At 37.6% G+C, this 224,069-nt stretch overlaps 1 protein-coding gene across 1 annotated transcript; it reads right to left on the bottom strand.

Moving 5' to 3' along the window:
• Window positions 1-48,362: 48,362 nt before the first annotated feature.
• SEMA3E (semaphorin 3E) lies at window positions 48,363-191,513 on the bottom strand. Its single transcript, XM_059816240.1, has 17 exons — window positions 191,384-191,513; window positions 117,993-118,153; window positions 108,442-108,501; window positions 102,854-102,973; window positions 86,389-86,482; window positions 78,983-79,102; window positions 76,297-76,439; window positions 73,454-73,568; window positions 73,044-73,113; window positions 71,618-71,762; window positions 66,299-66,521; window positions 63,541-63,632; window positions 62,304-62,345; window positions 59,044-59,210; window positions 52,978-53,045; window positions 51,433-51,572; window positions 48,363-48,815 (listed from the first exon to the last, which is right to left on the bottom strand). The coding sequence occupies exons 1-17, from the start codon at window positions 191,496-191,498 to the stop codon at window positions 48,363-48,365; spliced, it is 2,328 nt and encodes a 775-aa protein (XP_059672223.1). The 5' UTR covers window positions 191,499-191,513.
• Between the last annotated feature and the right edge of the window lie 32,556 nt (window positions 191,514-224,069).

The raw sequence follows: 224,069 nt of genomic DNA, 5'->3' as shown, positions 1-224,069 counted from the left end.
GCAGCTGTCTCAGATGGTGTAGTAAGTTGGCACGGACAGGGCTATATGTATTGTGTTACATCCTATTTATCAGGCAGGAAGATGGATACGTTCATATATATTGATTTCCCGATCAGTATACTCATCCTGAGTAATGGGTAAGATATCAAAACTAGAAACAAATGAGCTGTGTGTATGTTATTTCTACAAATTTCTACTTCTGCTGCATCCATAGTAAGGAAATTATTAAGAAGTGAACATGTGTACTTTTCAGTGAGCTGTCTTTTACCTTCTCGAATTAAAAGAGTGCATTTTTATTCCATTTGAGTATTAAGATCACAACTCTCAATGCTTTAAAGGCAAAGCCAAGATTTCCAGCGAAACTGGCAGGATGCTGGGAGAGCCGGCAGCTCCCTGGGCTGGGGCTCAGCGGTGTCGGGGGCTCCGGGGGCAGCAGGGCAGGGGCTGGCACCAGGGCCCGTCCCCCCCCGCCAGGGCAGGGCAGGCCGGGGGGGCAGTCGGGGCAGCCTGAGCCTTGGACACCAGCCACCTTCCTGGGGATGGGGACGGTCTGGGACATCAGCCAGCGGGTGGGCATCAGGGTGCAGACCCAGGAGGCCCAGGGCCAGGCACTCGCATGGCTATGGCACTGCGGGAGCTGGAGCTCAGGTGGGGGCCAAACAGTAGAGGCTGTGGGCTGGTCCCCAGCCCTCCCAGCCCAGGCTCTGGGAGGGGGCATGCTGCGAGGGCCCTGCCACTCTCTCTTTCATTAGTAATCCTTTATAATCTTCACACCACTATTTTCCTCACAGGTCGTAGGGGGGAAAGGGGCAGGGGAGAAAGAAGACAGTAAAACTCCCAACTGTTTGAAACATCTGTTAGAGTCTCCCTGGCAGTGCTTCACAGCTGAGGTGAACTCCCTTAGCAGAGCTTTACAGAGGCAGCATTTGGTCACTGATGTTTGCAGCTCACATAAACGCACTCCAAGGCTGCGGAGGTCCGAACAGCTTCCTTCGCTTACATCAGTAAACTGCTCAAATGAACTCAAAACAACTAATATGTCCATGTGCATCTGAATTAGCATTCGCAGGACTCCGGCCAGAGCGCGGCAATAATTCTCATCCTGTAAGTGGAATTGTTACAAGTAGCTGCTCATAAATAATAGTTTCAATTTTCAAGCTGTGTCAATTGGACACAGACCACAAAGCACATCTTTCTTTTGCCCATTTAGCTGCCAAATGGAGTGTGACTATTTGCAGATATAGTATACGCTTTTCATACATCCACTAACACACAGTAAAAGTAGGATAATTGTACAAATTTACCTGCTAGCAGAATCAGAATGTAAATACAGTGAGGAGGAGAATTAATTTGAGGGAATCATTTAAAAGTAGCATTGAAAGATTATTTGCACTAGTCACTAGTCATTGTGCTTTGCCTCTCCATTTCTAGGAATGCATTAGTAAGCTCTTTTTGGTTTTGTTCATGCTCAAGTCCTGTACCCCCAGTATCTAATAAAATTAACTAGGCAATTATCTGGCAAGAAAGGGTAACTCAATAGCTTATTCATTAAGAGTACTCTAATAAATAGTCACAGCTTAGACTTAATTCAGCACAAACTCGAACTGTATGTATTTTATAGAGAATCAGGAAACCCAGAAGGAAAATGCCTTGAAGAAATTCAAACCAAATGTGTTAGTCCTAAACCCTACCACAAAATTCAAAGACAACTTCAAAGATAAATTTTTTAAATTGGACTTCAGATGTGTAACAGTGTGAAGTGATCTGATTTTCTATGAACACATTTAGAAGATGGTAAGGAAAATATGAAATTGCAACAGGGTTAGTCAAAAGCTTTGGAAAAGAGTAGCATGCAGAAATTTAGCTAAAAAATAGCAGGTTAAGATATGCAAAAGCTGCAAAAGGACTCTACTGCAAAGTGGTTTGGGATTTTTAACGTCCTCCATTATATTGGCAGTCAGTTCTATAGTTCTGGTGTCAACATTACACGAACTGCTTGAGGTTGTTGAGTCTTCATCCTTGGAGATGGAGACAACATTCCCCAAGTGGATACAGCTCTGAGCAACCTGCTCTAGCCAAACCTTCTCTGTGCAGGGCAGTTGGACCAGATGATCTCCAGAGGTCTGTGGTAACCTCAAGCTATTCTAGGATTGGGAAATAGGTCAAAACAGGTAAGACTGAAAACGTCAGCATTTCTTACCAATCCAAGTGAACCCTTAGGGAGCACAGAAGTAATGCATGGATGAAAGCAGTGAAAGAGAGAATGCAGAAACTAAGTCTTAAACAGCAGGGAATTACAACCATTAATTTGTTTTACTGTTATCTTCACATTTTTTATTTATTCCTCTCTGTTATTTTTCCTGGCCAACAGATATAAATCTTTAACATCTCTCTAAAATACACAGTGGATTCCAGACAGGAGTGGCTAATTATGACAGTATTCTTGAGCCTGGAATATCTATGAAATGAGGGGTATATGATAGACAACCATAGAGTCATGAGCGGCATGGTAAAGGTAGGTAGGTATTTGCTGTCTCTTGCAGAACAAAAAACAAAGACCATAATTTGAAGTTAGTGGCAGACAGGCTTAAAATAAACACAAGGAGGTGATTTTTAACAAAACAGGTAGTATATTTGCAGAACTCATTACCAAAGGATGTTGTGAATGTTAAAAGTTTACATGGATTCAAGTTGAGACTGGACAAGCTCATCCACTAAGGATTACAAAATGCAGAGAAGCCACATATGTCTTGAGCAGTCTAAGAGCTGAAAACGGATGGAGCTTCCAAGACTGTTAAGGGGAGGAAATCACATATGCTTCCTCTGTTCTTACTCCTCCCCGAACATCTGCTTGTGGCCACCAGAGGAAACAGGATACCAGAACAGTCATTGCTATGAAAAACCTATTAAAAACTTACTCAAAAAATTTTACTAGCTTAAAATTGAGGTATTGAATACAAGTCTAAGTGCAAGGGAGCATGTTTTTATATAACAGAAACTAAGAGACAAAATTCAGACGTATATGCACTCAGGTCCACAGTTGCATCAGTATTCATGAGCTAGCACAGTGCACCTGACCAAAGTTTCCCTATATATTTGTTTCAGGATAAGAAACAGTTCCTTGGATACTGACCTCCAACTTCAAGCAATTTTGAAGAAGTTGAAATTGATATAACCTGTATTTTACCTGTTCCCTCACTTTATACAATTTATGTCTCTTAATTCTTACTAATATTTTTCTTTAAATTTCTTTAGGGTTAGTGCAATAAAATTTGGCCTTTCATAGCCATCGTCTTCTAATTGCATTCACTGAAATTAAGGACGCCCAACTGGTTGCAGTGATTCCCCATCTTCATCAAATACCTCCCTCCCCAAGTGTAGTTCATAATTAAAAATAACCCAAAGAAAATCATGAAATCATTCCTGTGGTTGGCTGTAAACCTATGTTTTTTCAAACTTAATATCTCTTTGGCTAATACTCACTTTTAACTACTGAGTACCAACAAGCTTATTCACTATTTTGGTAAAACAAAAAAAAAAGAAAGGGGGAGAGAAATGCTACAAATTATACACAATAAGTCTGGGTAACTTAGCTTACAGTCTTAAAGCTGCAAGAGCCCAAGGAGGTTAATTCAGGCTGAAAATGCTGTCCTTAAGTCACTTGACTTTTTTTTTTCCAGTGACCTAGGAACAGATGGCCAGCCTCAATCCAAAATTTCTTTCTTTTCTGGGTTTGATTCAGCTCCACAGTACAATTTGTAAGTCATTTTTCCTGATTAATTTTAAACATTCTCCAATGGAAGAATGAGCTTTGATCTGCTTTCAGGACATTTACATCTTTTGTATGGTTGCTCTTACACAAAATGTAAATTGATGTTATGCAAGATAGGCTATGGTAATTATGATTATTGTAATTGGTTACAAAATGTGAAAAGAGGAAAACAGGAGTGGGAATTAGAAACTAGAGCAAGATGGAGAATCTCAGCTTCTGATGTTATAGGATACAGAATGTGCACTTGGCTTGCAAAAACCTCCAGATGCTTGTCAATGAAAAGTGAAAACAGGAAACAGAAAATCTGGGACATCTTAAAGACAGATGCAAAGGGAGTGAATTTTGAAGACCAAAAGGATCGAAACAAAGTCATTCTGAAAATTTTGGCCAGGATGTCTGAAGTTGCTGAACAGAGCATGAGGAAATATATATCCTATAAATAAAAGTAGAAAAGTTTTCAGGACCTTTAAGGAAAGCAAATTGTACTTAGGTCTGGAAATCCAATCAAAATGCAAGAAATAGCTTCTCCTTCCTCCAAACACCTTTCACACAGACAGTTTTCAAGATTAGAGAAGATCATTAAATCGTTCTGCCTTACACCCCCTCATAGAGTAAGTCATAAACTCTCAAGTAGACTTGTTCTTACCCCAGGCTTTAAACCAGCATGCTTTAAAAGCAGTATTAGAGTATTTTATACTTGAAGCAAACACGTAGTGTTTATGAATATTTTCTGCATCAGGGAAGAGAGAGAAAGCTATTCTCACCCTTTTATTTAAGAAGCAACTTTGGGACTTAAATTGAGAGCTTTGTCATCTTACATCCTCTGTGTAACCTGTGGAGAGAAAAGACTTCACCATTGACCATGCTGGAGCTCAGGGAAATAAGCTGTCTAGCTTAGCTTCCAGTCAAGGGGTGAATGAAGGCCTTCCCATTGACAGCATTTTTGTAACTAACCTAATCATTAACAATTTAATAACAATTAGATAAACTGCCAATGAGCATACTTTGCAGTGTCTATTTTATCTTTTCCAATTTTCCTAAAGAGCATTAACTACGAAAATGGAAATATCAGAAAACCTAGAATTTGGACAACTTTGGCTCCCGGAGTTTGATTCTTGGTCAGGTGATGGATCTGCGGGGAGTAGAAGAGTTGCATGCTCAGCTCAAGTCATAAATGTTGTGAAAGCAATGAAAATCCTTCAAAAGTTAGATTGAATACTGCAATTCAGAAGCTACAGTGAATGCAAATCACATTCATTGCCAATCCAAATGTTTTCTTGGTTAGCTAGACTTACTCACAGGGAATTTTATTCCTTTTAATAAAAATTGTTACTTAACTGAACTTCTAAGATGAGAATAGGAAGTGGTAAACTACAATATATAAATAGAAAGATCCACACTAGGATTTCTCAGCAAGAATTTTAAGGAGCAGGTTTGCCACATTTTCTTGAATGTGTCTTTTTAGTTCAAAGAACTCAGTTAATTTATATCTGGTGTATAACATTTGCTTGATCTACACCTAACTGATATTCTTTGGGTGGAGTCAATCATTTAGAACATTGCTGGAGGCCCAACATGAACCAGTTTCTATCACTGCTGATACCGCAGGCTCTCAAACAATCCAAAACATAAAGAATAGCTGCCATCATGAGTTCCTTGAGTGACCTACAATTACATCACGTTTCCCATATGTATTGTTAATTTTTACTATTCCTATGTGCCTAATTACATTTCAAAAAAATCACATTGTCAGAAACATCAGAATGATAAAGCTATAAAAGTTTTTTAAAATACACTATGAAGTAAATGTTAATCCCAGTTAGTTTGATCACAAGGTCAAACTAACATTACATATTTAGGAAATTGTTCAAGTACATAGACAGCTGTGTCAATTAGAAGATGGAGGCTTAACATTTAGTTAAGATGGACCTTTACATTTAGTTGCTTTTGCTGTCTTATGTTACATTTTTTTCATGCCACACAGGGAAATTGCCAGGCAACTTTTCATCTGTTCCAGGCCATCACCTGATACAGAAGTCCCCAGCAAAGGTACTTCAAGTCCTGATTCTCTACTAGGCAGGTGATGACATTTTGTCATCTCAAATTCCACAGTCTTTGGGAGGATATAAATGCAAACTTACATTCTTTTTCTGAATCAGGTTGCTTTCATGTATCAGGAACTTTAAGTATAATTTAAGTCAGATTTCTCAATGTGGACTTAATAGTGGTTATGGGGGAGGAAGCAAAACCCTCATGCACTTCTTTGAATATGGAGTCTGTTAGAGAAGACACTAAATCAAAGTGTCTGACACATCCTGCCACACATGTGAAATAGTCATCTGCCAGAATGCATTAGTGGAGTGATGAATTACGTACCAGTGCCTTCACCGCAGCTAACATTAGAGTCTGATTCTAGATACTAGAGTAATCTAGTTTCATGTATTTTTTTGTTACTTCAAGAAAAGAAACAAACCCCCTGCTTTTCCCTCCCCCACAAAACCCCACAAAGCCAAACAAATAAGATGATTTTACAGCTGAGTCTGTTTTGGCACATTTCTTTTAGGACTTCTCAGTTCAATCCTAGATTGGTGTTTTGTTTTTAGATGCTAAAACAACTTTTAATTGTAGCTGTTATCTATACTGAAAGCATTAATCAGTGAGAGCAGTGTAGGAAAATGTGTGAAGGCAGTCAAAGTGACTTTATTTTTAAAATAAATACAGATGAACACATTTGTATGTCTGCTTGTTTCCCTCTCTAAAAGCCCTGAGTTTTTATTGTGAGGTAATTGTGAAACAATTCCATCAAATGGATTTCACAAAAGGCACCTTAATGGAGAGGCCAGTAAATACGCTTATTCCACGTCTTTGTTCCATGGCAGAGCTTAAAGGCTGAAACTGAGGGCAGGGCCCCACTTAGACTATCCACTGTATAAACAAGTAGAAAGGGAAAGTGCTTCTCTGAAGAGCTAATAAAACAAGTTATGAAAGGAGATAGTGAGAGATGCCCAGAGCCACATGGAAAATTGGTAGCAGACTAACAGATTAGAAGCCCATTTTTCTCACTGTCCCTGTCAGACTTTTTCTACTCACATGAACAGAAGATTATATGGTCATAAAGGTGACCTCAGTGGCCTGACTTTGGCACTGGCAGTGTCTGCGCTTTTGTGATGGAAACGGACACCCCTTTAAATGACCCCATTGTCTGGGCAAAGCACTTACACCACACGCAGACATACACACATACATTGTGGCAGCCTCACCGTACAGTTTATTTGTCACATTAAAACATAAAAAGTGGATGCAAATGTGTACAGAAACACTTTACTATGAATTGGAGTTCCAGCTCCCATCATCCTAGTGACACAGATAATGCATCTTTCTCTCTGCTGTTATCCCACAGACACCTATCTTGTAGACATGCAAAAAGTGAATAATCTCCCTATTGCTGCTGAGTCACTGTCAGTGTTACACTTGCCTACCTATTTAATGAATCACAATAATGTGGCATGACGACAGCACTCGTAGGAGAACAGAATGCGCTGGAGATAACTGGAGGTGTACGTGTGGAAATAAGGTTCCTGGGCGTATTGTTGAAGTAAATATTTCAATTCTGACGTACTTAGGAAAGGATAGTTTATCAGACCAAAGAAAAGTCATCCAGCTATTCATTTGGGGACAGTTGTGGACAGAAATGCAGAAGCAAATTAGGTATAAATACTTCTAATCCAAACCGCAGGCTACGCCTGTCTTTTGCAGCATGGAAAAGAGGAGTCAGAGGGAAAACAAGGCAGCATATCAAAGCCATCCTGCTGAATTAGACATTGCTGGAGAATATGTCCCAGGAGAGAGTGCCGTGTTTGTGAAACAGGCTTAGTGACCTAACTATTCTTTGCAGTTTCTAATTTTTGCTAAAAATATATTACATAGACTTCTGTGAAGGAGCAGGAAAAGGACATGCTTGGATGACTGGCTTGCCATCCAAATACACTGGGCATATTTCAGTGAACTGGCTGTTTCTGTCAGTTGGTATCAGGCCTGTGTGAGAGGGTTTGCACTGGCTTCTTGGGCAAGAAGGTCCTGTCACCATCATGCACTGTGACTTACTTGGTTTGTCCTGCAAAAAGGGACTGTTTTCTCTGCAACTTCTAAGCTATGTTATAGCTTTGAAATGCAAAATAAAAGTTAAAGAAGCTATTAATGGAAAAATATCTGTATATTCTGCTTTTGCTACCCTGGCTGAGAATAAGTGTGTTTTCAAAATCACTTGGCCAGTTCTCATTAGTTTCCCCCAAATTAATGATATTTTATATCTTCCTTTCATTCCAAACATCCAGAGTCAGATTATAAGGTGAAAAAGTAGCTTTTTTAAAAACAAAAAATTCTTGAAAGAAAACTTGGACTCATAAGCCAGAGTAACTTGAAAATCTCAAAGTAGAAGGTATATTCATTTTAAAATCCCGTAATGTCATTGTTTTCAGATAACTGTGTATGACAATAGTCCAGTGCTCAAACAGGGCCACTTTGCAATATGTATTTGGCTGAAAACAAAAAAAGTGGAAGCATTCTGCTGGGAGCTTACTAAGGCGATCCTGGATTCTGGACTGAACTTGCAACTCTGTCCTATATTTGACATTAGCACAGTCATTTTACAGTTATTTAAAACAGGGATGAGAAAAATACCCAGCTGAACTGTGGGTTTCCAATTTTGCAGTGACCACCTATCTAGTGGAATTTTTCCCAGGTGGTCTTGTAAACTTTATTGGCTAAGCTACATTAACACGTAAATTGGGAAATACTTAGTGGTAGTAAATGAAATGTGGGGAGATGTAAATGTATCATTTTTTGTGAAGCAAACTATTTGTTATTGCAGGTATAAAGTCTGAAAATGCTAAAATAGCCCATATATTTTCCTCTTACAATCTTGGATTAGTGGAATGACATTCACAGCAAAGACATTTTTACTGCTCAACATAAACTTCATGGATTTGGTTGTTTGCAGTACAGCTTTTTTTAACAAAACAAAACAGCAAACAAGGCTGTAACTTGGATGCTGTACCAAACAGAGGGTATGCTAGACAGGAAACAAACAGCAGCCAGACGGAATGTAAAGGAGAGTTAACCTGTTAAGAAAGTTAACCTGTATTTATAGAGCTTGCCTAAAATTAGTAGTAAGGAGATGAGGGAATGTAAACAATTTTGCTTTACAATATACCTGTTTACTTAACCAATATTCATATCCCATATATTGTCTTGTATTGGCACTGCCATATCAACAGTTTGTTACCATCTGAGGACAGTGCCTTGTTACATTTAAATAATCAAAAAACATTCCTCTCCACCCCCTCCCCCAGTAATCCTAAATTCATAGATTGGAAATATTCCTATTTCTGCATCTTCCTACCCCTTTGTAGTACAGGTCTCACATTCTCAGCCTATTTTTCCAAACCTGACTTTTTAAAAAAAGAAGTATTTTAAACCTGCCACTCTCAAATGCCTTGAATTTATAAGGCAGCAAAAGAGCACTGTGTACAAATACAAGTTTTGCACAACCCTGGGTACAATGATGCTTCAGAGCTGTCCTCTGCTCTGGAGGTCTAGGCTCATTCTCTTTTCAGACGACAGATGTTGCAAAGCTCAGTCTCCTAGTGGGTTGCCGGTATAGCCAGACAGGGACTGACAACAAGATGATACATAATAAGTGCACCACAGAGCATTATAAATGAACATTAACAGCAGTTCCAACCAGAGGTGACAAGTATAAGTGTCCCAAGCCTACCTATACATGTTACAAACTTAACATTTACTTTTGAAGCTAAGACAGCCAAAGCTTTGTCTAGCCGCAAGATGCAACACTTCCACATTAGTTTGGCATCCACTGATCAGGTAATTATACACAATAAGATTGTCACATCAAACTGATTTTATCTGCTTTGCCTTTCTGACAGTCATCTGCACCAAAGACTTCTCCAAAATTCAATGTAAGCAGACATGTGAAGTCTCACACTTGGGGAGGGAGACTCACAAGCCAGGTTTTTGGGTTGCTTAATAAGCACTGCAGCACCGGCTTTCTGCTCAGTCTGTGTCCTGGTTTAACCTCGGCAGGCAATTAGGCACCACACAGCCACTCACTCCCCACTCCCCCAGTGGGATGGGGGAAGAATTGGAAGGGTAAAAGTGAGAAAGAAACTTATGGGGTGGAAAAGAGGGAAAAAAAAAAGAAAAAAATCTCAAGAAAAAAAATTGATGCAAATGAAAACAATTGCTCACCACCAACAAACCGATGCTCAGCCAGCCCCCAAGCAGTGCCCCCCCTGACAACCTACCCCCCCCAGTTTTATTGCTGAACATGATATCATATGGTATGAAATATCCCTTCGGTCATTTGGGGTCAGCTGTCCCAACTGTGTCCCCTCCTAACTTTTTGTACAGCTCCAGCCTACTCACTGGTGGGGCAGTCTAAGGAGCAGAACAGGCCTTGACGCTGTGTAAGCACTGCTCAGCAGTAACTAAAACATCCCTGTGCTATCAACTTCAGAACAAATCCAAAATATAGCTCCGTACAAGCTACTATGAAGAAATTTAACCCTATACCAGCCAAAACCAGTACAGTCTGTGACCCCACACTGCAGTTACAACCAGATCCATGCTCTGCTAAGCAGCTGTATCTGCCATTTGACATTGCTCCTGGGGGGAAAGCTGGTCAACAACCGGGAAGGAGGAGTGTGGCTTTTGAGATAACTTTGGGCAGCTGAGCCCATTGGAAGGCACATGCCCTAGTCTCTACCATGTCATGTGCCATTCTCCCATTTTCACATAGTTTAACATATCAAGATTAGATCTTGAAAGAGAGGAACTGGAGAGGAGAGGAGAGGAGAGGAGAGGAGAGGAGAGGAGAGGAGAGGAGAGGAGAGGAGAGGAGAGGAGAGGAGAGGAGAGGAGAGGAGAGGAGAGGAGAGGAGAGGAGAGGAGAGGAGAGGAGAGTGTTTAACTGTTGGTTACAGCTGGTATATAACTTGCTTTGTGCTCTGACCATAAGTCTGCTGGCTGCCACATTAGCAGGCGTTTTGGCCCAGTTAAAGCCATTTCAGCCCATTATTAAGCAGAGATGACCCTCTTGCTCTGCCCCAGTTATTGGTTATTAGTGGTTCTTGTTCTGCAGGAGGACAAGCCACTTAGTTAATTTGTTTTCTTTTGCAGGGAACAGTGTAACTCCTAGGTTTGCCGTGAGTATATAATTTTGGAGGAACACTGAGGGTCTTCTCCTTTTGACAAACTGAACTGCTGAGAGCTGCCAAATGGGAGTGTGATAAAGTTAGAAAATCAGGAGAAGTTTATTAGATTTTAGTATAAAACTTGGCCTACCTTGATGAAGAAAAGTTGTTGGCAGAACAGGCAGCAGTTGAAATGTATCAAGCGAAAATTGTACCTTTACTGTATTTGACAAAAAAATCTGTCTTTTTGTTTTAAAGCCTTAGAATTGTTTCTGGAGGTTAAGTTGCACAAGAAGAATTTGTTCCCTTTTATTAAAAAAATTATTTATGTATATTGAGGACATAAAACCACTTTTCTTCTTAAGTGGCTTTCATGTATAAATATAGAAAATGCAGGTCAAAAAAGCGATTAAAGGAAAAGAAAATCTCACATCTAGCTCTAGTGTAAAGAAATAAAAGTAAGTTAATTGATAATTAACAGGAGAACCTAGAAACACAGCTATTTCAAATGGAAATAGCTCATAATATTTTCTCTGTGATTCATTTTATGATTCTTGTGTGTTTGGTATTGCTTTTTTACATTTTGCCTAACCAAGTAATGCTGAACAGTTTTGTGCAATCGCAGTACCTGAAGGATTAAGCAGGGGATTCTGCTACAAATTCTAGATAAGCAGGCAGTGAAATTAATATAAATTATTTAACAGTTAGAAACTTGGGATCGACATCCTACTGTCAGAAGAAAGGTAGATAATTTACAAAATTATATAGTGTGCACCTGCAGTGGCTTTATCTGAGCATGTTACTAACCGCTTGTATAGCTGCTTGAAGGAAAATCTACTATAATCCTGTGCACATAAAGTTAGACTAAACAACATATACGGGATCCTAATATCTCGCCCATGTTGGGAAGTCTCATCCATAACTTGTGTACCAATGTAGGAGGTGATGGTCACAGTAATACCCTTGGGTCTGCTTCAAGGTTTGCTGAAATTACTGACAGAAGCTCGACCAGCTTCATGAGATTTGATTTCAAATGACTGGGTTTAAACAGCACATTGGACTGAATAGCTGAAATTATAAATCATCACAATATGATATTTAACCATTGTATGATTATTTAATTGTCAGTCCTATAACCATTGCATGTGTACTATGCTGATCAAGGCTAATCTGTGTCTGTTCATCCAGTGATATTTTTCACATTAAAATTCAAGAGCATCTATACTTTATATAAAAAAATCCAATTAACCTGAGAGTGCATTACAGCACTGTAAAATATGAAAACCCAAAGTTGCGTAAAAATGCATTTGAATACAATAGACAATGCTTGTGTTTGCTCTCAGTCATCTGACTGACACAAAACCCTGTTTGAAATACAGCTTTCTATCCCACCACCAAGGTTAATATGTACACTCACGCCTCACCAGATTTCTACGTGACTGCCTCTACATACTAAATGATAGGTCCTTTGCGTTTTCCAGGCATTACAATCAATCACTTCCACCTCTGCATCTGGCCTCTGTTTTGCAAGCCCGGTCATTCTTGACTATTAGCTGTACCGTGTCTTTATTAATCATACCGACTATCAACTTAGGTCAAAATCACATTGATAAATATGGTGACAAATTATGATTATTACAGAGACCCAAGAGAGAGAAACACATCTCAGAAAGATTGTAAGCTAAAGTTAATCAAATTTTAATGATCTTTATATTCATTTGTCACCATTTAATTGTTTGGGGATCGATACTTACTCTTTTGCCCAATCTCTTCCTGCTATTCACACACACTTCAATCTTTACGGTTTTTTCCACCTTCCAGGGTGGAAAAAAACCCATAATTTCTTTATTACATGGTTTGTTTGGTTTTTTGCTGACCCATACTAGTTGTCTTTAGTGAATAGCAAAGATTGCTGTTTTTAAAGGATCACATTACAATCACAGCTGCTGTTTCCTGAGCCCTGGTTAAGTCCTTTTTTATAATTTGTTCATAGTGGCTCTAAACCAGTTCCTGCCTCTGCCACGTTCAGAGAAAACATGAGTGTTTTTGATCTAGCACTACTATTTGCACAGATAAAAAATTCTTGCCTGTGAATAGAATAATTTAGAAAATGGATATGAAAAGGACACATTCTAAACAAGTTCAGATTTCATTTGGGGAGAATTTTTTAGGCCACCAGAGATATTTTCTGAATTGTAATCATAGTTGAATGCAGCCATTCACAAGTAAGTCACAACTAAGTGAAATGCTCTACTTAAGAAAAATCAGGAAAGAATATAGCTGAATTGTACTGCCTAACTCATTAATAAAAATATCACTGAAATATTTGTGGACATGGAGAAGGTTGGGACAAAATAACTCTATACCAGTTTTTATTTAGCTAAATTTTCTTTAAGACAAGCACTCCCAGAGTTTCGATCAGCAGTAGGGACAAGTGTGATCTCAAAGTCTGTGTGCAGGCCAGCAACCAGAAAAGTCCTGTGTGTCAGTCCTGATTCTAACTCTTGGCAGGTAAATTGCCTGTGATTGAGTGAATGGCCACTAGTTCAAAAGAGCTATTTCCTCACTTCCCTGGGGTGAATTAGTTAACAATTGGGAAGAGTGAGTAGTCTGTATTTTATGTGAAGAGTGCTTTGACTACAAAAATATTCTGTAAGAAGTGATGAGATTGTTTAATATGAAAGAAATCACAAGCAGATTTGAATAAATCAGACTCTATATGTAACCAAACTTTTGGCGTCTAAGAAATGTAAACCCTTGAAAATATGAAAAAAGGAATTTCTGTACTTTGGCAGCTGCAAGATGGAGTACTGAGAGAAAGAAATTGGTGATCTGATCAGTCAAGGAAAAGTTAGGAAATAAAAGAAAATATGTGAAAGACACTGCATTAAATAGACACCATCACAAACCAAGAAATTATTGGAGAGATTATAGACCTACAGATCTTTTTATTTCAGAACAGCTTTTTTAATACTTATGTGCTACAAAACCTATTCAGATGCTTTGATAGTGCACATTTGATCATGATCAAAATCACCCTAAAGTCAGTTTAAAGGCAGTTTCAGGTTTGGGGGGTTTTACTTTTCTACCAGGTGTGATTTTCGCATTTCTTAGCTGAAAACAGTCTCATCAGTTTCCAGTTAATTTCACTCTCCATTTCTCCTGCACCATTCACATCGACATGGGTTCTGGTTGGCAAATACTGCAATGAAGTATCAATTTTTAAGCTATTATTGTAGAATATTCACAGAAAGCGCATTTTGAATTAATAAGCACTACTGTTTATTTTAGAAATGTGATTCTGGAAGTTATACTATTATATGCAATCAAAGAAAATAAAATCAGGCGTTAAAATAATGTAAAGTACCAGGAAATCATGAGCTTATCCTTAAAATAATGAATTGTTTGAAATACATAAATATGTAAATATTGATTACCTCTCACTTTCTAAAAAAAGTCCTTGAGTCCCGCATTTTCACACTGTTTCAGAGTCATATGGGCTATAAATAAGCATTTTAAAAAGAATATTAAGATGTTACAGTCTAAAATAATAACTTGTATCCGTGAGCTTACATTTTTTAAATGGCAAATGCTGGGCCTTGCAACACTTATCAGATCTCTCTGTATAGTTTTAAAGCATCTGTGAGCTTCACACAAACAAAACAGATCAAGAATTATTCTGTAACCAATTTGCTATTATTTATTTGTATGTATTTTTATAAACAGACCAGAAGGTTCTGAGGCCTGTTCTTACTGCTAAACTGAGTATGAGAAACTGCCTCTAATTCCCTCCTGACTTATGAATTATTGGAGACTTTCTCCCCACAGCAGCATTAATACATCTCAATTTGTGTCACTACCTACCATCCATGTAACCATGTCTGTAGCTTTTTTTTAAAATACAAGGCTTATTCCCCACTGTAAAGTAAAGCCTTGTAACTCAGCCATAATAAAAGCTGAAGAAACCCAGACAATTACAAAGTATCCCCAATTTACTCTTTTAGATAAAATCTCATATTATTTCTCTTTCAGTGCAGTATTTTCTTTGTAGTCATATTTCAACCAATGCTATCCATATCTTTCCTTGAAAAAAATAAAACATGTCTGACAGCCAAGGAATAAAGACAGTTAGAAAGAAAAAGAGCAGTAAAGATGTAAGGACAAAAAGGAAAGTTTTCCAAAGCCTTTTCTAAAGGAAGTAAAAGCAAAGTTAGAAAATTTAGATCCTCATCCCTTTCTTCTCTTGCACCTCATTAAATCTACCAGGTACCAAAATCCTATGTCCACCCCTTCCTAAATGCAAGAGGTGTGCTTCCAACTAACTTGGAAGACAGGCTTCAGATACTAAACTTTTCTGATGCAAAAAGTTTGCAGGCACATTATCATCTCAAATCTAATAAATAGTGCATGTTTGAGTCTAACCATAGCTTAAGTAATTAGAACAGTTGTGGTAAGTTTGGTGACATGGATTCCAGACTCCAGTCCAGGACAAATCAATATGGGATGGTGATATTTCCCTAATGCTCTTTTTCTGTCTCTAGGAACTTCCTGAGCCAGATGTGTATTTCACAGAACACAGTTTGCTCCAGCCTGTGAATACTTTCATGGGTATTCACCCATTGCAAGATAAATCACCTCCTTTGGTTCATTCTGAAGCAGGCTCCTACTAGCTTCCTTTGATTCTGCCCCAGATTTTGTGTTAGACAGTGGCTAATCATTCCCTACCCGCCTTCTCCATGCCACTCACAATTCTGCAGTTCTTCATTATACAGATGTCACTCAGCTCTTTTCCTGGCTGAAGAGGCTTCATTTACTGATTCCTTCTTCCTGATATGGAAGCCATTCCATACCTTCCATCTTTCTCTTTGAGGTTACACGTTTCTGGACCACCCTTCTTAAAAAGATACACTAGATTTGAAAAAGGTTGAAAGAATATTTAAGGTATGGATAAACCATGCATTTGTATAGCAGCAAAATTTCCAGAGACTATCATTTGATGCATAAGATTCAGATTTTTTTCTCCTGTTCATCACATTGATTTCCAGTGGATTTTTTTTTTAATGCTTTTACCAGTCCCTTTGTCTCATATTGTTTTCAGTCTGCCCTTGTTCTTATTACTTTGAATAGCTTACTAAATACTGGGAAACTTCTTCATCCCATTCCTTTTTCCAGTTCTTTTTATGATTTTGTTGAACTGCACAGGTCATAACAGAGATCCCTGAGGAACCCCACTGGTGACTTCCTTCCATTATGAAAGCTCAGCATTTATTTCTTCCTTTAGATTTCAGCAAAATAGGGATTACATTATTTTAATAACACTCCAATTATACTCCGTAACCTAGAGCTTGGGCAACCAGATCTGATTCAGATTGCCTGTTCAGGGCACTTTTACTGAATTCTCGTAGCTCTTCCCAGCTGACCCCACACACTTCCAGCATCAGTCACATGGCCTTTCCTTCTTTCATTAGTTTCATTTGTAATTTTATTTCCTATGGACAGCACTGACAGGAAAGTACACATCCTATGCCATAGCCAGCAAAAGCCTATGAACTATATTTTGGAATATACTTTCATGTAAGCTAAGTCAGACAACGTTTGAAAACTTAATGTGAACAATGTCAGCTTCTTTGTGGCAAGCTGTCTGGCAGTGGTGGAATAACTGAATGCCAGGCTATCACTGCTGTAAATAAAGTAAGCAGCAGGTAAATACTACAAAATTATACTATATTTTTCAGCATTCTGTTGATGAATCTTGTTCTTTCTCCTTGTAGGTGTCCAGTCTTTATTAAGCAAGACATAATTGTAATTGTACTTCTGTTTTCCTGCTGATCTTTATTTTTAACTTTGAAAGAAATAAGCAAAACTAAAATACATTATTATCCTGCTAGAATGCAATTTTCTGTTGCTATGGGCAACAAAGCTCTGTTTACCTAATGGCTGTTTTGCTACAGAGGAGAAAAATGTCCCCTGGGAATCAATACAGATTGTGCCCTGTCCTGTCACATGTCTTATGACTAAGAGAACCAGAGAAGCTTCCAGAGGGTAATGAACTTCAGTTACCAGAAAGGGTTAATTTGTTCTGCATCCTCTTCTTTCCGTCTTCCATTTCCCCAAAATGAGCACGTACGTGTTACTTCTTGTACTGCAGCACGTTTTATCACAATGCTGAGTTCTCACAGAAGGTTTTACTGACTGGTATATTTTCCTATTATACTGTTTCTCTAAGAAGGATCATAATGAGAACAGAGAAAGGCACAGTATTAATTCATTTGCATTATAACAATGGGAACGAGAACAGAAAAGCACATTGTCTTCCCATTGTCTTGACAATGTGATGGGTAGAAGGAGACCAAAAATAGCCTGAAATGTCCCATGACAATCCAATGAACAGAATGAGCAACAAGAAATTATGCTTTATACTTCATACTGCTCTTGAAAGCAGGCAACAGCAGTGTTGTGAAGAGGTAACATACCAACCGTTTGCTCTTAGGCTATGCTTATGTGACTGAGTGTGACCTATAGCAGCTTAGCAACTTATCTCTTCACAGCTGTGCTGCCTTTCTGGCCCTTTGTACGTGCTTTTAGCTCTCTGGTTTATGAAGCAGGATGTGTTTAGACTTTCTGACAGCTGCATAAACTAACCTGTTTTGCCCCACAACTAGAAGGAATTGGGAGCAAGCACTGAGTCAGCTGTAGCATTTGAGCTGATAAGGGACAACAGCTTCAACCATTAAGATTTCCTTTGCTCAGCTACCAGCAAAATCACAGCTAATATCAACAACTGTATTTGTTTTATCTTTTACAATCACTGAAACAGCCACAGAGGTATATCTACAAAGGGGCTTGCTGCCATTTTAATTGCCCAATAGGTAAATCTAGATCTTCATAGTAACTTGTTTTGGTAGCTATAGCCTGTAGTCTGTAGTTCCAGGAGAAGGCTTCCAGCTGTGAAGCCTGAGTAGAGGGCAAATGTGGAAAGGTACAGAAGAAGAAGTTACTGGCACATCTGAGGGGTCTTTCAAACCAGCAGACTATAGCTTAGGCCACACTGACTCATACCTTAATGCAGAACCATAGAAGTCTGGTGTCTTATTGGAGCTATAGTCTAACCAAATAAAATATGCTAACATTCTATAGGCTTATATATGATTTAATTTTAAAATCAGCTTTTTTGCAGTGCAGAAAAATGTATTTCTGGTGTTGCTGTGCTTTTGGTAAGTTTTCTGGAAGGACTCTCATTTTTTTACCACGATCACTTCTTTGCTCAGGATTCCCCAATGCCTTGTTTTCTGAAGACGATTGAAACTATCATCTGTTTATTTTTCACAGTAGTCATGTGATAGAGTTCTCATTATTTTTGTTGTCTTTATAATTGTTAATACTTCTCTACACAGAGTTAATGATTAACTAATGATTAATTAATACAGAAAACAGAATGGAGGAAATCAATATTAAATCAGAGGAGTAAAATAACCTGAGTGGCTCACAAAGCCTGCAAAGGAAAGCAAACAAAAACTCAGATGACATGATGACGAGTGCAGCGTAATAACAGTGAAGAAGAAATAGCTTATAGCTCTCTCTCCCTACAGTCCTATTTGCAGTGTTAAAATGCCTCTTGAAACTAGAGCATGCTGCTGTTACAAAGGACAGTGTTCTCAGTGCTAGACTGAAATAAATACTTAGTAGTGGTTAGTAAGCTGAAAACCAAGCAGCTCCTCTAACCTCTTAAAAGGAATGGTAATTTCTGTCCTGTGGTGTGTCCTCAGACCAGACCAGCTCCTAAAATACATCCAAGCAGTTCTGATTCTGTTCAAATTATACTTGACCTCACAAGGTTAAACTCAAGAAACTGGAAGCACAAATAATCCAGGTCTGCACAAGCCAAATCTCTCCTCTTTGTCTTACTCCCCTGTCCCAAAATCCAGGACTGCGAGGAGTACAACCACCAGCAGACTACAAGAATGCCACACCATCTTGGTATTTTTCTCAATATTGGAAGAATTTACAAACAACTATATGTTTCCAGATATTTGTAGGAACAAAGTAGGCTGAAACATGTCATCAATTAAAAATGTCCTCCTTTTCTAGATCCAAAAATACAGCACACATGTCTCATTGTCCCAACAACACAGACACAAAAATACTCTGTCATATTATAATTAAAACCATTTAAAATATTTAACAGGCTGACGTGTAAGCAATATAAATGTATGAAAAGAGGTTTTTTTTTTAAAGTTTATCAGACTTTCAGGGCAGAAGAAAGCAACCATCGAAGGATAAAAGTTTTCAGCAAAATCAATATGCCTAACCAAGCCCTTCCCATAGGGTTATCACCTGTGACAAAATCTTGCGTCACAGTTTTCAAGCTACTTTTTAGCAACTTAGTCATTTTGTGGCTGATGATAAAGCAAGGAAGATCATAATTCTTTAGACTTTCAAGGGTCCCTGTGATAAGTAGGTACTACTGCTTAAAATAGAGTGCAGTAAACACAGATATATAATGTGATAATAGAAGTAGTTTTCTGTCACAGAAAACTGCACTCATTGATTTTCACCAAGACTGGATTGAGAACCAAGGTCTCTTTAAAAGGAAATAGTATTGCTAAGTTGCTTAGACTTTTTAAAACTTGGGCAGAAGAGTACTTTTTTCTGTTACGCTTTCAACATTACCTATGGGCCTCTACAGTGGTATAAACAGGAGATGCCCATAAATATTCCAGCAATACCAGACCATGCTACACATTCTGGGCATCTGTTTTGGTTTAATCTCCATTTGTGTCATGATATCAGCAGCACATAACTGTTCTTTCAAACAAATACTCCCCTTAATTTTTTCAGGTGCCACAAAATAAAAAAAGGTAGTCATGCATATCAAACACTAACCATCAGGAATGATGTGATATTTTGCGTTTGGATTTTTGTTTCTTTTTTCCCAAAAGATGCATTTTATTATCTCTTACTATCTCAGAAGTACCAAAATTACTTAGCAGCCTAAATCTGTTCACTTCCAGTGAGTGTCTGAAGTCTGCATAGGCCGGACACTGCTGCCCACTGCCAAGTGCAGCAGGTGCAGAACTGGGTGATCCAAGGGCTCATTGCCAGTATAAAGAGTTGTTGGATCTTTCTCTTTGCCCTACCTCACAGCCCTGCCATCTCCACACGTTACATGGATGTAGGAACTTTTTGTAGGTCCTCGCTGTAGAGCACAAGTCTTTAGTAGATCACGTTTACTCTAAGGCTTCTGCGTAGAAGGAATTCAAAGCTAATTTCACTTCATGCGTTAAATATGGGACTTGCGATTTTTGCTTCACAAAAATCCCAAAGACTCACTGAAGTTTTGACAATTTGGCTCTGTAATGTCTGTTCCTTATGTTCCTGTGTGTGCTTCTTACACCTTTAGCATGAGGATGACTCACCACCCGAACACAGTTGGAGTGAGAAAATCGGTTACAGCCAGGGGACAAAAATCAGGATTTCACCCTGCCCAGCTCCAGGGCTGTTCTGTGCTCACATGGTATGCACAGCTACTTGGCAGGGATTTTAGTGTGGCACGTGGCTGTGCCCGGTATAACGGATCGTGACACACTGTCACTTTAAAGTTAATGACCTGAACAGCAAAGTCTGCATCAGGGACATGAATACAGAGACCATCTCTGCACCCTCTATCCTACCAGAAGTTTGGTTGCTGGTGTTGGAGGTCAGCGCTGACATGGTGCAGTTGTGTAACCTTGCTGACTTGTTTAAGAAAGGGGTCCTTTTGCCCTTTGCTGTGGAGCTGCATTTAAGTTCAGGCGCTTGTCTGGTGCTTGCCTGAGCTACACTGCAAACATGCCTTGGACTTGCTGAGTCCACAGGCTTGACTTCCCAGCCAGATCTTGGAGTTGCCTCATTGCTATGGACTTGTCTGATCATCTGCGCTCTGGGCTGAGCCCAGCTGCCATCGCCAACCTGTCCCGCTCACCTCGCTCAGGGGCAGTGCGACTGGCCTTGGTCAGTGAGGCCACTGCCCTGCTGGCAAAGGTAGCATGTCCCCATCCTTTGCCGCTCCCTGGCAGTCTGGCCCCTTCCACATGCTGTTCAAGGCTGCAAGAAAAAAATTCAAAATAAAAAAATAGGAAAAATCTTTTAAAATTACACACCGAACCATCTGCATTGGAGGTAACAGTGACCTGAAATTAGGACTGAGGTCCCACTGTGCTATACTGTTTGTCCAAGGTAGCAAATAACTGCATAAAAAGGAGTATTTTAAATCCTCTTTAGTTTCTACCTATCTTTTTCTGCCCCGTGATGACTTATTAGATAATGCTTAGAGGTCATGGACTATGTTGGAGATAAAGTGACACCTTCTGGAAAATGTCCCCAAATTATCAGGAACAGCTAAAAAAATACTATATCTCTCTCTCTCTCTAAGATTTTCATTAAGCTTTTTTTTAGAAAGAGAGAATGACTTTGACTTTTCCTCTGTATCTTGAAAGTATTAGTGACATATCAGAAGTCTTGCTATGAAGTGATAAAATGAAGTTATCAGTTTAAATACTTTGAAGCATTTCCAGAATCAACATTGACTTAAAAGATGAAAGCTGATTTTCTGTTCCAAATCTGATCCAATAAAACATGATTTTTCCCCCTACAAAAATCAAAAGGAAGATTATGATGAGCAGTATAGCATGAGTGTACACATATGCAGATATGAACTTTTCCTCATTAAGGAGCGATCATATATTTTACGTATTCATCTGTGCTATTTTTTAACGTAAAAGTTAGAACTTGTATAACTGATCTTGTTATAACTGTTTATCCCATCATGAACTTTATTGTGAGGATGAGAACCTTTTTGCCAAGATAAAAGAGAGGACTTGTTCTCTACACTGACTATAGAAGAAAACTATGGAAACTAAATCTCTGACTTTCAGATGGTTACGTATAGTTTTAGGTTCATCTAGATTCTCCACAGATACTGCGAATTATTCTCACAGCATATGTTTTAACATTCATATTCTATTGTTGTTGTTGTTATTATTATTAAAAGCAATCAAATACAGCTCACAGTGAAAAAAACTCAGTCACATCAATCTGAAAAATCAATGATTTAAAGTCTATTCTGAAAAGCATCTCTAGCAGAGACAGACAGTTACACTGTCACATATTGTACATAAGCAAATAAAAAATATTAGTAAAAAACATATTAGTAAAGTCTGCCAAATAAATCATTCCAAAGTTAAGAAACTTCACGATTAATTATCTTTGTAGCTTTAATTTGATCCTTTAATGTATACTACAGCAAAGGGCTATGAAGATGACTGGAACATCTTTCTTATGAGGAGAGGGTGAGGGACTTGGGTCTTCTTAGTCTGGAGAAGAGAAGACTGAGGGGGCATCTTATTAATGCTTATAAATGCTTAAGGGGCAGGTGCCAGGAGGATGGGGCCAGTCTTTTTTCAGTGGTGCCCAGTCACAGGATGAGAGGTAATGGGCACAAACATGGTCATAGGAAGTTCCATCTAAACATGAGGAGGAGCTTCTTTACTTTGAGGGTGGCAGAGCACTGGAACAGGCTGCCCAGAGAGGTTGTGGAGTCTCCTTCTCCAGAGATATTCAAAACTCACCTGGATGCATTCCTGTGCAATCTGCTCTCCGTGACCCTGCTCTGGCGGGGGGGTTGGACTAGATGGTCTTCAGAGGTCCCTTCCAACCCCTATCATTCTGTGATTCTGTGATTCTTTACAATCTGTAACAAAAGGAAATCATAGCTCTTCCAATAGGATTCCTGCCTTATTCAGGGCACCAAATGAACAATAAGAAGTTATTCAATATTTTGCTTTATGCTTATACCAGTTATTCCTGAAGCCTTAAGTTGTGTACAATTTGACCACATCACCAAGAGAATTTTTCATTGCTTTAATGTTCTGGCTTCTGAGTGCATAATAAATGCTAAGTGATTCATTTCACCATATTTCTCAAGGAACGGAAGAGCCAAAGTACAGACATCTTTTCTTTATCTTTTTTTTTTTTTCAATTCAGTTAGTTTACATATAGGTTACATATAGGTTACATATAGGTTTACATATAGGCATGCGTTCATCTTAAGGGTGCTTACAGGGCACGTGCAGGATAACCAAGGGACCAGGCCCAGCCAGCACAGGTTCATGAAGGGCAGGTCCTGCTTGACCAACCTGATCTCCTTCTATGACCAGGTGACCTCCCTAGTGGATGAGGGAAAAGCTGTGGATGTTGTCTGCCTGGACTTTACTAAAGCCTTCAACACTGTTCCCCACAGTATTCTCCTGGACAAGCTGGCGACTCGTGGTTTAGACAGGTACACTCTTCGCTGGGTAAAAAACTGGCTGGATGGCCGAGCCCAGAGAGTCGTGGTGAATGGAGTGAAATCCAGTTGGCGGCCGGTCACAAGCGGAGTCCCCCAGGGCTCAGTTTTGGGGCCGGTCTTGTTTAATGTATTTATCGATGATCTGGATGAGGGGATTGAGTGCACCCTCAGCAAGTTTGCAGACGACACCAAGTTGAGCGGGAGTGTTGATCTGCTCGAGGGTAGGAAGGCTTTGCAGAGGGATCTGGACAGGCTGGATCGATGGGCCCAGGCCAATTGTATGAGGTTCAACAAGGCCAAGTGCCGAGTTCTACACTTTGGCCACAACAACCCCAGGCAATGCTACAGGCTTGGGGACGAGTGGCTGGAAAGCTCCCCCGCAGAAAAGGACCTGGGGGTGTTGATCGACAGCCAGTTAAATATGAGCCAGCAGTGTGCCCAGGTGGCCAAGAAGGCCAACGGCATCCTGGCCTGTATCAGAAACAGTGTGGCCAGCAGGAGTAGGGAGGTAATCGTGCCCCTGTACTCGGCGCTGGTGAGGCCGCACCTCAAATACTGTGTTCACTTTTGGGCCCTTCACTACAAGAAGGACATTGAGGTGCTGGAGTGTGTCCAGAGAAGGGCGACGAAGCTGGTGAGGGGTCTGGAGCACAAGTCTGATGAGGAGTGGCTGAGGGAACTGGGGTTGTTCAGCCTGGAGAAGAGGAGGCTGAGGGGAGACCTTATCGCTCTCTACAATTACCTGAGAGGGGGTTGCAGAAAGGTGGGTGTTGGTCTCTTCTCCCAAGTGACTAGTGGCAGGACTAGAGGAAATGGCCTCAAGTTGTGTCAGGGGTGGTTCAGGCTGGATATTAGGAAAAAATTCTTTACTGAGAGAGTGGTGAAACACTGGAACAGGCTGCCCAAGGAAGTGGTTGAGTCACCATCACTGGAGGTGTTCAGGGAATGTGTGGACGTGACATTGCGGGACATGGTTTAATGGCCATGGTGGTGTTAGTTGATGGTTGGACTTGATGATCTTACAGGTCTTTTCCAACCGTAGTGATTCTGTGATTCTGTGACGAACAGACTATACCAGACTGTATCAGACTATACACATTTTAGTTCACAGTTCTGCATATGTGCCATGGCAACAACCCATCGCTGTATGATAGGGGCACACAACAATCCTATGCAATGCCTTTCAAATAAAACCTGGTATAGGTCCCAGGCAGGAACCGTAGATGCTCAGAGCATCAAAACTTCAGGTCATGCATTACACTGTGGTAGTTAAGTCCTAGTCTTGCCAAAGAGATCTAAATCCTACAAGGGCCCTGTCACAGCTCTTGGTGAGATGGCCAGGCTCATTAAATCACGCATGCAGAGGGTTAGGCACCTAAGCAAAGGAAGCCAGAGACCAATGGAACAGACCAATACACCTTAAGCAGCAAGTGAGACATGGAGAAGAGAGTAGCCTAAGAGCTGACCCCAAAGATAGATGCATTGTTCCATTGGTCAAGAAGCCACCATCTATGCCATTTTTCTGATTATAAGAAAATGCCCCCAACACTGGCAACCTGATGAGTTGGCAAGTAGGCCTTGTTCAAGAGTCAAATAAGGTATCTGTAAAGCATAGAATATCTTCCCCTATTTTACTACCTAGCTGAGATGGCAGACTGCTCTTATTCTCCATCACTCACCTGGGGAAATGACCAACTCATAGTAAACGGGACCAAACTGCTCATTAGTGTAATAAGGAATGCCAGCACAGCTTCTTCACATGTCTTTTTTTATTATTATTTTTTATTTTTCTTACCTTGACCTGGATGGAGAAGCTTCAAAGATTCGTTTGGCAAAAATCCTCCAGCCCAGTTAAGCTCAGCCAGGCACAGAAGTAAGCGAACTGAGAAATAAGTTTATTGCTATGATCAGTGGAGCAGTGGTTTCCAATTCAATGATTAAGTATGCCTCCCTGCAGTTTGCATGGAGGGAATAGAGTCTGTCTATCTGACAAGGAGTTTGGCATCTTCAGGAACTTGGGCTAAGATGGATTCCTTTCTAATTGCTGAGAATTACTGCAATGAATATTTATGCTTTGTCGCAGCATGACTGGTGGGTTTGAAAAGGAATTGATGTTAAGTCTTTGACGCAAAGACCTGCTAGGACACGAGTCCTGAACACAGCATTATACACCAAAAATGTGTACCTCTATACCTCAGGCAGACTATACTTTCTTTCAACTCTTTTTGTCCTCTCTGAAATGGATGAGTTTAGCTTTTTGTCTTCCCACAAGACTACCTGTGTTTGGATACTTGAATTTGGACCACTTCCAGGCCTGAAGTTCACCTACTCATCCCTATAAATGGTAAATTTAAAGAGGCAAAGGAGGGAGAAGCATGGTAAAGGCAACATCTTTCCATAATCCACAGGTTTTTTGAGAGATGATCAGAGGGAGGCCAGATGATCTGCAGAACATGCACATCACTGTTTCTCATCCACATGGCAGGGACTTCCACATGGAGTGGGAGAGTTTTCGTTCATTTAGGGGAACTATGGTCTTCATATCTAATCACATCCTTGCACACGGATCTTAGCATTTCTACTTATTAATAATGACTCCAAGTAGCTGTGCCTCAGCAGTTGCACACTATGGATCACTGCATACCTATAGCATCTAGCTAGAGTTTGGAATAGATTTCCTACCTTCCATCTTAACTCTGCGCAAAAGTAGCAACACCATTAGGTTGATTTTCGCTAGTTAGTTACCAAGCTTCTAGGGTTCTTGCTAACTTTTGGTGTTTGATAGCAGACTTTAAAAAAAAAAAAGACTGTTAGTATATTCCTTCTTTGCAGCAGTAGCTTCCAAGATATCTCTGAAAGTTTTGGAATGTAGTATAGAAAATAGACTACCCAATATTTTACACTTAATTAAAAAAAAAACTTTTAAAAATTGCCATTTATTATAATCATGGCTTTCATGTAAAAGAACTATCCTCAGCACAGAAGAGACAACCTAATGTATGTTTTTCACATTCAGATTAATTTAAACTACTGGAGGTTCTGTTCATTGGTTTGCTTTTTGTTTAATGGCTGATAAGAATAATACATATTCTGGAATTATCCATAAAAATTACCAGCTTTCTTCAGATGTATTGTGGAGATTTATTAGGACCCCTCTCTACAAATATATATATACACATGTATTTTATATATCTATATATAAAACTGATTTATATATTTATTTCTGTACTTTTACATGTACAAATATAAGTCTCTGCATATATAAAGTTTTCCCTGAATTATCTTCTTCAAACAGTTACTTACATATATTGTCTGGGTTACATATTTCTTTTCCTTTGAGCTCTGTGATATTCCTTAGGCCAAGCAGAATGAGGAAAAGTCTTATGGCATAATTTTATGGCAGCTGTTCTTCACGTCACTTCTGAAAAATTGTTAAGGTGATGATTATAGCATGAATGTAAGTCCCTCCCCTTCCTTTTTCACAGTTCTGACTGCTCCAGTCCTAACAACTCAAGAGCATATTCTTTCACATTAAGGTTACTAATTAGTTTTAAATCTCCCAATTTAGGTAAAAAACATAAGACTACCAACTTCTTTTTTCTTACTTCATCTTCCCAACATCCATTTGCTTGCTGAAAGGCAAAAGATTCTTTTTTGCCCAGTACATGAAATTTTGACTTCGGGTAACTTTGTGGTTTAAAGAGAGGGATAAAGTTTTGTATTTCAGAGCATTATAAAATTTTAAACTTATAGAAGATGGGAAAGAAATAGGTTTGTTTTGTACCTCCTTTATTTACCAAGCAATACCTGTTGCTAGGGAGCTGGTATATTCTTTCATTGACGGCTAGGTACTTTGAGCTTGCATGGCTGTTGCTAATTCCCAAGAAAATTTCTGGTCCGGCATTCCGTTTACCACACTGTTGAATTTAACCAGTGGCAGTTTTGAAAACTGAACTTTAAAACTGAAAAATGTGAACTGTAGAGATTAAAGCAGATTCTTCCTTTTTTTTTTCAAATGAAAGATAATAATGTTTGGTACATCCTGTATACTCTTCGCTATATAAAAATTCTTTCCATATAGACTATGCAGAATTCTACAGCCCTTCCTAAAAATAAGGTTGGTTTCACAAGCACTGGATTACCACTTTGCTTTCCTAAGATAGAGGTGCTGGTTCAAGGAGTAAATTGCACACTACAGGTGGCAGTTCATCAGTTTTGTATTTGTGTCTCTTCAGGATTTTCGGGTGAATGCCATCCAATTCTGGAAATTTGTTACTTTTCCTTGTACCCATTTCTTCCAAAATCTCTTATACTGACACTTCTATTAGGACAATTCTTCAGCTCATCCTATGAAGAATGTGTATGAACCTTGTTTAGGAAACTCTCTAACCCCTGTTTAGTGAACAGCACATAAAATAAATTTGATTTAGCTGTTTTCCTTATCCTCCTTGAATGCTTCTTTTATGGTTATCATCTATCAGCCAAGTGAATTCTCTAGCAGGTTTCCTTCTTCTGATGTATTTGAAAATTTTCTTTATTAGTTTTCATGCCTCTAGCAAGTTTCTCCTTAAATTTTTTTTTTTTTTTTCTATTTTAGCTTATTGCAGTTTTTTATTTAACTTGACATTTTACCCTCTTCTGCACTTTTGTTTTACAAAGCCCCCCTTTTTGTGAGGATAACTTTTTGTTGCTAATACTTATTTTCTTTGCCATTTAGCTATGATAGTTCTTTTTTTTTGGTGTGTTCCTCATGCATTTTGTTTCTTTCCTTATTAGTGGTATATTTTTAAATTTAAGCATCTAATAAGACAATTTTAACCAGTCTTTGCTTAGAAGAGTTTTATCCTTTCAGTAGCTCCTTTTACTTTGTTCTAACTTTCTTCCCCTTTTAAAGGTGTATCCTCCACAAGGATGTCAGATTTCACTGCCGTATGGCTCCCATTACTCAAAGATGAAATTGCTGAATACGTTATTGCCACTTCAGTCTTCTGTCCTGAACTAGGATGCTATTGATGTAAAAGTCATTTGGTCCCTTGTGAATGCACTAACTGCTCCAACAAATAGTTATCAAAGGTGTTTTGAAGTGTAGCTTGCACACCGTGTTCTGCATGTTCACTTTGATTATGGAGGGTCAACTGAAGATTTACACTATTTTTGGTTTTCTTCAAAATTTTTGTAATGTCTTTCATCATTTTCAGAGCATAGTCCTCGTTTTATAATTTGGCCCATGTACAACCCTGCTATTACTTTCTTTCTAACTCAATCAGGAATTTCAGTCCATGAAGATTATGTGACATAATGTGACAGAGATGGCTTACTTGACTGTGGGTTTTCTAACGTAAACCTCCCTCCCTTTCACAAGTGCAATATACTCTCTCATTCCTAAATAATGGACTTTAATAATAGACAGTATGGTGATTATTTTCTTTCTACCAAGTTTCCAACCAGCATATAAAATATATATTTGTGTCTTATAAATAGATATTATTTATTATAAATATGTATTATGCAAAACTGGATATTTTGATCTTCCAGAATTTCGTAAAAGCATAATTATAAGAAGATTATAGGAAGTGTTATATAAAAAGTAAATTCATGTAGAAGTATCAGTACAGAGAGTTTAAATCTAGCTGCTTATTTTTATTTCCCCATTTAACTGAATTTTATATGCTTAGATTTTACTTTCCCTCTTGCCTACATTTTGTTTACTGTTGTTATATCCTTTTTTTAAGAATCTTCTTAAGGAGTGAATGATCTCAAACTATTCTTTTTTTTCTTTTTTCTTTTTTTTTTCTTTATTGATGTTCAGTTCTAAAACTTCTTTAAAAGAAATTAAGTGCCATACAACTTAACACATTTTTCTACAGATTTCATATTTCTCGAAGTGCTTTCACTTTTTTTTAACCCTAACCATTTCTCTTTATGTGAGTGGATTCTGTCTTTCTGCCTGCCTGTCTGTATATCCCTGTGCTTAGAATTAAAGATATGTTGGAGAACACTGTCCAAGAAGTTCTGATCCAAAGCCTCCAGGCAAAAGTCTACATCTGCCATCAGGACCCTCTCTCCCACTGCTATGTGCCTTGTTGGTATCCTCATGAACTGCTGACCGCCGGCTCCTCTACAGCACTCTCTAAAAGCCTGTTTCACTATCTTATGGCTGCTTTGCCTTCAATGGACTCTAGAGTCAGAATTCACCCATGTATACATTTTGTAACTTATATACCAGCTCTCTATCCTGCCTTTTCTTAGTCTTGAGCCTTTCAAACACAGACTTGACAGAGGCAGCAGGAACATAGCTGTAGCTTGTTCTTTGGCATCTTTATTTCACATTTCTCCCTCTTCATATGAATGCCAGCTGGGGCCTTGTGTACCTTCCCATGATTCATGCTCACATTTTAAGCATTGCAAAACATACCTGCATGTACACATTCGGGTTGGTTGCGAGAGTAGAGAGTAAACAGTACTTAATGTGAAATCACCTATGGATTCCAGCTGTTCCTGGAGTTTGTCAGCTGCAAGTACCATTTTTCATGCCCTAGCAACAGATTGTAAATAACTGTAAGACAATACATTATTTCACTGGGGAGGTGAGATGGCTGTAGACCAGTTGTCAGAGGTAAAAGATTTTGGAGCAGGCTGTGTAAGAATCAGACCAGAGGACCTCGAACCTTGATAAGAGGAGGTGGAAACTGGCATACCAAGTGTCCCATTTTGTGGATTTTCAGCTGGTGGGGTAAAGGTAGACCTGTACCCTGTTGCTATGCAATCTGATTTCTATTCAGGTTTGTTACATTTTAGCTATACAAATAGCGTGTAAAGGGGCCATATGTCAGAAGGCTTTCTGAATTCTCGGTTACTGGACTTACTGTTACCCAGGTGTTGGAGTTTTTGCATCTCTTAATGAAGCTATTTAGGGTGCCCAGTTAATGCACCAATGAGAGTAGCCAGTCCAGTGTGTTACATACTTCCCATGTGTTACATACTTCTACTTATTTAGAGAAGTTATAATTTCTTAGGCTTAGTTTGTACTGGAGGGAACACCAAGTAGGTTCTGGTTGTCAGAATCGGAACCAAAAGGAAGGGGTTCCCCACTACTTCAGTTTTTATGAAGTGCTTACATATATGCAAACCACATATATATTCCACACCACTATTTGCTAAGAGGTGTATTTTGTACGTACATTGCACATGTTTATGTGACTGCAAAGTCTCAGATATGTACCTAACTCATAAATGGAGGGCAACCCATGGAAATAATTGAAATAATTCTGGAAAACGAAGAGTTGTCAAAGAATTTTAGGAGTTTTTTAAAAATAAATTGTTTCTGATGCAATTGAATATGTAAATAGTCCATGGTCATGGATACTTTTTGCAACAGCAAATACAGCTTAAGCATCAGCTGTCCATCCTGGTTCTTACTGTTCCAACTGTCCTTTGCCCCTCCTGTGCCTCTTGCCCAGTTGTATCAGGTGTTGAATTCCCTGCTCTTGTCCCCCTTACTAACCCAAAAAATCCTTGTTCAGATACAGCTGAGAGGCAGACATAGGGGAAGCAATGAGGGGCCAGGACTAGTATAGTTGTAAGGCAAAAATTACTCAAGCTAAGAACATGGTTATGGAATGAAATGGGGAGAAAATTCAATTCCTAATTAAAATAACACTCTTGATAAATTATGCCGCTTATTTGCCACCTCTTTCTGAAATGGGTACCTGGTGCAAGTGTGTTAGGTGTTACTGCTGTCCTGGTCTGCAATGACAAACAGCAAAAGTGACATTCTTATTTTTTCCAGGAAGTAGGACATATGGTGCTTATTTGCTGAGCAACATAATTGCATCTTCACCAGTTATCTCAGGTATATCCAAAGGAATTAAGCTGTGCTTCAGAAATGAGACTCTGGAGAAATTATACAGTAAACAAATTCTCTCTGCATGTGTTTGCCCACATTCCTTTTCTGTATAGTTCTATAGATATTTAAACCTTTGGGGTTTTTTAACACTGAAATCTAGTTAAATACCGAATGATGTATAGATGCAGCCTATTATTAGCATGCTGTATCGTTTAATAAAGAAGATGACTTAGACCTATGAGGTAGCTTTCAGAATCCACAATGAGTTTTTCCAAAACTGGTTCACAGCTCGTGTTTGTACATGTCCAGACACATTGCTGTGTAAATCTAATCAACTCTTGATATTTCTTTTTTAAAAATACTAACCATGCCAAGTGTGCTAAAAGATGGGTTTCAAGTTCCTCAAGCTAAATCCCTGATCTGAAGAAGAGTCACTCTCTGCTAAGAAGAAAGTCTGTAGCTGATTTCTGTGAAGTGCCTAGTATGGTGTTTGCACCTAAATGACATTTTAAAATACAATAATTAAAAAAAAATCTTCATTGGAGAAATAAGGGGAACTCAAGAGACTGGTGATGCAAGAAAAGCCTCACGGAGTTGCAGATAGCTTTAAAATGTTTAAAACTGATGATATAAACAGAAATGGCAGGAGTATGAAAATGTCAAGGTACTAATAGAAATAGCAGAAGATGTCTACAGGCAAGGTTATTATACCATGTGTAGTAATTATCAGTTAATTCAGAAGTTCCCTTGGAGTTCGTATATATAATTATAACTTTTGACTGTACCTTTATTAGAACTGGATAGGCAACTCTAAAAGCTTCAGCCCATACTATCTGAAGCAGATTAATATCATCTTTGTTTTAAGCACAACCCATTTGTGTGACTTACATGTACAGTAGGATATGAATCACAGAATCATAGAATCACAGAATCACAGAATCACAGAATGGTTTGGGTTGGAAGACACCTTCAAAAGATCATCTAGTTCCAATCCCCCTGCCATGGGCAGGGACACCTTCCACTAGACCAGGTTGCTCAAAGCCCCATCCAACCTCGCCTTGAATACTTCCAATGATGGGGCAGCCACAACCTCTCTGTGTAACCTGTTCCAGTGTCTCACCAAGCAAAAGAATTTCTTCCTTATATCCAATATAAATCTACCATCTTTTATTATCACTACAGGCTCTGGTAAAAAGTCTTTCTCCATGTTTTTTATAAGCTCCTTATAGATACAGATTGAAAGGCCACAATAAGTTCTCCCTGGAGCCTTCTCTTCTCCATGTTGAATAACCCCAACTCTCTCAGTCTTTCTTCATAGGAGAGGTGTTCCAGCCCTCTGGTCATTTTCATGGCCCTCCTCTGGCCCCACTCTAACAGGTCTTTCCTGTGCTGGGGACCCCAGAGCTGGACGCAATACTCCAGGTGGTGTCTCATGAGAGTGGGGTAAAGGGGGAGAATCACCTCCCTTGACCTGCTGGCCACACTTCTTGTTATGCAGCCCAGGATACAGTTGGCTTTCTGGGCTGCAAGTGCACATTGCTGGCTCATGTCCAGTTTTTCATCCACCAATATCCCCAAGTCCTTCTCTTCAGGGCTGCTCTCAATCCATTCAACACCCAGTCTGTACTGATGCTGGTGATTGCCCTGACCCAAGTGCAGGACCTTGCACTTGGCCTTGAACTTCATTAGGTTCACATGGGCCCATCCCTCCAGTCTGTCAAGGTCCCTCTGGATGTTATCCCTTCCCTCCGGTGAATCAATTGCACCACTCAGTTTGGTTTCACGCAGATGCTGAGAGTGCACTCAATCCCGCTGTCTGTCATTAATAAAAATATTGAAAAGTACCAGTCCCAAAACTCTGAGGGAGACTGCTTGTTACTGATCTCCATTTGGACACTGAGCCATTGACTGCAACTCTTTGGATGTGGCCATCCAGCCATTTCCTTGTCCATCAAATAGTCCATTTGTCAAATCCATATCTCTTCAAATTAACAATAAGGATGTTGTGTGGAATCTTTTCAAAGGCCTTGCAGAAGTCAAGATAGATGACATCAGTTGCTCTTCCCTTATCCACCAACACAGTCAATTCATCGTAGAAGGCCACTGGATTACTCAAGGAATTACGGACTTTATGAAGTCCATAAAGCTTTTAATTTTAATTTCAGATAATATACTGATGGAAAGCAGAAATAATCCTATTCTAGGGGGAAAAGAAAATGAAGAAAAGCAGGACAGGGATAAGCCTGGATCAGAGTTGAATGGGAAGAACTTACTTTCTGAGCCCTTGCATGGAAACTGATTAGCCTTCAGCATACCACATGGGCATCAGCTAATCTGATCATTATGTTTCCACTTCATCCGTTTGGTGAACTTCACTTAATTGCATTACATGTTTAAACAGCAGGCATTCCCAGCTCAGAGTAATGTTCTTCTTTAATAATGCAGTTCTGCCTTGTTCATGTTATTCTTGGGCGGAGTGATCAGGTGTTTGATGCCTGGGAAGCTCTGATAATTGGAGTAACTACAGGGCTTGCTTTCAAGTCTTGTAGTATGTACGTATGCCAGGGCTACCAGCAGTAGCGACTTTTCATCATTATGACTCAGGCCTACAAAGAGGTGAGTTTTTTTCTATTATGGACACCTTCTGAACTCAAAAGATTTAGCAGTGGAGCTAACAAGTCAGGAGCAGCTCTCCAATTAAATCCCATAGAGGGGTGGGAAAGCAATACATGGATAAAGCCTGGCTGGATCATATGGATCTCTCAACAGCTGTCATTGTTGTTACTAACCTGTGTGAAGCATTTCCTGCTAACTTCATCTGTTTGAAGGTTGGAACTTCACTCAATCAACAAGTAAATCTGTATGCACTTTTTTCCTCCCACTGCCCAGTTCTATAGTGAGGTAAGAAACTGGAGAAACATGTTATTAAACACGCAGAAAACATACAGCAGAGAAATCTTCCGTTTTTAATCTGGATACTAAGAGGCACCAGAGAACATGTCATTTGCACCTAGTACTTTCTCTTAAAGATAAATGTCCCTGTTGAGGCATGACATCTCTCTTTGAGGACCAAGTAATAGAAAGATTTTACAATTGACTGGCACACAAATCTGAAGCCAGAGAAAGGCGTAAGTAGTTCTACTTTGTGTTTAACACATAATAAATGTGGTGCAATTAATTGAACTGTGATGTTCACAGAATCACAAAATCACAGCCCAGTCCAGGTTGGAGGGGGCCTAGAAAGATCATCTGGTCTAACCATTCATGGGAAAAGGAGCTTAGATGAGATTATGTTATTTGCTTTTGGTAGAAAGTACCAAAAATCTCTGGTAGAATTGAAAGCAAAGCATTCCTTGTAGTGGTGAAGTTGTGCAGTCTCTATCAGATCCTGCCTCTGATTTAAAATCAGTTTTCTTTTGAACAGAAATCTGATCCTCAGAGTAGTATAAATTAAATATGGAGAGATGGCTTAGCATGGAGATCTCTGTGGTAGCTACCTGCTCCTGTCATTAAAGAGGAGGCTGGAAATTAGTCACTACTTTGCACGATATTGTGGAATAGCTTGAAGGCTTTGCCACGAGGACCTAGCTCAATTGCCTGAAATACGTTCTTGGAAATGTTTCTTCTTTGCCATGTATTTCATAATCCCTACATTGTGCATCTTACAGTAAAGTCTCATATCTGCCACAAAGCACATGAAATTAAGATGTTTATTTCTGTTCCTGCAGCACTTGTGTAGTACACTGGAAAAACAGCAAGAGCAGTGAATGTATGAAAGGTAAACCTCTTCTTAGGACTACAATCAGTACAAATGCCTCTTATTGTGTGCCCCCAAACTTGTCATGTTAGGACATAAACAAGTCTTGGTGAAAGACTTGTCAAGAGTTATCAAAATAGTTTGTCTCCAAAGAAAGCAGTTAGAAGCAACTTCTTTAAGTCTATGGCAAAATATCAACTGATTTCAAATTCAGCAGGTTAGTTTTACTTATTTAAGGTAAAAGTCTTGTATGCATTAAAGAAAGACACACCATCTGTGCTGTGTAAACCACTGCCTCGGCTATGTCCTTGATTAATCAGACCTCAGTCTATTTGCCTGTCTAGACCTTGTGTGGGTAGAACAGCCTTCGCTGTGCTGATGACAGGAAGGTTCAGTTTCAGGTAAGAAGAGGTTTCCCACAACATGGCTTTTGTTTATGGTTACAAAAATAGACTAATTGCTTCATCTGGTACACTTTTTAATGTGGCTTAAAAAGTCCCAATGTAGGAGATGGACTGAAAATGAGACCAGAAAGAGATCATAGTTTGTTTTTCAGCTGTCCCACCTTTGAAAGTCTTTTTTAGCCTGATGTCTAGTGAGAGAAAAAAAACACTTCCCCTACAGCCCAAACAGAGTAGAGGCTAAACACAATTCCTCTGCAGCCTTTGAAAGTGTAGCCTGAATGCATATTCAGCTCCCACCAGGCTAATAGATTATTTTTGAGGGCTTTGTGTAATTGCAGTGATGATGGCCCTCCGTGCAGACTGCTTTGCAATTGAAAGCTCTGTGGAGCATATGGCATCTGCTGACCAAATGGTGCCATTTGCTCACTTTTAATTCTGTGAAACCAGCTTTCCAAGAAGGCAAAGTCAAAATACAGAAGTTAAAAAACAAATATTTTTTTCCTGCCTCCTTCTCCTGCGTTGTACAATATCAAATGCACTGAATTGCAAGGAGTCACTGTGAATGAGAAATGGTTCCCTGCATCTTCCATCCACTTCCCTACCAGTCATCCTACACCCAACCCTCTCCCACCAATGCATCCTCTAATCTGGCACCCTTTGGTCTTGCCATATAGCTTTTGCAATGTCCCCCACAAGACTTCACAATCTGTGTGTTGTCTAATCCCCTGGATCAGAGCAGAGCTGCATTTGAACACACTGAAAACAGCCAGTGGCGAGAGTCATCTCTACAGGGGCATGCTCCCTGGCACAAGCTGTAGTAGGTGCAATCCTCTTGGCAGCTTCAGCCCTGCTGACAGCTAGCTAAGAGGATGGGAAGGGCTTTTGCTTGTACTGATCCTACATTGACCACTGGAGGCACAGCAGGTGACCATATTAACCAGTCAGGAAGCACCCAGGAAGCCCCAGAAAGGCCATCCTTGCAACTGTTTCTTCTCCTCTGCAGTTTCCTAATTTGTGCATTATAAGTACTTTGAAACAGATAGATGGAATGGAAAATATTTTTTTTAAGCAATAAAAATATGTTTCTGCCTTTCTGGAGCCTATTCTCTATGCAATGGAAAATTTCCCCACAATTCATAAACCTCCCAGGTACAGGAATTATGATAACAAATCACAATTCAAGGTCTTTTCTAAAAGCTTCTGTGGGTAAGCAGTTCTCAAATCGTTATAGACACTAATCCCACACCAATATAAATAACTCACGGCTGAATATTCATCTGCCAGCTCACAGTTCTCTGTGCCCAATGTAACATTTAATGAAATTCACGAAACAATGCCACAAAGGTGTGAAAAATAGTCAAAACACCAGAGTGCAGAACAGAGATGGTAATGTTCTAGGCTGGAACATTCATAATTTCAAGAGAATATTTTATATTCTGGAGGCTGAATAAATTTATACCATGTGCACACTCTTAAAAGGTCAGTGCACATAAAAAAATTGCTATATTTTTTAGACGTAAAAAAATCTCTGCTATTTTTCAAGATGATTAAAAGGCAGGAAGATAGAAAGGCAGGTATTCTTTGGAAGTTACACTTCAGGTTTATGAATATCTTTTTTCACAGAAATGTGGTATAAAAGTGAGTAAGCACCTAATTCCCCTACTTTCCAAGCAAATCTAAATAATAATGATTTCTTATTAAAATTAGTCTCTGATGAAACACGACTGCCAAATAAATGAGAGTACATCACTTAATGATTTCTGCTGCTTAAAAAAAAAACCCTCCCTCCAAAACCATTCCCCAATATATATTGATTTCTTGTTGAATACTGTCAAATTCATCCTCCCCACTGGCTTTATTTGCTAGCTCAGAAGTAGTTACCATATTTTCAGCTATATTGACAGCTCTGATGTTTTGGAGTATTTACTTTGAGACAAAAATTAACTTGAAATGGTCTCTCTCGTTACCTTAAAGCATCACAGTGGAGTTAGTCTGACAAATCATCTCATCTTAATGAACACATCTAAAAAGGACCTGATATATTGCAATCTAAAAATTTCTATTTTTCTCCAACAATTACAAGGGAAAAAGAAACAAAAACAAACAAAACCCAACATTTTCCCTCCCCCACCAATAAAAACAAACCAAAGAAGCCTGAACAGCCACAGGCTTTTGTGCTTTAAATATTAATATGGTCTGTACCCTGGACTCAGTCTGACAAGACCATAAATGGACATCACAGTAAACAGGCTTTATATTCCTTGACAGACTTACCTCCAAGTTTTCACTTCGACCCTCTTCCAGAAGTTTCCCCCCTATAGCAGGAATAACTGAGCAGGATCTGTTAGCCTACACTACCATAAACTGAAGCTGCCTGAAAAAGAGTTGATTAGTACAAACATGCCCTTACACAGTGCTTTTGGAGCACAAGCTGGGGTCTCTGCGTGGCATCGCACCGTGTTGGTCTGACTTGCCCACTCACCTGGCACTACTCTATACATTGCTGCATGGCAACTCTGCATTGTACCCTGGGGGAGCTTTGTCTGGCCACAGGCCTTTTCTGCTCCTGTAAACAACAGAGTAAGGGATGCTAAAATGTATTTTCGTCCCTCTGGTGGTTGTTGTGAAACAAATTTTGAACATAAAACCCACTATCAAATATTCATTATTTTGAATTATTGCAAAATAATAATGAAGTAACACATTTAAGCAGAATAAAATGCAATAAATTAAATACTAATGTTCTGTATGCCTGAGTTAAAGCTACAGGTGGAATATTTTCATTACCTTGATTTTGACAAGGTCCACAATGCATTCTTCAAATGCTGATTATTAATAGCACCTTTTAATACATCTAGCAAATTAAAATGCAGAGAATGCTCATGGTGCATTAATCATGCCCATTGGTCTGAATCACAGAAACACTAAGGTTGGAAAGACCTGTAAGATCATCAAGTCCAACCATCAACCCAACACCACCATGCCCATTAAACCATGTCCCACAATGCCTCATCCACACATTCCTTGAACACCTCCAGTGGTGGTGACTCCACCACTTCCTTGGGCAGCTTATTCCAGTGTCTCACCACTCTCTCAGTAAAGAATTTTTTCCTAATATCCAGCCTGAACCACCCCTGGCACAACTTGAGGCCATTTCCTCTAGTCCTGTCACTAGTCACCTGGGAGAAGAGACCAACACCCACCTCTCTGCAACCCCCTCTCAGGTAATTGTAGAGAGCGATAAGGTCTCCCCTCAGCCTCCTCTTCTCCAGGCTGAACAACCCCAGTTCCCTCAGCCGCTCCTCATAAGACTTGTGCTCCAGACCCCTCACCAGCTTTGTCTCCCTTCTCTGGACGCGCTCCAGCACCTCAATGTCCTTCTTGTAGTGAGGGGCCCAAAACTGAACACAGTATTTGAGGTGCGGCCTCACCAGTGCCGAGTAGAGGGGCAAGATCCTCTGCCAACTCCCTCAGCACCCTTGGGTGGATGCCATCAGGCCCCATAGACTTATGAGTGTCCAGGTGGCATAGCAGGTCGTTAACTGCTTCCTGCTGGATCATTGGGAGTTTATTTTGCTCTCCATCCTTGTCTTCCAGCTCAGGGGACTGAATACCCTGAGGATACCTGGTGTGGCTATTAAAGACTGAGGCAAAGAAGGCATTAAGTACCTCAGCCTTTTCCTCATCCTTCGTGAGGATGTTCCCTCCTGCATCCAGTAAAGGATGGAGATTCTCCTTGGCTCTCTTTTTGTTGTTAATGTATTTACAGAAGCGTTTTTTGTTATCCCTTACAACCACGGCCAGATTGAGCTCTAGCTGGACTTTTGCCTTTCTATTTCCCTCTCTGCATGACCTAACAAGGTCCTTGTATTCTTCTTCAGTTGCCTGCCCCTTCTTCCAAAGATGATAAAGTCTCCTTTTTTTCCTGAGTCCCAGCAAAAGCTCCCTGTTCAGCCAGGCCGGTTGTCTTCCCCGCCAGCTCTTCTTACGGCACATGGGGACCGCCTGCTCCTGCGCCTTCAAGATTTCCTTCTTGAAGAAGGTCCAGACTTCCTGGGCCCCTTTGCCCTTCAGGACCATCTCCCAAGGGACCCTCTCAACCAGTGTCCTGAACAGGCCGAAGTCTATCATAGTGGCATTGCTGACCCCTCTCCTTACTTCGCCAAGAATTGAGAACTCTATTATTTCATGGTCCCTAAGCCCAAGACAGCCTCCGACCTTCACTTCTCCCACCAGATCCTCTCTGTAAACAGCAGGTCAAGCAGGGCAACTCCCCTGGTAGGCTCCCTTACCAGCTGTGTCAGAAAGTTTTCTTCCATACACTCCAGGAACCTCTGGGACTGTTTCCTCTCGGCTGTGTTATATTTCCAGTAGACATCCGGTAAGTTGAAGTCCCCCACAAGAACAAGGGCTTGCGACTGTGAGACTTCTGCCAGTCGCTTGTGGAATGCTTCATTGGCTTCTTTGTTCTGGTTGGGTGGTCTATAACAGACCCCCAGCAGGATATCCAGCTTGTTAGCCTTCCCCTTCACCCTTACCCATAAGCATTCAACCTTGTCATCACAATCGTTGAGCTCTGTACAATCAAAACACTCCCTAACATACAGAGCCAGCCCACCGCCTCTCCTTCCTCGCCTATCCCTCCTGAAGAACTTATAGCCCTCCGTCACAGCACTCCAGTCATGCGAGTCGTCCTACCATGTTTCTGTGATGGCGACTACGTCATAGCTGTCCCGCTGCACGACAGCTTCCAGCTCCTCCTGTTTGCTGCCCATGCTGCGTGCATTGGAGTAGACACGCTTGGGCTGGTCTATCGATTTCACCCCCAACATCGGCACGCCGGCCCTAGGCTCATCTCTAGGTAGCCTGATTTCATGCCCTTCCTCCTTCAAATCTAGTTTAAAGCCCTCTCGATGAGGCTCACCAACTCATGAGCGAGAATTGTTTTCCCCCTTGATGATAGTTGAACACCATCTGCAGCAAGCACAGTCCCGTGCCATGTAGACCGCCCCATGGTCCAAAAAACCAAAATTCCTCTGACGGCACCAGTCTCTGAGCCACGTGTTGACCAGGTTCACTTTCCTGTTCCTTTCAGTGTTCCTCTCTGCCACTGGAGGGATTGAGGAAAACACCACCTGGGCTCCTCATCCCTCAACCAGTCTCCCCAGTGCTCTGAAGTCCCTCTTGATCACTTTTAGGCTTCTTTGCTCAACCTCATCGCTGCCAACCTGCAAAACCAACAGCAGATAGTAATCAGTGGACAGTACCAGACCAGGGAGTTTCCTAGTAACATCTCTCACCTGGGCCCCAGGGATGCAGCAGACTTCCCTGTGGGTTGGGTCAGGCCAGCATATTGGGCCCTCTGTTCCCCTCAGGAGGGAATTGCCAACGATAATTACCCTCCTTTTTGTCTTAGTAGAGGTGGTTGTGATGCGTGGGGCAGACTGTCTCGCCCTAGGCAGCCCCCTGGAAGGACTTTCATCCATATCACAGAATCACAGAATCACTAAGGTTGAAAAAGACCTGTAAGATCATCAAGTCCAACCTAAAAAAAAACCAAAAAAAAAACCCACAAAAAAAACCAAAAAACAAACCACAACACACCAAAAACCAACCCACCCAACACCACACAGCACCATGCCCATCAAGCCACATCCCACAATGCCACATCCACACGCTCCTTGAATACCTCCAGGGAGGGTGACTCTACCACCTTCCTGGGCAGCCTGTTCCAATGTTTCACTACTCTCTCAGTAAAGAACTTTTTCCTAATATCCAGCCTGAAGCTCCCCTGGCGCAACTTGAGGCCATTTCCTCTAGTCCTGTCACTAGTCACCTGGGAGAAGAGACCAACACCCACCTCTCTGCAACCTCCTTTCAGGTAGTTGTAGAGAGCGATAAGGTCTCCCCTCAGCCTCCTCCTCTCCAGGCTAAACAACCCCAGCTCCCTCAGCCGCTCCTCATCAGACTTGTGTTCCAGACCCCTCACCAGCTTCGTCGCCCTTCTCTGGACACGCTCCAGCACCTCAATGTCTTTCTTGTAGTGAGGGGCCCAAAACTGAACACAGTATTCGAAGTGCGGCCTCACCAGAGCCGAGTACAGAGGCACGATCACCTCCCTGCTCCTGCTGGCCACACCATTTCTGATACAGGCCAGGATGCCATTGGCCTTCTTGGCCAACTGGGCACACTGCTGGCTCATATTCAGCCGGCTGTCAATCAACACCCCCAGGTCCTTTTCCGCCAGGCAGCTTTCCAGCCACTCGTCCCCAAGCCTGTAGCGTTGCCTGGGGTTGTTGTGGCCAAAGTGTAGAACTCGGCACTTGGCCTTATTGAACTTCATCCGGTTGGCCTCAGCCCATCGATCCAGCCTGTCCAGATCCCTCTGCAGAGCCTTCCTACCCTCAAGCAGATCAACACTCCCTCCCAACTTGGTGTCGTCTACAAACTTGCTGAGGGTGCACTCTATCCCCTCATCCAGATCATCAATAAATACATTAAACAAGACCGGCCCCAAAACTGAGCCCTGGGGAATCCGCTTGTGACCGGCCGCCAGCTGGATTTCACCCCATTCACCACAACCCTCTGGGCTCGGCCATCCAGCCAGTTTTTTACCCAGTGAAGAGTGTACCTGTCTAAACCACGGGCCACCAGCTTCTCCAGGAGAATACTGTGGGAGACAGTGTTAAAGGCTTTGCTGAAGTCCAGGTAGACAACATCCACAGCCTTCCCCTCATCCACTAGGCGGGTCACCTGGTCATACATAGAAGGAGATCAGGTTGGTCAAGCAGGACCTGCCTTTCATGAACCCGTGCTGACTGGGCCTGATCCCTTGGTTATCCTGCACGTGTCCCGTGAGCGCCCTCAAGATGAGCCTCTCCATAACCTTCCCCGGCACCGAGGTCAGGCTGACAGGCCTGTAGTTCCCCAGATCCTCCTACCGACCCTTCTTGTAGATGGGTGTCACGTTGTCAAGCCTCCAGTCGTCCGGGACCTCCCCCGTTGACCAGGACTGTTGATAAATGATGGAGAGTGGCTTGGCAAGCTCCTCCGCCAGCTCCCTCAGTACCCTTGGGTGGATGCCATCAGGCCCCATAGACTTATGAGTGTCCAGGTGGCATAGCAGGTCGTTAACTGCTTCCTCCTGGGTCATGGGGAGCCTATTTTGCTCTCCATCCCTGTCATCCAGCTCAGGGAGATGGATACCCTGAGGATACCTGGTGGGGCTGTTAAAGACTGAGGCAAAGAAGGCATTAAGTACCTCAGCCTTTTCCTCATCCTTCATGACAATGTTCCCCGCCGCATCCAGTAGAGGATGGGGATCCTCCTTGGCTCTCTTTTTGTTGTTAATGTATTTATAGAAGCTTTTTTTGTTGTGCCTCACGACCGTGGCCAGGTTGAGCTCTCCTCCTTAGTCTGGCCCTCAAGTTCCAGAGCCCCATATCTGTTGTGTAGGGGCAGCTGGGAAGGTGAGGGAGGCCGGGAGGGGATTCACCTGCTGCCCCAAGCAGGGACCTGTTTCCATTCCCCTTCACCTCTTAGGTCCCCTCCTTCTGCCTGGTGGCAAGAGGGTAAGGGATCCTCTGCTTCTCCTGGAGCCTCCATCCTCTGCCTTTCCCTCAGGGACGGTAAGGCATGGCTCCACCAGTCTATCTCCCTCTCACACTCCCTGATACTCCTCAGCCTCTCCACTTCCTCCTTCAGCTCTGCCACCAGGCTGAGCAGATCGCTCACCTGGTCACACGGCACACAGTTGTCATCTCTCCCGGCCTCCGGCACAGGCAACAGGCTCAGGCACTCCCTGCAGCCAGAGACCCGGGCAGCCACATGCTTGAGTAGGAGCTCCATCTGGGTCATCACATTCCTTCTGGAGATGGCTTTCGGCCGAATGGAGACCACAGCTGGGCCTCTTCTGGGAGGGCGATGACCACTCGTCAAGAGAGCATGGAAGGGAGGACTGCGCCCTGCCCGCACGCCTTCTCTGCGCGAACTGACGCGCCACACCCCGAGGTGCTCGCGCTCCCTGGGCACTGCTCTTGTACGCGAGGGGCTTAGGCCGCCCCCGCTCTCGTCCCCGCCCCCGCTGAGTCCGAGCTGCCACTCGTCAGGAAGGAGCTCACTCTGCCGGGGCGGGCTGGGGCACCCTCTCTCTCCCTGCGCTTTCCCCTTCGCCGTTTGCCGCCCTAGGAAGGGTCCCCCGTCGCGATCCTCCGCTCGGGAGCCCTTCGCCTCAGTGGCTTCGCCGAAAATGCACATTTTGTCTCTTATTATTGGGAAGAGGAGAAGACAGTGAGTTACAGCTGTTGTGACTTACGATGATGATGATGATGATTGACATTATTACGTTCCTTCACAGACATGCTTGAAATCGATGTTGAGGGCACTGAGTGAGTGTGATTCTTCAGGGTGAGAAAAAATCATCATGGGCTATATGTGTGAATTTGTTGGATATGCTGAATTTCAAACTGACTCGAGATATTCTGAGAGTTCATAATTTATATACAAGTGCACCCACATTAAATGCAATCCTAAACTGTACTTCTTCAAAAGTGGCTTTTCAAAGATGTGCAAAAACACTCTCAAAGGCATGAAATTCTGCAGTTGAATTAACTGATAGTGCAAGTGAAAAGATGTTCTATTTCAATGGAGTTTTCTGGGTGTTGCAATTGGGCAAGTCTACTGAAACAAGTTATTCACAACGGCTCTTTAGCCCACAGATGTTCTGACACAGGATCTGTGACTCACCAAACCATTCATGGATCCTCCTGCAATTAAACTGCGCTTTCTAGATATGGATAAGAATCTCAGGAAATCTACGAACTGGGCAGCTAAAGCTCCCATGCTCCAGCTACATTCAACGACGCTCAGTCCTGCACCTCTCACTTCAGCAAATTATGAGCACATGTGCGCAAAGGCTCAACAATGTATTTCCTGGTTCAACATTAGATGAGAGTCATATCTCAGAGGGGCAAAGTTGGTTTGTGAAATGGGATTACAGTGATGATTAGGTTGATGTTTGGTAAATTCGTTTAGAAATGTGCTTATCACTCTGAAATGTTGATTAACTCATAGAGACTAGTAGCTTTACTTGACATTGCTAACTTTGCCATTTTTCTGTTTATAGTGCTAGTCAGATAACTTATGTCCTCAAAAAATTAAAATTTAACCAAGTCACTCATTACTAGTGGAGAATGTAAATATCACCCAAAGGCAAGATTTGTCAATCATGGCTTCATTTACAATAAATACTCATGTTAACTGGACATGAATTCTCCTTTAAAAGCAGTAATTTGGTGAACTGAACAGGATTCCAGGGCTGATAGGAACTGCAGACATCCTGCTAGGTTACAGATGTAGAAAAGCTCACTTTCAGTGCCTCTTATCTGGACAGTGCAGCTTTCAGAGGCATTTGTGCCTTCTGGACCCAGAGACATAAAGTTGCATAAGTAACTCCAGCTTCACTGCTCCAAGGTAGACTAAGGAGATTAATGAACTTTTTAAAACGGGAAACTGATTGGCGGCTTTTTTAGGGGAAAAGAAAATTTATTTTTGCCCCCAAATTAAAAGAAAATAAAAGAACAAGAGAAACTCTATAACTATGTTGGTTATGTTAATTCAAGCACATCTTCAAATATGACTGTTAACTCTGCTATTCAGGCACTTGGATGTAGGGTAATTATTTTTCTCTCTTGCCTACATAAAGAGATCTGTTTTATGCTACAGAAAAGTTGTGTACATCCTAAAAGCCTATTTTGAGATATGCAAGCCAGGAATTCCACAGCAGGCTATCACTTTCCCGGCTTGATATCCCGACAGGATGTGAGAGCACGGTAGTTTGTACAAGGTAACAATAAACTCATTGACAGCAAAAGAGCAAGAGCAAAGCAAAGTAAGTGTTTAGTCCAAGCAATCTGGCTTGTCCCTCATCAGGCAGCAGGGCAGAGTTCAAAGCTTTATCCAAATTGTTGTTTCTCAGTGAATTTCCATCAATTAGAATCTTCTGGGTTTAAGTGACCATGTTCCACTCTCAAAATACATTCAGGCAGCAGATGATGCTCTAATCATAGCTTTCCCAAATCTACCTGACATTAACAGACTAAATCTACGCGTTACCCTGTGCCACAGTTTCCCACTTGGCAACCGTATACTCACATCCCTCTATCCTGATCTGAGATCTGCTCATAAAATGCACGGTGAAAGGCATCTGTAAATAACAATGTGTGACTAGTGATCTGCACATAATCATCTTGTCTGGTGAAAATACATTATCAGAAATAATACAGCTTATTTCAGCCAAATATAGTTCTTAATTATATTTATAATTTGACCACTTCATGCACATACAAAATACATCAAACTCATAATGAAAAGAAGCAGACAATGCCCCCCAAATATACAAAGAAGCATTTTAAATAACATTGTCTGTGTACGAGCACATTTGTGCATATCCTTCCAAAATACATTGTCACTTTTTCTCTTCTTCCATGGATGTCATAGCACTCTTTGAACAAGACCTTGTAGTTCTGAATTCTCACAGGCATTGCAGCCATGAAAGTTGTAAGATGTGAGTTAGAAATTTAAAATTTAAAATGTAAATAAAAAATTAATGCAATTCTCCACATGTAACCACTAAAGGGATGGGGAGCTAAAAACACACACTCTCATGTTAAATCAGGAATCCTGGTTTGCGTATTACATGATTTCCACCTGAAGTCTCAGAGTAAGATGCAAAGTTAGATTTGTTCCATCAGGCTGAGATGCTGTTACTCCTTTCTGATAGTCCGTTAATGGTACATTTGGCACTAGATACTAGCAAATGAATCAGAAAAATATAACTCCCATTACTGTTAAAAAGGAGTGGACTCCATAATTCATCAGAAAAGGATTTCAGTGGTGTTTTAACAGTTTTCCATCATGGATGCCAGCAAGGATTGTATAGGGGATTAAGTATAAATCAGGAATTCTTGTCCTGTGTATGTTGTCTCTGCCACAGCCTTCAGTGCTAGCACTTTCCGTATAACTGTAAACAAACAGAGGCTCCTAATGGCAACTAATTTCCATTAAACTGTCACGGAAAAGTGAATTTATCCAGTCTCCTGTATCAGATCAAAGTTCACAACTGCGTGAATTCATGCAAGGCTGCACACAGTGTCCGTTCCCATCTCTTAGGCAATCTAGCTAAACAAAGTGCAAACCCTCGATAAATTGATTTCCTTAACACAACGGGCTGGCGGAAAGGTTTATCTGCTGTTATACCGACACAAACCCTGTTTCCCTCGTACTCCGTTTACTGACAGTGTGCCCACGGGCTCCTTTCAAACACCGGGACAGTCTCTGTTGCCAGAGGAGCACAGCAAATCTCGCTGGTCCTGCCAGCAACTCACACACAGCCTGTTTGGAAAACACTGGGTCAGCATCGATTGCTGGGTTTGTTAACACAGCAAGCTTAGCAAATCTCTGTTATCCAGGCTGTTAATTCCCACTAAGTCTAAATTCTGTTTCCTGATTAGAAGTTGAAGTTCAACATGAACCTCTTTGTGGCGGATGAATCCATTGCATATTTTCTTGCTGGCATCAAAATGTGTATCAGCTTGGCTATTTCACTTACTGGCAACATGTTCTTATTTGAGAAGTAAACTCATCTGTGACTCATTTGTGTTTATAACTTCCTGATCTTTCTTTTTTTTATTTCCAATTTTTTAAAAAAAAATCCAATTCATATTGTAATATCAGATTTCTCAAGCAGTTAAATGTTACTTTTCCTGCATTTTCTGCATCTGGATTCTTGTACTTAAAGAAAGATTTTTTTTCTTCTTTTTTTAAAATTAAGTCTTGAAAGATCTAGATTGTAAGTGACTTAGTCCTTTGATCTCCTCTCCCGGTATCACTCACAAGAGCAGTAAAGCAGCCCTTTTGACCAGAGATCACATATCAGGAAAAGATTTACCTGGATCAGACCCTGAAATTATAGAAACACAGCTGCATAATGCTGTTCTTGTTTTTAATCTACATCCTAACTTTTTATGACTGCATTTTACCCCAAAAGCACGTTAACGTATAAAACATCACTTACTTTAAATGCTGTCTTTCCAGCATAAATGACTTCCAACACTGCCTTCTAAATCTGTGGATTTAGCACATGGAGACTAGAAGTGTGTGCTGAAAACAAACCAGCTGTGGATCTGGGTAATACCTCTTCGTTATACACGTTTCTTCAGGAAATAGATGATAATATTGGATTTTGCTTTGTTGTGCCACAAGAGGGCACTCCCTTATTTCATGTCATTACTGAGGCAATGTCCGTTACCAGAGACAAAATAGACTCGTTTTCTATCTAAACCATTATTCCGACTTTTTTATATAGATAAGTTGAAGAATTTCAGTCTGTTGGTGTTCTCAACATGCATTTGACTTACATCAAGTTACTAGGCAATATTATTTAGCTGTGAGAGCACACTGAGCTTCATAAATGACTGATAAGACAAAAAACGGTGGGAAGTAAATAGGATTTCCCTTCATTATCTTTAGAAATAGCAGTACACTGTATTAACACAACTTATTGTTCTTAGTGATAAACAGACAGGTCACAATCAAAGGAAAGATCTTAAGACGTGCCACTTTCAGAAGCATGAGAAATTTGTGAAATGAAGAAAAGATATGTGTTACATTTTCAACCCACTTGTGAATGCTTAGCTATTTGAATTTGCTTAAATATGCCATCATATGCAACAATATACAGCGCAAGCATGGTCCACACGGGAAACTGGTTCAAGCACTCAAAGTCTGAAGATTGTCACGTCCTCCCTAATGCAAAACTCTGATTGCATTGACCTACTTAGAATCAGATAGTTAAGAAGATTTTTGTTTAAAATGCTTCTAAACAGTCATCATGAGTGTACAGTATAACTTACCATAGCATTTTTATTTTCAGTCCAGATATTTTATATATATAAACCTGTGTCATTTACCAAAACCAAGACTGTTTTCTCCTTCTTACTTAAGTCCAAATAAAATTTCACACAGAAACAGTAGATGGATTTTTGTCCATCAAGAGTCAGCTATGTTCCTGGGCAACCGGTAGTGCTCTGGCCTGATCCTTGCCTTCTTTTCCTGAGGGTTGGCATATTTCCACTTGGATGGAGACATTTTCAGCTTTTTTCTCTTCTTATCTGTACACCACACTTTTTCACAGTATTCCTCCACCCTCTGGAAGTTGCTGTAACCTATTAGTTGAAGAAATTCCTTGTACCATGGCTTTGATGCCTGAGGTATACTGCTCTGCATTGGACATGGCATTTTGTGAGGTATCTCCTCCTCATAGTCTTTATTGAACATTTCATCTACACGTTCTTCCTCGACTATTTCCAGGGTGATTTTCCTGACAGTATGAACAATGCTGTGTTCCACTGTCTGACAAAAATAGGTCCCTGCATCCAGCCTATGCAGCTTCAGGAACAAGAGCCCAAGGTCCATTTTGATTATTCTGTCATCTGTCTTCACCTAAAAAAAAATTGATGCAGTTGTAGAGCACAGGTCTTTACTATTACATTAAATCAGTGCAGTAACTTCTGAAATGTACTTTCATGAATATAGTATTATGTACTGAGAGAAAGATTAGGGATCTACAATCCTTCAAATCACAGTTTTTAAGTAATGAAAATATTTACTTGGAGTAAAGAAGTTGAGCTGTGAAAGGAAAGTGATCCAGAGAATCTGGCAAGCAGGGTAGAACAGATAACGGAGCAGATAGTTTCCTGTTTTCCCAGCATGGGTTAGTCACTTGTGGCTAAATCACAGAGGGAAATAAGGTTGAAACATGCAAATAAACTACTGGATGGAAAACAAATGGGCATTTGCCAGATGACCTGCAATAACCCTCCCTGTGAATGCTCTTATACATTGACAAATGTTTTTGAGGCGACATTCATATGTATTTTTATATCTAACTGCAGGACCATTGCGATCTTAAAGCTCAGTTCTGAGTTTGGTGTTTGAGTTCCCCCTACAGCTCCCGAGAGCTAGATTATTAACTACGATGCATTCACAGATGCAAATAAGCAGGGAGCACTGAGCTGTCTAATCCAGCCAGCAGAAGTGCCCAGGAGAATGGAATCCCCATCTTTCTATTTAACAATAAGATGCTGAATAGAAAGCAGAAGAGAAGTACTGGGTGATGAATGGATTGAGAGCAGCCTTGCAGAGAAGGACCTGGGGATATTGGTGGATAGGAAATTGGAAATGAGCCAGCAGTGTGCACTTGCCACTGTATCCTCGGCTGCATCACAAGAAGTGTGGCCAGCAGGTTGAGAGAGGTGATTCTGCCCCTCTACTCCGCTCTCGTGAGACCCCACCTGTAGTACTGCGTTCAGCTCTGGGATCCCCAGTACAAGAAAGATATGGACCTGCTCAAGCGGGTCCACAGGAGGGCCACGAAAATGACCAGAAGGCTGGAACACCTCTCCTATGAAGAAAGGCTGAGAGAGTTGTGGTTGTTCAGCCCGGAGAAGAGAAGGCTCCAGGGAGACCTTATATCAGCCTTTCAATATATGAAGGGGGCCTATAGGAAAGATGGAGAGACGTTTTAGCTGGGCCTGTAGTGATATGACAAGGAGTAAATATTTTAAACTGAAAGAGGGTATGTTTAGATTAGATATAAAGAAGAAATGTTTTACGTAAGACACTGGAACAGGTTGCCCAGAGAAGCTGTGGATGCCTCATCATTGGAAGGTCAGGTTGGACGGGGCTTTGAGCAACCTGATCTAATGAAAGATGTCCCTGCCCATGGCAGAGGCATTGGACTAGATCATCTTTTAAGATCCCTTCCAACCCAAACCATTTTGTGATTTTATGACTGTGTTATTCTACTTCTCTCTGCTTGTAATTGTCTTTTTCTACTGACTATATAATTATTAATGAAAAATGGAATAACTTGCAGAGGAAAACATTAAAACAAATTCATCCTAGTAGTATAAAGACATACTGGAAGGTTCAAGTCTGTTCAAATTTCCACTCCTGGTGTCCAGTATCTGAGCTACTGGGTCTAATGGGATGTGCATATAATAGGACATCCTGCCCCCATCACAGTTCACTGCCTTTTGTGAAAGACCTGATTATTCTATTGTAAGAATGATTATGTACAGGTAGGCATCTTCCAGCTAAAAACATGAGGAAATACCAAGCGTGAAAACCCATGCAGAGATTTGGGACTTGGACAAAACTTCAGGCAAAAAAGTACCTGAAGTGGCGGTGGCATTAATCTTGCTTAATTTTAGATATTTAAAGCAGAGTGTGGCATCCTTGGTTATTTTTCTATTTAGTGATTTACTAGTCATTTTTCATGTGACCAGATGAAGCTGTCTAGTTAAGCATGAGGTGATACCACTGGCTATAACTGCAACACCATCTAGTCTGACTTCAAAGGCAGCCTACATCAACTAGCTCGTGGGTAGATCGCTTTATTATAAATGTCCACATTTACATCAGATGAGTCCCACTCCAGAGATCTGCAGACGTCTAGGGCTAAGCTGGGGTCTCACATTTGCAGTAGAGCCTAGCTGCTAAGCAGTAAGGCAACCATCCTTATCCTTTGGTGGTCTGAGACTTTTCTCCTTCTGTCCTTCCACATACTAAGTGGGGATAGCTACACTGATGTGTATCAGAGAAGTATTGAAGAATAAATATAGTCACACTTATGAAGCACTTTCATAGTAGGGAAATATATGTAAAAGAGGCAGAGAATCCACCAACACACATTTTCAGAAGGTTCTCTAATGTAATAGGTGCGGTGGCAAGAATGAATAGATGTTAAACTAGACTAATAATGGGAGTAATATGTACACCTTTCACCTCTGCAATAACATACCAAGAGAAGTGTTGGATTCTTTTTTGAGATCTTAAATCAAGTTTCACTACATTTCTAACGTCTGCATTCAAGCTGGTGAACGCAATCACCAGATGAAATTCTTAGGTCTATTAATTCAAGAGAGTGGATGAACATTATGATTTTCCCTTACACCCATGTACATTTCAGCAACTGATGACAGGCCTTTTGGTGAAGATGTAATATACCTAAGCACAGGCTCTTTTAGTTAAAAGGTTAGGCTATAAGACTATTTACCTCTTCCTTCTTAGCTTCATGCGCTCGCTGGACAAACCAGATTACTTTTGCTTGTAAGGTCCGAGGGGTGCACTCTAGAAGGGTGCTGTTGTACTCTATTCCATAAACAAGTCGCTCCTCAGTCTTCTCCAGGACTTCACCTGGAATGAAAAGGAATGTTTTAAAAATACGTGCTACTGCGAATACTTGTTACATTCCGTGTTCAGGGTATTTTTACTTTTAAGAGTAAAGTTTAATTTAGATCCAACCAGATAATAACTGAAAAGTAGTGTCTGGTGAAGGTCTGACGTGTTAAGTGAATTTTCCCATCATCTCAGACATCTCAGACTCTCACAGGATCTGGCCATAAATTGTGCCAAATCTGGACCAAATTGTGCCATGATTCAGCTAACATTACACACAGAGAAACAGATCTCAGCCTTTCATGCTGCTAATTGTTTCTGCCTGGTTCTTATGAACAGTTCATCTATTTCTTTTTCACTCAGTGAAACAGAAGGATTCAATACATGCTTAAATATGATAAATAATTAAATATTTTTAGGGATAAAAATAAGATTTTTAAAATGCTTTTCCATCCAACAAAACATCTGGAGGAAGATAAGCTAGATGTTACACTAGAGAGGACCAATTGCCTCATTAATGAAATTATCTTATTCCATGGTAGTGATATATATTCTTGAGACCAATCAGTTTTATACCCCAAAAAATACAGGGTTTGAGATCATTGTGATTTCTCTGTTGGATTTCAAACTTACTGTATAATTAATATTTCATATTGGCATATACTTTTCCAAAATCTACTATATCCTCCGATGGACCCCAATTTTAATGAAGCTTTCTCTGGTAAAATATCTGTCTAATATTTAATACCTAAAATATCTTTCCTCTGACTATCTATCAAAAAGAACCTTTTATAGTTGATTTTTTTCTTCTATAAATGTATAGGGTGTTATCCTGCAAAATGTTGAGGATGTCCAGGCAACTGCTTTCTGTCTGGTTTGCTATTCCCAATACTGATGTTTGAAATAATAATTTTCAAAGGTTTGGACAACAGCATTAGACATAGTAATCTATCTTTTTTTAGGAAAAATCTTGATAATGATCATAAATACACATTTGTGTTCTGACATGTCATTGCCCATGTCTGTGTTAGGGAGCTCCTTCAATTCCCACCTCTGGCTGAGTGTCCTGGCAGTATTTCATATTCATTTCAGGATGCAGCCCTGTTGTTTCTTATCCCTGCCCCATCTTTCCACTTATGTTTCTGTTGGAAGCCCTTGACATGCTTTAGCCACATCCCTAGTCTGAATGACAGGGCTGCAGGACTACAGGAACGCTATGGGATGCACCTGACCTGCCATTGAAACAAAGTCATTCTTAGACCTGGATGACATGGGCTCATACCCGTGACTCTTATAACTTATTATAGGAATATGCCAGTAAAAAAGCGCATGTGAGATTATGGACTGGCTCATGCTCGTGGCAAAGTCTGTGCTCTCTGCTCCAGGCATTTGCTAGCAATTCGTAAACGTGTGACTAGATTACCGATGAACTGCTGGCCAAAGCACTGCTGCGCTGCATTTCCGTGTCGAACATCTTGTCTGCGGAAACGTCTGGAGAGGAAAAAATGGAATTGTTTGAGATAACATGTTTAGCTTACAGCTTGTTGGGTTTATGCTAAAGTGGCATTTATTAAAAGCATAAGGAGCTAAATCTTGATTTCTAAAAATTTAGCATTGTTGTGAGAAGTACTCACTTATGCATCGGTATTTTCTCTCTACTCAACCTATTGGGAATCATATGTCTTAAAAAAAGAAACATACTTGTCTGGCGAAGAGGAACAACTACGTGTCCTGTTTATACATAACTACACTGATGTTATAAATATTAAAACAAGATCTTCTGAACGCACTGGGCAACATTCAGTGCTAGGAAGAGTCAAAGGGACCTTTAGCCTGTCTTTGGATTCTTTCTGGAAGCCAAGGAAATTTTCCTTTTTTAGTTTAGAACATTTTGCCATGTATGTGAATGGTAGTTCTTGTATCCTTCACCCTCATGTTATTTTTTTCACTTGGGAAGCTCGAAGTGCAGGGCAAATACTTTATTTTATTACATCTGTGTAGCAGACAGTTGTTAAGCTCATTTTTCTTAATAGGGAAACAGACACATTCATGACTTGCCCATGCCTAGAAAGTGAGCTAGTGGCAGAACTGTGGTCAGAACCTCAGAGCCCTGGCTGAGGCCTGGAAATAATGCATTTACTTTTGAGAGAAAAATTGTTGTGAGTTTTGGGCTTTGGGCTCTTTATATACATTTACAGAAAAATAATGAAAACCATAATTGTACGGTGCATTCCCAGAAGAATTGTGCTTTTATATGGCGCTTTTTTTTTTTTCTGAGCGTCCTGATAAATAAAATTAAGATTGCTTACTAGGGAAATGAAAGACTCTGTTGGAATAGCATATCTTGCCATATGTAGTATTTCCAACAATCTGAAATTTAGTTATACTAAGGATACCTTTCCTATATTTGCATGAAGAGTAATTCTACACAGTATTACCAATGCCATACATAACGGATTAACAGAAATATGCAATGCAGCAAATCTTACACAGCAGGTATGTGTACAATATACCCCATATATATGATAGAAACAAGCAAAGCCAAGCAGTTTTGTTATTCTTTGCATTTACTACTTAAATAATGCTTTTCGCCAGTGCTATGTGAACACAAAAGGCAGAATTTTTATTTGGCACAAATTGAATTTGCTGAAACTATGTAGATTTACACTGTTTAAAGATCTTGCCCGTAGATGTTATTTGTCATATTTCTAAACTGGCAGCAGACAGTGATTATTCTCTGAGTTCTGTCACCCGTATGGACTTCTGACCCAGTGGTGCTGCTGGACCAAGGGGACAGCTTTAACCTTTACTGATATGCAGAGCAGAACCAATGTTTTGCCATTGTTGTTTCAGGGGAATCTGCAAATTCAGTGGGGACTGTGTTGGGCCTTTTAGGCAGAAGCACTGAAAATACATGCATATTATGACACACCAACTGAGATTCTGAGATAGCAACAGGGCTTTGTCATGCCCTGGGAGTTCTCATTGCAATGTATAGATGCTGCAGCTGTGCTTACTGATAACTCTGCTAAGTGTCAGTGCTGAATAATGCTGCCACCAGCTCTGGATATCTGTGTATACAGATTATTCAGAAGAGACATTCTCTTGCACAAATATACATAAATACTATAGACATTAGCCTTGAAAAAAACCAAGAAAACCCTGCTACTGTCAGGCACAGCAGCCCTATCTAGCAGGAACAGGACAGTTATCAGGCATGTACTATTTGCTCTTCAGTTCCTCAAGATCATTGTAGAACTAAAAAACCCCTAGTCTTGTGAAATAGGCTATTTCTCTAGTTGTTAGAACCATTCCAGAAAAAGAAAGGTTTGATGGGATTTTACTGTTGTGAGTGTGAAGACTGGGGAAGATATATTTACCCGTGCCTTCACTTGCTACTTTTTTGAAGAGAAGGAAAAAATGGGGAGAGGTGCTGAAAGAGAGGGAGATGCTGGGAGATAAACTTATTTCACGAATACTGACATAAGCCTGGTTTTTTGTTATTTTTTCTTAGTAAATGTTTCATTCAGAATTCTATGAATAACGGAGTACCAGATGACTCCTAAGATGAACTACTGTAAGGAACAATTTTCAGTGACTAGCAAATGTACTGAATATATGGAAGTGTCTTTTGCAATCTATAACTTCATGAGGTTAGATTTCAGTCTGTAGCTCTGTGCTTTCAGGAACTTAGTAAAAATGATCTGCAGGAAAGCAATGCCGCCGTCACCATCACCACCACCATCATCCTCACGTTTCTTTATTCTTTCCCAGGGATAGATGAAGCAAAATCGAAATGGCTCAGGGAGAAAAGGCATCGTTGCGGTCTGCGTTTGGGTTTGCCGAACCAAATGTCACAGCGGAGAGACTTTTGGGTTAGCACCGGGATTTAGCCGCAAGGCGAAGGCAGTCCCTTAACTCCCCCCCCGCCCCGCCCCGCCCCGCCCCGCCCCGCCCGGCGGCCGCCTTCCTGCGCCCCCTGGCGGGCCGCTGCCCTCAGTGCAGCTCTGCTCACCGCCTCCAGCCGGGGCACGCGCCCGTGGGCAGGCAGCCAAGGGGGGCCCGGAGGCCTCGGGGGAGAAACCCACAGATTTGGGAAAAAAACCCCCATCTGTTCGGAGCTCCCTTGCTAACCATAAGAGACTAAGCATGTGGTTGTGTGTTTGCTGGTGGAGTGGGAGAAAGAGGCCAGAGAGGGAGAGGAGGCAGAAGGGAACTGTCAGCTTCTTAAAATTAGCTGAAGAATCACAGGTTACCAGACCTACCCAAGCTGAAAGTCATTTTAAAATTACCTCAGCCCTTTTTCAGCCTGGACGGTGAGCTGGTACAGCAAAGAATCTCACTTGTAGAATTTAGTGCTTGTTTAGATAAAAATGGAACCTGCCTAAGTCAGATTGCAGAGGTAACAGTGAACAAAAGCATTTCTTTAAGTCCTGGACCCCTCTGCTTCCTCAAGCGTACTTCATGGAAGTTGAATGCAACCTAATTTCCTTCTGGCATCTTAAGTATTTGCAGTATGCACACCTGTAAGTACCATGACATTGTAGTGTGTTGCACTGCTAGCATCAAGATGCTAGATTTTGGGCTCAGTTTTTATTTGTCCTTAACTAAATCCTATATCTAATTAATTATACAGGCTATATACTTTTACAAAAATTATAATATAGGCTTTAAAAATTCAACAAATTAGTACCAGCTGTCAAGCAGAGGGGTTTTTGTATTTATGCTGCAGTTCTCCCTATATACTGTACATGCCTTAGTTTACAGTTTTTCTGTTTCGTATTTCTCTAAACACTTGGCATACCTCAGAGGCATTAAGGTCTAAAGCAGAGAGCATTTGAATCAAAGCGGAGAGGACACATTGTACATCCCTGCTTCGGTTCAACACTTCACCAGTAGGACTGGAATTAAAAAAAGAGTTCTTAGCAGTGCTCTTACTGCACTAGCAGGGCTGCTTCTAAGTCAAAAGCCCGCCTAAATGTACTGTATGAGAGCCAAATTTGAGCAGATAGTGGTGGTATTAAAGCCAGCTCAAGTGTGCTGTAATGTAAGGCACAGCTCTGTAAGTTCTAATGCAGTGAGGGCTGCCAGGAACGGGGGGAACAAGTGCTCTCCAATGCCCCTTGTAATCACATTACTTATACTACTCTGTACATCTTGAGCAGAAATCTGGAGCCCTGAGACAAGGCCAGATCAAGCTGTGTATGCTCTGGGATGTAGCATTAATTGTATCTGGACACCAGGGCAACCATGGCGGGGTTATTGCCCGCTCAGGGTCACTTGGTATCAGAAAACTTCATGTTGTCTGCTGAGACCTGCCTTTTCCAGCAGTGCTCTCCACCTGGTACCCAGTGGGAGGCAACTTAAAACAACTTCCATACATATGTCCTGAGTAGCTCTCCTTGCCTCTCCATGTACCACACAGTTAGTGTAAGCTCATAAGTTTAAAATGCTCTGAGCTTCAGCTGTGAGCTAAAGTGAACAAAGCAAATGCCCTCCGTCCCTCTCAACATTATTAGTTCTTGCTGGCTGTTCCCCAAACTCTTATATGTAAAACAAGTTTTGCAGACTTTCAAAAGAACATTCAATTGAGTGCAAATCCCTTCTCCGCTGCTGCAGTGCTTATCTTAAGAGAAGGAGGGTGATAACAACAGTATTTTCTTCTTTTAGAGACTGACCTGCTGAATGTTGGGGAGGTAAGGCACAGGAAGGTGCCTGGGGTGCTGCCCATATCATTCAACCCTGGATAAATGCGTGTGTCAGGGGACTTAAGGGCTGCTACTCTGGAAATTGTCTTAGGTGAGAAATATGCTAAAAATGTACAACAGAGTTCAGGACAGAGTGAGTTTCTCTTATCTTTTCTTAGACAATAAGTAGCCTGCAGAGCAATGTAAATGCTGATACAGCCCTAGCAGGCTGTTGGGAAATTTTTTAACCCCCCCCTTCCCCAAATGACTTTTACATCATTAGATGAGTAACCCATATGATTTATAATTACAGTAATCCAATTTCTACTTATAATGTAGGAAATTAATCTCCCTGGCTCACTATATAGCTGCTCATTTTTCTTAATCTGGGGCCTGAAAATTTTATCCAGACTCTTCTCACATTGAGCAGACAACAAGAGCCCACTTCCTCCCTTAGGTCTGCTTGCAATAGGCATGAGAAGACTATGCGATCCTGCTTGTAAAAGTGTAAGATTTCTTACTTGGTTTAACCTATGCCTTAGTGTAGTAAATCCAAGAGATTCTTAATTATGCTAAGTCATTGGCTGTATTTCACATTGCTACATTTTAAAGTGGCCTGCCCAAAAATTCAGGTTACCCAATGGTTTCGCTGTTTATTATCTTTTGGAAAAATCCAGAGGAATGTCTGTTGTGCCTGACTATAGCCAGCAGTGCACTTGTTTGAGTACATCCGGGTAGATAAGTTACACAGGACAAGTCAAAAAAAAACCATAAAACTTCCTGGTTTTCCTTAAGAAACAATAATCAATTTGGGATACTGTGACTTGGTTTTGACTGAACCATCTCCACTGGTTTTCAAAACTGTCTCCAGAAGTTGCTCAATTCATTCTAATCCTTGCAGTCCATGTAGGTCTAATATATATAAGCATATATATGCAGAAAGAGTAATTGTAAAAAAGCAACAGAAGAGATTTGAATTATACATTACCAAAGTTTTGATGACTAAGGCTAGAAATTACTCTCTCTAGTGGCAAAGCTGACTCAAAATCTTCTGAAAAGTTCTGGACTAAAATATGCATGGTTTAGATGCTTGATCAAGTATCTGTGTAGCTGAATTGAAGAACCTGGGTTTGAGAAGAAAGGGAAGAAGACAGGTATGCGGGAAATTGCTGCACAAAAGAGTGAAGGCCAAGAGCCAGGAAAAAGTGAACGGTGAGAGAAAGAAGTCTCCTGAAGGGAAGAATTATAACACCCAAATTAGATTAGTGCTTTGAACTGGCCTCTAGAGTAACTTCTCTTTATAAATTCACTGGAGAAAGCCTAAGCCTAACCTTAGCTTTTGCAGATACTCTGGTTTCGTTTTGGCTGGTGAAGATATTTGACTGTTAACATAGATTCTTCTTTGCTTTTTTTGGAAATTCTGTTGTATATGTTATTGCAGTGTGATATATTTGCTGTGTAATACTATCAAAATAGGTCTCTGATGTTGTAAAGAATCTTTCCTCTGCATACCAAAAGATGTATAAGGAAATTGAAGTTTGTTTAAAACTTACTGCAAATAATTACTAAATGACTTTGCTTCCTTCATAAAAATATACCTGGTACTGCAGTTTATGCCATCCTGTTAATTTGGATTCGTTGCAATTCCCTAAGCTTGCGTTAATAAATTAGCAGCTAACACATCTTTTCACTTCTCAGTTATTTTTATGAAGGGGAGATACAAAGTACTTTGTGTTGCAGTAGGAACTCTGTAGTCATAGCTATTTTGCAAAAAGGATATCACAGAAAACAGCCGTTCTCACCTCTTTGCCTGCATTCCTGTGGGATAGTATCGGGAGCAGGAGATCCCATCCCAAGCGCAGTACGGATCTCGAGCAAGGCAGCAGTCTGCACAGGCGGTGCCGTACATGTCACACTGGTGAAACTTCACTTGCGCTATGACCGACTCGGATCCAACGTAGAGCTGTTGCTGGAAAAAAATACACCACGTACGATTAAATTCCTAGAACGTCCACTAAAACTTCTGTTGCCAATGGAGTTATTAAAAAATGTTAGCTTTAGTGTTGCTTGCCAGTTGTTCATCCAGCCTGTGTCCTGAGGGAGGCAGAGTTACTCTGTAGGAAAATATCTGATTACAGACTAAACTCTCCTGCATGAGGACAGAGGAGAGAAAGAAGGTAAAATGAACAAGTTTGTTTTGGCATTTTCTCGCTTCTGATGTTTCAGCTTTGTAAGCTTTGTGTTTGAATAGGCAGGGTTTTAAGTTTCTTTTTCTTCCTCAAGATAGTGTCCAGTGCCACCCTCTTTACATTTCTCTGTCACCTAACTGATCTGCAAAAAAAACCCAACTTGACTTTAAACAAAGAAGTTCAAATTTACAAAAGTTATAAGCAACCTCAATCTTAAAATGGGAGTTATCAAGTAAATTTAAGTCTTGATGTGGCTACTTACAATACGGTCACACATACACATGCACAGTAGTACTATGATTTGTATTATCCCTCAGTGCACAGGTGATGATAGGATTTTTTTTCCTGGTACCGTGCAGTCTTTCCTTACAAATTAACTGGTCACAATCTACTTCTTTAATATTTATTTGTAGGGGTTTGGGGTTTTTTTTCAGCATTAGTGCTAAGACTGTTTGAATCTTCCCAGTTCACATAAATGTCCTTTTCAAATCAAGTGAAAGATCACCAGTCTGATTCATGAGTTGCTAGCATAATAAATTCAGAAGATAATAGATTGAATTTATAGGGATTTGAGAAAAAATCTTGTTGCTGGTGAAAGTAAATGGAGTGAACACAGAAATATGCAGTGTGTACTGCAATAGGAACTGCTTATGCACGGCTCCCTTCCATGGTTTTACCAGTCAGAAAAAAGATTCCTAATGAACGCTTAAGCTGTGCTTATCCTAATGGCAAAACTTAGTCCATAATTCCCACTCTCAGACCAAGCTTTCAAAATCTGATATTTTAAAATTCTTAAAACTGGAAAATACAGGCAGCTCATTTAGTCTGGCTTGCTTATTACAAAACATGAAATTTAAAACTAGGAGAGGCTGGTAACAGTAATGCTTGAAGACTTTTTCAGCTGAGGTAAACCAGATGATAGTAGCAGGAACTCAATCTGCCAGCTGGAATGAAGAAGAAACCTAGGATCCTTGTTTGAGGGAAATTCTTTCTTGTCTGCAAAGGCTGCAGTGTGATTGTCCCAGAAGACATGAACAACATTCAATGAGACATATGAGATGGGATTTTCTCTTTCATCTTTTAGCAGGGGTAAAGACTGCTCTAAGTCTTGATTCATCAGAGGAGGGCAAAAAGCATCCTATATCCAGCCAACCAAACACTGAACATCAAAGAAGAAGATTCCTTCCCAGCCTTTGCAGATAACTAGCTCAACCCTGAAACATGGTATTTTATTCTACCACTGACTTAGTGAAGACTGGTTAGTGTTATAAGGATATTGAGACAAAGCTAACAAGGAGGTCTCCACAGGCTCACAAACTCCAAGGTCAAAAGAGACCAGCCAAAATACTCAAGCAGAGAAGCTACATAACTTTTTTCACATAAATTCAACTAAGTTATACTTCTGCTTACAGATCTCATTTTAAAGACAAAATGACTTGGTGCCAACCCGGTCTCTAACATATATTGCAACATTTAATTGTCCTCAGTACCAGAAAACTGCATCCTATTTCAAGATTAGATTTATCTACATTCAACAAGTTGAACTTGGCTATTTAATCTTGATATTGCTTTGCCATCAATTTTCAAGAATCCCTATACACATACACTAGGAAGTCACTTTATTGGGTAAAATTTTATATCTGGCTATCCCATTCTCTCTCATTCTTTTCTCTGATATCTTGAAAAATTTAAGCTACTTTTACTTCTCACAAGAAGCTTATTCTTCAATACTAGGTTGCTTTGTCAGCTTTTTTACAATTCTCTCCAGATTTTCCAGGTACTTTTTAAATTAGTAGCATTAGCAGCCCTCTTGGGAGCTGGATCTAATGGAGGAAGACTACGTCACTTTTATACAGTATCTCCTTTTTACTCTTCCAACACAACCCTTTTACCATGACATTTTACTGAGAGCTAAAGGTAAGGCAATACCTGAAATGACACCAAAGTCTTTCTCCAAATAATCACTTAGACGCAGTGGTAGACAATCCATAGCTGCTTTTCACATGGAAAAAAATTAGATTGATCCAGGAGATAATTCAGAATACATACACCTAAGATCCTCCTCTGAATCACGATCAGAGGAGATTGTCTTTCTACATTACCTACAGAAAGAATGCAACTTGACTGGACACCAAGACTAAAATGATCTTTTGGGGCTCACTCAGACCTCCCAGTAATGCAATTTTTATTCTTTGTTACTTGTGTTTCGCTATGCTTATGTGCACCTATATTGCATCGGATGTCTAAGATCTATTAAGATATAACTATCCTGGGGTGTTTATAATGGCTCCATCCTGAGATGATATGATGATACGGTACGGATATCTATGATAAGGTACAGATGAGAATCTACCTAGAAGAGTAATAAATTGGGTGTTTATATTAGCAGAAACTAGCAGAAACTCGAAAGGGAGTCAGATCCAGACAGCCCTGCCTTTCATGGGCAACTGAATACGTGGGAGAGCCAGTAAGGCTCTTTTTGCTCTGATATCGCCATGGGGCTGAAGTCTGTCTGCATTTATCAGTGAGGAACTTTTCTGTGAGTTGCCATATCCACCAAGCTAATCCCTACTGTGATTACTATGCCAGTAACTCATGAAGCAGATTGGTTTTAACTTGCTTTGATATGAATGATAGTGTGAACTAAGGAGATTTAACATTAGAACTGAAAACCATAAATGCTTCATAAAGGAACAGAGCATATAGCCATAAGCTTATATTACAAAAGGATTGCATGTATCAGACCAGATCTGATTATAGATGATGTACATCCATCTGTCTATCTAACTATGTATCTATCTATCTCTATACACTTTATAGCTTCATTACATTTGAGTCACAAACTTCACATTTCAAACGTGTCAAATACTTACCCTTTTTGAAGAGATTTCCATAGAAATAATAGGAACCGGTACCTAGAAAATAAGAAATATTTCCTTGCTTAGAAAAAATAGTATCTTTTTGCTATGGCAATAAATTAGGTAAAATAGTGTTGATGTTTACTTATTATATTCAGCTTTGCTAGATACTTTGACTTCCTTTAAGTTCTGATGCTACAGAAAGATGTGAGGAAATTGTGACTTTCAGTATTGCTTTAAAAGAGTTTATTTAAAAACAACCAGCCAACACTTAATTCAGGATTATCAGAGCCACAGGAGCACTACAATTTCCCTGTCAGACATGACAGTAGCTCTTGCCACCACTGAATCTCTTTTGTCCTACTTGAGAGTGATAAGTGGAGTGTTCTTCATAACAAAACATTCATTGAAGATAGGATAAAAATAGCAGGAATTCCTTCTTTTACCATTGTCCTCTCTGCCCTCTGCTCAGATTTCCTGGAGCAATGCCAAGACATAGCCCCTAATAAGTCCATTGAAAACCAGCTTTATCAAGAGGGGCAATTTCTGTGATTTTCCCCCCAGGCAACAAGTCAACAGTTACACTGCCTAAATGCAGGCACCAGATTCAAATATCTAAGTTTGGATGTTAGATTTTCATTATGGTTGCAAGTAGGTTAACCTCCTACTTTATGTGACTAACATGACATGATGTGAATACTCACTAAGACAATTTCATTATATTAGCTTTGCCACACACCAAATACTGAGATTTAATCATAGGTTATTCTTAAACAGAATGGAGTTTTGCCTCACTAGGACTTAGGTTTGCCCATTCTAAAAACAGATTAACTGATTCAGTCTTTCTGAGGATTGGCCTTTTTTTATCTGGACCTCATTTAAGCTTCCAAGGTTGTAGTAGGCACATTTTGTGCATGCAGTTATACTCTTTTAAATACTTAATTGGATATGAGGGAAAATTAAATAAAATGCAATAAGTTTCTAATTAAAAGCCACACTACAACTTCCAAGCATGTAAACAGAAAGACAGTAGTCCTGGTTTGCTGCAATACGCTTCAGTACTTGGGCTATAAAACCACCTCAGAAAAACTTTAGTTGAAAATTAAGATTTCCTGTCGTAAAATAACTAGATCATTAGAAAATTTCTTGCATGCATGCATTATATATTTTACTATCCTCAGATTTTTTAGACATTTTAATTCTGCAGAAAATTCAATACTTGTATATATGCTTCATATACAGCACAATTCACCTTGAATACTTGCAGCTCTTCAAGAATCACTTCTTCCATTGATTCTGTCTCTTGATTGTAAATTGTAATGACTTTCAGCACAATTCCATTATCTGGCAATAAATTTAGAAAGAAAAAAACCAAACCAAAACGAAACTGAAGGTTATAATTGGTGGAAACATTTATATGGCCTTCAAACATATTAAATGACTTCTTCAAGCTGATAATGGATAGAAATTTATAAATATGTACAGGTAGTTGCATATTGGTGTTATTGATGAAGATTCTTACTCTTAGAAAATAAACACATATGACAACTTGTCCCTGGCAAATAAGAGTCAACTGAGACATCCCTGAACTATATGATGAATTGACTTGCATTTTTCAAACTCTGGGTCATAACCCCTTGGTGAGCTGCAAAAGGATCAAAGAGGGTGACGATATTTCAGAAAAAGAAATGAGAGTAGGCAGGAACTGAGTCCATCAAGGCAAGGGAGTATAAAGTAACTTTAATTATAGGATCTGAGTGTTTACACTAGTTAGAAAACTACTAACTATCCTTAATTGCTGGCAGCAGCTCCGTTCCTCCAGGCAAGACTACAAAAACCTTCAGGGCTTCATTGTCTGCAGTTCTTGCCCTCCTCTAGGGAAACACTGAGCTGCTGTTGAGCTGAAGGTGTTAATCAAAGGAAGATGAACCAAAAAAAAGCTGCACATTCAAACAGTCTAAGGCACATTGGAGTTTAGATTTATCAGCCTCTCTGCCACTACAACTCTTGCAGGAAATTAAAACACACAAATAGCATCTGGTCTTCCACCACTTCAGCTTTGTCTTGGTGACTATTATAAGAATAGTCTTGCCTTCCTTAATCTGAAAATCTGTCATCAACAATGGCAAATATCACTTCCTTTCTTCTGTTACTTTCAGTCACCTTTGATTTACAGGGGAAATATTAAGCAGACAAGCACTGGGAAAAATGTTCAGCGAAAGATCAAAGGGGCAAACATAAAGAGGAACCATTAAACTGGGGTCATACACCACTTCTCAAAGAGAATATGTAATCAAAGACATCCATTTTGTGATGGAACAATAAAAAGAAATTGCATTCTGAGCTCTGATTTTCATATGTAAGTCCCTCTTCGAATCCTGTTGACAGACACGTGAAAGTCAGCCCTGATGTTCAGACTTCGCCTTTGATGAACCTTTCTAACCTGAACTGCTACCCTAAGGAAACTTCTGCTTGGCTTAAGACCCTGTTTACTTATGTTACACAGCAGGTGTTGGACTCGGATAAAAAAAGATTAACCCTTTCTCACATTATATTGCCAAGAGAAGCAGTGTGTTTTCTGATAGGAGCTTTGCCAGAGCAGAGATTGCAGCGTTCATTTTAGAGTTTCTAAAGCCCAAAATCTTATGCTGGAATTTTTTGTCACCTGAGATTAGACATCTTGAGAAGACTAAGCAGCTGTTGGGTGCCAGTCGAGCACAGCTCTAAAGCACACACTTAAGTCACCTCGGACTCAACTTTGCTGAACAGAGGACTTGTGTGCAAGAGTATTTGATACAGTATCTCAATCACAAATGCAAGTGGAAAATATGAAAAATCTAGGCACCATTATAAAATCTGCTGTACAGAAATGTGATACATGGCACAATGTTTTATAGACCACACTAAGTCCAATACCGAGACCATACTGAGGCCATTAATAGCATAGAAAACAGCGTTAATATAAATAAGCCTTTGCTGTTCTACAAACATGCTTCTTTAGAATGTTCTCAACACTTAAATGTGCTTATCAGAGGAATTTCGTTACTAAAAAATAATTCACTGTAAATGCTTTCCTAGACAAAATGGTCAAAATGATTTGTGATACCACTCCTGTTGTTAAATTGATAAAATGTGAATGTATGAATACTTGGATTTTTTCCAGACAGATTAGATGTGACTAAAGTCTTGTCTAGTTCTATGCTTTCCTCTTATTTTCTTAAGTTCTCTTATTTTTCACATACTATTAGAATGTGTTTTTTGCTCCAGTTGCTTAGAGTTAGGGCAGGTTTATGATACATTTTCACTTAATCATATTTGTTTAGTAGATGTTCAAAAATCCGGTTTAAACAAGCTCCCTGTATCTTATGAAAATGGTACAGAAGAAAGACAAGAGAACTTGGCAGAAAACTTCTAACAGTTTCTTTTTAAGAAACTTGGGTATTTCCTCCTATCTTCCTTGATCTGTGTTGTAACCCAAATTTGGAAACTGGTAGTTTCATTTTAACGGTATCATCTAGACCTGTGGTCTTCAGAACTGTGGAAAATAAACTGTGGAATAAAGCCACAATAACTTGAACTGATATTTTTGAAAATCATGTCACCTTTATTTCTCTCATGTCTCTAAGCTCTGCTCAGAACTATGCTCAGATACATGATTGTGGTCTGAAGTTTTAAAAATAAGGCCAGTTGTTCAGGAATTGAATATAAGGTTCTTGTTTGGGAAGAAAAAAAATCAAATGGAATCCTATACTTAAGTTTCTCTTCCAAGTCTTTAAACGTTTCTCTGTCAATATTTTTCTATATAATGTTATCAGCAAAGTGAGGCATATGTCTAGAATGACTAACTAACTTCTCTAAGGTGAAGACTGGCACAGTCATGCAAAGAATGATTGTTAAAAAGGAATGTTGTATTGATTTTTTTATTTCTGGACTACACACAACTTAATTTCATTCATCCTGGAGGTAAAAAAAACCCTATTAAATCATCTTCCTTGCTTTCTTTAATTTACCTGTGCCAATGAACAAGACATCATATTGTCCATCTTCAGCTTCCACTCTGTCCACTGCTATTTGTTTAAGATTGTACTTTCCATCTGTTTTAACTAGTATTGGTCTCTTATGAACAGGCTTGATGGGCTGATACATCAGCGGATGACTCCTGGCAAAATGGACAGCTTCATCAGGATAGTCTTTAGTGGTAGTGTACAGACCGCCGTTCACCTTGCTGGCACACTGCAAAAACATAAAACATAGATTATCCTGAAGGTTTGCCAAATAAATTGTCAGAGACAGGTCTTGTTTTCAGGAGTAATGACAAGTCTACAGAAAACGTGGCATAAAACAGGTACAGAAGACCAGTTGCAATTGGGAAAGTGAACTACATGCTTTATGCATGTGTGGATTATTAATCGTGAGAAGCCAAGAAAGGGACTGCTGAACAGAGCCTCGGCATTGTCATGTTTAGAATGAGGGAGCTCCTTCCTCTCTGGCATACTAAGAGCAGGATAAATAGTGACACTTTTAGATTTTGACAAAAAAACATAGTGCTTATGTCTTCCCCAAATTCATATTGAAGATGTAATCAAAATGGCCATTGACAGAGTTAGGAGAAAGGGGTTTTCTACCCCAGTAGAGACACAGTCATGTAAAGTCAGCAGAATACTAATGCTTGAAATCAATCTCTAGTCTTATTACTTTTGATTGCAAAATGTATTACCATAAGAAACTAAGCACACTTAAAAATTATTCCAGCAGCAACAGTAATTCTTGATCTCAGGCATTCTAACAGTATTATGTTTGATTCTAATTCCTAACTCACGATGACAGTATTATATATCACAGTTTAGCTTGAAATACCAATGTTTGCCCTGATCAATCTACTGTTTTGCAAAGCAAATACACTTTATGTCCGTGATTGATTGAAAGAGGCTTACTCCTTCGGTCAAATGTACAATTAGGGATAATTTAATGCGTTAAACACAGCAGTTAATTTTAGGATGCTTTGTGAAGGATATAGTGTTCCCTAACTGAACATAGATTCTACATTTCCAATTTGCTTCATGATGTCTAATTGAAACCATTTATGATCAAGCTGAAAAATACCTCAGTAACCATTTACTTTTTCCAAATATTCATAACCCAGTGTGGTTTTAAGAAGCATTTCAAGTAAAGCCACAGTAGCAGCCTTTCCCTATTTAAATTGGATTTTTCAATCAATAAAATGAAATAAAATACTCTTTATGTTTACTGGAAACAGTAATTTTAAACTTGTGGTCAACTGTAATTGACAATAACAAACTCCTGCACTTGTCAAGTGGGGTGATGTTTGTTTCCACTTTTTGGGCTTAGCTACAGGAAAGTATTTGTTCAGTGTTGACTTTAAAGTAATTGTCTAATCAACCTAATGATGGAATTTCACCGGCTGTTTGCAATAAAGAGACAGAGCTGGAGCATGAAGACAGGCTAAGCCTCTGCTTCCCATGCACTGCATAGCATATCAAGTGAATAGGCATTGCCAGGTTCCCTTTGCAAAGTTCTAGCCCAGGAGAGATTTAATAAAAAAAATCCTTCACAGGCTTTTCATTTTTAATTAAATAAAATCAAGTAGTCTAGAAAGGAAACAGTAGATGCAGCCATCTCTGAAGTCTATCAACACCATTTTTGAGGTAACTGATGTCATTCCCAGAAGCATCACAGTCCAAATGCACTAAATGAATCAGCAAAACAGGAGCAGAGATTATGGCAGAAGCAGTGCTTCAAGCAGACTTCAGAGAGGAGAGGGTTGAGAGGAGAGGGTTGAGAATCTGTCAGAACCTGTGCGACTCGTAACAGTGGTTTTCTGTTTATTTAGCTTTAAGCTCTACTCTCATTCCTCATAGACTCCATCTTTACCCATTCAATAGCTAAGATCAGAGAGTGCTGACTCTCACAGATGCCTAATACTAGGTTATTTTTGACCTCTTGTGACTGTCACCCCCGGTAATGGAGAAAGTAGTGCGATTCAGCTTAACCAGTATGCTGACCTTTTCTTCGGAGTGTGAAACCTAACCCTGTGGGCTACAGCCCGAAACATGCTTTTGTTTCATGCTACTGGAAAAGTGTTGAAAAGACCTCTAAACTGTGCTCTAAATGAGCAGCCAAAAATGAATCAATTAATCCTCTCTTAGCCGGGAGAGACAGTTACTTCAGCCTCTGATGTGCTCTGCAACATGTAGAGACAATCATGACTAAGCTGATTAACACCCAGGAAAGACCTGGGTCCTCAGCTAACCAGTTCCATGACATCGGGAAAATTACTTGCTCTCTTCTTTTATATCTGTTTCAGCTCCGATGCCTTGCCTCCTGGGTAGGCTACAATCCAGTCTGACTGGAATGTGGCCATTCAGAGCCAAGGGAGAGAAGCATCAAAACTGAGTGGAACTTAGGGCAACCTTTCTGTAAGTCATTGTCAACTTTGCTGAAGTGCTGGCTCAGTGTTCCCTCCTTTTTGCCGAAAAAAACCCCCATTTAATCGTCAGTGGTAGGAGATATCAATGTAATGATTGTAGTCATTAATACTGAATTCCTGTCTATGTTTAACACTAGTCCAAATAACATATGTAAGGTGTTCTACAGCCTGGAAAAAAAAAGAATACCAGTTAAAGAATTTAGAACGCATAATCTTTGTAAAATATACAGCCATTCTGCAATCCATGCACAGTACTCTCATTATTCAGTAAAACTGTAAACATTCTAAATTTGCTATACAAAAAGTCCAATAGGAAACTAACAATTCCTTTGAATTCAACCATTTTGCTCAAAATTTTATAATTTACTTATCTGATTTCATATCCTGACTCAATACCAATGACTGACTTTGATCCACACCAAACAAACAAAAAACCATTTGGTATTGATGTCAGCACTGCTACAGTGGCAGCTTATTGACCAAGATGGTCAAATCATATTCATGTTGTTTAAATCCCAGATAATCTCTTTTTTTGGAGCATCCACTTCAGGATTTTGACTTATGTCTCTAACCCCAAGAGAAGCAGAGGAAAACATTAATTTAAAATGAGAGAAGACATGTATTCGAAATCGTACTACAGGGAGAAAGGCTGTATTGGCATGGACTAGATAAGCTAACAGGCCTTTTCGCCTCTCATTCCTGTGACTCAGTGATAAATGAATTGTATGCAATGTTTATTTCTGCAAACGAACGCTTTTAATATAAAAGACAATATTGATTCAGTTAGCAAAGGAAAAACAACACTGAAGGTAATGCTCCAGCAACTGTTTATTCCCCGCGTCAGCTCAAGAGAGCGAGCCCCTAGCCTGTGAGAAGATAAAGAGGTGAAGTGTGAGAGCTGTTGGGAGGATTTAGCCAAAGAGCTATTAGAACTGTCTTTGCATCTCACAGAATCAAAAGTCTGCACAATGCTGTCATGATAAGGGGCAGACCTTCAGCGAGGGTAAACAAAAGCAGCTTTGCTTTTTGTTTTGCTTGACAGATGACAATTGCCATGGGTGGGTAAGTAGTATTCCCAAAAGGTACAGGGAGCAGAAGAAATCCTGGGTGTGGTGCTTCTCTGAGTTAGCCTGGCATTGCCTGCTGTGGGAATTCTCCTGACTCGCAGCAAGAAGGGGAAGGTGAGGGCAGCCCTGGTTGTGCCCCTTCTGTAGATGCTGACGGGCCCCTGCAATGCAAAGGGCACCTTCAAGCCGCACTGACAGGCAGTGAACGCGGGACTGCTCTCCTCACACCCTGAGCTGGGATGGGAGAGTCCCGGGGTAAGATACTACAGGGGTAGAAACTTCAGAAACACCTAAAAAGAGAGTGAAATGGAAAAGGGTTTGAGATGAAGATTAATTGTGATGCCTTTGAGGAACCAACATAGAAATTAGGAATTCCTTGTAGAAATTAATTACCTGTGTCTAAGTAATGAGTTTGTGATTTCCTCCAGAATTTCTATTTACCAAATGAAAAATCTAAGTGCCAGGCAGGAACATCTCTCTACATGACAGCACCTGTATATTTGCAGAGTATGCTACTATAGTCGTCAGATTAATTGCATTTTCAAAATATGTCTTGTTTCTTTTCCTCACTTAATGTCCATTGGAAAAAAAAAAGTTTGTAAAGAAACTTGCTTGAAAATTAGCGAAAAGCATGAGTGATTTTGCTGAGTTTGGTTCTTTTAATATTTCTATATTCATTGTAGAGGGTACAGAATAAGAATGTTAATAAGCTCAGGAACCTGATTTGAGGGTAATAAAATCGCAGTCTGTGATATCTGAAAGCAAACCAATGAATTGTGATGATGCCAGACTATTGCTTCTAGAAAGAGCCAGTCTTGAGAGAAGGACCTTATGATGGAGGATTTACTCCTTATCTACAAATGTGTTTATCCTGATTATTTACTTTTGTTAAAATCTATGACTCATTTCTAACCTGTCCACTGATCTAAATTACAGAAATATTGAAATTTGCTTGTTTTTGCGAAAGAGATGAAAAACAATGAACCAGAACCACCTGATCTTGAAATAATGGATCATCTTTCTTTTTTTTTCTTCCTTTAATGCTTGTTAAATGCCCTGGTTTCAGCAGGCAATAGAAGGAAAGTGAATTGCCTTGTGTAATCTTGTTTTTTCCAGTAATTATCTTATTTACATTGGAAAATATTGCACGTATCTTAATATTTTTTTAAAAAATTTAAATATAGGTACATGTTTCTAGTTCATCCTGGCTTTATTTTCTCAAGTCAAGTCAATAGGGACAATTTGTTCTCCAGAAAGTTCCATTAGAAAAAAAACCTCATGGTTCACTCAATGCACTTAAATAAATTTGATTTTTCATTTATTTCTTTGGCAATTAGATTAAAGTTATCCATGTTCAGATACAAAAAATATGTCTGCAGCCAAATTTAGAAGAACAGTTATTCTAGGCTTAATAGAAAGTGAGGTTCCTTCCCAGGTAATGCACTTACTGCTTCTGAACCCAGCATCTGCCCCACCTTCTAGAGGTGCGTCTTTCTACACCTATTGCCTGGGGTCCTAACTTTTGGTCCTTAGGACCTTAACACAAGGTTGTTAAATTCAAGCCCCAACAGGATTTTGAAATACCTTATATACTTAATTCCAATATTTTCCTTTGGGAAATGTATGGTTCTAGTACTTGATTAAACTTATTGCTGAGCCATTCCACAGTTTTTCAGAAATGCTAGAGTATGTATATATCCAAATAAATATATCCTGGACTGTGAAGTCAGAAAGATTTGTACATTAGCAGATGTCTGCTTTTTCTTCCTGAATTCTTTTACATAGCAAAGCAATGGAAAATAGATTGTACTTACTGAACCAGGTCTAGGGTAAGGTACTTTTCCTTCGTATAGAGCCCAGTGGTATTCTGGTCCTTCTTTATGAGCATATGGTCCATTGAAAGCTGCTCGGACACTTGCCATGTGGTAAACACATATAGCATATCCTCTAAATATATTGCTATGAAGTAAAATTCAAAGATATTATTAAATCAGTATGTCACATTCTGTACATATAATGCAGGAATTATTGTGTAATTAAAAATAAGTCATATTTCAACAGTATTCAGGGAGAAAAAACTACTTATTGTTTCCTATATGCTTTTCTTATAACTGCTGTGTCCAATGTTCTTTACAAAGTCTTTAATATATTTATAACATTTCTCTGAGGAAGCTCCATGTTGTTATTCCAAAATTTGAAGATGGTGAACACAGGCTTTAAATTACTTGTTCACAGTGCAGTGAACTGAACTTGGGTCTGATATATGTCTTTGATTAGTGACTTAAACAGTTAACCATTTTTCTTCTCTAAGACTTTTCCTGTTCTTGTTACTTTGGAAAAATGGGAATCATCCAATGCTGACTGAAATGAACAGGAGTCTTTTTATATTGAGTGGGAATATTGGTTGGTGTTATTAGCTAGATCACCAAGGTCACTCTATGTAGATCAATCCATGTAAAAGTACCTTTTTTACTTTTAAATTTTGTTCGCTTAGTTCCAAAGAAGCAATTCATTATTTTTTAAAGAAGCATCAGTACTCTCTACAAAGAAATTATCTCTGAAGACTCCAGAAGGTGATCCAGACCATTTTAATTAGGTGCTCACCTTTCTCTACTGGCATAGGGAGCCAGTAGAAAATGCGAGGTACCTTCATCCCTAGAGGACCAGACCTGCCTTGCTTTATTCCAAAATAATAAATCAGGAGAGTGAAATAGTGGCAAAAGCACGGCTGCTCCTCTCTACGAGTTACATCCTAAACTAACAGTTGGATCTCCAAGAAAAGGGTACTGTGTGCTTGCACTTGAACTAGGCTGCAGTGAAAAAGGAGGCCACCAGCAACATTACAGCTGGTGTTTTAGGCTTCACTAAGAAGTTAGTAGGAATTTAAGCTGCTATCTACTTAGACTTGAATTACAGTGGAGCTCTTAGAGGAAGAGAGGTGGCAGTCATAGGCTGCTCTTAAAAGCATGCAGGAGTACATATTCTTTGACACTAGGAAATTTTCAAGCAGAGAAACATTTAATTAATCTATGATCCAGATAGTCTGGACCGCTAAATGAGACATCAAGCCCCTGAGTATCATAGAGCCATTTTTACATTAACAAGGAAGCTATGAATAGAACAGGGATTAAAGTGTTTGCTATATATTTGCTAAGGGATATTTATCATGCAGCCTCTATCTCTTCAATAGGCTATTCAAACATTCCTCTATTGCTGCTATTATTTCTTCTAGTTGTTTACCTTGTAGTGTTGAAGAGGCCAAATATCACCGGATTTTTGTTATCACGAGTTTGCAGCAAAAACACATCCTCTGTAAAATTTAAATGCGATATTATTGGTAGCAAACTACTTTTCTCAGCCCCAAAAGAGAAACTTCATTGCTTGTTAAGTGTAATCCTATTTTACTCATATGTACTACTTAATTTTATGCAGATTTTAAAAGCAATCTTTAAAAACAATGCAATAAGTAAAGGCGTAATTTATGATAGTCAACTCCATATGTATAGAACTTCATATACATTAGAAACAAAACACTAATAACCATTCACTGTTAATGAATACAAGTACAATATTTGACGGTAAGATGTGTTATCATGAAAGTATATGTTTTGTATGATGGTTTTTAGTTTGTTGCAGTCTAGGATATTTACCTAATTCATCAAAATGTGTATCAATTCCGTTTCTGCCGGGCACAGAGCAAACTAGCCTGGTTTTGAGGAAGGTGCTCCATTTATTCACGAGCATTCGCTGGCCTCCCATATCATTCTGCATAGAAAGAAACAAATGCTGATGGTAATTTGAATAAGTCTAGAAGCACAAACATCTCTGCTGAATTAGCTGCTTACTGTATCTTTTAATGTCAAAAGCATGCGTTTTCAAACTACATGTCTATTACTAGTTTTATTTCCCTGGAGTCAGTTTTCAAGTAGGATTGCACTGATCAAGTCCAGGTCTCATTAAGAGCTGTGGGTTTATAAGAATTTTTTAATCTGTACTGCATCTGTGGATAGTTTTAACGATACAGCTGTTGTAAAGCTTCTTTATTTCTCATTTTTGTTAACTGGATGTACTGAGTACATTAGCAAAATTTAGCTTTGCTTTAGGAGCTCAGTGCAGGGTTAGATCAACACATTTGGAAACTGAAGCCCTGAGTCTATCTGTAGAGCTGGTACAGCTGGGACAAATCTGAGGCAAGTGTCTACACGGTGTTCTAACAATTTCTCAACAACTTTAAATAATTCCTGCTTTGCTATGGCTGTCTCATCTTTTTCTTGCTGTTGCAACTGTTAGACTGTCAAGAAAAGGGCGCATTTAGTACTACTTAGCAATCGGACTCTGTAACCTTTGGGTAGTATCCTTAACGCTATGGCCTTATATTCAGGTAGACTGTGTAACTGACTGTTGAAGGCTCTGTATTAGGCTTGCAAAACTCCTCTCACAACTTCACTCTAAGCTACTGAAATTGATTGATTTCCTCAGCTTCACATTGAGATCTTACAAAAACAGAGATGTGGTTTCCTCAGAAAAGTAGAAATATAGGGAGTAGGTGCCTCTGTGGTGCAAAACCAGTTACAGCTCAGATGAAAATGCAAAAGCTGGGTAAAAAGGCCAGTTCTTGAATCACCAGCTAGCTATTTTTTGTATTCATTAAATCAAATTTGAATTATAGCATATGGATGTGAAGTTAATGTCCAGATGATAAAGCATTTGGAGTTTTGGGCAAGTGGAAGAGAAAGGTCTGTGGGATTTTGGTTTAACCCATGGCTAGAGATAAGACATTTAAGTGGATATATTGCAGACTAGAGGAAACTATTAAAATAATCTATTCAGACATCTACCAGAACATAGGCCAAAGAATTCTGCTTCAGATCTTGATGCAGGCTTGAATTTAGAAAGCCAACTGGCTTTGTGAACATTAATGTCTTAGACTGCAGTTTAGTATTTTGCATACTTCAGATGTTTTCAGTTATATGTCAATACTCCTTAAGAAATTTTAATAGGTAGTATGCTGGTGAGCATATGTGACATATACTATACATTGAGGTGACAGAAGATTTTTAACTTGTGTCTCGCTTTTTGGCCAATAGTTTTAGGAATGTATCCCCTACAGTTAGGAGGGAAGAATGCAATTTTTTTCAGAAACAAAATCAGATGCTAAGAAATAAACTTCTCCTTCCTTCCATTAATCAAGCAGATGTAGTCCCAATGGGAATGGGAGAGCTCTTCTCATCAGCCTTATCATAGTTCTATTAATAGAAAAGGAATGCACCCAAATTTCATCAGTTGTTCAGAGAGGACCAATTACGGGCAGCTTAATCTGGGAAATCATGTGTTAACAGTGCTCCTCTCCAGCGACTGCCTGAGATCTCCTTCCCGTGTGTGGGGCCAGGGAGCCAAAAAGAGATGGCATCAACACACTAGGAACGTGGCCTGAGTGGGAAATGGGTAATCGTTAAGGGTAGTGGGGGAAGCAAGGTCTATCCTTGGGACTTTTCTGCTCCTTGTGGTAAACCTTATGCCTGGCTGCAATATAATTTGCTGAGCAAGTTAATCTTTTGTTCTAGTTTCCTATCTGCCCAATTTTCCTTAGTTGTTGTGGAGAAGAAGAATGATAGATTGAATTAAAACAGTGGTTAGGTACTATTTATACAACACTCTATAGACAGCTGACATTGCATCCCTCCTATCGTTTATGAATCAGAAAGAGGTTTTCAAAATTTACAGAATCACAGAATAGTTGAATTTAGCAGGGCCAACTGCCCTGCTCAAAGTAAGTTGCTTTAAGCAAGTTGCTCAGCAAGTTGCTGAGATCTGTGTCCAGTTGGGTTTTGAATATCTCTAAGGATGGAGATTCTGGACAACCTGTGTCAGTGTTCAACCACCCTGGCAGTAAAAAAATGTATTCTTATGTTGATAGAATTTCATGTGTTTGAATCTATGCCCATTGCCTCTTTTCCTGTCCAGCTGGCTGCAAAAGCCAGCTGTCTGATAGGATAGTCATCAATCCTCCACAAATGCAGGTGAGTTAAGTCTCCTCCTTGCTGACAGAATAGGAAGGCAAGAGGGAATGTCAGAGAGGACTGGTGTCTGGGCTAGTCCTGTCACCAGGAATGTGAGAGCTGCAAGGGGCCCTGGAGCTACAGCCAATACTAACGGCAATGGAACCTTGATCTAAATTGAGAATATGGAAGGTAAGAGAGTCCTCTGGGCAACTGCTATTACTGTTACCATATATCAGCACAAAGAGAGATGGAGTTGAATAACAAGATTTCTGAACCTTGCCCACCTTTCAGCAAAATTCGGCTTCAAGCCCAGATTTTGGATCACTTGAATTTTCTAATGCTTTAGGCTGTTTAGATGTAGGGTTTTAATTCAGACCTATAACGTACTCTCACATACACTAACAGATACCATATTTGCCTGGGAGAGAAGGACGAAAGAAAGCTGCATGTTTTTTTTTCATTTAGCTGGGGAACCAGAAAAAGGATCTTACCGCACATACACGTCCCACTCTGGTATATATGGCATGAGTGCTTGTCTCGGCCTCTAATGCTTTTTCAGTAAAGAAGAAATACACTTTGTTATCATCATGGTCTTCATTGTCAGGGATCATGTATGAGCCAACAAATTTTGGTTCTTTAAAAGAAAACAAAAATGAATTGAATTCAAGTTCATTAAAACAGTCTCATATTTTTTCAATCCTTAAAATCAGCTGGTAGCAAAGAAAAAAATAAAATTAAAGAATCAGGGATCTGTCAGTCAGAGAGTTACCTAAGGGGAATAGGGTGATAGAAATAGGAAAAAAATACATTTTTTTATGGGTGGGTATCTATAGAACATGTGGAATACCTTAATGTCAAACTATTTTTATAGCTCTAATTCACAAATCAATATTCCTTTGTATGTGTGCAAGAAAAAGACCTTTTTCCAGTCCCGTTCTCTTGGGTTTATATATTTTAATTTGGATTAGGCTAAAACCTGGCACTAATATTCACATAACAATTTCTGATCCCATACAAACCAGGTATAGGAATGTCAACTTTGGACAAACAGCCTTTTAGATAAAGAAAAAGCTCTGGTAGTTCAGCTAATAGATGTTATATGAACATATATTTTCATTGACAGAAGGTGCAATGTGTATCTTTGTCATAAAATAAAAACCTAAATTTTTCCTGTTTTGTCATTTTACTGCAAAGTTGAAACCTAAGTTCAGACTTCAGTCCATGCCTGTATACCTTTTAACCCCACACCAAGCAGAGCTGTGAATGATTTAATCTCACTTAATCATAGTGAAGTTTTTATAAGAAGTTCTTTAAATGAGAATGCCATTCATAATTAGTATGATTTCTTAAGAAGCAGTGGGTAATGTAAATATTTTCTAACTTCCTGCTCTCTATGAAAAGTCATTGCATTTTAAGACATTGATACAGCACTTGCTAATTTTCTGAAGTGTTTTTAATATACATTTAAAAATATTCACTTTCTGCAAATTTAAATTTCACATACAAACAAAATGAAAAGCAAAGTTTGAGGCCATACTTTAGAGAAGTTTATATTAAAAATAATGAAATTGTCCAGAGAGAAGAGAAGAGAAACCTCACTTGCATATTGTGAACATCCACCTGATTGTTGCTACCCATATATCACAGAATCACAGAATGATAGAGCTTGGAAGGGAGACCGTCTAGTCCAACCCCCCTGCCAGAGCAGGTTCACCTGGAGCAGGTTGCACAGGAATGAGTCCAGGCGAGTTTTGAATATCTGCAGAGAAGGAGACTCCACAACCTCTCTGGGCAGCTTGTTCCAGTGGTCTGCCACCCTCAAAGGAAAGAAGTTCCTCCTCATGTTTAGATGGAACTTGTTATGACCAAGTTTGTGCCTGTTACCTCTCGTCCTGTCACTGGGCACCACTGAAAAAAGACTGGCCCCATCCTCCTGGCACCACCCCCTAAGCATTTATAAGCATTGGTAATCTCCCCCCTCAGTCTTCTCTTCTCCAGACTAAGAAGACCCAAGTCCCTCAGCCTTCCCTCAAAAGAAAGGTGTTCCAGTCCCCTAATCATCTTCGTAGCCCTTTGCTGTACCCTATCCAGCAGCCTCACCAGGGCCGAGTAGAGGGGGAGGATAACCTCCCTCGACCTGCTAGCCACACTCCATATACATAGTCAACCTAAACACTGAGATCAGCAAAGCTCTAAGTATTGGACTTAAAGCATATCTAAGTGTGTTCTAAACATATTAAAAAAAAAAAAAGAATCTAATACAAGTCTGAGGTCAGGTTTGTGTAGGAAGAAGTATGCAGCAGAACTGTTTTCTCTTTTCTGATTAGGGAGAAAACTGCCTTGAAATTTGAGAGAAAAAACTTCTCTGTCCTTTCACTGAAAAGATGATGCTCACCATATGAATCTCCATAAAAGGCAATTACTGACTCTCCTTGCCAAACATTAGCAGTAATTATGTCACTATTATGATGAACTATTGCAATACTTTTGGAGGAAAATAAATGAAGATTCTAAGCCTTCATTTCAGAGAAATTTCAACACTTTGAAATTCAGTTACATTTCACATTGAAAAGTATGAAACAATTTCTAAATTTCCCAGCACATGATTTTTCTCAATATTTCTCTTGTGGAATATTTTAATTTTCTTCTTTAAAATTACATGCTTTAACTTTTTATTTCATTTGACTGTATAATCATTGTATTCTTATTATTTCGTGTTATTGCATGACATCTCTTTACTACACACCTTAGCAAAGATTGAGTTGTTTTATTGCAACATAAAGACAAAATTATCTCATCCAGAAAAGAGAGTACTGTGTTCTAATTAGAAGCTCCCTTTAATTAGATAATTTAAAAATATTATTTTAATTATATCTGGCATATCATGAAATAGTATAGAATATTCAGAGTATAAATTGAAAGCAATTTTGAAAGTGAAAAATGAAGGACTTAAAAGTTCCACTTGTTAAATCCAATATGTAATCACAGTAAAGATTTCAATATGTTCATCCTGGCAGGAGGTTCATGAAAAATTTCATGGAAAAAAGATAGTTTAAACAAATTCATCTCCAAATGGATATACCTATGCATGAACAATATAATTTTAATTTCTGGTTAAACAGAAATTCTCTAGTCATCTGAAACACCTCTGGTTCTTCCTTCTTCCCCTTCCCATACCTTTCAACAGGCGCTCACTATCGGGTTCAGTTCGGAGATGGGCCATGCGATTCATGGTGCGAAACAGAGCAGCATCTCTTCCCCAGTAGTCACTGTAGAGACCAGTAAAAAGTTCACCACCTGCAGACCATAGATTAAAAAACAAACCAAAACCAAACAATTTGGTAATGCTGTACTTATTAATTTGATCGCATATGATGGGAACTGCATTATAAACATGGCTCATTAGTATTTGCTCAAATTCAGGTAAGAAGATGAGTCAGTAAGTCACATACAGTCTAAAGAGGATATAGACATTGTTCTTACCAGCACTGCAACATTTACAGTTGGAACAGCATAAGGACAAGAATTTTAAACTTCATTCATGGGCTTGGCATTTTCAACAATGACTTAATGACTTTGGGATAGATTCACACACAAAACATGAAGGCATTAAATTATATCTAACCACATCTACCACAATAACATCTGGCACCTAAGATCTCACTGTCATTCAGTTAGTGCCTGGCCCTAGAGACACCTACCCTTTGTGGGCACCTAAATTTTCACCTGTGCAAAGACTCTGACCAGTGGTTTGCTTCTAAGCACTTCCAGACGTGCCCTGGTCTTGCTAATGAGAAGCAACAAATTGCTTGGTCCCAGAACTGGAAGGGACATGTTGGGTTTATGAGGAGCCCGAAATAACAGGAGCCAGAAAATGGGATGAAAATGTAGCAGCAGGTTTCAGAGGATGCAGTGCGAAGGAAAAGAAGCGTGATAGCTGCACCAAACCACTGATTTGGGCTACACTGCATGGATGCAGCTCAAGGCTAAACCATACCTGAATCACAGACTGGACCTCAAACAGGGGAGTGTTTCCTGAGCACAGTTATCAGATTTGGCTCTGTGCAAAATGTGGCTGAAAAAAAAATCCATTAGTGAAGCACATACTGAAAATACCGAAGGGCTGGATGCAGTTATCTCCCCAGCTGGAAAGACAAGATGCAGTACCTGATACCTTAGCAGTGATTCCTATAAACAAGCACATGTTTTATTAGACTGAGGGGGTTTTCCAGCCAGCCTACTGGAGCTGTTCCACTTTACCTGACATAACTACAGTTTGGGTATAATTTGCTGGCTGAGGGGCTTAGGTGTTCAATGGACAGAGAAAAAGAGCCTATTTTTCTCTGGTCCAGCAATAACATGCTTTCATACCCTTAAAATATTCACCAGAGTAGGGACAGGACCTGAGATCTCATCCATCCTGCACAACTGGTGATGCATACTTCCTGAAAAATGTATGGGAAGAGATATTTGGTCCCATTTTCAAAGGATTTAGGTGGCAGTCACAAATTAAGCAAGCATAGAAAAATATTAGAAATAATACGCTGATTGCCAATAACTGTTGAAAATCTATATGTAGTTGGGTACAACTGGATCATACATATGTTCAAAAATCCAGCCTATCTCTATCTGATCCATCTAAAATAATGATATTGGATATATTTTACTTTAGTGAAATATCAGCAATAATTCTACCTTTTATTTATGCATGGGTGCAATTCCCCTTAACTGACCAAGCATTAAGAACAATATATTTCATATCCTTGTGGACTTTGATTAGAAATTGTTTAGGCCCCATTTAAGAAGCAGACAGTTAATGTCACTAGGTGGCATCCTTACATTAGGAAATAACGCAGCAGGAACTAAACTGCGCAAGAAGAGGGAAATAAATTATCTCCAGTTCGTGGCTAACCTGAGTGGAGGTTTCAGTGACACGGCTTCCTACCCCCTAATCAAAATAAACACGACTGATCCATTCAAATAACTTTTGCTGGCATTTATAAAGGTTTATAGCAAAAGTAAGAATTTTGCTTGTTGGTCTCCCTCAAAGTGTGAGTTTTATTTCTCTGAAGAGATACAGATGAATTGAATGGTACCATAAGTCTGAATAATGATTCTGAAAAGTTTACAGTTTGGCAGCTGGGGCTGGTTCAGAAACCTCTGCTGATTCGGAGCCGAGCATAGTTTTGCCTTAGGCTTCACCATATAAAGAATGGATATTGCCTTGTAAAATACATGGTCATGATTAAGTGTAAAATATTGGCAAGTGAAATGCGAAGTAAATATAAATTATAGCACCAGTAGAAGTTAAGGTTACCCAAAACGAATAGCTTTATTTTTTAAACAACACAGAGCTGCTTAAACAACAGAATTTGCAGTGTCTGAACAGTGTTCCAAACAAGCTTCACAACCCTAATTAATGCATCACATTAGTCATAAATCCCCCTTTAAGAATTCAATTGGAAAAATATCTCAGACTGGCTGGTGTTTTTTTTAATTATGGAGATGTGTAATACAAAATGTGATGCTTTTTTCCTTTCAAATCCATAGCAAACCTTGGAAAATGCATCAGTGCAGGGTGAATGATTCGTCATATATTGCTAGTAATCAGGATGGACATTTATAAGTCCAGATGTTCAGAAATTTGGATATGAAGCCTGTTCCTTCTGTTTGACATTGGTATAAAATGTTAGTAGATGTAACTAACCTGCTGGTATGGCATTCTACCATATACTGAGGAAGTTATTACTGATTTTATCTGTGAGATCCTGGGGGGAGAAAATGGAAGTTCCAGTCTTGGATGGATGTTGTTCCATGAAAGATATTGCACAGATAGAGAAATTGAATCTGATTCTTACCCTGAAGTGTCACTAAACTAAACATAAGACAAGTATCAAGTGTGAGCAGACGGGTCACCTCGCCTAAGGAGACAATATTGACGAGTGCGACTGGCAAAGATCTCAGCACAAGAACATTCAATGTAATTCTGAGATCTTTTGCCCTTTTAAGAGGATCTTCCCTTTTCCTCTCCAATAGTCTTTTGCACATCCTTTAAATCCACGTTACAAATTTTAAACACTGCTATCTTTTTACAGGTCCTGACTAATTCTAGATTTAGAGACAACCTGAGGTTGAGGTTTGAAAAATTCTGCCAAGATTTCTACTCTTTTCTCCTCCATTGAAAAGCTACTACTACATATCAACTCACTCCTGTCTTGGTTGCAGGGTTTTATACTGCTGCACATCACACTGATAAACCGGTATCTTCCAGTGAAAATTTGCTGAGCAATTTCATAGACCTCCACCACTCCTCCCCTCTTCCAGTCTAACCCCAGCTTGACATGTATTTGACAAATTAATTGCTAAAATTTAAGCTTTAACACAGCCTCATTAATCCTTCTAAAACAAGAATAGAAACTTTCTTCTTTCCTTATTTAAACAAAAAGAATCCCAGTTTTAGCTCAAGTGATACATGCATACCTTTTAGCTGGCATTCTTTTCAAGCAAACAAATACATCAAAGTTCAGTTGGGACCACTTAAAAGGTACCTTTATTTTTTGCCCTTTTCTCAGAGCAAAATATTAACAAAACCAAATACAAACTCTTTCTTCTAAAACCATGAATTCCTAGATGACAACCCTTAGAGTAAACCAGATTGAAACGTGTGATTTAATTTAAAAACCTTAATATATGCTTAAAAACATAATACATAATTAAAAACAATATATACAAGGAATTTCTGTAAATAGGCTGCTTCCACTTTAGAAGTGGGTTTCCTTCATTTGTCATTGGCATGTTTTGTGTACCTGCTTCAAATTGGAAGGTAATTCAAATGTAAGCTATTATTCATCAGTAGTCTTTTTTGTGTAAAATCCCCATTATATCACTTTCTACAAAGTGGACTAGCTCTGTTATGAATAAAGGAGTAGAATGTAATGAGTAGAACATAAGCAATATCTTCCATGCATTCTTTGACTGTCAGTCAGTTATTATTCACATGACAACTAAAATCAGAATACCAATTCATACTTTTAACAAGTGATACTTTTCACAGTCGGAAAAAAAGAAATTCAAAAGAAATAAGCTATTGCTTAGCTGGTAAAATTCCTCTGTATATTTGTATTTTCTGTCTGTCACTCAAGTATTCTGTCTTCTGTTTTGCGAGAAAATGTATTTATTTTAGTTCATTGTCTAGAGTAAAAGAAAAGACACTAATACATGAAACTCTTCAAACTGTAAAAACAGAAAATATTCTTGGAATGGATTCCATGGATAGAAAAACATATTCAAATGCAGTTTAGATTTTTCACCACTTGCTCGTGATATATTGCAGGTAACAAAACATAGAAATAAAATAATTTCTCAGCTTTCAAGACCTAGTGTGGTCTAAGTTAATTAGTGTGCATGATGTGATACCAAAAATAGTTACGGCTATTGAAAGCAGATGGGAGAGTTCATTAGAAATAGAAGTCCGAAAGTTTTATATGCCGTTTACCTAAACATACACATTTTATTCAGCCTGTCTGCCATCCATCTATTTTGTTTCCTGATGCTGACAATAAACTGCTAAAAGTTAATTGTTTGTAAATTGAGGAACTCATTACAAGCTGCTTTACCACTGGGTCAGATAGCCTGTAATAAAACTTACAACAGCATGGATATTTAGTTTTAAAGCCAAGTCATGAACTATTGTTTTCTCGAAGTGGATATTTTCAAGTGGGTATATTGTTCAACTGATGTGTTGAAATACATAAAGAGAGCCAGAACAAGAGATTCTCTTTCTTCCTAAATTAATCTAGCTAAATCTGGTTCTAATTAGTGATGGTGCAAATGATCTTCCAAGATAAAGATTTTAAAAGCTTTTAAACTTTTATCAGAGGTATGTAAAGTTTCCCTGTTAGTCTAATCCTCATTGTTAGTCAATAGCCATGCTGGTGTAGGCTGCTGTGTTCATGTGAGTTGCAGAGGTGGAAGCACATTTTGAATTGTTTAGTCAAGAAGAAGAGGATGCTGGGATGTGAAAGCCTTTGCTAACAGGTTTGCATAAAACCTTTTCAAGTATATGAACATTAGCTGAACCTACATGGGAGAGTGGAGGCAACTTTGGAGTACAGCCTCCACGGGCAGCCTAACTCCATACCAGGAGCGGATTTCACTTTCTAAGAAGACAATTGTAGCACATGAAGAAGAAGGAAACTTCCAAGCATTGGAGGGAAGACTGGAAGACCAGTCCTGGAGGGTGCATGGTGTAGTTGTCATCTCCTGTCATGGGGTCATGACTACCATGAGCTGGAATCAGGGCTCAGCTGAATGAAGGAGCATCCCTTCCTTCAGAGTGCACTTGGCATTAAAAGTCTTAGTCTCATTTTCAAATGCCAATTAAAGGCTTAATATTCACAGTGTTTGTATCTATGTGTCCTACCTTTTTCATATGGATACCTACAGAGATAAAGAATATACATTCCAGAGTCTAAGGAGCAGCATTAATTCTCTTTATTCTGTAAGCTGTGTGTCTCTGGTTAGTGGAAGTTAGTATAATATAGTAGAATACATGGAAATAGAAACTTCTTTAGAATATTTTTCCTAAGTGTTGGAAGTGTTTAATTCCAATAGTATAAAAAGTAAAAAAGCATAAATAAGATAAAAAACTCTTTGAAGAATTTTGGTCTGCTTTTAAAATATCATTTTATGATCACTTGAAATTATAGAATTCCCAATGGAGGCCTAGAAAAACAGCCTCTAAATACCTTTCTCAGGTCATATTAATTTTGATGAAAGGGTGAAAGTTTGACTGTTTTTTGGTGGTGTATCAGTGATCTGATAAAAAGTTATTATTTTCTCCTGTTATTCTTGCCACATTACATAATTGTTAGCTTTGTGAGATTGATTTTATAAGTCTCTGTCAGTCTTTGGATGTCCAAGACTCTGATCAACATTTGTCATGGAAGGGCTTATTTAATGGATTTCTCTTTCAGATAAAACTGTGAGGATCCGTAAGACCTCCCATAATCCAGGCAAAAAAATAGGCCCGAAACACAAGGACTAACCATTAGTCCTGAAGTGCTCAGTGGGACAATCTGGCTTCCATTTAAGGAAATAAAATTCACATTGATCTCTCAGTAGGAATATGATTAGGTTAATTTATTTACTTAGTTTTGTCTGAGGAAATGTTGAGAGGGACTTCAAGATTAGACCATGAGGTTTCAGGCCTACAGCATGGGACGAGTCTTTGTTCCCAGCCTGAGCTAAGACTGGAACTGTTAAAAACTGTAGAAAAGCATAACAATCTGTGCTTCATGGATTTTGGAAGGTCAGTCAAAATACAGCAGTTTCTTCTGATTCTTTCATGACTTCTTAACCCACTAACTCTTAAAAATTTGAGCTGTAACTTTTTTTTTAATGGGAATGAACAACATTTTGATGAATTGCTGCAATTTGAAAGACTTGGCATTACTGGTGAAGATTCTTCTCGTAATTTGTTAATGTAAAGGAACAAATAGACCTAGCATGTCAAAATACATCTGTCACTCATGACCAATACTTCCTCACCGCCATGGGTGAGCTATATCATTGTAGTTAATAATCAGAGAGTTTAGCTGTCTGGTTTTAAGTTATGAAGTCAAATGTAAATATCAAAGGGCCCTAAAATCCTCTAACTTTTTTATCCGTGAAAAGCTGAAAATTTATTTGATCTTTAGCCTCTTTTTTCTAGCTCTTTCTTTTAATGACTATTCCTTTTGAATGCTCAGTTTTCGTTTTGTGTTTTCTAAAACCAGAAATCACTGTGTTACTCCCTAAGTGCATCTAGCTTTCACTCTTTACCTGCTGTTCCAGTCTATTTTTAGTCAATGTACTATAGTATTGCGAAGTCTGTGTTTGCTTGATCTCATAAAATGTTTTCAGGAAAACATTATAGAGAAAAAAACATATGGTTTGCTATACTACAACTTCAAAGGTCCCAGCCCTACAGTGATATACTTACCAGCAAGGCACAGGGGAGCACTATCTCAGCATAGCTTTCTGACACTTCAGGACTTAGACTGAATTCTAATTTTATAACTGTTGAGTATAGATCAACTCTCCTAACAGAGAATCAACAGTTTTGGATAGTTTTGTTAGAAGTCAGCATTGAAAAAAATCTGATTTGATCTCAAAAGCTGTAATTTATATAAACAATAAATGCTTGATATAAAAACAGTTAAAATCACATTTTTACAAGGTGCTTGTTACTCAGAATATTCTCAGTAGATGAAAAATAGTAAATTTTGTGTATTTGTCTCAGTGGTGTAAAAGACTAAGCTAGACATATTGCTTTGCTTTGAAGGAAAGCAGGAAATTATTATTTCCAAAATTACACAACAATCAATTACCTCTTCATATAACATCTACTCACTTCAGTGAGACACCCTTCTTGGAGTTAATGCTGTCTGGGATGTAATATTAATGCGGGCAGCACCATGAGGATTAAGTCTGACACGTGAAAGGTTGCAATGGAAGACTGACAACACTTCGGTGTGCTGAAGAAAGAGACTCAGAATGACAGATTGACAGGACCGTGAAGCTTGTCACATAAAGATCATTACCAATTAGGATGGAGGTGAAGGAAGAACTGGGGTCAAAAGGGCACCTGCCTCGTCCTCTCTCAAATTTGTGCGATTCCAGTTGAAACAGATGATCCTTTAAAAAAAAAAAAATCACAGAAAATAGTGTGAACCGTACAGCCAAAGAAAAAATTCCTTAGAGACAAACTTTAACTTTGGTATATCTTTGTAATGGATCGACTTCATTAGTCAAACCCACAATTATGGTTGCTCACTGATGTACTAGCAAAGATTTTCTGGGTTTCTACAAATCATCTTTGTGTGTGCACTACCCAGAAAGAATCAGTAAAATATGCACTAAAATTGCACTTGTTTCATTTCTGTGGGAGTAGGGAGTGAAGATTCCTCTAGCTTTTCTTCAAATTATCTAAACATTAAATAGATATCTAGCCATGGAATGTATTTTCCCTCTTTAAACATTTTTTTCAGTAGTTGTTAAACATATCATGCTGTGTTATCTTCTCTTGGTAGCTTTGAGATGTTTATAACTCTTCTTCATAAAAGTATGTTTAAGAATGAATCCCCGATTATGGTTTTCAGAGCAGATATGATTTCTGCAGTGGATTTAACAGAATATCAGTATAAAAAGAGTATTGGCAACTTAGTTTAATTTGTCTGCTTAAGGCTTTAAAGGCTGTAATTGTAAACTAAATTTACAATTTAAATTTTCATTTGCAATTCTACTTTTGTCCTTTCTCAAGAAAGCCCAACAAATATTGTTGTTTGATTAAAATATCATATAACAGAACAATAATTTTTTAAATTTATAGTTTAACAAAAAAGCATACCAGAAAACACAGGGATGGGGGAGAATAAAAGGGCAAATAGAGAGAAAGCTATAAAAGCTTCCTAAAAAATATGTCACCCAGCCATCAAGTGTGTGACTAGTCAACATTTCGATAGTCTAGCAGTTCCAGTTCTGTGTAATAGTTTTACTCAAAAGTCTGCTGAAATGCAGATTATATCAACATATTGGATAAATGCAACCTACCTGTTTAATAAACTAATCTCAGGTTCACCTTGCTAATAAACTAAGGCAAATCTTTTGTGAGGCATAAAATTACAGGTGACAGGACCCCAAATCCCTCAGCATTTTGAAGAGGATCTGCCTGGATCTCTTTCTTACAGCAAACATTCTCAAAGAAGTCCAAGAGGCTTTTTTTTAACTGCAAAAGTCAGGTTTTATTAGACTATAAATTACAATAAATCAGTATTTGTACAGAAAAAAACCCTCAATATATCTAGACTGGACAAAATAGAAATAAGGAGAAGTTTATAAGCAATTATATCCCTTCCCACTGTGTCCTGGTATTCCTTATTTAGTTATACGTAGTTCTTTTAGTCCTTACGTCATTATAGCAGGTTCTTTTTTCTGCTGTTGGTTGCAATTAATTTAATTTTGGGGGATTGTAGCATATGCATCTTGGTCCCTAGAAAGTTTTGCTTTTGAGAGACACAGAAACCTGATTATGTCTGCTCTTTGCAATGCTGCATTCCCCACTCTCCTTCCAGATCACTCACCTATGTCCACCCATCCCACGCTGCAACCTACAAATCTCTCTCTTCCCAAGCAAGTGCAATTGCCCCCAAAGCAAAACTAATGTTCCCTTTTCTTCAGGTAGCTCCACTCATGACTGTTATGCTCTCCTGAAAAAGCCATAAAATATGTACAAGGAGCAAAGAAGTAGAAGAGGAACTGACCATTGCATGGGATGGAAAACTGGTAAGACAATAATAATAATAATAATAAAAAAAAAAAATTAAAAGGAGAGAAAAGAAAAAAAGATGAAAGTGAGAAAGTTGTACAGCTGTTAGTTCCCACTCATTGATGAATAACTGAATATTTCTATGAAGTTTTTAGTTTAAAAAAATTAATCTTGAATTTGTTGCAAGCCCCTCTCCTTCAAAGCATTACTCATTCCTTAATCCCCGGATCAGCCAAGCTGATGTATCTATCTTCCATTCCCATCTGTCTAAATAATACATGCCATTTTCCTGCAACTTCTGGTCAAAAAGTGAGATTCCCATTAGCTGGAGAGATTTCATAAAAATGGGATGTAACCCAGAATGCAATTCTGGAAAATAAGACATCTGTTCCATATCTACTTGAAGTGAAAAAGCAACCCCAAAACAAAAATAGCAAGCAAAAACCACACAAAACCCAGTAATGGTCCTAAAACCCATGAGGTCATAAGGCATTCAGAATCTCACCTCTCTAGAAGCCTCTGTGTTGGCCTAATCCTGACACTTTAGTGGCTGATGTTAAAGCTGACGCAGCAGAAAATAATCATCCTGGGTAGAGACTGGTGGTGCAGGAATATCATTTTCTGCTGTATCAGGTTCAATTGCTCATCAGTAGTAACTATTCCCCCTCTGCTGTTGAGTAAATGTCAAACAATGAAGAAATATTTCTGTGTGTGTGTAAATCTCAGCCGCATTCCATACTTTTCAAACATCACATACCAGGTATTTTTCAAAACTAAATACCATAACACTCTGGGTCAAGAATAGAAAAAAAAAGGGTAAGGAGAACTCAGTAAGGGAAAAAAAGCTTTGTGAAACTGCACAAAAGGTCTAGGAAGTCATAATTGTCATAAAATACGATGTAAAGGAGATATTTCTAAAAACAATCTGACTGTTGTTATTTATTATCTAATCAGGTATTAAAAATAAAGTTACTCATGGAAAAGTTTCTCTTCTGGGATCTCAACTAAACTATTTGTCAATTAATCAGTTCAGTAAAGAAACAAAATCTCAATTTTTAGAGAGAAAGTTGTATAAGTAAGTGGAGAGATAAACTGAGAGTTAGAATTTAATAGATTTTTCTAGTCTTAATGTTTTCTGTTCACTTTTCCCCACAGTAAAACAAAAATGGACTTGTCAATGAAAGGAAGAAGTAACAAATTTAAAACTGATTAGAGAAAAAACATACTCAGGCAAAGTACTCAGGTGTGGAAACAAAATTATTTTGAAACAATACTTCGTGGTTTATAGTGTATGGCTCATATTTCATCCTACATAGGGAATATAAACTGAATTTTTTTGTGCTGTAGAACAAGGCATGATCCCACCAGGGCATCATAAACCACACTTCATATTCGGGACGTCCCCTGGTAAAATGCCACTGATACTCAGACCAGGGAGCCTTGGCCGGTATGGGAGTCTTCCAGATGATGTGCAAGGATTTTGTGTCACTGTACACCAAATTATAGTATCACCATGAAAAAGCTACTCATGTAGTTAATCATTCCCCTGAGAATCAGAATGAAATCAATGGTAAAGATAAACCCATCTCTTTTAACATTCATGACATGAAAGTGTTTAAAACATCTAACTATATGACCATGGAATGAAAACGTTAAGCAGTATGTATAGTATCCTTTCATTATTTACATATTAACAGCTGGAATTTCTGAATAAGGATTGTAACTTAAATATATAATCTAATGCTAACACTGAAGGTAGACAAAAATTTGGATTTCAGTTCAACTTGGAGAAGTTTCTAAGTGGATCTTACCAGTTTTGATATAAAGCAGGATATGTATCTCATAAATGCTTGCAGATGCATGTAACTGTCTGAGAAGTCACTGAAAATGTAAGCAAGGACTCCTCCAAGATTCTCCACCTTCACATTTTAGGACAGCATACCAAATATTCCATGGCTGCAATAAGTTATTCCCATCACTGGGGCAAGTAACTGAAGATCAGGTGTGAGATGTGTCAGCTTCCACGGGATGCCAATTTAAATGAAATAAGCGTTACACATTAATAATCAGCTTTGAAGGCTAATACCATAATTCTAACCCTCCTTGCTGTTTGTGACATTGGAATCCCTTGAAAAATGTCAGAAGAAAACTGGAAGTTTCCTCACAGATTATCCAACACAGCAATTCAGCATTGCAATTTGTTTTACAGGCGCTTTTCAGTGGTTAGGGTAAAAGTTATGCAAAAACACATATGGAGGGCTGGGAGTGGGATTACAAATGTCTACATGTAGTTTAGGAAAAAAAATGGGGCTCTGAGTTTGATTTATGATACCTTAGGAAACGCAATACACTTTCAACAATTATTAAAATAATAATATTGTTTAAAAAGAAATAGAAGATATTTCCAAGGACATCAAGCATTTTGCCATTAACTTAGTATGAATTAATAATTTTAGACAATAAAGAATAATGTAGGTTATAAATAATAATGAAAGAAAAGGTCAATCAGAGCTATTAAAATTTAAACATTGCATTTAACTTTTGTTGCAGAAAATTGCTTTCTCTAATGCCAAGTGCTGCTTTGCTCTGGTTTAAGACAGCATTTATGCATGTGATAGATTTAAAACATATGCTTACTTCCATTCCTATTCAGCAAAGTACATAACCCTGTTCTCATAATATAATGGCTGTATCTTTTCACTAAATCAGGAACTTAAAAATATAGAGGCTTTTGTTAGGTTTTCCTATGATATTATTGTTATGAGAAAAAATAACTTGATTTTCTGTAAGAGGATATTTTTTTTCACTTTCAATTTTTATGATTTTCCAGGTAACAAAAAAGTAAAACATATCATACTGGCATTTTTTAAAAGGAAATTTAAACCATTTCAGAACCTTTAATTACATACTTAACTGTGTATGCATATGCTCCAACAGTATAGCCAAGGTCTGCTCTCCAGGAGACCTGTGCCTTTTTGTAGTTGGTAATTTTTGGTTGTTTTTTGATCTTTTTTTTTCTTTTTTTTTAAGAGGTCCATGTTACTTAAATTGTGGGATAGTAAATAATATTTAGAGTATTGTGGGGAGAGACAGTGATTTTTGTGAATATAGTTTTTAACACTGGCTATACTACTCACTATTCTTGCAACTCACTGGGCAAAATTCATTCTTAGCATTAATGATCTCGTAGTTATTCAACCTTAGAGTAAGAATGACATTACATGCAAGAGCTGTTCGTTGCGTTTCATTTACTAGGGGTCGTATATTTGAGACTTTTTTAGAGAGAACTATGAATAAGAACATTCACATGTAAAGCTCACCAAATGGGAAAGCATAAGATAGAGATGCACTGCTTTTGCAAAACAATGAGACATATTTTTTTAAAAACCTTAATAAAGCCGTGTGGTTCTAGTGTCATTTGATGCGCTCTTTTTTCTGTTCAAGTAATTCCTAAAGCATCAAAAAAGGGACTGTAAACATCACAGACTCACCTTATTTGACCATAGTCCCCTGTCTGAGGAAGAAGACTGTTGGGAAGGGATGGGACACATTGGGACATGCTGACTCCACGGGGAAAGGACATCCTAATGGACTGTCTTACTGACTGGGTGACCTGGTAAAGTGGATGTTCAACAAGGGTCATCAGGGTTGGAGACTGAAGCCCAGAGCAAGAGGGAGCTGCAAATGGAGAGGATATGGAAGGGAGAGGGCTGCAAAGGGGATGTTCACATACCTACTCTGAAGACAGCATGTTCAGAAGCTTTATTGGAACCTCTGTACAAAAGCTGTGAGGTTAATTTTCACTTGCATGGTTACATCCTCTCACAGAGCACTTCCATTGAAGTCCATTGCAATTTTGCCCTTGTTCTTTATGAGAATGACACTGAGACCCTTGTCCCAAAATAGGGGAAATTGTTCTTGGATTCACTGTTCCATGTACTCCTTTTTTTTGTCTAATACTATATTAAAACCAAAGTAACAAAACAATAAACTAACACCTGGGAAAAACTGTGATTTAAAAACTTCACCAAGTTAGGTACACAGTGGAACACAGTTGCAGCTTTATCGACAGTCTTTAACGCCATGGAAATAAATGTAACTTATGAAATCTCCAAGACAGTAACAGACTTTATTCTGTAGAAAATAAAATCTAAAAATGTTTAACATAGCAGGTGTGCTATTTCTAAACAAAGAAAGGATTTGTTGCCCGTATGTACTTTCCCATTTATTCATATAATTTTTAAGTCTGGTTTAACCTTAACATTGCACCTTTAAAGTCTGGCATTTTGCATATCCATATGTACCCATGAGCACTCACACAGCCTAACATGAGGAACCAAAGAACTTACTTCAAAATGAATCAAATATAAGATTTGTAGAGCATTTCACTGGTGTAACTGGATTTTTTTTCTCATGTGAGAAATTGAATACTGAGTGAATCCAGAGAAATTTTGTGACAATAGAAAATGAAGTGCAATGCACAGAATAAACCTCATCTTGATTTCCATTCTCTTTTGCACTATAATGTTTTTAGTATAAATTCACTTGACACTTTTTTGCAAATATTCTTTTGTTCTGTATATTCTCAAAATATTTTTTCCATTTCTTTTCTTTGTTCTTGTATACTCACTTATCCTTGCATTTTTATTTTGACATAGAAAGACACACTGAATACACTATGCAGAGGCTTCTTTTAGGAAGGATGAACCTTGACTTCCCCATTAAAAAAAAAAAAAAATCTGAAAAATCACAGAACATGTCTGTCTATATTTTCAGCAGAAAATATAATTCAAATATGTCTCCAAAATGAACTCAACTCCATGACCTGTCTTAATCTGTACACTTGCCTCATCAAGAAGACATGTGGTAAAAGAGATATTCAGTAAAATACTTTGTCTTTGCAAAACAACAGAAAATAACATACTGAGTCAGGCCTGAAAAAACATCTCACATCATATAGCCTTTTGTATTTAAGCAGACTAAATTTTGATGCTAAGAAAAATGTATATTAGCAGTATCTGATAACTATAGCTCCAAATATTAGGTAGGTGCCTAATTGATATAAATCCAACTAGCTCATTCAAGAAATTAAAAATCTAAACCCAATAGAAAATGAATCAATACCATGGAGTTTGTATAAAGGAACCCGTGCTCCAAATACTTTTGCAACCTACTGGCCTATTTAAGTCAGCATAACACAGGCATGCAGATACCTGGGTGAGTAAAACTAGGATGCTCCAAGAGTGAAAGAATCTTTCATTTCATGGTGTAATATCTTCTTAAAAATATCCAAATACTAATTTTCAGAAGATCTAAACACTGGCAAAAAATTTTCTCTGCTTGTTGTCAGAGGATTACTAAACTTAAAAATTACACCTTCCATGTTCACTCAACCTTATTTTCCGAGCCAAATGGGGATACAATATTAGGAATAGAGTCCTCAAGGAACTGGCTGAAATAGTCAGTTCTTTGCTATTTGACATAATTAAGATTATTTGGGAGGTAGTATTTCTTCTGAGGATCTGTTTTCAATCCTCTTTGCTATTCAGTGACATACTGAAAAGATCAATCGTCCTATGGGATGAGAGTGCATAAAATATTACACACATTAAATCCTCCCTAAAAAATCAGATGTATTTTTCAGGTCTATGCATTTTATTCCATAGTTAAATGATTAAGAAACATCGGGCTCCAACGTGAAAACATGTTTAAAATCTGGAACTATGTCAGACTGCTGTCTGGGTTGCTAAAGGATTAGCAATTTGTGACTTTTGTCAAAATATCTGGCTAAAGTGACAGAAATAATATTTTGCCCTGATTTAATGCATGTGAAATACTCTGGCAACAGGAAAAAAAATTCCCAAGCCTGCATATAGAAATCACAGGCATTTATCTTTAGCAATTCAGAGTGTTAAAGCAGAAATTACTGACTTGGTCAGAATTTTAGGAGACACACCTTTGCATGACCTTAGCTAGACACATAAATTCATTAGGGTCCTATGGCACAAAATAGGACCTTTAGCAAAATAAATTATGATTATATTGCACCAGTGTGATAGTATGTATGAAAGTTCCAGGGACCACATAAGGGGTCTCTAGAATTAAAAGGTTTGAATAGCTGTATATGGAGATATAGTCTTATGACCAGGTGAAAGAGAAGCTAAAGAGAGTACAAAATTGCTATACAAAAGTGAAGGAATTTCTGTGGGGAAGTGCACAGTCTTTACACAGACCCTCGGTAGCCAAGAATTTCCCTTTTCCTTGATTTTGACAGTAAAACTTGTGTTGAGATTGTGAAGGTCACATCAGAGCAAATACCAAATAAAAGTCCTCTCATCTAATGATTGCTATCGTAACAACTGGGGACAAAGGTCGTGAAAAAAAATTTATAAAGGAAGGATACAGCTCTATGGTTTGAGCTTACAGTCTAGGTTTTGGTGATGGATGGAGCAACAGATGCACTGGGCATGGAGAGGACAACAGCTACATTCAACCGACAATGGATTTCAGAAGGAAAGAAGATATCCTGGGGAAGTTCTGTCTGTGTCTGTAGTGTGGAGCCTTAGACAGCCAACAGTCCTTTTGTGGAGCTTCAACAGGGCATGCCAAGGTGGGCCGTCCCAGAAGAAAGGGCAGAGGAGTGGATCCACTGCCTCTTGATGACACATATGAACTGCAAGTAATACTTCTTTTTAATTCACTTTTTAATCTGGAATAGTTTTCCTGGACAGATCTCAGTCAAATAAGAATAATTATCAATCATAAATTATAGAAGAATTATCGAATATTAAGGGTGCATTTTATAAACCTGCAAAAATATTAACTAAATCCTGTTCAGTTCTTTCTGGTTTTAATTATGATGACTAGCATCTTATTGAGCAGTACCCCTACTCCTTAAACAATGCCATAGACTTCACCGGGTACCCTCATTTTGACAAATACTTTTTCTCATAAATAAAGGTGGCAGAATCTAAAAATCATTATGATGAGAGCTGGAATATTTTACCTACCCCCAACAAATTACCACACAGGTGGAGTATTTCTTTCTCTTTGGGATAACAGTATTATTCCTCTGTATTGATTCATTCTCTCCTGACCATCTGTCTTTAATCTTGCAAAGGCCAGGTTTAATATGATGGAAAATTCATTTCATATGGCTGATCAATTCACATTCTCTACTAATCTGCCAAACTGAACTTAAACTTCACGTATGGCCGTATTTAGACAGTATTCAAAAGTAAGGAATGTCATTCACCTCATTTTATGGATGGAGAGTGCTGTCAAACAAACCTGTTGTCTCTTACAATGTGTAAGACTGACTGATAAGAACAACTGTGCTGATACAGAATACTTGGCTTTCTCCAGGGCATTTCACTTAGTACACAGCTGTTTGATGAAACAATGTGCATTGCAGAATTATTAAGAAATATAAACTGCTGACATATATCAAAGCATAGCTGCTATTAGGTATGCATTGATGAATCCTCCTTTACTGAAGTTTTCACTAAATTTTGGTTTTGGTAGAAAGACGATTTTTTAATTTAGCAGTGATTTAAATAATCATATGATTTTTTTCCTAGTGAAGTTTACTAAAAGACTGAGGGAGGCCATAAATAATGAAGAGAAAAGGTTAATGGGAGCTCTGGGTGCGTTCAGCTTATGTAACACTCTCAATACCAAGTTAAAGGTCAGAAGTTAACAAAGTAGATTTTAATATAATCTTCTCCAAAGCAGTCTTTCTGGGAATAGGGAGCACAGTTTATATCTGAAGTACATCAGAGTGCCCCAGAAGGTGGAGGTTCAGATCCTTGTTTAGACTACTTTCATGTATTAGACTGAGCTGCCTCATTTAGGATCTTTGACATACCAGGTACCTTGTTACAGCTGACAGTAACAGGCATCTCTAGAAAATTCTCCATTGACCTTGTCAGATGAGACTGCTAATTAGGTGCCTCAACTAAGTGTGTAAACTGGGATAACTCTGGGCTCCAGAGAAGAACTTTGGGTCAAGTGCAAAATGCTAAAAAGAAAATTCTCATTGTGACACTGTGCCAAGAACTCAGCACTTGAGTCTATGAAAAGAGGAATCTCAAACAGAGGTAGGGAAGTGACTTTGCCTGTATACACACAGTCAAATAGCATGTCTGGTTCTAGTGTCTGCACTTCCAGAACATGTGAAAATACTGCAGAGAGGTCACAGGAAGGACAGAAATATGATTGAGGAATCCTTGTGATAGGAGGTTTAAGGAGCTATATTTATTCAGCTTATCAAAAAAAGTGAAGAGGTGGCTTGATCTTTGTGCATAGGTACTTACATGTGGAAAAGATGTGGAAAAGATAGTGGGAGACTTTTCAACTTTGCTATCAAAGGCATATCAAGGTTAAATGACAGGAAGTTTAAGTTAGATAAATTTAACCTTGAGTTAGTGGCTATTTCCTAACATTGAAAGTAAATATTAGGACAGCTTACCGGAGAAATAGTGGAGTTACGATTATCTAGATTCTTTGAAATGACAATACATATTTTCCTGAAAATGTTTTAATTCAATACTTGGGAGAAATTATCCATGCAGCATGTGACTGACCACATAAAATGTTCTGATGGTCCCTTCTGGTGGGGACTTCTATTTATGCAATACCCATTATGCCCCTCCTAGCAAAGTATAGGAAAAACAGAACCGCTCTTTCTTCATTATCCTTACTGAGCTTCACATATACAGCTGTTCATTAAGATAATTATTATAGCCAATACTCATGAGCTTTAATTTCTCACATAACCATATGCATTTGTTCAGAAGGAACTTTTTCACCCTGTTTCACAAGAGGATGTTTGTCTTTGTTTTGGAAGGTTCAGAGATTGATCAGTTGTGGAGGTTGGGTTGCTATTTGAGCTGGTGCAGAAAATCTTTTTCATGTGTTGCTTGGCTAGCACTTTATAATTTTCTTAGGAATACATAGATAAGCCATGGGTTCAGTAAGAAATACTTGTTCAGGTTAGGGTTGAGGGGGGTCTTCAGCTTTTTCTTTTTCCCTTTTGCAGCCCAGCACCTTTGTTATATGCTGTGAACACAGGGGTAATCTTGACCTAATTAATTTCCTGCCTATTATGAGTTTAGGTACCATTTTAATCTCTCTTGAAATGTATGCATATTTAACTTCCAAAACCTGAAATGCTTTAATCTAACTGAAATTTGGGGCTTTTGGATGTTTTGGTGCAATTTGATAGCCTGTGATGTGGGCATTTAGACTAGATGACGTAATGAACCCCTCTGGTAAAAAATTCTATGTCATTGTGTTGCTTGCTTGGCAGCACTTCATACATACGAAGAGTTGATATTGATCTAAACATCACCCAGCTTAATGACTAGTTCCACATGAACTATAGATGCAGAAGACTGCAATAAATAAGCAATTTTGTAGTATTGAGGATTGCAGATTCAATTCCATAAACAGATTGAATTGAAAAACCTGCTAAGATTTAGTGGATGGCATTCTAACTGTTGGTTTTTATCCATGCAGAGGGACACTGTGTCTCTGAGCAAATATTTGCAGGGCAAGAATTTGTCACACATTCTATCTAATGAAGCACTGACCAACACCCAGTTCTGTTTGGTCAGTGAAACCAGATGTTCCTCCTCCTTAATCCTCTGCAAACTGAAAGCGGAGATGAGGTAATAGGAAAAAGCATGGAGAGGGAGTAACTGGGCAGATGACTGTTTGTTTTCATTATAAAAATACATCAGAAACAATATCCTAAAATAATAGATATAAATTTGTATAAAATTTTGTTTCTTAACAAAGCTGAAAGAATGATATTGCCGAATGCTGGTCAAGAGCAGAGTAATTATATCATGTAAAAATTAAACTGAGATATGATTGGAAAGTTCTCTTTTAACTTCCATGTCAATTCACTTCAATTTGTTAAAGCAAGAGCCAAGGAGCTCCTGTTGCCTACATTTGTTTGGGGTAGAGAGGCAAATGGAAAGCTTATTGCACAGTTGAACCTTATCCTGTTTTTGCTTTGAATCACAGAATATTTAGAAAAAGTGCACCTCCCCACATCCAGTGAAATATTAAGGGCAACATAGATTAGAAAGAAGAAATTCCAACTTGACTGAACTGTCCTCTAAGCAAACAAATACACCTGCTGCTTCACTAAAGGCAATTCCTTTCTAACAGGCCTTAAAGACTTAGAATTTAGAGCTGTTGTTCCCTGATAAGCAGAAGCTCATCTGGCTAATTGAAGAGAAAATAGCATAATAAGGAATACATCAGATTAGGAACACCTAGGGGAGACTTCCAGAAACCACCAGTGCATTGTGTGGAAAGGATGACTTAGTCCGTCAGCCTTCTGAGGTGGAGAAATACAGCTGTAGGCAGTTCACCGAGTTAGATGAGGCATCGAAAATGGTACTCTGACAGCTCAACGTACATACTAAAAATTTACAGTGTGTTCTGGAAGAAAAATTCTTCATGCATTGTCCTTTCCCACAACTTTCATTCCCTCAGCAGGTCTTGTCATGCAAAGATGCCTTGCTCTCCAGGAATCAGCTCTATCTTGTTACCATACAGTTTGCAAAAACTTAGGATATTATTTCTGCACATTGTTTTCTTTTGGAATTCCCACTCATTTTGCAGGTCCTATGGAGGTAGAGTAATCTCTTTAGCTGTATTTGGTGGAACTCCCATGTGGACTTGTTGAAGGTGCTTTGTGAGTTGGTTAATAAAGTGGTTTGGATCATTGGAAAGCCTCTGGAGCACCCCTAAAACCTGTTGCTCTGCTGAATAGATAACTCATTAAGATAAAATCATTGCTTGACTGCAGATAGCTCATCTGATTTATCTAAGGTTCCTCATAATTCACCTAGGGTATTTTGAGCTATACAGAACAGTAATGCAGTACTGAGCTAGAGGCGAGGAAACATAGACTGAGATATAAAGCACTCCTTCCAGTACTCATCTTCTACTACCAAAACTGAGAGGTTTCAATAAAAGCAAAGAGAAGAGACTGGATGCAGATGCTTCTTCCACGTGCCCCACGCCCCACCTCCCCGTTGGCATCAAAGGCAACAGGAGTGACAAATGTTGGTTTGGCAAGAACGGATGCAGAGTAAATTTTTTTCTGCTATATTTGATTTAAAGATGTATCTCAGATTTTTTCTCACAGAGGACGTGAGAAGGATGCATATTAAATTCATCATGGGAAATTTGGGGTGGAGGGTCTCTCACTCTAGCTTTCTTCAGAAAAAAAAAGTATTTTGATGAAACGAACTCTCCTTAATTTCTGTGTGATAGACAAATAGAAACTGGAAGAACGCAACCTTTTGTGACCTCCATAGATTTTTGACATTTGGAAGCATTTCATGAAGTCAGTGATAATGAATGCACTTACTGGCTGGCAATTAACTTGCTTATGTTTTTTTGAACAACATTTTGTAACAAGTTCTTTTGCAAACACCAAGAGTTGTTCTGTCTGCAAAGTCAGCACTCCTATTTTTACCAATTTGTAATTTATTTCTAAATGACAGAAAAACATTTGGTAATTTGCTGAAATGTTTAAATTTGGGACAGCAACATTCATCAGAGTCAAAGTAATTAGAAAGAAAGAAAAGGATAAAAAACTGCATGTTGCTGTCAGTGACTCTACTTGTATATTTTTAGAAAGGTAATATCTAGCAAAAGCTTTACTAAAGTGAACAGCCTGGAATTCCAAAACAATATCAATTAAACCAATATTACAATAGAATGAATGCAGAGAACCATTATATATTTAATCTTTCAAATGGATATATAGTGTATCATAGAATTTATAAATAATTTGAATTAGAAAAATATATTTGGTTAGACTATGGTGGTACAACACAAGTTTGATGTAGAAGTCAATAAATCCTATTTTATTACCTGTTGTTTTATATGTTCAACATATTCAAATATAATTATTCATATTAAGACAAAATACATGGTATCATTAAATTTCTGTAAGCCATTAAAATCATGAAAGAAGCATTTAAACATATATAATTTATCATAGTAAAATCTGTTTGTGAAAAATTTCGAAGGACATTTCAATCACTACATAGTAAGTTAGATTAATATTTTCTAGAGAGACTGGTTAGGGGAATGGACATTTTTACTGTGTTTTTTGAAAAACTTGAAGGTTCTGATTTTCAGTAAGTTCCAATGAGTAATGATCTGCCAATAACAATCAAACTCTGCCTATTTCTGGAGACAAAAATCTCCTTTTGGCTTCACTATTTCTTGAGAAGTGCTCAGTGTTCTGCAAGACACAGCTCAAACCTGTTTTTGATAAGAAAGTATGAATTTGTAGTTGCATAAGAATGTAAGACTTTATACAAGAGGCAGAATGCTCCTTTTCATAAGCTGGATTGCACCTCACTTAAACGTGCCAAATACTAGATCAGGATGCCATACAATATGATTATAATCATGATATTCTTTCTGTTCAAAGGAAGAACTGTAATGCTTCATCTTCTTACCAAATAGCTATTCAGAAATGCATAACTTTATGTAAACTTTCATTACAAGCCAACGATGAAATAAATTTTCCTGCAACATGGGACTAGTGAGCACCAAGAACAAGAGCCTCAGCTGGATATTTTGTTCCATCAGATTGTTTCTCTTTGGCCTGCTCAGTAAATTGCAAGAGATAAGGTTGTAGAAAATACAGTCCTGCTATTCTATCACGTTCTTAAATCCCTACATCTCTAATTTGTATTTATATACAGTTTTTAATTTAAGAACCCTGCAGTTTTTACCGAGAGGGTCACATCTTCCCTTCGCCTTCAGCTCAGGAATCACTACTGAAACTTATGGATAAGTTCCCTGACCACAGGGTGAATATTTCCTCTGTGTCGATACTGCTGATTCATAGTTCCATACGGAAGACTGAATCTAGCTTCATATGCTGTGTTGCGTAGGTATCTAGGTACATAGAAGTCTGCTATAAAGTCTCCCTTTTTACTTCCCACCTTTTATAGCTCAACATGTCTGCAAAGTGTCTTTGTTCAAATGGATATTTGCCTCAAATACACCTTGTGCTACTTAAAGAGATGCTGTTCAGAAGCAACTTGGTTTACAGATCAAAATTAGATTTTACTTATTTTGAAGTTCAATGTATTTAATCAAAAATGTTTACAATATCAAAAAAATGTTCCTTTCAGCCAGCTGCATATTATGAACTGCATTTAACTGCATATAACTGCATATTATAAACCAGCATTTACCTCCAACTAAAAAGTCTGAGTTTTACTCGTTTTTTAAGAAAGGTCTTTTGTTTCCTGTTTAGAAATGGAATAGTACCACTATATTTTTAAGACTGTTTCATTTGTTACCCTCCTTTCCATGACAGTCAGACAGTGAGAAAGAGGTAAGAAAGCTGAGGTGGAAGAAATGGGGACACAGTAATTGGGAGTCATTGGATTGGGATACTCTGACCAAACAGAGAGATCAGCAAAGAGAGACTGAACTACAATTTTCTGAGGAAGGATCTTGTCCCTTCATTTCCTGCAGTTACACAATGTCCTTATCAGTCAAAGAAAGCAAGATTACAATTTGCCCACTCAATCACATACCATGTGTTATTTTTAAACTGCCATACACATGGCACCTGTCTTTTTTAATCCTGATGGTCAGCTTTTTAGATAATGGAAACTAACATAGCTACTTACTAGTGTAGCAAATATATTTCCTGTTGGTTTACACAAACAGAAGAATGGTAATCTTCCCATGACTTCAGTGTGGGTAAAATTTTAGAACTTCTGTTTGACAAGGAAGAATAATAAACAAAGAGAAGGGAAGGAAGGACAGTGATAAATAAGGGGAGGATCATGGGCCACACATTCTTATATAAAAGTCTTGTTTCTCATTTTTTGTTTGTTTTGTTTCTATTTTTATTAGCCTGTTGCTTATGTTTTCTTAAATAGTGTTCCTAAATATACAGACATTGCTTCCTTCAAACTGTACCAGGAAGCCTGACAGGAGGTTCATGAAAGGAGCAAAGAAGACATGCAAAGTTGCCTTATATTAAAATCACTTATTATGTAGTTCCTTCATCAATTTTAGAAGATGGTGTGTTTCTGCAATTCAAATAACTTCAAATCTAAGTGCTGTGCTGGGATCTTCTGAGATGCTTCTGATTTTGACAGCAGTTGGAGGTGCACAGAATGGATTGGAACCTTGGAGATTGTTTCTGGTCATATGGTTCTAGTTTGGTTTGTCAAAGGGATGCATCTTTACTTAGAAAAGCTTACTCAAAATTTTTTTTTACTAAAGTAAATACCTTATTTGATTTATAGGAGTATTCTTTGAAAAACTTTATATCTGCAATTAATATTTATTTGTGCCAAATGCTTATTTTATATCAGCTCCAGCCCCTGTTCTCTGTTTTCCTGTTGTTCCGACCAATAGACCAATAAACGATACTGCAGGTATTAATAATATTTGGTAAGAGTTGCTGTATCAGCTTATTTAGTAATAAAATTCTAAGATGAAAATGACTTTGAGGTCTTTGCATAATTCTCCAAAATATACTTTCAATCATTAGTGAGTTCCTCTGTCACAAACTGAATTTTAGACCAGCATTATGTTTCATCAGGGAAAATATCTCATGTATGGTTTGTATAAGAATTCTGAGCATTTGAATGTAAAGATTTATTTTTAGCTGTAGAAGCTTTGCTGGAATCCAGACCAAAAGAGTCACTACTGTAAAACAAATTTCTTACCTCTGATGGATGTCCAGCTCTAATAAAAGTGCAGAGCGGATCAAAAGCTCCTGTTCCGCAAGCCAGAAGATGCGTTCTGTTGTATCGGTGAAGGACACGGATGTAATTTGCACATTCATCCTAGTTTACATAAAAAATAAACATAGGAAAATATTATAAATTTTTTTAAATTTTTTTTTTTAATATCTCAGGTGCCCTTAGGTGATATTCTGCATATTGTAGCTTTCTATTCTGTTAAATATAACATCTTAGTTCTCCCACTTCATGCTAGTACATCAGTGCCACCAAATCAGTTACGAGTCATTAAGTTATAAAACACTCTTTTGTTCCTCTTTAATCTCAGACATATTCTGCAAATCTAAATATTTGTTTTACTAAGTATTATTAGATGCACTAGACATTAAACTCGGAGCATGAGATGTGAATAGTCAGCAAATAGCTTCTCTGTCAAGTTAACTAAACTTTATCTCAAGGAAAACAACACTTTTTCTTACATTTTTTTTTCCATAACACCACTGCACCATTAATTTATTCTGTAATTAATTGCGAATCAATATTTTTTTATATTGTGTAGGCTCATGCTTTATCTGTTCTCATTGTTCAAATCCTCCTTCGAAGAAGAAATTATTCATTTCCCCCAGAGCAATGCTCTGAAACTCATTAATGTATTTGCAGCTTCATAAATATTACAATTAAAATTTTTTCAAACATCCCTTTGAGATGTGAGGTCATTATCCTTCCTGTGCTAAACTAGAAATGGAGACAGTGAGATAAAAGTATCCATTGATTTTGGGACTCCTGGGACTTGTTTTTACAGAGTATTTAACATTTTGCAATGATTTCAATGTTTGGAGCAAGATTTCTGTTCATTTCCATTTATTGCTCAACATTTCTGCAACTCAGACCCTGGGTTTTAAGACAGTCACACGAAGTTTAAGAAGACAATTATAATGGGATTAGTCTTAGCTAATTTAGCTATTCTAAAGTTTAGACATGTAATTTATGCTATTCTCCTAGGCTTTTTCAATTGTTAGTGAAGAAGGCCAGAATTGCCAAAAGGCGATTAATTCTACCCTAGAATGAATCTGTAAAACAGAGTGGAGGAATTTCCTTTTTGAAAATTTGCTGTCCTTCACTGATGACTACTCCAGTTTTCAGACTGCTATATTCATACGAGAACAATCCTGGGTCTTCTTGACCATTTGCAAGAACGTAATGTCACAGAGGATGAGTCTGCGGCGGGGCCATGGTTAGAATTCAGCTCTTGCAAATCCATATTGGGTTGAAAACTGAGAAAACACCTTTCTTCAAACCCTTGTGTCATGCAGTGCAAGTCTTCCAACTGCTCCAACAAATAGATAAGGATCATAAGGAAAAATTCTCCTTTGCTACATGATTCTCCTTAACTGTTCTTGTTGAAATCTTCAGGGTGGAGTGTGGTGAATATGTAAGGAATCCATCCCACAGAAGTTCCCTAGGCAACCTCAGATGTTGGCAACACCAGGAGAGCCTGGTGCGCTGACTCTAAGAGAAACTGCACGGAGGGTGGAGCGGAGTGAAGACACCGTGGCCAGGCTCTGTGATAAGACGGGAACTGGAAGGTACTATGGAACTGACAAGCTGCATATTTACTACCCTGAGCTGCATATTTACCACCCTGAGCCAACAGTCTGTCATTTTTTGACAAAATACTATCCTTTGGGTGAACTTTGCTCATTATAATACCAAAAAACACACCTCCAGCCCAAAGCTACCCACCTCCAAGGTGCGACCACCCCTCACTGAGCTTGCGCTCTGGACTTTTTCTTAGTCTATACCTTTACAAGCAGAACAAGAACATTTTACACCAATTACAATAGAGGTATGTATGACTAGAGTCACTCAAGCTCCACCTGTAAGGACAAATAATATAAACATGGCTTAAGAGAGGAGGGATGCCACGGAAGATACCATCGCAGACCACCTCTGATACCTGGGATCAGTCGACGGGCTGAGCCTCTCTTCCCCCCCCACAGGGACACCTTTGGGTAAGATTCAAACACTTGGTTATACTGAATGCTTCCCCGGGAAACTTAGAAATCTCTATAGAGTTGCTTTATAACTTAACGCATTTGTAGCCAGGCTATATTACTCATTCTTGGTATTTGCACGTGCTTTGCAGGCAGTAATTTTATCATGGGCAATCCAAAAGAACGTGTGTATCTGTTGCTTCAATAAACTGCACTATTCACTAATCTGGCCGTGAGAGTTCTCATTGAACGCCACCAAATCCTTCAAGTGTGGCCGTGCTAGTTCATGGAACGCGACTAGACTGAAAGTGTATGGTGTTACGAGTGCATCTGTAATCGTGAGAGTTCAATACATTGAACGCGACCGGACTTGTAACACAGAGAATTGGGCATCACTGAGAATCTAAGCCCAGCTGCCCCCAGCCCCTCTGGTATCTGAGGACAAGCTGAAACATAAGGGGGTTTATTTTCTGCCAAATTGCCTTGCCATTTAAAGCGACAAAGAGAGAGATGCACACTTTGTATGTGCATTTCACAAACATTTGCTGACTGGTGGTAGCAGAATGGTAATACATAAGAATTTTATGATGCTTTGCAGTTTTATATAGTTGCTTTAATGGGTACTGATGCTGTTCCTCGTTCTTCCTCCATTCCAAGTATGACCTTCCTGACTTATCCCCTCTGTTCTCTGTCAGTGGTTGTCTGGTCTTTACTCCATGGTTTCCTTTTTTATCCACATATGTCTGCAGCTCTTGATCTTTGTCTCAAATGCACCATGGAGGAAGAGAGATCTTAGGATTTTTTTAAATGGGGAAAAATCACATATTTTTTCTCCGGAGTGCCTTCATAGAAATGCCCGAAATTTTCTGCAAAAAAGCCAGGATGAGGCAGATACGAAATACAGACAAAAGCCATTCTAAATGGCTAGATTTATCATTTATAAGCAAATGAAAAAAGGTGCTATTCTGGGAAGTATCAGCTGCTGACCCCACTAATAATATCCTGTACACGTAACAAGGAAGAGATGCATCAGCAAAGGAACTTTAAAATAAGTTTTCTTCCTACTATATTTATTAATTAAATGTTGCGGTTGTCTTTAGGGGGCTCCATGGACACATTAATAGTTCTGTGGAATTTTATTCATCTGAAACTTCTCAATGTGAAGGAGTTAGTCATCACTACAGAATTTGATTTCCAATTCTGATAAAATAATTGAAAGGGTCAAAAGCTCTCATACCACATGCCAACAGGTGTGTTCCCTGGCACATTGGATGAGAGCAAAAGGATTTTCTCCTTGGCTTGATTCAGATCAGAAAAATGTGGCCTGAGTTAAAGATGATGCACGTGTGGTTAAGACAAGGCTTTTCTAACTGTCCTATTAAGTCTGTTACAAGGTCTCTGAAACTGTGTTTATGACTACAATACTTGCAGTTTTACTGCTACAAGATGAACTGATAACTTTTAAAGGTTGTAAGAGCTTGTAAAAGTGGCCTATTCTGTTATATAGAAAGAGGTAGCAGAGAACACATGAAGTACCTCAACACTGAGATGCTTATTACAACATTTTCAGTTCTATTAACTATTAATAACGCACTGAGTAACAGATCTTTTGCAAAGGAAAATAAACAAAGAAACAGTATGGAAATAAGCAAAAAGGTTTGAAAGAGCACTGATAAGTAATTTTTTCCTGAGACCTTACAGTGTAAAAAATAGCATTCAGAACTTAAAAATGGCAAAGGGCTGATTTTAAGACATAATGGCATTAAGCCAATATTGGTTTATGGCTACAAAAAATGAAGGTGAAAAGAAAAGTAATAGGAAAGTTTTTGATTCTAATTTAGATTCCTTCCAGGTTGAGCAATTTAGCTTACTGACTACTGAACATGATAATGAATATTACTAAGGTTTCCCTGGAATTAATTAGTCTTACTCATTCACATAGTCCCACACATAATTAGATCTCATGTGAGGATCAGAATGTTGTTTGGTATTGTTTGGTATTACAATATTTTAACATTTTTTTTCTTAAAGACTCCAGTTCTGGAGTCTTGTGATCATTTAAAAATTCTGTCATTTTCTTTTGAAAAATAAAGACACCTAACTTTCACTGTACGGAGAGATGTGGGAAACATATGAAGTTCTTTAAATGATCACATTCATTACAGTGTAAATTTGAAGACTTATAATAACAGACTGGATTGTGAAAGATTTTGAATTTTAGGGAATCTCATGAGTCTAAGGGGTATACCTTTAAATTACATTGGAACAACTGTACTTATTTCTGTATTTATTTAACACAAAGAATATTGTCAAAGTATCAGAAAATAAATCGTATTATGTAGTGGTGAAGGAAAGATGACAGAGCTCTAACTGTAATAACAGCCTATGCTGAGAGATAGTATTAAACAAAGTTCAAAGAATTTGGGGTTTGGATTCATTTAATATGACCATGAAGTTTGGATAATGTAGCAAAACACCATTTTCAACCAAAGCCACCTGGAATTCTCAAGGGTACAAAAGCATCCAGAAAAATGCAATGAATTTTTAAGGCACCTCAAAAAGGATCAGTTCTAGGCCAGGTGAGTGTAAGAAGTAAAGTATCATGTTGTTTTTTATTATTATTATTATTATTTTCCAATCTGGCTCACTGATTCCCTGATGTGGACAGTTCTCATGCTTGTACTTCAACAAGAATCTTTATAGCTTCCTAATCTTCACTGGGAATATGTTGTGGTTATCATCAAGGCTGCCTGTTTGCTGTGTTTGTGTGGGAAAACTGTGCATGCACCCTTCTATGTCCTACGTTCCTTTCACTGTTGCTGTGAAACTATCATCATTTTCAAATCCTTTTGTACAGTTTGAGCTCTCTCAGCTGTGGGATTTATTAGGTGTTGTACTTGCTGTGTGTTTATGAGGTGCGGATAATGAACTTGGTGCACTGCAAAATTAAAGAGAACTCCCATCCAGAATAACTTTCATCTTGTGGTGCCAATGATATCAGCTGCTGTATGTCAGCGAGCTTTCAGGTCTTTCCCCGGGAACTGATTACAGTCAAAGCACTGGATCACAAGAACAGAGCAGTTTTGGGGCTCATTAAAACAGAATATTTTTATTAATATACCATAAAACTTACAGGGAAAAACAATTTAGAGTATATTTCACATTTACTGATAATTTAACTGCTTTTTTGAAAGTATTCTAGAGAATGGGAATTTTAAAGATAAATTAGAATGTGAAAAAATTTGAACAGAGAAAGCGTCCTATGTGTATAAAAAGAAAGGGAAATAGAAATGGGAAAGGAGAAATATTAAGGTACATTCTTTGATATCACCAGAAAAAGAATTAGGAGAAAGAAAGTTCAGATGATCAAAAGTGTTCGTTGCCTCTTTATGAGCTGGTCTGAAAAGCAATTAAACTAATAATTTAGTGTGTTCACAGTAGTTACATGTTTTTAAGCTGCAACACTTAGGATTATATCTGTGCTTTGAACTCTCTGAAGTTTAGGGATGCCTCAATCTTTGTTTGGACCTGTGACTGGAGTAATTAAAGTGTATTTGATTTGTAATTAATGATACTTACAGCATCTCTTCCTTTAATTATGCATTCTTCTGCCTGCAGAGGTGTACTAGGCCAATGGATCTGAAGAAAAAAAAACAAACATAAAAAAATCATTCACTTGGCAGTCTGATCATGTCAGTCCACCTTTTCCACTACTTTTCATGTGAAAGACTCATAGAACAGCCCAGGTTGGAAGGGACCTTCAAAGATCATCTGGTCCAACCTTTCATGGGAAAGGGAGCCTAGATGAGATTATTTAGCATCCTGTCCTATCACATCTTTAAAACCTCCAGTGATGGAGGTATTTCACCATGTCCCTGGGGAGGTTGTTTTGGTGATTGATTGTTCTCACTGTAAAAAATTTCTTTATTATCTCCTGGTGCAACTTGTACCCATTACCCCTTGTCTTCTCCAGGTGGCTCCTTGTGAAGAGAGAGCCTCTGTCCTCTTAGTAGGTGCCCTTTAAGTAATGGAATACTGTGATTAATTCTCCCTGAGCCTTCTCTTCTCCAGGAAGACCTAACTCCTTCAGTCTTTTCTTGTAGGGCAGGTTCTTCAGCCCTTTGATCATCATTGTGGTCTTCCTTTGGACCCTCTCCAGTTTGTCTACGTCTTTCTTGAATTGTGGGGACCAGAACTGGACACAGTACTCCAGGTGAGGCCTGGCAAGCGCTGAGTAGAGTGGGATGATCACATTTCTATCTCTGCTAGTAAGCCCCTGTGGATGCAGCCCAGGATCCAATTTGCCTTTGTTGCTGCAGTGGTGCACTGCTGACTCATGTTCAGCTTGTTGGCCACCAGGACCCCCAGGTCCCTTTCAGCAAGGCTGCTCCCCAGCCACACAGATCCCAGCCTGTACTGGACTCTTGGGTTATGTTGTACCAGGTGCAGGACTTTGCACTTGTCTTTATACTTAACTCATCATACTATAATTACACTTTTAATTGTACGTTATAAGGTTTAATCAAGTTTCTGTTATCATTTGAAGAGTTTTCAAGGAAAATATTCCAGTTTTATTTTTAAATATCTATAAAAGTTTACAATAAGGTAAGAAATATTTTTGTTGAAACATAACTGTTTTGCTTAGGGTAACTCAGCAAACTTAATACCAGACAACAGAATTTAAAGGAAGCTAATGTATTGAACATTTTATATAAATTCAGTAGAAATGTCTCTGCTAAATTGTCAGTGACTTTCAACATAGAATATTAATTTTGAACTACTGGTTTCCTGCTTTAAGTGATACTTAGGAAAGAAAATGGTTTACAGCGAAGTTAACGAGGGTCAGCAATTAACCTCATGGGAGTAGGATCAGCTCTTCATAGTCAATTACTAGAAGTGAAGCCAAATTACACAAGCGAGATTTTTTCAGTTACCTACTGTAAAAAATTTGTTTCATTCCAGAAGCATGATTTGTTTGGATGAAAACAATATTAAACAATGACTGAGCAGACTGGAATGATTACTTCACTTCTTAGAACTTTTAAAAGTGAAAACAAAAACATGTTCACTTCAGTGATATCAGGCTTGACTGAAACCAAATAAGTATCAAAAAATGGATGTCATCATTAAGATATTTTCGTCAATGGTCCAATCACAAATTATTATTCTATCTGGAAAACATTTTATAATTAAGTTTGTCTTCTGCTAGGCTTTTTTTCCTTCCTTTTTGTAATTGAATTAACTTAGTTTTCTTGAAATAATTCTAACCCAAGAAAATCTGGGGATAAATTATAAGAAAAGTAAATTGCAAGAAAAGTGGGGATAAATTATAAATCCTAGAAGACTAGTGCTTAAAAGGTAGAGGTCAGCTATATGTTATTCTTGTCAATGTCAGCAGCCTGTCAGTGTTTAGGTCTTATGCCCAGATCAGACCACCTATGTTCAGACACCATCTGAATCCTGCAAGGAACCTAAAATTAATCAGTTTGTTTTCAGTCAGGTGGTCTTATAGTCATCTATGTATGATCAGAAGTAACTCTCATCTAGTCTCTGTATTGCTGCTGTGTAGTCTGGGGAGGTACCTGAACTCTGCTGAACTCCCATGAGGGCACTCATCCAGTTGCCCTGGTCAGACCATTTCTGGTTCATACACTGCAAAACTCAGGGTCCACAGTCATTTACTTTACTTACTGGTCAAGGATTGAATAGGCAACAGCTTGTCCTTACATCCAAAAGCTGAAAAGTTAGGAGATGTGAAATCTAGGATCTCCTGAGCCTAAAAGTTTGAAGTCACAGCTTCCACTTCCCAAAGAAATGTTCTAACTAGCAGGCTAAAATGGGGCTTTTGCCCCTATCAGGTGTAGGTGGCTGTAAGGAACAGAGAAACCACAGAGGGAATAAAACACTTGACTCTGTAACCTAGTATTAAATACACTGTGTGTAGATGATTATTTTTGTATTTGGATACTTAGTCCCAGTGCTATTGAAAATATTTTATATGCATGTTTTCCGCTTAAAACATACTGAATTAAATGCATACACAGAATTAAGAGAAAAAAGCCAAATGCCCAGTGCCTCTGCTTTGTCTGGAATGTTGAAAAGCAGCTGCAGTGTAAGCAACAAGAATTTAGTCCTTAGCATAGAATGATAGAATGAATCATAGAATCATAGAATGGTTTGGGTTGAAAGGGACCTTCAAAGATCATCTAGTCCAACACCCTGCCATAGGCAGGGAAATCTTTCGCTAGATCAAGTTCCTCAAAGCCCTGTTCAACCTGACCTTGAGCACGTCCAATGATGGGGCAGCCACAACTTCTCTGGACAACCTGTCCCAGTGTGCCACCAGCCTCATAGTGAAGAATTTTTTCTTTATAACTAACCTAAATCTACTCTCTTGCAGTTTAAAACCTTTGCCTCTTGTCCTGTCACTACAGGCCCTGGTAAAAAGTCTCTGTTTTTCTTATAAGCCCCCTCTACATATTGAAAGGCTGCAATAAGGTCTCTCTGGAGCCTTCTCTTCTCCTGGCTGAACAATCCGCACTCTCTCAGCCTTTCTTCATAGGAGAGGTGTTCCAGCCCTCTGGTCATTTTCACAGCCCTCCTCTGGACATGCTCTAACAGGTCCAAGTCTTTTTTGTGCTTTCTTGTCCAGAGCTGAATGCAGTACTCCAGGTGGTGTCTCATGAGAGCATAGTAGAGGGACAGAATCACCTCCCTCGACCTGCTGGCCATGCTTCTTGTGATGCACCCAGGATATGATTGTCTTTCTGGGCTGCAAGGTCACATTGCCAGCTCATGTCCAGTTTTTCATCCACAGACATCCCCAAGTCCTTCTTTTCAGGGAAGAGAAGACAGTATCTTCAGTCCTTCTATTCTCAATCCATTCGTCCCCCAGCCTGTACTGATACTGGGGTTTGCCCCGACCCAGATGCAAGACCTTGCACTTGGCCTTGTTGAACTTCATGAGGTTCACATGGGCCCACTCCTCAAGCTTGTCAAAGTCCCTCTGGATGGCATCCCTTCCCTCAAGTGTATCAACTGCACCACTCGGCTTGATGTCATGCACAAACTTGCTGAGGGTGCGCTCAATCCCACTATCATCTATGTTGTTGCTGAAGATATTAGATAGTATTGTTCCCAGCATGGACCCTTAAGGGACACAACTCATTACTCGTTTCCACTTGGATATTGAGCCATTGACTATAACTTTTTGGACGTATCCATCCAGCAAATTCCTTATCCATCTAATAGCCCATCCATCAAATCCATATCTCTCCAGTTTAGAGGTAAGAATTGTAGGCCTTACAGACGTCTAGGCATATGACCTCTGTAGCTATTCCCTTGTCTCCTGATGCAGTCACTCCACTATAGAAGGCCACTAGGTTAGTCAGGCATGATTTGTCCTTGGTGAAGCCATGTTGGCTGTCTCTAATCACCTCCCTGTCATCCATATGTTTCAACATATCTTCCGGGAGGATTTATTCCGTGATAAAATGAGAAGCATGGGATGTGTACACAAACCTCTTACAGAGGAGATGGAGGGCTTTGCTTCCTGTGCAAGTTGCTCTAATCAAAAGGCTAATGTGTAACAGGAACTACCCCTCTGTCCCTGTATCTACCACTGCTGCTAGGTATCTGCTTTCCAAAGTGACTCCTGAACAAATCCTTCTCCAAATGAAGCCCTGTTTCTGTGTTGATTCAGCCATATGCGTATTTGCTATTGAGATACTTATAATGGCTTATCTTAGCAAAAGATGCCTAAGAGAAGGAGTAAGAAAGGCTGACATCTCTGTACGTTTTCCACAGGTTGTGCAGAGGTGTAGATATCTATCTTAGATTCTCGTAGCAAATTACCTACCTCTAAGCCCATATTAGTTGCCTGAAGTAGATGTGTCTGAATTATGACTTTAGTAATACATATGAGTCTCCTGAAGAAGATTTTTTGATCTACAAATTATTTTTTAAGACTCACAACTCTTACAAGGCTTATGAGTCTTAACATAAATGAGCATTAAGTTAATCTCTTCAAGACTATTTTAGATTAGAGACTAAACAAACCCCTGCATATCAGATTTTGCTATCATACCAAATTTCAAAATTCAATTTTACATGCATCTTGGGTCTAAGCACAGTAGTCAAAAATGTGTATAGTAAAAAAATGCTCAGCAAAACATCAGAAAAAAGTTATTGTTTTTAATCTTGGAATCTTCATGAGGATTTCTTAGCTCAGTTAAAAGAACTGAGAAGAGCTGCTTGGTCTGTTATGATCAATCGCAAAGAAATCTATAGTAAGTGGCTCAAGGTATTAATATTTTACCAAGGTGTACTTACTGTACTTAATTATATTTGTGTAATTATTGCTGTTTTACTTAACTAGCGTAACATAGGATGTGTTTACACTGCATGGAAATCCAGATATTAATCAGCTGTAATGGTAGCCTTTAACTTGCCACATCTGATTTTTCCTGGTGTTTATGCATAAAAGTTATGACAACTACTAGCTTTAACTTTGAACTGATTCTTTGCCAGGATTACAATCTTTCGGCAAGCTGTCAATAACTATTGTTGGGAAATTTTCCTGTGCATCTAGACTGGAAAAACTTGACACTAACATACATTTCACTGGACTGTGTGCTTGACATAATTATTGGCTTGTTCATAATTTTTTAAAACTTTTCACTCCTGCAGGTTACTGTGAAGTAAATTTTTAAATTGCTTGCTTAGTGATGTCTTCTTATCTTATTATTCTTATCTTATTCTTAGAAAGATTTTACTCTTAGAAAGAAATTTTTAAATTGCTTGTTTAATGATATCTTCTCCTCTTATTTTTCTTATCTTATTCTTAGAAGACTTCTTATGTCTTCCTACAATATTACTGTCCTTGAGACCTGGATGATGTAATTTTAGCACTGTATTTAAAAGACAGGAAAAAGCTACTTTTAAATATACTCCTCAAGGGAAAAAAAGGAATTATAAGGCAGTACAGTCAACAGCTACTGAGCAAATTCAGATAGGGGTAAAACTTTAATTGGAGCTGGAATGCTAATGAATGTCTCCAAACAGCTTCCCTACTCAGTCACTAGCCTCAAAAAACACGATGGCATGTCTAACAAAAACTAATTTCAATAAATTATATAAGCTTTATAGCACTTCAGGCCAAAATAGACTACTGTGTGAGCTAGTCTGAAGTCCAGTATATGGCAGAGCAATTAAGCAATGCAACTATCCCATCCCTGGTTTAAGTCAAAAAATAGTGCTTAATTAACACATAACTTGGGTTTGGCTGAAGCACAAATTCTGCAAAAATATCTGGTTATGACTGGATTTTATATATATATGTATTAACAAATACATAGCCACCTTGCCTTTTGGAAGGTAATTCCAATGGATAATCAAACTCACTGCTAAATTTTGTGCTTCTTATTTCAGTTTGAACATATGTACATTCCTACATGGTTTTCAAAGGAGATACAAGCAAGCCCTGCTCTTGCAGACTTGTGGTCAGCCAGTTCTGGAGTGGAAATATAGCTAGCTTTGCTAGAGGCAGGATACATTATGAGGGCTCTATAGTTTATTACAACAGAGACATAAGTCCTAATCTGGAGCTGTTTTGTACTATTTCAGAAACAGCACATTGAAACCTGCCTGCACAAGCCTATTTACAGAAGAAGGAAGGCTTCTCTTCAGAGCAAGGCCTTCATAAGCCCTTTGAAGCAGAAGCTGGGAAGAAAGAGTATCTGTAAGGAGTTTGTGGACACATAGGAAGTGCAGTTTACTTTCACTCCAACAAGAGATGAAAAGTAGAACCAAAGGTCATCCCTCTCTATGAGCTGTTAGATCAGTGGTGGTGAACTACTGGCATTGGTTCAAGTTTGCTGTCAACAAAGATCTGTTCTGGCATCAATTACAATGAACTGAAATACTTTTTAAAATAAATTTGGCGTGAGATATCAAAGAAAGTTCTCTATGAGTGTGTTAGACCATTACAAGACCTAAAGACTTTGGATCAAATCCCAAATATGCTTAAAGTTTGAGTCCAAAGGTGGTGTCAAAGGGAATGAGATCTTAGAGAAAACAAAGGTCACATGGAGGGTACCTCCAAAGCTTTCACTTTACACAAGGTTTCAAGTACTTGTATGGCTTTAATTCTCTGTAGATACTGATATCCACATTTCCTAATCTCCCTTATTCTTGCTACTGTTAGTGTTAGGGCATTCTTCATACAGAAACCAAGCACGTGAGTAACTCTGTTTCAAAAACTTATGTTAAATATTCTAAGCACGAAAATTTCTGTGTGTATTATACGAAAGGAGAGATACAAAGGGTACAAAAAATGCAAAGTAGGCAAAGGAAATATAATGTGACCAACGGAGAAGTGAGACTCTGTCTTTGTCCAAGATGACATGGAAAGTCTATGCCACAGTTGAGCGCATAACCGGAATCTCTGGATTCCCCAACCAATGCAAGAATGGCAGTAGTAGTTTTCTTCCCTGAAAGATTTTTCCCATTTTGTGTGTATCTTTTCTTTATTGGATATGAAAACTGGTCCGGATAGTATATGTCTACCTGGTTGGTAGATATATACACAAACAGCTAATAGCTTATGTGAAAAAGCTATAATCTACCCTTCAGAGTGCTGCTTTATGATTGAAAGCTGAAAAGAATTGAACCTTAAGGAAAAATGTAGTCTATTAAATGCAGATTTATAGAATGCATACCTTCTATGCATCACAAGTTGAGTTTTTTGGAAATGCTGGATTACTTTGGCAGTCAATAGGTCTCAGTGCAAAAGCATTTTATGTCCATTAAGCATTTTGTTGTTTTTCTTCGGGAGTCTTCTGATATGCTTGCTAGAACTGAATTCCTGGATCATTTTACATCTCTGATTGGGAATGGCTTTTACTTTGGTTTTTAGAGAACATATTCATATTCCAAATTGTGGGAAAAGGGATGGCAATGAATTAAAAAACATAAACAGTTTTCTAGAACACAGAAGATTAAAATGATCCATGCAAATCTGCCCCAAAGCTACCAACTTTATGAAACATCTCTTTTGCAGCTAGTGACTCATCCTGGTTACCAGAGAGAGAATAAAACCCAGGAACTTGGCTCCACTCTTATACTTTCACTAGGTTATAATTGGTGTTTTAGATTAAGCTAAAGTTTCAGTCTGAAAGAAAAGGTCAAAGGCTAACCAACGCACAGCTAAAGGCAGATTAATGAAGAACTTTTGTGATAATGAATCAACCAGTCTCTCAATTCTGGAAACTTTCCCCAGCGTATCTCAGTAATTAAGCTCTCGTATAACAGAAATGTCTTGTTCCACACTCTTGCTGATAGTGCTGTGGGACACTCAGGTTTTCCCCAGCTACCACTGAATGAGATCTACACTGAGTGAACACTGGGAAAAGAGAAAAGGATCATGACATTTGCATTCAAGGGAGCTAAGTCCCAGTGAGGTCATGTTTCCAAACATGCTAGGTCAAGCTCCATTTATTCCAATTTCTCATCTTTTGCACTTCATAAAAGCAGGCAAGCTGGCAAGAAGAGCTTCCATTAACTTGTCATACTCTACGCACAGGTCTCAAGACAGAGAGTATGGTTTCAGAGTAAATGGCTGATCTTCCATCTAAAAACAACAAGAAGGAGAGCAATGAACTTCAAGAGTGTCCAGATGGGACAATGGAGGTTGGACAGAAGCATAAAGTGCTCTATCCTGTCATCTTTCTTCATACAGATTTACTGCCAAAGGGGGAAGAAGAGATGGGAAAAAAGCTTATTTTGTAGAAACAACTGCTTCCTAAATGTTTTCATATCCCTGAGTTCTAATATCTTGTCACAGGATATTAATAATTGTTATCAAATGGAAAAGGAGTTAACTCATATCTCAGTGTGGAGGAGCAAAGCTCGGTATGTAACATTGCTCTCTGAGGAGGTAAAAAAAAATATTTTATTCTTTTTAATGTAGATAAATTCTCAAATAGCCTCCCTGAGTATATCCATTTCCCCAAATCTAGAACTGCCTTTCCCAAACTGTTTATAAAATGGTAAAGCATGTTATATCTTTTCACAGTAGAGGAACATGCTAATTACACTTGGACATAAGCAAGGTTGCTTATGGTAAAGTTGACCAGAGTGTTGGCATGAGAATAGTAATATTCACTTACAACAAGGGAGCAGAAAGAAAAGAATTTGAAAAATCAGTGGTCAGTGCAGCATGGAAATCAACAAAATCATATTTCTCTAGAGGGACTTAATTTACTTTTTCATTCATTTACTAATTTTAGAATGAATGAAAATGTATCAAAATACCTTGAGGAAATTTCATAAAGTAGATAAGGAAAACACTGAAATATTTCAAGGCATCCTTTATCCACAGTCAAGCTGGTTGAGGCAGGAGCAATGCTCCCCCAGCTTCTATTGCCACCGCATGTTTCCAATCCTAGGTGCTAAGGGCAGAAGTGAGTAAGGAAGCCAAGACTCAAACTCCGGCCTCTCCACTTCAGTTGCCAGTTTGCCAGTCAGCTGTGGTTTCTATGATGTATCACCTCTCTGGCAGGATTGTGACTTCAACCACCTTTCTCCCACAGACTGCTGAGTAGACTTCAAATGCCACTTCCAGAAATTACTTAATATCACCTCTGGCTCAAAGCCAATGTAAAATACAGCTTCTAAAGAAGGCTAAGAATTAGCTGCATGGTTTACGTTGTTATTGAATACCTCTTACAATTTATGTGCTATTTTTTAAATTTTTTTACATTTTCTCTTTTGTTGTGGAAAAGTCCCCCACAAATACCATGGAGAAATTATACCTTGATAATAGAGTGAAGGTACAGAAATCAGGTATGCACAAAGTGTGAGATACTCTAAACATCTGTAAACATGCTGAAAAACAGAGAAATAGCTATATGACCCCCAGATCTCGCCACCTGGAGTGACCCTTATGGGTTATTACTGGGAAAAAAATGGTAATGAGTGCATTTTTCTTAAATACAAACATGACCTTAAAGTTCATGCACAAAACATCTACAAAAATTCCATTATCTCATTTCCAGTCATGCAAACTCTGATATTCTGTGCCACACATTCTGACACAAAGTGACTAATATATATATAGCTTTTTACTCCACCTCTCGGTAGTTGTCGCTGACTCGATCCAAACTGAGGGAATACAAGAGGTCTCTTCCTCCCACGAACAGTCGCTCTTGATACTCATCCAGCAGCATTATATGAAGACCAAGATATCCAAATGGGCTATGAAAGACTGACGTCCTGTTTAAATCCCAGAGCTCTGAAATACAATCAGAGTGTGCGTGATAAATACCAAACAGCTTAGCTTTCGTGGCTTCATTTTCATATCCTCCTAGGGAACTAGACAAGAAGTTGTGGGACATTAAAATGCTAACCGTATAATATTTGAGTAAGAAAGAGACACAAAACACCTGGGAACAATTTCCAAAATGAGCCAACTCTCCAGAAGATTTGTGTGTGAAACTTTACATCATAATCTTTGTGCTCCAAATAACATGAGATGGAGATGGGGGAAAATAAGTTTTCTTCTTAACATTTTCTGAAAAGGAAAAAAAACACTGCTTAGGACATTAACTGCAAATGGGAAAAAATGAACGAACTGATGGAAATTGAAAAAATTTCTGGAAGTTGTCTCCTTGTCTTTCCCTCAGGCATGTCAAACTGCAGGTTTTTAATGTACGCACAAGATTGCTCTGGTTTTGTTTTTTGGAGGGGATGGGGTTGCTTGTTTTAAGCCCAGCACTGTGTTCACTCAGTTCACTGAAAATACTGCCTCCAAATTCAGTGAGAACAGTATGAAATCTGCAAAATGCATATTCATAATTTTCCAGGTGATTACTGATTTTGTCAAGAAATACTCTGACCAGATAAGGGGAGCTGGGGCTTAGCTGCACGTGATCCAGGCTAAAGTCACTTCCACAGAGAAAGGGAAATTCATCCCGGGTAATGTTGCGGAAACTTGGAATCAGGCCTCAGGAAAGAAGAAGGAGGCAAGCACAGGGGTCTCTCTGCACTTTTGAGCAGATGGTGCAGAGCACAGCCCAGCTCACAGCGGGTCAGAGAGCCTGAAAACCATTTTGCTGTCAGGAAACCTCAAAAGAAGTCATTACAAAGAGTACGCGAGGACTGCCTCCAAAACAGCAGAGCTGGGACTGGGGGAAAGGAACTGTGTTCTTATGTCTATATTGAATTGGGTTTTTTTGAAGAAATAAAAATCACTCTTGGTAAAAACAACTAAATTCCTTTTAGTTTATCCTCACAGCTGTCCCTAAGCATAACTTTTCCAATTGTTTGGATGTGGTCCAGCAGCTGATATTGGAGGAAGTGGGATTGTCCCAGAGCTAGTGAAGACAACAAATGGGCCCTCATCCAGTTTGGAGTGGAGTCTCCAGCTCATGTGCTACACCAGCAGTTATGTTCATTCATCCATGCTGTACCTTGTCAGGCACATAGAGGCCACAGTGGTCTTCTGCAAGAGGACTGGTCCTACGTGTCAGAGAAAGTCCTTGCACAGGTCTATCACTATGGCATCCACTTGGGATGCCATATATGCCATCCATACATGCTGTAATTTTCAGAAATTGGTGTATATCTTTAACCTGAGAATGCAGCCTCATAAGGTACCCAAATATTAAACCACCAAAATTCATAATAATTATTAAAAATTTATCCTGTGTTCCTTGAGAAAAGGGCGTTCCAAACCAATAAGATTCAAATTCTACATTTGAATTTGAATTTACCTTACCCAGAAAAAGATCTAACATGACCAATTTTCCTCATGAGATATACCTTACTTATATCCTAAAGTATAGAAAACAGAACAAATATTTTGAGCCAAGGCAAAAAATTTAGCATTCAAAGAGGATATTAATTTAATCCAAAAAATTGCCTCAATTTCTTTTAAATTATTATTTCTATTTTGTGTGTGATTATAAGGAATTTAATAATGGACTAAATATGTTTTGTACCATTTGTTGACTAGGTTTGATTCGAGTCAACGGAAGCTGAAAGCAACTAGTTTCTGAAAGCTGTTTCCCTAGATGATACAGTTTCTACCAATGGAGTTGTACTAGGAATTCAGCCTCACAACTGATTTCTTTCCTGAGCCATCTTGAAAAAGAATCTAGCTGTGGAGAATAATGTTAATATCTAGGCTTTCCGTAATATTTTTTAACAGTAGAGGTCAAAACACACTGTACCTGGATGTGATGGAAAATCTAAGTCACAGAGAGGATCATCATGATGAGCAGAACAAGAGCCTTTTTTGTATGTTTTGCATACTGACCAGCGGACATATATACATTCTTTGTAGATAAATTCTTTGACAGTGATACACTCAGTACAGAACTGCATAGCAATGTGGAAATGGAACTTTCAGACCAAGCTTCTCTCGCCAAGAAAATCCAGTAGATTGCTGTTTCAGAAGAACATTGCTTGTTTGTGATCAGATTAGAAATGGAATGAAAGCAGAACTAGAAATATTCTTTTGGTCCTAAATAAAGCCACTTTTTATTTGCAAGAATATAAAACATCCAATAGATTTTATTTTTGAGTCAGTCTTGGAGTTAAAAGAATTACATTTTAAATTCTAGTTATATACAAGCCACAGAAGGATGCTGTGGTAGCTTCCCCTGATTTATTTCCATGTTGTCCTGAAGGCAAATTTCTCATAAATGAGACAATATTTCTTTACATAGATCAGAGATATCACTCACATGTTCTCAGTGAGAACATGAGGCATGATGAAGAGTCCTCTACCTGATCATGTACACTGGTAACTACTCATATAAGACTCAGTCCTGCCAAGTACACCTGCAACTCTCATTGTCTTAAATGAAAGTTGAGAATATTAAACACCTTTCAAGATCAAACTTGTAAAAAGAGATATTTCTAGGACTACCTCCAGCAAAGCTATACAGGCATGTTTTGGCTGTGGGTGTAGAGATAAGCACAGAAGTGAACCTGACATCTGGAAGGGCTGGAAAACAGCAAGCAGTGGGACCTGGGGAGCAATTTTCTTACTGAAACACACATTTACTAGTATAATGTAGTTCCTTTGAAAGGTACTAGGATTTCTGGACATTGTAGGATATCTGAGATATTAGGATAGTGTAGGCAAATAAGATGCAGCACCTGCTGAATGCCGGAAGAATGAGTGGGATATCCGGGAGTCTAAAATGGCACTAGAAGCCTGCCATTTCTAGGCAACTGAATCTCACCATGATCTGGCTTGATGTACATGAGCCAGGTTTTGAAGCAGTAGAACATCATTCATGTAGTGCTATGCCCCTTCAGCAAAGTTGTCTGGCTTCGATGTAGCACTGCAGGAATGCAGCTGTACTGCTTCCAGACTTGAGCTGCTGCAGCCACAGGTTGTGCAGCCTGAACACTTACTTAGTGAATTGTTAGTTCATGGATCGTTGCACTTTGCAGTGTTAAAGTACCTTAAGTCATAGAAATCAAGGCACAATTGGGAGTGAGACACTTAAATTCAAAGCTTAAAGCGACTTCCCCCAAAATCTACCCTCAGTTACCTTGAACAAGCTTATGCTTGCAAGGGTCACCTTGTTACTATAGACTCCACAAGGTGTCAAGAGTTGTGCTCCTTCTCATGCCCACACCCTTAATTTTAAAAATTCAGTTTCTAGATCATACCTAAACTTGAGCATAACCCAAAAAGAGATTGTTCTTATGCCTAATCCTAGGATTTAATAGCTACATTTATGCTCAGTACATCTAGCACACTTACAAGATCAGGTGCAACTGCAATTTTCTTTGAGACCTGGCCAGAAAAAATACAGTGCTGCCTAAAGTTTTAAAAATATTCTAGTGGCTAAGTTGGTCACCTGAGAAATAGCAGACATGAGTTCAATTTCCTTTTCTAAATGGATTGAAACCCAGATCTTTCCCTCTCCATAAAGAGGTCTAATCACAAGATATTAACTACTAGATTGGTAGGGAAGGATGGATGCCTTCTGCATTTCCTGGTGAAGCTTTGCAACAAAATATTCAAGCTTCAGGAAAAGTGAACAAGCAGTAGCATGACTCTAATTTAGTAGTTAAATTGCTTTTCTGGGAAAGAAGTTCTGTCTCTAGTGCTCAAAATAGGATATGCATTTTATGTTAAACAGTAGATAAAGTATATAAACTGTTCTAGCACGTGGACTGGAAACCCTCAGCTCCTCTCTCGCGTGGGAATGGCTAAAAATTTCAGCTGAGTAAAAACCTTCCTTTCACTGTGTTTCTATAGTTTTCTGTGACAAAAGGCTTTTCCTCTATAAAGATCTGTGTAAAGAAAGAAAAAGCAAGAGAAAAAGGAAGAATTGTTCAGGGAGAATATATTGTTAGTGCTCAGCACACAGGACAAAAGAGAAAAGACCAGTCCTACTCCTATCTTCTGGTAAACACAGAGCTTCAAGTTGCCTCAGTGTACTGATCCCCAAATTTGAGAAAATGTTATTTAGCTTTTGTACTATAGTGTTTTTCCATTTTAATCTAAAAGCTCAACACCATAAAACCATTACAGAACAATATTTTACTCAACAAAGGAAGGACTGCCTCAATATTTAAATATTCCTACATGGCGCTTCACTTACCTGTGAAAGCCTTAAAGCAAGTCTGGACTGCTAGATTACATTTCCTAAGAGAACAAATCTTATTCCTTGCTGTTTTAAATGCCAAGAACAAACCTGAAAGTTTGTTGTCTGTCTGCCAGAGCTTACTGGCAAATATTCAGACTGATCTTGCTTACCACACTTTCTCTTATAGCAAATCTGCTTTGGTGAACATATTCATATCATATCCTCTTTCATAAGATGGATTCTGTTAGCCATTTGTCAAGCAATGTTAATCATATTCATAATAGCTGATTTCTTGAATCTTTTAATGATCAGTATGTAATTCTTTCTAACTTTTAGGATTGTGTTAAAACAGCCATTTCTTCTATTAAAAAAAAATTAAGTCACACTTTTATTATGTTATTTTGATATTTTCTAAATATAAATGCTTGATAACTAAAATATGCTTAGGACATTAAACGCAAAAACCTTGTTGCTGCTCCACGGCAGCCAGAGTATAGTGAGACCTCATTTATAACAGGTTCTCAGAAATTAAGTATGTAGTGAGTTATAACTTTGAACTTTTAATATAGACAAATATCACTACAGATTTTTTTTCCCCCAGGGAGCGAAAAAACTGTTGTTGCTCTGCCCTGTTTTTCATAGCATTACATCATCACAGCTTTTGCCCTTTTTTGCCCTCATAAAAAACTTTGGTTCCCCGTTTAAATTCTACAGAAATATAGTCTCACCTCCCACACTACTTCATTCTGCAGAACATTCTTCCAGCAAAGATGTTTTCCAGATGCAGGACACTGACAAATGAGTCTGGCACTTTGAACAAGTTGAGTACATAAGGTGGACATCTCAGTACTACTTTAGAGGAAGAGGTAAGGACTGGGGTTGCCTTCTGTACCCATCAATAATGTAAAAGGCCACAGGTATAAAGTCTAGGTAATGTGAACACCTGAATGCCATTTTGTATTTCCAATTATCGACAGAGTCCTGGAATATAAATATTACAGTGGGACAAGTTTTATAAGAATTTGGTGAGCCTTATGTAATTTTAGTTAATTCAGCTTTTTGCTATATAGCTGACAAATGATAACCAAAATCTGCTCACATGTGACAGGAAAGGAACAGAAACAAAAAGGAGGAAAGCCAAAAAGGAGACGTAAGGGAGAGCCTGAAATATCTGTGACACAGTTTATGAACTACAGGTTAATGTAAGATCAGGCAATGCAAGTAAACCACCAGAACTTTAAGGCACATAACTATTATAGGGTACTCTGAAAAGTCATCCATCACAAGGACAAAAATATAATCTTACAAGTGGTTGGATCTTTCTGACAGGGTTAAGACCTTTAATTGGCAATATTCTGTATAAAATCGGTAACAGGAGGCAACAGTTTTCTTCCCTGGGAAAAAAAAATAGAGACCAAAACTCACCCAAAAATCTATGCTGCTGAATATGAGATACTGCATTAATAATTTTTACTTTCCTGTGCTCACAGTCATCAGTCATTTATATAGCTGCAAAAATCATTATAGAGTCATGATAGTGATTGCCAGGTGGTGGAAGGATACTCTAACTCAGGTGAACCAGCAAGCAGTGGAACCAGTTGAGCAATAGAAAAGGGGACAGTGTAAATTGGCTGCATGAGGTTTGCTAGCAAAATCTGAGCCAAGAACTTTAAAGGCAGAATTAATTGCAAATAGCAAACTAACTAAAAAAGTCTTGGTAGTAGTAAAGCTGAAAGTTGCCACTATTCTTTTAAACCACAGTTCTTAAGATATTTTAGTATGTTATTTGGGGAACATGAATCAGTAGGAGATAAACTTAAAAGGCTGTGAGGGAGACTGAAGTATGAACTTTCACTGCTTGAGGTTTTATCTGTGGGGCTGCCAGGCAGATGCCTCAGAAACTTGGCAGGGTAGGAGACAGAAAGCAAAGTCTAGTAATGACAAGCAAAAACCCATTAGTCCATAACTACTCTCACATGATTCAACCTCTGCTCTTAACACCAGGTGTGTTTGGCTATCTAGCTATATTTGGAGAACATAATTGGCTTCGTGAAGTGTGCTGGTGCAGCAAAGTCCATGAATAATTTTTGTCTGGTTGGTTCTCTTCGTCTGAATGTGTGGATCTGGTGATGAAGTTTAAATTATAGTGAAAACTTCAAACAAAGAACTTTCCCTGTGAATTTGTTTAATTTACAGAGGCAAAAGTTTCTGAAATTAAAAGTTATCATTTGGGGAGACAAGAATCTTTTCAATCTGTAGGCCATACAAAACTCTCTTCTCTCTTTTTTCTAAGAATATTGGAAAAACCTATAACTGGAGCTTTTAATAAATCATAGGGTATATTTTTGTTTCTTCTAATTCTACTCAGCTTATGGCAGAAAAATTTCAGTGGAACTTGAAAGTCTTTAACACATTTAATTGTGTTAGCTTGTGTCCTAATCCTTGATATTTCCATTCCAAATTATTATATGTCACATATATACTGTGACATATATACACTCTGTCATATCTAGCAAATATTTCATTTTTCTTCCCTGCTGGCAAAACAACATACTTGGTTAGTCTCAGTATAATTGATCTGGTTTTAGTTACTAAACAACAGAAAGATAACCATTACAAATCTATCAGTGCTTATAGTATTGACATGCTACATGCTACTAAAAACCGAAAACGTATGCTTACACGGTATTTCATAATGTTTTAGCTCTTGCTGGAAACTTTGACAGTGTACCCTAAATTAAAAATCATCACTCATAATCTTCATATAAGGTGGGTTTACTGCAATTTTAACCTGCATTTCTAGAAGCACATGCCAGTCCAATAAAAATTATCTGATATTCAATTTAATGTTACTAATTCTTAAAAAGAAATTCAATGCAGTGTAATAAAATCTTGGTATTTCTCATATTTAATCAAACCTACCTAGTAATGATGGTCAATTTACAGACTGTATTAGAAGAAAACTTTGTAAATCAGCTGAAAACATTTACAGTACCTGCTTAACAGTAGTATATGTTGAAGTGCTATTTTTTTTCTGACAGTAATATATGTGACCCTACCAATTTCTGGATCTTACTGTTGATTTTCATTACAGCAGTAGTAAGCTACAATGGCTTCTGATATGAGGCCTAATCCAGAGCTCATCTGCCCTTTTTCCCAGTTAAGTTCATTAACTTTGAACTAGGTAATCACACCAATGTAGATGAAATAGATGTGAAACAGTATATGAATAATAGTTTTCCTCCTGTATTTTATCTGAACCTGGAATCAACAGATGGAATCAACTCAGAATGTGAGGAAAACTTCATAATTCCAATATTATAATTTTATTATGCATTCAGAACATGCTTTTGATGATAATATTTAATATTTAATAATATTAATTCAGTCAACATTTATTTTCAAAGATTTTAAATTAATATATTGATTCCATATCCATTTCCATTTAGCTGGATATTGCTTGCCAAGTGATGGATCTTTATTTTTTTGATTCATTTCAGTGTTAGATAACAAATTTTGGCATGCATTCAAACAAATTTTCTATGGTCAAGTTGACATACTCCTTATACCAGGGACTCTATTATAAAAAAAAAATTGTTTAGCTTTCCAGAGTGATTTTTCTCAGAAAAGGTACCCACATTCCCAAAGTGTTCTCTAACACCACAGTTCAAAACTGTAGTTGTGATAGAAAATATTAAACCATATTCATTGCTTATGCAAAATGACATAATACCATAGCTGTTACAAGCCCCCAGGTCTCAGTCCAAGGTAGGGCAGATGTTCATTCACGTGAGCAATATTAAACCAGTATAATGTGGCTGCCTGAAATTCTCTAGTGACATCAAACCCTAAAGATCCTTATCTCTTTAATAAAGTATTTTGAGTAGGTGATAGTAACTGCTAATATTGTGGATAATAAAAATATTTATTAATGTTAGAAACATTTTTTATAAATTTAGAATGCATGATAGAAAGCTTCAGAAATGTGTTTGTCTATAAAAACATTCCAGCAGAAACATAAATCTGAAATTTTTAATATGAAATTATTCCAGTCTAAGGATGACACAAGCATCCATGAAATAGTCTTTGAGCACATTATCCACTTCATCCAATGTATTTCTAAGGAAGTAAGCTTACAAAGAAATGTCCTTTTTAAATTATACTCACAGAAGCTGTTTTACGTTGTGTTCTATATCCTAATAGTGTTAACAAATGAAAGAACCAATTTATAAAACGCTTGAGTTTTAGAAGATACATATGGTTCAAATAATCACAGCCCTCTTCTGATGAAACACAGACAGTCCAGCCTCTTGAGGACTTGATTTATTAAGGTGTACCACATACTACATGCTTATTACCACACCAGTCTGGGAAGGGTAGAATTCTTCCTACAGAGACATCTAGTGTTTTGACAGAAAGAGAATCTGCTGCTTTCATTTAAAACGAAGATGCCAAAAGTCAGGGTTTTATGCTATTCAAAATGACTGTTAAATTGAATTTCCTTTGAAAAAGATGGAAAAAAGTGAGCTATCCCATGTGATTTTCAGGGCCATATGCTCTTGGGCAGGATGGCATGTGATTGACAGTATACGTAAGGCTATCTGGAATCATCAACATGATAAAAAACAGAATGAAGGAGAAAGGAGGCATTGTAAGAAAAGCAAAAGGCAGAGGGAAAATTGAGATGGAAATAACTAAAAAGATGAAAGAAAACTTTCAAGGTGTTTTTTTCTGCCAAATCAATTACTCACAGCAGATGCAAAGTTTGAGATAATATTCCATAGGTGAATTTAGAAAGATTTGCTACACCTCACACACTGAAATAAACTCATTTTACTGAGCAAAACAACTCTAAACAGTGAATGTATTTATGTAGAAATGAGTACACTGTTAGTCTCTTCTCTTCAGTTGAACAGAATAGCTTCTCTGGAAGGATTTAATTCACAGAAAGGAGACAAATATTCAGCTGCTAAACATCAGTTTCTTCAGAAGACCTACCTAATTTGAGTAATCTAGCACTAACATATCCATGATTCGATCCTGCTTTTCCTGACATGTCCCAAATACTTCTAAATATTAATGAAAACTGAATACATCAAAGGTCTGTTTGTTGTTTTTGTTTTAATTATGTTATCTTTTTTATTATGAGACATATTTTTATCAAAGAATTCAAGCTCTTATATTGTAGGTGGGATGTCATATTCAGCTTTTGTTTTGTTCAAAGTCAGGTGTCTAGTTTAAGATATTTATCCAGCTGTCTTTTTTATCAGAACAAGAGAAAGAGGCATTCCCAAATGGCATTTTAAAATTCCTTTATAAAAGAATCTAAACGCATATAATCTAAAAGCAGTCATTTCTATACTCCAAATTTTAAGGAAGTCTACTAAGTTTTAGATATGTAGTTAAATGTAGATGAATTCCACCCCAAAATGTATTCTATACATAAGCTAAGGTTGTACTTTGTCAATGTTTGTAATTTTAAGCACCACAATGAAGAGCAATACATAGAAATAACTGTCTTTAAGAATCTTTGTTGTTTCTACTCTTTCTCCCCCAGTATGCCTAATTATCTGTAAAATGCTGGTTAGGTTAAATGCCTTGGAAGAAAGAGACAGAGAAAAGCTTTATTTGAATAACTTGGGGCATATTTGAAACCTTTCAGAATCAATAATGGTTTGCAAATATTAGCAGTCAAAACCAGAGACATGCTCCTGCCATTTGACTTTGAGCAGGTAGAACTCAACAGAGTTGATCTTAAGCAGTGTAACTGGAGAATAAAAGTCAATATCAGGTAGCTATTAGTGGTCACATAACTGTTATGAATTGTATTATGAACCATTTCATATTATACTTAAGCCTTCACAGATATGCGCACGCACCCTCCCCCTCCTTTTTTTTTTTGTCCACACTATTCATTTGGTTCTGGCAGATTTTGCAGGGCAGGGGGAAAAACCTAGTGCTTGTTTAAAAGTTTATTGTATATTTGACATAAACATTATCTTCCCTCATAATAAATTTGAGCATCTAACAGAGTCAGACAACAGACCCTATGAATTTCAGATGTAATTTGTGCTCCTAAACCCTTCAGATGCTTTTAGCAAAATACACAGTGGTAGTAAAAGCCCTGTCAGACTGTAGAGTAACCTACATGTAGAGGGAAGAAACAATCTCCCCAAATTACAAGTAACAGCTCTATATCCCCATTTGACCTGACTGTAACCATAAAAAAAAACCAACAACCCTTCCTCCTTCAGAATGGAACATCGCCTCAGTATGATTCTGTCCTGATTCATTCTGCATAGTATGTATAAATACCATACACTTATGGGGTGTTCCTTCGTTAGTTCTTTCTTCACTGTACCGTTAGAAATTCACCTTCATCTTGATGCTTGGTTTAGCATTGGTACTTAACTTAGATGTTTGGGGTCAATCTGCCTTTTCTTCTTATAACTGATTTTACAATAGGTAGAACATGAGATAATTTCATTAATAGACTTTATTCCTCACAAGGGCTATTGATATTTAGAATTATAGAGATACTACGGAAATGAGGAGTTGATACAGTGTATTCATTTTTGTATACTAGAATGTTGTGCAGAAGCCCATAGTGATCTAGGGATGAGATCATAGAATGATAGAATCAAAGAATCATAGAATGGTTTGCATTGGAAAGGACCTTCAAAGATCATCTAGTCCAACACCCTGCCATAGGCAGGGAAATGTTTCGCTAGATCAAGTTGCTCAAAGCCCTGTCCAGCCTGACCTTGAACACTTCCAATGATGGGGCAGTCACAACTTCTCTGGGCAGCCTGTCCCAGTGTCCCACCAGCCTCATAGTGAAGAATTTTTTCTTTATAACTAACCTAAATCTACTCTCTTTCAGTTTAAAACCTTTGCCTCTTGTCCTGTCACTACAGGCCCTGGTAAAAAGTCTCTGTTTTTCTTATAAACCCCCTCTACATATTGAAAGGCTACAATAAGGTCTCCCCAGAGCCTTCTCTTCTCCTGGCTGAACAATCCCAACTCTCTCAGCCTTTCTTCATAGGAGAGGTGATTCAGCCCTCTGGTCATTCTTCTTTGTGGCCCTCCTTTGGCCAGGTGCAGGAGCTTGCACTTGGCCTTGTTGAACTTCATGAGGTTTGCATGGGCCCACTCCTTCAACCTGTCAAGGTGCCTCTGGATGGCATCCCTTCCCTCAAGTGTATCAACTTCACCACTCAGCTTGATGTCATGCACAAACTTGCTGAGGGTGCACTCAATCCCACTATCTATGTTGTTGCTGAAGATATTAGATAGTATTGTTCCCAGCAAGGACCCTTAAGGGACAGGTCTTGTTACTAGATTATGTACTGCTCAGCACTGCAAAAATATACAGCCCCAGACTATCCTTTTCTTTAGGAATTTGCAATCTAACTGGAATACACAGCCAAAAAAGAAAGAATTTCCATTATGAAGTTGGGGAAAATGAAAAAATACTAATTTCAGTTTTCACCAAATTTTCTAGGGTTTGGATTTAGCCCTACATGATTTGCAAAGATCATTCAGGAAGTCTGTATGTAACTGTTGGACATTTCCTATTTTGAATGTAAGTACACAAGGCTACTATCCTGTGATGAGAATTTGTCCTCAGAAAAAAGGGAGCATAACACACATGAAGTACTAGAACTGGGAGGGAACGTTTTTCTGGCACTGAAAGAATTTTTAAAAGCTTAGATAAAATGTTTCCATCACAAACTGGAATAAAATCTTCAAATACAGAACATTTTCAAACATTGAAAAAGGTTGTTATTTTCACATTGATGTGACGGAACTATTTTGATAATTTTGCATATTTTATTTTGATTAAAGCAGTGTCATCTTTTTATTATCAGTCAACTAACATTTCAAAATGAAATGTTCTTTGAGCAAAATAGAAGTCTTAATTTAAAATGTGTAGATATCCTTTTTTTTCTGCCAAAATACTATTCAGTGAAAACATTCAATTTCCATGATTTCATAATGTTTCTTCGAGAAAAGAAAAAAAAAAACCACCAAAACCAGGATCCATATAGCCAGCAAAGAACTTCTGCATAGTTTTAAAGCACCTACTGTTATTCCTTCTATAAAAAATTTTAATCTTTAATAAAATTTAGCTACCTCTAAAACCAAAAGAGTTTTTGAAAAAAGAGTGTTTAATTAGCTTAACTGCTACAGATTTTTCATAGTAGTATGTGGAGATGGAAAGATATGGAGAAGAAAATACACACAGAAGACAACATTCAGAAACCTTCTACAGGATTACATACGATTTCTAAATATTGACTTTTGAGATATGAAGATTATTTCCAAAATATAAATATGAATAGAAATATTGCTTCAATATAAATATGAAACATTTGAAGATAATGTATTAGAACTATAGATCCCAAGTACCATATTACTGAATCTGACAGCAATGCTTTTGTTTAGAATACAACAGAAACAGAAATTTATATTCTGCACATTATTTATAAGCATGGGACTATCTGAGGACATGTTAGTTTTGTAATACATGCTGCATATTGCTTCAGCATTTATCCATCAGGATACAATTCTCCATTCCTGATTCTATGGAAGATATGTAAAAAGAACATCATGAACTGTATGAAATAGCTTGTCACAGAATAATATATTTTTCAAACTGTCACAAGTAAGTACACTTAGGAATGAATAGGTCCTAAACATGTATTATTTAACTGAAGGCTCTTTAATTGTTTATATTATATTTCATTAATACTTTAGAGGAAAATGTTACACTTAAGTAGTTCTGCCACTTACTATATAAGCTTACCAGAAGTTCAAGGGAATTTTCTCTCTTTAAGAATTAAAGAACTGGGAATATTTTATTCTATTCCGACCCTTGTAGGATATTATAAAATAGTGTCTGGTCTGAAGGCAGTGAGATAGCTTTCTTTATAGAAAAAATAAAAAGCAGGAAAAACATTAGAAAATGCTCATTTGTGTAGATGTAAATGCAATATATCTAGTTTATTTATGCCAGCTTTATTCAGAAGTAAGTATCATCTGTAAAACAGTTCCTGATTTCAACAAGCTCTCTTGCAGAGGGATAAATTTCTCAATCCACTGGACAGTACCAGTGGATGCCTGGCACTAAGAGACTACATGGGCCATGATGTGTGTTATATTTGTATCACAAGAAACGAAATGACAATGGTCTTCATTGCACCTTTTGTAATCTCATACGCTTGTTCAAGTTGATTGTAAGATAAGTATAAAACATTCTCTCCTAATTTTCCACTGTGGGAAGCAATGGAAAATAAAGTTGTTAAAACACAGCACAATTGTATATACTTGCTTTTGAAAGAAAAGAAGGGAAAAAAAACAGGAAAGAAAGAAAACAGCAAATACTGCAAGGGCAAGACAAGGAATTGCGTTGGGTCATTTAACAGTAAGGATACAAAAAATGTGACAGTCAGATGTATTATCTTCAGAATAATCTGCAAAGGCAAGCACCAGAACCGCTATTAGATGAGCCAATTAAAAAAAGATAGGAGGAAGCATTTGACAATCTACTCTAGTTAATAGCCATGCACTAGTTGGAAAAGGATTAGCTATCTCCCAAGTTATTTCCCCATCTTCATTTTCCATGATACAATTTACACTAAAGAACAGAGTTTTCTATACTCACAGGATATTGATACCATGTCATTAGCTGGATGTGTCACCTTTCCAAGTGAAATATTTCTGTGTAAGATAAAAAGCAATATTTACACTCATCTCCTTGGGTCTACAGGCATCTGAGGAAAGTATTCTGTGACCCATAGAATGTGTGTTTGTATGCGTGTATATATGTATGTTTATATGTATATATAAAATGCTGTTTCATACAAAGGTCTCATTTTATAAGCAAGGCTGCTTGTCATCTCAAACTATGCTAATGAAAGTGGTGTCAGCAAATTAGTAATAAATGTACAAATATGATTAAGGAGGATCTATATTTTGAAAAGATTATGGATCAAATGCAGATTTGATAAAAGCAAGCAGCAGTCCGTCTGTGGTGTTTTTTTCCTGTTGCAACATATTTCTTTTTTTTTTCCTTTTGAAACTAGTCTCAGTGACACAATGACAGAAAATAAAGATCATCTCTAAAAATTGTCACAGAGCTAATTTATATTTACACATTTTGTGTGCAAGGTGCTGCTATTAATGCCACTTGGCAATGACTATTTTCTCTGTGGTTATCAGTTCTCTTGTCCATGGCCATCATTATCATCTGAATAGCTTTAAAATTGCTAAATAGCTATTGAAAACAATTGCTTTTTCTTCCTTACAGAATTTAAGATTTTGCTAATTCATAGCTCAGTTGGTCAGTGTCTCTGTGTTGATTATTAATTATTTCAAAGAGCCTAACTTTTTGGAATTTGCACCGCTTGCTTTCTTGCTCTTTTTAGAAGGGTTACAAAGATCAGAAGGCAGATCCATTAAAAGGGTTTATTTTCACTCTGTATCTGTTGGTGGGTTACTATGATAAGGGTTTATATGTGCTGTTATAGTAGAGCAGCAATATAGATGCTGTCTGTACTGAAATCTAGAAGCCATGGTGCTTGCATAGGTATCTTGACATTGTCAAGGTAGCTGTGGCTTCCACTAAGTCCATCTGCCCCCGTTTTTGCATTTATGCCAAAAATATAAGCATCAGCCCTTTAACACAAATTATGCGTCTTGAAATACCATCCTCTGCTTCAAGTAAGTTGTACTAGAGACATCTAAGAAATCCCTTAATGTTAAATATTTACTCTACCTCCTTTTTACATTCTTATGTCAGAGAGCTTTAAATGAAAAAACAAGTGGAGTGAGTATCCAGAATATTACTGTAAACATTTGGAAGTTTCATTACACAAGAGTTCTAGGAAATTTGGATTCATTTATGCTTAATCACCTTCATCTGTCTTCCAATACCACCCAATTTGGGCTTTCAGTCACAGAACTCAACACACAGTTATAAACACTAAATTCACATCAGGCTACAAACTCTGTGCAGGTACTGGCATTTTTTCCTTGAGTTCTAACGACTCTTTTGGGGGAAAAAAGGAATAGAAATATATATGGTTAGAGTGTAGTGTAACAAACCCTGAAACGGATGGATTCGACATAGGTAGGGATTCAATTTCAAATGTGTCATTCAGCCTTAGTGTCTCCAGGAGAAACACCATAGCAGCAAAAGAAGATGGCATGAACATTGTGCAAAAGATAATATTATAAATCACAAGTAGTTTTGCACTGCTGAAACATATTCTGAGGGCCAGTCATTCAAGGGCAAAGCTCATTTCAGTCAGCCTGTTTCCACTGGCATAAATGAAGTTTCACTTACACCTGTGTAGGATCTGGCCCTTGATGCACTACATTCCTGTTTCTGATTTACTTATACATTCTACTGATCCAAATAACAGAAAGAGTTTTGCTGTGTTAGGAACAAGAAGATACGATGCCTACTATTAAAATCTAAAATAATTCCGATTTACTAGACAATTTTAAGATAAATTAAAAAATGCACATCCAGACCTGGCAGTAACGTTTGTAGCACTTTCTTTTAAGACTGCAATGTTCTCTAATGATACTGAACTAGCAATATAACTTTCAGTTCAGTTCAGATTCATGTGTTTAGACCAAAGACTGCAGTTTCAGTCTCCACAGTATTTGGCCTCTCCTCACACATTAATCATGTGTAATAAGTGGCAGAAGCCTTCAAAACATATTAACACAGGTGGACCTTTAGTGCTTATTTGTAGCCCTGTTGAATAAGCATGCTTCAGGCTGTTTGTATAGGTCCGGTAGCAGGGTTAGAACTTGGGAGTGATAAGGTTACCTAAACCGTAGCACAACTAAAGAAAGTCAAGCCATCCAAGAAAATCAAGGTTGATTTCTACATGTCACATTTGAAAACTAAATATGTACATTGCCTGAGGAATGCATTTGAAACAGCAAAGTCTGGTAGGAAAGAATGTTTTAAAAGCACTATTTCAGCAGAGATATTTCTACTGGGAATAAATAAACTGCTGAACGTGCCTCATTTTTTAATGCCCCACAGATGTAAACTGTACTTGATTCTATTGTCTGTAATTTAATTTAATGCTTGGAATGTTGTAGTATTATACAGTAACTGATACGCCCTTTGATTGAGAAACAGCCAGATGAAAAAAGTTTATAATTTTTCCTGCACTATAGAGCCTTCTTATTGTAAAGAAAAGATTAGTTTTAGCATGAATTTTTATTATTCAATCTTTATTAGAAATGACATACAGAACTAAGAGAAAGACAATGTCTGATTTATGTCTTTTCTTATTAATTGGAAAGCTTTTCTGTTATAGATGTATGGGATTTTTCTTTATGTTGTTAATTGTGAACAATATCTTGCAAATTTCCATAATGGTTCAATAGAAAGATTGGTTGAATAGCACCATCAGCAGTACTGTGAAATTATTTTTCTTCAATGATAGAATTGTTTTTTACCTATCCTTACCTCACTTCTGTTAAATACCTCTAATTCCTTGTGGAACCAAGCACTTAGCATTCAGTACAAGAAGGATGCAAAGGAGTGCAGTAATATTCAAAAATATTTTTCACTTTGAAGTATTTCTAGTCAGAGAATTAACTTAAATACTTATATTAATGCATAGCACTACATTGTGACTCATGGTGTAATAGAATTTTACTGGTTTACTCCATGTTATTTCAATAAATTTCTAATACATATGGATTAGAAAAATAATATATTTTGACGTGTCGGTACTTTGGTTTCTTTTCAAAGCAGAATAATTCTGTTGTTCTGCAGCTGTTCTTCAGACAACCAGCCAGATATAGGATATTTCCATTTTTAGAAGGGGCTAATGGAATATTTATAATGCAAAAATTCCTCAATTAAACAAAAAATGTATTTAACCTTTTTTTAAAAAACTGGTCATATCTCCCATTTTTCTGTAACCAGAGCCTAGTTACAATCTGTTAAGTGACCTGAAGGCTGTTTTATTTTTTCCATAAAACTATACCTTCCTAATTTTATGAACTTTATGTTAGGAGAGTCTTAATGGGTTATTGTACTCACATAGACTAAAATTGCCAACACAGGTGTAATATATTGCTTATACTCATTTCATAACTTGTTTTAGAACATTGTCAGCTTCCATCATTTTAATGTGACTGTTGCAGCTCTGACTTTTCTAAAAGTGTTTACGACTGGAGTGTTGAGTGTATGTGAGAAGATAATGTTTTTAAACTGCAATTCAAAATTGTGGAGAAGATGTTGAACATGTGCTAGAACCATAAAGACCTCGAAGCCAGAAGAAACTGAAAAATAAACAATCCAATTTAATTTAATTTCATTTCATTTTCAAAATACTTTTATGTCAATGCTTCTGATTTTTAAGCTGATTCCATTATTTGACACATACATTTGACTATTTAGGTCAGGCAGTGCTTAGTTACACAGTGTATGAGCTTTTGTTTCTTTCATAAATTAATTTTAACATAAGCAACTGACCTAAAGTTATGGTTAGTTATGTGCAAAGTTTGTTTCTGACAGAAGCAAACTCACACAGAAGAGGCTGGAGGTATCTGGAAGCTTGTTGATGACCAGCAAACCTCAATCTAACAAAATTTTTGAACTGTTGAAAGAAAGTACATTTTTTGTTTCTCTCCACCATTGGTAACAAGTGTAAAAGCTGTGATTTGCCTTTTTGTTATATTTGGACAACAGATCTATACACATTACATGGTTTTTAGCACAATGTAGCTAATAGGGTATCAATGTCAAACTCAGGGATTTGTAAGTATCAAAGTATCAGTTTAACACTGTTTATTATATTATAAACAAGGAAAGACGGTGGTACTAGAGTGCTTATTTATTTACTCGTGTATACAAATCAATAGAAATAGAATATTGATCATTCATTAACATTATAAAATAATCTACTTCCTTGTGCTGAAGAACTGGAGATTGTTGAAGGCTGAATCAGTTGCTACTAAGGTTACCTTCTGAATATAAATATTTGCATTCCTTGGAGGATATTCTTCTCCACAGGAGTTAGGAGCACTTAGCTTTGGCTTTATGCCTAACTACACACCTTTAATGTGCGACTATCTCAAAACTCTTGTGCGCTGTATTGTACGTAGAGGTTAAGTGTGGCACATTAAGCGGAGACCAATTGCAATTAAAAATACGATAATGGCATTAAAATATGCACTGCCATAGCTTCAGTAAGGTCTCTTGTCTGCTACTGTCAATAGGAGCTCATTAGGGTTTGCTTAATTATGTGTGCGCAGGGAATGATGTAGCTGCTAATGGTGTGGAGAGTGGCACCTCAGCATTTTAAAACCGATCTTCACAGTTTGGCATTTCACTCTGTATGGGGGGGGAGGGTAGCAGGTTTTACTTTCAGAGCTGCTGAGAATCTCCAGTTTTCTGCTGACTTACTTGAGGAAAAAGCATGGAAAAAAAAGAGGTATTTGGTAATGTTTATTTAAGACATATTAAGTAGCAGAAATATGTTAAACAGGCACCAACAGCACTGCACAGAAGAATAATGAATTATATGGCAACAATAGGGTTGCTGTGCTAGATAATTACACAGGTCTACACAGTGCTCAGCACATAGGAATCTGCCATTTAGACTTGGTGAGCTAACAAACTCTGAAAAGTATTCCAGCTCATTTAAAAGTCTACCTTGAAAGTGGAAGCTGATATACTGTTGGCAGGTTGCTTGCCAGGTATTTTGTTCACCTACAAGTTCAAAAGGTATGAACCTCTGAGCTTCAAGGCAGGGAGAGGGGAAGTTGCCTCTGAAAAAAACAAGGGCAATAAGGCAAGAAGAAGATGACTGAAACTAAAACTTTTTATGTCTTGAAAAGAACATGCACTGACTACTGGGAAAGCATCAATTACTACTGCTGTGAGGAATAACTACTGTTACTAACAAGCATCCTCACTCATATAAATGACAGCACATGTTTTAAGAGACAGATTCAGTGGCAGATTTTTAATGAGCTCACTTCATAGTTACAAATACTCTGTTGCTCTCCCACAACACAGAAGTGTTTAATGTCTTCCCTCATGAAACTTTAACAGTTAATTTGCCTACTGTTTCTGTAAAGATCTGATCTTTCCCTTTGAACTAGTTAGTAAGCCACGTATTAATTTTCTTGGTTCAGTTTTATAAAAGATTTTGAAAAATTCTTAGCCCTTTTTCTTTCATTATATGGATGTGGCCCACTACATGTCATGCAGCAGCTTCTCTTTGTTCCTCCGCGTGTGCTAACACCAGAGATAGTTGTTAGCATGCAAAGAGCATAACTTGCAATGCTGGCGCTGATGCCCCTGGAATAGGAGCAGAACCAAAGGTTGAAGAAGCCTCGGTGAGAGCTTCAGTGGTGGTCACAGGCTTTTACTGGTTCTTTTGCCTCTTCCACACCTCTCTGTGAGCATTTTTTTTTCTGTGACACGATCCCCAATTGGAATGAAGTAAAGTAATGGTTTAAAGGTGACTGCTTTGGCTTCTGCATAAGTGGATACTCTCACTGTAGTTTAACTCACTTCTTTTCAGCATTGCTTCCAGGCCCATACTCAAGCTATATCTGTCACTGAACACTGAAGTTGTCTGTCAAACACAAGTATAGGATTCCAGCACTGCTGACACTTGTTTTTATTTATTTTTTTCCCTTGCATGAACACCATTAGCACATGTCATGTCATGTGTGTCAACTCAAATTCAATTTTTTTTCATTACATGTGAGATGGAAAATAGACTAGCAATGGCTTTTTCTGTTCAAATACTTTGTTAACATTACACTCCATAGAAGCTGTAGAGCAAAAAATATTCTTGCCAAGAGAGATGAAAACTGAGTGTGTGGTGGAGAAACCAAATATTATGGCAGCAGGAGTGTTTAGTGGAAACACTCCCTGGAAAGCCAGGGCTTTTTGGTGGGTAAGTGACAAAAAAGGTGACTAACTGGGAGGATGACTAATTCCCTTTTGTATATAAATGCTGTAGGAAAAAGTCTCATAAAAGAAGCAACTAGCTACAAATGTCAAGTGTGAGATACTATGAATGCACAGATTAATCAAACTAGGCTATATCCCACTAATCATATATCTCAAAATGGCATAAAAAGAGCTTTACTTTATACCTTTTTTATGCACTGTTGATGGACTTCATGCATTTTTGTGAAGTAGCCAAAATGTCAGCTTGACAAATGTTTTCATGTGATCAAAAAGCTCAAAATGGTGCTATTTCTATTGCATGCTGATGAATGCAGGAAACTATAGCATAATAAATTGCAGTGTCTGGAATCAAGGGTGATTTTGATCGTCTTGGCAAAAAATTCTATGACATTTGACAAAAATTTATGGAGGAAAGTCACTCTGAATCATGTTTTTTCTATTCTGCATTCCATTCAATTATGAGGTGTAAATGAACAAACCAAGAGATAGTTTTCAGAGAATGAATTAAAATTCATTTGTACTAAAAAGTGAACATAGTGAATAACTCTGTGTTAGCAGTCTTATTATAGAAGAAAAATAATGAATTATATTCAGTACTTGTCAGCATTATCTAAATTGCATTTAGCCACTCTTACTCTTAAATAAGACAACAAATAACATCAATAATAAAGAGCTGTAGCTGATGCAAATACAACATAACCTGTATGGCTGTGAAACTACCACCACTGAAAAGTTTTAATGCTGTAATAGGCCCTGCCAGTGTGAAGACTATGGTGTCCTTGGCTGCATATGTATTACTAAATAAAACCATTTTATGGCTCAGAGGCCACATGGCATACACCCATAAAACTAAACTGTTCCACTGTCTTCATCTCCAAGCAACATAACGTCATCCAATCGCCCTATGTAGAATAGTCCTTGTTGTACTGTTTCCTGAACCATGCCCAAATATTATTTGGAAGAGTGCTAGTTTTCACAGTTGCCAAGAAGAACATCAAAAATTAAAATACTAGGGATAATCACAGGTCAATGCTTCAGTGGATGTTTGTGCCCTGGATTTTCTTTTTAAAAATATATGTAATCTTTACTAAATCTATCCCTGCTAGGCTTCTTTTAATTTGAGTAATTTCTTATTTTATTGCATGTCTATTTTATTCCAGAATAGAATATTTATTATTTAACTGATATATTACAGCAGAGATGAGAGAGCTAAGTGAGAAAAATTTCTGTTGTCCCATGCATCTCCAGTGTACAATAAAGGGCCCAGTTCTCTGCCTTTGAGTTTGAAGAAATAGTGGGGAAACATTCACTTGCTGCATCATAGCCAAGGAGTAATAATGAGCACAAGTAATGTTACCACAGTAATGTTAATGAGCAGTGGTAACTTCAGTTACCATCAGCAACAGCTTAAGGAAAGGAAAGTATATCTGTAATCTGTTAATTAAAATCTAGTTAGAAGCTGCTTTGACACACTTAGGCTGACCACACAGCTCAATAATAATAATAATCTTGTCTAATCCAGGAAGCACTTGAGTATGGAATGCAAAAGAGATTTCTTTTATTTTAATTAATCCAAATCTCATTCTGAGGGCATGTCCAGCCCCTAAGAAATCTGTATCATGGGAAAGGATCTAGGATCTAACAAAACAGGCTAGTTCACAGTGACAATATTTGAAACAATTGCTTCAGATCATGGAAATTGTAATTACATTGAAGACAGTGAAATAATATAGGTCCCTTTTACCCAGCATGGTCTCCTCATCAGATAAACATGTGTTCTACAGTAGGTATACATTCATAAAGCATATGATATTGTGCATAGGCACAAACTCTGGTCCCTGGGGAAAACAGTACATTTGCGTGAAAAATGTTATTTTTTATAAGTAACTTAGCAACTGTGACTTGTTCTAGAGCCAAGAACAGAATCTAAAAGTTGTAGTTAGAATTTTGCTTCAATGTTTTTTCCTTCTATCATCAGTGCCCCCCACATTCTGAAGTGTTAGGGTTATATACTCATGATGTGGGGATTCCTGCTTAGAGTAGAGCTTCAGATAGGGAGGGAGCTGTATGCTATGTCTCCTTAAGGAGTAATCTACAAATGATTGCTGTGATTATGAATACTTTATTTAGAATTTCAAGCTTTTCCCTTTTTTTGTGTATATTAGTATGATCTATACTATAAACCATAATAGTATAACTCTGCCAACCTCTTACTCAACTAAAGCATGAGAGAGTTTCATTTTCATATGCCTCTGTTAACCTTTGCCTTCTCATTTAAACTATGTGATAAATCACCATCTTGTTTGCAAAAACCAACTTTTCTCATTTTAAAAATGAATAATAAGCATGAGTGTGCTACGGGATCAACCTTGCCATGCCAATATATCCTCACTTGCTTTTTGCTGTAGGCATAGTGCTACATTTTCCAGTCTATAATGTAGACATGCTGAATTGCATAATCCAAAATTAAACAATCATCTAAACTACAAAACCACATCAAAGTAACACAAAGGAGTTAATTAACCCCACAAGAGGATTACAGATATGTTTTCCGCTGCTTCAAGTCCATTTAGCTAATTGTTCTGAAATATTTTTTCTGATACTAAAAAGAGAATGCAAGATTAGTTTTAAGTTAAATCATTTGTTTATCTTGACTGGCATTTTTCTGCTGACCCTGGCAAAAATTTGATGCTTCTGGAACTATGAATAATTCTAATACTGACCCGGTGACATAGGACATGTGTTGCCCCAGACTTTTCTAGTATATAATACATGTCTAGAAGCATGAAAATCGATTGCTATGATCATTTATGAATAAGTACTAATGTCAATAGCATTAATAACTCATAGCTAACTCTTTTGGTACATTCAGTTGTATAAGTAAAACATTCAGTCCTGCAAGTTGCAGAAAGCACATAATCCTTTTAATGTGCTTCCACTTTATGATGTGGATATAATTTTAAGCAATATTGTATGTGCGTCTTCATATTCAGTTACCCATAGTATTTGAGAATATAAAATCTTTCCCAACTCTCTGTTAAGTGTTACATTTAATTAGGTCCTTCATAACTAGATCACATTTAAATACAATCAGATAAGATTAGGACAAATAAAAAGCCACAGTAATTAATCTTAAGTAAGAAGAAGATGATACTATTAAACTGGGCTAAATATCAGCCCCAAGATATTAATGTCTTCAATATTTTTAACTATTAATGAAACAGAAATATTCCCAATGCACAATTCCGGCAGTTAAAGTTTGAATATGCCTTTTCAAGAAAATATTTGCCTTTTTCTCAGTTTACTAGTGTTGCGAAAAATGTGCCACTAGAACAAAATTTTCATTAGAGGTATCAAAGTGTAAAACATAAAATTATTCAAACGCCAACAATAGAAAACCTTAAACAATGAGCTTATGGAGCCATTTAAATTAATAAAGCATCGTGTTGATGTTCAGTGCTAGGTAACATAGTTTTGGTTGAAAAATGCAGAGCATGATAAGATTTTTCAGAATTGTTTAGAAATTGAGAGCCTACTAAAGTTTTCAAAATTACCCATACATATTAGGCAATCAGGTCCCATTATTTCCAATCTGGCTAGGTTGGAAAATCACTTTGATCCATTTTCAGGCACCTGAATTCCTTTGAAAATACAACTATTTGTGACGTAAAACTTCTGTCACTGACGTCTTGTGTTTACAAGAAGCTCCTATATAAGGGCATAAGCACAAATCCAAGTTTCTTTTTTCAAATATTTTTTCTTTTTTCATTTGTAGAGGATAAATACAGATATTTGTATGGTACAGACATGTTAATGTAGCATTTACTTTATTTCTAAATGCAGAATTTAAAGTAATATTTTTTTCATTGTTCAACATTCTTGGATTAGAACTTTATAAAAATACTAAGTATAATTTGACAAATAAAAATGTCTGCATATGTTGCAAGAGTCCCGTCTCCTGATCACTGAAGGTTATTAGAAGGCTGAAAAATTGTTATCCCTCTCAGGGAAAGGTACAAATATTCTAGAAACTTTACATTGGTGTTTCTCTCATTTAGTTTAATATAGTTGAAGACGACTCTCCCAGGAGAAAAATATAAACAAAATTAATTACAAAAATACAATATTAAGAATGTAAATAATATAGTTTTCTGTAGAGGTCTGTTCACCTTTTATCATCTTCACCTACTCTTCACTTTATTAAACTTTGTAACCTTGCTTGAAGTACAAACAAAGGCAAAAAAAAAGAAATACTGATCTAAGGTTGCTATACATAATCCTTTACTCTAACATTTCCCCTTGAGAATGCATTCATGCATTCTATAAAGCAGAAGAGAAATTGTACATATTTAGGAAAGTGTATGTTATGCCACTTAAAACTTATTACACTTAAAACCAGGTAAATGATACAAGAGATGTCTCTCTAGAGGCCAAAGACACTAAATAACAAAGCTATAGAGAACAAAAAAAAAAAAAGAAAAAAAAAGAAAACGAAAGAATACAAAGAATTTAACTCATCTGCTGCTCATTAGCGTACAGTAACTCACAGACTAGATAAACATATAAATGGACTCCCTGCTGTTTATACCTAACCATTGTTTGCATGGTAATATGTTCTATCAGCATAAATGTGGCTATATTCCATTCTGGTCACGTTTTTGTGGCATGTTCATTTTGTTTCATTTATAAGACCTGCTGATGTCACACGGAAAACTCTGAAACAAACAAAGTCCATTCAGGGAAAACACAGTTGTAATAGAATGTGTTTGCTGTTTCACTTTTCTCCTTGCATTATTCCTGGATACATTTGTACAAAAATAGTTTCTTTGTCTCCGAAAGTTCACTTTCTTTTACTGCTTACGATTTGTAACTGAGGTCATATTTCGAAATTTGCAGTTTTGCAGCTGCTTACTACTGTATTGCTACTACACAACTCAAACAGGATTTTTCTATGGCATGAGTGGTGATGGGTGGGAGATCATCTGTGTGAAAGGAAAGGAGAGGACACTGCACCACACACTGGTACTGTGCTCCATGGGCTGTGTGCACCACCAACCTGAGACTTCTTTCATATCATGCTGCTTTAGCTTTTTTCCTGAGTAAAAGTCAGTAACTCTGGCTCCTGAGCCTCAACAGGGACACCATGGGTTCACAGGGCTTTGCTGTAGTTTCTGGCACCAGAAGTAGGAAGCTGGAGAAGTTTTACAGAGCTGCACAAAATTTCTACCTTCTCACTTGGAGTCCCAGTCCATAGGCTCAGCCCTGGTAGGTAATAATGAAGTTTGTCTTAAGGCTTGATATGGGAAGTAGTGCTCAGCATCCTCACTGGTGTTGGGCTAGCATCCGTTAGCAGTCTTACCCATGCCTCCTCTAATAGTATTTCCCAATTCCTTTGGAAATACTTTGCTTAATAGATTTTAGAGGCCTTTTTTTTTTTTTTTTCATGACCAATCCCACTGCCTGGTTAATAATCTCTCCAGGATCAGCCTTTAGATTTCTGTTTTCTCCTTCCCTGTGGGTCCCAAAAATCTTGGCTGCAGTTTTTAACAGTCATTTGTTATGGACCTTTATGTTCACTACCAAGCATTCGGTACTATTAAAATTTCATTCAATTTATTTCAGTCTAACTCTCTTTTCTTGCAGTCATCTATTTTGTGCATTATACGATAATTTCATTAGCACACTGCTTGTTTTTATGACAAGCCCAAAAATAAGTCTATTAAACAAGATGCATTCCATGAATAACCCTTCTGGAATTTGAAAAAAAGCCCTTCTTCAAGCCCAGGTACTCTCCTTTCTTTATTTATTTTATAAGGTGTGTGCTAATGCCTGTCCAACCCTAACCTTTTAGCTGACTAAGAGCATCTCATAGCACTATATTAAATATTTTACTGAAGTCTAGACACATTTGCTCTACTACATTTCATCTGTCTGAAGAAATGAATCATATATCAAATAACAATAAATTAGTACAAGTAAGTGCATTTATCTTTGATGAAGCTGTCTTCAGTGTCATCTCACCGTCAGTTTAATTCCATGTTTTAAGGACTGTTTTTTCCTTTAAGTTGAAAAGATATTCCACCTAAATTTAGCAAAACAGAATGTAGGCATCTAGTGTAAAGTAGCCTTTTAGGTTCCAAATAATCAGTAGGCAGACATAAGCATATGTGAAGAGTAAATCACTTCATACATATGTACCTATATATATACACAGACATATTTGGAACTGCATCATACCTATTTTCTCTCTTGAATGAACTGGAGCCATACTTGTAGATAACTGGATAAGCCTATAGTTTGGGTTGAAGAGGATTGTATCCTTCTGTCAAGGTTATCAAACTCCTAATTTTTTTTTTTTCTAAATCAAATAGAGACACTTCTCTTGTATATATCTATTGTTACTAATAATCTTTTATTCTATATTTGATATTACTACCCTTATTGAAAGCAAATTTTCATTTAGCTTTGGGTTATACTTCATTTCTAAGTTCTGCTCAATTCTTACTGAACGGTGATCTAATTGCTGTCTCCTTTATGTTCTTGCTTTTAGACACCCAAAGATCTTACAGCTGCAGCCACTGTGAAGGCTAAGCTGCTTAGATTTTTTTTAAAAATGTGTATTATATAAGTTTATTGAATGTGGCATCAGGAAATAAAAAAGAAAAAACAGATTTTATTCTGCTTTGATGAAGACAGACTAATCATATTAAAGAAAAAAGCCCCTACTGACTTTAATGGGCATGATTTAATGGACCCTAAGAAAAAAAGCATTGATGCAGCCAGCAGACATACATTCTACTGCTTTGCTCAAAGCATGTCTGGGAAAGCATGTCTCCCAGTTCCAGTCTCCCAACCTACCATTGGGTACAACAGAAGTACTTGACTAAGAACAGTAGCTGAACTGACAGCTTTTTCATTTCATAGGCTTTTGCTGCTGCATTTTAACATGCCTGCTACAGATATTTTTTTTCTGAAAGCCAGTTGAGGGTGCCAATTCTAAGGATACTACTCTGAAAATACAGAAAAAAAATCCACTTCTGTACGTATAAACATAACTATATCCTTATGTCAATGTTATTTTTTGTGCTTTTCGATGTCAAATTGGACAGCAGTGACACAAAGCCCATAATATGAAGTAAAATGAATTCCAGATGGATTGCCTCAGTTTGTTATTTCAGTAGCATTCAGAACAATTTCAATTTATTTTTACTAAAAATTGTAGCTTACAAAGATGCCTTTGATGGTGTAGCTCAAGGGTGTAAATATATAAATATATACCTGTGCTTTAAAATGAAGACCCCAAAGTCCATAAATGTCAGTAACAGCTAGTCAGATGCTCCAGGGTATGAGATTTAGAACCTTTAGCAGTGATCTTCATCAAAACTTTTCTATAATTTTAGAATTTTATTATTTTTATATATATATAAATTGAGGACACGTTCCTAAAATGCTCTTAACTTTTCTTATTTTGATTAAGACATCCTTATCTATCATTAACCATTCATTAGGAGACTTCAGTGAAATTGCTGTGAAGTTGTTTTATGAAGTAGGGTGCAATTCAGTTAGCCTAAAAAGTTACGTTAGTGAAAACGGAGAAGGCTTGTGCAGCCAAATGACTTAACGTGCATTTGACCCTAGCCTAACAGTTAGTTCATTATTTTGGAGGGAAAACTCAGGTTCTTGTTCCTGCTTCCAAGGACTATTTTTACATTTTAATCCAAAGATTGCACATACCTTTCAAGTTATAAGGTGTAGGATCTGATGACATTTCTTGATGAATTGAATACACTAATCAGTGGTTTATTGTTTGGAATTTAGATGAGTTATAGGCTCCTAAAGGCCAACGTATGTATGGTTGAGACAGACTGGATCTCATTCTAAAAGGTGAGAAGAAACAACCGGAATGGCTGAACATAATTGCTTGACTTGCTATGTCCACTCTGATTTCTTTTTCATCTGAAGAGAAGGCAATGAAGATAGATAGATTGAATATTGATTGAATTGGGTTGTTTCTATAGATTAAAAACTATGCATTATTTCACATATGACCTCCTGTAACAGAACACCGGTTGTTTAATGATAAAACTCAACAATTCAGTTACTAGGACAAATCAAGTGGTTTAGGTTAAACATGGCATGTTTAACTGGCTGAAGGTTGTCATACTCAGCACTAATATCGGATTGAATTTCAGAGGAACCTCAAGGGGAAAAAAAAAAGGAAAGCAATTTTTGCTGACTGCTTCTCTTCAATAGCCTGAGTATAGGAGATCAGTTCAGTCCTCCAGATCCTGAATGTTTTATAATTTCCTTTGCACCCTTCTCAATAATTTTTTGACTCGTGGATTCAGACTCATTCCACCCCAAGTAAGAACTAATCAGAGGCACCAAAGCTACATACCCAGTACCTAAATTCCCTAATAGTTAATGGAGAGAAATATGACCCTCCAAAGAGTAATTTAGCCTACTTAAGATCAGCATTGCCCTCTGGAAAGGCCCATCCTTTTCCACTGACTGCATGAGCAGCTTAGTAAGATCATAATATTAGTTTAAGCATTACAGGTGCCTGAATTTAGGTAAGATGAACATGTGCTCTGACTCCTATAATGAATGTAATGACACAGATGTGGTTATGATGTTATATGAGATGTTGCTTCCATGCTGTTTGGTCTACAAACATCTTGTATTATTGGTGGAGAATGTGCTACTTTTATAGTCTTTGAGCTAGGAAAGTTACTTTCAGTCACAATGCCAGTACATTATGTATTGTGGCAGTATGTGTAGTGGGTAGTGGCAGTAAATATTTTCCTGCCTTTGCTAGTTATTTGTCTTAGCTCTGAACTGCAGAGAACCACCCACTCAGCTGCAAGAATAGTTCAGTCCCTATGCCATTCAGTCTTCACTGCAGACTCTGGGACCACCAGGAATATCCAAATATCTGAGCTCCAGATTGTCTACACAGTTTGCCAGTTACTATTTACTTGCTAGCCAATTTATTGCATGCTTCATGTCTTGTACTAATAAAGATATTCAACCCTATTTACTTCATTTAAAAAAAAAAAAAAAAGAAAAAAGTAGTACTTAACATTCATTAGAATGTTATTAGAATATATGTCAATCAGAGTCAAGTCTATTTTGGTTTTAGGCCAAAGGAAATTACAGATACACATTATTTCTATTAATTGCAACTAAAGTACTTTTCAAAACCTCACTAAGTGCCAAGAAAATTGCCATCAGAAATTGCAGTGGTAACTCAAGCTTTTGTAGTAATTGCAATTCACTTGCAATTTCAATTGTTTTCAGTCAAGTGCATTAAAAACTGCTAGGGTTGCTGTTAAGGCTTCCAGGGCAGGAGGCATTTGGCAATACTCGTACAGCCAAAGAGGTCAGAAGAATGGGCTCTGCTTTCACTTTTACATTTATAGAATACTTTCATTTATAGCACTTCTCAAATAAGATCTCAGGATCACATTTGGAGGACAGGTCAATTACATTGTCCTTGCATCACAGCCTAGAAACTTTTAAGCTTAAAAACATATTTTTTCCCTAAAGATGCCGATAAATGCCTAACACCTTACAAAATCTGACATTAAAGGTAGGACATCCAACCTCAGAAGTCTGATATGTAGATGTGTTCTAGCTGTGTAATGTCTCTACAACAGAGAAGTGAGTCGTTCTAGGAAGATAGCTGTTCAACTCATCCTTATATAAGTCCAACATGGCTGTGATAAATTGTGCTCCAGAAGTACTTATTTCTCTTCATTGGTTATAAAGAATACCCAATATGACAAGCTCAGGTATAGCTATTGGCACAAGAATTTGGTAGTCCTATTTGTAAGTGTATTACTGATATAGATTTCATTACCCCCATCCATCTGATTCACTTGCAGTTCCAAACTGATTTTTAAAGACCCTTTATCTAAGCATGTTGGTCCATCTGTCTTTAATATCTTTGGATTTCAGACTCTGGTCACAACCCATTTATAGAACCATTGTCGTCTTGGTACACAGACTATGTTTTTTGGTATTTTTTTCTCCTGGGGACTCTCTGTCAGCACATTGTTTTTTCTCTTTAGTCCTCTTGGATTACTTACATTATCAAGCCAACAAATAAAAACGCTATAAAGCATCTGAAACATTTTCAACATGATTCTGTGATAATTAAACAAAAGTATGCTGTCCTGATAGATATAGATTAAACTTCAGGTGTTACTTAAATGTCCATTATCACCTATTCATGCATAGTTGAGCTGTAGTACTGCCTCCTGTGCACGATTTAAAGCAAAACTTCCAGATATCTTTCAGTTACTCTGTTAAAATATTTGGCACAATCTGTCTAAGAATAATGTTTTACTTTCGTGTTTTCCTGGAAGTCAGCTTAAGTTTAACAGGTTATCAGTCGATCAAAATATCTGAAAACATGGTGATTGAAATAAAATAATAAATATCACTGTGCTGGAACTAGAACCAGAGATTTAGGAGGCAAAATTTAACGTTCATGCTTTTGGCCTTCAGTTTTGTTTGAAGTTTTTTATCCAAAAAAACAATATGAAGAGGGACAGCCTCCTGGTTAAAGCTGGGCTGAAAGCTTTTTTGTTCAGTATTTCTTAGCTCTTACTCTGATTATAGGATGGTCTTCCAAGGAAGTATTTAAAAGGCTATTACAGATCATCTTCTATAGAGTGTATTTCAAAATTCCCATGACACAATATTCAGATTAACAATACATTAGTGAACACAACTAACATGTCTGATGACTTTATGTTGTAATTTTAAAAATCCAATTGTTGCTGGCTCTTCAGATCACCTTTGGCATCTCAAATCTCATCAGAGTAAATAAAATAACATTCTCTTGGTTCAGCAGTTACTAGGGGTAAAAGAAATCACTGAGGCCAAAACTAAGCCTGTCACACTGAATAGTGGAATTCATCTGACAGCCACAGTTCCTGCTCAAATCACATAGTGTCTTGAGGTCTGCCCACAGCTGGTCCACAGACAGCAAAGGGGATGTTATTAAAACTGTTATAAGTTTGGCTGATTATGGAAAATAATTGGTTAAAACTCCAGTCTCCCCCAACACCTGTGGAAAACCTAACATCAATGAGGAACAGATCACACAAATTCATGCAGCCCTTATGATCCTGGATCACAATTTGCCAAGGCTTCAGAGATTAGGCAACCTATAAAAAAGTTCTTACATAATTCAGAATGAGAACCATCACTTCTGAACCAAGTGGAGGATTTCACAAGACTTTTCTTTCACCTGACCTGATTAAACCATCTAAAATGGTCTATGAAAACACTCCAGATGAAACCGTATATTCTGTACTGATGCAGCCAATATGTCTGTGCATGTTTTAAAATAATGAAACCTGCCTTGGAAAAAATAAATTCATGTACATAGAATCATATGAAACAAGCAAGCAAAAAAATCAACACCACACTCATTCTCACCTAAGATGCTATGGCCTCTTAATGTAGAATGTTTACAATTATTACACAAGAAAAGTTAAAATATCAGTTCCAAACATTCCTTTTATTGAACTGGTTCTTACTGAAATAAATTGATTTTATTTCTTTTTAAACCAATGTAAATCTGTATGTATGGTACCATGGTAATTCTTGGTGGGTTTATGGCCAATTATTCATTTTACTCTGCAAGAGTTCACTTCTATGTATCAGCAGCCATTTGGCACCAAACAACTCATTGGTTTAAAGTTACCAAAGAGGTTCTTCTGATAAATTCATAAATTATATCTTGCCATCTAGCAACATTTGAGAAGGATTTTTTCAGTGGACTTATGAATTTTGTAGGCCTGACCAGGAGATTAGTAATTACAAATTGTCTCCGTAAGTTCTTCATCACAATTTAAATTTATGTTTTCTCGTTTTTTCTGTCAGAATGCATTTACTTCGGAGAGAAAGTTTGTTTAGGGGCTGCTTCACACAGTCTTTTTATATCATTATATTCATCTCAAAACTAGTATCATTGAGGCAGAGGAGTCCACTAATTGCTAGTATAGAGATACTCATAGGAATACATCCATATCATTTCAGCAATACGAAGTCTGTACAGAAATCTCAAGTTTCACTTCATTTTACTTTAGTCGACACAAATAACCTCATAATCCTTAGAAGACTCTGCAAGCACAAACAGAAGGACCCAGCTGTAAACTGTGCTGAAGTAGCAGTAAGGAAATATGTCACCGAAATAGCATAATGCTTTCTCCATAGCCTTCAGGCAGTTTCTCCCCTATCAGGCAACATCTTAGATTTAAAATGCCTGCTTTGTTCTGAAACTGCCATATCATTAAATCAACCTCTTTTTTTTTGGTCTCAACTATGCTAGTTATTAAAAAATATAATTGACATCTTTGATGGATTAAGTAATGATCCAATAAAACTGCACTCAGCCAGAAAATACATTTCTGACTATGTAACTCTTATGTTGAAGAGTTCCTTTATGAGAAAAAAAAAATTAAGAAAATACCAATTGGTTCTAATTAGTCTATACCTGTTCCAAAATGCAGTGAGATAATCTCTTTTATTAACAGATGGTGAATATTTAAGACTTAAATCCTCCACAATACAGGCTAATGCAGGTATCACTGTAATCAGAAGCACATGATGATGGGGAAAATCATATCCCTAAATGTGATTAAATACAGACATAACAAAGAAACATTTATAAAAATATTTACTCTTTTTGGCTTGCAGGCACTAAAATGACAAAAGCAATTACACTATATACCTTGCAACTGTTTGCTAGTTAAAGTAGATATTGCAAAATTGCCCTGTAAGATATGTAACAAATGCTCAACTTTATGTCTTAAAAACAAACTATCTATTGGAATGCAAATCGTTCTTTAATACCTGAGATTTTTCCCAAAAGAATGAAACATTTTGACTCCTTTCTAAAGAGATGCACCACTTTGTATGTTTAATTACCATTCTAGAAGCTGAGAAACTGAAAAAAACCCCCGGAATTATTGATTAAAATGAAGCAGAGTGCAAAAGCGAATTTGCTTAAAAGAGTACAAAACCGTCTTATCAGTTTTCATAATACCAAGGAAGGTTTAAATTATGTATGAGCATAGTTCTTTCCCTTAATTTTCCTTAATAACTTTTAATCCACATATCTCTTATTAGCTTGTATTTGAAGATCATCGAGGTTCTATTATAAAAAAACCCAAACAATTTTGAACAGTATGTGCATTGACTATTTTCAACTGTATATATATTTAACGTGATTTAGTCATTCTTTTCACATCTTTAGGCCACTAGTTTTCAGTTCAAAATGAATTGTAATGATATTCTGGATATTCACTGCTGGAAACATAAACCCATCTTCTGCACACCTAAGGTATTTCGACCAATATTCCATATTATGTGAAGGCAAGGGGTATGGCAACTCAACCTCATCCTTGCATTCCAAATTTTGGGAACATGCCTCAGTCTCCTATTATTCCTTGAGGAGGGACAAGAAGTCAACAAGGAGACCTCAGTTGCCTTGAGAAGTAGCTGTTTATTTCTTCCCCGCAGAGAGCTGGTGCATGAATAAATAAAGAAATCTGCTTCTGCAAACCATGAAACACTGTTACTCAGGAGGGTTCAGGATGGCCCCTGTCAGACCTCCTGTTCCTGCAGCTGGCTGCACCAACTGGTCCAGACATATCTTCAATTAAGAAAGCCCTCACCATTGGTTGATATACAGAAGACCAAATATTGCTTTTCTAGCTGCTCATGATAGATATGCCAAATTAAAAAAATGAAATAAAGGAAAAGTAAATATTCTTGCCCATAATACTAAAGCGTATCTTTTGCTCCTTTAGGCCATTACTTGTCTCCATACTTTTTAAATTTTTCTCCTATCCTTTAAGTTTCCTCCTTTTTATGTCTTTTTAAGAATTTTAAATATGACTCCAATATGTGGCTATTATCTATTGTACTAGGTTTTAATGTAGGGTTCTTGCACATGTCTGCAAAATCCATAATGGGATTAAATCACTGATTTGCCATAGTGGCATTTACACCATTCCTAGTTTCTTCTCTGTTGTTGTAAGTTTTTTAGCAATAAACTCATGCTAATATCATCAAATGGTGAGTTAATAGAGGCTCATGTCCCTTAATGTTAGCTGTCTAAAAATTAGATGTCCAGTCTAAACAGGTACAGAGGGATCCTACTTTTCTGCATACTTAACCACAAAATGTAGCCACTTGGAGATGGAAATTCAGCCCACCTATCATGCAAATTACCTTTGGAAGTGTCTCTTTCTTTCCATAGACTATAGAGAAACTCTGAGCTAATTGGACTCTTTAAGTAAAATTACATGTGACTACTCTAAAGCTTAGTTAACCACATTTTAAAGTAGGTCTTTTTTCTTCTGTGTGTTTCATAATTGCTTTTTGGCATGCTTTATTTTCAAAATTATTTTCTTATTATGCTATTGGCAAATTTTTACTATTATCTTTAAATAACATTTTAAAAAATAATGTTTTTAATATGGGAAGTTATTTTCCCCAACATGCAGACAATGGCACTTTTCTTTTTGAATAAGCTTTCTTTTTTTCAGATGGTGTAAAACTGAAAAAAAATTAAAAATATTTATCTATAGTATTTAAAAAACAACAGCTATGACTTATGATCACAAGTGCATTAAAATCTTGTCCATTACCGAAGCAGATCCTGACTAGTCTGTGATTTGACTGAGAACATTATCTAACAAATTGGTCATTAATTGCTGTTGAAAATCAGCTCACTGAAATAATGGCTTAAAAGTATTGCTGAACGGTTTGTCATGAAGGATATATATATGAGTGAAGATAAAATGGTTTAATTTCAGCTGCAATTTATAAGTTATGTCTGGGCTGCCAATCACATCTAACAGTCAGGGCACTTCTTCCAGTGGTCGGAAATCCTGTCAGCATTTTCACAAGTGGAAAGTAATTGAATTAACTGCAAAACGCTAACATTATCCTTTTTCATGTGCAATGAAAAGAAAAAAAAATTACACGTCTTAGAAATACTGAAATGTTTTAAGACAGAAGCAATTAGGGGTCACAACAGCAGACTGACCCCCTTTAGATTCTAAATTGCATGAGTTTCTCTACTACATTATATGAAGGAGCTAAAAATATAGGCATTAACTTGTTAAAGAAAAAAAGCAGCAGGGACCTAAACCTGTGTCTCTGGGAAGTCAAAAAGTTCTGTAATTGACTAGAAGAGGATTAAGACCTGCTCCTCAGCACATAATATATACAATGTATGTGTGTATATATATATAGAGACACATTATCATAATAGTCAATACAGTAAATATTATAACCCAATATTAAGTAAAATCTTAGCAGGTTCATTGGAAGTTGTGTTAGAATGAAAAGGCAGATGGAAAGATGCTAAATTTCCATAGGGACATTCAGCTGTTTTCTCAACATGATAAAGGGGGTACTTTTATTGGTTTTGTCCCTTGGTAAAGGCACACAAGATAATAATAATAAAACCTTTTACATCACTGAGTCAATCTCCTCAGAGCACAACTGTGCATTAACTCAGTACATAGCTAACACTTTAACGCCATACCTAAGGGCTTCCGTAATGAATTCAGTGAGAATGAAACTAATGGCCAAACAAATAACAAAATATTTGGTTATGAAGATATTAACGCTTAGTTACTTTTGGTCAGCCCTGATGTGGTCAGGCAGTTGGACTAGATGATTGTTGTAGGTTCCTTCCAACTGAATATTCTATTCTATTCTATTCTATTCTATTCTATTCTATTCTATTGCGCCAGGGGAGGTTTAGGATGGATACTAGGAAAAAATTCTTTACTGAGAGTGGTGAAGCATTGGAACAGGCTGCCCAGGGAGGTGGTGGAGTTATCATCACTAGAGGTGTTCAAAAAATGTGCAGACATGGCATTGTGGAACATGGTTTAGTGGTGTTAGGTTGATGGTTGGACTTGATGATCTTACAGGTCTTTTCCAACCTTAATGATTCTGTGATTCTGTGATTCTATTCTATTCTATTCTAGTCTATTCAAGTTCAAACAGGCTAATTTTTTTTTAAATTACTACTGATTTATGACTCCATGAAACTCTTAGCATACAGCCTAAGAAACAGATATCCTTCCCGTTGTGCAAAGATGCTCTGGGCCTAAACTAAATCATCTCAAATCATTAATCATAGTTGAAAACAGAATATTGATACCAAGAAAAACAGTTCCATAAAGTGGGAAAACTAGAGCCAAACTGACATAAGCTGAAATAGAGGCTGTTACTGTCAGCAGGAGCATGTAGTTTATCTGAAGCTTCTGAGACACCTCATTGCAGTCACATAAAAATTGTCTGAGTTGTTGCTTCCATAGTAAAGCTACCACAGTTGCCATTGGGACACCCCTTTGTTTTACTTTCAAGCAAGTAAGTATGTGTAGAACCCTTATAAGCAGGATTTTTCCTTTTCTTTTAACCTATCAGGCAACAATCCATTTTCCAATTATTCGTATGCCATGACCCTATCACTACAACAAAACCAGCAGTGTACAAAGCTATCAAAATAGCCAAACTATTTTTACCGAAGGGACAGCTTCGTTTCATTACTGAGTGAAATTATGAACTTGGTTTATCAGTTTACAAAGCACTTCCCAATCCTTTGGTACAAAGTAGAATTAAGAATATAACTTCTTATTTCCATAGCAAAAACATAAATAGGTGTGTACCATTGTATCCATATCTCATTCTCTTCCATAACACTTGATTACATAACGCAATAGATTAAAAAATAAATCACCTAAAATACTTTCTGTTTCTCTCTTCACCTAACAGAAGGGAAAGTTTTGTTCATAAGTTTATTGGATGAAATAATTTTCTTTTTGAAATCAATAGGAGTTACGCCCTGGATTCACTTGGCCAAAATTTCACCTGCAAGTGATGACCAAAAAGGATTATTATGACTATTTAGTCTGACCTCTTTCATTACACAGGGCATAAAATTTAATTAAGTAATTTCTGCATCAAGCCTAATAACTTCCTGATGAGCTTAAGTACATGATTTAGAAAGACACTCAGCTATAGCTGCTCCGTCACTTTGGCTAGAAAATTCTCCCAACCATTAATTATTCTCATTATTAGGAAAAAAAAAGTGTCTACATAATTTTGCATCCAAATCTGTCTTATTATGTCTTTGTCTACTATATTGCCAGTGTCTAAAATGAGAAATTACTCAATGCTGGCATTTTTGGAAGGACTTCATATGAATTCAAGAGAAATGCTGCTTTTTTTTTTTTTTTTTTTTAACTTTACATGGCCATTCAGGCATGGTGATGGGCAAGATGCCATTAGATATTTTCCTAATTAACACAATTTAGTCTCAGTTGAAGACATAAATGTTCTCTGAAGCAAAGATGATAAAAGCAGGCTAAAAGAGCAAATTACACAAGCGAGCCAAATTAATTCTTAAGGCATAAGACAAGTCGTATATGTCAAATAAAGTGAGAGAGGCAGATGAGCCAGAATGGTTCTTTTCAAGAAAAGAAAGAAAAAAAGAACTATGCCTTTTCAAGTAAAAAAGCACCATACAACATAAATGCAGTACTGCTGCACTGACCAAACAGACTTTACACATGGGTGTCTGTGAGATAGAAGGGGTAGAATAAGTAGCAGAAATATCACTATGATTTGTACTGCATGCAAATTAATAATATCCAAAGGCGAACCTAGATTAAAATTTTATACACCTTGTCTAAGTCCCTTGACAGATGGTAGCATTCATAAATATTTTTCTTGTTCAAATTGCCAAATACATTAAGGAGTTTATAAATTGATGGGCAAGGAGTTTGATTCAGTGCTTTCAACTCAAGTCTAGTCTATAAAAAGTATGTCTGCATGGAGAAAGAGGAAAAAGAGAGGAAACCAAACGCTGAGAAAAATGAAAAGGGAAGTCAACCTGTGTCTCGCTGAAGCCAAGCACTAGCGTTCCTTGACAGCAAAACTGACGTGACCTAAGTACACTCAGCATAGTCTAAAGAGATCTGATATTTCTGATTATAATCTTTTTTTCATCAGAAATTGGGGGTTTAGCTTTCTTGCACATACTTCAGGACAATTTGTCCTTGTCACCTGTTCTTATTTTTCTAAAAAATAAACTCCTTATAAAGCTGTTTCAGACAGGAGAGATATGAAGGATTTGTTTACAAGCTTATAATCAGCAGCATATGAACTCTATAGTGCGGATAAAGTTACACATACTAACCTCTTGCCTCATTCACGAAGATCTGAAGTTTGGCCCATGATATAAAGTCTCAACATGAATGACCTTGTGAGCCATAATTAAAATTCCTTGAAACAAAGGTTTTTCAAAAGTTTTAATAGTTTGCAGCAGTGGCATGTGTAGCCCATGCTACCGGGACACTCTGACTCATGCAAACTGACTACAGCTGATATCTGACTACAGCAAAATGTGGGGATGAGATGAAAAGATTATGTCAAGGTTTGCTAAGGAATAACTCTTGATGCTTTTCTCCCATTAGTGTCAGTGTGCGTCACCAAAAGAAAGAAAAGTGTAATTACAGTTTTCTTCCCTTTTACACCTTGAAGGTTGATGAAAATTTATCTTTGCATTAATGTAAATGAAAAATGTAAACTTGGCGATTTTGTCCTAGTAAATCATAATACAAAAGAGTTTCAGAAAGTGTTCCTAAAAATAAGGGATTACATCTGTTCTAGTTTCAGGCAGGGTGGAAAGCCTGCTTTTTTGGAAACGTTTTCATGTGTATTTATACCACAAACAGAAGCGTCTTTCTACTTTCTTAAGGAAGCTGAATGTTAAACTTGAAGCATACTACACAGACCTTAGACTATGAATGCATGTATTATCTTTCCTGTTTCCCCAAAAGGGGAATTTTCTCCCTTGGAGGAGTATGATCACTCAAAGAGCAAAGCTGGCTGAAACCTCAGTGCTGGGGAACAGAACTGTGTTTTAATGGAAAACTTCCTTACAGAAATGTAAATTTCTTGCTATGAAGTTCTGATACTTAAAGATATGGGAAAGGTATACATTTTAAATAATGTACATAAAGAAATAATTGTTTTTGAATTTCTGTTCTATGTGTGAATAAGAATTTTGCCACAATAGTTGCTTCTTTTTTTAGTCAAGTACAAATAGGTGAATGATAAAAATATACATTTATAAAAAACTAGATAGAAATGGTAACTAAATACTGAATACCTATTGTGTACTAACTAGTGAATGAAAGACTCCTTACGACTTGTGCACAGGATTAACTCTGGGCAAATACGGTACACTGCTAACCAACAGCACAGGAGCAATTACTCCGAGGGCTTTTATGAAAGATGTATATTTAAACAAGAATGAAATGTCTTAAACCAAAAGTGTGAAGATGTGTGTGTATGTGTATATACATATATATATCTATGTATGTACATATAAAGACACACATTAAAGAAGTGGGTGTGTATGTAGACACTCATATACACACTATATCAATATACATATAAACACAAATGCACACAGTCATCTTCATCTTAATACTGTTATCTTTATTTTACAGTATCAGAAGAATATAAGATCACAGGAACATTAAGCTGCCAACTACTTCACCTTTATCTAATGCCAAGGGTTTTTTTCAGGTGTGCACCTGGAACCCAGTGCCTCACTTGGTATTGGCAAAGTTCTCACTGAACTTCAGGAGCACCGAATTATTATCTAAGGCTGGATTGTATCAATTCGAGGATACACTTTCCTCCTGTTTTACTAGAAACACTACTGAAGCTTTAGGGGCTTTTATAGAGATTCTTCCAGCAAGTCACTTAAGTTTTAATGCTTGAAAGTCTGCTGGGTCCAGTTCTTAGTTGTGCTGCTTAGACAGTGATTATAGTGAGAGAGAGCAAAGGCTAATCTGCCTTTCCCCTATCCTGATGTAAAAGCAGCAAATCAGGTGTACAAAAAGAATAAGCTGTTTTTCAGATTATGATAATAAGACATGGGAACTGGGAGGCACAAGCTGTTCCATGTTTTGCTTCTTTTACCAAGGCAGTTGGTAAGGCAATTCAGTAAGGCAAAGAAAAAGGTTGCCACTGGTCTTTTGTAGGTGTATGCTCTGATTCATATGAACATCCTTATTCAGGATACTAGTTAAATATAATTGCCATCCTAAGGAGGAATGGATTAATATTGAGCTGAAGGGATTTATCAGGGATAACTATGGGAGCAAAGTGTATTTCCTATGTAGATGTATTTACAGAAATGTTAACATTTTAGCTCTATTAGAACATTTGAACATGAATGCATTTCAACGTACCCTGAAACATGGGAACCTTTGAAAGTATCCACTAGAGCAGAGTGAAGCTGTAGAAAAAAGTATTCCTGCTCCTAGGAAACACCCAGCTGCACTGTGAGTAAATGGGTGTTTAAAACTCAGTTTCAGCTGGCAGATGTCCATTAGTGAGGCTGTAAACCTTCCAGAGTGAGAAACCACATCTTTATATTTCTATTGTGATGTTTACGGTTGTAGTTGTACTTCCCACTGTGAGATTCATAACACAATGGAAGGAATGAAACAGAATAATGATCTCAGATTTGCTAATGATTTAATCAGAGTTACTTCAGATGCCCTCAACTCAAGTTGAAAGCACACGAAAACACAAACATCATTAAGAAGTCACTTTCTGCAAACCCTTCTAAACTCAAGTTCTCAGTGCTCACTTTGCTGTTGACCGAGATTATGCCTTTACGTTCGCTCCAAGTAGGAGGCTGCCTGTAACTCCTGGGCAGCCCAGGGAAACACGGTGACTCACAGACATCCCTCTGAGTCATAATGCTTCCTGTGCTTCCTCCTTGCTCCCACAGCCTTTCCGTTTGCTTGTGGTCTTTTCCAGAAATAAATTACTGTCCCACCTCCGTGCCAGCTCAGCTGCATTGGCCAGCATGTGGAGGAACTGAGCCAAAGACAGTGTTAATTCCCTGTCTGCACCTTGTTACCTGGACTGGGCAGGCAGCGGAGCCAGCTCAGTGCTCCAGGCAGCCCTGCTAGTCTGGGAAGCTCATGAAGGAATACCAAGCGGTTGTGGGTTGTTCTGTTTTTACCCTTTTGTCGGGGCATTTAGCTTTTATTCTTAATCTAAGCATTCTCATTAAGACCCAAGATCGACAGCCCAGAAGAAACTCTAAACTGCACATGGGTTTCAGAGATTCAAGAAGTAAAAACATTTGTGATACATAAATAAACAAATACAACTAACTACTGGCAGCAAGTCTCCCAGGGACTGACATTAGCTAATGGGGATCCAGACCAAAGAATAATTTAGTGTCCAGACATTGTTTCATTTAATGCATTTATCCATTGTTGTTTTTTCTCATTTGTCAGCTAAAGCAAACTTTCTTTTCCAGAACAAGCCTGTGAAAGCTGAAAAGTCTTCAAAACAATTAAAATTGAACTTCTGAATCACCAAATCCCCAGTCTGAATCAGTTAGCAGATATGTAAGATCTGCCTCTCCCAGACTCGTATTTTCACTGCAAACGCTGATTTTTAAGGCTCTGAGAATAACCTATTAGAATGACTTAATAATACGTTAACATTCTTGCACACTTTTAAATGACTGGCATCCTGCTTGGAATTAAAATAGGATCTGATTTGAAAAGCAAGGCAGGGTTACAGCAGTCTCAGATAAAGCTAAAGGCAGTGCTACAGTACAGACGATACATGCAGTTTTTACTATCTGTGTAATAAAATTCCACAATGATGATAACAGTTAAATCAATAGTTAGAAATTTAGTTTAGAAATTTAGTTTGAAATACTCAAAATTGGTATGCAGACAACTGCCTAAATATGTGCAGCCTTCAGTTTCTGGATGTCCAGAATTTCCTTAGCCAGGGCTTTGCTGTAGCTTTCAGGTTACCATATGCTAGCATTACTTTCACTTGTGTCCTTTCTTTAACGACTGGAATGTTTTTATAAAAGTGATAGCGGCAGTGGGAGGAGAGGCAAGGGTCCCCAACACAATATCAAAAGTCTCTATTGGAGGTGTAGGATAAAAGGTTGAATTGTCATCAGCCAAGGAAGGAAGCTGAGTTCAGACCTCTTACATCTCGAATAAAAAAGTTCTACCTATTAATTTAGGTGGGAATGAAGCTATGTCAAGAGAGGAAAATTGAGACCTCTTTTCTTATTTCAAAAGTAGATGATTACCTTTAAAAAATAAAAAGGTTCATAGTCCTGTCTTGCAGATGTCTGAAGCCATGAGTTACTTGAGGACTGGGACTATAATATTGACCTTTTTTCCTATTGACTAGAACAGTGCAATTCCTGAATTTGTTTCTGACTTTAAATAGTATGTTTGGCAGAGCGATGATTGTTTTCAGTCTGCTGAGGTACATAACTTACACATGTAAAAGGAGACTGTGCACTAATATAGGGCCTTAGTCTTCATTGCAGAGGACAAGAGTCTCAATTAAGTAGTAGAGCACCTGAATTTTTATTGAATCAGCCAGTATCTTGAGATGTCATCTCAAGGATTTAACTTCTCTGTTGTTCTCATATTGTCTCATATTTGTCTAAATACCTTCTAAAATCAAGCTTCTAGTAGTTGCTGGCCCTGATGAGGCATTTGTTCCTGAAAGAGAGGATAGATAGAACAAAAGAAAATTCATCCTATAGTTATTTAATGATAGTGCTTCTTACTGTAGAATATTTCCACTTTATTACTTTCTGGCCAGTTGCTTTCCAAGATTATGCCCATTATGATAAAATTTTCCATAGTACATCTCTCCCCAACTGTAAATTTTTTCTTATTATTATGCAAAGTTGATGAGGAGGTAAGTTAAATAAATAAACAACAAAAAAAATCAACAAATGGAATATAACCCTCCCAGATATTTTCCATGTCCATTTTCATGTAAAACTACTGATGAAATAACTTGTAATAAAAGAAGATTATGCATTTTGGAGGGGGGGGGTTAATAAAACTTTGTGACTTAAAAATAAAATTAAATCTGAAGGCCATCAACTGTATATTTTTTTAAATTGTAGCTCTTGGAACTGGACAGAGACACCATAAAATGTCTCTCTCCAATATTTTTAATGCATTTCTTAAAGATGCCTTCACTGGCAAAGCCTGTATACTTTGCAAACTGGAAATGGCTCTGTTTCAATGAATTTATATCCTGTACTAGAAAATATTTCTATAATAAGAAACATACAAGCTTAACTAAGTATGCCTGAGAGTCACTGGAGCTTGGAGAGCTCCATGGGGTGGGGGCAACGTGGGGGGAGAATTTGTTGGACTGCAAAACTGGTTTAGCTAGAAAGGGAAGGGGACTGGGATACAAGATACCCAAGTTCTTGTCATTTGGCTCTATAAATTAGACAAGTGGCTAATAATAATCTTTCAGATGTGGCACTAACATGGGTAGCTTAAACTGACTGACTTTTCACAGTTTCCATGCACAAGCACGTTGTTCTTTTGACCTCTGTCTTGAAGAGGGCACCGAAAATTATATAAATGCAGAAGACCCATGTTGGCTTTCCAAATGAGTAAACCAGGCAGATGGCTGATTAAATGAGCACCATATATTTAATATGTTGTACATCTTCTAAAGTGCTCTCAGATCTCCAAGGGAAAAGTAAAGTCAAAATACAAATAGTTGTGATACAGAAATTAATAACTATCATAGCTAAGTATAATTTAAATCAGTTTAAACTTTACTACCACTCAAACAATGTCCACAGCGTAGTGCTATGAAATGTTAGATTTTAGTTCCAACCGTAAGCATCTCAAATTTTCAAATTTTTCTCTTGCTTGAATAAGGCTTCTTATGTATCATTTTAAACTTTCATTTTATATCTTCACTTTTCATACCGACTGTATTTCCATTCCAACTAGCTTTTAACCACAGCAAATAATAAATTCTAAATCCCTTCAGTTTTTTAAATCTTTTACTCCCATGTTGCTTTTTAATAGGCTGTGTTTCTTTCAGAGGTGAGCAATGGAACTCGAGATATTTTCCAATTAGTAGACAAGCCTTATTCCCTTCTCTTTTCTCCATGTTCCTAACAAAATAGTGCTACAATGTCTTCTGAAACCAATATTTAAAATAAACCTTCCCAAAATAAAAAAAAAAATTAAAAAAAATAAAAAAATTAAAAGGAGCCTGTTTTAGTTTTAAAAAGCTTTTTATATTTCAAATTAATTGATATACAAGAGATATTTAAGATACTACCTGAATCTGGAGAAATAGCATAAGTATTTCACTGTGGAGAGTAATTCACAGGAGTGTTTAGTGGATTACATAGTAAGTAGCCAAGTAACTTCTTAATGGCTAAAAGTCTGGATTCTTCTCATTTCTTGTCTTTTTTTTCCTCATCTTTTCTAATCATTGTATATCTTTAACCTGGCTTCTCATATTCATCTCAATGATTCTAGCTTTGTCTACTGGACCTGTGTGAATATTTAGCAATGATGGTCACCTGGTGAAGTACTCAAAAAAAAGACCCAAGTCAGAGCTCTCAGCAATATAAAAATATGTTAGGCAAAAGTAATGGAAATGATCCGTCTGGATGAAAAGTTAAAAAACTGAAAACAGTGGCACGGGCATAATCTTAATATATAAAGAAAAAATGTATCAAAATATTGACAAGAATTCCTTCACTAGTATGAACAACTCACCACACTCGTTACCGTGTTGAGAAGAGTTTCTGACAACGCAAAACCAAACCCTCAGGTAAAGTTAGGCCTCAGATAAGATGAAGATTGAATTCTCTAGCAAAACAATACACATATTACCATTTTCATAAATCATGGTGTTCTGACTATGTTAAAAGATCAGATCAAGAGAAAAATAAAAAATGAATAGTGGCTAGATAGACTCTTTTCTCACCTCTGGAGAATGTTTTTCTTTCCTTTTTTGAATTTGAAAGTATATATATCTTTTGCTTGACAAGACATCACACAAATATGAAGGGAACCAAAGGGTAAAATGTAAGAATACAGAGTTATCAGATCAGTATACAGACTGATGCTAAAAACACGTTTCTAGTGCCCTTGCCAATCAACGATTCTGTTGCAAAAAGTGAAATAAAATTAAAACATGAGATTCTTGTTTACAAAAAGGAGTGTTATATTTGAGAACCCCGCAAGACTATGACAACTTCTCTTAGAAATGTTATAATTAGCTGTGTTCAAACTGAGTGAATAACCTGCTAGCTTTGCTTCCATATCATTCTGGTTTCCATAGAAATTAAACTCAGTTTGGTTAAATACCAACAAACAATGTATGGTTTTGACAACCCAACAATAACACCATGATTAGGGGTTTCTAAGATCAGAGTATGAACTTCTTCCAAAATTAGATTGTGTTTCCTGGTAGCAAGAAAAGTTTTAAGAATCAATTAGTTGCTGTCTGAATGTGGAATCCCCATGCTCTTTTTCAGTCAAACAGAAAACGTAACTTTACAGATCTGATTATGAAGGTAAAGAGAAAACAGGATATATCTTGTTAAAAGTGAATGGCTCAAAAGTCAATGTGGATGATGTCAAATGGCTGTCTCCAAGAAATTGCAGACAGCCATGCATGTGATTGTGTTTGGCCTTCTGTGCTGTGTAATTATAAATTCATAAGCTAGATTTTGAACTCTATTTTGTCTGTGTAAATCACATACAGTATCTTTCACGTCTGTGCAGCAGTGTATGCTGCAGACAACTCCATGTTTTTCAGTATGATTATACCAATATAAGTAAGGAATTTGACCTATGCATATGAAATCTGAATTAAATGTTCAGAAGAATAGCATTTTAAAGTTAGGTTTTACTAGATTACAGGATTACAAAAATGAGAGCCATCTCATAAAATCCTATGGATATTGCCAGAGTAGTAGTAAATTACACTAATACTTATTTTTCCAGCAAGAACAGGCAGTATATAGATATGCAACCAAAACTGATTTTAATACTCCAGCTATTTTCAGACAAAAGCTGAGTTGTGCTCCCTGGGAACAGAAGAATCTTGCTACAGATTTGTACAAATGTCACCCTAATCTCACTTACATCCATAATAGATAGAGACAATAATAACATAAAAAATATTAATAAATGAAGGCATATAGATATGCCAGACTATTGTAATTCAACTAATCTTAGAAAAGCATTTGGTTGTGCTTTAAATTGGTATGTTTATGAATATTTGATACAAAACTGATCTATAATTTAAAATATATATAAAACATTTTAGGGAGAATGATAAATAGAAGCTCTGCTAGATTATATTGCCATATACAAGTATAGTAATTTTTATAGCTGTCTTTTAATAATTCATACTTTTCTTACAATAATTTTTTTATACTTTTCTCACAAGAAGATGATTAATTAAATATGTTGTTAAACTGCTACATATGTAGCAAAAAGTTAGAATTTTACTTAAAATAATAAAAAATTCAACTAGTTTATTTGAATAGTTAACAAATATCACTTGAAAATTACCTGTTGTTCTCCTCCTCAAAGACAAGTGTATTTCAAAGGGCTATATTATATATCATTTGAGAAGTACATGGCTACTTTTAGAAATTATTCATTAGGAGAATTCAATAGTTAATGGTAGGATTTTCAAAGGGATTTAAGTGGATTAGATAAGGACTTGGTCACTGAAATCCCACAGCCTTCATTGAAAATGTCAGCTAACATGGATGTTTCAGTAATAAAGTCACACATGCACAGACACTGATTTATGGTTACATTGTATTTAGTTATAATGTACTCAAGCCAAACAAGAATCTGAGCATTTGAACAGAAACTTCTTTAAAAATGCAAGTCACCAATAGGAGGAGTAGTCCAGTGTTTAACTAAAATTGAAATGGCTAAGTTACAGAAAAGTGTATTTTGTTTTCAGGTTGCATTTGCCTGAAAAGAAACATGCTGATTCAGTTTCTTTGTGGAAAATACATTTTTGATTTTTTATGAAGTAAAAAAATTCTAGGAAGAATTCCACTTCTCAGGTACTTCCATCAACAAATCCTTTCCACAAATAATTGCAAAATCAATTCACATTAGTATTTAGCTTTTATGAAGCAGTAGAACAGTAGGGATGACTCTGCTAACACAGTTATCAGCAGTGCAAAAGGATTGAGTGGAATCTCTTGTTAAAATTTTACAGTATTCCAGATGTGGCATCTTAAACATTGTACTTGCAGTTATATATCTATATATGCAAGACTTTAATTTAGAACATAATTGGGAATGGTGCTAAAAATGTTAAAGCATAGCTGGCTGGATCCCAGAAAGTTCTTCAGTTGTTGTATCAAATATCAAGTCACATTAATGCTTTATGAAAACTGAATGCATGCAGAGTCCCTAGATTTATCCAAACTATTAAAGTGACAGCTGCTTCTCTCAGTTTAAAACTAATTGCTTATTATTAAATGTCTCTGAGTATGTTAATTAAGCGTACTTACATATGTTTCTAAAGAAAATATATCCTGGAAGTCTCTTTCTTTTCAAAGAAAGGAACACTGCTGAATCTATACTTCCCTCTGCTCTCTTTTCTAAGGGTTTTTTGCTTTTAATAAAAGCAATGTGATATGATTTTAGTTGTTAGTGTCTAAAGTTTTCTATTTCCAGTGCTTTCTAAAACAGTGAAAACCATTAAAGTCAGAGAAAACATTATGCTATACATAACAGAGTATCCTTTTCAACCAGAATTTTTTTTCCCTGAGGATAGAAAAAATATGCTGTGGTTAAACAGGATAAAACTTCCTACATATTTTTCTTTCTTTTTAAATTCAGGCATGCAGTAGCAGCTAAAATGATATACTTCATATGCTTCCTCAAAGTCCAATGAAAAAAAACATGCATTAGATGAAAACTGAACATTAATGATGAAAGGGTATCCCAACTGCCTTTATAAAGTAGGAGTCTATTGACAGTGAAATTGTACTAAGCCTGTATATGCCTACGCATTTAACAGAGCTGGACTAAATTATGCCAAATAAGAAATGTCCCAGAAATCTGAAGGATATAAGAACATTATAATGATCCAACCCGACCCTGAGCACAGTACAAGCAGTACTATTTCAATAGTCAGAGATGTGAAAAGACTCTTTCTTGTACCAGAGATATTCTCATAAGAAATGCCATATTATAGGCACTGCTGGAATTTGTATTTAGACATATATGTTTACTGAGAAAATTTTAGCCTTATTTAACCAATATATATAACATATATTTATATAACATTATTTAACCAATATATATAATGACAACCTAAAGACAGAATGATGTCCTCATATTAGCTAAAAAAGGCTAATTGACAGTATGCGGCTGAATAGACATATAATATTTCCACATATATCAATTAGTGAGGTCAGTTTTCAACATCTGTCTAGACACAGACAGCGATGTAAAATTATGCATCAATATCCATCAAGACAAATGGAAGTTTAGATTATGAGGCTTTTAAATTTTGTGCCTCTAATTTGGCTCCTGTAGCTGTGAAAACCATCTTCCAGGTAGGTAGTAGGATTCCTTGATTGATATTTAGGCACTTCATTCTAAACTGGGAGACAGATGAGCTTACAACCCTTTCTTTTCTCCTTTTTTTTGTTTTTTTTTAATACACGTTTGTGCAATACCTAACACAATGGAGAGTTTATCTTCACTTTGCTGACTCAAGCTATTGGTAAACTTAGTGAATAAATCATTCCCTGTTGGATTCATGAGAGAGGCCAAAGATTGAGTGGAAATGAGAAGCACAACACTGCACTTGGTAGCCAGGTGTGATGACTGCCTCAGTACAAGAGAGTTTGAAAATGTCAAGCAGATGCCAAGCTTTAGGAGAGCTTGTTTCTGGTGATACACCAGGTCCCAGACAGAGCAAAGGCCTCCACTGGCTCTTGCAAACCTTGTTCGAGCCTATTTAGCTAATCAAGAGTTACAGTACTGTATGCCTACCGCCCTATTCCCTTCCAACTTTCTGCTGGATATATGCTTTGCTGGAGTCAAGAAAAAATTAATCCATACCGGCACATATAGGATAACTTGCTTTATTGCAGCCCTTCCTTTTTACACCTATTCTGTAGTTAAAGAGAGAGTGACTAGAAGCTTCTCTAGGAATTGAATCTGAAGAAGCATTAATGTGATTAGGAGCACGCGTGAGGTTTTTTTTTTTCTTTCAACTTGTAAAAGTATTACGTTTGCCAGGATGATGGGCATTTTTGATAAGAACTACGCTGACTTTGATACAGAAAAAATATATGCTGCACTCTAATTCAGTTCATTATGATTTGAATATCTTCTTTTTAAAACAAAATACTGTAATGGTTTTGTTTATAATTGGGAAATGGTATTCCACTTAATTATCATCCATCACTACACGTGGGCTGGCCCAGCACATCTCTGCAATTTGAAGGAAGCAATAGGTATACTGAACCTGCACTGATGTAAAACAGTGAAATCATTGTAGATCCACTGAAGTTGTGGATGGTACATCAATTCACATTGAATGGTAATATAAATTGCAAAGGATTTGCAATTTGGATGTGATTTAATTTTCACTCAGTGACAATGGTAGTTAGTCTGATTATATTAAAATTGAGTACTGGGAAACCCCAGTACCTGGCATAAGCAGAGAAAGTGTAAGTAGAAACCTATGTGTGTGGAGCATAACAAGGAAAATTTCCTGGATTACTCAGTATCTCAAATTGGAAAACTATTCTTTCAGAGAGAAGAAAAGTGTGGTGCTATTGAAATATTTGCTTCATGAATAAGTGTGTAGTCACTCCAGGAAAAAAGGTCTTTGAAGTATGATGATTGAAATGCCAGGTGTAGAATAGACTCATTTTACATAATAGCATTCATTAAAGAATAAAATGATCATCATTGTCATCACCAGCCCTAATTCTTACTGTACTGCTACAAACTTTATATTGATTTATCACATAGAAGTGGTGAAACTGTGTTTGTACCAATACTTAAATAGTTAAGCCAGATTACACAATTTTTCTCAGACTCTTCAGGTTTCTCTTACATAGAAAGATTATAGAAACAGCCAGGTGTGGACCAAATTTGCTCCGGGGTTATTATTGCACACTTGCCCAAACATCTTTTTACAATCAATCACTTCAAGATGTACAGGTTGAGACGAGACATACTCTTATTGAAAGAATTGCTGCTGCAAACCAGGTTGTGCAATCTCATAAGCAAATTCTTCCAATACTGATATTGACTTTCTGCTCCAGAGGCCCCACTTTTGCATGACTGTGTTGGAGATTGCAGGCATTACCATTCTTTTTGTTAAAACAGAATTCAGCTAATCAACTGACTATGCAGAGTAGGAGAAAAGAAAACTGGACAGCCTTTTTCAACTGTGAACATCACGTTCTTTCTGAGTAAGTGCAGCTACTTATCACTGCTGGCGAACAACAGGACTTCCTGCTGTTGAAAGACATATGTTATTTCAATATATAGGGTGAAAAAAATATCGCTCCACAAGATGTGGACAGATGTGTTTTTTTGGATCTGTAGGAATGATAAACTGTCTAACTGATCCATAGTGAAGTAGAAAACTCTATCCTTGACTTAATTAATAGTCCAGGAAACTGGCTATACTCCATGGATCTACTCCCTAGTAAGCTGAAACACCAGGGATCTTTGCTTCTCAATTACATGTAGTGAACAGCAATTGTTACACTCTGTGCAAGATTTCAGTGTCCTGCAGGCTACTCAAAATTGAAGTCTTGAAGAGAAAATTGAAAACATGAGATTTGTTGCTTAAGTCACAGAGTGGTCTGCAGCATCTTTTGAAAGTCTGGATTTACTGATGGGAGAAGGACAAAGTGGTTAATGGCTGTTCCTACCAGGGTGAACTACAAAGGTTATTCAGCTAAGATATGCTAACCTTCATATTATAACAGTTCATCTATTTTCCAGACAGTCCCACAGGATTAAGGCTTTAGAACTTCAAGTGGTATTAAAATGACAAGGAAGCCTTCTTTAAACACCAAGGTATGGTATTGAAATACTGTATTTAGCTATACAAGGATTACAAATAGTCGAGTCTTACATCTCTTAATATAGTCACAAAATCAATTTATAGTCACAAAATATATTTATAAGTAATTTATAAAGCTATTTACTTGGAAGAACAGGAAAAGAGCTATCATGCTTTATAAGTATCAAAAGAACACATTGTAAAATACAATATTTAATAAAGACAAGAACCAAATAATAAATGACAAGGTATTCAAATCAGGACCTATGCAGTATATGGACATTGTCTCTAAAGATCATTCATATAATCTGAAAAGTGAAAATATTTTTATGATAAGATTATTTTATAACTGTATTTATTATAGTTACATCTTTCAAAAAGAAGCAGTATTAACTTACACCAAAATTTATGTTTTCATTTGAGCAAGGGTATAGCTTTTGCAAGATTATGTGTAAAAAATTCATGAGATCTACCTCACTGTTCACGGTTATTTTCCATATGCCAAGCTGTGTATTGCTAAGGAGAAAAAATGTACATATACACAAATATACACAACATCTGCTTCATCTACATTGCATATATCTGGGACCAGACTGAAAATTTTATGCAGCTATTGCTGTTATTTGAAATAATAAGTGGAACAATAATATCACAATATTTCAAGTAAAGAGAAACCCATATCTTCTCATCAAATGTGAGGCAGTAACAAAAAAAAGCTATTTTGAAAAATGGTATTTATCATGCCAAGTGAGAACTTGGCATTTAAGGTTGTGTCAGATTCTATCAAAGCATAATGCAGTATAATGCAACATAGTTCTTCAGTTCAAATCTGTTTTCAATGTGCTTATGCATGCCAGCCTGAGATGACCAACTGTAGATGCGGAAAGGCAACACTGGTTTCCATTCCAACAGTTCCAAATAGCCATTTGTCCTAAAATTACTTACCTCAAACTGTATTCCCAAGTGCAGAACTAGCAATGCAAGAAATTCAGTTATTGGCTTGATTTAAGATGGGATGAATATACAAAGAAAAACATATCTGAAGGATTTTTTTGTAATTCTATATCTTCCTCTAGAATATTGTCACACTTCCATTTCTGATCCTAGTTATAACCACAAGGGTAAAAACAAGGCACAAGGGAAATAGCAGAGATATTTAGATAAATTATCTAAATATTTAATATCCCACAACATTGCTGTTCTTTGTTTTGGTTTTCATTTCAACAAAGTAATTGTTTTGGAAGGTTCCATTATATGAATCTTTGCTAATGATTAGTTTTAAAATAAGTCAGTCACTTCCTACTTTTTAGTTGTAGAGTGTGTTTATGATTTTCCTAGATTGTAGGTAAGGAAAACAAAGAGGCTACAGCTTGTAACACCAAAACAGCTGGAAAAAGCAATAAGCTTTCAGCCACAAGATCTTTTCTGCAGGTCTCTCAGACGTTACTCTTCCACCTCAAATGTAGGACTGTGATTTTACAGAACGGCAATTAGCATTATAGTTAGATTAAGAGTGTCGTACTGAGAGAGATAACCCATCTGTCCCACTGATTACAGATCTGAAAGATTAGAAAGACCTCCCATTTCATCAGTAGATATGTGTCTCTAACTGCAATACAGGACAGCATTTAAAAATACAACTAACACAGGTCAAGATTAGGCTGATATTGATCTATCAGTTTAGAAGAAACTCTTCATTTGCTGCTCTCTGACTTTCTGCTGTGATGACCTGGACCCTATAAATAATGAGAAGGCTGTGGATTCTCACAACAAGATGTGGGTAATATCTGTCACGAGTCTGGTTGTAGCATGTGGGTGATGGGAGTATGTAGAGGCACAAAGCCTACTGAAGTAATTTTAAGAAACCATGCCAGATGAAATGTGTCACAGTGGCACAGCCTTACCCAATTTCTAGTACATTAATCGGTACTGTCCTGAATCAAACTCTAGTGTTTTTGTAAGAAGTAGTTAGTTTTGGTGGGTTTTGGGTTTGGTGGGGTTTTTTTTTTGGGGGGGGGGGGCGCAGCACAGGGAATGACTTTCTCCCTTTCATTTCCTCCTGGCCCCCTGAAATTGTCTCAGAGGATGCTCACAGCCTATTTATTTTCCAGTTTAGATGCAGCCACAGATTCTAATTGCACATAACTATCAGGAGATAGGGATAGCTAATATGGAAAAGACTCTAGAATCATAAACAACAAGAAAATGGGTGTGGATTCGCAAAAACCCAGAAAAATTACTAGTCATACTATTTTATGAATCAGAAGGGAATAGTCTGCCTGAATATTAGTAATCACCATGGCCTAAACTCAGCTTTACTTCCCAAACTGTAAAAATTCATCAGCATACTGCTAACACCTTGAGGAGATTTAGTTAGCTATGAACAGAAAGAAAGAAGTAACGTTTGAAAGGATCACACATCTTCATTACACTGTTAATTTGGCTTTTACATGGTTCTCATTCATACAAGAAACCTGAGGCCAAGTTTAGGACTACTTCAAATAAAGTGAAAAGCCCAGCTTGGGCTTGTGAGCTAGTTGTGTCCTGATTTTGCAGTGAGGATGCAGTGAAAACAAAACTAATTAAGCTTCCAAAAACACAAGTTCCCTCAAAATTTGGAAAAGATCAGAAAAGCCTCAGCCAACTGAAGCATTAAAAAGTCAGAGGATATGTTCACAGAAGTCCCAAACACATGTTCAGAGGATATGCCGAACTTCAGCTTCAGCATGCGATATATAGCTCAAATCTTGTTCAACTGACCTTAGTGCATACAAAAATTAATAGAAATGTGATGCATATATAAGTCAGGAGGCCTTGTCCTTTCTCTTCACCATTTCCTATAGAATATTTTTCTAGAGTGATCTGGTCATCACCTGAAAGACAAGTCAATCTTGAAATTACATAGAATACAGTGCATTATTCATCAGATATTTCTGAATTCATTATGCATTGATTTTTACAACTCAGAACAAAATCCACATATTCTTATATCATCAGTCATCATTATAAAATCCTTATCCAAAGGAATGTATGTTTTTAACACAGAAACAGACACAAAAGGGTATTCAATTTAGAAATGCTCAGCTTGGGAAAACAAAAACATGCCACTTATTCCGTAGCTATGAATGATCTATTGTTCTGTTCAATTATGTCACTCTCTTTCCAGATTATCCAAGGACAGAAGAAAGTTTTCATCTGCCGTAAAACACACAACTTATTGCTACTGGCATTCTTTAGACTTTTTTCAAGTTGCAGTGGAAGTTTAAAGGAGCAAATGAAAAATAAAGCTGATTTCTGAAAAAAGTCGACAGCTTTGGGAACCACAAGACAAGCAATTCCACTACCAACAAACATGTTCTATTCTCAGATTAAATGCTTTAAATAACAGAAAATTTGTCAGAAAATTTTTAAGAGTTCCTCCTTGTCTAGTTAGGTTAATAGCCTTATAAGTACTACTGATCTGAAATGCGCACCAGTTAGTTATTGATATCATCTTCTGCAGTTAACCAACAATTTGATGTCCCTGTTCTTATTGCCATTGACAAATCTCAAAAATTAATGTAATGAAAATTTGGAAAGAGATATGTGGGTTATGAAGTCCAGTTCCACCTAATTAAAAGTAACCCTACAACAAGTGCATGGTTTAGGAGGACTCCCAGGAGTTACTAATATTCCAGACGTCAGTATGGGCTACAGACCACAAAACAGTTTCCAGCTTCCTATAACAATCTGAACACCACAAACAAAGCTGTTCATAAAAAATGCCAAAGGAAGGTAGTTCAAGCATATTCACAGAATCACAGAATTGCAGAATCACTAAGGTTGGAAAAGAACTGTAAGATCTCAAGTCCAACGATTAACAAAAACAAAAACAAACAAACAAACAAAAAAAAACCACACCACACACCACCATGCCCATCAAGCCACGTCCCACAATGCCACATCCACACGTTCCTTGAATACCGCCAGGGAGGGTGACTCCACCACCTCCCTGGGCAGTCCATTCCACTGTGTTACCACCCTCTCAGTAAAGAAATTTTTCCTAATATCCAGTCTGAATCTCCCCTGGCGCAACTTGAGGCCATTTCCTCTTGTCCTGTCACTAGTCACTTGGGAGAAGAGACCAACACCCACCTCTCTGCAACCCCCTTTCAGGTAGTTGTAGAGAGCGATGAGGTCTCCCCTCAGCCTCCTCTTCTCCAGGCTAAACAACCCCAGTTCCCGCAGCCGCTCCTCATCAGACTTGTGCTCCAGACCCCTCACCAGCTTCGTCGCCCTTCTCTGGACGCGCTCCAGCACCTCAATATCTTTCTTGTAGTGAGGGGCCAGTGACTCTATTAGCAGGAGTTTGTTAGATTAAAGTTACAGCTGATCTGAAGAAGTGCCAGCATCACAAAAAAAGGTGAAAATGGGGAAGAGAGGAATATAAATTTTGATACCAAATCTGGTTGTTAGTTTAATGCTGATTATGATGTCAGAAGGACATAAAAAACAGCTACCGGACAATTTCATGCCAAGACGAGCATGAAGCCTGCCTCTAGTTGTTGCCATTCTCCAGTGCTTCTTAGAAGGAAAAAAAAAAAAATAAACAAGGAGAAAAAAAATATATTAAAACTTGAATCCAAATTATCAATCAAGAGGAAAAAAACCCCTTTTTTTCACCTGCAGAAAGTAGTCTAGGGGCTGAAGCATGGGATTAGGGACATATACATAGGGTTGAAACAAAGGGTGGCCCTGTGTCTTTTTTCAAACACCACAAAATATAGAATCATAGAATCATTTAGGGTGAAAAGACCCCTAAGATCATTGTGTCCAACCATTAACCTAACACTGTCAAGTCCACCACTAAACCACGTCCCTAAGCACCACAACTACATGTCTTTTAAATACCTCCAGGGATGGTGACTCATCCACTTCCCTCGACAGCCTGTTCCAATGCTTGATAACCCTTTCGGTGAAGAAATTTTTCCTAATATCCAATCTAAACCTCCCCTGTGCAACTTGAGGATGGGTCCTCTTGTCCTATCACTTGTTACTTGGGAGAAGAGGCCAACACCCACCTCACTACCCCCTTTCAGGTAGTTGTAGAGAGTTATAAAGCTCTATTTAAGAATAACTTAATTATCTTTTGTAATCTTTCTTAAAAATCTCTACAGGGAAACAAAAGGTTTAATACTGTACAGAATGAAAATGTCTTCTAATACTGACAGTTTTTTGTCAATCAGGTTACCAGGAATACTGATATGGTACTGCTGCAGTGCTTTGCTTCAGTCATTACAGTGTCAACATCCAGCATCTTCCAATAATAAAACAACCCACTTTTGTGAACCTGCTCCTTATCTAGACTTTAAATAAAAATTACCCTAAATAAAAACTGGTAGTTTCTAGAGGTTTTAAGCATGTGCAATTAAAATATAATAACTCATTGAAATTAACTGATTTATTTTGCGCTACATTGGTTTAGTAAGTCAAAGTAAATCCTCTACCTTCAGTTGAAAATTTAACAGTTGCTTTCTGTATTCTCAAATTCATATTCAAATATAGTAAAAGGAAAGCCCACTCAAGAAAATCAGACGGGATAGAAACTCTTCTGTTTATAAAAAGTCACAGGTTTTTCTTCATCCACACCCCCAAAATTGAGCAAGAGACATATGCCACAAAAGAATGGGTAGAAACACTGTTGTAATCTACAAACAGGAATGTGTGCATAATAAATACAAGTGTTGAAACAAAGTAAATATACTCTAAAATATGAGAAATGTATTTATTTCTTAAACTGATGTCTATAGAGAACCATAAAGATATGGTACAAGTTCTACTGGAGAGACTGTTAATGACACGGTCCTGGTTGAGATCAATGAGGCCACACAAAAGAATAAAACTACATTAGAAAATGTCTTGGACATCTCTTTTGAGATGTCTGGCTATCTGGCATAATAAAGAAAACATTTAAGGAAATTCTATTTTGCCTGTTAAATGATTCCTTCTTGGAATGGCTTGTTTGGGAACATATCAAAGGAAAAGTTAGTCAAAAAATGAAAAAGAAGTTATACTTAAGACATTAAGTAATAGGGACCACATCAGAATTAAATTTAGCTCTCTTAGAGGGGGAATAATATTTAAAAAGAAAAAAAAAAAAGGAGAGAAATTACCTTATATATGAAACTTCAGAAGATATTCAAAATCAAAAACAAAATACATACAGAAGTATAATAAAAAGGACCAAAGTAATTTGAAAATTAATTTAAATCCTTGTTTTACCAGCTGGAAGTTACATAAACACACTGTACTAATCATACATATTCTGGAAAATGAATTTAAAACAAACACAAAGCAAAGCAGCATGAGTCTATATATGTTTTTTTTGAGTCAAGCAGAAACCATTTTAAAAAAAGGAACAGCCCACTGAGGCCAACAGAAGAGAACCGTCTATGACATGTGAACTGATGGGGATTTGATGCATGATCAAGTTATGATGAGATGACAAGTTAACATGCATCAGCTAACTCGTGATAACTGGGTTCCTTAGAATCAAAGTAATTTTGGCCCCAAATTACAATGATTCTGTGTAGTTGCTTTAATTTGTATTTGCTGCAGGCTGTGAATGTGCACCCAGATGCCACATGACTTGTTAAACCTTTGCAAATTGTGTGTGTTCCCGAGTCTGTGTCTGTGATTTGCAAAGCTACAGTGAAATCTGAAGAATGAGTAGTCAAACTCAAAACCAGATAAACAGTCCGCAGAAGAACGTGTGTCACCTGGGTTATCTTGCAATAAATGAGCAACTGAACATTTCCTTGCAGTTGTTCTTCACCACAACAATTTAAGCAAATACCTGTTCAAGACATACTTGTTTCAAGTAATAATGATAAGCCTCTGTCCTAGAGAAAAAGTGCCACTTAAACTCACTGATAATGTATTAAGGACTTATTAGTACTTATTGACATTTATCATAAAGCAATTTTGCCAAACGCAGGGAAAATGGGGGATCAGACTTTCCAGAAATATATGCAATATTTCAAGAAATAAATACAAAGCTCTTTCAATTTACTGTCCATTTTTTCCAATATTTGTGGGGTTTTTTTTGAAGAATTAAAAAAAATACTGTAATTTTTAAAAACTAATATTTCTGTTTTTAAAGATCTTTAGATTTCAGTACCTAGGACTTCAAAGAAAAATGCTGTACCACAATTTATTAATATAGACGTGTCAGCATTGCTAAGACAGTTCATATGAAATTTTTAAATTAAATCTTTAACTGCTAGCAAAAATAAGAATTATTGTGGAGACTAGAGTTGAAAGACAACACCTGGCGTTTCTTTTTAAAAGTGTTGCTACTGTTTCTGGGAATTGAGAGACAACAAGGCTTGTTTTAACATTCCTAAACTATCTGCAAAATTGAAGTTAATTACCAGTATCTAGATAAACATTACAAAAGAATAAATGGCAGCAGCTTAAGGAGAAATTTGGTTTCATCAGCACACTAGAATTTTTGGAATGCATTTACAGTACCATCAATAAAAGGAAAAAAGCTAATTTATCTGACTCAGTATCTCAAAGCACTTTAAATAAAATGTGGCTGTACTTAAGTACTTTGGAGGTTACTGATAAATAAATCTGCTTGTTAGCACAACATAAACCAATTTATTAATAGTTTATCACTCAGACCTGAGTGACACTACATAAGATAATACGAAGTAAACAGAGAATGCTTTTTTGTTATTACTCCTAAATTAGAATATGCTCAGAAACCCATTGATTTTATTTTTAATCTTGCTTGTATACACACTTGTCAGATGCTAGACTGATAAGCTTTTTTTTTTTTTTAACTGTTCATATTACGAAGTCTTTTAGTGAAAACTAGCTGATACTGATATAGTGGGATTGACTTTGCTTAGATAAAGCCCTGTCACACTAGGCTAGCTATCTGGTCTTCTCTAAAATTCCCAGTCCGTGCATTTTTCTAGTAAGGACTCTTTCATCTTCCACAGTCATATAGACTTTATGTGGTCTTTTTTACCATATGTTCTTTTCTTTTAACACTATATTGACCTGAGCAGTTTCCTTCATTCTTTGGCTTCTTGCTTTAATATTCTCTCTGTAGAAAGCCCCACATGTGTGTATACCTCCAAGACTTCCCTGGGAATAAGATCATGACAAAATCCTGCAGGGAAGGACTGGGATAGTAATCCTAACCCATCTGAAAGCAGGGAGTATCACAGAAAATCTCTTCCAAATACTCATTTATGCACTTTATTGGTAAAGGACAAAAAATTAAGAACCAAACCCCACATATTTATTACTTTTAATCCTTAAGAATGCAGATCTAGTGTCTTTAACTCATGTAATAAGAAAATGTCTTCAGCCTAAATTGTGCTTGGTGATCAGCTGGACTTCCTAGGAACAGCTACCTGAAACACAGGAGAAGACTGAAATTTCCCTAGGAACTATTGGAAAAGATGATTGCATTGCCACTGAATTGACCGTAGATTATCTAACTTCACTACAGAAATACCAGTTTGGAAAGACTAAAAGAGAGGATGATGATGTATCATACTAAAGATTATTTGATTCCCTTGTGATGAAAACAACAGTCTAATTTCCTAAGAAAATGATACTTTCTTGATTACTCTGCTCATTGGTGACACAATCCACTTACCAGTTTGTTTCCTATGACACATGAGATCCCTCTGACCAATTTCAAATTTCTTGGGAAAAGGGTGGAAAGTAAGGGCAGTCTAAAAAACATTAAGTTTTTCCAAGTTTCATGAAAATCAGTAGTTAAGAAATGGAAATACTCCATTACTTCCTTAACCAAAAGGGAGAACAAAGTCATTATCCAATTAATCCAATTAGCAGGCAACTGGTCAATTAGCACATGCAAACTGACTGGTCAACAAGCACATGCAGAAACAATCATACTTCTGTTACTTTTTGTCCATCTAGGTAGCCAAAAAAGAGTTCCAGCAATACTGCTGAAGCTTACATGAAGGGGAGATAGTTGCTATTACGGAGACTTTAGTGCCTGGGATACCATTATGTGCGCTGCAGTAGGAAAACATTAGGGGTGAGGAAAGGTGAGTATGACGTTGGAAAGATCAAGTGATTTGTTAAAAAGTGGAGATACTAGAAAAGTTAATGGTAAAGAGAAGATCTCAGACTGTTTCAGTAGGTGAAAGAACAGAGAAAGCCCAAGGGACATGAGGAATAAGCATATAGGAGACTAGCATACATTTCTTTCACTTTTCATGTTTATTTTCTGCTTTAATGATTGCCTCCTACTGAGGCATGTCCTTGTTAATAGTTCTTATTGCTGGTGTCATGCTGCTCAAAGATATTTCAGTCTAACTAGGCAAAACAATAGGTAGTTGGAACGAAGTTTTATTCTCACATTTAGGTTAGATAATTCTATGGGGAAAAAATTTATAAGATTTAAGAAAACTTAAATATTTGAGGATTGCAGGAGCTTGTTGAAAGTTTTTCATAAAACTTCAAAGTAAATAAAAATTTCTCAAATCTAATAGATTATTGGTGAACCAATCAGCCCAAAAGAAAAAACTCTAATTGAAAGAAAAGGAATGTAACTCTTATTTCCCAAAAGAAATATTTTAATTATAAAAGGATTTGTTTTAAAATTGCACACAGACATGTTTTTCAGGTACTATAGCTTCTGTAAGCATCATGTTAGATCTCCGGAGTTCACCATCCAAGATAGCTATCAGCAGTTGTGAAGTCTTTATTGAGGTTCATCATACTTGATGATCTTACAGGTCTTTTCCAACCTTAGTGATTCTGTGATCTACGTTTGCAGCAGGTGTGAGGTCTTTACAAGAGTAAAAATCAGTAACTGCTTAGGTTAGGAACTGACAGGTTAAAAACAAGCCTTGTCCAATCAAGAACATTAAGGTCAGCCTGAAGGCTTTCTAATCCAATTATGCAAGCTGCTCTCAGGATCAACCTCCACCCTTTAGTGCTCTCAGATGTATTTTTAAAATTCTGTAAACAATCATGTAGTGACTAAGTAGTATCAGCATTATTACAGTCCCTGTGAAAGCAACTGCAGAACTCCAAGATGCCAACAGGAACGTGTTATTACCCTGTGCTACTGTAATGCAGTTACAACCATAAGTATGGGACTCAGATGGATGCAGTAATAGCTGACCTCTACCATCAAAATTACAATGTCTGGCAAGAGCAGTCCCTACAGACTGAAGGACCAAACACTTAAAAAGAAAAACCACTGAGACAAAGTTTGCACAGAAATCCACATCTGTAGAAACTTACCATCATGTTGTGAACAGTTAAACACAGAAGCCAAACCACGCCGACAAGGTTGTAGCAGGAGTACAGTCACGGATATAATGTATGACTAATTCAGAAAAACTCTGAAGCACCTTTTCGTCATAGATTAGAAATCTACTTTCTTCGTGTTAATTTATAGTTTAGACCATTTAAAATATAAAACATGCTAAGACATGACAACTCTAACTCTCAGATATTCCCCATGGGTCCGGCAACACTCCCTGGCAATAGTATCAGATATCAGTACATGTCAATATGTCTGCTACCTTTCAACAATCCCAAGGTAGAGCATTTCTATGCTGCTATCAAATTCACAGCACACTTCAGGAGCTGTTCCACAAGAATGTATAAACATCACTTATTACTATTTTCAAATCTCCATGCTATAAGTGTTATGTTTTGTTTTACTTTTAAATTAAGAGTACAAGGAGTTTTCAACAGCCCAGAGATCTAATTTTACAGCTCAAGGGTTTTAGTGCTATTACACATTAAAGCAGTAAATGTGAAACCACAAAAAAAATCCAATCCATTAACCTGATATTATGAAGTAATTTGTTGCATTTTGTAACAAAGTAAAGGGTTGTTCCATGTCAAGGAAATTACAGAGACCACATACAGCACTTGTAACACCTATTTCACAATTCTAAATGACAAGTACCCACACATATTACAATGCTCTATAAAATCCTCAAAGAAGCATTTTCTGAAAATACCATTTTCCTTATAACAAAGGAGCATGGCAAGTTGTAAATCTCAAGGTTTTTCATAAGTGTTTTAACCAAAGAATAAAATGGGAAGTGAAATTATACACATAAATCAAAATTGTCATGTTGCTTTGTAATGCCTCAGGTATGGGCAAAATAGAACAACTTTTGTCATGATTGGTTTTAATCAATCACACTACAGGGATGGCCACAAAGAATCTGTGCCTTAGACTTTGATCTTGCAAACAAACGCCAACTTAACTTTTAATCAATGGAGTCATTTGTCTAAAGGTACACACATGATCAAGTATTTATAGAATCAAAGTTTTAGGATATGGTCTATAAGGCTGCTTTGTGCGCAGTGGAAATAACTTAAAGATCTTGTATATAACCTCTGTTTATTACTGCTTCTTGGCCAGAGAGTAGCTGAGCTCTGGCAGGCAGCTGTGAGAAGCTCACCTATTTCAATACGATAGTGCATCAGTTTAGTTTAAACTGTTCTGAAAGCTGCTTAACTTAAGTCAGCATATCATGCTTAACCTAAATCAGGATATTGTGCTTAAACAAAGTCAGCATATTGTGCACTGAAGCAGATGCAGAACACATCTGAGTCATTACTGTGGTCCAGAGATAGCTGTGTCCAGCAGCTATGGTAGCCACTTACATTGCTCAAGTCACTGCTCACTGAAGACTACACCTTCATCTTCATCTTCCAGGCCATTATTAGATCAAAGACACACTACTTAGTAATAATATCTTCACTTATACTTTATCAAGGCAATAGTGCTGCAGCTTATAAACTCTGCAGTAAGTCATTCTCCGTTAAAGGGTTTTATCCTTGGATGTGTAGCATCCTAGACCTATCATCAGACATTCATCCCAAATCCACCTCACCTACTTTTATCTGAGTGTAAGTTGGGCCTCTGGTTTAAGCTGACCATTATTCTCCTTCTATACTCAGGAGAGACAGAAATACACTTCCAAGCTAATTGCAACAACCAAATAGATCACCTCTTTCAGAAAGTAAAGTCAGGAACAAGGAATCTCCTGACAACTGTTTAATCACACAAGTTTGTGGGAGGGTTGATATTGTCCTTAGTAATAGTGAAATAAGGCCTCTGTTCTATTTTTGTATTAAATTCTACAGCTAAATATATGAAACCTTTAAGGATATTGTGCTGCATTCAAAGCTCTTGTTGGAGAACCACTCTCTACTGTAATTGCTTATTTTGTCTTCTAAATGTGAAGCATTTTATTTACAAGAATTCAAGTATTTTAGAAAGGAAATAATCCACTTCAGTGTTTGAGTGTTGACCCACAGAAGCTGCAGTCACTCAACAAGGAATACTATGGAATCAATAAAGAGCTTGGGACTGTTTACAGCCTGGGTCTGAGCTATAATAAATGCTCAACCTGCTGAATACTTTAACACCTCCTCAATAGTGTGTTTAGAAATGACTATTATCCCAGATGCATGTGTAACCTGAAAATATGCAGAAGGACATGGCCATGCCTAAGATAAGCAGAGAAGAGAAAATAATGACTTACTGCCTGTAAACACAGGCACATAAAGACAAGACATTTTTTCAGCAACAACATTAATAAGAACAAGATCTCTTAGACAGCTTACGTCTTTCTGGGCTCTCAGACAACACATATTTTCAAGCTTTGCATCACACCATTCTCAATCAACTGAGATGAAATATTTAATACATAAAGGAATGGGTTTATTTTCCTTTACTCTTGGCTTTTACCACACACCCACAGGAAAGCACTTAGCTTAATCATAAATAAAGAGTTGCAGGAGCTCATGGAATTGAGCAACACTTGCTAACCTTTAGCTTTCTGGCTGAAAAATGACCTTCATTGATGACCCCAGTGAATAGTGCTATCTGGAATAATTCCCTCACATCAAGCAACCTATTATTTTACTGTTATTAAGTTTTAGTTACACTGCTGGGAGAAACCATCTGTTAAAAGAGAAACAAGGTACTGACCCTTAGGTATTTGGGGACTGTTGTTTTCTGCAATCAGTTTAAGGCACTTTTCATTCATTTTGTACAATTTCCTTTCACCAGTGTCAGGAAGATCAGAATAAGAAAAGGCCAACATCCCTGTGATGTTTATTGCACATCAACAAATAAAAGATATATTTACAGCTGCATTCACTATTTTACTAGGCCTATTAAACAAATGTGTTGTAAGAAAAAGCCTATAAAGCAAACTTAGCAACAGAAAAAAGCCCATTGTTTGACTCCCCACAGAAGCTTCAATTGCTTCACAGTATGAAGTCAGGAATCCTTTAGATAAAAATAAACACAGCAGAAGTAGAGAACAGATACATTAAGGATGTTAAGAGGAGTGGTTTTCTTTCACTGAACACCAGTCTTCCAAGCACTGGTTCCTTGGTTTAGAGAATTATTTTGCAAATAGTTTGCAAAAAAATCCCCATCATCATATTAGAGGAATCCAGTCGAAAATCTTAAAATTTGCATGTAAACATATTTTGGGGGATTGAAAGAAAGAGAAACATAAACTTCACATGCTGCACTGAATGAGTGACTTTCCTAAAACCTGAAATTCTTCAGTACTGATGAAGTAGAAATGTTAGCACCATGATTTCGCAAGGATCATAAACATCTTTTTTTCTTAGCTGCTGCTGCCAAATCACAGTCTGAAGAGGACTATATATTGCCTGTCATCAAATCCTTATAAATAACGAACATCATCTGCTCAGGCCAAAGGGATATAAGAAGTCATCAGTGATAATTTTTTTCTTTCTCCTGTTTTTGGCTAACAGGCTTCGTTTGGTTGAGTTTGGGGTTTTTTTTTGGGTTTTTTTCCATGAATGAAATTTTTGGCCTTTTATTTCTTCTGTATTTTGACATTTAATATTCATAGGGATCCTTTGAACTGTATTGTAATAGATCACACAAAGCACAAAAATCTCATGTCTGTCATACAACCTTCCTTGACTGCAAAGATACCCTTCACAGCTAGGTCTCTGATATGAAAGCTCATATCAAGCAAGTTTAACTAAGAAAGGTAATACGATTTTAGAAGTTAGTTGTTGTATGTCTATGGCAGATTAGTCTTTGCCATTAGATTATTACAGGATTTCCTTTTTGTTGACTTTTTAACCTGCAGAAACATTAAAAATTCCATTCCTTGATACTGGAGAACTAAGTACCAGGAGTCAATCACTAACAGGCAGGTGAGTTACAGAAAGTGCTATGGCACCAAGTTTCTCCATGGAAGGCAAAGAGACAACATGATAGAGAGTATTGCTTTTTCCTGGTAAACTTCATTGATTTTTTACTGTGAAGTGTACGAGGTAAATGAATAGCATTTCCAGCAAGCAAAGGAAGTTTCAGTCTGAAACATTGCACTGTATTCAAGGACAAATCTTTGGTCATTATACGTAACTGGAAGACTCTCATTGGCTTTTAATAGGAGTTGAGCAGATTCTGATTGACAGAAGAGGTAATAAAGCATACCAAGTGCTATATTGAGACAGGGTAGCAAGACATGACATAAACAACTACCAATTATCTGCTTTCACCTGAGACTAATAAAAAGTAATTTAAAGATGAGATTCAACTTTTATTCCATCAAAAAATATTTTTCAGCTACACGAGTGATCCAAGTTTTGCAGCTATTGGCTACACACACAGTCTGTGTGTCATGCCAGGGCCAAGATGTTTGGCAGGCATTACTTTGTTGACATCTTTGTGGTTACAGACCTCCTGTACACACCTGCACAGAAACTATAAAAGGAACCTTTGACATGCCATTATATTCGGGATGGTCCTGCAAATTACAGGTAAAATAAGAATGAGCCTAGACTAGAAAAGAAACAAAGATGCATCACTAAGATGATATAGTCACCTAGAGCAGTGTAGCTAAACAGTGTATCCAGATGCCTGATTGTGATGTGCTGCAATTTACAAACTCTGTGAAAAGGTCTAGCCTCAAGAAATGTCACAGAGAAACCCTGAGGAAAAAAAACAGAGAAACCGTTCCTTGTGTTTGTAATGCTGTTTCTTAAAAAAAAATAAAAATCTCAAAAGACTTTTGCTTAGGTGATTGTTATAGGCATGAAAATCATCACAGGGTAAGGAAAACACAAATATTTAATGATACTTTATGCTTTACTCATGCTTTACATTGTTTTGGAAGGGGGAAAAAAAAGTCTTTAGAATGCCTTAAAACAGTTTGCCAAAGGGATGCAGCATGAGTGAAAGCATATCAGTTTATAGCTTCATCAAAACTAACAGAAGATGCTTAGAGGAGAAACACAGTGAAGTCAGCCTTCCATTGAATTCATTAACAAGGTGAAATCTCTCTTCCAAAATAAGAATTTGTAGCCTTGAGGATGATCAGAAGAATCAAGATCAAGAGAAAAAGGAATTTGTCAACGTGAGATGATAAAAGTGAGGAAACAATAGGTTGGTAACATTTGGTTTTGAAACTATGCTCTAAGAGAATCATGATGGTTTTATTTGTTTTAATGTACGTAGTAAACTCATCCAGTTCCTCAGACTGAATCTCGGTGATGACAATTTACATTTTTCATGAATTTAAAGATGGAGTTTATTTTAAAAACTTCTCAAATATGGTTTCTTCAAAGTTTTTTACGTCCTTTTTTACAGGAGTTTGGAATTATAACTAAGCTATGCTACAGATTTTTTATAATGCAATATTTTCATTCTTTTTCTCTTTTAACATTTTCTTTCATGTTTAATCATGAATCCTTAACTGATTATTTAAATGTCAACATTAACTAACCAACACAAAACATTTTAAATAGTACACTCAAGTTAAGAGGGCTTTTTTCTGTAAAGCAAAGATTATTATCTTTATCCCTGCAGGTTATGAATTTCTTTAAGAAATGAAGATTTTTCTAATTAATGCTGGCTTCATGCTATAACTACATCATATTTGCCTGGCTACATGAAGAAAACCAGGGCAGCAGTTTTAATAATATTTAGTATTCCCATTGCACACTTTTATAATATTTATTGGCCAAAAGCTTCTCAAAAAGCCTGAAACAGATGCTCACCCTTGCACAACATCCTGTAAATCATACAAACTGCATTAATCCTGTTTTCATTTAAGTAAAATATAATGCTTTCAGTGAAATGGTGATGAGTACAATATCTGATGAAGAGTTTAATATAGCAGATGGTGTTATCACTTTGAAAGCAGGGAGGTGGTTTCATAGAAGCAGCAGCATGCTGGATATTCTGGTCTTGTACCTTCAGATGGTACTTAGTTCTTTAAAGCAAGAGCAGGAAAGTGATTGATGTTACACAGCAAACAGTCTGCTGCTTGCATCCCCGGCGGTGGTGCTTATCGCTTCAGAGTTCTGCTACAGCAATACTTACAGAAGTCTTTGTCAACAAAATGCAGTTATGAAAGGAACTAGCATGGATTCTCTGCCAAAAAAATTCCTGTCTTGGTGAGCAAGTCCCTCTAGGATTACTTGGAAACACTACTGAACTTGCTGCCAGTCACCTCTTGTGATATGGATGAATAATAAACCTAAAGCTTGTCCTAATTGTTGGTAAAGAATCAGTTGTCTGTCCAGTGGGAGAAGGGATGCAAAAGCTCTCCTCTCTACCCCGCAGGTGGCCCAGAGATATTTGTGTATCTTCCCCTAAGACATTTCTAAGCTGACATTGAGTTCTATGTGTCCTCAAAAATTTGAGTTGGAGGAAGAGACTGCTTGTCATGTGGTTTTTCCAAACACTCATAATTCTGGTTATCAGCCCTTATACCCAAACACATTTAGACCTGGAGGCATAATACAGGATAATACAGGTCTTTAGTTCCTAAACCCTCAGAACTATACTGCTCTTTAATTCACTGTAAGAAATATCCAAACTTCAATCTGTTATATATATACATGCATATTTTATAGATACATATATATGTGTGTGTGTATGTACATACACATAATCATCTATTTATTTTTTTTTTAAATACACACTTCTCTGGACTATATGTAAGCATAGACCACAAGATAAATCCTTATTCTGGTACAAATTCAAGGTGATTTATATCTAGCACGAATTAACATCTTTCTTGAATTTGAATTTGCCTTGGTAGGAAAACTAGTCTTTCGTAGTCATTCAAAACCAAAATTCTATTACAGTGAAAGCTGTTAAAAACAGAAAACATTTTCATGCATGAAACTGAATCAGTCATGATTCAGTGTAAGGTTATGTGGCTAGTCATTAATTAGCCATGATTTATGTGGCCAGGTGATTACTAACTGAAAATACTATACTTGCATCAAATATATTTACCTACTTCAGAATTCACAAATGCCTGTCTAAAAATGCCTTACATTTTTGTTATTCAATGTAGTCATTAGTCCCTGAGTAATTTTTGCTGCCACCTAGCTAGAGAACAGACACAGTAAGGTATCTTGGATAAGCATGATGAAACTCTTAGTGTTAATTAAAATGAATACTAAATTACAGTTATCAAGAAAGTTAAGGTAGGTGTGCTGAAAGTCTGCCTCCTGCAAAAGGCAATGAAACATTTTTTCTGCTGTAACAGACCTCAGCAGCCCTAAAGGATGATTAGCCAGCCCTAACAAACCTTAATTCTCATACATTAAATGTTTTATATGACACATTCTACATATTAAAATCTGTATATGAACATGGAGAGTATCACTTTTCATCTGCAACATTTCAGCTCTCCCTTCCCTAGTCATCTGCTGCTATTGTTTGAAATAGTTATGCTTGGAGAATAAATTTTCTAATCCAGATTATTTCCTTCTAAACTCAGTCTGCTCCTTCTGCCAGCTGCAGCTTGACTCTACTACCGAAAGTAGCAAGCAGTTCCCACAGCAGGTAAAAGGGAGATATTTGGATGGATAAGGCAGGCACAACTGCTACTTAACCATACCTTTTCCAGACAAGAACAGTGTCCACTGCACAGCTACACAGCCTGAGATCAGGCGATGCCAAAATCCCTCAAGTCACTCAAGAGCAATGTAAATGGGTAAACCAGAAAACAGATCCCTCAAGATCTGCAAATCTCTGCACATAACCGACTATACCAGATCCTATTGCAGCAACAAAGTTGTACAGACCACTGGAAGGGCTCAACATCTCATTTTCATACTACGTTACCTTTGCTCTTTACCGTATTCACAAACTAGGGGGAAAAAAAACCAGTTAGAAATACACCGCAAACCGTGCGTAATGCTTGAATTATACAATTACATCCTTCATGGGCTCTTCAGGCCTACATGCTTCTAGTGTAGCTCTGTTAGGCTTATACAAATATATCCCTCCTGTCCTCTGGAAACCCAATCCATTTCAATCTGTAGTGTAAATAGTTTCTTTTTAGCATGCAGTGTGTGCTGATTTCACCTTAATTATATATTTCCCATTAGGAGAACCCGAACTGTGGGATACTGGGAAAGAATTTAGCCAGCAGCCTATAAAGAATAGGGTCTGAAGCTTGGCTTCTATTAACACCTCATTAGGCAGAGCCTGTACTGTACATAAAATGAGCTAATGATTTTTAAATGTAGTTGTCAACCTATAACTTAATAATGTAGAAACTTTATTTCTCTGTAATACTGAGTGAGCAAGAATACATTTTTATCTCTACAAATCAACATGAAGCTATTGGAGTACATTATTGCCCCAAGAAAGATCTTCACTGGTCATCGTCAAACACTGAACTTTAGCGCAACCATGCCACTAATACCACAAGTGGTACTAATTGCAGTGTAAATTTTCTGATAGACACAAGCCAATGGTTTGAGGAAAACACCTTCAAGTCCTGGATATAAATATAGTTCAGCTTACTAAAAATGAAATTAGAACCATAAAATGACTGTTAGGGGATTATAGGATTAATTTTAATCCCATATAAATGAATGACAAAATTCTCATGTTTGAGTTTACTGTGAATAAAGACCATCCTCTACCTTACCAAAAAATCACCATTACAGTTTGCATTAACTTGACAGGTTTAACAGTAGTTCAAGAATGCAGGACTTTCATTAACTCCCACTGAAGCTGAGTAAATGGCCACAGAGTCTAGCAGGGGTTGCAGAATATATGCTTTAATTGGCAAGGGGATTGTGGTATTCCTATCCATCAGGTGACCCCTCTGCGCAAAGGTTAGGACCTGATCTTGTTGCAGTGGGTTTGGAAGCATGTGTGTGCTGCAGGTGAAGCCTGGTTTGCTGTGAAAGCAAAAAATTCTCATTCACTGTCAGTTCACTACACTTTCACTGAGCATCACTTTTAAAGAAAAAAAAAGAGCATTTGTGAATTTATAAAAATGAAAGAGTCTCTGTTTCTATTTTGTGGAAGCCTTCTCTTGGCTCTTTAAAGTAATAAAATTTTAAAACAGACTAGTTTTAAATACTTCTTCCCTAACAAAAAAATCTCATGTCCATAAACCTCATCAAACTCATCATAGAAGCTTTTAGCTTACCAGTCAGCACTAGCCTACCTTGCGATGGCCTGAATCCCAGTTAACCACCAGCATCCACAGTTACAAAGGGAGGCAGTGAGCAGGCATGCTTACTTTCATGTTTCAGGGTCTTTCCAGTGAAATTTTAAACTGAATTTACAGCTAGTCCACACTGAAAATTTACACATATGGGCTTCATCATCTGTACCACACAGGAGAACTCACAGGACAGACTGGAGCAGCTTTGTAAAGAGGGTGGATGGCCGCCTCCTCGTAACTACCCCGTGCCTAGCTGGTACCCACAGCAGCCTCTCTCTGGAGTAAACACAATTAAGATGAGGGACCCTCCTGCTGTTCCTGTTTGATTAGTGAATACAGCAATGCCATTTACTCATTGTCTTCATGCTTGGTCACTACATTCTTTTGGCTGGGAGGATTGCAATAGCTGTTCCCGGGGTGCAGGCAGGTATGCCATTTCTAACCTTTGACTCGGGATATGTGGTCAGGCACTCACTGACTGCAACGCAGCTTGTAAAATCAGTCACATTTCATAAGTGTGAAAATGTGACAGGGTATTGTACAAGGCAAAATACAAGACGGTGATGTGTATGTTCATGGTAGAGAATTTACTTAGGACAGATCTTCCTGTGTCATTGGATTTGAGCGAACTGACATCAGGCAAGGGAGGTTTGGCCCTCTGTGGGAAACGGATGTTTTAAAATCTCCTTGAAAATATCAGAGTTATGATGTGTTATGGCCAAATTACTGGCTCCCTGCTGAAAATGGAAGTAGTATTCAGTGAAATGTACACTGATTCCAACCAGCAGAAAAACAATTACTTCTACAAGTGAGCACAGAAGCAGTTAATAGCTGCAGCACCATAGTGGGGAGCTTGCCAAAACTGGCAGCTAAGCCAGAGTCCTGAACCAATGTAACAGTAGGTCTGTTTGTCTCATTTACTGTGCTTTTCTCATCTCCCTTACCCCATCACAAGTGAACAGATATCAATAATAATGATAGCCTTAGTAATTATGCCTAGAAATAAATCAATGTTCAAATGCACATTTTTTTCAATAAGAGATGTGAAAGGATTATATAATCAGCATTTGTCACTCATTCCTACTGTACACTGAAACCATAGGCTAAAAAAGAAGTGCTATATATATTAAAAGGGATCATATATTTTATTTCATTGAAAGCAATTAATCGTTTGCTCACAAGACAGCTTTCCATGACAAATCTTTCTCTCTTTAAAATGTGTTTCAATGCCCTATAAAAGCAAACCCCATTTCTTACAGCTTCCTAGCAAGACATTCAGACCAATTATCCTATTCAGCTTCGCCTTTCTTTATAATTGGTAATTTAGCTTGCTATATAAAACACAATTAAACTTTGTTTAGACTAAAGCTGTCTATGCATGGAGCTGTAGCTGATGCTAATTCTTAAATCTTAGCCATACTTAAAATAGGTATTCTAACGTACTTCACACTGATGCAGCTTAGTTATCACTTTCATAACCACAGAAATGTTCTTGAGTAAATTAGCATTTGCTCGTTCCCAACTATGTCAGCAAAAAGGCATTTTCTTTTCAGCTTTGCATAAGAGGTAATATCAAAACGTTACTGATTGGCCAATCATCAATTCATCTTGCACACTTACATTTTTTCACTCCTACTGCAATAACTGCCTGTCATATATTTCTAAGTACATAATCTACAAATGTATGTACTGCTGCAGAGAACTGAAATGTCATGGTTGTGCAGAGGTATTTTTATACATACAGGATTAAAACCAAATCATAGGGAAGAGTTCAAATCACATACAACCCATGAACAAGGAGACACTCTGAAGGAGCTAAGGAAGAATGGTTCAGGCTTCAGGTAAACTGAAACTTAATCTAAAAAACCCCAAAACTATAAGCACTTTTTTTCTCTGGGTAACTCAGTTAAACTGCAAGCAGACTTACGTTGGCAGTTAGTCATTTTAATTATAGTGTGATGACACTTGCTAGTTTAGAAAATGAATCATATGGTTGCACAGGAATTCAGACTTTTTGCCTTAGCTATATTTGTAGATAGATAGAATTCTAAAAGTGAAACAGGCATTTAATTGTTTAAGGGTTACTTGATGCATAAGAATATATTTATTCAGCAATAATTTCAGGTTATCTTCTCCATTTCTCTTATTAGAGACCAGACATCCTTCTTACAGCATGGAGGTTAAGATAGAATGACAAGTAAATCTAACACACTTTCAGGTAGAAGAGTATTTCAGTAGCCTAAAATCATCACTGTAAGTGCCTTAAATCTTCCTGAATTCAGTAAACTTAATTATGGATGCAGTTTAGTACAAGGAAACAATTCACAAGATTTCCAAATAGGAACATTTTACTCTGGCAAAGGACCATAATTTAACCCCGATGCGATACTTGCAGTGAAGTCAATGAACTTGTATTAGCATAAAGTCTTTAAAAACCTGACACACTGACCTACCTTTATGTGACAGACGTAACCTTGGCTGCCTCGTATCTGTTGCATGACATCCAGTCGGTAATTCTAGCAACATGCCATATAGTGCCAGCATTAAAAGGTCCTGGGCAGATGCCATTCTGCCCAAGATCAAATTCTTGCGCTCTTCACTTAACTGCTGCTGTTTGTTTGTTGTTTTGGTGTGGGATTTTAAGGCTCCAAGTTCCACTTCTACTTTCCCAGTGCAGTTAGATCTCTCTCTTTGGTCAGTTTGTGGGGTATCTCTATGGGAAATTCAACGTTCATCAGAGAAGCACACAGCCTCAGCTAGCCATTTGTCAAGCTGTGCAAATGTCATGTAAAAATATTCCTTCCCTAGGACAATTGTTTATAAAGTGAGAGGACATTCCAAGGCGTTACTCTGCAGTGTTGTGTCTTGAGCTCTCTTTAGTAACTCTGCCAGTGGATTCAGGAAGAAGCTGTATTTTCAGTCCCTCCTGCAAGGCAATTCATTCAGAGAAGGAGGGAGGAAAAAAAAAAAAAAAAGAAGAAAGCACCCTCCTCCTTGGTGCTCTTCAGAACTCAGCCCCTTGCTCTGACTTGCCAAACAGCTAGTTTTAATTCACCTTTCACCTTTGCTAATTAAAAACAAGAAGTGCCATTCCCTCCTGGAGTTGCAGGATCCACCCAGCGGGGAAGCCGGGCTGTCAGGCTGCTGTATTTACTGAGAAAGTTCAGGGAGGGTTGAGGCAATGTACAGTACTAGCTGCTTCTAGGAAGCGTTTTAATCCACGTGCCGTGCACTGATTCCTCAATTGCTTCGTGGTTTCACATTGTAAAGTATCGGGAGGAGGGTCAGAATTCCTCCCGTCCCTCCCTTTCAAAAAGTCATTTCAGCTTTTGTTCCCAGCTCAGTTTTAGAGGAGGATTAACCCTTGAATTAACTATTTAAGTACATTATCACTTAGAGTTATTAAACAGCATGCTACTAAGTGGATAAGAATAAAAAGATTCCAATTGCATATCCTTTCTTACTTTAAAGGAAAAGGTTTAGCTTTCATGATTTTTTTTTTTTTAAATGTGTGTTGTCCCCATTACATTTTAAATGTCTGTAAGTCTGGAATCTTAGGTCATCTATACATGTCATTAAAATTACTTATCTGACTCTAGGATTTGTATTAAAAAAAAAAAAAAAAGCCAGAGCAGAGAGCTGTGGTAGCGTGATAAACAGCATCAGATTTACAAGTGTCAAGCAGCTACCTCTTACATTGCAGCTAACAAATACCAGAAAACTTCATCTCTTTTTCATGTCATTTGTAACTTAAAAATATACCCGTGGCAAGAACTCAATTTTTATAAATCAAGACTATAGATCTATGTCTGGAATATATTAATTAAGGAATAAAGGTATCTGTAACTAAGATCTCATGCACAGAATAATTTAGAATTTTGTGAGTGCATTTTAGTCATTTACAATTGCACTTTTTTTAACGGGATGGACCATTAAAAGCATGTTAAGTCTTAATACTTCTCATTGTTTTATAGAGAAAAAGGATCACAAAGAAAGGAAAATGAAAACTCATATATGGATTTGACAATAATGCACTCAAACAAATTTGGTAGCCAACAAAAGATAATGATATCTGGAGAGAAAGATTTAATACGAAATTTCTGTATGCCAGCAAACTGAAAAGAACCCGGTACAATAATATAGTGAAATACTAATAATTGTAATAGCAGGATACACGGATAGGAGAAGATAGATCTGTCCAAGAAGAATAAAAAATATGAACTACTAGGAAAAAAAATGCTACTTTGGTGAAAAGACAGAAGTAAATCATGAGAGTGCCCAAGGACTCCTGGAGGCTGTATGATCAGGAACAAGGAGGTGGTCATGTCTACCTGTTAGTTCCCCAACAGCAGGTCACATATACACATACCTGGGCTTGCTTTAAATCAGCCAGAAGCTGTGCCAACAGCAGTTAAACCACAGGAGCAAGAGCTAAATCACACAGCTGTTTGCTCCATTTCTTGCACACAACTGCAGGTTGCACTCAATTTTGTGCTGCTGTGCCAGCTCTCTGGCAGTAAGCAGCTCAGCATGGGTACTTGAGACACTGTCAGTAGAGAAGGCAATGCAGGCTCTGCCTCCAAGCACTCACCTCAGCATGGATGAGTTTATCACCCACCCAATGGGATGATTATTACCGGCACCTTTCTGTAGTACTGAGGCATACAAATGTTTTGTGTTTGACCATTAAAATCTGCTGTAAATGAGCATGATCTTGTGCCTGTTGAGGTTAGTGAAGACTGTCTGAAAATTTTCATTTGTCTTTGGATGTGATTCTGTGAGTCCTTATTGACATATTTGCATTTTTCCTCAAAAAAAAGGATTCAATTAATAGAATTCTCAAAGACTCATTCTTTCTCAAAATAAGTCTACAAAATTTAAACATTGCCAGTTCTGAGATAGCCCAAATGGAAGGATCCTGATATGGAAAACTTAACACTCCTTCTAATTTAACGTATGTATTTTCAAAAAGGACCCAAAAATCCAAATGTGAGCAGACAGTATGAAAACTAAAACCATATTCAGTGAATAAAGCAAACATTAGTGCAAACGCCCAAATCCTGCTTCTCTCTAGAACCCCTCTCCAAGCTGTAGTAGGGTGTTGTTCTATTAATTTTCTCAGGCTGCAGCTAATACTGTAGATGCTGGACAGACCGAACAGTTAAACTTCAGGTAACCTGAGGTGGTACCAAAAAGTTAGCGCGACAAGTTGAAAATAATTTCCCCAACTTTAATGTTCTGGTTTCATTTTCCAACTGGGGAAAAAGACCGGAGGGGTGGAAGGGACAAGGGAGCTGCTGAAACTATGGGCCTTATTTTATATTTAGATAAGACGTAGGGTGCAGCAGGTCTATTCAAACAGGACATGCATACAAGTAACGGCAATTTCCCGCCAACCAGAGCTTACATGCACTCACATGCATTTCTAACCCCACACATCCCCAGCCATTACACAGCTCCTCGGCTCCCTACAAACACAACATGACCCAGGGCTGGAGCTCCAGTAGAGCCAGAAATACCCGAACAAGCTGATTTTCATATTTGTGCCCAAGGACAAAGCTTTTTTTGTCTGAAATCTGATTCTCAAGCAGGGTGGGCCGTGTGGGTGCCTCAGGCTCCTTTCCCTGCCTGCTGAGGGAAGGGCCACGGAGCAAAGGCGCAGAAGCAGAAGCTGGAGCTGCCGCTCGACATTAAGGCTTTGGTTGTCAGCAAGAGGTGCTGGCATGGGAAAGCTGGGAATGGCTGCTAAGCGCGGGGAAAGATGCCTGCACTGGAAAAAGACCTGAGAGAACAGAAAAGAAAGGGAAAATTCATGTATCGGTATATGCAGGAGACTGATTTTTTCCTTAAGAAAAGTTAATGTTCTCACAGGGTGAATCCTCACTTTATTTTTCTCCAATTGCTGTGTAAGGATTGCAAGCTTTACACCCTTACACAACAAGTTTTGATGCAAAGCAAGTAGTGGAAAGGTACACAGGATTTCAAGTCAAGAGAAACACGTGGCCTCAGGCAAAGGAGTCAAGCTCTTTGCCTCAGCAACTTTTCAATTAAATAGGCATACGGTCTTGCCTCAAGGGGTGTTTTGAGAGACTTTTGCCTAAAGGATTTTAAACAGTAGGTAGAAGGATGGCAACAAAGATGTTCAAATATTAGGATTCAGTCTTAGATGAGTACAAACACAGATACTCCAGGTCTGTGGAGCCCACATGTAGTGCAGTGCTGGATCTCTGAAGAATAAGCAAGGTGGGTTTACTGCTTATTTTCTGTTAAGAAGGCAAATACAACAGATCTCTATCAAACCTGAGTTTGTTTCAGTAGTGAAATCTCCAGTTAAGTAAATGTTGACAGATAAGTAAAAAATTATGCCTGGAAACCTGTAAGTAAAGAGTATTTGAAAATTCAAATGCAAACCCTGTATTTGATTGCTGGGGTAGAATGCTTATAATTACACTGTCCTAAAGAGGAAGGTGACAAGTTTTCTTAATAGAAAAGGAAAAATTAAGGTTGTTGTGTGCATCTGCATTCTTTATGTACAGTAAAGAAGTCCATTAAAAGAACTACAAATTCATTGTGAATTGCTGTGTAAAGTCTGTGAACCATAGTTTGATTTCCTACAGACACTGCAGATCCAGAGCTATTCTAATGAAGTCATTGAGCCTGTAAATCTAAACACTCTAACACAAAATACTTCTGACATATTGTGTGAACTGGTTTAAGTTTAACTGATAGAGTGAAATGTAAACGCAGGCGCACTATATAAATAAGTAGATCTGCAGCTACTAGCACCAGTAACAAGTTCTAAACATTATAACTATAAAGCAAAATGAAGTGTTTAGAAAATTTAAAGCTCGGGTGGTCCAAGAATTGACATAACCATAACTTAAAACCAGGTTTAAAAATTACAAGACTGCCTCCTTCTTCTGATGACGATACACTGAGCCATGGTAGGAATTCTCTCTTTCTTTACTGGACCATGCTTGCAGATCAAAAGAAGGTGTGCAACCCCAAGAGGATCTGTGTGGCCTTGGCTGAAGTTAATGATGCCCGTTTCTGCATTAGTACTACCACGTGTGGTAGCTGTATTGCACAGGTAATCATATCTTCATTTATTTACTAGACAAAACTTTAAAAGAAAATTAAAGAACTTCTCTTACAGTACTTCATCTGTAAAACTTTTTTATCTCACTACTTGTCCACTGGGCATTGCAGTTCTTATTGACATGTTAGCTTTCAAATTCTATCATACAGAAATCCTTACAACAGATGTAGGAGATGAAGGAAAGATCTATATATCATGTAATTGTTATCTCTATCTTATCTCTGCCTTTGAGGTGGGAATTCATGCTTGCTCCAGTCTCCATTACAAACTGGTAACTGTCTGTCTTGCATCAGCAGCACTGGAAGAAACGATAACACAAAACTGCTTGTCATCGGCACGGTGCAGGTACTGCAGCCTCATAACTCCAAATCAACCCATAAAAATTCTGTGGACACATTAAGAGCACTGACAAGACACAACAAGAACACGAAAAAGCTGATCCAACAGGTGAATAATCACTCAATGCTATCTTCTGGGATCTCTCTCAATGAAAGGAGCAGAACCACCACTCAGATGACCCCACTGAACCTCGGGAGGATATGCTAACTGATAGCAGAAGAATGTTGCCAGATCATGTTTAATACAAGGAACTAACAGGAAATAATAATAAAACTTGGTCCTCATATGGAATTTTCGGAATAGAAATGTCTATGGTCTTTATTTTTGTCTGCGAAAGTTGGATCCTAACGCTGCATGAAAGTAGATGTGTTTATATGTAATGTCTCCAGGACGGGAAAGTATTATTTCTCTTGTTTTATACACAGTCCATTCTCTCTTTGATCCAAGATAAAATTTAGACAATCTTCATTAAGCAAAAGAGTTTGACTGAACATGAACCTGTAATTCAAACTAGCCACAAAATTACATGGTAAATTAATTCTGTGGAGGAAGAAAAAGAATTCTCAATTAAATTACATTCCTCTTAATTCCAGAAAGACTGGGTTTTGACAGGTAAATATTGAAACATACTGTCCTTGGAACATTGTTGTTTGCAGTAACGTCATTTCTATGACTAATTACAGGTGAATGTCAATACTGCTTGGGACATAGATCACATACTTTGGTTAACGTATAAAAACCAAGTAGAATAAATGTTTCTTTCTTCAAATGCAGACCTCTTAAGGGATTTCTTTAGGGTTGCACTAAAAAAATGGCATATCAGCGTATCTTATTCCTGAAATCAACTCCATGTGCCTGACTTACAATTAGTACATGGGTCACAGCAATCTGTACGGTTAGTTATGGATGAAAATCAAATTACTGATTTCTCTAGGGGAATGTATTTTTGATGATACTTTTGCTACTAAATAATTTCTGAAGTCTCTCAAAAGAAAGAAAACTAAATGAAACACTTAGTTGTTTGTTGAAGATCAAGATGAAATATGGCATGTCATATTTTCCACTGATCACTGAGCAGGAAATAAAAAATGTAATGGTCAAAAGTTTAATATTAAGTAATTATGGCTACCAGATATTTCCTATTAACTCAGAATGAGGAATATATTTTATTAAAAGTTAATGATGCCCTTTTTTATCCCAAATAAACAATGTGAATACTGTCTAGTTCTCCCTTTAAATGATTTTGCTTCCAACTGATTGCTTCTTGATTCTTCACTGTTTAAAAAAAGAAACAAAACAACAAACAAAACACTAGCTATAGGAGAATGACATTTTATGCCTTAAAGGTGCCATTTAGTTGCTTCAGTTCTTAGCTATTAATTTCTCTATGCAAGAATGAAGTGGTTGGCCATTGTCAGAGACAGCTGTAAACAGAAGTTTACTTTCCTTGATCAGACACATGAAGACATAACCTACAAATTTTCTGTTTGAAGCCTACGGCCATCTTTTAATGGAATTATCATCTTAAAGGTGAAATGGAAAGCATTTGTGAAAAATAAACCATTTTGACCACAAATCAGTTGCAGGTTTTAAAGCTGCAAATGCATTTTGATGCAAAATGTTTGAAAATCAGTTCCAGTTTTATTGACCGCTAATGCATTCCACATTCCTACTTGAGCAAGGTGATGACATCATCAGTCTGGATGCAAGTCCTGGGCTGCACTTAGTTTGTATTTTTAATTACACCTATTAGTGCAAGACATACACCATGACAGATCCCAAAAGCAGAGAGCAAAATATGCTGTGATTTGCATCAGTGGGACATAATCTGCTTTCAGGAATGAATTAGATTTCTTGTGGCAGCAACATGGGTCCAGAAACTGAAGGAAAGACAAAGGAAATCTAAAGACACACTTTTGCACATCTAATATGGAGCATGCTTGGAAGTGAGCTGTCTGTATTCAACTGCAGTACAGAAAGAAGCTTAGCTGATAGGCTTCTGTGTCACAGTGGTTAGAGCGTTAATTCTCTCCTTGGTTTAAAGACGTTCATAGGTATATATCCTGCTTTGAATCCCTTTACAGTTGTCAGGCAGCTAACATTTAGGTACTGTGACACTGAGTACTGAAGCGCACAAATCCCCAGCATTTTGCAGCGATTCCTGGTGAGCAGTGCCTGATCTCACTGCAGCCATAGACAGCTTTGGGAAACACGGAAGATCTTGAAACTTTCAAATTCTGTACAAAATCTCTCAAAGGAATGAGGCACCCAGTGCGGTGGGAACTGAACAATCTATTTCCCTTGAGGTCTTTAGAAATCCCAGCATTAACCAGATCACCACTTTCAAAGGAGAAAAACAAAAAAAAATCCATTGCTGCATTTCTAACTGCTTTACCACACGCACACACACACGTGCAGCCATAGCCAATAATATCTTTATGAAAGAAAACTTCTTGTCTGATTGACTTACTGCCCTTTGCTGTGCTGTAGCTGAAACAAAAAGATCTGGCTTTGCATTCAGAACTTGGGTGTTCCTTACACCGTAAACACTTTTTTTGCCATCTGCTTTATTATTATCATGAAGAAAGTCATTATCATTGGATTTCACTTTTGATATCTGTCTAGACAGATATTTATTTGAACCACCAACACATTCAGTTAAAGAAAAAAAAAAAGGAAAGAAAAGAAAAAAAAAACAAAATCCAAACCAGAGGATCTAATACATTTACTTTATTGAAGAGCCAACAACTTCAGCTTTCAAGAAGTCTCTGGACAGGGTATCAAACAGCATTAAGTTAATCCTTTATATTACAACCTTGAGGAAATGAGAGAGGAGTGTCAGTCTTTTTTACAACTCGATAAATGAATACTTTATCTCAGGGAAATCTGTTGTCTGCCTGTTAGGATCATTTATATCATTGTTAAGGATGGACAAGTATTACCCTCATCTGCTAAGATACTGCCATCTTCATAGTCATTTGACATTGTTCCAGTAACAAAATCAATGGGTACAGTCATTAGAATAACTAGTCAGAAATCCAGTTTTACAGCTGCGTAGCATAAGTGCCAAATGTGAGAAAACCACCAAAAATCAAATCCTAAGGCTGTGTTGGCTGATACAGAAATTTTGTATACACAAATTTCCCCAATTCAAAAGAACAGCAACGAGATAGAAGCATAAACAGGAGGCGAGCAATTGTCTGTACGAATGTGGAAAGCTGTCCTCAGGCAAGGGAGGTTCACTCCCTTGCCATAGCTGAGCTGAATTCAAAGTGAGAGGCTGAAGCTGTGAAACAGGGTATCAAGAAAAATCAAGGAAAGCGTCGCGTGGCAGGAGGATGAATTAGGCAGCGGACTAGCTGGCTCAGGATGTGGTCAAAGCCATGTTATTTGGAGCATATTTAACTAGGCTACCCTGCCCTGCTGGGGAGGTGTACCGGATGATGTATCACTTGTTTTCCATCCCTAGATGCCATGATCTTCTAAATGTTGTGGCTCAGGACCATGTCTATTTTGAATTTACAAAACCACTTTGTATGTAATGGGCAAGGCAAGGATTAGACAGCTGATTAATTAGACCAGTACAAGACTATTTATATAGGGACTTTGTACACTTGGTGAGGGAACAGTGAAAACCACACTTCACTGGTTATTCTCTCTGTAGGGATTCTCTGAATCATGATTTGTTTTTATATAAGTGACCATCTTCCTCCAACTCCAAAGGAGGGCATGACCCAAAAGGGAAAGTCACCATAGACTGTAGTTTAGTCTGCTATGACTTCCCTGCTCTAACACAAAGCACATGTGTATTCCCTAAAATAGAAAAGTTAAAGGAGGCAAAACCAGAAGGACATACAAGTTATGGCTGCCTGGGGGAAGCCCTGATTTACAATACAGCAAGTTATACAGTCTGGTGTTGCTGTGCTAGTTGATTCTCAACCTAATTACCATAGCAGTTACTATGATGAAGGTTTAAAAATAAAAATAATTTAAATATTAGTAGTTGTTAAATCATCTAGAACACAAAAGTAGTCTGTAAAATGTGGAACCCTCTCATTTTGGCTCCTGTGTATCACTTCTGCAGTCTATGTAGCTCTTATTCCTTCAGTTATATTTTCCTAAGGTTTCAAAGCCAAATTATTGCATCACGAAAAAGTCCAGAAACAGGATGGCCTCATTTTCTGGTTGTGTAAAATGACTTGAGTCAATTTCTATTAATAGGGACAGCTAGGCACACCAAATATCCCGAAATTATAACTCTATTAGTGAGAAATGTGAATACGCTAAATACATTCATTCAAAACAACGCCTACTTTATGCATTAAATTCCTGAAACTGAATTTTTGGAGTTACATCAAGTTAGTTGCAGCACTATTTGTGCGAACTGAAAACACAATAAATAAAATACACTTCTTCTGTTCCACTAATCCAAGGCAATGCTTTAGACTTATCCTTCAGACTGCAAACAGTCCCACTGATTTCAACAGAGGCATTCATGTGCCTTAAGTACGCAGTTAAGTGATTTGCTGGTCAGGGTTCAAAATCCTGATTTTTTTGTAATAGAAAAAAAGGAAATAAAACAAAAAAATTTTGTTCCCAGTAACAGTGTTAGAAAAAAACAAATTATTGCTTAGTTTTAGACTTGTTTTCCCCATTTCAGGAATTCCCCCAAAACAGGTGATAATTGCTGTGAAACTGATTCGAGATAGAGATCACATTTTTTGCATTAGTACAGTAAAAAACCAGTTCTCATGTGGTAGAAAACTGAGGTTTTATGGGGTAAGTTGGGCAGAGCTGGTTCCAGAGAAGTGAGGGCAGGCAAAGGTGGCTAGGGATGGAAGTGGAATTGGAAGGTACCTCTCCAAGGCTAAGAGGATTGGTGGATGCTTTGTGGCTACAAGAGTGTCATGGTTTAAGCCCAGCCGGACTAATCACCACACAGCTGCTCACTCACTCCCCTTCCTCAGCTGGACAGGAGAGAGAAAATATAAGGAAAAGGCTCGTAGTTCGAGATAAGGACATAGGGAGATCACTCACCAACTACCATCATGGGCAAAACAGACTTGACTTGGGGAAATTAGTTTAATTTATTACCAATCAAAACCAGAGTAGGATAATGAGAAGTAAAACCAAATCTTAAAAAAATAACACCTTCCCCCCACCCCTGCCTTCTTCCCGGGCTCAACTTCACTCCCGATTTTCTACCTCTCCCCCCGAGCGGCGCAGGGGGACGGGGAATGGGGGTTGCGGTCAGTTCATCACACGTTGTTTCTGCCGCTCCTTCCTCCTCACACTCTTCCCCTGCTCCAGCGTGGGGTCCCTCCCACAGGAGACAGTTCTCCACAAACTTCTCCAAAGTGGGTCCTTCCCACGGGCTGCAGTTCTTCACGAACTGCTCCAGCATGGGTCCGTTCCACGGGGTGCAGTCCTTCAGGAACAGACTGCTCCAGCGTGGGTCCCCCGTGGGATCGCAAGTCCTGCCAGCAAACCTGCTCCAGCGTGGGCTCCTCTCTCCACGGCTCCACAGGTCCTGCCAGGAGCCTGCTCCAGCATGGGCTTCCCACAGGATCACAGCCTCCTTCAGGCATCCACCTGCTCCAGCGTGGGGTCCTCCACGGGCTGCAGGTGGATATCTGCTCCACCGTGGACCTCCATGGGCTGCAGGGGCACAGCCTGCCTCACCATGGTCTTCACCACGGGCTGCAGGGGAATCTCTGCTCCGGCGCCTGGAGCCTCTCCTCCCCCTCCTTCTTCACTGACCTTGGTGTCTGCAGAGTTGTTTCTCTCACATATTCTCACTCCTCTCTTCTCCGCTGCCGCTTCCCGGTTTTTCCCCCCTTCTTAAATATGTTATCACAGAGGCGCTACCACTGTTGCGGATTAGCTCAGCCTTAGCCAGTGGCAGATCCGTTTTGGAGCCGGCTGGCATTGGCTCTATCAGACATAGGAGAAGCTTCTAGCAGCTTCTCACAGAAGCCACCCCTGTAGCCCCCCCTGCTACCAAAGCACTGCCACGCAAACCCAATACAAAGAGTGAATGACACAAACTGACCTGTGTCCATACTGCGTAGGGTTAATGCACTATAGTGCAGATTGGCCACATTTACTTACATAAAGCATGGACCAAAGGTATCCCTGTGATCCTGAGTTCCTGAAGTGTGACTATCACCCGGAGTGTTTTATTAGTTTCAAACTGTCTAATAATACCTTGGGGGTTGCGTTGCATTTCACTATTTTGGCATTTTTATGTAACAAAATTAAGGTTCTGTGATTGCATGCCATCAGGTGAGTTATGAAGGCTTGTGAGCTTTTGTGAGGATGCAAAGCCTACAGAGATAGTGTTGAAGGACTGTGTAGGACAAAGACTGGTGCAGCCTTTTTGTGTCACTTGCCAAGAGGCATCCTTGGACTGAATTTTCACCTGGACTGGAGAGAGTTCGTTGGAACAGTCCAAAAAAGAGTCAGGGAGCAAATGAAATATTAATTAGTCCTGAGTTGGCTCAATGAAAAGAGACAGAGATGGACTCCAAGAGGTTTTAGAGGGACAGGAGTGAGGGCAGGGACCTTTCTCTTTGTTATCCCTTTTCATCTGTGGGACAGGAGCCATTGCTTCCTCCCCATACCTGCAGACCCCTCTGCCTTCCCTGCTGCAGCAGCCTTTGGCTGCAAAGTAAACACTCTCCCTTCTTCCTTGCCACTGACACCTCTCCTATACATCTTTCCTTGTATCTTAGGCTGACATGAAGGCTGAGCTGCTTCTACATGGAATGAGCATGGATCAAATTCCTCCTCTTCATAAGGTCAGGGTCAGCATGGGATCCAGAAACTTATGCTGCAGAAAAAGTGTTCCTGCCTCGCCCGGCCTGTGCATGAATAGATAGTTATGAAACATTCAGGCTCAAAGACTCCTTCCCATCCCAGCTGCAGGAGAAAGGGATTGCCTATTGCCTCTTGCAGGACACACTTGTAGGCCGTTGACTGTCTCTGTTTATGCTGTGCAAGCTTTTAACAGTCAGGTACTGTTTTGTGAGAGCAAATTCTAATCAGCGCCTATCAGTTATTTCACTTTGCTGGAAATAAGTATTATTTAGGAGCCTAGGTTAGTCACTTCTGTCATCGCACAGCTCTAGCTATGCTTCAGTTTCTGACCAAATCTTTGCAATCTGTACAGTTTCTCTGTACCACTTACGAAGCTTCTTGAATATGCCTTCTTCAAGGGACTTTTCTGTCCTTTTTCTAACTGTGTCAATGGCAGCAAAACAACTTATTTGTAATTTAAATTACTGCTTTCCTCTTTGATGCTTAGGACTTCATTTGGCCCCCTTCTTACTTCGTACTTAGCGCCATAATCAACAGTCGCCATAGGTCATTTCTGGTCTCAAGGTCAAAGGTTGCTCGAGTTTGAGAAGATTCGCCTGAATCACAGAATCACAGAATGACTAAGGTTGGAAAAGACCTGTAAGCCTACGTTAAAGTGATTGTTACGAATCCAAAGAAAAGAGTGTCATGAATTATTTGTTATAGAAGAAAAAGAAGTAAACAGTTTAACCTGTAGTACTTATACCCTGTTTTGACTGCACTAACACTTTGCCTGGGGAGAAACAGGATAGTAGGCTAAGGGTGCCTCTGTCTACATGAACACTTTTGTTCTGATCGGGACAATGACTTTGGAGTGAATTTTCTGATTCACATACCACTCCCCGGTTCACATTGCAGAGCAGTGGGAGAAGATGCAAGCTGGATTCCTTTCTGATGAAACTAAACTGGAAGATGCATTCCAGGATTGCACCCAACATGCTCCTACTGTTACTGGGCATGAGTCCAGGGAATCAGACTAGAACTAATCCAAAATTAAACTCCTGGAACTCATATAGCATAGATGTCAGGTCTTGTTAATGGTATACGAACCAATCAAAATTGCTGTTGTCTACTGCCTGCTGACAAATTCACATTGAATTGACTGAATAATTTCAGATACAACTATGTTTCATGGAAATAGCAAGGAAGCAATTAGGATCATGAAACTGTTAAAGCAAGAGTGTGCATCTTACCTACATTGATCCAACAGACCCATGATTAGATGTCCAGATGTGAGAGGTCCAACTTTAAGCTGTCACAATTTGATTTAAACCCGTGAATCTGAAGTTTTGTTTTTTTTTTTTTTTAATGAGGAAGCATATGAAGTTGACCCGTGGTCCAGTATTTTTGCATGCCCACCTCAAACAAGATTATTTTACATGGATCTACTTGGACCTTTCCTCTGAGATTCACTATAAATGTAATCTTTCATTCAGCAGAAACTCTTTTATTTAATTGAGAAAAAGAAAAAAAAAATCCCATTCTATTCAACTTGAAACTTCACTTTTGCTTTTAAAGTACTGAAATACAATTCACATAGCACTGTTCACAGGACCTCAGCAGGTCTGAGTGCCAGTTCCCATGTTCAGATCATCAGACTAAAACACTCAGCAGAATGGAAGCCTGTCTGAGAAAGATTACTATTACTTGTCACTTTTATGGAAATGTGCCATTTTTTTCTAAAAAAGGGGTGTGCTTGATCAAGAAAGTCTGCCAACTAAAAGTATATATTTATAAATACATAAATCTCGATCAGCCATAGCTGGGAGCTTATTTCTCTGTGGGCTGAACACCCAACAAATGACCAATTGACTTCACTGTTTGAATAGCTGTAAGATGGGAGGAATTATTTTGTACTGAAGGTCATATTTAATTTATTTCAGTTCAAGGGCCAGTAATTTTCCACAGCTAATATCCTGTTTTTAAAATATCTTTAAATTATGTCCCTAAAAATAAAATTGTATACTCACACATGTCTTTCACTGGCACTTAACTTTCAGAAAGACCTAATTCTAAGCTGGTGTCATTGAACTAGTTCTTTCCATAGATATTCTCAGGAATTTGTCTTAGGATAAAGATTTCTTTGAATATTTTCCTCCAGATTTTAATGCTCTCAGGATCTTATATTTATTCTCTTATAATTTCTACAGAAGACCCACAACTTTGACCCCCAAAATCCATGATCTGAGAAATATATTAACCAACTATGTTTTCTGTATTCAGTAATTTTAGACTTTCACTGGGCAATTATTCACCAGCACCACATTTCTCAGTCATTTTTGTGGGAAATTAATACTTATGAAGAGTGCTGTATTGTTGGAAAGAAACAAGAAATACAAATAGAGTTCACCAGAAATGAATCTACATTCCATTAGACAAAGGAGGGAAAGAGAGCACATTGGTACCAAAACCTGTTTACAAGGTGTATGTCGAAGAGGAGCCAATGCAAAGAGGTGAAGCTACATGCATAGTGAAATTGAGAAATGTAATTTCAGGTAACTGTGTTTTTAGCATAGGATGCAAGAAAAGTGAAGGCAAAACTACAAGAGGAGGTTTCAAAGGACCTAGAAAGAACATAGAAACTGCCATAGCAGGAAGGTCCCAAGGACTATGACTATGACTATGGAAAGGATGGATACAGATGGTTCATGTCTACAGACCACTTCAACTTTGCCTCCACAGCCACAGAAGCAGAAGAAGCCATCAGTTCAAAAAGAAGTTGTTTTGTCAGCTTTTGGGCCTAAGTATCTTCATTTAAGTTTAGAAGCAACAGCACACAGAGAAAAACAGTGTACATTTTAGTGCTCAAGCGTACCTCCGTATTGACAAGGGAAAAATCGCACCATCAGCCTTGTTCATAAGAACCATATGATTTTATACAATTCTATCTATCTTTGTCCTTTTTTGCGAAGGCTACCATGGGATGTCTCATGTCATTTTAAGGTATTAAACCGAGCTGAGAATGGGACTCAGCCCAAATATTTCACACTGACCACTGGACGAGAAAATAGCCTGTTGTAGTTGCTAATGTTCTGGACTGGATTTGGCCTGGAACAAACCCCTAAAATGCTTGGTACTGTGCAAGTTGTGAATTTGAATCTGAAGTTTTATTCTGTAGACTGTATTAATTTTGGAACTGTATTCTTCATAAATTTGTGATTTTTCTCTGTGTTAGTTGGAACATAAAGAATACAAAGCATTTAGGAAGAATGAAAAATAATAATCAGTAACAGTTTTGAGAACTGGTTTTATTTTGGATCTTCTCCTTAGCTTAGGCTGCCCTTCATCCTTGTGGGCTTTTTACAGCTGTCCACATTTAATTGACCCCTTGGTAGCAAAAAGCTCATTTAAATTTCCTGATCTTTAGTCAAGGGTCACAGCAGGATTTGTGAGGCTGCATTGACCAAAATGCCTGAAAATGCAACTGTTTCAGGTTGGAATTCCTCACTTCTTTTCACCTTATAAATAACATATAACATTCGTGTCTGAATTCCTTCTATTAAAGATAATATTTTTATTAACACCAGATAGTTAAATGTGATTCCAACCCTTACTGGATATTTTGGTTTAAATTCCCTCATAATAAAAGCATAATAAAAATAAAATGTGAAGTGCTTGGACTAATTAATAATTGTTTCCCTTTTATTTCAGATAACTTGCTTTTAGGTATGCATTTCAGTCTCCCTCAGACCTCCCCCACCATTTTCTTGCCTTTCTATAAATTTTTCTTCATATGGATAATTTCTACAGTTAAATAACCATCAAATTTTGAAAAAAAAAAAATGAAAGGGATTTTATTTGTAAGGTTTGTTTCTCTTTTGGAGTACAGGCTTAAGATTTTGAATCTTTGGTGTGAAGATCAGGAGATATTGGTACAATGTTTCCTTCTGCCAAAATCTGAGTGGTAGCAACAAGAGCTGGGTTTAAATTTTATAGGGGCTACTACAAAAACACTGTCTCCATCCAGAAACCTGGGAAAATTGTACAAACACTTCTGCTGCTCAGTGAACTAGTTTTCTAACCTGACAAAAAGAGGTTTAACAAACCTTGTTTAACAATCAAAATTTTCATCCAAGGAAGAAAAGAGCACACTTACTTAAGCAGGCAGATAAACAGAGCAACAACATATTTCCCAGAGGATAGATATAACTCCTTAGCAATCTTTTTCTGCTGGGATGCAATTCTTTTTAAAATAACTACCTCTTAAGTGTAGCGAATACAAAACCAGATATGTCTTAGATCTCTCTATTTGTCCTTTTCATTTTTTACCTCTTTGCTCCACCCAGTGACAAGACATCTCTTTCTCTTGTGGCTTCCTCTCCCCTCTGGAGTTCTTGGGATGTAACTGATGTCTTGGTCATGAAGCTTAAATAGGTCTTGCATGAGCACTAAGCACAGAGTTCTTTTCACCTTAATATTAGTCAACTGAAAGTGTTAAGACTCAGAAACCTATCTTAGGCTATATTGCAGATACAGCTTTTTATTGACTATAGAGGACGTTTAGATGTCTATGCTCTATAGCATAGTTTAGATGTCTATATCTATTTAAGCAGCTACATTTAGCTGAGATCTACCTGAATTGCTCAGGTTTATCAAGAATGCAATCAGTCTCCCAAAAATACTGACAATATATATTGCATTTTTCAGCAGAAAATATGATTCCTAAAGACAAGCCCATTTCTTCCAATTGGCAGCCATTACGTAGCACCATGAATCGTGCACATCTTTTTTCTTATTTCATCAGCTGGCTATAAAAATTAGTTTCAAGGTCCAGAAAAATGGAATTTACTTGAATAACAGCTAGCCACCTGCTTCCTTTCACAATTGCTGCAATGAATATGCAGCTTTTTGCTGCTTTCTAAACCACATAACTGCTTTATTGGGAGCTAAAAGAACAACTGCTGGCATGTCAAATGAAAGATGATGAACAGCAACACATCATTTCTTTCCTAAAGGGTCAATTCAGCAAATAAAAACACAGAATCAGCATTCAGGAGATCCAGATTAAATTCCTGGCTCTGCTTTTGTGATATTTGTTCAGGTCACTTCATTTCTGCATTACTGAAGTTCCCCATAAGAAAAAACAGATATATTACTTTTCATGTCAAAAATGTAAAGCAAAGATATTTGAATATTTATGGAGTCTAAAGATATCAAGTGTGGAATGCAAACACTATTTGGATAGACAATCATAAAAGTGTATACATTTTTAACTTCAAAACACTTTACACATCAGACTGTTAGACTAATTCTTCTTATTCATATATTCCCTACTTAAGCAGGCACAACAGAAACAAGTTGAATTTTAAATAAACTGTGTTCTTTCAGATTAAAAAAGTAAGATAATCTGCTGTCCCAGAATCTTGAAGCCTTTTAGAAAGTTGCACAGACCTAAACATTTCAAAACTTTTCCTATAAGTTTCTTGTAAAACTTGTGGAAATGAAACAACTTGGGTTTAAGAAACATCATTTGTCATGTAAGGGAGGCAGATGTTATTAATTATCAAAGTAGAGATCACGCTCATACTGCACAAAAGCATAAAAAGTGTAGTAGCACTGTAAGTGAACCATAAAATTGCAATGTTATTTTTGCTAGAGGTGGTAAAACTAACATCATATTAGGTAAGAAAGAATGTTGCTTTTCCTTTAAAAGAAAATGTTACAGGAGAAATCTCTATGTAACTGCATCTGTCAGTACTGTTCATCTGAAAGACTTTTTCCTTTGCATTGATTTCTGCTTTTATAATGGTACAAAACCGATGAAGTTTGCACTAGAATGAAGTGACTAATTGTGGCACAGTCCAAGAAGTCAATGTGATGCAGTTCTGCTTCACTGGATTCCTATGCGAATCTGACTGACCTGAAAAGGTCATTTTTTTCTCCTTCCTTCCTCTCTTTTTTCAACTGTTTGACAGAACATTTTTTATGACACACCTGAGTGTGGACTAGTACTATAGGCCCTAACCTCCAATGCTGGCATATAAGTAGCCAGAAGTTACTATTTTCTTTTCAAGCAATTATCTCCAGAATGCCCAAGATATCAAGTGTATTGAAATAAAATTGTGTAACTCCTTCTTTATCTGTTATAAACCAAGGAAGATACATTTCTGAGACCAAGCTGTAGTCCTTTACACTTTCAGTCCTTTACACATCATGTGATAAATTTAACTTTGACACTTATCTTTGTATTAAATTTTGACCCTTAGTACAAGGATGGTACAAGGTTTAAAATTCTGTAGGTATACCAGAGTAATAATTATAATAATAATCCGTTTAACACAGCACAGAACTTGTGTGGTTTTCTTTTATTAATTTCTATAGAAAACGAAAACATTCTCTGATAAACACAGGGAAAAAAATGAAAGCAGCTAAATACTAGAGTCGACCCAATACAACTTTTTTACTGCTGACATTGCTTTTGATTTGTCACAGAATTCACTTTCCAAAATTGGAAACTCTCACTCTTTAGCTGAGAGTTACTCATATTTGGAATAAATTATATCACCATATGTTTTAATTTTTCTTAATGATTCCCTTATATTGCTATTTACTTTTTTCTACAAGACCATTTATTTCAAAGCTGATCTTCAGCATTTGACATTGAAGATTCAAATCTAAAATATTCACATGAGAAATTATAAGCCAGATGAGTAGATTCATTAATTTCTTTAATATTGCACACATTTTTTAACATTGCTCACATGAATCTTTACTATGTAATCACTTGTGTCTAGGCCTTACACAAGTCTTCTGGTTGCAAACTCCATGGAATATTAATTCTGTTTGTCATTAGGTAGATAGGTAAGAAACTAATGATCAATATAAATGAATTATTTCATTCAAAAAATTCTAATTTTATAAAATACCTATTCAACTTAAGTTAGATATTGGTAGTAATTGAAAAGCATTTAAACAGTGAGGAGACAGAGTGCAGACCTATTACCCAATAATCCCATCAAATTTTACAGACTTGCAGTTGAAATTTCACAGGTTTCACATGCCCTACTTGTAATTTAAAAAAAAATAAATTATTGTTTTCACAATCTATATTTTCCTCTGCAGATGTGAAATCTGCTTTTTCCAGGTTACATAGATAGAGCACAGTGCTCTCAAATTCCATTTAAAAATAAGAAGAAAAATAAGAAACAAATAAAAAAATATGTATCTGCAATAACATTATATGTACAATTTTCCTAAGGTATATCATACACTCTTTGTACAAGAAACTGCAACATGGGAAGGAGAAGATCTGTTATGTAAATAGAGTAATCAACCAGTTGGGGACCAATTTCTCCAAATTATTTTGTGCTGGGCACAAAAGGACAGCCACCCACCTGCCAGACACAGTGGCTGACTTGGTAGGGCTTTTGAGAGCTCCTTTGCTGTGGAGATAGTGTGATATCACAGTGCCTTGTGGAGCTTCAGCTAGCAAGAGCTCTGCTTGGCAAAGTTGCTGTCTCCTTTTCACACAATCTGTAGTACGCAGCCGGATATGTGGCAAACGTGGTTCAGTAATAGTCCTGTACATTCTCTTTTTTTATACCATGCCAAAGTAGATACCCGTCTACCTTGGAATGAAACATGAAGTTAAGGAGAAGAAAAGTCTGAAAAACAAATGATGAAACAAGTTCAAAAATAGTTTTTTTCTTGGTTATGGACCAGTGCTCCTTACAGTAAAATATGTATAGCTTTCTTTTATTTCTGATCATTTCCATGTTTAGAAAGTTGAAAAATCAAGTTTCCAAGCAGGCAGAAAATTTCCACATGGTCATTCAAAATTTCTGAACTTTCATGTTGAAGACCTTTAAAAACAGAATGCTTAGTTTCATTTCTATCTTTTTGGACCATGGCTTTTAGCTCAGATGGACTCCAGATTTTTGGTCTATGTGTGTTAACTCTTGACATTTATGTGAAATTATAGTCCAATATTTTATTAGGCTATTGGAATAAATTTTTTAAAATGGATTCAGAGTTATATGGAATATTTTATCCTTGTTTTTATATGAATGGCACTGTGCTATTTATTCAGTGACATAACATTTTCTGTTTCTCAGTTCTGCCTCATCAGCGTCATTTAATATTACTTTGTCTGTTTCTTTGCTTTTTATGCCGTATAAAATACTAACAGCAATGCCCTGTTTCCTCCCCTCTTTCTGCTTGGGCTGGCAATTTAATCGACACCACAAAAGAAGGGTGGTTTCATGCAGTTCTTACCAATAGAGAGGGCGTTTCCTCTCTAATGCAGATTCCCCTGCCACCTCTTCAGCCAACCCTCCCAAGAACTTCGCAGAGTTGATGAACAGTTGAGAGAGGGAAGCAGGAGGAAGAATGTCTAGTTGCAGCTGGTAACTACTGGGCTTTTAGAGGCCGTGGAGTCTTGATTTGTCAAGATCTTTCTCCCTACCTTAGTGAATAAACATTTTGATTTAGAAGCAGCAGCAGCAGTTTTGGTGAGACACTGGAATAAGCTGCCCAGGGAAGTGGTGGAGTCACTGGAGGTGTTCAAGGAATGTGTGGACGAGGCATTGTGGGACATGGTTTAATGGGCATGGTGGTGTTAGCTGATGGTTGGACTTGTTGATCTTACAGCTCTTTTCCAACCTTAGTGATTCTGTGATTCTAATGGTCTAATTTCTATGCATAGACATTATAGGTGGTGGCTCAGAAAAAGAAAAAAACAGTTTGTGCAGAGTTAGTATAGTGAATAGTATAGTGGATGAAACTGGTAAGTAATAGGACCTGTATACTCTACAATGACACTTGTTAGACTTTTAGAAAATAAAAATTCAGGTTTTTAAATTACTTATAGTGAAATAAAATATGTTCAGAGTATGACTGGATAACTTGGGTCTTCAGGACAGCCCGATCATCTGTTTCAGGTACAGAAGTAAGAAGTGAACTTTTAAGGAAAGAATTAGAGAACGACAGAATCACATTGGTGCCCCTTGAGGATACAGTGATGTGATTCTGGTACATCTACTTATAGAAAGTTTCTAATAAAATGATTGAGTAGCATTCTCAACTTACATAGGAATAAATACTTTCTAGAGAATGCAAGAGCATGGCTGTGCAAGACCATGAACATTTTTATTTTCTGTCAATGACTAATATGCTTCCTAAAATACAACAACTATTATAGTGAATCACACTTGTCAAGTCTAGAATTTTTTCCTCTACAGTGGTGGGAACCAGATAATTCAGAGAAAGATGCAAGAAAACTGTCAGGAAGCATGGAGTAACTTTTCACAGGCTAATATTCCTGGCTCCTGGTTTGATGAGAATTACCAGCCAGAATAAAAAGATACTTGAAATCTATATGCTCATATCAAGGAGGAAAAGTCAGTCAGAAACTCGTAATCCTGTCTATGTTACTTACATCCAAAAGATTAAAGTTGCTTTTGCTTTATAGTGCATTCTCTGATACCTCAAATGCACTGATATTTCCTTATTCTGTCAAGATCAGGAAAGAGATATTTCAGAGAGCAGAAGAAGAGCAAAGATTAATTAATTGCTGACAAGAAAGATCTTTACATTTAATTTGATTATGATAATGTTTTTACCTGACTGTGAGTTCACCTTCTTAGGCAGTTTTGGTCTGTTGATCAGTCTTAAAAAAGACTGTACAATCTTTGGGTGAAGATAGAGAGAAATTTTTAAACTTTCCAAAAAACAGTCCAAAAATATATTGCCTGCTAAAACCAGTAAAGTAAGTATCAAGCTACATCACCTCACCCTGACCTAAATTAGATCCTTAGTTCACAAGCAGTCCCATTCATTTCCCTGAGACTATTCCTGGATGCAGGTGATACTCAGTCTAATTAAAGTCATTCAACTACTTTTAAGAAAATCCAAATAAAGAGAGCCTGAAATTATATTCAATGATTGCACACATTTTATGTTAGAAAACACAGATCCTGAAAAGAGTCCTATTGGCTGCATGATTCCTTCAACTCTTCAACCTTTATTATGAAAGTTGAATCAAGTGTAATTAATGTGAGAAGAGAGGCTTCCAATGTTTGCTCTGATACTGCCAAAGTTAAGTTGTCAGTAAGGATTGTGTATTTCTTTAACATCATCATGAGCAATGAGTGAAAATAAGACAAAAAGACAGACTCACATAAATTATGGCTGTTTATCAATAGGATTTCCAGTGCTGTTATTAAGCCTTTACAAAAATACCAAGGATACTTTAATCTTGTGAAAGGCACAATGAAAATCCATGACAACAAATGTGACAGAAAAGTTTAAATCAAAATAAGGTCCCTATTCTTTCTTAACACAATCATGTTACAGATTAGGAGGACATGTTGGATTCCTCACTTCTAAATCCTCAAAATAAAACTAAGTGCATTTTGGAAGCTGTGCTTTAGTCACATGGAGTTATTAGCTTCCATACAGGAAAAACTAGATTATATTTTATATTGAATTACACCTGAATTATATATACCCTGAATTATGCAGGAGGTCAGACTAGATCAGTTAATGACATTTAAGGTATTTATGAACGACATTCTCATTAGAGACCTGTAACAGGGTCTGATATAGCATAAGTTTGTTCTCTTCTGGGAAAATGTCAATACTTACCAAGCTGGAGGCAGAGTTTTATGCACAGAGGTTGATCTCAGGCCTTGTATTCTCCAGGTATTTTCCAAGACATTAAATCCTTTTGATGATGCCCATGAGATATAAATCAGTATTTAAGCCTACTTCTATTTTTTTTCCTTAATCACCACAGAGGATTTCAGCTAAGGTTCTGCTGTGTCTAACAGTGACCATTATCCAATGCAACATTTCTGATGTTTGCAATGACAGTTGACTTTGGCTTATCTGACATATTCTTTCATTGCTATAGCTACTTTCCAGAATACTTGGGTGCACTTGGCAAGCGTCATGCATTATAACTGTTAGATCCCCTAGAAACAGTTGTGGAGGCACTGAGGACAGACTGGCACTTCCTTACATGTGGCTGGGAAAAGCTGTTTGTTTCTTAATGGATAGCATACCCCCAAACAGAGTACAGTTATAATGGTTCTTTTATTAAGACTGGTTTATGTAAAATCTGATTTATGTAACAGTCAGCCATCCTTCTGAGGAGCTTAACTTCCAAAGGGATTGTGGAATACAAAGCCATTCTTTGGCTTTAAGGTTGCTACCAGCAACATGTAATAATAGACTGTAAGTTAGATGGAAAATAGAGAAAAATGATTACGTACTCAAGGCACATCTCTAGTCTGACAAAACTTCTTTTTTTTTTAATTTTTACTTTATTCAGAATATGGATCTTAACTGGTTTTACTGACATTAATCCTAATGACTTTAAAGCTATGAATCACATTATAATTGTAAAATCAGAACACAAGATTCACTATCAGGATTTAAAAACATAAAAATGTACAATGATGTATATCCAAACAGACAGCATGCAAAATGTGCATTGGTTTATTTTTAGGACTATGCATACTGAATATCAATCACTAAGTTACCAGTGTTGTGGCAGTTGAAAGCCAGAAGATTTTTTCCCCTTGTACATACGTTGGTATTTCAGATTTTTCTTATTTCCTTTCTCAAGCAGCTGTAGTACTGTTTGTTTCTCTAAAAGCTCCCTCAAAATCTAGGAATAAAAACCTCTTGTGACATTTGCAATTTGCTCTCAGTCCCATCAAACTAATGTATAACCCCTCTCTGTGGAAGGCTCCCCAATGTCCCTGCTCAGCATCAGTTAGATTACTTTCGACATGAAAAAAGGTTTCAGTAGGAAAGCATTACAGCAACACTCTATGGAGGGCCGTGTAGCCTCTGCTTTCTTTTATTTAGATGACTTGGTTTTGTCCCATTTAAGTTCTCTACTAAAAGAATTAAGTAAAATCTTTATATGCTACCATTAGCCAACAAACTAGGGCCAAATAAGTTAGCAAAGCATTGACATTGGGTGTGATAATCATAGTCAAGGTTACTTGTGCTGTTAGACAACTGAAAACATTTTAGCCAGTATTTAAGAAACTAAATGTTTGTTCTACGAGTAGAAGCTTAGCATTGAGACTGTGATTTATTGATTGGGTTAACTCAAGTTGTTCTTGATTGATAAAATTAGCTAGCAACTACCTAAAGTTCTTGGCACGTGAAGATGTTAACAGTGTCCTAGTATAATCTTTCAATTAAAAAAAAAAAAAAAGAAAGTAAGTAGAGAGCCAAGATCCATAAATATTATATAATAAGGCCTGTTCATTTATTCTTTGTAAAACTATTACAAAAATATTAAGCTCTGGATCTGGGAAGGAAATGCTGCATTGTGTCAGACAAAAAATGTGGCCTTTGTTCCTACTTAATCTGGACTCTTTTCTTGTTTTTGGGCACTGATTCCTGCTTGTCAGTGTTAATCCCCAATTGTTCATACCTTAAAAGCTATCTGATTGAACTTCTTCCTCAATCACCCTCTAACAATTGGATTGATTCAATACATTCATTCAAAGAAGATGAGAGAAGACATGAGGAGAGATAACAAGTGTCGATTTTTTTTGTATTTCAGAAAGACACAGCAAGAACTTTCAGATATTAAATGCAAGGCCTTTAGGGCAAAACACATAACACCAACTTTTCTACACTGTAATAAGGGGACTTGCAAAACATTTCCTACCTGAAATGCATAGCCATCATTTCCTTTTGACAGCTTTAGATATGATCATGTTTCTGTAGGGAATTTGGAACAGGTGAGGAGGTTGAGAGAAATTATTACACTGAGACTGAAAGCAGCCCTTTTGGCAGAGATAGTCTGAGCACCCTGTTTCCATGAATTCAGAGGAAAGCATTATACCATATTTTGATAGTGCATAATATGTATTTCACATCACCGTAAGATATTCCTACTGATCGCTGCAAGAGGGGAAGAAAATATGCTAAAGCTCCTCCAATAACCCTGCTTGTTCTTGGTAAGCTAATATTACTAAAAAAGTTGTCCTGGAATATTTTGGTAACAGGGCTATCTAAAGTAGGCTACTAGAAACTGGCTGGTAGGGATCCTCATTTTTTGCCCATTCCACAGAAGACAAGAGGGTATTATGGACTGAACAGAGGATTCTGATTTTCATGTTTTAAGTTGGAGAAGTCCATACACTTAGCTACAGAGGTCTTTACATTTCAGTGGCAGCCATAATGGTAACTAGCCAAACAACTAGTGTTATAGTGCTCTTCCCAACTGCCAGAACTGAGCCTTTAAATTTTACAGGAAGAGTTCAACAGGAATTGCAAAAACCATGCTCATTTTTATTATAAAACTAAGGTCAGACATCATTTTACGTTTTTCAAGTATTGATAAACAAGGTCATCACTAGGAAAATATGTCTATGTTTAACTTTAGTGGGAATGTTTAAAATGCAGTGTGTTATTGCTCTAAAGGGGGTGGGAGGGGAAGGAGAGAAAAGCAAGAGGGAAGGAGTAAGCAGAACAGAATAAAGTATTTTCTCTTTTAGAGTTATGGCATCTTTTTTATCTCCTCATGTAGGTGATTGTGACTGTGCTGCAAAAGCTCAATTAGACATGAACTGTGATCCTTTGGGGTACTGTGCTGATGTTAAACTGAGATGAAGTTCTCTCCCACATAAATCTATTTCACTTTAGAATTTAATATGGATGAAGTAGCTCTTATAAACCTTCCAACTGAAGAAAGATAATAAGATTCTGACAACTTTACTAGCAAGTGTCTCTTTGCAAATATATAAATTTAGAAACCGATTTTCTTTCTCTCATCTTCTGGAACCAAGATGTAGCTGAGAATTCTAGGTGTTTGGGGTCAGATCCATAATGGCATACAAAATGAACGATACAGGCTATTTTCTTGAGATCAGTAGCAACTGGAATTACCAGCCAAAATGTAGTCCTTCCTATGCTACATGCTCTACAGATATTTAGTGAAATACTGTCCCTGTAATGACTGAAATTTGCAAAAGAACTGCAAGAAGGAAAATGTCACAAATTTCAAACTTACATCTATTAATTTATGCATGGCTTGAAGTTGCATGGAAAAAGATAAGCATAAGGCAATAATGGATTTAGCAGGGGTAGAGGAGTAGCAGCATTGCTGCAAACAGAAACTAGAGATTAATTTTGTCTGACCTATGTTTTTACATGTAAATTTTAGACTTCTAATTTGAAATCCTAAGGTGCCTGTTGAACACTGGTAAGTTCAGCAAGGATAACTTAAAAATAGCAGACAATCAGCATTCAAAATCAGTCAATATATCTTTTTTTGTTAAGTTCTAAAATATTTTTATTTGTTTTAGCATTTAAAACTATTAGATATTACTACAATATAGTTCTTCTGTTATCTAACCTTTTCAAAAGATCATACTACAATTTTTCAGCACAACCTATTACTCTTACTGAAGAGAGTTGTTTGTAGGATTTTAAAATTTATTTTGTAGAACTCATACCTAAAAAGGCTCAGATTAGTTTTCAAATTAGGCAAAAAGAAAATATTTAAAGATACATGTGACTTCTTGAATAAAACCAGTGAAACAGTTACAGGACTGCAAATAAATAATAGTATTTAAACTTTGCCCACTTGAAAATTAGAACCTTTCCTTCAAACTAGCTTAACACCTTTTGACAAAAAACAAAAAATATAACAAAGTCAGAACCATCAGAAGGGTCTGATTGTGCCAGTTGCTCCCTGCCCTCAGTTAGCTTATTGAATCCAGTGGTACTTATTTCAGATCTGGGGAAAAAATGTGCTATTGAGCACATACATTAAGTATGACTGTCATGTTGTGCCATTCATATACAAAACAAACGTACAGAGTGACATCGTGATTTTCACTTTCCTTTTTCATGTTTCAACCTTACTTTTAAACCTTATGACATTTGAGAAACTTCCAGAGCAATCAGGACATCGTACGAAGGTACAGGGTATACCGAAGCCTCTGTTCTCTAAAATATAATGCTGCTTGTAGGCTACAACCATCAAAACTGTTCCTTTGGGGCAGCAAGTGTTAAAACAAAAGCTATGTTAACAGCTGAAAATGTACCAGTACTTAAATTCTTTTTCCTTTGCTATAAAACCGATCATGGAGTCAGGCCTGTATGTTTTTCCATATCCCTATAGACACAACTACTGTGTTCTTAACACTGGTAAAAATCTAAGCATTTGTTACTCTGAAAAGCTCTGTTTGTTGAACATCCAGTAAAGTTCAGAGAATTTTCTTTTTCAGTCAAACAGGGCTGGCTACACTGGGCTAAGTGTTTATTACCACCTCCTTTCACCCGTGCCAATTAGCACCTACCAGTGAACACAAAGACAGATGGTCATTGCCAGTGAGGGCTTTCTGTCAAGAATTTCCCTTTCCTAAGTATGGGTTGGGGGGGGGGGACAGCACCACGAAGTGTAGGCAAGAGAAGCTGTATAAAACTTGCTTTGTGTTTTTACAGAAAGGGACCCAGCAAGAAATTTTATGATGTTATCACAGCTAGTTCTAAAATAAGAATTCTATTTAAACAGAATAAGAGTTCCATTCTTCATCTTATTTTTGAAACTTTGCATAATATAAGCCTAAATGGACTAAGCTCAGGTACCTTGGAAAACAAGGAGATTTACAGCATTGTTTCTGACTGCTTTCTGAGTATGAGCAGTTCACAAAAAATCCTATTTTTTAGATTTAGAAATGAAACTATTAATCCTGCAAAAAACTTCACAAATAATTGCATTGCAAGTAAAACTCTGACCTACTCATATCAGGGAATTTATCTGCAGCAATTAGTTGCTATTAATAGTAATGAGGTATAGGAACACAAAGTATATTATACTAAATAGAAGTACAATACTGTATTATTACAGAAATTCTGAAAGGTATTATCCTTTGAGTAAAATGTAAGTGTAATAAAGCTAGATTTGAGTGACACAGAGCCATAATTCTTGGATCTTGACTAAATTTCACTTAACTAATTGCTCTTCTATCTAGATTTCTTACACTGCTATGAAGATTCTTTATTACTCTCCTACCTTCTGTGTCATCTTGATGTATGTTCACAAGGCTATTCTATTCTTTCTCCAGCTGTAGCTGAATTTCAATAATGGATACAGTGATCTAACATACAGGCTGTGAAATTTGAGTACTCTTGGGTCTTTAGATAAAAGCTGCTATATGAAAGATTGTCATTTAAATAAAACACCTCTTACAGTGCTCTCCGGCTCAGCATTTTTTCTTCCAAATATCACGTGTTTCTACTTTTTCCTTATCTGCAGGCACAGATAGTTTGTCAGAAAATAGTTGTATGGATTAGAAATTAAATCCTTGGCAAGTGGTGGAGGTTAATGGGGCACAAAATAAAGATCATACGGGTGGAGGGAACGAATGTGTAGCATGTGTATTATTTTAATATATCCCCTTTCTAGTACAGTTTAGAAACACCTTATTATAAGGGACTCAATGTTGCAATGAAGCTGAGCTCATCAAGATGGAGGAGGAGGAATGTTCATTACTGTTTGTATTTGATAAGTCATCTATGAGAAATGCAAATATTTGGAGGAACCTAAATTATGTACTGATTGTTAAGAGGCTATAGGCTTGTACTCTTTGCAGTTGTTTTTTTTTTTTTTTTTTCATGGTGCCACCAAATAACTAGAGTTAAAATAGTAGGATATAATTTTTAGTGTATAATGTCTTCAGAATTAAGGCACAGTTAGAAACAAGATCTAAATGGTGCCTCAAAATCATGTACCCCTTTTTTTAAGAGTGACTCTCATTGAGACTTCCTCTAAACACTGAAATCCCTACTGAGATTAGAGCATAAACTCCAGAAATGAAAATGTTGCTCTGTAGATATTTCACTCTCAGGATGGTATGGGAGGGTAGATGCTAATACCGTGACTGTGGTAATGTTGTTAGGTAGTTAGTAGCTATTTTGATCCTGGTATTTCTCACTGCAACTCCTGAATTATGTTTATGTATTTACATGGGGTGACATGTACACATTCAGTTCACAAAATATTTTTCCCCTGAGTAAAGAATTTCAGGTCCTTGTTAGGCAAGAGATTATGTATAAACATACTATCAGACTACAGACTATCTTGAGCTGTGTGCTGGAGTTGTTTTTAAGGACTGCCACATAAGTACTTCTGGAAGCACATGGCATGCTCTGATATTTAATGTTTTATTCCCATTTGTAGGGTGACAGATAGAAATTCCTTAATTCAGTTTATATTGTATTCTTTCTCTTGTCCTTATTTTATGTCTTTTTCACCCCCTTCCTTATTTTAAAGACATCTTAAAGAGCTTCTGGTCCTTCAGTGAAATATTCCAGTCTTGGAAATTTGACCTTTCATGTGTACGTTGTAGAAAAGGAGTAGATTCATAGCTTTTAAGGCCAGAAGGGACCATTCGATCATCAAACCTGACCTCCTGTATAACACAGGCAAAAGAATTTCCCCTCTATTGAGTCTAATAATTTGTCTGTAAACCATCTAGTAACAGGATGTTATATTTTAAGAGTAGTTTAAAACTGTACAGGTCACATTTTAATTTTTCACCAGTGGTTTCAGTTTATCATTCAAATAATATTTATAACAGAGAATATCTGTATGAATATTGCTAGTACTTTATATAGCTCTTTGGCTAAGTCCTAGTTTAGTTTATTAATCCATTGGTGAAGCATATGTTGCTTTGCATTTCAGTGGTTACAAATCTGAGTCTTAAAATTCTCCAAATTAGAGACTGCGCTGCCATTAGACTAAATCATTTCATCTCACTCTCAGGCATCCACTTGCCCCCATATAAATTATCAAGTTTAAATTCAAGGCTTACTTGTTACTTGTGAACACTGCATAGTTTCTGCCAGAGTCAGCTTTCACAGTCATATACAGTATGGAAAAATGAAAGGGCAATATTAAATTGCCAGTTCACATCTATTTACATCCCATATAACAGCCTTTATCTAAGCTTTATTCAGCTCTGACTCCTCAACTGCTTACAGGTTGATGGGAGAAGTTACATTATGCAGCAACTGAGAGGCATGCTGTGGAAACAGGCTCAGCATAAAAGAGCAGCAATGAGAACCATGTTCAAACTACATGGTTTTTAAAAAAAGCATGAATGCACACCAAGTGTTCTACTGAGTTGCAGTGCAAAATGGCTTCTCTTGAGAAGAAAAGGAATAATGGTTCTCACAGAGGTTTCAGGCTAAGTCAAACCCAACTCAAACCTCTTTTAACCAGTAAAAGAAATGTGAGGGAAGAGTGCAATTCCCCATCCACAGCTACTGTTGAGTGGAAGAAGGCTTTTGCATTTTCACTGAAATGAGTAACACTCAGACTCACCTACTGGCAAGTGACTGCTATAGAGCACAGAATGTGGAGACAGATATATAGAGGCACTAATTTTTAACACCTCACCACAGTTAGAAAAGAGAGCGATAGCTGTAACCGTATTGAATAAAATGTAAAAGATGTAATAAATGTTACAAGAAAGGCACAAATCAGACAAAGCTGACATATAGTTTGCCACTGCTAACTCTGTGGTTGTCTGAATGTGATACAAACCAGGGAAAGTCATCTCTGGAGACACTTGCAGCCTTAAGTCAGGAAGCCACAATTTACTGTTTTGCCAGAGATGGCTAAGAGACTTACTATTTGTCAAGAAATAACAGATACATGTGCAGTCTAACTTCTGGAGAATGACTGGACATTGCCTGGAAGCTAACCAGCATCTTAGGGATATTCAAATGCATTTGGAGTCAAAGTCTGCAAAGAAAGGGAAATGTGAATATGTTAGAGAAGGCATATTAAGAGCTAATTTCCTGAGGGATTGGAGGGACATCCACATTTTTAATGGGAATCACTATCATGCACTGCCAAGTTAACTATGAGTAATGTTGGCATATCGCATCACAGACTCGCTACTGTCTTGAGCAGGGAGGCAGAACAAGGACCAAGTTCATAAAGAATCTGTTAATATAGTTTTTTGTAAGCAGGCAAAGAGATGTCTGCCAATACTCTGAATCAAAAGGGAGCCATAGGAGCGCAGTTAAATTCTCCCAAGCTTGAGTTCATGCATCTTGCCTTTTGGCCTGTTAGACTTTGCATGGCTGTGAGCTGGATTGCAGCAGAGGGAGGGACAGCCCCACAGGCAGAGCTTGCTTACCTCTACCATTTAGAGGTAAATGCCATTCAGACATGTTTGGCAAATACAAAAATATCATCTAAACATGCTTACTGTGGCCTTTGAAGGGCCAAGGAGATGTGTTAGAAGCAAAGATGAATCCAGCCATGAAAGGAGAACATTTTTGAAAATGGCATAATCAAAAGATCATCTGAGAACTGTTCCACAGCATCCACAAAACACACAAACCCCTGGGGGATGAAGAAACTATTAGTCAAGAAAAAGAAATGGAAGTTGGCAAAATCATCTCACTACGATTCAGTGAATAGATTACAACTGGGAGAGAATTCTGCAATTTGCAGATTACAAACAAGGGAACAAGAAAACATAGTTATGAAACTCAGCAAGTTACAAAATTGAGACATAACACTAGACTAACCATTCTGTACTTCTTTTTCAGCTCACGAGGTGTCTTTTCAGACCATAATTAGAAGAAGAAAGAGTTGAGTGGGGAGAAGAATCAGGATGGACAGCAAGAAACACATATTTGAGTGAATTTTATTTTTCCCTGAACTTCATTAATTTTCTTGGTGCCAAAGGTTTACCAAGTATCCAAAGTAAAAGATAGTCTACAGTGCCTGAAGTTCATTTCTGAACCACGCAAAAAATCTATAGATGCAGATAAGGAAGAAGATAGTGGAAAGCTGCTGAAACAAAGGGAAGACTCTTGTGTACTGTTTATATTTTAAAATAACAGAACACATAAGAAAGACACTGAAAATTAGGGAGAAAGGATTCAAGAAGTCTTTGAAAAAAGAAGACTTTTGGGAGAGTGTGTATGCAGGGACAACACAAAGTATTTCTTCTGAAAATAAATACAGAAACAAAGCACGAGTTTGAGTAAATGCTATGCTATTAATATTTAGAGAATAGTAAATATTAAATGTTTAGGAAAAATGAACAGGAATTGAATGCAGAAAATACTTCTCAGGATATAAGCATTTATAATTTATATCTGCTGCCTCTCAGAAAGAAGTGTAAGAAAGGCAGGTGTAAACTCCTGGCTCAGAACTGAGTGCATCTGGGAGGCAGAGTCTAGGATCCATAGCCTTGTGAAGAGACAAGATGTAGCAGAATATCTGGTTGTTGGTGTTTTGCCTCTGTGAGAGACAGTGATCCCCCAGCCAGCCTTTTCTGTCGTATTTGTAGGAACACAATGGGAACAAGAGCAGATGCCTCACCAGAGGCAGGTAACTGGCTGACATTCACCTTCATGTGGGGCTCTGCTGAGTTCCTGAAGTTTCTAAATTTAGCCAGGTTGTTCCAAACTACCAGCATGAAAGAAAAATTCTAAAAACATAAACGTAAATCACCTTGTTGCATCTGCACACTACTGCTGGATCTAGATGACAGGATGCCCCCTATCCTTAAAATAATCTCTGTGAGTTTTTTTGTTCTTAGGGTCTCCAGTACTCCAGATTTCAATGAGAAATTTCCACAACTTTTTAAATGCTGCTGTCCTGATTTCTTTAGTTCTGCCCCGCTGGGGTGCTACACTAGATGGTCTCAAATCACAACATATACGTGGTTGATTGTAACCACCATCTTTCACTGAACTAGAAGTGAAATGTGAAATGTAGATGTGAGCCTTAAACTTTGAGTATTATTATAATTGAAAGGGTCATTGCTGAGGTGCAACTGGCTAGGAAGAAATGCTCTATCAATCAGCTTGCCACACTCACCAGAAATTTTCTTCAA

Source organism: Gavia stellata, chromosome 4 (assembly GCF_030936135.1).
Source record: "Gavia stellata isolate bGavSte3 chromosome 4, bGavSte3.hap2, whole genome shotgun sequence".
Taxonomy (NCBI): domain Eukaryota; kingdom Metazoa; phylum Chordata; class Aves; order Gaviiformes; family Gaviidae; genus Gavia; species Gavia stellata.
The sequence above is the reverse complement of the archived record's forward strand: the minus strand, read 5'-3'. Positions and strand labels throughout refer to the sequence as shown.

Bases quoted from the DNA above. Each gene is read 5' to 3' on its own strand.
- SEMA3E (XM_059816240.1), bottom strand. From the start codon at position 191,498: ATGGCATCTGCCCAGGACCTTTTAATGCTGGCACTATATGGCATGTTG. The intron at 86,483-102,853 runs GTAAGAAATTTG...TTTTTTTTAAAG, and splicing joins GAGCTGGACATCCATCAGAG to GATCATCTGTTTCAACTGGA. The intron at 51,573-52,977 runs GTAATCTAGTCA...TTTTCATTCCAG, and splicing joins CTTTGGCCAGCAGTTCATCG to GTGAAGTCCTGGAGAAGACT.